Source organism: Pipra filicauda, unplaced genomic scaffold, assembly GCF_003945595.2.
Source record: "Pipra filicauda isolate LSUMZ 115617 unplaced genomic scaffold, ASM394559v2 scaffold47_size6085603_pilon, whole genome shotgun sequence".
Taxonomy (NCBI): domain Eukaryota; kingdom Metazoa; phylum Chordata; class Aves; order Passeriformes; family Pipridae; genus Pipra; species Pipra filicauda.
The window spans coordinates 259,672-548,029 of NW_024104620.1; the positions used below are offsets into that span (position 1 = coordinate 259,672).

Consider the following 288,358-nt stretch of genomic DNA (forward strand, 5'->3'; position numbering starts at 1 on the left):
TGATTAGCCAGTGGTTAATATAGCAGAGAACAGTTTTAATAGGATTTCAAAATGCATATTTTAAGTGGGAGTTGTTGTTTTTTTTTTTCTGGGCTTGAAAGGTAGAGTTTTGGAGGGAATCATAGTAGAAGACTGAAGTGTGACTATTATTCAGAGGGGTTCTTAATGTATCGGCACATTGTTTCTTCAAAGAAGTCTGGTGGGGAGTGGATGAAGTAGCTGGAGCCTGTGGAAGACAAGCCCTTTCCCCCTCACACTGCAGGCTGTAAACTGTTTAAATTATTTTTTTTAAACAACACATTCCAATCCTTTGAGCTGGACATAAGCTGTTTGTCCACCTTGGGGAGGAACTGAAGATTCTTCTCCCTGCCCACACACCTGGCAAGGAGGGTGCTGGCACACTAAAGCATCATTTCTGGTGCAGATGAGCACTGAAGTGTGATTGGCATGCAGCTTCCAGAGCTTCCACTAGAGCTGGGTGAGGGCCTGACTCTATTGCAGGCTGTGTCCCCCAGCTGCCAGTGCCAGTACCCAGGTGGGGTGCCCATGAGCATCGTATGCTCAGGTTCAGCCTCTTCCTCCTGTGGTAGGACACGGGGTGCAGGTGTGGCAGGCTGGCTCTAGCCTTTCCTTGGACACCTCTCGTTCCCCCAGCTGCTGTGTGTCCCCATCTTGAAGCACTCTTGCTCCTTCCTCATGCTGCTGTTCTGCAGTGGGTGCCCTGGCACGGACTGTGCTGTGCCACTCGTGCCTCCTGTGTAATTCCAGCTATGCCTCAACTGCATCCTCCACCTTTGTGTGGGTTGAGTTTTTGCTTTTGTTCACCCCCCATGCCCTTTGTGCAGGTGGCAGAGGCTGTGGGTACCCTGATCATCAGGGCAAGGCTGTCCATGCAGGCAGAGATGCCCAAGGGGTTGCCTTAAAGCCTGTATGCTTGGTCAGGGGGCTGGGCTGGGTCCAGTTTGCACTCTCATGGGTTTTTAGAGATGCTGCAGTATGAGGGCTTTGTGTTGCACTGGAGGTTGAGGTGTGGGATCTGAAATGCCCAGAATGTCAGTGAGTTTTACTCTTGGGATAGACAGCTAGGAAGGATATGCCAGGCATGTCCAGTCATACACAATACATTGATTTACTGACAGGTTGCATAAGAGTGATTAGATAATGCAGGCTCAAATCCTTTAACATCTCTTAAAAAGTTCCTGTACTGCTGCAATGAAAAGATAATTTAGAGTGTAAGAGTGGTGATTATGCAAATAAACTTCTAATTGTGATTTTAAGAAGCAACTCACTTGACTGTAGTTTTCCTGGATTTAGGGACTGAAATCTTTCCAGTTGTATGGGGTTTTTTTTGGTGCCAAGCTGAGGTTTGAGATAAAATGCTGAACAGAACTTAAAGCTGGAAAGGCTAATCAATATTTCATGTTAGTATTAAATATACATGAAATATTGTGGTTGCCTTCTCAATGATGGAACTGTGGGAACAGAATAGTGGTGGCTTTTGAAGGGCTGGCAGCTGTTTTGAGGCCAAAAGGCGTCTGTCTGTGTAAATTTTGGATGTTCTTACTTCCAGCTAAAGCAGATGCAGGGATGGGGGCTGGGTCTGGAGGCTGCTATTTAAATCAGAAAAGAAGCAGCCAGGACAAATCTGAGCTGTCAGGCTCTGTCATGGCTCCCCTTCAGTCAGGGTTGTGATGAGGCCTTTTTTAACAGAATAATATTTCCATATATACATGAGGTAAAAATCTTGTAATACAATAAATATCCCTTCTTCCAAGTTTTCCATAATGTGTTGATTTTTCTTTCAGAGGGACGGTCTGTCGCTAGAACCCAGTATGACAACATGGGATTTTTTTTTTAAAGAACTCTTTATTGTGGTAATTGTACTGCAAGAACAGAGCTCCTCTTCTCTTCGTTAGTCAGTAAAATGAAGAATCTGAAGGCTGAGCAGCTTTTTATACAAGGCTGCCACAAAGCCATCCTCAAAATGTCTAGTGCTGCTGTTGCTTTCACCTGCTGAGGCAAGGTGGGCTTAGCAGGCTGGATTCTTGTGAGGACAATTCACATGGCTCATGACAGAGCAAGCACCTGTGCCATTCTCCACTTACACAACCTAGAGTTCGTGCTTCTCCCCTGCCCCTCCATGGATCTTCTCCACAGGCTGTGGTCCTTCAGGAAGAAGTCTGCTCCACCACGGCCTCGCTGGGGGCTGCAGGGGCACCTGGAGCTCCTCTTCCACCTCTGACCTGGGTGATCGTTTCTCACACCTTATTCCCCACACTCTGCAGTTTTTCCACCTCTGTCTGTTGTTACCACCAGTGTCAGTGAGGGGCTCAGCTATGCCCCGTGGTGGGGCTGTCCTGGAACTGGTTGGAATTCGCTGTGTTGGGCACGGGGCAGCCCCAACCTCTCCTCACAGAGATTCCCAACATGTGTGCATGGGCACCTCATACACCAAGAACCAAGTGTGTGAGCATCCTTCAAACTGCCCCACCACCCTTGCCTGCAGCAGTTGGGTGGTTGGATATCCTGGGCTACAGAGGAAAGGCTGAAGGTGCTGTGGTAGGTGAGGGGGGAATGGCTGGTGATGGAGGAGCTGCCACGGCCATGGGGCACTGGGCAGGAGCTGGCCCGGGGTGCAGCTGGAGCCCAGCTCGTGGGAGAGGCACTCTGTGAGGGCACATGGCTGTGCAGCAGCAGGCTGGGTCCCAACTCTGTGGAAAAGGAGGCTTCCATTACTGCACTCCCATAAATATGGGGAATTAATATTGTCCTCTGCTTTCACAAACTGAAGAGCAAGAATTTAAGCTTGGTGTTTGCCTTAACTGCAGCTATCATTAAGTGAATTAAACTAAGAGTTAGATACATAATTGGTATTTCTGTTACCACAAAGTACAGCCATTCTCTTTTCAAATACATTAAACAATAAGAAACTGCTTTATACCAGCTAAAGCTTCATAATACATTTATGTGTTATTGGAAGCATAATTCACAAGCAGAGTGTTATTAAAACCTTACCAGCTTCCAGTTTAAATCTTTGTACAGTGATTTAGCGCCCTTCTCGTTTCTTTATGTGACATTTTCACAATAATTAAACATGAATGTGTCCTCAGAGTCTGTACCCACAAGTCCTGTGAGTGCAGGAAAGGCAGCAACAGTCCTGTTGATCTCAGATGCTGTAATAAGATTGTGTCCAGGAATTAGATCTTCATATCCAGAGTTGCTCTGAATAGATGAAACAAATACTACTCTTAAGTGATGGAAATACAGTACATTATAGGTTATATTATAAATGCTAATAATGTAATTTTTCTCACAGATATTAAAAGTTTCTCATTTTGTATTATGCCACTCTGTGACATGCAATTGTCTTCTGCTGTTAAATCTAAGCAGCTCTATTATTAGCCTGAGAAAAGACCTGAATTGCTAGAGATTGCATTTAGATGTGTAAAATCTCTATTTCGCTGCTTCCTGTATAATTATTTTATGCTTGTTTCTATTACAGATTATAAGGATGTTGGATGGAATTTTTTAGCTAAACTACTGACTAGGATATAGTGTATTAATTCTGGTTGTAAAAGCAAAATAAGTTGATAAAAAAATCTAAGAGTAAAGTTTTTCACTTATAATTATTGAATAGTGCACTAGCTGAATTTTTAATTTTATTTTTTTTTTTTAATTTGGTATGGTGTTGATGCAGAGGGCTGTCAGATGTGACAGAGAACCTATGAGAACCCTTCTGGGATGGCAGCTGGGTAGGCACCAGCAGCATCCTAACTGGTACCATGTGCCCATGTGTGGGCAACCAGATTAAGCCTGCAGTGTTCTAAATGTAACTGTAACACTTTTTTTACTAAATTGTTTATTACAGTCCCTCTGCAAGAAGGTAGAGCTATGATAAAGATGCCTCTGACAGAAATTTGGCTAAGATTTTTAATTATAATTATTTCTTTTATCACATGGAGTTTGGCATTTTAGGTTTTTTTCTCTTATTTCTCAAAATGTATGGGTTTTGTCACCAAGTAGGGGAATATGTACGCAAACCACACTTTTCATCTACTCTTCTCAAGCCACTGGGCTATATCAGTTTTCTGTGGGGGTACATAATTATTTTTTTTTCAATTATTAACACCTTGAGAATTACAGTGAGATTTGCCCAGACTTTGTTGGAGGTTAGAAGCTGGTCCAGCTCTTTAAAGATTCTGGATCTTGTTTTGTTTATTGAAAGATCTGTGATTCCCTATCATCAAATATCAGCTTAGAGAGGGTATAATGTATTTTGAAGACAGTGCTAGACAGTAAAAATATTACTAAAACTTCTTAAGGTTATTCCAGTAGCTCATAATTCACAAAAGTGAGGCAACACATATCTTTTAGTATTTCCAGGTGAAGGCTGGACAGACTTATTAAACATAATAAATGTCAAAAATATTTATGTGGATTAGTGAGAATAACTTGGATTAAAAAACGATTTTTAAAGTTTGTCATTTATCTTGGAAGTTGTACATATGATCAGCCTGGTTTTAAGTTGTTCTGTAAAAACATTCTTAGTAAGGTACCTTCTTGTTTTTATTGGATTAGTGGGACTCCTTGTAATAAAATATTTGACCATAATAACACCAGGTACTTTCAACTGACTTTCAATTGTACTTTGCAATACAAAGTAAATTTTAAAAAGATATCTTGAAGCCTGGGCAATAAGCTGGTATTTAGTTGCCAGTATTTCAAAGCATAATGCATTAGGCAGAGGGATGTTACCAGAACTAATTTAATAATAAAGAAGGAAGTTTGGGAATTGTTTGGGTTTTACATGCTTTTTCTCCACATGAAAGAGACCTTGCACTACTTTTAACCATTTTACTTGTGACAGTAGAAAGCTCTGGCTATTTTAACATAAAAATCCCCACTGAAAATGGAACACAGCTGATGATTCAATAGGGTCAAAATAACAAACTTTCATAACATGCTGTCTCTTTGTCTTCATTAGCCATAATTATGGCTTTCAGTTAAACTTTTGGACAAATACTGTATGTTTTCCTCTTGTTTTGAAAATAAAGTTGTTTGTGCAGAGTAATTTTTATCCTTTAAGTTCATGTTAGAGATACAATGCTACTTCTGACAGACTGCTGTGTAGTCTTGTGCATTCTCAGATGTCAAAAAAACTACAAGGTCAAAAATATTGTTTGTGATGACCTATATATTTTAATAGAAATACTGTCCAAAGGAATTATAATCAGATTTTGACACTTGTCCTGAAAGTGTCAAAGTCTCCATAATATATAACACCTCAGAAACATCAGGCAAAAAGCCATAAGCATAACTCTCATTCAATAATTCTGTAAGGTATAGATCATCTCACAGTGATAAGTTTCAGGAGAAATCTGAGTTTCAGGAGTATCTGAGAAATAAGTATCAGCCTCTTAACAACCTTTGCTACAGGTTTCAGGAGATTTTCTTTTAAAAAAAGGGTGCAAAAAAACCCCCAAATCAACAAAAAAAGCCTAACCAAAAAAACCCCAAACTATTTCTGGCCATCAGTTAAGAGGAGTTTTACTGTCAACAGAAACTAGGGCTAGAGGGAACCTCAAGCACAAGACTGCACTCTGCAGGTTTTTTTCTTGCAGCAGGAGCCTCAATGAACACAGTATTCATCACTGTACCAAGTGGTGACAACTCCAAGTAGCGTGCTGATTTAGAGTAGTTCCCAAGCATATTTGCAGATTCAATATGTATATGGGCCTTTGGGATGGGTAAGAGATCTAGTATGTTCCAAAAGTGCCTGAAAGAATCACAGAATCAACCGGGTTGGAAAAGACCTCTGAGATTGCCAAGTCTAACCCTTGATCCAACCCCGCCGTGGTTCCCAGGCCATGGCACTGATGCCACATCCAGTCTCATCTTAAAAACCTCCAGGGATGGTGAAGCCACCACCTCCCTGGGTTATGGGCTGGTTATGTGTTCTTAGATTTCATCCCAAACAAGTGGCAAAAGACACAAAAAAACCTTGATAAAACTCATCAAAAGGGAAGATTTAACAATTACTGTGGAGCCTAAATAGAGGAGAGGATTTTGCAAATGAATTAGATTCTGCAGTGGTCCCTTTCCTTCAAATGATCTATTTTACTTTTACACTATGGAGCCCTCTCGTTTATTTCCAGAGTCCATTTCTCCCCCTCTTTTCCTATGGTGTGGCTATGTTGTGAATAATTGATGCTTCTGCGTAGAAAAATACTTTCTTTATCATGTTGCAGAGTTTGGACTTCCACCAACCCATTAACTCAAAATAAACTCCTAAGTATTCTACTGTCTGATCAGTGTCTGCATAGTGACATTTATCAGGAGAGAGAGAGACACAAGAAATAGTCAGTGACTGGAGATTCTTACAGACTGGAATAGTGACACTGTAATCTTGCTCGTTCCCTCCCTATACCTATCACCCCCTTTTCCAATCTCTATATTGTGTATGTGTCTATATTGTGTCTATATTTAGACACAGCTAAAACGACTGTTAGAAGTGTCCCTTGACATGTGTTCAAATCCAAACCACAGGTATTAAAATTCACTTTAAAAAAAAAAAACCAACCAACAACAAAAAAAGACAATTTAAGCATTTTCTGGTTCCAGGACATACAACAGAAAAGACATCACTATTTACTCAAATGTAAATAACAGGCACTGAGACCCGTCTGTAGCCAGGGTCTGGGCATGTGCCCGCGCTGGAGCCCCCTGTAAGCAGGGCAGCAGCCTGTTTGGCTGTTGAATGGTTTAGGATACAGGAATCTCTTCCCTGAGGTTAAAAAGCCTTTTAATACATGGTATGTTCTCTGTGTGTTAGTACTTCTCTGCTACAATCTAGTTACCTTTCAAACTCTTTTTTGATAAGCTTAGCAAATTGCATTCATTCTGTCCTTCACAGTAGGGCTTTTTTTCAAGCATTCAGATAATCTTTGTGGCTTTCTTCTTACACCACCTTCATTTCTTCCACTGTTAGAAACACTTGACACCTGACTTGTAAGCAATATTCTAGTACTGGCTTCATTAAAAAAATTGCCTTTCTATTCCTACACACTGCCTTCCTGAATAGATTTTAAAGGTCTTCTTAATCCTGTTTACCTCACACACACAACACACACAACAGTGTGTTGACTCAGTTGTTCAACATGATTTATAAGCACTTTTCAAAGTTGCTGTTTTTAAGGATACTGTCCTCCCCTCCATACTTAAAAATTTTATTTTTTAGACATACAGCTCTTCATGTGAATATATTAAAACAGAAGCTAACTGCACAGGTTTATTCTCTTTACCAAACTATCCATGTTACTCTGTGTGACTTCAGCATCATTATCTGTCCTGCTGTCAAATTTCTGTGTCATCTGCATATTTTGTCCATGGTGATTTTATATTTAAATACAGGGGATGCATAAAACTGGCATCACTTCTCTTTGAGTGCTTTCCTTTGGAAGACACAATTTTAAACAGCCTCACTGGATGATTATTTCTCACTGGCATTATTTTTCTAACCCATCAGTTCCAGACTGTATGTGCTACAGTGCCAGCTATTATAAATGAGCAGTAGCATATTGAGCTCGCTGGATTAACAAGCTAACAGTTAAAGCATATGATATCTCCACAGTAGGATTACATCTGTAATCTCTCAGAGAGTTAAATTAGGCCTATTTTCTATAAATTAATTGTATTAATTTAATTCTTTATCACTGAAATCGTTTGCCTTTTTCCTCTATTTCACCTGGATCATATCAAGTTAACAGGCCCTTTAACTACAAGTCCTTCAAAAATACTCCTAAATTATTCACAGGTTTCATGCTTCTGTAATTTCCTAAGCATTCCAAAATTCATGTCAAAAGCTGGTTAGTGTGTGTGAAGTGCCTCAGCCAAATGTGGGTTTTTTTAAGGACTTTCAGGTGTGAATGATCCCAACTTGATCATTTGAAAAAAAAATTATTCCAGGAAAATGGGTGCCATCTGTGTCCCTGAGGGGCTACGTGACTCACTGAGAGGGACCTGAGTATGCCCTGTATCACTGAGGGAGAGGTGGGTGTTCTGTTTATCTCTGAGGGGGAAGAGGGTGCCTGGGGGGCTATGTGAGTGTCTCCTGTGTCCCTTTAGGGGCTGTGAGGGACACAGGGTGAAAAGGGTGCTCTGAAGGGTCACTGAGGGGCCCTAAGGGTGCCCTGAGGGAGACCAGACGGGCCGGGGCGGGTCGGTCGCCGAGGCTGCGCTGCGTTTCCCGCCCTCCCCTCAGCGCCCTCAGCCCCCTCAGCGCCCTCAGCCCCCTCAGCGCCCTCAGCGCCCTCAGCGCCCTCAGCCGCAGTGTCCCGCCACTCCCCGGTCTGTGAGGTGGGCGCAGGTAAAAGGCGCTTCGGAGAAGCTCGATAAAAGGTTGTGGAATCGCCCTAGAGAAGATTTTGGGCTGTTAAAGACGTTAAACAGTGTTGAGCAGCAGCGTCAGAAGGGCAGCACGGTCTTTCAGTGGAGTTATTGAGGAAAAAGCTTCTTGAACTCCGTCACCCTTGGTGAGGTAAGACAAAGGGGACTAAGAGTGTCAGAGAGGTAAAGCTGAGGGAACTTGGAAAGCACATGCAGGGGATGTTTTGAGGGAAGATGTCAGGTAAAGTGTGAGGGACAGACTGAAAATCTTGGAGGGAAAAGCTGAGTAGGGGACATTTTGGGGGTTGAAATATGTGGTGTCCTGAGTGTCACTGAGGGGTTTTGAGGGTCACAAGAGAAGGAGGCTGGTGCCCCCTGTATCACTGAGGGGAAGGAGGATGTGCTATGTGTCACTGAGGGGAAGGCAGGTTTCCCGCATGTTGCTGAGGGGGGAGGCAGGTCCCCGATGCGTCCCTGAGGATCTCTGAGGGAGAAGAGGGTGCCCCGAGGGCTACACTGGTGTCTTCTGTGTCCCTTTAGGGGCTGTGAGGGACACAGGGCAAAAAGGGTGCTCTGAAGGGTCACCGAGGATCCCTGAGGGTGCCCTGAGGGAGACCAGATGAGACGGGGCAGGGCGGGTCGGTCGCTGAGGCTGCGCTGCTTTTCCCGCCCTCCCCTCAGCCCCCTCAGCGCCCTCAGCCCCCTCAGCGCCCTCAGCCCCCTCAGCTGCAGTGTCTCGCCACTCCCCGGTCCGTGAGGCGGGCGCAGGTGAAAGGTTGTGGAGTCGCACTAAGGCAGATTTTGAGCTGTTACAGAGGTAATACAGAGTGTTGGGCAGCAGGGTGTTTCAGTAGAGTTATTGAGGGAAAAGCTTCTTGAACTCCGTCACCCTTGGTGAGGTAACACAAATGGGACTAAGAGTGTCAGAGAGGTAAAGCTGAGGGAACTTGGAAAGCACATGCAGGGGATGTTTTGAGGGAAGATGTCAGGTAAAGTGTGAGGGACAGACTGAAAATCTTAGGAGGGAAAAGCTGAGTAGGGGACATTTTGGGGGTTGAAATATGTGGTGTCCTGAGTGTCACTGAGGGGTTTTGAGGGTCACAAGAGAAGGAGGCTGGTGCCCCCTGTATCACTGAGGGAAAGGAGGAGGTCCTGTGTGTCACTGAGGGGGAGGCAGGTGCCCTGTGTGTCGCTGAGGGTCCATGAGGGTCACAGGGGAGGAACTGGGTGCCCCAAGTGTCACTGAGGGGCTTTGAGGGTCAGTGAGGAAGAGGTGGGTGTCCGGTACATCACTGAGGGGAAAGTGGGTGCCTCGTGTGTTGCTGAGGGTTCTGGGAGGGTCACTGTGGGTGAAGAGGGTTCCCTGAGGGGCTGTGAAGGTCGCTGAGGGGAAAGCAGGTGCCTCGTTTGTTGCTGAGGATCACTGAGTGGCAACTGGGTGCCTTGAGTACCAGCGAGGAACTTTGAGAGTCACTGAGGGAGAGGCGTGTGTTCTCTGTGTCCCTGAGGGGAAGGCAGGTTTCCTGCATGTTGCTGAGGGGGGAGGCAGGTGCTCGGTGCGTCCCTGAGGAACTCTGAGGGTGAAGAGGGTGCCCTGAGGGGTGAGTGTCTCCTGTGTCCCTTTAGGTGCTGTGAGGGACACAGGGCGAAAAGGGTGCTCTGGAGGGTCACCGAGGGGCCCTGAGGGTGCCCTGAGGGAGACGAGACGGGGTGGGGCAGAGCAAGGGCGGGTTGGTCGCTGCTGCTGCGCCGCTTTTCCGGCCCTCCCCTCAGCCTCCGGTGTCCTGCTCCTCCCCCGGTCTGTGGGACGGGAGCAGTTGAAAGGCGATGAAAGGTTGTGGAGTTGCCCTAGAGCAGATTTTGGGCTGTTACAGAGGTAGGGGTTGTTGAGCAGCAGGGGCAGCAGGGTGTTTCAGTGGAGTTACTGAGGAAAAAGCTTCTTGAAGTCCGTCACCCTTGGTGAGGTACCACAGAGGGGACTGAGAGTTTCAGAGAGGTAAAGCTGAGGGAACTTGGAAAGCACATGCAGGGGATGTCTTGAGGGAAGATCTCAGGTAAAGTGTGAGTGAGGTGAAGTGTGAGTAAGGTGGTGAATAAGGCACAAACGCTGCCGGTGACACAATCAAGTGCCAGGGCAGAATTAAGGTTTATTACAAAACAATTTGGTTTAAATACAGCACTTAAACATGTCACATGATCTTCCAAACGACAATCAAGTATTGATTGAGCATGCGTGAGAAGGTGGAAAACTACAACTCCCATAATTCCTTGCCACATCTCCCCTTCTCTAAATAATTAACAAGTTGTAAAACAATACATTTTTTAAACATCCTTAATATAACCAATCTTATCTTATCTGTTTATAAAAACCAGGGCCTATCATCACAAGGCCTTTATTGAGCTGTTTACAACTTTATTGGTTTGTGCAATATTCAAGCAACCTTGAATTAGCCAGGGTTTGTAGATGTGTAGAATCTTTTATCTGAGGGTAATTTTGTGTGATTGGGTAAAGGCATCATCTTTATTTGAAAGGGAAATGTGTTGGGTTGTAGATGTTGTGTTTGAAGTAGTGTTGTTTGAGGTAGTGTTGTTGAATGAGTGTTTAAGATATCTTCCTGTAAAGTGTATTTGCATTCACACACACATACATATCTCCACTCAACTTTCTCATTCACATTCCGATGGCCACTGTTTCATTCTCTCCTAACACATGCATTCTTAAACCCTTTATTGTGTTTGAATCATGGAGTTTTGGGTTTGTATTGGTTACTGTTTGTGTGTTTCTTTTGGTTCTGTTTGTTTATTGCTTCTTTGTGATTGTTCCTGTTTTGAAGAAGTGTTAATGTAGATTTACACATATAGGGACCAGACCCATATCTCTTTCCCTCCCTTTTTTGTGTTTTTATAGCATGTTTCTCAATGTGTGGTGTGTTCCTTTTACTATTGTTGGTTATGTTTCTTCAAATCCAGTTTCTTCACTCATTTTTTCTGGTGATTGTTTCTGTTGTGAGGGAGGGCTAATATAAGGCCTGACACATTTAGAAGAGATCCTTTGTAATTTGGTACCCTTGGATACACAGGCATATATCCTCCCTCAAGTTCTGAGATCTACTGGTCCTGACCATTGCCTAGATATTAGATTTTTAATCATAACTGGTGCTTTGGAAGATGAAAGTATTTGAGTTTTATGTTGGTATTCATACCTGCTATGGGTTTGTATCATCACAGTTTAAGAAATTTAGAACATATGATGCTTTCCATAAGCGTTCCTGGGGGCTATATACCAACTCCCCTCTTTTTTGCCTTTGAAGCATTTCTTTTAGTGTGCAGTGTGCTCTTTTTACAATTGTTCTGTGGGTGAGTGCAGCATGTTTGTGGAATGGAATATCTTCTGATTTGCGAGATGTGTTTTAGCTTTAGTTGAATAACATACAGGATCATTGTTTGTGTTTATGGTTTTTGGAATGTTTAAAATTGCAAAACAAATTAGTATTTGGTAGTATCTTTTGCCTTTTTCTAGTGTGTGTTGTATTATTCTATCTGGAATGTGTGTGAATGGATGTGTCTTATGTAAGAGTTAGATTTTGTGTGATTAACAAGGAATTATGTGGTGTGTATTTTTCTAGGTAAATGAGGGTTAGTGAAATCTCGAAGGAAGGAGGCTTCGAGATGTGAAAGTAGCATAGCATGACTCAATTATAACATTCATAGGTTAATTACAAAACAATTTAAATGTCTTGCATGTATGAGTAAGTTGTAAAACTTACATAGAGTCCCGGTCCACGGTTTGTACCTTATTGTTCCGTTGTCTTCTTTAGTTTGTCCAGATGTAGATGGTCTTAGTGTCCCATTTACTTACTACATCTTTCGTTGTGTAGTTTTCTTGTATTGGAGATTCCATTGTTGGTCCTGTTAAATTTTTTTTTTAATGGTTTACAGTCCCCATTTCTTAATAATATCAGTTAGAGCAACTGTAACCAGGTTTAATTCAGTCTCTCAGGTAGCTGCAATTTACAAGCAGCTATTTTGCACTCTTGTTGACATTATGTATGTTGTTCTGTGATTGCAAAATGTTTTGAGAATGTTTGAATGTAACAAATATGGGGATGTTTAAGATTCTATACTTATTATTTGAATAACATTGTTATGATAATTGCATGTATGTGGATGTATTTGAGAATTTGATAACTTCTAATAATTTTATTTTTAATAATTCAAATAAAGCTACTGGGAAATTAATGAAAAAATAGGGAAAAAATTTTTAAAGCTGTAGTGTTTTGGTTTTGTGGAAATAAACTTAAATGTTTTTGGTTAAAATGACACCAATTTACATGGTGAAAGGCAATAGCAAGAGCTTTTAGGCAACAAAGAGAATTTTTCTCTCTCTTTACACTAAGAAGGTTTCAAATCTTTTTTTTCATCTTGAGTCCAGCAATTGATTGGTAATCAGCATGCAATCTATGCTGAAACAATCTGTGGGTAAATTTATTTAATTCAAATTTATCTTCCTAGTAAATTGCTTATATTGCTCCAGTTTTTATAATACGTGTAGCAATTTTGTTTGCTAATTGATAAAAGGTTTATCTTGCATTCTTTAGCATAACTAGAAGAATATGAAACTGCTAAACCTAATGAAAGTTTTGTATCAGCCAGTTTTATATTTAAAAAATATGAATTAATGAATATATTGGGCTTTAAAATGGTGAGATGCTAAATTTTATTCCATGTGTAAATGTTTTTAAACTATTTTCTACCCTTTATTTCTATTGTTAAGAAAACAATTTACAGTACTTTTAAGAAAACTGATTTGAAAACAAAAAAGAAAAAACCACAAATGTTAGAAGTAAAATTTATATTTTCTTGAAAATGTAAAATGCAGTGCTATGAGTGAATAGTTAATAAAGTTTTAGTTCGCTATGTTTTGCTTTCTTTTTCCCATATTATGTAAGAAAGAAGATTTTGAGTAAGAGATGAGAGGGGTTTGCTTGTCGTTTTCCTCACCAAAAGGCAAGTCACTTGTTTGTTTAGCCAAAGAGTTTGTAGGAAAGCTTTTATAGGAACAGGAATAGTGGTAGAAGATGACGAAATCTAATTCCACCCAGTTGTTAAGCAGTAAACCATTGTTATGTTTGAGGGGCAACACATTATTTCTTGTTTTGCAAAGGCAGTTATGCAAGAAGTGTTTTTTATCCTTTTCTTTAACTAAAAAGTCATTTGCAAAATCTTGGTTTTCAAAAATTCTAATCTTTTTGCACTCTGAGACAGGGGTAAAAAGTATGAAAATCCATTTTTCTCTACTTAGAGAGATTGATAGATTAGTGAAGGGGTTTTTGTACGTAGCAAGGCTGTGTTTATATGGTTTTCTAGTGTTGTGTGTAAATGCATCACCTCTGTTTTAAGGAAAGGCCACTGTATCACGGATTTAGGGCTATTTGTTTCTTGGGCCACTTGTGGGTTTAGCTGCAGTGAAACTGCCTTTGGGAAAAATCCGCTGTTAATTGACTTCCTCTTTGACTGAGGCAGCCTCTGTTCTACAGAATGAGTGATTTCAGTGGGTCCAATGAAAACAGGGTTAATGTCTGGGCTATTGCTGGTTATGATGTCTCTGTTTTGTTTTGGGGGTGCTAGTTTAAGAAAACTTGTTAAACAGGTTTGGATGTTTTTTAAGAGCCATTGTGAGGTTACATCTGTTCTGTTGTTAAAATGTTTGATACTGCTGTCTTTGCCTGCCATTCTAATTGTTTAATTTGAGTATAGGCAAATTTATGCATGTTTGTTTTGAATGGATTTGGAGGTGTGTATTGCTGTATGTTGCAGCCTTGTGAGGCATCTTTGGGCTTGTGTTGTATGAGGGATTTGTTTGTTTTGCTTTATCAAGGCTTTTGCAGTGACTGTGTGTAAAGGCTTATGTGTTTCTGCAGTTGAAATTTTAATTGCTTGTTTCTTCTACTTGTTTAGGTTTGGCTTTCCATGCTGTGTATGGCATACTGTCTAACAGCATTTTAAAATAGTGAGAAGTAAATACTCGATTCAGGGTCCCTCCTAGTATTTCTATTCTTCCCCCCTGTAACACAAAAGAACCTTTTATAATAGTAGATAATTTGTCAATTAGTAAAGTTGTCCTTTTGTGAGTTAGTAAGTTAAATATGGTAGCTGATAGTTGTATGTCTGCTGTATTTTGCAATGTTACCTTTAGATTGTTGGTTGTGTCAGTAGGTGGATTGTGTTGTTCCAGCTGAAATTCTCGCAGCATAAAACCAACAGCTGCTATTGTTAGCAACGTAGCCAATATATATATTGTCCATTTTAACATTGGTAGCTTTGACTTCACTGATGGTCTCGGCTTGGGCAGGAATATGTTTTGTGTGCTTTCCCAGTCTGTATTCTCTTCTTCGAGCTGAAGTAGTACCTGTAGCCATGTTTGCTGTTCTTCCTCTTCTGCAGGATCCAAAACTGCTTGTCTTCTTTCTGGTTCTCTCGTCTCACTGAGTTCGGTTTGCCACAGCTCAGCTAAGATTTCTAGGGTGTCAATTTCTAATCTTCCTCCTCCATCAGGCCGTCCTAGGCATAGAAGCTGTTCTGAGGCTGGTGAGGGCTGTGGGTTGGTTTCTTGGTAGGAGTGCCACGGTGGTGTTTTAACTGTTGTGCATTTGTTGTCTGTTGGTTGAACTGGTGGTGACGGAAGAGGCACTTTAACTTGCACCTCATGACAGGAGAAAGCTGGCTGTGTCCATTGTTCTACAGAAGTCTCACGGCAACTGCGCAGCCAAAGAGAGTTACTGGACCCCCCTGACCCCACAACAGCGGTCCATCCATTGCCTGCTCATCGCAACCCCTGCAGCTGATGCTGCTGCTGGTGCCCTAACCCAAGTGAAGTTTGGAGGGATTTGTGGAGGTGGGGGGGCCTGTGGGTGGGTAGTGGCTTGGACATCTCCCTCTGGGGGTATAGGGATGTTTTCCTTCTTGGGGAGGAGCTGGTATTTCTGAGGATAAACTGTGTCCTCCTACTTTGGCAGAAGCGAGGAAGAAGAAAGAAGAGACTGGAGTGTAACTTCGAGGCAAGAGAAAAGAAGAAGAGCAGCAGCATAGAGCTAAAGAGTGGACCGGCGAGGCAAGAGCCAGGAAGAAGAGCGTCGGCTTCGCGCTCAAGAGGGGGTGGGAGAAGGGCCCTCTGGGCAAAGGCCCCTCCCTGGCATGACCCGGGGCAGGGATCCCTAAGAGTCCGGCGGGCAGCTTCCGGCTGCGCCGGCCGGCTTGGCGCTGGGCGACCTCCCTGTAAGCAGGGCCAGGTCCTTTGCTTTGCTTGGCGTTGGCCTTTTGCCATCGCGCTCCTGTGGCTGCCCGGAGAGAGGGGCAACCGCCCTGTAAGGAGGGCGAGAGTGCCCGCCTCCGCGCCCGAGGGGGGAAACGGAGCTCTCCCGGACCCCCAGCCCGCCCGCCCTGTAAGCAGGGCAGGGCTTTTTCCCTTGGCACCTTTGGTGCCTGCTGGCGGCCCCTAGCCAGAGTGACCCCCCGTAGTCGGGGTGCGTCACAGCCCGTGTCCCTTGCCCCTCAGCGCGCTGAGGCCCTTCTGGCCCGTGCGCAGCCCGGGGGCGAGCCCGAGGCTCTCCTGTCCTGCTCGGCGGCAGGGCCGGCTCCCCACGGCTCGGCGCACAGAGCTTGCTCCCTCTTCTGGGACGTTCCCCCTTTGTGTGCTTGTCTTGTCGGTGTGAGTGAGCGAGCGAGCTGGTCCCTCCTGTAGCCCCCGTAGAGATGTAGGCAGCGTAGCTTGGACTTCCCAGGAGGGAAAGAGGGGCTCTGTGCGCCAACCCGTGGGGAGCCAGCCCCGCCGCCGAGCAGGAGAGGAGAGCCTCAGGCTCGCCCCCGGGCTGCGCACGGGCCAGAAGGGCCTCAGCGTGCTGAGGGGCTTGCCCCTTGTTCCCGAGGACGGAGCGAAGCCCGTTAGTGGCGGCGCGGGCACCGCCACCCGCGCCGCGGGGCTGCCCGTCCTGCTGGCGACGTGCCAGCGTGGGCCTCCCCCCGTCCTCGGGGCTGGGGGCCCTGTCCCCGGCGGCCTTAGGCCGCGAGGCCGTTGTTGGGAGTGCCGGGCCTCGGGGGGGCGGCCCCCTAAGTGGGGCTTTGTGCGTCCCCCCTGCTCGGCGGGCGGTTGGAGGGACCCCCTGTAATCAGGCGGGTGTCCCGCGGGGTCCCCCGGCCTCTCACAGGCGTGGGGCTGGGCGTGTGCCCTCCCTGCCCTCGGGGCCCAGCTCAGGGCCTTAGGCCACGAGCCCCAGTGCCTGGCCCTTGAGCCAGGTACTTGATGCTGCGGGGGAAGGCCGAGCTCCGTGGCTCCCTGGGTGTGGACCCGCCTGTAAGCAGGGTCCGGGTCTGGGAGCCTTTGCGCTCCCTCAGCTGGCAGCCTGTGCGGGGCGACCGCCCCGTTAGCGGGGAGCGGGTCAGGTGCCCCCCGAAGCGGAGAGAAGGAGCCTCCGCAGGCCTTTGGGCCCAGGGCCCCCCTGTAAGTCGGGGCCAGTGCCCTGGTGTCCCAGGCGCTTTGTGGTCCAGGCAGCAGCCGGAGCCCCCTGTAAGCAGGGCGGCAGGCTCTTTGGCCGCTGCTTCGCATGCCCAGCTGCCTTTGCCCAGAGGGCCCGGCTCCCCGCAGCGGCTGGGACTGCGCCGTGCGTCGCCGTGGTGAGTCCAAGTGAAGCTTGGAGAGTTTGGTGGAAGTGGGGGGGCCTGTGGGGGGGGCGGGGAGGGGCTTGGAGATGTGCCTCCGGGGGCGTGGGGTGCGGGTTGCCTTGGTACGGAGGAGCTGGTGTTTCTCGGGCCCACCCGCCTCCTCCCGCCCTGGCAGAAGCCGTCGGAGAAGAGAGCGGAAGAGGCGTCGCGAGGGAGGGACGGCAGCGCCGACGCGGGAAGACGCCGCGGTGAGAGCAGCTGAAGTTGGGGGGTGGTGTGGAGGTGTGGGGGTCCTGCGAGTGGGCGGGCGGGTGGTGGCCGGGGCAGCTGCCTCTGGGTCCTGCTTTCCTTCGGTGCAAGGACTCGGAGCTTCTGAGTCCGAGCTGCGTCCTCCTGCCTTGGCAGGAGCCCTCCGAGAAGAAAGCGGAGCCGTGGAGCGGGACGGCGAGGCAAGAGCCAGGAAGAAGAGCGTCGGCTTCGCGCTCAAGAGGGGGCGGGAGAAGGGCCCTCTGGGCAAAGGCCCCTCCCTGGCATGACCCGGGGCAGGGATCCCTAAGAGTCCGGCGGGCAGCTTCCGGCTGCGCCGGCCGGCTTGGCGCTGGGCGACCTCCCTGTAAGCAGGGCCAGGTCCTTTGCTTTGCTTGGCGTTGGCCTTTTGCCATCGCGCTCCTGTGGCTGCCCGGAGAGAGGGGCAACCGCCCTGTAAGGAGGGCGAGAGTGCCCGCCTCCGCGCCCGAGGGGGGAAACGGAGCTCTCCCGGACCCCCAGCCCGCCCGCCCTGTAAGCAGGGCAGGGCTTTTTCCCTTGGCACCTTTGGTGCCTGCTGGCGGCCCCTAGCCAGAGTGACCCCCCCGTAGTCGGGGTGCGTCACAGCCCGTGTCCCTTGCCCCTCAGCGCGCTGAGGCCCTTCTGGCCCGCGCGCAGCCCGGGGGCGAGCCCGAGGCTCTCCTGTCCTGCTCGGCGGCAGGGCCGGCTCCCCACGGCTCGGCGCACAGAGCTTGCTCCCTCTTCTGGGACGTTCCCCCTTTGTGTGCTTGTCTTGTCGGTGCGAGTGAGCGAGCGAGCTGGTCCCTCCTGTAGCCCCCGTAGAGATGTAGGCAGCGTAGCTTGGACTTCCCAGGAGGGAAAGAGGGGCTCTGTGCGCCAACCCGTGGGGAGCCAGCCCCGCCGCCGAGCAGGAGAGGAGAGCCTCAGGCTCGCCCCCGGGCTGCGCACGGGCCAGAAGGGCCTCAGCGTGCTGAGGGGCTTGCCCCTTGTCCCCCAGGACGGAGCGAAGCCCGTTAGTGGCGGCGCGGGCACCGCCACCCGCGCCGCGGGGCTGCCCGTCCTGCTGGCGACGTGCCAGCGTGGGCCTCCCCCCGTCCTCGGGGCTGGGGGCCCTGTCCCCGGCGGCCTTAGGCCGCGAGGCCGTTGTTGGGAGTGCCGGGCCTCGGGGGGGCGGCCCCCTAAGTGGGGCTTTGTGCGTCCCCCCTGCTCGGCGGGCGGTTGGAGGGACCCCCTGTAATCAGGCGGGTGTCCCGCGGGGTCCCCCGGCCTCTCACAGGCGTGGGGCTGGGCGTGTGCCCTCCCTGCCCTCGGGGCCCAGCTCAGGGCCTTAGGCCACGAGCCCCGGTGCCTGGCCCTTGAGTCAGGTACTTGATGCTGCGGGGGAAGGCCGAGCTCCGTGGCTCCCTGGGTGTGGACCCGCCTGTAAGCAGGGTCCGGGTCTGGGAGCCTTTGCGCTCCCTCAGCTGGCAGCCTGTGCGGGGCGACCGCCCCGTTAGCGGGGAGCGGGTCAGGTGCCCCCCGAAGCGGAGAGAAGGGAGCCTCCGCAGGCCTTTGGGCCCAGGGCCCCCCTGTAAGTCGGGGCCAGTGCCCTGGTGTCCCAGGTGCTTTGTGGTCCAGGCAGCAGCCGGAGCCCCCTGTAAGCAGGGCGGCAGGCTCTTTGGCCGCTGCTTCCCAGGCCCAGCTGCCTTTGCCCAGAGGGCCCGGCTCCCCGCAGCGGCTGGGACTGCGCCGTGCGTCGCCGTGGTGAGTCCAAGTGAAGCTTGGAGAGTTTGGTGGAAGTGGGGGGGCCTGTGGGGGGGCGGGGAGGGGCTTGGAGATGTGCCTCCGGGGGCGTGGGGTGCGGGTTGCCTTGGTACGGAGGAGCTGGTGTTTCTCGGGCCCACCCGCCTCCTCCCGCCCTGGCAGAAGCCGTCGGAGAAGAGAGCGGAAGAGGCGTCGCGCGGGACGGCAGCGCCGGCGCGGGAAGACGCCGCGGTGAGAGCGGCTGAAGTTGGGGGGTGGCCTGGAGGTGGGGGGGTCCTGCGAGTGGGCGGGCGGGTGGTGGCTGGGCCAGCTGCCCCTGGGTCCTGCTTTCCTTCCGTGCAAGGACTCGGAGCTTCTGAGTCCGAGCTGCGTCCTCCTGCCTTGGCAGGAGCCCTCCGAGAAGAAAGCGGAGCCGTGGAGCGGGACGGCGAGGCAAGAGCCAGGAAGAAGAGCGTCGGCTTCGCGCTCAAGAGGGGGCGGGAGAAGGGCCCTCTGGGCAAAGGCCCCTCCCTGGCATGACCCGGGGCAGGGATCCCTAAGAGTCCGGCGGGCAGCTTCCGGCTGCGCCGGCCGGCTTGGCGCTGGGCGACCTCCCTGTAAGCAGGGCCAGGTCCTTTGCTTTGCTTGGCGTTGGCCTTTTGCCATCGCGCTCCTGTGGCTGCCCGGAGAGAGGGGCAACCGCCCTGTAAGGAGGGCGAGAGTGCCCGCCTCCGCGCCCGAGGGGGGAAACGGAGCTCTCCCGACCCCCAGCCCGCCCGCCCTGTAAGCAGGGCAGGGCTTTTTCCCTTGGCACCTTTGGTGCCTGCTGGCGGCCCCTAGCCAGAGTGACCCCCCGTAGTCGGGGCGTCACAGCCCGTGTCCCTTGCCCCTCAGCGCGCTGAGGCCCTTCTGGCCCGCGCGCAGCCCGGGGGCGAGCCCGAGGCTCTCCTGTCCTGCTCGGCGGCAGGGCCGGCTCCCCACGGCTCGGCGCACAGAGCTTGCCGGGACGTGGTGCTTGTCTTGTCGGTGCGAGCCGAGCTGGTCCCGCCGCCGAGCAGGAGAGGAGAGCCTCAGGCTCGCCCCCGGGCTGCGCACGGGCCAGAAGGGCCTCAGCGTGCTGAGGGGCTTGCCCCTTGTTCCCGAGGACGGAGCGAAGCCCGTTAGTGGCGGCGCGGGCACCGCCACCCGCGCCGCGGGGCTGCCCGTCCTGCTGGCGACGTGCCAGCGTGGGCCTCCCCCCGTCCTCGGGGCTGGGGGCCCTGTCCCCGGCGGCCTTAGGCCGCGAGGCCGTTGTTGGGAGTGCCGGGCCTCGGGGGGGCGGCCCCCTAAGTGGGGCTTTGTGCGTCCCCCCTGCTCGGCGGGCGGTTGGAGGGACCCCCTGTAATCAGGCGGGTGTCCCGCGGGGTCCCCCGGCCTCTCACAGGCGTGGGGCTGGGCGTGTGCCCTCCCTGCCCTCGGGGCCCAGCTCAGGGCCTTAGGCCACGAGCCCCAGTGCCTGGCCCTTGAGCCAGGTACTTGATGCTGCGGGGGAAGGCCGAGCTCCGTGGCTCCCTGGGTGTGCACCCGCCTGTAAGCAGGGTCCGGGTCTGGGAGCCTTTGCGCTCCCTCAGCTGGCAGCCTGTGCGGGGCGACCGCCCCGTTAGCGGGGAGCGGGTCAGGTGCCCCCCGAAGCGGAGAGAAGGAGCCTCCGCAGGCCTTTGGGCCCAGGGCCCCCCTGTAAGTCGGGGCCAGTGCCCTGGTGTCCCGGGCGCTTTGTGCTCCAGGCAGCAGCCGGAGCCCCCTGTAAGCAGGGCGGCAGGCTCTTTGGCCGCTGCTTCCCAGGCCCAGCTGCCTTTGCCCAGAGGGCCCGGCTCCCCGCAGCGGCTGGGACTGCGCCGTGCGTCGCCGTGGTGAGTCCAAGTGAAGCTTGGAGAGTTTGGTGGAAGTGGGGGGGCCTGTGGGGGGGCGGGGAGGGGCTTGGAGATGTGCCTCCGGGGGCGTGGGGTGCGGGTTGCCTTGGTACGGAGGAGCTGGTGTTTCTCGGGCCCACCCGCCTCCTCCCGCCCTGGCAGAAGCCGTCGGAGAAGAGAGCGGAAGAGGCGTCGCGAGGGAGGGACGGCAGCGCCGACGCGGGAAGACGCCGCGGTGAGAGCAGCTGAAGTTGGGGGGTGGTGTGGAGGTGTGGGGGTCCTGCGAGTGGGCGGGCGGGTGGTGGCCGGGGCAGCTGCCTCTGGGTCCTGCTTTCCTTCGGTGCAAGGACTCGGAGCTTCTGAGTCCGAGCTGCGTCCTCCTGCCTTGGCAGGAGCCCTCCGAGAAGAAAGCGGAGCCGTGGAGCGGGACGGCGAGGCAAGAGCCAGGAAGAAGAGCGTCGGCTTCGCGCTCAAGAGGGGGCGGGAGAAGGGCCCTCTGGGCAAAGGCCCCTCCCTGGCATGACCCGGGGCAGGGATCCCTAAGAGTCCGGCGGGCAGCTTCCGGCTGCGCCGGCCGGCTTGGCGCTGGGCGACCTCCCTGTAAGCAGGGCCAGGTCCTTTGCTTTGCTTGGCGTTGGCCTTTTGCCATCGCGCTCCTGTGGCTGCCCGGAGAGAGGGGCAACCGCCCTGTAAGGAGGGCGAGAGTGCCCGCCTCCGCGCCCGAGGGGGGAAACGGAGCTCTCCCGGACCCCCAGCCCGCCCGCCCTGTAAGCAGGGCAGGGCTTTTTCCCTTGGCGCCTTTGGTGCCTGCTGGCGGCCCCTAGCCAGAGTGACCCCCCGTAGTCGGGGTGCGTCACAGCCCGTGTCCCTTGCCCCTCAGCGCGCTGAGGCCCTTCTGGCCCGTGCGCAGCCCGGGGGCAAGCCCGAGGCTCTCCCGTCCTGCTCGGCGGCAGGGCCGGCTCCCCACGGCTCGGCGCACAGAGCTTGCTCCCTCTTCTGGGACGTTCCCCCTTTGTGTGCTTGTCTTGTCGGTGTGAGTGAGCGAGCGAGCTGGTCCCTCCTGTAGCCCCCGTAGAGATGTAGGCAGCGTAGCTTGGACTTCCCAGGAGGGAAAGAGGGGCTCTGTGCGCCAACCCGTGGGGAGCCAGCCCCGCCGCCGAGCAGGAGAGGAGAGCCTCGGGCTCGCCCCCGGGCCGCGCACGGGCCAGAAGGGCCTCAGCGTGCTGAGGGGCTTGCCCCTTGTTCCCGAGGACGGAGCGAAGCCCGTTAGTGGCGGCGCGGGCACCGCCACCCGCGCCGCGGGGCTGCCCGTCCTGCTGGCGACGTGCCAGCGTGGGCCTCCCCCCGTCCTCGGGGCTGGGGGCCCTGTCCCCGGCGGCCTTAGGCCGCGAGGCCGTTGTTGGGAGTGCCGGGCCTCGGGGGGGCGGCCCCCTAAGTGGGGCTTTGTGCGTCCCCCCTGCTCGGCGGGCGGTTGGAGGGACCCCCTGTAATCAGGCGGGTGTCCCGCGGGGTCCCCCGGCCTCTCACAGGCGTGGGGCTGGGCGTGTGCCCTCCCTGCCCTCGGGGCCCAGCTCAGGGCCTTAGGCCACGAGCCCCAGTGCCTGGCCCTTGAGCCAGGTACTTGATGCTGCGGGGGAAGGCCGAGCTCCGTGGCTCCCTGGGTGCGCACCCGCCTGTAAGCAGGGTCCGGGTCTGGGAGCCTTTGCGCTCCCTCAGCTGGCAGCCTGTGCGGGGCGACCGCCCCGTTAGCGGGGAGCGGGTCAGGTGCCCCCCGAAGCGGAGAGAAGGAGCCTCCGCAGGCCTTTGGGCCCAGGGCCCCCCTGTAAGTCGGGGCCAGTGCCCTGGTGTCCCGGGCGCTTTGTGCTCCAGGCAGCAGCCGGAGCCCCCTGTAAGCAGGGCGGCAGGCTCTTTGGCCGCTGCTTCCCAGGCCCAGCTGCCTTTGCCCAGAGAGGGCCCGGCTCCCCGCAGCGGCTGGGACTGCGCCGTGCGTCGCCGTGGTGAGTCCAAGTGAAGCTTGGAGAGTTTGGTGGAAGTGGGGGGGCCTGTGGGGGGGGCGGGGAGGGGCTTGGAGATGTGCCTCCGGGGGCGTGGGGTGCGGGTTGCCTTGGTACGGAGGAGCTGGTGTTTCTCGGGCCCACCCGCCTCCTCCCGCCCTGGCAGAAGCCGTCGGAGAAGAGAGCGGAAGAGGCGTCGCGAGGGAGGGACGGCAGCGCCGACGCGGGAAGACGCCGCGGTGAGAGCAGCTGAAGTTGGGGGGTGGTGTGGAGGTGTGGGGGTCCTGCGAGTGGGCGGGCGGGTGGTGGCCGGGGCAGCTGCCTCTGGGTCCTGCTTTCCTTCGGTGCAAGGACTCGGAGCTTCTGAGTCCGAGCTGCGTCCTCCTGCCTTGGCAGGAGCCCTCCGAGAAGAAAGCGGAGCCGTGGAGCGGGACGGCGAGGCAAGAGCCAGGAAGAAGAGCGTCGGCTTCGCGCTCAAGAGGGGGCGGGAGAAGGGCCCTCTGGGCAAAGGCCCCTCCCTGGCATGACCCGGGGCAGGGATCCCTAAGAGTCCGGCGGGCAGCTTCCGGCTGCGCCGGCCGGCTTGGCGCTGGGCGACCTCCCTGTAAGCAGGGCCAGGTCCTTTGCTTTGCTTGGCGTTGGCCTTTTGCCATCGCGCTCCTGTGGCTGCCCGGAGAGAGGGGCAACCGCCCTGTAAGGAGGGCGAGAGTGCCCGCCTCCGCGCCCGAGGGGGGAAACGGAGCTCTCCCGGACCCCCAGCCCGCCCGCCCTGTAAGCAGGGCAGGGCTTTTTCCCTTGGCGCCTTTGGTGCCTGCTGGCGGCCCCTAGCCAGAGTGACCCCCCGTAGTCGGGGTGCGTCACAGCCCGTGTCCCTTGCCCCTCAGCGCGCTGAGGCCCTTCTGGCCCGTGCGCAGCCCGGGGGCAAGCCCGAGGCTCTCCCGTCCTGCTCGGCGGCAGGGCCGGCTCCCCACGGCTCGGCGCACAGAGCTTGCTCCCTCTTCTGGGACGTTCCCCCTTTGTGTGCTTGTCTTGTCGGTGTGAGTGAGCGAGCGAGCTGGTCCCTCCTGTAGCCCCCGTAGAGATGTAGGCAGCGTAGCTTGGACTTCCCAGGAGGGAAAGAGGGGCTCTGTGCGCCAACCCGTGGGGAGCCAGCCCCGCCGCCGAGCAGGAGAGGAGAGCCTCGGGCTCGCCCCCGGGCCGCGCACGGGCCAGAAGGGCCTCAGCGTGCTGAGGGGCTTGCCCCTTGTTCCCGAGGACGGAGCGAAGCCCGTTAGTGGCGGCGCGGGCATCGCCACCCGCGCCGCGGGGCTGCCCGTCCTGCTGGCGACGTGCCAGCGTGGGCCTCCCCCCGTCCTCGGGGCTGGGGGCCCTGTCCCCGGCGGCCTTAGGCCGCGAGGCCATTGTTGGGAGTGCCGGGCCTCGGGGGGGCGGCCCCCTAAGTGGGGCTTTGTGCGTCCCCCCTGCTCGGCGGGCGGTTGGAGGGACCCCCTGTAATCAGGCGGGTGTCCCGCGGGGTCCCCCGGCCTCTCACAGGCGTGGGGCTGGGCGTGTGCCCTCCCTGCCCTCGGGGCCCAGCTCAGGGCCTTAGGCCACGAGCCCCAGTGCCTGGCCCTTGAGCCAGGTACTTGATGCTGCGGGGGAAGGCCGAGCTCCGTGGCTCCCTGGGTGTGGACCCGCCTGTAAGCAGGGTCCGGGTCTGGGAGCCTTTGCGCTCCCTCAGCTGGCAGCCTGTGCGGGGCGACCGCCCCGTTAGCGGGGAGCGGGTCAGGTGCCCCCCGAAGCGGAGAGAAGGAGCCTCCGCAGGCCTTTGGGCCCAGGGCCCCCCTGTAAGTCGGGGCCAGTGCCCTGGTGTCCCAGGCGCTTTGTGGTCCAGGCAGCAGCCGGAGCCCCCTGTAAGCAGGGCGGCAGGCTCTTTGGCCGCTGCTTCGCATGCCCAGCTGCCTTTGCCCAGAGGGCCCGGCTCCCCGCAGCGGCTGGGACTGCGCCGTGCGTCGCCGTGGTGAGTCCAAGTGAAGCTTGGAGAGTTTGGTGGAAGTGGGGGGGCCTGTGGGGGGGCGGGGAGGGGCTTGGAGATGTGCCTCCGGGGGCGTGGGGTGCGGGTTGCCTTGGTACGGAGGAGCTGGTGTTTCTCGGGCCCACCCGCCTCCTCCCGCCCTGGCAGAAGCCGTCGGAGAAGAGAGCGGGAGAGGCGTCGCGAGGGAGGGACGGCAGCGCCGACGCGGGAAGACGCCGCGGTGAGAGCAGCTGAAGTTGGGGGGTGGTGTGGAGGTGTGGGGGTGCTGCGAGTGGGCGGGCGGGTGGTGGCCGGGGCAGCTGCCTCTGGGTCCTGCTTTCCTTCGGTGCGAGGACTCGGAGCTTCTGAGTCCGAGCTGCGTCCTCCTGCCTTGGCAGGAGCCCTCCGAGAAGAAAGCGGAGCCGTGGAGCGGGACGGCGAGGCAAGAGCCAGGAAGAAGAGCGTCGGCTTCGCGCTCAAGAGGGGGCGGGAGAAGGGCCCTCTGGGCAAAGGCCCCTCCCTGGCATGACCCGGGGCAGGGATCCCTAAGAGTCCGGCGGGCAGCTTCCGGCTGCGCCGGCCGGCTTGGCGCTGGGCGACCTCCCTGTAAGCAGGGCCAGGTCCTTTGCTTTGCTTGGCGTTGGCCTTTTGCCATCGCGCTCCTGTGGCTGCCCGGAGAGAGGGGCAACCGCCCTGTAAGGAGGGCGAGAGTGCCCGCCTCCGCGCCCGAGGGGGGAAACGGAGCTCTCCCGGACCCCCAGCCCGCCCGCCCTGTAAGCAGGGCAGGGCTTTTTCCCTTGGCGCCTTTGGTGCCTGCTGGCGGCCCCTAGCCAGAGTGACCCCCCGTAGTCGGGGTGCGTCACAGCCCGTGTCCCTTGCCCCTCAGCGCGCTGAGGCCCTTCTGGCCCGTGCGCAGCCCGGGGGCAAGCCCGAGGCTCTCCCGTCCTGCTCGGCGGCAGGGCCGGCTCCCCACGGCTCGGCGCACAGAGCTTGCTCCCTCTTCTGGGACGTTCCCCCTTTGTGTGCTTGTCTTGTCGGTGTGAGTGAGCGAGCGAGCTGGTCCCTCCTGTAGCCCCCGTAGAGATGTAGGCAGCGTAGCTTGGACTTCCCAGGAGGGAAAGAGGGGCTCTGTGCGCCAACCCGTGGGGAGCCAGCCCCGCCGCCGAGCAGGAGAGGAGAGCCTCAGGCTCGCCCCCGGGCTGCGCACGGGCCAGAAGGGCCTCAGCGTGCTGAGGGGCTTGCCCCTTGTTCCCGAGGACGGAGCGAAGCCCGTTAGTGGCGGCGCGGGCACCGCCACCCGCGCCGCGGGGCTGCCCGTCCTGCTGGCGACGTGCCAGCGTGGGCCTCCCCCCGTCCTCGGGGCTGGGGGCCCTGTCCCCGGCGGCCTTAGGCCGCGAGGCCGTTGTTGGGAGTGCCGGGCCTCGGGGGGGCGGCCCCCTAAGTGGGGCTTTGTGCGTCCCCCCTGCTCGGCGGGCGGTTGGAGGGACCCCCTGTAATCAGGCGGGTGTCCCGCGGGGTCCCCCGGCCTCTCACAGGCGTGGGGCTGGGCGTGTGCCCTCCCTGCCCTCGGGGCCCAGCTCAGGGCCTTAGGCCACGAGCCCCGGTGCCTGGCCCTTGAGTCAGGTACTTGATGCCACGGGGGAAGGCCGAGCTCCGTGGCTCCCTGGGTGTGGACCCGCCTGTAAGCAGGGTCCGGGTCTGGGAGCCTTTGCGCTCCCTCAGCTGGCAGCCTGTGCGGGGCGACCGCCCCGTTAGCGGGGAGCGGGTCAGGTGCCCCCCGAAGCGGAGAGAAGGAGCCTCCGCAGGCCTTTGGGCCCAGGGCCCCCCTGTAAGTCGGGGCCAGTGCCCTGGTGTCCCGGGCGCTTTGTGCTCCAGGCAGCAGCCGGAGCCCCCTGTAAGCAGGGCGGCAGGCTCTTTGGCCGCTGCTTCGCAGGCCCAGCTGCCTTTGCCCAGAGGGCCCGGCTCCCCGCAGCGGCTGGGACTGCGCCGTGCGTCGCCGTGGTGAGTCCAAGTGAAGCTTGGAGAATTTTGTGGAATTGGGGGGGCCTGTGGGGGGGCGGGGAGGGGCTTGGAGATGTGCCTCCAGCGTTTCTCCCTAAGCTGGTGGGCGGAACAGCTTTACCCCTTGTTCCGGAGGACAGAGCGAAGCCCATTAGTGGTGGTGGAAATAGGTAAGTAATTCCCCAGGACCATTCCCAGAGATCGGTGAGAGGGAGTATAGAGCTTATTAATATTGTTATTTTTAAATTATGACCTAAAGCTATTGTTAAAGTGCACTAAGAGAAATATCTTGTGGGTCAAAGATTGGTATTTACTACGGAGGTGGTCTACTGCTTTGTAATTTTCCTGAATTAATTATTATAGATGAATGTGGTCTCAGTGATACCCTATGCTGCTTTTGTAGATTATCTACAGTCCATTGTCATGTCTACTAAACTAGAAGTCCCTGCTGTCTGGGCTGAATATTAAGGTACTTTTAACAGTAGGTGAAAGGAATAAAAAGAAGCAACCAAAACTAAAGCTTTCACCTTCTTTTGTCCTGATATTCATTTGTACTTTTACCATTCAGCAGGCTACAAAATGAATGTCAAGGATTAAATTATTTGGCTGTGGGATTATCTCTGTGGCTGCTCTTAGCAAAATATCTGATGTAAGGAGAGCTGTAACCCCTCTTAATGCAAGACCCAGAAAGGATCACTCTGCACGTAGTCATGGTGTGACACAGAATGAACATTTATAAAACATGGATGCTGGCTTTTATAGGGAGAGTAGAGACTTTTCTGGAACAAAGGGTGGAGAGTGGGAGGAGTATTCCAGGAGTGGCAAATCACAGCAACAAGGGGTGGAACTGTCTGAACATGGACAAATGGGAAACTGTCTTTGGGTAGAAGAGGTGAAGCAGGGTAGGATGAATAAGGAAAGGGCTTACATCGAACAAACAGAAAAAAGGGTAACAGGGGTACAGTGCAGGGAATAACACATTTTTATAATAAAATATATTATACTAATAATAAAACAATTGCATAATGGAGTAAATGCACGCTGAAACAAACACTCTCGTGGTCCCAACAGTCACATTCAGCGCACCAAGATGTAAGTACATTCCAATAGTTTTTCTCCCTCTTCTTCTGATTTCTTTTTACTAACTTCACCACTCATAGGTCTCCATCGGGGCACCTCCAACAAATATCCATGCAAACCATTGAGAGAGCAGCATATGAGCAGGTGAATCAGACTCTGCAGGGTCACTGTACATCCGACTCTCACTGTGTTAGCTGCACCCTGGCATTAGAAAGACTCAAAAAGCAAAATATCCCACTTAAATTTTTGCTTAATATTGAAATAGATGAAAGCTAATAGATGTGAACTTTCATTGTCTAAAAAATCTGACCTAGAAGGAATAGGAATTCTGCAAATGACCAGCCTGAAACCTCCCATCATGCTTGCACCTGCTCATCCTTTGAGGTACTTTCTGTAAAATAAAGATATGATTCACTAACAGGAGATATGAAACACTGAAGTGGAGGAACTAAAATTGCAAAGCTACCACCGTGTCTTCCAACAGCTTAACCATCATTTCAATCTGGTCAGTGTTAGGGTGCAGTCCCATTGTTTCTTTCTTGCATAAGTTCTCTCATTAAATTGAAAGGTGGTTGGAAATGTATACCCTTCCCCCCTGTATTTTTACCTGTGCAGTGCCTTGCACAATGAAATATTTATCTCCAAATGGAGATTCCAGGCCTTATCACTTCTTGAATAATACATGTACCTTAAGTAATAACCTCCCAAAGACCTATTTACAAGTCAATTTTTTGTTCTGTCTGTTCAGCACTGTGCTTCCTGACTACAGCCACTGGTAGTATTTTCTTACTTTCCAGTTAAGGTTGTATTTTCAATAACCTCACCTTCTCTATTTACGTGTTATATGTTCTTTTTTCCCTTAGATAAAGTACACCACTTATTTACACCAAACTACTTACTTAAAAGAAACTACTTCTCTCCCTCAACTCCAGAAAAACTGCCATTGGCAACTTAATCTAATGAGCAAATTACCCCAGTGGATGAGACATCGATTTTAATGAAAAGAATTTGCTCTGATCACCAAGATTGCTTGGTGGGGAAAGCCAGCAGATGAAAAAAGTGTAGACTCTCGTGACAAGCACCTACAAAGGCAACATCTTCTATATTCCTCAGATCCATGCTCTACCTTTTATAAAACACTTCAGAACAGTGGATGGTGCTTCCACTCAGAGCACCTTAACATAAGAGAAAACCATTCTATTAGAATTGTGCCACGGTCCGGGGGAGAGGGGAGTGGAACCATGACATTGCCCAAAGGGCCCAAGTTGAAGTTGGAGATCAGGTGCAATGGCTGTTTATTGAATATGTGCGAGGGTTTATATAAGTTCTGGGGTAGAAAGTGCCAGCAAATTGGGTGGAGCATGAGACAGACAACCAGGGGAACGAATAGGAATAAGGACTCGGGAGAAGAGGGAGGAACTGGGGAGGAACTGGGAAAGGAAAGGACCAATGGTAGCTCTCTCCACACTGCAGCATTTTCAGCCAATCAGAGGGAGGAGCGGGGAAAGCAGGGAACAGACAACTCGAGGCAAGTCTTATCATGGCCAGGCAATAGAGCTGTAGGGGTAACATACAATGCACATATTTGAAACCATATAAGAACTGTAAAATCCATATAATAAAGTCTTTTTTCAACTGTTGCGTATCTTTTTCCATGCCTGGAACAGAATTGTGTCTTACTAATTTTTATAGAGCAGGGAAAGAACAAGACAGCATAAGTTACTTGCCTATGCACTCATAAGTTTATCCTGAGTCCTCCACATAACTGAAGAGAAGAACATTTCTGGGGATTTTCAAAGTGGTACTTTACTAAGACCTTAGCCCAGACACACTGTCAGTTCTGGAACCCTGTCTGTCAGGCTAAGGAGGCCTCACATCAGCTGCCCTCTGAAAGGCATTCACAAAAATCACTGAACTTAGTAAACAGACGTAATAGTGAGTCAAGTGAGTCAAGAGTATTTGTGCTTAGTCGCCTTGGATTTTCAGGTATTTTTAGGTAAATCCCTCTTTGTATATTTAAGAGGAAGTGACTTTGGGAATGTTACTAAGCAGTGGTGCTTCAGAGAACAGTCTAAATTAAAATCTTTTTCTACATAAAAAAAATGTTCCTCAGCCATTGTGTATTGATCTTGGGGTTTCTAAGATGGAGTCTACCTTTCAAGGGAAAGTCTGACTAAAACACTTAATGGAAAAGCTACCATTGCCTTCCTGGTTACATGGGCTTCATGCACTGAATGTTTTTTAGACATTTAGTGAAATTACGTTTTAGTAATTCACTGAAACTCTTTCAGAGTCAAAACACGTGATGGTCCAGAACAGTGGAAAAACTGAAAATGAAATGACACTTCACTTAAACATGTTGATTAGGCTAAAAGCTTCCAAATGCTAAGAACTAAAGATAAGGCACTCTTCCTGGTAGTGGAAAACTGAATTAGTTATAACAATTAGAACTGCCATTTGGGAGCCTTCTGAGTGATTAGTGGCTTCATTACAGGTAATGTTGACAGCATGACAGCTCTCTGTAAGAGTATAAGTACCTGTATACACCTCACACACTGTGCTTTCCTGCTTCTGGCACCCAGAATATATATATATATATCAATATATACAGTGATATACTAGAATGGACTTGCCAGAATAACAAATTCAGTCTCTGCTATCAGCCAGCTATGTCACGCAATCCCCTTCATAAACATATTAAAGAACACCTCCAAAAATATCAGGGGAGAGAGGGATTTTTACTCCCTTTATGTTTGCTAGAAGAACAGTGTAGACACTCAAACATCTGACATTCAGAAATTTCTGATTTCCTGCCTAAATGTAATTTGTTCTTCTGCTAAATTTTCCTTTTAGGTAAATAGTTGTTTTGTCTCTCTGATGTTTTTCAACCAATACATTTGTATGCAGCAATTGCATTTCCTTTAAGCCTTTGCTTTGTTAAGTTAAACAAACCAAGTCATCTTACTCCTGTTTTCTCAGGATAAAAAGATTTCATCCTAGACTGTTGGCCTTTGTAGATTTTTTCTGGCTTACATTATGGCATTCATTTATCCTTCTCAAACAGGAGTACCTGTTTATAGGGAGAACAGTATTTATTTTTACACCTGGCTCTTACAGGATGGATCCATGTCCCCTCATCTCTACTCACTCAACTCAGCAAAGATTTGTTTTTCAGGGCTGCATCATATAGTCAGGTCTGTCCAATATGAGTCTTCTCTGCTACTGAATTTTGAACAGGTAATCTTCCAGCTGACAGCAAACACTCTTTTTATCTACCTAAATCAGGACTTTGCATTTTATATTACTAAATTGAAATGCATTTCTACAAGCGAGGTAGTTTAGCACTCCTCAGGCATTTGCAAGTCCCTTTGGAAAATTCAGTCTTCTCCATCTTCAAGGCAACATTTTATCCCATAGTTCTTAGCAAAAATACAAAATAAAACTGGTTACTACCACAACAGAGTAGATTCACTATTATTCCTTCTCCAGTACTATATTTCTGCTTTCAGCATAATCTCTTTTTAATTCTAAATGAGGTGCTTTAAGCCATTCAGCAATTATGTTTATAATTCTTATACTAATACCAATTTTTCAATTATCTAACAGGTAATTTTCTGTAAATATAATATGCTTTATCTCAAACCTCTTCCTGGTCTCCAACTATGATGTTCATATACTTTTTTTACTATAAGATGCTATTGCTTTTTGCAAGATACATTGACAGAACCCAAACCACAAATATGGTGGTTCTCAGCACAGTAAGATTTCTTAAGAAGTTCCTCTGGTAAATCATATGGTAAGAGAGTCTAGAGCTTCTAATGTTTTGTCATGGTAGACCAGCCAGAGGGGTATTTCCACGTGGTAGACAGTATAAAATTTTGCAATAATGAGGGCCCAGTACTTTTTGTCCCCCACCCTTTTCTTCCCAATTCCTTCTTGTGGTGGGTTGACTGCATCCAGCAGCTGCACCACAAGATGGGGGAGAGATTAGGAAGAGCAGAAGTGAGAAAATTCACCGGTCCAGATAAAGTCAGTTTAATAACTGAAAGTGGTAGAAAAAACCCAAAACAAATATTGTAAAGGCCATCACTCACCACTTCCCTCAAGTACAGCAATGCCCAGCCACTCTCTGAGCAATAGCCACCTCCTCAAAAACCCCCTTCCCCTAGTTTGGGATCACTGCTGAGCATGACATTATCTGCCATGGAATATCCCTTTGGTCATTTTGGGTCCCCTCCCAAGTTCTTTCCCCCCTGCCCCAGCCTACTCACTGAGAGAGCAGAGCAGGAAAAAGAGAAAGCCTTGCCTGTGTGCAAGGACTGCTCGGCAGCAGCCAAACACTGGTTTGTTATTAACACTGCTTTCGTCCCTGATCCAAAACACAGCACCATGTGGGCTGCTTTGAAGAAAATTTACTCTGTCCCACCTCCAAAGCCTCAGCCAAAGCAGAGGAGCCATATGCACTTTCAGCTGACTAAAAGATGTTTTCAAGGACAGCATGTCAGTGCTGCCAGCATGCAAAGGAAACACATAAAAGTTGTCAGGGTTTAATTAACTGAAGGACTGTTATAAATCAAAAGTACATTTTGAAAATTTCAGAATGGTCATGATTAGCCTCAGAAAGTGAAAAAAAATGGGGCTGTCAAGCATCTTCTGTATTTGAAAGAGAGATTGCTTGGTTTAAAAAAAACTGGACAGACAACAGGAGCAGCAGGGACACTGTACTACACAGATGCAGGGCCTGGTGGAACCGTTAACATCCATGGATCCAGCAGCACTTCCTAGATTGATCATGGCTTGGGGGAATCTTTCACAGGACAAAGAATGCCTTGGTTTTGTATTGCCAGCAAGGCTACTCAGTTAGAAGGCACTAATGACAATAGTATGATTTTAGAGCACTTCTAGGAGCTCAGGATGCTGTTTCACATCTCAGTTTGTGCCAAAGAGCTGGGGAGGAGGGGAGCAAAGCAGGGATACCAAATAAAGAGCAGGCAATGGGTTTGATCCTAACTGTAACACTGAAGATTTAACTTGCATCAGTGCTTTCTGATATGTATATAACTGATTCCTTAACAGAACCCTAGAACTAGATCGATTTTTAAAATAAAATTACCATAGTAAGCAATATTCCAGCACATGCATCTTTATACACAAAGTCTAGAAGATACAGAGGCTTGCTGCTGTCATCTACTCATATAGTACTGTTTGAGAGAATGATGCAATCTTCCTGCAACCTAATTTTTTCCCCATTTTTATACTCATACCCTTTTCCTTTTTTTTTCCTTTTTTTTAACTCTTTCTTGAACCATTTGCTCAGTTCAGGCATTTAACTTTCTCCACTGGAACTGTTGGTTTATGTTTAAAAGGAAAGCATATAGGGAATTGATGTACAGCACTTCTTTCAGGAGTATTCACAGTCTGCTTTGCAAACCCTTTTGGAAGAATACTCACTACTCCCTGACCTTCTCCCCCATCCCCATCTTCTTCTGCAGATATACTTCCTTCAGCATGGCCCACCAAGAAGCACTGCCTTATCTCTGTCCCACAGAGTGCCTTACGTGCCTCAGGGGGCCAATAAACCAAGCTTTGCAAGGGAATTCCCCTCCACAGAAGAGAAGGTGCTATTTCACCTAAGTATTACAGAGTGTGTTACAAAAAGGTTCAAGAGAAAGGCATGAAACTGGAGTGCTGGTGCACAAAGGCAAATTAGGTGAGGTGTAAAGAATTTGTTCTCGCCTAGTCGAATTTCATACATTCCTTTTGTCTCACTATTGTTCCAAAGGCATAAATATATATAAATAAACAGGGATTCACATGTGTGTAAGTGTATAATGAGTTTTACTAATGGACGCTTCTAACTGTGATAAGTTCTCGCTGCACCAAATTCAGGCATCTTCTTAGAGATGCACTCAGTATGTGTAGTTGAAAACCATAGAAACCGTTCCCTGAGTTTAAATTTGCAAACATGAATTGTGAAAATTTTACTGACAATTCAGACCACCTCTCATTTTAACTGAGCTTTAAACTAGTTTTCACTTCTTGATTTTTCCTCTGGTTTTATATTTTTGAAAATACTTCCTAGCACATCTATAACATTTTATGGTACATACTCAACTAGCATATTCACTCCTTCCTTAATAACTGATACCGTAGGGTTTGCAGAGGTCTGAACTGCACATACATCCATAATACAAGAAAGCACTAAACCAATGTATTCGTTGAGATAATGAGACAGGAAAAACAAACAAAAAAGACACCACTGCTGTAGCTGATTTCACTTTTAAAAGAGTCCACTAGATGTCTTTTGGCAAATTACTTATACAGTTATTTTAGCCAATGGACAGCTCCAGGAATTGTTTCTGTGCCTCTTAATAGATTTCTAAATTTCTTTGTTTGATTTCTTTTATTGCCATTGGTTGCATCAGACATCTGGGAACAAGTTAAAGGAAACCCAACAACAAAAAGGAAGCTTTTTGACACTGAGGTCAGAGAATAGGAGGCTACACTGAGAGATCAAACCCACCGCAACGAAGAACGTGTATCCTGTAAGGAAAGGCGGCCCCATTCTTTTTTTCCCAGGGCAATACCATTTTCCTATGTGATTATACAAAGAGCTCAAATTATTCATGCAAATACTTCCATTAGGGTCAACGGGAGTGCAGTGAGCAGGATGTGTAAGAGCATTTCCTTGAAATCAGCAGGGACCAGGAACTCTGTTGTTCTAGATATGGTTATATAAAAAGTAGGAAGAGGAGAGAAACAGAGGCAATTAACACCTTGATGCCCCTTCAAATAAATAAACGTCTGTTTCTAATTGCATAAATGTTTAATCTTTTGCTGGACCATGGCCAAACTGACTTGACAAAGGTCATATATATCATTTCTGCAGAAGAGTTAAGCATTGAATTCCATTGTTCTAAAATCCAAAATTCATCACTTTTCAGCCCCAGGCAATTAATCCAGGCAATAACATGCTACGCACACTGACTTCTGTAACAGCGGTTTTACTGTATTTTTGTAGAGTGATAAAAAAGATTAAGAAGAATAAAAAAGGTCTAACAATATATTAGAAGATTAATTTTTTAATTTAGATGGTGGGAAAAATCCAGAAAGAATAAAAGCAAACAGATCAGATTCCTCAATAGTACCTGTATATATTATTCATGTACCTAAAGTAATTATAATGTGTAAAAACATTAATTTCAAAATAAATATTGTAAAACTGTCCCATTTACTATCATTTTAAATGTACTTGCCTGTGAGGAATATGGTAATGTTTTCTATGACAGAAGAGAGTTAACTTTTTTTTTTCTTAATCAAGGCAAGTTTCTGCTAGAACAAGTTAAAATCAAACCCTCCTCTTCGGCAGTATTTTCAGTATGTAGCCTTTGCAGAACCTGCGGCTGTGTGCTGTGTTTGGGAAGTCTCTGAAGCCATGGTTGGACAACATGACAGGATGTAGCATGAACTGTTTCACTCAGTCAACAACAATGCAAAAGGAAGTAACAGACTGTCACATCAAACAGGAGATATGTGATGGAAACCTCTTGTGACAAATTAGAACCTTTTTGGTCTCCGAAAAGTGGGTACCAAAGCAACGCCCTAAATGATACTCACTGTGCGTCAGTCGTTGTATTTGCAATATTTTTCAGGCAGTTTATTTTTGTTGTTTCTTCATTCCGCCTAAATCATGGAGTTAGCAGGAGCTGCCAGTCCTTAAGGAATGTGCTATCTGATGCTGGATTTATTTTGTTGTGTTTATAACAGAAATGGAGCATTTCAAAAGTAGAATCAGCTACAACAGTGATGCCCTTTGGTTTTTTTAACATTTAGAGCCCTTGCAAAACTCTGTCCTAAGAGCCGACAGGACCTTACAACACATCATCTCACAGAATTCAGCTCTTCAAACAAACAAGTCATCCACTCATCCACACCTTCCAATAACAAAGACCCTTAACAACTTTTACGTAGAGAAAACCAGCCATGCTCACCAGACACCACCCACATGACCAGCTTCCATACATATCCCTATGCATTCACATCAGGAAACTCATTACTAAAGACACGCCAATCGATTTTTCTGGATTCTAAGTATTATTTCATGAAGTACTTAGGAATTTTTACTATTTATGTAACTGCAACTAGTCTGTTAATTACTCCAACCCTAAACACTTTTGCAATTTAAGTTTTGCCTCCCTATAGCAGTGTTTTCTCAAATAACTAACTAAATAAAACTAAATAACTGAGCTCTAGTTGTTATGGTAAATTGTTCTACATAGAGCTCTGCCATTTGTTGCCTTGTTTCCACAGTGGTGGTTCACTGCATACTGACAAATGAGAACTGTTCCTTTAGAAATCTCTTTCCGCATGCCTTAGTCTTCACTCACCAACAACTTATTTTTTTATTTCTTCAGTATAGACACTGACAGGTCACATATATCAGAACATAAAGTGTTGTCATTGCAGATCAGACTACTGGGCCATCAAGCCTGGTAGTCTGCCTTTACTACATCTCAGAGGAAGGTGCAAATTCTCACAATGCGATAAGCAATTATGTAATGGCTCCCATAAGGGCAACATTTCTTTTGCACTTTTCCAATCAGCCTGTACCTAGAAGTGAAGGATGCTCTCATCCTTTATATAGTTTCCTATGCTGTGCATGACAGACTCCCTTCCCTTCTGATAGATATTCAACAGGACACTGTCATAGTTAATAGGCTCAAAATCTAATTTGGCCAAAGAAGAACAAGACTGAAAAGCAAGGTTTGCAACATAACTGTGTTTCAAAAATGAAGACTGAAACAGAGGGGGAAAAGCTGGAATCTGTGGCATTAACTTTGTTGAAGTTTTATGTGAAAGCTGTTTGATGATTTCAAATTCACACAGATGACTAATGAGGAAGACAAAGCAAATTTTGAGATCATATGTTAAAGGGCCATTTGGAACAGTCATGGAGTCCATGACCTGGATTTACCAGCTCTTCTATCGTAAATTCTGAATAGTAGCCTTTCATGGTAACAATCACTAATAAGAAGATATTGCTTTTATTCATATTTCCTGGTGGTATTTTGCATGAATAAGCACTGAAAAGCACTGTCCAAAAGAGCAGCAGTGATGTTTTATGGAAATTAGTCAAAGCCTATAATCCCATTATCCTGTGATTCTAGCATTTCTGGACCTACTGCTCAACAATCTGCTGAGCTCAGAATAACTCAGTTTACGTGATTTCCAGTCTAGTTTGTAATTATTTTCTGTAAGTGACAGCAGATTATGCAGAATATCCCACAGAGATCATCAAACCATCTAAACTCTCTCTAGCTCTGAAAAAATCATTGAGATGTCAGAGGACTGTGAGTTCAGATTTCCTTTCCCATAATGGGTCATATTTCCATTCTTTCAAACCCTTATTTTTATCCAAAATCTGACATCTCCCTTGAAGGTAGTCAGCTACTAATCCCCGCTGGCATTTGAACCTAATCAGTGGGAAGAAAGAGGAGCAGAAGTAGAAAAATAAAAAAGAATATCCAGACAACAGTTAGGAAAAAGGAATTTGTATAGAAATTTGTAATAGATTTTTAAAAAGTACGTTTTCAGGGGCAAATTAACAGCCTAATGAAGGTTACCAGCTTTGTATTTTATATTAAAATGTGTTATTTCCCAAAACATTTGAAAGATCAAAAATACATGAGTGGAATTATTCTGAGTTATGTAAATGGAAACAACTGAAAGTGATTACATTAAACTGAAAATTAAGGAATTAATGACATAAGAGCAAAGAGCTGTTAGTTTCCAGAATATCAGTGAAATATGATATGTCAAGCTAAATAAAGTGTAAGCATTTGGAACGTTCTTAAAGCCAGATAAAATGAAACATTAGCAAAACAATGCACTGTGTGAGAAAGGGAGATTCTGCATTTGCAGCAGGACAAACATGCCTTGACTGGTCTTTTCTATTTATAATTGCTGTAAGTTTGTACTTGTAAGAACATGAAAATTAAAAAGTTTCTGAGGTTTTTTTAGTAAGTACATATAAATGAATACATTATGATTAATTTTCATGAAAGCAAATGCAGTACATATGTATTTCTAAAAAAATGCATGCTGTCTAAAATGGAAATGCCACAAGCTTCTACATTTACAAGTGTAGATATTGTTTGTCCAGAATTTGCTGTTAAATTAGTTTCTATTTTAGCAGCTGTTTTCATACAGAATGTTTTCATCAGAGAGGGTTTTGTTGGGGATTTTCAGTGATATAAAAGTCTAGGAATGTCGATATAAAGTAGACAATTAAAAGTTGTGTGTTTATCCTCAGAAGGCACTTTACTGTTTTTAAGCAACTTTACAATAAATGACCAATCTAATGCTCTTCAGAAAATTATCAAAGACTCACCAATGCATCACAGAGTATCTAAGCCTCTGGGCTAAAACTGTGGTCACTTTACAAGTTCTTCCTGAAGGAAGAACCAGTTTGAACCTTGCTTGATGTCTGCCACAATCATCTGCAGTTACATCTGTCTGAGCTCATAGGATGGTTTGGTAATTACTACACTATTGGTACCATCCCTCCTTTACAACTCCAGCTGGCAAGGACAAGATTAGATTTATTAAAGTCAATATTTCATCTACCTAATCTGACAGACTGATGTAACTTAACCTGCAATGACTAATGATAAACTAGCCAGCACATGAAAAATACCTGATTTCCTTCAAGCACCCTGTATCTCAGTGATGTACGTCCCTGTAATATACATAAAAAGATGACATTTCTTTCAACACTGGCTCTTCTGATTGAATATTTGTCTTTGTTGCTTGTCAATAAGCCCAGGTCCTAATGACTTTTAAAAAACAAGACTTCAAACGCTAATTTGTATATTATTTAGCCAGATTTTTTTAAACTGCATGCATATCCTAAATCACTTGCAACTCTGCTAAACCACATAGGTAACCTAAAAATGAAAAAATGTGATCACACACAGTAAATTAAAGGTAATTCACTGCCACCCCTAGACAGACACATTTTCCAGCTTGCTAAGATCTAAATGATTCCCTCTAGGGCCTCTACCATGAGGAAATGTGAGGCTGCTACGGGTCAGTGGGTTATAACCTGAAACTCTCAGTCACACCTCTCCAACCTGGGCTGATGAAGCTTTTGTGCAGTGATCCTTTCTCTAGCAACAAACGAGACTTAGAAGTTTGATGCTGAAATAGTATCTCGGCTGTAAAAGTGGTCAATATCCAGTTGCACACACTTGGATGGAGCCACCCAACCTTTCCCTGGATCTCACGCTTGTTAGGCATATATGTCCAAGGAGATACAATTACCTTTGAGAAATATATTCTAGAATGTGTAAGGAGACCAGGGAGGAAAGCCGCTGGAAGCAAGGGACCTAATTAGGAACACATTAAAATTCCAGGCTCTCAGTTGTACTAGGAAACTCAAAGCTTGTCTGCAGCTGCTTAACATTGGGATGTACATCCAGGGATAACCATTATATCTAAATATTTCCTGTCCACAGAGACTGGTATGGGTCAAAGACTGGAATGACAGGAGAAATGGATTTGGAGACTGTCCTCTTGAATATTCTTGAGACTGTTGATTTTTTTTTTATAATGATGGCAAAGAGTAAGGGAAAAAAAGATATAGGCTTGTTTCAGTGTTTGGACAATCCACAGAAGATCTGAATTCCAGAAGAAAAAGTATCTACCCATTTTCTAGCAGACTTTTCACATAGAGATAACATTGATTAAACTGGACGAACTGCTGCAAGTTCAATGCATTATATTCCACATTTGATCCCAGTTCCTTTCTGACTGCAGTTCAAGTTGATTTTTGTCACATTTACAAAGCCTTGAATCGATCTGGGATCTTGGCACGTTAGAAAGTGATTTCCTTAAGCTTCACTGTAAAATATTCCACTGATGACTGGTTTTATTAAATAATACATTAAATGAACAATTAAATATATTACAATAACAAGATTTGTGAGGAGAACGAAGTCAATGGTAGGACAGAGAATACGTGATTATCCTTCTAGTAAGTAATGAAGACATTTAATTTAATAAATTCTTTTAAGAGTCAAATTAATAATTCCATTGTATTTTGAAATTTCTAAATATGTTAGGTGAATATTGACTTTGGGCTAAATTTTGCAATCACCAAACCCATAAAAACATAAAATTAAAGGTTCTTTCCTCTTTCTTGCAATAGGAATCCTATTCACAGATACTCTATTTCCAGAAGTGTTCAGTAACACCATGAAAAGACTTAGAGATCACTGAAGTTCCAGATGGATAAGCATTCCTCTGTGACTTTCACAGTGCTTGGAAGTTTGCACGTATAGTCTTTGTTGTACAAACTTTGTGGGACCACAGATTGAAAAACACCAGCAGTTCCAGACAACTGAAAGCACCTAAAAGATTCTCACAAAAGTCAGATTAGTTTTCCAGATGATACTTTAAATCCCTATCAAGGAGACATCATTTAGAGCAACCTACAAATTACATTTATCATTTAGCAATTAAAATTCCACCAAAACTTTCATTCACCACCAAACAATGCAAACACGTGCTCAGTATTGTTCAGACCTTAGCCAGCCTGATTTTTTTCTTTATTAATAACACTAAGAAAATATAAATACACATGACCCTGTATTTCATTGACCACAGGACTCTCAACCTTTTCAATTTTTAAATTAGGTGAAAGGGGACCTACTAGATCTGCTTAACCAGCCAAAAGCCTAAAAGTAAGCACTCATATGTGGTAATTCCACAGTCAAGAACTCCCATTTTTATTGCCAATCTTGTAAATAACAGTCAAGAATTACTGTAAATAATTTCCTGGTGCTGGAAGATATTCCAGGATTTCAGGCATGGGATACACTGCGGTGAATCAGTACCCTATATAAGATTTCCTTCATTTGAGGGACTGAGGAGAAAAGAGTGTTCAAAACTGATGATCTATATCTCACAGTGTGAGTTTGTTTCTAATAACAGCAGCTTCATCTACCGCTCATTGAAGCAAGACACTCTTGTCACAGTTCATAAATTGCTAAAAATCGTTTCCTTTTTTGTGAAGTTTTATAATCAGTCCCTTCTAGCTTTGTAAAGCAGACTCCAGTTTAATGTCTTTTATAAATCAAGTGCCTCCCACTTTTAAACATTAATTGCCAAAATAGTGACAACAGTTCTCTTTTAAGTAGATAGAAAGTAAACTGAATCTGTTGTTAATGCTGTGGATTAACAGTTTCCATAAGTGAAATGTCACCTGGCTACTTGACAGAGAAAAGATGCCAATTTCAGTGGTTGCCTACATGATGTGTTTTCTTCACCCTTGTGTGATAATGCATTTATTGCTAATGGAGAGTAAAGATAAGATACATTTCTGAGTGTGTACATACTTTTGAGTTTCAAATTAACAAGTTAATAAAATATTTTAAAGAAAAAAAAAACCAATCAAGGATTACTTAAGAAAGTTACAGGCATGTACAACAGTAATATCCAGATTGGGAAATCTGTCAAAAGTTCTGGAGATTTATAGGAGATAGTGTATTTCCTAGATGTGTTGTTACCTAAAGCAGTTGGCCTGATGCTGAAATCACAACTGATATACCAGTTAAAACTGTAAAACCAGATTCAAAAATAAGGATTATTTGGATCCTAGTGTTTGCTTTGGGTATCCAATAACAACAGAAAACCAGATACATTTAACTAAGGTAAGGCTGAAAAATAATTAACTTCATAATTTCATTTTGGCATTGACCTGGAGTCCTTTGTTACACTTGCAATAATGTAGCAGAGATGTAACCAGATACTCTGTATTTCAAATTTAGCACTACATTACACTGGCCACAACCACAGTGCAATTGGGGGTTTTGTTTGGTTTTGTTTTGGGTAGGGGTTTTTTGTTTGTATTTTTTTGTTGTTGTTGGGGGCTTTTGGGAGTTTTTTCTGTACTGGGCAGAGATAATGATACCTTTTAAAAATCTGACTTTTCAATATCCATAAAACCTTGGCAAAAAGGATGCAGTTAAAGCCTAACTGCAAAGTCTTACTCATGTTAAAACTAGGGGTGGGGGACGGATGTGTGTGTGCCTGAATGTGGGGAAAGGACAGGAACATTTTCTATTTCCTAATATTTTGATATTTAATCAGAGTTTAACCAAGGTTATTCTACAGCACCTTTGAAATGTGATTAAGAAGCAAAAGAGAGAGAGAGGGTGACTTTTCAAAATATCACTTTATGATCGGAATATTACTAGGGTTGAATATGGCAGCTCTTCAGAAGTATATTGTACTGTATTTCAAAAAATATAGATGAGGTCCTTAGAAATCAGAGCAATCAAACAAAAAAGCAAGGCGCGTTCTTGAACAAGAAGACATGAGTTTTCTGATCTCCAGCACAGAGGAAACTATGCTGACTGTTGAGTCAGTTATCATTTTGCAGTAAATTCAATTGTATCAATAAAGCTGAGGGAGACATCAAACAGAAAGCTTTAAAAGCATATCTTGGAAGCCTCAAGACATGCTTATTGTGTTTGGCTATGAACAGGCAAAGATACTTTTCAGGAAGGTCTTTTTTATCTTATCTCTGGTTCAAATTTCAGTTTTACCTTCTTCTTTTTCCTCTTCTCCTTTTTTGTTTTATTGAAGTCATGTTCAATATTAATAATAAAATATTCCGCCTGCCACCAAAGAGTCCACTTAGTATCTGCAAAGCTAATAATCCTTTATTCAGAGACGCATATGGAGGGGTTATAAAAGAAGGAAAGAAACTCTGAATAGAGGGAGGGAGACCTTCCAGAAACCAGGCAAGGGGGCTTTAAAAGAGATGAAGATTATAATACAAATGGTCCTATCCCGGGTTCCTATCCCAGGTGCTGTAGCAATACAAGTATAACATGATGTAACACTGTGTCTGTCTACCTGAGACAAGATGGGGATAGGAACCAGAACAAAGGCAGGTATGTTAGATGTAGTCCACCTCACAAGAAAGACATTTCTATATTAAAAGTATTTTCTCTATCTATATTCTCTAATAATAGAGAAATTATTATTATTTTGTAATAACAGATTTTTCTACCAGGAAAGGCAAACTATATTTTATATGGGTGCTGTAATTTTGTTATACAGTGTTACAAGTGAAAAGGGGAACACAGCTTTCACATACTTCACTAGGGAAAGGCTTGTGTAGGTATTGCCTGTCAATAATTACAGAATTCTTTTATGCTATAGACACATTTCTCCACGTTACAGTAGTTCATTCTTTGAACAAAAAGAGATGGAAAATTCAACAAGTATGCTACTTTAAAGGTGACATTAAGCAAATCTGGAGTTAGCACTGGTGACTTCTGTGCACTTATGTTTAGGTTATCATCCACTGCTGGTCCACAATCAGAATTCTCCAAAATTCAGTATAGAGATGTGCCAAAGAATTGGTCTCTCAACATGGAAAGTCCAAAATATGTTCAATGTCTTCTAAGGATCACTTCTGTCCTTTATGTTGAGTGCACAGTAAGCAAGCTGAAGTTACTATAGCTGTGACTTCTTCACCTCATCTGTTTGAGTTCTTTACCACTCCAAAGCTGCGACTGGCACAAAATCAAGGGAGTTTTTGTTATCCACTCAGGGCAGGGCTTTGTCCACTACCTTTGGACATAAAATTAAGCAGGAAAACAGTATCAGTAGCTGATATATTGAATGTCTCTACCAGAATATAATTGTTTTCCTCATTAATAAGATACACCTCACAATAACCCAAAAGTTCTCTATTAACAGATATAGCTAAGGGGCTCAGTCCTAGCCTTATGCTATGTTTGAGTGTTCTCACACATCAGCAGAGGTATCAGCCATCTTCTTTAATCGCTTCTGTAATCATTCCTCTCTGCACCCAAGGATGATGGGATCAGTACATGCATGGAGTCTGGAGCTGGAAAGATGCAAAAACAGGCAAGGTGAGATGCCAGGAACAGGGCTCTGATTGCAATAACAGGCCTTAATGGTCCTAATCAGCCTCACCTGGGGCCTCCACCCACACTCTCTTCCCACAGGCAGAGAATGAGCAAGAAGGTGGGTGAAGCTTTAAATGTGGGACAGGCCTGAGACAGCTAAATCTGAATAATTGGTGGCCTACTTGTCACACACTAAAATGAGGAACAAACATGTAAGTGTTCTACTGCTCTCAGATTCTCCTAAAACTTTAATGCTGCGGGGGTTTATGTTCTCTCTTCTTTCGGTCTCTTGTTCCTTATGTTGTAAGAATCCAATCTTTCTCAAGAAACACTTCTTGAGCAGGGAGCTCACTCAGCTACATAGCTTTCGCTTCCTTAATCAATGTACACAGTTTGCTCATAAATTCCCTTTTTTTTCTTTTCTTTTAGCTGTGTCAGATATAAATACTGTGGAATATCCAGTGTAACTTCCTATTCCTGAAAGGAGGATCCGGTTGGTACGATCCAGTTTGAAAACTGTTGGCTAATGAGGGCTGCTGTTCCCTTCAGTAAGAGCTCTGTTAAGAGACTACTGTTGATATTTTCTGATATATAATATTTCTATATCAGAACATATAAAACTCAAAGGTGACTGCATACGAGCTATGTAAACTAAAAGCATAATAAATGGAAAGTGCTGTAGTTGCTGTTATTTTACCTGCTTTGTTTCCTTGTGACAAAAGCCTGTTCCACAAGCCACAGCAGATAATTTTAAAAGTTACCCATCTCACACAGAAAGATATCCAAGGCTTTGATCATTCAACTCCTTGTAAAATTTTCAAATCCCTAACCTCTCATTAAATGCCAGCAAGTGCTTCCAACCAGGAACAGAGCATAATGCTGGGTGAAAACTAAAACTCCAGATTGCACAGCATTATTGCAGATGCTTGTGGGTGCAGACAAGTGTCCTTCAGCATGCATTGTGTACATCACCATTTTCTGTCCTGTGTGGAGAAACCCCAGATGAATAGCACTGAACACCAGCTGGGATTTTTGTGAGTTGTCACCAAAACCATACTCACTTAAATGATTTTTATTTTTTTTGGTAAACATTTTCTGATGATTCACGGCATGTGAAGAATATGTAACAGACATTGATTAGAGTTCTGCATCTGATTATAACCTATACGTATCTCCCTTTAACTTATATTAGGCTGTGGAGGTAACTAGAAACATTTTTTTTTTTTCACTTTTATCTTGATCTGATCTTCTCCTAGTGAAAGAAGCCTCTATCCATACTAGAGAGCAGGATTGGCCACGAGGTGTCACCCAGCTTCTATTAGCCATTATGCAGGCTTGGGAAAATAGACCGCTCTGAAGCTGTGCTAAACAGAGACCGTCTCGCCACTACAAAATAGAGTCATCTTATTGCAAAAAACAGTAGCTTTTTTTTTTGCGCTAATGGCTCTCAGAAGTGAACTTCTAGGAGCTTGTAGAGAGTTCTTAAGACGACCTAAGTGGATGAATAAATAAAAATACCTGCGTCTAACGCTCAGTAAAACGCTGGCTGATGCAATGCGTCCGCTTACCACGGACAAAACCGCATCGCTGCCAGAGTCGGGAGCCGCGCCTGACCTCGTGAATTTGCGGAGGAGGACGAGCCAGGAGGAGGCAGAGGAGGCCGGGAGCCGCCTCCGCGGATTCACCGCGGCGGGCGGCGGCTGCGCACGGGTGACGGTGCCCCTGCTCATCCCCGTTCCCGGTGCCCATCCCCGTGCCCGGGAGGTTTTCCCCTCGCCCCCGCGCCGGGCGCGCACTTTGCAGACGCTCCCTCGCTCTGCCTGTGCCTGTCACAGGCGTTTCCGCTCGCCCGCCCCTCCCTCCCTCCTCCCGCTCCCCGAGCGCGGCCGGCACTTTGCAGACGCTCCCCGGCGCCCGCCCGCCCCCGCCTGGCCCGTCCCCCGGCGGGCGCGGCCGCGCCTCCGCCCGCGCTCGGCCATGGGTGCTGCGCTGCGCTGGGCGCGGGGACCTGCGGGCACCGCCACCAGGTGAGCCGAGACCCTGCCGGGCTGCGGGGACCGGGGGGGTGCAGCTGCCGCCGCCGCGCCCAGCCCCGCTGCGGGGGTCGCCGCGCCGGCGAGGGGGCTGCCCGCCCGTCCGCCACACGCCCAGCGCCGCGGTCGCATCGCCCCCGGTGCGGAGCGGGAGGGATGGAGGGCATCGCCCCGCAGCCGCCCCGGCGCGGCGGGGCCCGTGCTCGTCGCGGCCCGGCCGCCCCCGTCACCTTGCGGAACGACCTTCGGGAGCGGCGGCGGCGCCCCCCGGCCCGGCGGGGCAGGGAGGGGGGTCTGCGGAGGAGGGGGCGGCCCCGGGAGCCCCGCGGTGCCCGCCCCGGGCGCGCCCCGCGGGGACGGAGCGGCCGTGGGAGGTTTTGGCGAGCGCGGGTGGCGGTGCGGTGGGTGGGAGGATGAATCCCGGGCGAGAGTCTGTTGAAATCTTTCCCCCTGACGATGCCTTTTACCAGCACTCGGTTCCACCCGGTTGCTGGTTTTGTTCCCTCTCCAATGCTTTGTGAACCTCTAGGAAGTGAATTTGAGAAAAAGGTTCCTGAAAGCTGTCATCTCTTTGCCAAATTTGCCTTGGGCTGCCATGTCTGCTACTTTTTTTTTTTTTTTTTTTTTTTAGCAGAGATGTATTGAGCTTTACACTGGAAATAGTGCTTTTCATTTGCTAGGTTCGTTATTTCTTACACATCAACATCATATTGTGGTTTGATCGCAGGGATTTGTCTTGTCTCTGAGAAGCAGGGAGTGACCTGATGTGATTGTCTAGGTGTGCGGACGTACATTAAACAAGTATTTGTGGGGTCTGTTTTATTGTCTCCCTTGAGTTTTAGCAGCTGTTTAAGGTAGACTTACTTTTTAATATATTTAGGGGAGAATAAATATCATTTAGTTTTGAGGAAGTAAATCTTGGTAGGGGCTTTTCTCCCTGTTAACATAGGGACTGTAAGTTCCATCTTTTCCAGATGTGGTACAAAATCATCTCATCTTTTGAGAATATGTTTTTCTTTCTGGTATTGTGGTCAGCAAACCTGAGAAAATGAATTCTCCATTCTTGCATTAGGTCTTGTTACATCAATTTCTCTTGATAATTGCAGCAATGATAGAATACTCTTTAAAGGAAGGCTCACTCTTACAATTCTTGTTATTATACAGTCTTATTTGTCTAAAAAGCTCTGTCACCTTGTCCCCATGAAATAGTATGATAGCTTTTTCAGCATGACTCATAATCCTAAATACAGGAATGAATTTAGACTTAGTGCTGTGCAAATGCTTTATCTCAACAAACAGCTTTGTGTGTAGAAAATGCAAGTAGGGTGGAGGGAATCACTGGTACTCAGTCTGCTAATCTTTGTCCTCAGGAGGACAGCGTTTAAAGTCGTTTGCAGGCTGTGGGTATGTCTTTGCTCCTAAATCAATGAGGTGATCTCGGTTCTTTCAAAATACTTTCTCGCAGTTTCATAAAAAGCTTTCAAAAAAGGAGGAACCGGTTAGTTCTTGTTTTTTATTATTGAAACCATTTTGCCTGGGGACACGAAGTTCAATTTAGTCTGAATGGGTGATTTACCTTTTTCTTTCTTCATCTCTCTGTAATGACTCTGACTGTACTTCATGAGAAACTCTCCTTGGTGCAGCACCCACAGTTCACATAATTAGTGCTGGTTGTACCAAGCATATTAGTAGGTGAAGAAAAACCTTCACCTTTTTTTTTTCTGGTGGTTTTGTTGCATACAAGGTAAATTTCACTACTACTTCCTGATCTCTACCTGTATGAGATGATGTAGGGAGTAGTTTACTCTTAAAATAGCCATGGAACAGTATGTTTAGTGAAAAGAATGTCTGTGCTTCATGATTTAATGTGTGCACACTGTTTTCTGTTGCTCTTCTGTAGAATATGGATTTATTTTGTACGAACAGAATAAGGATTAAATAAGAACATATGCTTCTTCTTTTCTGGGCGATAAATCCATCTTGCTGTCCCGGAGGAAGGCAGCTTATACAGCCTGGACTGAAAAGATGCTGAAAGACAAAGTGACTGAATGCTGAATATAAGAAGATCAGGTTGTTTAAGCTCCCCAAACTAAACTGCCTAAAACTTGGGAAGCAGCCAGCAACACTGGGTGGAAATCATGTAAAATCCTTAATCTGCTTCATGAAATAGAATCTGGCAAAATAATGAAATGTTCTGAATTCTTAAAATTACTTTGAATAAAGACAATTGCTCTCCAGTTTTAAGTCATCTCCCTCCAACCAGATTCCGTTCTGTTCCCTTGTATAAAAAAGAAAGCTTTATACTGTTAACATCTATGCTTGAAATAATATGTGGGATTTTATTAGTGCTCGTTTCCCTTCAACTTTGAAATTAATTTTTTTAAAATTCATTTACAGGGTTACATTTTTGGTGTTGTATGCTGCCATCATCCAACAAGTTCACTCTGTTTTTGCTTTTGTTGAATAAAATAGCTTAGTATGCAGTTTTCTTCCTCATCTTGGCTTTGAAATTTTATTAGAACTTCAGGAGTCGTCGTTGTCCTTCGCTGATATTGTAACTTGATTATTAGCTACGTGGTAGGCCGTTTTGAAGGCTTATGTGAATACAGTGTTCATGTTTTGAGCAGATTGAGATCTAAAGGAGACTGTCTTAGTGTTTCATGAGAGAATGGGAGAATTAGTTCAGTTTTTTTGATAGAAAGAGCAGTCATTAGGGAGATCCAGTGGCAAACATTATGGTTGTTTGCCAACAGTTTGTCTGACTTAGTGTTTGCGTAGCCTCTTAAATAGAGGGTGGAAAGAAATACACTGATGAATATTAGAGTGCTAGGTGCTGATAGTATTTTCAGTTATATTATTCCCAAAGTGTCTGCTGAACTCTTCTGCTCAGCCTCTTTTGGAACCAGAGCAGTACTCCAGCAGCAATTCTTGGTAACGAACATCGGAAGCATCTGCTGAAGGAAATGAATATGCTGCACACTGCTAATCAGCTGGGAATCTGATGAGTGGAAACTTTTTCAGGAATCAGGCAGTTTTGCAATTACTGCATCCTCAATTTCAAAAAATTCTCAACTGGAATGGAATAAGGTCATTCTTTATTCCTTTCTACTTTGGCAAAGTTAATATTTGTGCATCTCTGTGTTTCATATACCACATATGCACATGAACTTAAACAAACAAAAAAACCCCCACCAAAACCTAACAAATCTCATCTTCCATACTTCAGAAGAAAAAGTGGACCTTTGTATTTGCTTCTGCATGTATGCATGCACACTCAAAACCCCCTTGTTTTCCTTTTTAAGCCTCCTATTATTGGCATAGAATACTGAAGTTTCACTTCTGAAGTTCCTTATCTGTTTCACTTTCATTTCTTGAAGAACCCAGACCTGTAATGTAAGGAAGTATAACTTCTGTGAGGAATAAATCTCGTTCAGATTGTGTTTTAGTATAGTGGTTTGATTTCCATCACTTCTATTTTTTTTTTGACTATTTCTGATTTGTTCATGTGAATCGATAATTTACATATTGTAATTCGTGGCTACAAAGAGTTTTGTACAAACTTAGACTAATTCAGTTGAAGGGTTTTGGATACTGACATAGGCTCTCTTAATGGGTGGCATTTGAGGAGGAGCCACCATAATGATGAAGAATTGGTGACACAAGTGCTGACACAGCCTCCCAGGTAAGAGGCAGTGGCTTTTTGTGACAATGCAGACTTTTATCGGAGCGGATAGCCTTATTCTTTTATTTAAGCTGGAATGGTTCAGCTCTCTTGAGATGAATTTGTGGGGTTTTGTTCTTATCTTCCCACAAGGAGAAGTCTAGTCTGCTTTAATCAGGTCAATCCTTCAATCCCAAGATCTGTCTATGCACTCAGACCAGGGTGTAGCTCCTTTGAGAAACTTCTGCTAAAGCGATGGTGTAATAGTGCATCTGTGTCGGCTTGTGTACTAGGGAGACACTGCAGTGAACAGAGAAGAGGAAATTAATTTGGGGGACAGGGATTCCCTCTTAGAGTACTCTTAAGTAGCGAAATCATTTTCCTGAGGAAAGCTTAAGTCAATGGTGTGATTCATTTGATTTATTATTTATGGTTTATATGAGTTAAGAATCCTGTGATCCTGGCCCTTTGAGTCTCACAAGGACCTCTTATTCCTGTTAGCTAACTGTATTTCTTCATACATCCCACAGGCATTCCAAACTGTTTAACCTTGGTTATTAATCTAACCTACTGACGTTTGTCTTACTGATTTTTATATCCTAATAAAAGCCTCTAATCTTTCAAAGCTATCAACCACCTCTTTTGACCTTGTCCTTGAGACAAAGGGATTTTCCTAGATTGTAAGTAGCAGGCTGAACCTGATTTTATTTTTATTGGTAGTTGCTCACAGGTCATGTAGTTTGTTACATTTATTTATATATATAATTTTTGACATGTAATGTGCTCCTTTATGTTTCCCTAGAATAGTTTACAATTAAAACCTTTTTTTTCACTCTTGGTAGAGTTAGGTAACGAAGTTTATTGCTGCTTGTTTTCCATTACCTGTTAAGGTTGTGTTCCTCTCTTCATAAATGCACCATGACTGGTTCAGCTTTTTATATAGCCTATATTGAGGTTCTAGCAAAACATTCTCAGAAAGCTACTAATCAAGTAGTAGATTGCATGCTAGGAAAATCTCTTCACCAAAAGGGTTGTCAGGCACCTGAACAGGCTGCCCAGGGGACTGGTTGAGTCAGCATTCCTGGAAGTATTCAAAAAGACTTTGGACTCGATAATCTCAAGTACCTTGCCCACCTTAAATGATTTTATGATTTTAAGTTGTCATAAAAGGTACAAGGTGCAGTGAATTATCATGCCTGCCTAAGATTATATTTTGTGAACTGGAAGCTTTTTAGCCATTTCCCATTTCAAGATTCTGAACCTTTGGACTCTGCCATATTATGTGATAGTCCTCTTGTCTGCAATATGTGTGACCAGAGTGGATTAACACACTCTTACAGGAGATCCTTGTTAATACAAAGGCATCTGCTTATATTCACTTAGGCAGTAGTTCTCTGGAGTTTAAAATGCTGTACCTTATCCCTCTCTTTTTTTTTTTTTTTCTGTCCCCTCCCTTTCTCTGTCTGTTCCTTTTCTGCTGAGAAGTAATACAGTTCAATGCAGTTTTTGGAAGTTTCCCTTGAACTCTGCATGTAATCTACTTGGAACATAATTTCAAATATTAAGGACATACATAACTAAACTTGTATTTACTCTGCTATTTTGACCTTTTCATTTTTTTTTTTATTTTTTGGTAAAATGAAGTGTAAAATGTGCAGTCTATCAGAAATATTTCATTGGTCACATAAAACTTGTCTGCATGGGATACATGAGTTAAAAATATACATAACTCCTTCATTCAGTGAATTTGAACATTGGTATGGTATTCATAACAAAAATATTTGAACAGATTATCTGCCTCCTAACAAGCTTTTAAAGTAACTTCCATGAGTGTTTCTTGATAGGCCCTGTTCAAGCACAGTTTGTGCAATGACTTAATTTTCTATATTGTAGATTAAGAAGAATGAAAATACTAGTTCTAAGTTGCTCAAGAAAGTTTTATGCTGTACCACTACACCTTTGTATCCAATTCAGTCATATTAGTTCATTACTTTTTTTCTGGAAGTTTTAAAAAAAACCCCCACCTGGAATAAATGTGAGGAACGTTTCTAACCTGGTGGTTATCCAGGTTTGACATTGTTTATTCATTCCATACCGAGGCACTGTAATAAGATTGTACTGAATGCTGAGTGAAAGTGTTTGCATGACCTAACTGGAGAATGAAAGTCCCACACTGTTTCAGTGCACTGTAGTGTGAAGGCTCTTTCTGCCCATAAGAAATGCTTCCAGTACTAATGCCCCTAAAATATTACTCCAAGTAACATGAACATGAAATAGTTTGCTTCTCTCAATGTGGATTTGATATGCTCATTTCTGGCTTGATGTAATTGAAGCTTGCTGGTTTTAATAATTAAGAGAGCAATATATACAGAAAACATAGAATATGTCTAGAAACATTCATCAGACAGCAGCAACCAGATATTCATCACCTCAGATTCTCGGGATGAGTTTTCTTTCTGTCTTGTGTTTAGTATGAGTTGTGCATAAAAATGGGCCCCCTTTTCTTAGAAGGAATGTAGAGTATTATCTTGCTCTGTGTTTATTTGTTTGGTTGGGGTTTTTTTTACCTGATCTTGGAATTTCTGAGCCACCTGGCAAAAGAGCTTTCTCTCTGGGGAAGAAAAAAAAAAAAGAGAAACTAAGTAGACAGATGTATTTCAGGCCTAGGAAACACATGAAATATTCTTGACAGAGGAACTTCCACACCTATTTGGCAAACTCCTGCTGTAAAGATGAAGGAGCTTGACCTCAGTGTTCTCTGTAGGTTCTAATACATTATACTGAATACAAACTTTCCTATCTACTTCAGACACGAAGGCATACACACACAGAAAATAAGGCACACTTCCAAAACCTCCAGCCTCTCAGCTTTTGAAACACTCTCACAACCCTGACAAAAATGCATTTGGCCAATGGTAGACATATAGCGCATTCACAGTTGATTTTGGCAGAAAGAGGGGCTGCAAAATGAATGGGGCTATTCCTTGGCTAGCAATAAGATGCTTAAGAAACAAGTAGGAGAGCAGTCCAAATAAGGCACCATTGCAAGCAGTGAGAAGGAGCAGAAAAATGAATATTTCTCAGTTTCTGTGTGTTGATGGAAGAGAAAGTAGGAAATGTTAAAATACTTATTTCTGTTGCAGGGGTCATGGAAAAAAGTTCCAGAGAGATCAGGAAAAATCTGAAAAAAATATTTGGAGTACTGAACAAATTGAGTTGTTTGAGAAAGGCTTTTGAAGCACCCAAACTGTTTGTCTGTAAGTCAAACTAATTTAGATCTTGGGCATTAAATTTGAATAGACATGTAGCCAAATTAGAATATTTAATGCTTTATTTCTTCTTAGATTTAATTAAGTATTGCCACTCCTGTATTTTGGCAAGATTTAGTCAGCAAAATCGGTATTTGTGTTTCCTGATCTGACAGAATAGCAAAAGGATGGAGAACACTCTGTGGAGTGTTAAAAAAAGATTTATCAATTTTGCCACTCAGACTTCAGTCTAGGTTTTACAGGATATTTGACCACATTATTAAAATTACATTATTACAATAAGTCCTTTAGCACATTGATTTGGTTTTCTAAGTCCTTGTAAAAGTGAGCAGTTTACTTCCCTGTGTTTCTTTTCATGAAATGCAGTTTCTCAATCAGTATTATTGATCCTCCAAGAGCATGGTGAAATGCAGTATCATTCTGTTTACACTTCATATCTATTTGTGTTATACAGCTGCTTTTCATTTACTAGACTGCAAAAAAAATATTCAGGAGGAGAATACTTCCAGTGTCTTTTCTGCTCAAGCTAACAACTATTTTACTTATAGATAAAATCAGCCAGTTTTGAACACTTAGCCTAATTTTAAGAGCCTGTAATCAAGTGACCATATGTTATGGTTATACTTTAAATATGCTTATGGTAATGCTTTAAATGAAAATATTAGATTGTTATTTCTAATAGGCATTTTGTTAAATACCAATAGAGTTTATTTATAGGAAAAAAATTCTTTGTTTCGTTAGCATAACTTATCTTGAAAGATAAGTTCTACTCCTTATAGGTAGGTTAGTAACCTGAATTTCTTGTTAGAATACTTTCCCTACTTTTTTTCAGTAGCTTAGCATTCATGTGTTCAAGAAATTGAATAATCAATAAAATAAAAACTTTCAAATTTTTTAATGGTGTGAGAAATGAAACCGGGTTGCGTGAATTTTTAGTTTGACAAAAGGATTTGATGTATGACTGAATCTAGATCTCGGTGGTGTGAGACCTCTTGGGCAGGTCTCATTTTTTTGGCTCCAGTTGTTAATCTTTCTGAAGTCTTTGAGTCTCTGAAGTGACTCTCCTTGGGTTCTGGATTGATAACCTAATAGGGTTACCCATGATTCCTTTGGGGAAAAGGTTACAGTAACTTTCACCTGACCTGCCATACCAAAATTCTCACCAAGGTAAGTTAAAAAATATTTGAGGGAGCAAGGAAGAGCTTCAGGCTGGAAGATGCATGAGGACTTGGTGCCTCTGCTGGAGTCCATTACAGATGGCTGCATACCTGCATCTGAGATGAAGTTCTGTGAAAATAGTACCTGCCCACTGGAAGTTTGGAATTTCAGTTCAGTAGCTGATCCAGGCTGGCTCCTGAATGTCCACTAAGTGAACAGTTGTTTCAGCACTGTTGATAAATTACCAGCAGGGATTCAGTTTGCCACCAGCCTATGGTGAAAGGATTGGATTTTTGCAATGATGTAACGAGAGTTTAACTGCAGTGGGTAAAGTTCTGTACTGGTGTAAAAGGCATATTGCAGTTTACTTAAGCTCTTTTGGAGCTGATGCTATTTAAACCTCTGGCTCTGTATGTTGAAACTAGTACAATGAGGCCCAAGTGTACATTTAAACTTTCCTTTGAGGGCTGTACTGGCTGATGCACAGCAAATGCTTGTAACAGGTTTAGCTTCTGTTCAGCTTCTATTAAAGTCCTTGTACCTTGATTCATTTCCTGGCATCCTAGTTTCCATATGTACCAGTTGCATAGCTTGTGTACTGTGTAATGTTACAGAAGAATGCCACTGTTAAGTTACTTAAAACATGTCTGAGAACACTTTCTTACTTACTGAGATATTGGCATGTAAGTGGTCACATCTAGAGCAAAGAAAACAGTGAGTCTTATAAATGAAAAAAAAAGATTAATTTTAAAAGAGCTGTACTTGAAAAATAGCATTGTAATTTATATATATGAGGAAAATTGTTCTACATAAATTTTGTGTTACTTAGGCTTAAAAAGGGGGTTTAGATGGAGATCTGAAGAATCTACTTGCTCATTATTTGGGGTTTAAAAAATATAAATTAGCAGGGGCATTTTTTCCCCCCTACATTTGAAGTGCAAGTTTTCTGCATCCCATGTACTTGAAGTATGCATTTTTTTCCCCATCCACTGTTAGTATCCAGTTTTGTTAGAATTGGCTTGGTCTCCAGTCAGACTGTCTGTACCTCAGGTCTGTTCTACCCTTGAGTATTGTTCCCAGTGGATATGGCAATCTTGAATTCAGTTGCCCAGCTGAAGGCTTATTACTTCAGGATATGGTGTTCAGAATACTCTGTGTAACTCAGTAGTATTATAACACTCTTTTATAATTTGTACTACCTTATGCTAATCAAATATTCTGTTCCTCTAATGCAGGAGAATTAACACCAGCACTTGGTGGTGCTTTTATATGGGAATGTCATTAGTCTTCCTGATCTTCACCAAACTGCAGTTAGATGAAATTTGTTTCCTCACACCATTTCCCTCCCCATTTCTTATCAGTGCATTTACATGCCAGTGCAGTGACCTGGCTGACAAAGTATTGTGGCTGTAAATGGCTGTTCGTGTTTCAAAACAACACCATTCCTCTCCTGTCCTCACCTTCCAGCCATACAGGCTGGCCAAGGAGGCTGGAGGAGGATAATGATGCAGCTTCCAGTGACAGTACTGGCTTGGCGTGTTTGAACATCAGTCTAATTTAGAAGATTGTGTTCTTATTACTTCTCAAAATGTTAGTTTAGCAGAGGGTTAATATTGGTTAATGCTCTGTCCGGCGGGTCAAATGGCCCCAGTTTTATGTAGCAAATTAATGTGGTGTTTGTTGTTTTGTTTGGGGTTTTTTGCCAGAAGACTTAGTCTATGTAAGTATTTTCAATATACGTTTTTATGTTTGTTTATTCAAATTAAAAAAAAAAAATCCTTCTCACTGTATAAATTCCTAATATACAACTAAGATTTCACACTATTGATTTTGGGTGTGTATTATGAAAATAGTTTTTTAATGAAGGTGTACTCTTCCCCTTTGACAAGCTACAGAGTATTTTTAAATATGCCACCCACTTTATTCTTTAAATAACTAAAATTTGACATTTAATTAAAAAGGCTGCTGATGCAGCATTGTAGTTTGGCAGAAATTACTCCAGGAACCTTGCAGTGTCTACCTTGCCTGTACTATGGGGATCAAGCCTATTGCTCAGGATAAAGATGTTTGTCCAGGCCACAAAAATGCAGAATTAAAACCTTTTCATTGTTTATTTTTTACTGACCAGGTCTGCCATCCTTGCATTTGACAAATGGAGGAAGAAATCTGTCAAATGTTGTTATTATCCTTTTTTTTTTTTTTTCTAATATAGTCTCACTATCTTGGATGTGTGGCTGAGTGCACTGCTAATAGTTGTCCAGTTTATTATGATGTTAAGGTCTTTATTTCCTTAATAAGATTTATTTAGACTGTCAGGGAAAGTACAACAGTGTTTGAGCTGTAAAGCTGGTTAAAAAAAAAAAAAAAAATTAAAAATGAGGAGTGTTAGAAATGTACCAGAATACCGTGTAACAGGTTTCAGGGTTTTGGTCCTACCCTTTCTTTCCATCTCGGCTTGTGTCTGTTGCCTTCCTTCCCTACTTGGTGTAATTTCACAGAATCACAGAATCACACATTTGAAGCATGTTTCTTTGTCACTGCTACCTATTTATTGCTTTTCCCACTGCCTCCGCTGTTCCACACCCTACAAGACTGAAGGGCTAATCATGTTGTGCTCTCTTTTCATTTGGTCTTCAGGAGCTATGCAGGCAACAGATGTATTTTCTGTTCTGTTCAGCCCTGGAAGTAGCCTTCTATTAGGCTGTGAAGATTTCAGTGTATGTAATCTCTTATTCAGAAGGTGTGTTATAATTCACCTATTTCTGAATTAATTTTCTTATTTTGGCTTTGGTGTTGTGTTGTTTTTAGCTGTTGGTCAAGCTGAATTTCAGTTATGTGTGAGGAAGGCTTTCTGTATTCTATGCTGTGTGTGTAAAAAAACCCATGATTTCCATCTCAGTCCAGACTCTTGAGTGACTTTTGCCTTTTTACTTCAAACATCTCATCTTCAAGGATGAGATTTCACCACATGACTTAAAATTTTTTAACACACATTACACATAAGCTTTATCTCATGCATTCCTTCCCATCCCTGAAAGTGTACTTCTGAAATTCTTTTTCAGTTAGTGTAACCTGATTCTTTATTAAACCAGTTAGGAAATGTCTTTATTTACTGAACTCCTTGACTTCAAGTGTTGGACTAAAATAGAACCCCTCATCCTGCCCCACCCACCCACCAAGCCTGGATGGATTTTTTTTTCTGTACAGTTAAGTCAAACTTGATGAAGTCTCTGAATGGTGTATGTGCAGTTGTGCTGAATCTTTGTTATAATCAGCTAATAATAGACACAAGATGAACTCAAACCTTTCTGTTGGATTGTTCACTACCTATTTATGAAAACAGGTGATTTCAAGCACTGATTGCATGCCTTCAAAGGGCCATTTGATCTTGCATCTTTTTCTTTGTCACAACAATAACTTACACACAAATCCTGTTTCTCTTTTCTTTTTTTCTGATGGGGCTTTTTCAACTGACCTCAGGAGCTATCTCTAATGACTGAGGCCATTTTTATTGAAGGTCTGACTTGCTGCCCTTGTTCAACAATCTGAATCTCCAGATTATGAAAGGAGCACACTGAAGAAGTGGGTAATCCATGAGTGTCCTGTAGTTTGTCCAGATGTACAGATTTTTTTTCCCTTGGGGGTTATTTGCACCAGAATTAACTTTCATATTTTTTCCAATATATTCAATATGTTATTGCAATAATTTATTTGGCTTGATTATTCTAAACATATATATAGGAAATTCATCTAAGGCTATCATTATACCTCCCAAAAAAGCCAGCCAGGATAAACAAATGAAAGTATTATGGAGAAAATGTAAGTTTGACACTTTATATTGTCTCAGTGATCTGTTAGAATGTAGGAAAGCTGAGCAGAACAAGGCATCAAATAAATCTGAATTTAAACAACTTTTCAAATACTATCTTCTGAAATGTCTGGTAAATCTATGCTAACTTTTAATTTCATAATTAAGCTGCTTCTTTCGTAAGCTGGCTATTTTGAGTCTCTCCTTGAACTTTCTTTGTAAACATATTTTAGGTGTCTAATGTGGAATTGTGAATGTCATAGCAGCTAGATGCTTAAAACCATGAAGCAATAATTGGTTTTGCTTTTTATTTTTTAAACTGAATGAAGGAAAAATCCTTCCTATTTTAAAGAATTTTACAAGGTGTTGTTCTTAAGGAGTCATTAAATTAACTGGTCAGGTACTGCTCTCTTTAACATAAAGCAAACTTGAGAATGAAGAGCAGGAAGAATGCAGTTAATTAGAGAGAGGTTAGGAGTTAAATTAAACCTTTAACTGTGGGAAAAACAACTTACTTGCTCAGCTGTCTTGAAGGTCAGATACTTTCTGAGATTTGGAAAATAAAATAGTTAAAAATTCATATACCAAAATTACTTTATGCAATAATAATTTTGGATCAAAATAGTTATTATAAGAACATAAGAGATGACTTCCAAAGCACTCTTCAGACCTAAACCTGTGTTGAGTCCAAACTATAGGATATGACCTTTCTCAGCATTAAAACAGCAGCCTAAATTGGAGTAAAGTCTGGAAGCTATTGATAAAAGCTGTAGAAAAAAATATCATATTCCTCTGAAATACAGAGGAAAATGTTACTGAAAAAAAATGTTTTCTTTATTCTGTCAGGCTAGTAGCTTGAACAGTTCTTCTCTTTAAGACCAGACCTCATAATAGAACGAATCACAGAATGGTTTGGGTTGGAAGGGACCTTAAAGCTCATCTCATTCCAACCCCCTGCCATGGAGAGGAACACCTTCCACTATGCCAGGTTGCTCCAAGCCCCAACCAGCCTGGCCTTGAACTCTTGCAGCCACTGAGTCACTTGAGTGGCCCTGTTGGGTTTCGGTGTGTACCCCCAGAGTTAGAGGTACTGTTGTCCTCTGCACACACGTGGCTCAAGTGCACATTTATCTGCTTCAGGCAGTGGAACCCAGGTCTAAGCCATGGGTTAAGATATGATGCAGTGGTAGGATGGTCTGTGTTGGATCCTGGTGGTTGTAGCTTACAAAGCAAATGGTCTGCTCTGTGTGTTGAAATGTGCCAAGATAATGCCTTGAATAGTTATTTGCAGGTTATGTGTCAAATCCTGGCTGTTGCAGAGATATATCAATGTAGCCCAGTGATACAGGGCTTAAAAGAGAAAGGCTTTTTGTATCAAATTTTAAAGATATATTTGCCAGCAAGTTTCCCCAGTTAGTGGAAAGAGAAGAGTATTTTCATAATATTAGAAAATCTATTTCTCTATCTCTACCTATCCTTTTCTCTTCATTAGGTTTGACTAAACAGTAAAGAAATCCATTCATCTGTGATAGTGTCAGTGTAGTGGTCTCTGGTTTACTCTCTGCTACTACTATGGTACTGTTTCGAGACCATTTAAATTCTGCTTGGAGCTGTAAGTGATCTTTTTGGCAGCCTTGTGCATTTACATTAACTGCTGGATTGTAATAATTTCCAAATGCATTGTCCGAAAGTGAATTTATAGATGAGTATTCATGTCTCAGGGTTGTAGGTTTATTTCGTGTCATGTGCATTTACCTAGCTAATATGAACTTGGTTCTAGGGAGAAAATTTGGATCTTGTTAGATCAAAATACACAGTTTTTCACTGTCACCATTCTAGAGATGGACAATATTGTCTATTGAATTTCCTTTCTGATTCTGGAAACCATATGGCTTTAGGATGCTATTTAGGAAATATTTTTTAATTTTTTTTTAGTGTTGTGGGGAAGGAGGAAGAAAGCCTTCATGCTTACATTTATATTCTTACAATGCATCTGTATTGTTGAAACACGAGAGAACTAAGTTAAAGACTGACCTAATGTGTTTCAATGGACCTTGGAATTCTGACTTAACTGCCTTGTAAATCTTGTCCCTCTTATTCATATAATGTTTGACAAATATGTGGATATTTTGTTGTACATGTGAGGTGTTTTCAAATTATATTAATGTCTATCTAGTGTGTGAAGGAGCTTTTAGTTGGTACACAGCAAGAATTTCTGCTAGAAGGTACACTTTTTTCTCTTCCATTCATACAATTACGAACATCTAGAATGATTTCTGTTGCAGTGGCAGAGATTTGTAAATGCTAAGTTTTCTGTGCCCTTTTTAGAAAATACTTACCGAAGTGGATCTGTTTCTGCTTGTTTTTGGAAAACCATTTCATTTAATGACAGTGCTTCAGTTTATAGCAAGTGTTCTAAGAACTGACTTGTGTTCCCAGCATTGGAGGGAGAAAAGCTCAATATTCATGCTTGAGAACACGCTGAAGAGCACACATGGGGGAATTCCAGGGCTGATGAAAACTTAAGAAGAGAGTAACAGGTATTTAACATAATTATATAGCTTCAGATTATATAATCCTTGTACAGTTCAGCCAAGTGCAAAATTACCTCACCAGGTTTGTCTTTTTTTATTTAATTGGTTTGAAAAGATGGAGAGGGACTATTTCTTTAACTGAGAAAGTTCAGAAAACTGTGATAGGCAAGTGAGGTAAATAACCTTCTGAGATGGTTCAGACTAGAAAACATAAGATTAAATCCATGACAAGGCAAATATAATCTCATTTTATAGTTACATAAGACTATTTAAAGTGGGTCATTAGTATTGGGGAAAAACATGTTTTAATTTTCTAGCCTTTTTTTTTTTTTTCCCCTCCACTTCCCACACTAGAAGGAATGCTTTTCTCTAGGGACACAGATAGGATGAAGCTAAATATATCACTTGTCTGCTTTATTCTCCATCATACTGCTTCAGTGGTAATCACTTGTTTGAGATTTACCGTCAGAGATTCTACCTGACATATGGTGATGTGCATAATGAATATATGCAAACATATAGCAATTTAAAATTCATTCTTTATTGCACTTAGGTTTTAGTTCACAAATTGCTGTAATAATTAAAGGGATTTGGTAAGCATTAATCTATGCACTTAGGGGAAATTTCACCTTAATTATTTATTATCTTTGTGAGATGGAAAAAAACCCCACATTTTAAGACCTGGCTTGACAGTTGGGCTTCTTTTGTTTCCTAATTTCAGATGATATGCAGGCAGGTCAAGTGTCTCTTCATTGAAAGTACCACCCTTTTCTGGGAAGGAGAGGAAGCTGAAAGTTTGAGCAGCATGACCTGTGTGTTTGTTGGGTTTTCGGTTTCCTGAAGCACCTGAAAAAGGCCAAACTGAGGAAAGAGGAGAATGATTGCATGTTTCTGTAGGGAGAAGGAGGCCAGAGAGATAACAGCTACAAAGGTAGATAACAGCTACCTTAGGTAGAAAGGGAGTTGTTTATTCTGCAGACCTTCGGAACCGAGAGATACAAAGGGAAGTACACTTATGTGTCCTCTAGACATCCAAAAATGTGGACATCAAAAACCTGGTTCTCTCTCAGACTCTTTTCTTATACTGTGTTTTGAGTAATTGGGGAAAGGATTGAAATGTTCAGTTTCCCATTCATTGCAGGAACCATGTGATGATGAGGAAGAGGTACATACTGCTGCAAATGAGGTTGGAGCTGTAACCCTCCTTTGATACTCCTGACTGCCAGAATTGGCATAATTGGTTGCCAGCAATGGGAGTTGCTTGCAGCTTGTGATGATTGAGATAATTTACTTTGAATTTCCATTCAGCAGCTAAGTCCTACTAATCCAGCTTCGACTTCATCCTGTGTTTCGGTTCTTTATAGGAGTTGACAGTAAAATTTTACAGTTCCTGCTGAAAACTGCATGTTGACAACTAAACAGGTACCATTATAACACATGAAATGAGCATCTATTCAAGCTTTATGCGGAGCCTTTGATCAAGTAATTGACAGTGAGTGGTAATGTCGGTCAGTATGCTGAACCAGAAGAGGACAACAGAATGATTTTAGGAAAGATTCCTGCAATCTTTATGGAAGGGTCAGTCTATACAGCTTGAACTATGCTAATCAAAATAGCCAGACCAGCTTGGTAGATGAAATAGCAAATTAATTATTGCCCAACTTGTTTTGACTGAAATGTCTAAGGAACACTCAGGTTAATTCCTTGGGCAGATGTGAGGGGGCAGTGACTTCTGGTTGGAAAAGTCTGCTAGCACAGATGGATCCAGAATAGCTTGTGCCTTCCTCTCCTCAGCCTGTCACACTGAGAGATTTAAGCCATGCATACTGAATCACGTGTCCTATGTGATTTACATTTGTCAAATCACAGAATTATTTTCCATGTCGCTCTCTCCACTATTTTGACTTCATTGCAATATTTGCTGTTACCAAAAATGGCTGCTGGTAAGTATGAGGGCTTTTGTGTTTCCTAAATATTATTCTTCATGATCAGAAAGTAAGAACAAAAGAGAAAAAGCTTTGGAGGAGTTACGAGCAATAACGGTTCCCTGCTATTAGCTGTGCTGTAGATTGTTGGGGTGCATGGAGAAAGGGAAAAGAAGGGACAAAAGCACATCTTAATCTGAGTCTAAGAAGCTCAGGTCCTTCCATAGTCAATAGAGAGGATGAGGCTTTTGGGGCTGCTGCTTTGAATCACTCCCTAAAAGGGGGAGAAGGGCTAAGCTAAACAGTTCCTTGCTACCAAAAGATACAATTTCTCCTTTTCATTTTCACAAGCTCCGATACACACCTGACCCATCTGTTAGACAGCTTGGTTTGCAAAACAAGCAGAAAGCTAATGTAAGAAAAAGGCTTCTTTTGTTTTCATGATCTGAATCAGCTCATCGAGGGATCTGTGGATTTGGCACATCTAGCACAAAGGAGGGTGTGAGAGTGAGCGGCTTGGAGCAGCAGGATAAGTGGAGAGAGATTAGCCTATTCTCTGCTGTGAGCTCTTGGCTCAGCTCAGCCGTCTGCCGTGGCTGGACCTTCTCCTGTGGGTATCAAGGCCTCCAAAGGCCCCAGATGTCTTCACTGACTACCGAGGGACAAAATGACCTGCAGCTTCCCCTTCTGCTCTGGTGGCGACAGAGGCTGCTGTTGTCATCTTTGAATGTTAATTTTTCCTTCCTCTTCTTTCACTTCTTTCACCTTGTGTAATTTTGATTTTTTTTTTTTTTTTTTAAACAAGAGATATGGTAGTCGTAGTAAATCTGTATGCCTTCTAAGGTGTAAAGTCAGTAACCAACTGATGGGAGGGTTTCTGGGGCAAAAAGGTGCTAAATTTAACTTCTTGATTGTTTTAGTAGTTTCACTGCTATTTGCACTACTGATGCCACACCTGTAGCCAGCCACGTCAGAGTTCAGTGCCAAGCCTAGTGAAGCTTCCTTTCACTTGTATCACATCTGGGTTCTTTGCATTTTGGCAAGCAATCAAAAACTGATTTAGCCCTTTGCAAGAATTAAGCACTGCACTCAGACATCGTAACTCAAAAGAGTGTGTCCAGTGTATGGTGTGAAATTAATCAAAAGGAAAGAAAATTAATGACCTGCTGTGGTGCCATCCATCATGATATCGCTCAGCAGGTGTGAAATTAACTTGCCTTGGCTGTGGATTAAATTTAACGGCATGACGTAAACCTACAGAAACTGTTTCTGTTATTACTAGGGAGCAAGCAAGTGTTTTTAAAGATTCCAGCTTAATGAACTGCTTACGCCATACAGTGGATAGTCTTATGTTCATTTAACAGCATGACTTTAGATTACGTTCCCTAAGAAGATCAAGTATTACTGTATCAGTAAAAATTGTTAAAGGCGGGCCACAGAAATGTGGTTTTAATTTCTGTAATTACTGTGCACCAGATGGTGGATGTATACTTTTTTCCAACCTAAGTACTTCAGCTCAAATATAAGCAGTTGTGATCTTTATTTACAATTCATCAGATTTTAACCAAGGTGATCACAATTCCTTTGTTATGGCCCATTATGACGACCTTCAAAGAAGCATGTAGACAATAGACCTCACTACTGTTTGATATAGTTCCAAAAAAACCTTTTTTGTTTCCCCAGGTCTTAAATATGATGATAGCAAAACTACCCACTAATGTTAACTACCCACTAACTTGTTTTGGAGTAAGTATCTAATATTAGAATATCTACTTAAAGCATTTGGTAAATCCTACTTAATTTAGGAACAATATTACAAAGATGCAAAATACATTATGGATTGCTAACAGCTCGAGAGAAATGAGGAAAATGAAGGCAATGTATTTCCCAATTTGAATCTAAAAATCTTGATGTTCTGCCAACTATTTTCTTCTGTCCTATTTCCTTATGTGTATGCACTTTTTCCTCTATAATTGCCCTGATTATTTTTTTTTTGAAAGGAGCTGTTATCATTTCTGTGGAAGCTCTCTCTGACTCCTGAGTTCTTAGTGGATTTTTGCTGAATGTGCTCAGAATATCCTCCTCTAAAATGTTCAGAGTCATCTCAGTCCTTTTGAGAATGCCCGATGTCTTTTGCCCTTGGCAGGCAATAAGTCACATATGTGGCTTTGTCTCCACACTTTCCCTCTTAAACTCTGAATACGCATTTCCAGGAGTTAAGGAAGTTGTGTGTTTGTGATTACGAAGACTTAGCTACTGTGCAAGTCATAACTTTCTTTGAAGTAGGACTGGCATGCAGCTATCAATATATTTTCAGGATAATGTGTCCACAGTACACTGGCACACACTTGATTAGCTGGCCTCTATAAGCCGATTCATTTGACCTCTGTGCTTTGTCAAAGCAGTACTATTTTGTTTAAATATCATCTATAAAGAAAGTGTTAGGCTGGTGAAGGTCTAATTAATTCTTTACAGTTGTAACAAAGTTCTGTGGATTTTGTGTCAGAAGATAATTCTGACATTAACATTAGTAAAATTGTTTTGATTCATAAAAGACATGATGTAACTACTGAGAAATGTTAGGGTTGTTCTAGAGTTGTCCCACTCAGGTCCTCTGTCACTGGCAGTACTTTCATCAAGGGATAAACCCATGAGCAGTAGCTCTAAGATCATGGGATCTGTACTGTTCTGGAACTGAAGAGCTCTGTAGTTCTTCTGAAGAATATTTCTTTGGCTAGAGCTGACAAGATATTTTAGAAGTTTCTTCTTTTATTGAAAAGCAACATCAGTCTTTGTACCCATTTCAAAATGAGGAGGTAAGCAATTCATGGAGGCCTAATGCTTTGTAATGTTATAAACATTAACAAAGTCCACCGAGCTTTTAACAGTGAACAAAGGTTAGATGATTACTCAGACAGACATGTTTCAGCTGGAGCTTTGAACTGCTTTCTTTCCTGCATTAGGAAATTAATATTTTGATATGACTGTCTAAAGAAACTTGCTCTTAAGGCTTAGATTGTAACATGATGCTCTTGCAACCTTGCTTATATTGAAATCAACCCCTGGATACTGTGTTCAATTGTCTGCCTGAAATTTGGGGGTTACATTACTGTCTTTATTTAATTGTACTCACTCCTCTCTCTTGTTGATAGCTTTTATAGTTGCTTATGCTTTTTTTAATAATTTTTAGCTCTGGGGGAGGGGGGGGAGAAAAGAGGAAAAGAGATTAACTTTTTTTTGTGGAACTTCTCCTTTAGTTTTTGAAGACAAGTGACAAGCCAGGCAGGAGTGCTCTCTGACAGCTGTGGCAGCAAGAAAATTTAACTGTCTTGGCAAACCTTTTTGTCAGCCCACTTTGCCAGAAAGAAGGCCTCACATTTCTGTTTTCCACAACAGGCTGTGGAAGTTGGGTCGCACAGCTCTTCCTCGGGCCATGCATCCAGACTGACTTTGTGTTGGCTGTTTTTGCTTTATTCTCCCATATCTATAATGCTGTATCACAAGGGAGCATGAAGTTAATGTTTCTTCACTTCAGGGTTTGATTGTTTTTTATGCATCACTGCTAGACTGTGGTATGAAGAGAACTCAGATTTCTCTACGTTGCCTGTAGCGAGAATATGCAAACTTGGTTTGTCAGCATGCTTAGAGTTAAGCAGTGTGATGTTATATGCCTGTGAGTATGGGTTCCTGAGAAAGTATTTGGAATTCTCTTGATCCAGAATGACTGAGGACTGCAGCTAAAATTAGCAGAGATGGTCCATTGCAAGCAAACTGATCCAAGGCGGAGAAAATCAGAATGAAGTCAAACAAAACAAATGCTTATTCAGTGCCATTTGTACAACTGATATTGTGATACAACTGTCTTCTTGTTGCACCCCATGTCTACAGAGCACTGTTTATATACCAGGTTATGCTGAGAATACTTTAGTTTCTGATGGGCTCAGAGCACATGAGGAAGGGGAGCTTGAGTCTTCTAGCGAAGATGAAGCAGTGGCCACTGGTTAAATCAGTGGGCAGGGTTTGGTCCTTGGATTTGTTTTTGTTGGTTTTTGATTGGGATTTTCTTTGGGGGGTGGTTTTTGGTGGTTGTGTGTGAGGAGTGAATACTTTGTTTGGCTTTTCTCATGACATTTTCTGTATTTTCTCAAACTGCAGTCGATAAATGTCCCTTCCCAAAGGAGTTTCCAGTCTGTAGACTTGTGATAATCATTGTAACTCAGCCAGGGATAGACAGAAACTTGTTATATAAGAAGTCAAAAATGGTGATACTTAATAAGAGGTCTATTCTGCATGGCACAAATTTAAACTATTGTTTAATTAGCAGTCACCTCTAGTTTGTTATGTGTTATGTAGGTTTATGCCACTGATCCATGTAGCTTATTACAGCTCATAAATGTCACCATAAAATTAGTCAAAATAAGAGTGTTAAAGTGACTTGCTGCCATTAGTTACCCAGTTGGTTTGGTTTTGTTGACAAGTTTGTAGATAAAGTGTGAATTTTAGAGTTGAAGATGTCATAGGACTTGGATAGCATGCAGCTTCTATTTATGGAAAGAGACAACCTATGTCTAAAAGATGTAGCTGAAACTTGTTCTCTGGTCATAGCTACTTATTACCTCCCCTTATCAGCTGTGTCAGCCAGTGCGCTGCACCAACTTTAAAAGCCACTAAAAATTGTGACAGTTGTCAGTAAGTCAGTGATGCCACTTCTGGGAACACAGTTCCCGTGAGATGCTTTCATTGAATCCTTGAGTTCCTTGCCCAAATGGCAGTCAGTCAAGATGTGGAACTTAATGTGAGCTGAAGTGGCCACTTCTTTAACAGTACAGCTAATGATTTCCAGATGCAAATTATTGTAATATGCTCAAATAGTTCACATGGTAGGTAGGATCCCGGAGTCTGCATCTTAGAAGACTATTGTCATTGTGAAAAAGAAACCAGGATATAGTAGAGAGAGTGATTTTTTGATATGGATTTACATCAATAGATTTCAAAGATTTGCAGATATTATATGCTATTTATTATATTTTATATAGAGAAAATAAGGTATGGGAAGGTACAGGGTTAGTAGGCCATTGCAGTGTCAGAAGTACTGCTACCTGACCCCCAGATCATTTTAAGGAAACTAAAGCAGTCTGTCAGATAGCCTTTTTTGTTTGCTTCACAGGGTGCATTTAGAGATGTATGTCTTAAGTGACTAAAAATAAACATTTTAATATGTCTTTTTTTAAACTGTAACATTAAACTAGATTGTCATGTTGGGTTCATCTCTGTTCAGAGGCAGATCTCTGTTTTTAATAATTTATGTGGAAACTGTATGAAAGATTTAAAATGTGACAGCTCTGAAATAAGAAGATTGATGCTACTCTAGTGTGATCTGATTTGGATTCTGACCTAATTTCTTTTAGTTAGTGATTGGTATAAGACTTTGTGGGGTACTTGAGCTTATGACTTTTGGAGATTACTGACTGATATTTTTAGGTTACCAGCTAATCCTGTTTAGGAATAGGATTTTCATCTGAAAACCAACAGGCCCTTAAATTCTTCCTGTTTTACTTTAGAATTACAACTGGAAAGTGTACAGAAAACGCAGTGGATTGTTTGCTTATTTCACACTGTCTCGTGCAGTGGCTTTCTGCTACATAATTATTTTCTGTGTGCATAGGTTTAAAAAAAGCTATTTTTCTTTAATGCTTAAACAAAAGTAAAATCTTCCATTGAAGTTGTTAATTTTGCACACTATCTGAAACAGGTGTGGGAAAGCATTGTGTACACATTGCCCCAAGAATGTTTTGAGTCTTTCATTCTGGATTTTTCCTGCTTTGCCTGGCAGCCAGACTATAGATAAGCTAACAAATGCAAATTCACACTTCCATTTGCTTACTCAACAACTGTGTTCCATATATAAATACTATCTTCCAGATGTTTTCTCCTTGTTAGCAGTAGCTTTCATGTGCTTGTAGCGTATGGCAGAGAGCGCCTTGTTCTTCAATTCCACGCTTGGTGAGGAGTTGCCATCTGCTTTGTGTGTTAATTTGGAAGGTAAGCATTTTGTCACCTGTTCCTGCAGATTGAGACCATACTGCTTACCAGTCCTATTTATGAGGTTACCTTTGTGATTTTTATTAAACTTTGTGAAAAGTGTAAGGAAGCAGAAAAATAAAGGCCGTTGTAGCTTTAATGGAATGTTATATGTAGGATTGTAGCTCCTGTAGCTGTTCTGGTTCCTTTTTCTATGCCCTCTATGATGGGAAATTTGAGGTGGAGAAATGAGAACTTACACTGAAAGTATAAAGTTTATAAGTAATACCATGTTGTATTGACAATGTTGCTTGAACTGTGTGGGTTTTGTTGCAGTTTTGGCCTACTAATATTAATAGGTTTTGCCTTTTTCAGGGAAAGGACATGTATTGGACTGAGCTTGCTGTAAACTGCTGTGGGTCTGCCCCGTCCCAAGTTTTACTGCCTCAAAAGAGCCCTTGCAATACACACTCTGTAGACTGAAACCTCTTCTATTGCCATTACACAGAGAATTCTCAGAATGGCTTGGTGAGATCTTCGTGTCATTGGTAATGGGGGCTGAAGTGAAAGGGAGGGGGGAGTAGGAGGATGTCACGTTCACATGGGCGATGTCATGCCTTATGTGACATCCCTGCATCCTGGAACCCACAGTTACAGTCATGCTCTTGTCTCCTGAAAGCAGAAAAGGCTGCAGGTCTGTGGGCACTGTTAGCAATGAAAGGCAGCAACCGAGTCCCAGGAGTTCTCCCACGCAAGTCGAGACAAACTTTGCAGATCTGCAGAGAAGAGTGGTTCTTATCTCTTTTTTTTTTCTTTTTTTCCCCATGTTGCCTTCCACACCAACTCTAGAGAGTTATTGAGGGTGTGTTCAGTGAAGAAACTGAAACTACCATCATCAATCAGCTCTTGGGGTAGATGGAGCATTATCTCTCACTGAGGCTTTCTGTGCCTCATTGGCACTTCAGAACTGCCCTAACAACTGTCCACATCTACTTCCTTATCTTCCTTTTCCCTCCTCTTTCCTCTTGAGTTTCTGTATATCACTTGTGGACTTGTGGTTTTTATTTGCTCCCACAATATAGAAATAAATAATATCAAATACCTCTAGAACTTGATTTGTGGGTTTTAAATCTGAAAAAGTTGAAGTTGTAGAGATTTGGTAAACTTATTTAATCGTCTATATGCAGCTGATCTGAATATTGTATAAATCACATGGAGCTTCAGCTTTCTGCTCTTTACTTACCTGGTTTAGATATATATACTGGCAGTAGTCACGTGGAAGAGACAATGCTAACTAGACACTCATGTTTGGATAATTTTTATTTTTTATCACACAACTCAGATTGTGAGGTATCAAAAGCAGGGTATTTATGGGAATAGTTTTCACTTAATTTGTATGTGTTTGCATGGGTTTAAGCACATCCATTATACTAGGGAATATTTGTATGTGTTTTAAGAGGTCCTAGTGAAGTTCTTGCTCACTTTCAGCATGTTCCTGAGGAGTGCATATGTGTATCTTGGGAACAGATATTTTAAAGCAGAATTTGAAGTCTTATTCATAATGCAGCTTATCAAAGCCAGAATCCTTTTCTGAGGATAAAGTAAGGTACTATTGAAAAGAGTGAGTGGGAAGATTGCTGTTTAGAAAGGGACCTGAAATAAGGCAACACTAGAATACAGTACACCTAAACTTAAATATGAGAACTTATCAAACTAGTCCTTAGTTGATAAGGATTAAAGGAGATCCTTTTCACACACTTGCTTACAGATACTGTGCAGTGTATTCCAGGACTGTCTGGAAAACAGAATGGTCTCTGTAGTAACCTGCATAAAATTTCATTGATAAAATACCATAATTATGAAAAGCTGATAAGTGAAGTAATGTCTATAGCTATCCTTTCTTTCATAGTAGAGATACAGTGTTCTCAAAGCAATTTCAAAAGACTTGTGCCATTTACTTGGTTACAGGCAGCCAAGGTTTGTGGCCAAAATACATTTACTTGCATGTGATGCTTGTTAGAAATTGTGTTAATGAATGTATGCTTATTGCTTAGGGAAAAAACAAACAAACAAACAAAAATGTTTTACAGGATTTTAATGTCTTTTTCTAGTGAATGTTTGCAAGAATTTTGGTATTGGCTCCAAGATTCTTAATCTGTATGGGTTGTTAGTAAAATCCAACTGCGTGGAAATCAAGTAAGATTCTTGGAATAGATATTTGAAGCGTGAAACTTATTAATTTATTCTTTGAAGCTTTAGTAAGCCTTTAAAAGCCTGTACAATATGCCAGCTTGGAACCTTGGACTGTGTCTCCAGTGTGTATGTTCTCACTTGGTTGATGTTGACTCCTGCTGGTGTTACTGAGTTTAGTTACATATAGACTAATATTGGTGCTGTTCTTTGGTATTTACAACTGTGTTGAAAATGTTTCACTTACACCAAATCAAGGCTTCCGAGATGAGCAAATACAGGCTTATGGTTGTAACTATAATTCTTCAAATAAGTGTGAGAAGCATTAAAATTCCTATTGTTTTTTAAAACACCTTCATATTTAACAACACAGTTGAAAATGTAAATTGTCCTTAAACCCCGAGTCATTTTATGCCTGGCATTTCATGTTATGGTGTATCTAAGTACCATTTCTCTGTGAAGAATAGTATTGATGCCATGCTAAACAGGAATATTAACTAAATTCCTTCCACAATGTTTATGGATACTTCTAGAATTCCCATGTTAATGTACACCATTTTGGGAGGTGTGTCTGGTTTGAAGCGTTCAGGTTTGAGTGGGTTTCAAGTCTGTCAAAATGAGTTGCCTTACCTACTTAACTTTTGAGTGGAGAAGTTATGCCTGTGAAGGGACTGGATAATCTGGCATGGGAGGAGAGGCTGAGAGAGCTGGGACTGTCCAGCCTGGAGAAGAGAAGCTTTGGAGGAACCTTATTAATTTTTATGTATGAATATGAGTTGCATGGGATTTTTGTAGTGGTGGCTCAGTGTATCAGTAGACTAAGGCAATTAAATACTTAGACGGGGTAAGGGGAAGCCAACTGCCATTTTAAAAACTGGATATGAAATCCTTCATTGTCAAAAGTGATCTTGCTTTTATGTAAATTAACACTTAACAGGTGTTTGAAAACAAGCACGCTTTTTGTGGTGAGAAACACAATGTTCTTGTTCAACCAAATAAGTTTTAAAGAAGTTGAAAAGAGTTAATTTATTTTTTTTCCTAATCTTATTTTTCAAAATAAGAAATTCAAAGACTTGCTCAGTCACTTTGCAAGGCTGTAACAATGGGGCCTTGCTAGGCACTGCAGTAAGAGTTAAGGATGGTAGAGAAATCAGGCGTAATGCTGAAAACATAAATATAAAGAGAGGAATGCTGATTTTGGATCACTCTTTTTCTTGTACTTCTGCAAAGGAGTACATTGTTAATGATTTTTTATAAAAAGGTGCTGAAATGCATTAAATGGTGAGTTCTCAAGTGTTGTCAGTGTAACCACTCTCAGTGGTTATATTTCATTTTCCTAACTGAAACTATCTGCTACTTTCACTGTTTGACAAAAAAAAAGAAACAAAATGCTTGAGTGGAGATGATTTTATAGTAGTCCTCATTATCTCAGTAGTGTAAACAAGTGCACTTTCACTTAGAGTAACATCATTGAGGTGGATTTCGGAATGATAGAAATTATGCCTTCTTAAATTGCTGCAAACCATGATTTATTTTTTTTTCTGTAAATAGTATAATCCTTTTCCTTAGACCAGCTTCTAATTAATGTAGCACTGCCAAGTTCACCTCTAAACCATGTCCCTAAGAGCCATATCTACGTGACTTATACATCCCTGCAAGGATGGTGACTTCCCCACTTCCCTGGGCAGCCTGTGCCAGTGCTTGACCACCTTGTCAGTGATAACCCATTCACCTGCTTCCACTGTTAGCTGAATCTACTTCAGTTTGCAAAGGATAAAAGGATTTCCAAGGTTTGTCTTCTCATGTTTTTTTCCTTACCTTGACTGCAACCTGTGCCAGATCCCTCGGGACTGTCACTGTGTGGCATCAGCTGTGCAATTCTAATGAGCTTCGGGAAAGCACAGCAGCATCTCTGCCTGGTGCAGCCTCTGCAGGGTTGTTGTCAGTCTTGTCCTGTTTTCAAGAAGGCCACGTTTCTTTGTAATGTTGAGTGTAGGAACAGCAACAAATTCTCATGCAGGGGCAGCTGATCAGCATTTTGGTGCAGAAGTCCTGGCTGTAATATCTATGTTTTATTGAATTTATTAGGAGTCTGCAGGACTCAAAGAAGTTGTAACACTGTAGGTCTTCAGATTTAAGTGACTAACCCAGACAAACTTTTCCTGAACTAACTGGTGCCGTGTTTCTAAAGTGTGCTGACCCATCTGCCCGAGGGTTAAATGAGTCCTGTGCTGGAAGGTCAGTCTGTCTTGCCTATGAGCTACATTTTTATTCCATCTGTTAATATGAATGTTCTGAAGATATTGCCAACAAAGAGTTTACTAAATATATACACTTACGTGGGAATAGATAGTCCTTGAACTGATCAGATCTTCCTGAATACCAAAATTAAACAGGTTTTGACTACCCTCTCAAAAGACAAGTGGGAAAATTACTTCCCGTGGCTTTTATCACATATATATATATACTTCCTTTCTCTTCAGATTCTTCTTAGGTCATGATGTTACTCTGTATCAGAACTATTTTTGCATTCATTTTTTTAATATACAGTATATATTATGAATGTATATTCATGACATGTAAAATATAAAATACATTACTATAAAAATATCCTAAATTCAGGTGATAAACTGGTACAATATAAAAAGCAGAGCATTGAACTATGATTTCTTGTTATGAGGATAATTGGGAGCATGTAAGGCTTAAAATGTGGGTCTCTTCATTTTTTTTCAGTGTTTAAGCAAATCCCAAGAAGCAGTTGAAAACTAACTTCCAGTAACAGTTTTCAAATATCAGTAAAAGCTTTCTTATTCTCATGAATTCTTGTTACAGCTGTGATTTAAATTGACTTTCCAAATGTAGCAAGTATTATATGCCAAACCCTAAAGAAATTTTCCTTTTTTTTTTTTTTTTTAATTTCCCTCCCCCTTTAGCACATTAAGAAAGATGGTTGAGAGAGGGAAGGAATAAGCTGGTGCTGAAAAATTCAGACCTCACTCCTACTCTTTTATAAATTGCTGTTAGTATTCCTGTCTCCATGTGTGAGCCCGAGGTCCAGGCTTGAGGTTGAGACTATAAGCAGAGATGAGATGCTTTTATACAAGGATAAATGTGCACAGATGGAGATAATCAGAAATTACTTAAGTGTGTAGGCTTTTGTAGAGGTGCCAAAAGCCCACAATACCAAGCTGACATTGATGGGGACTACAGGTGTGAAGTATGCTCAGACATATCCTTGAGTCTGCTTTGCAGAAGGTGTTCAGACACCTACAGGAGTACTCAGGAGTGTCTCATTAAGTGCTGTGGGAGTTGTGTATTTGGACATGTTCATAAATCTCTTAGGCGCCTCTTTGCATATTTATTGAGATTTCTTTAAAATTTTTGCTGTGCTGTTGACAGTTGCTATAATTAAAGGGACTTTTTTTTTTTTTCCAGAGCTTGCCTTATAGTTCTCAGTTAATTAAAAGAAATCCTGATGTTGTCGGCTCAAGGGTAGAAACAACAAAAACTTTCAAGGGCAGTACTTTGCATGACATGAGGGATTTCTGTAGGACTCTCTAACCTATTGGATACATTAAAATTCAGGAACAGGACCTTTTGTGCTTTAAAAGTTTTTAATGATAAATGCAAAAAGAAGCCTTTTTAAAATAAAAACAACACTTCTGTAGTTACACCTCTAAGACATCTATTCTTTGAAATTTAGAAGGAAAATATTTTAGAAACTGTTAATGAATTCTGAGCTTTTTTTTTATTGACAGTCATCTGGCATGACTGACAAAATCCCCCTTATTTTTCTTTGTGTGTTACCTCCATTTAAGGCACACTTCTGTACTAAAGGACAATGTTGGTATTGGCAGAGATTCAGAATTTGTTCTTGTTCCTTAACAGACATAGTGATTAAACGTGGGAAATAACAGAGCTTTTTTATTTAATAATAAAAACTGTAAATGACCGTTATTTTTGCAGTGACATATACTCTTCTTACGTGTAATTCCTGTATTGCACAGTAAGCTCCATTAAGCTAATAAATCAAACTTCATGTTCTTGAAACCATTTTCATCTCCATTCCCAGTCTTTCCTAGCCACAGTATCAGCCTCTCTTTCCAAGTTGCGAATGTGAGAATATTAAAAAAAAGAAAGAGAAAAAGAAAAGAGCCTGAATCTTGCAGTTTTGACATACTTTCTGTGATATATGGCCATTTTCATCCTGTCATGTAACATAAATGTTTTAACAGGCGAACACACCTCCCCCCTTTCTAATCTCAATTTAGTGTAATAGGATTTTTCTCTAGACTGGCTGTGCTGACAGCTCTCAAGTTCTGTATTTTCCTGTACATATTGGTCTGACTGTGTTCCCCTTACCCATCCTTCCACTCCTGTTCCCCCTACTGAAACATCATCATCTTCTCTTTACATTCAGACTCCCCATCCTACTCAGCCATAAGGGGTTGCTTCCTACCTCCCCCTGGGCCATGTGCTGCCCACATGAGGCTTTCCTATAGATAGAGACTGTGAAAAGGCATCTTTTTGCTTTCTCCTTCGTTCCTCTCTACCACAGTTAAGAATTCTCCCTTTAATCTCCATAAAACTACACCGTCCTCAGATCTCTTCTGAAAACTCTGCTGTGATGACTAGAGGACAAAAAATGAAATGAGACTCTCAGTCTCATTAGCAGTACTTCCTGAGGTTGGTTTCTTTGTGTTTGTCCAGTCGTTCTTATCATCTCTGTTTACATGGTTTCGTTGCTGGGCACAAGGCAGATCTTTGTCCTTGGTACTGGAGAAACCAAGGTCTCCTAATCCATACGTAGGATTTACTGTAATGCAAATACTAGTCTGAAAAGGGAGGTCTAGCTTTAAAAATTCTGACATATTCATTTTGTACTCCAGTGAAATCCAACCACTTGGTTAGGAGGTAGCAACTGTGGTAATTTCTATTCCTTTCTTTTTTTAAATAATTCTGTTGCTGTTCTTCAGCCTGTACCATATCGTCCAGTTTGATACATTTAGATACCTGGCATTTTAACTTTCGAGACAGAAAAATGCGTGTAGGGATTGCAATTTGACTTGCAAAAAATATGGTCAGGATTGTGGGTTTTTTGTGATTCACAGGAATTGCATTTATATGTTTATCTTATTTTGTGTATACGTTTTACTTGAGCTGTGCTGTGTTCTTTTGTCCTTTCATTTTATATATTGACTCAAAACCTCTTAACTATTTAGCCCTTTAACAATTCTGCTGGATGAGCTAGTTTCTCCCTCTTGCTTTAATTGGGAGTTTAGGTCAGGTGGAGATGAATGTATTATCTGTCACTGGAATTTGTAACCAGCCTTATTTTTTCAGTTTCTTTTAGTTCTGTTTTTTGTTTAAGTGGTGCATAAGATGATGCAATCTGTTGAAAACTAGGGGTTGCTACTTTTCTTCCTTGCTTCAATTCACTCCTTTTTATTTTGGGTTTTGATTTCTTGAAAAATTGCATAGCAGGTATTTAATTTAATATTTGTTCCAAACCTGATCTTCTGAAACTTTCTTGCCATATTGCAATAAAAAAACTTGAGCAGAGGAGGAAGAATAGGAAATGTTAGGGAATATATTTTTATTTTAGATAAATTGAATTCAGTGGATGACTGGTTTTTTTTGTAGTTATGCAACGCTAAGTTTAGAAATCTTGTCAAGGTTCTTGAATAAAAATTGTGGGATGTCTTGACGCCTTTCTCTTTTTGAAAGGGAAAAACTATCTGCTCTTGTTCTTTGGAAATGGGTCTCTTGGAGTTGGCTGTAGTGTGGGGAGGGGTTTTTTTAGTGGTTTTGCTGACACTTCCTTAAGGCTTGCTAGCTTGCATTTTTAATCTGCCTTATGGTTATTTGCTTGCAGTGTTTACAGTGTCACTTCAGTTTTGCTCATAAAACTTCTTGGACGTTTATCTTTCACCCACTACTAATGTTAGATCTTTGTTATTTTTGGTTCCTACTTAGTCCTTCAAACTCCTTCCTTTTCCTTATCCCCTAAAAAGACTGAAATCCTAAATGCCAACCTACCAGGTTATCTTTTCATTATTTTGCAGTCTGAAGGGTTGTTTACTTCTGTGTTTTGGTATCGCAGATTTTATAAAAGGCTTGTTTAGTTTTTTGTTTTAAATCTCATGTGCAGTAGTTGTGTGTGTTTGTCAAAAATACATTTATTGATTTATTTTTTTATTTTTTCCCCCACTAGTTATTATAAAGTGATGAAACTGTTCCTTTTTGATTGTTGAGGGTTGCCTCAGAGATGTCTTGGCCTTCAGTGAAGAATGAGACTTTTTTTTTTTAATTAAGTTTTGCCTCTAATACATTATACTAATCAGAAACTGAATAATGACAATTCCTGCTTCTATAAAAATATGCCAAGTACCAAGTATTCGGTGGGTTATTCTTTGCTGGATTTTGAGTTTGAAGTTTGGATGTCATATAAGCAAAGGGGAAGAGCAAACATGAGATATTTAAGTCGTAATTGATAAAGAAATGTGAAAAATCTGATGTGCACCAAAATCATTCTGTTCTCTAGCAGTTTGTGCTTCTTGGTATGTGCTTACATAAAAATGCAAAAAGGTTGTTATGCAAGGAAGTGTTTCATTGCTTGACACTCACTACGCAGCCACCTGTTAAAGCATAACGGTGTGGATGATTCCCAGTGCAAGATGTGAAAGCGTTGCTGCCTGTGATGAAGTATGTTTACTAACCTTCAGAAAGCAGATTTTGTTGTTAGCAAAGTAGAATTTGAAAGCCTGACACAAAGTGGATGCATACAAACTTTGAAAATAGGCTGGAAGGTAGTGTCGTGCTAGTAACAGAGACAGAGCAGCCAGCTGACTCCTGGAGAAAACTGCACTTAACTCTATACTTGTTAAAATACAACTGTGGACAAGGGTGGCTTTAAAAACATCTTTTTTGACATCTTCAGATTTAATAGTATCAGAAAAAAGCCTCATGACACTCTTGTGCAATATGTAATGTGACAACACTTGACTAATGTTCTAACCTCAGTGTCAATGAATGTAATTAATTATGCATTGTCAGACCGTTGAGGGGAATTTATTCTCAAAATAAATGTGGAGGAACTAATGGAAATTACCAAAGTCTCTAAAAGATTGTTAGTTCTAGCTCTTCTGTCACCTGTGGTTAGCTCTGTGGGTTTACAGTGTTTCTTAGTATTGCTGCTTATGTGACTGTAAAATGTGTTAAAGAGGGTGGTTATTCTAGAACATTTGAAAGTATTACTCTGAGTTTTCACTGATCACGTGGAAAGATGTTCATCAGTTTATTTAAGTAATTAATGTGACCCTCGACCTTGGAGTTCTCGAGTTGTAAATGCTTAATATGTAATTTATACCAAATATATTCCTAATCATGAATGTAGATCTTGAATATGTTCTTGCAGCGTCTGTGGTTTTATTTCCTGTTACTGTCTGTCTCCAGCATCCTCTTACTGCCTGTGCAGCAACCTTAACATAAACCCATAATGTCTCATGCAAAGATAATGTTACATTTTGTCCCTGCTGACTCCTGACAGCTGTAGAAAATACCACACTTGTGAATGTGTATACATGTAGTGGAACATACCCTATTTACTAATGTCCAGATCCTTATGCTGTGAGTCGATGCAAGTGTTTGATAGATAAAGTGCATAGAGAGCTGACCCTATGAGAAGTTAATTTTTTAGTGAAGTTGATATTTTTGTAAGACTAATGGTAATATTGAGGAATAGGAGTTCTGAAGGAGTTTCCCATTACCTTGAATATGTTATTTCAGGAAGGTCTTGAAATAGGAAGTTCTATTCACTGTTTGTGGCTTTCTCCTAAACTAAAAACTCCACCTATTTCTTGCTCAAGGTGAAAGTTTTAGCAGCTTAAGTGTATCAGGAGATAGCAATAACTCTTTTGACAAGCAAACTGTTTCCTCTATCAGTGGTCACAGCCCTATTTGTGTATGGAAAATGATTAGTTATGCTTTACCAGTTGCCCTTTGTGTCTGTCGGCATATCACTCATAATATTGATTTAGTATTGTTTAATGTTCTGTATTTTCTTGGTCTTGCCTGACCCAGTGTATTCAGCTGATCAGTTTGTCTGTCAGCTGCTCTTTCTGGTACCTTTTCATTTTGTTTACTCCCTCTTAGACTTGCATTGAAATGTTTTCTTACCTCATCTCCTCGCTCTGGGTATTTGTTTTTTTTCCTCCTTCCTCACATTTCAGTTTAGTCTCTCTTAGTCTTGCAGTGATTTCCACCACCCCACTCCTCAGATTTTCAAGTTGGTTTTCCCCCTTCTTATTACCTGTTGTTTTCTCTACAACTTTCTTCTCCTGTCTGTTCTGCAATTTCATCTATAACTGCATTAATGAAATACTGATGACATTTGCAAGTTCTTGCTCATAATTAAAAGGAAGACCTGAGCTTTGTTTTCCTATTGATAATATTATTTATCTGTAATCTATTACTCACAGAATGTGTGAATACAGAATTTCGGTCTCTTTGATCTTGTTCTCTTCTAATTTCCCAATGAAAGAGGGCTCTTTCAATCATCCAGTTTTGTCCTTCATACTTTCAATTCCTGTTGGACTTTCAGTTAAACTGGTTGTGAAATTTTTGCAAGCTTTCTGTGAATCAGTAGCTGGCTCAGAAAGCCCCTGCTAGTACAGTAAGGAAAGACATGGAATCAGAAAAGTTGGTGGAAAAAAATAAAATGCAGAAAACTGAATTGTTGCTGTTCTTTGAAGTATTTACATTTTGTTGCAATGGTTAGAAGGCTGTAGGTGGCATGGGCAGCCTTAGCAGGTTTCCTGCTGCAGGAACTCGAGAAATCCCGTTTGATACAGTTACCGCTCGTTCAAGCAGAAGCCAAAGTCTGGTTCCAAGTGTGTTCTCTCCTAGTCAGTCTGCAATTGTGTGCCGGTCTCTAACCAAAATACATGTAAACAAAGGGATAGGGCTTTTATAAACCTTTTTGGCCATTAACATTACAAACTGTTACTTGAGAGAATAACTGCAGGCAATTGATTTATGAATTTATTTCCTTGGCTGTTTCCGTGATGAGTATCTATGGTATGAATGAGTTTGGTGACTCAGAGTAGTTTAGCATGTTCTCAAACATAGGTTTGAATGAGATGTGCTTTTTGAAGTGAATCGATAACCCTGCTAATAATACTTTGATTTATATGGGGGAGTACTAATAGAAATCACAAACTGAATTCCTCTTTAATGAAAATATTCCAGGAATGCAAATGATGTCCTCGAACTGTTGGTATTTGGTCTTGAAGACCAGACTAGATACAATCCATGGCCCTGTCCTTCGGTACTGACACCCACAGCCCTGAGCTGAAATACCAATGGTGTGAATGTCACATTCTCAAAACCTATCAGGTTTTTTTGCAGGTGTGTTCCTGTTCTGCTGTGGTACTTGCTAACGTAAATAGAGATTTTGAGACCTAAGGTGTGATTTTTATGTCTTTTGAAGACAGACTTCGAGCTTCATTTTCTCATTTATTTCTTGCTTGAATTCTAACTAGAACCTTTGAGAAGAAAGAGGAAATTCGTGACCACTGAAGCATTCAATATTGTAAATAATTAAATTTTCCAAAATGCTAACATTTACATTTACTTTGGAACTGCTGTGCAGGGGGGAATAAAGGTTTGCTTTCAGCACTGAAAATGAAGCTACTTCTGCTACCAAACCTTGAATGGGAGTATTGATGATAGCCTCAACAAAGCATGCTTTGGAAAGGAGGTCTCTCCAGTAATTTGGATTATTTATAAAAAGCACCGAGGCATTAAAGAAAGTTCATTACCCAAACCATTACTGCACCGTGGACCAGAACCAGCAGATGAAATAGCTTTTTCAAGTAATAGTAGACCATCGCTGTCTAGAGGACCTGAAAACCTGGGAGTGAGAGAAGCTAAAAAGAGGAACACTGCTGTTAATGATGGGGTATATGCAATGAGGAGAGCTTATGGGGTTCTGCATCCACCCTTTAGTGCTGTGTTGTGCAGAACATCAGCTCAGAAACCTGAGTTGTTTACTAGGACACTTTCACATTATTTCTGAATTGTGCTGGTGGCGTCGTGTGTCCTCCCACCTCTCCCTGCCTCGCAATGGTCTAGAGAGAAACTACAAAGTCCTATTACTGATTGATTTTCCTTATGCTGCCTATGCTGGCTGTTTTCTGCACGTCACTTTTTTTCTTTTTTTTCCCCCTATTTAACTACAGCTGAAACAGAGCTATTCCTCAGAGTTTGCCAGTACAAGTTGTTCTACAGCTGTCTAGGGATGGCGAAAGAGGGGAGGCTGTTTTCCACCTACTCAAAATAGTTCCCAAGTTGTGCCCTATGCTATACTAAGTACAGCTCATTTGTTTGCAAAGGAGGCTCATATAGTTTATTAGATCTTGCAGATGACTGGAAAGCTGATGGCTTCCCGGCAGTACAGTGGTGACAGGCTGGAATGTGGTCGTGCTTGGCCTCATACTGGCTCTCCTTAGAAAATGCCGTTGTGGTCATGGCCAGTGTTGTTCAGTATTTGTTGTGGTTTATGGTAAAGCTTTAAAATTCGTATCAACATTGTGAAAATCATGTGCAGAGAGGTTTTATGTGAAGGCTCATAATATTTGTTTTCTTATGGCTGGATGGATCAGAACAGTGTAGGTATCAAAACTTTAGTCTACTTCCTTTAACAATCCTTTCAAACCCTTTGCTTTAAAGTTCTGTCCTATGTGACTGTAGGTTTCTAACCAGGCTTTATGGGACATGTGCAGAACTCCATGTGTGTCCCTTTAAACATTTTGACATCTCTGTCTGACAAATTGTTGCTACTTGCAAAGAGAAATAAGAAACATTAACAGCTTTCATTTTAATGATCTCTAATCTTGAGTGGTATCATCTGTTGACAAATACCAACGTTGAGCAGCAGGGTATATACAGGTGATGCAGGAAATAGGTTAAAATATTTTGCTGTCCTGCTAACTTTCAAATTAGATATGAAACAAATCGCAACTTCATCCTTTCAATAATAAAGAAAAGGTCTTAAATGCAGAAACTAGAGCAATGGAATAATCAGCACCACTGTTGCTTCCAAACAGGTGACAGTGTTGAAATTTTAACTCCATTAAATTTTGTACTTTGGAGATGCAGCTTGTACTTCCAGCCATTTGTCTAGCCACATAAGCTGGAATGTGTTCAAAGTGCCTGCCAAGAACAAATCCATTGGAAGAAATGTTATATTTTGACCCAGGTTCAAGACATTCTAAAGCAACAAGAGAGAAATATTTCTGAAGACTTATTTAATGTTGAGCTTAGATAGTTGGGCTTTTTTTTCTCCCTGTGATCTGATACACACTTGCTTAATAGCATGCACATGAGAATTTTCTATATATTTATTTCTACTTTCCTCTATTTTGACTTGACTCTTCTTTTTCCTCATCATTTGTCCTTTGCAAAAAGTTTGTGTGTAGAATCCTCTAGCAACAATTAATTAAAGGCAAATTTAATGAGAATTTGGTTTTGCTTTGATTATATACCACCCCCAGCAAATGGTAAAATATCCAAGAAAGTTAATTTTTTTACATGGATATACTTATATATTTTGTCTTCTATTTTTGAAAAACTTTTTCAGTACAATGTAGTGAGTATTTTGAGCATGAATGTGTTTGGATCTTTCCTTAAAACTTGTACTTTATTTTTGGCTGGCTGTCTGGGGTCCAGCACAATTGCTGAAGACGATGTTTAGTGTGTTGACCATCGATTTTAGAAGGGTTGATAGCTGGGCATCCACATCGATGAGAGCTTTCTTGCTGAATACAAAGAAGGTTTTGACTTTGCTCTGTGAGTTGGACAGAGCTCCTGTTGAGTGTTACTTGTTTTTTTCTCTTGGACAGACTGCAAGATGTGATGTAACAGGCTGATTTGTGGTTAATAGCAGTGGGTGAGATTGGAGCCTGGAGTATCTGCTCGATGTAAGCAATGAGCTAATGGATCCAATTTCTATATAATAAACTTAGTATAAACTAAGTTAAACTTAGTAATTTCTATATAATAAACTTAGTTGGTTTATTAACTTATGTTAATAAACCGAACATAATTCGGTTGCTTTGATTATAAGGCTGAAGGTAATTTTATTATTCATTAAAAATAGTTTTATGAATAAGTTCATAGCAATGCTTGTAACTCTTGCTACCACAGTTATACTGTGTCCTGAAGAAATTGGGGAGAATTACCAGAAACCAAGTTGCACTCATGGGACTGCTGTGTAAGAACCAAGGACTTTTTGCTCTTAACTTTGGAGAACATCCAGGTGATCTGAAAAATAGGAGGCCATGCTTCTCAGCACGTGCCCTTCAGAGGACAAATGCCAAATGTAAAATTCAGAATGACAAAAGAGGATGTCATATATTAACCTTTGACTGAGGGGAGTTGCAAGGAGGGGAAGAGAAAAATGTACTTGATCCATGCTAGAAAGATGATAAAACTTACTAGTCATGAGTCCTATTTTTAAAATTCATTAAAATTAATGAAGTAACTTGAAGGCTTGTTTGTTCAGTGGACTTCAGGGACTCTTGAAGGCATGAAAGCATGACTCATGGATGCTTTTTTTTTCCCTGGGTTTAGGGGATTTTGTAGATGATGACTGGGGCTCTCAGCCTATGTAAGGTAATTTCTTTCAAAAAAAACCCAACCAAAAACCAAAAAACACAAAAACTATTAATCTCTTGATCAGCATGCTGACATCCCAAAATGTTCTTTTTAAGTGAGAAAATGCTATTTTGGGCATATGGTTTTAATGGAGTAGCAAGATGAAGGTTATTAATATTCCTTGTACTTTGACTGTAAATGGCTGTAAAAATGTACATTTCTTTTGTTTGTTCAAGGTCAATAACATTTCTGATTTTTCTGAAGTTTATTGAAGTCCTATTCCTATTCCTAGTCCTAACATTGATTCAGTTTTTTGATCTCTAAGCACTTTATTGAAAGAAAATTGGGTTAGTTTGTGATTATGTCTTTAAATACATTGCCTGGAGTCTTTCTAATCAATAAGCACTATTTGTGCCGTAAGGGTTTCAATACATAAGGATTTTTCCTTATGGATTTTCTCATAATCCCTTTTTTCTTTATCTGTTGTGTAAACCTTCCTCCCTTCTTTACTCTTTCCTCCCTGAAATATCATGGTAAGCAAACAACATGAAAGGAACAACATCTGATGGTTTAATTTCTGTAGGACTTGGCTATGGAAAGTGATGTGCTAGGTAGAAAACTGGAAACATTTCAGAGTGCTCGGTAAAACCATGGACACACATGGGGGAATTAAGGTGGAATGCCACCCAAATTGTTTCTAATTGGAGAAATTTATTTTTGAAAGTGAAGGCAAGCTGCTTGCTCAGGATGAAAATTTACTTGTTTTTATGTCACCTTATCAAAAGGCTGCTTTTCCTTCTTTTAACTTTCATCTCACCACCTCCTGCCAATTTCTACTACATGCACATGCACAAAAGCAAACATGCCTCCCCAACCTAAAAAAACCCCAAACTGGAGTATTTATACTCTTACTCTCCCTCAGTCCATCTGTCCTGCTGCATCTGTTGAGACCCAGTGTTGCTTTGCTTTTCTCACTTCATGGGATTGCATCCCAAATTGCCACTTCAGGCACAGTACATGGTGCCACATCAACTGTAAATGGGTGGTGAGCGAGAAGACACAGTGATATATCTGTCAGCTAGAAGGAAAGAATGGGTGGCAGAAGCATTGCTGAAAATAAAATTGAGCAGCAAAAGGAAGAGCAAAACTAAGACTCCATAATACAGTTAAGGAAGTGGGTTTATGCATTTTATATATTAAGGAACTTAAATTATAAAATGTGTAGTTAGCAAAGGTGTGCATAAATATTGATTACCAGATGAGTCTGGTATAGTTGCATGATTTTTCAGCTGCCTCTTCTTCCTGAGGAGCCCACCTGTGAGATATGTAGGCACTATGTACACCTTCAACCAGCTGGAAGCCCTCCTCTAGACCTAGGACTTGCAGGTGTGGGTTAATATTATCAGCTTTTCTGCTGTGTTTCTGCTCCTTCCAGAACATTCTATCATGGATTTTGTCTTTTATTGGACTGATCACAACTGAAGAAAGTTTGTTTTAATGTAAACAAAAATGTTTTGAGGTGCCGTCACATTTATGACTTGAACTATTAAAATAAATTTTCTTCCTTTGTTGCTGTGACCCAATCGGGCAGGATACAGCCCTTGGCACCCTGAGCAGGTGTGGGTTCAGCCTTTGGTTGTCCTGCTGTCTGCCCTCTGCTTTATACATTTGACATGGTCAGTGGCTAAACAGCAGCTAAAGTGCTTCTAAACAATTATTATTTAGAGGGTCTGAAGTTTTGTTTAGATGTGTGCGTGGTTGAATGTTAGAACAATATATTTCCTAAGTTTAGTGATTATTTAATTGCCATGTCAGTACTGAAGTCAAAATGTGTGTGGTATGGAGATACTTGACAATGGTATGAGCACACATAGTGTTGAAATGCAAGTAATCTTATCAGAAATCGGGCTTCTTTTTTCTTCTCTGATCCTTTCTTATCTTCTACTAACAGATCATGTGATTGCTCTTTGATTTCACTTGCCTGCATTAAGTAGAAAGCTGTAGCTTATCCCGTTGTTTAAGCTGTATTTTGAAAGAAGGAAAGGTAGGTTCATCCTCCAAAATAACTAATGGAAGCCAACATCTTACAATAAGTGAAGGAGAGGGGGGGAGGAGGGCGACACATCACAGCTTGCACTGTTTCAGGACACAGATTGACCAGCTGTGGTGGGACATCTGCTGAGATATTCCCATATTCCCGCATAAATAAACAACTGCAGTACCAGGAAATCCATTAATTTGCATTCGATTGGGGTATAGTGCACATCTGTTTAGGCAATGCAGCTGCAGTAGGAGACAGTGGTTAACATCAGCCTGGGATTCTAGTTTATGTATATTGGAAGCTTGTCTGCTTTAAACTCTTAAAACATAGTAGTCCCAGTTTGGACTCATCACTCCTAGAAAGGAGGTTTTAGAGGATTGCCTACCCCTTTTAAGATGCATTACGTCAGGTTCCACATGAAGCATGACTCCTGTCATCCCTCAGCAGAGAAGTGCTGGGATATGGCAGGTGTTTTCAGTCACCACTGAGATTTCTGGCTGTAGCTCTGGCAGCCCACTGGTTTGACACTTGAATTATCGTAGCTTTTAGGTTAGCGCACCCTTCAAGAGAATAGAGGACATTCACATCTTGATGTTTGGCCTTGGCTGGTATGTAACAACTTGTTCCACAGAATCAAACAGTTGCAAACAGAAGTGCAGCTTGCCCTCTTCAGGAAACAGTCTGGAAAATAGATCAGGATTTGCATTGTGATCCTGGGGGAAGGGGGGTGGTTAAGAGCACCCCTTGGAGCTGTTTGTAATACATTAACAAACTTCAGAGTCAGGCAGGGTGGCACAAGTTGCAACTGAACACAGGGCGTTTGTGTGTGGATGGATGTATGCAAGAGGAGAATGAGAGATTTCTGTGACTGAGGGCTTAGAAGGCTGATAAAACAAAGCAGCTTTAAATCAGCTTTATAACAAAACTTGGGTAGGGTGATATTCATTAACAATACATGTTGCTAATGGCTAGGTTTTACTCATTCTGTAGTCAAAGTAATTAGTCTGTAATAGTCCCATAATGAGCCCAGGGTACTACAGAGCTGGTGCCTGTGTTTAGCGCTGATGGTTATGGTCCTTGATGGCCAGATGTGTGAGGCTGGTGCCTCTCTAGAAGATGGGTTTTCTTATTGCTTAGCAGTTTTATGCCTCCTTTTCAGCTTCTGCTGCCATTAAAAGAAAAGCAGGGGTTTTTTTTCCCCAAAACTCAAGGTTCATCAGTGACTGATAATTGACCATCATTGAGTAGCTTACAGTGTTGGGCCACTCTTCTTTCAAACTTGTACCCTTATGTTCCAGGTCTTTGTTCTTATCTCCTGTGTAAGATGTAACAAGAGGCACCTGGTACCCAGCTCTAGCTCGCCGACAAGTTTTCTGAATAATTTCTTAAGCATCAGAGACCAGAATTTGGTCCTCGCACATTTGGCACTGGAACACAGACCTGTTCCTAGCAGTGGCAATACTATTATACTGAGCTACTTGGTACAAAAGTGCTTATACTTAGTTTGCTAGTCACGCTGTGTAAGGTTGCTTATGTTTGAGTTTGTAACAAACTAATAATTAAGTATGATTCAAGCTGTTGCTTTTATGGGTGCAAAAGCTTCTGTTTTGGCTGCAGACAATTAAGGTTTTATAACTATGTAGCTAGTCATGAGCACTGCATTCAACTGATGAACAATTTAATCCTGAGGATAGTGGTGTTCTAAGCTTACCCCGAGTAAGTACCTTTTCTAATATAGGTACAGATTGGACAGAGAGCATCAAGCTGTGTATATGTACATACTTAAAAAAGAGACTTTGCTTAATCTCTTGTAGATGATTAATTTTCCTTTTTTAAAAGTGAAGAGGAATACATGGATATGTGTCACCAAAATCTGTTCACATGAAGATTAACTGTTTGTACTCTATTTTGAGCATTAAAAAAAATAAATAGTAAAGTCTTAAAATGCCGAGAAATGTGTGGTTTGCATCCCTCGTGTATGGATTACTTTAGCATTGGGATACTTATCTGAGTTGATTTTACATAGTGTGAGGGTTCTTTTGTTGTGATGACATCAGCATGGTAATGTTATCCTCTCTAACTAATGAAATGACCAGCTGTTGAACAGCGTTTCATTAAACATAGAACAGGAAAAAATGTGTTTTTAATGAAGCGTTCTAATAGTACTTTTAGTACTTTAACATTTTTATGCCTATGTAAATGGGTGTAAGTTTAGCCCCTTTCCAAAGAAATCTGCTAATCATTTTTGTCCAGGGTAGGGGCAGTTGCGTTTTAAATTGTTGTATGTTTTTCGCAGAAGACGTGGTTAGTCTGTGTTGAAAACAAAACACCAAAACAACCCCCAAAAAACCCAAACAACAACCTTCCCCTCTCTCCCCATCATGCCATCATGTTGTTTCAGTTGTGGTGAGATTTTGGTAGTTAGAGTTGAATTTGAGGACATAACAGACATGTTTATTAAAGGTATTCTTGCCTTATATATCTTTTAATTTTTGTGTGTGTGTTTTTCACGCTTGGTGTTTAGTTTTGGTACATTTAGCTGCTCTGATTAAGTCAGGAGCAATTATCTTCCTAACAGTTTCACAACCAACCTCCCAACTATAACATCCAGTTTCCAGAGGATGCTGGAATTATGTCGAGAGATATACTTAGAGTGAGACCACATCTTTCCAAAGCTTAAGACAAAGGGGGTGGGGGTGGCAAAAAAGAGCACCTGTCATTATTTAGAGGAATGAAGAAATATGTGCTTCCATATTCTCTTTAAATATGTCTCCCATTGAGCATTTTGGAGACTAGACTAGGAAAAGGCCTTAGTAGTTAACAGGATTGGCTCCTTTGGGAACATTTATAAGGCAAGAGGGAGAATGAGGGAAATACTCTACTGCCTTAAGTTGGGAATGGCTTGCTTGGTATGAGCAGAGAGATAACTTGTCAGTCAAAATCTATCAGTGATTATAGTAGACAAAGATGTGCTTATTGCTTCAACTCTTGATCAGCTCAGTTATTAATTTCCTGTCAAAACAGAAATAAAAAGAGACATTTCTGTGCTGCTGTCTTCTAGAATTCCACATAACCCCTTGATATCCTCTGTCCACTGTCCACTTAGGTACCAAATAATGAGTCATTACAAGTATGTGGTAATCATTAGCTGTGGAATAGTTGTTTTGCAGACCTTGACAGCTGTCAAACCTAGGGTTAAACATATACCCAAGTCAGTGCAGCCGGCCATGGAAGCTCTGGGAAGCACAGAGATTCTGCTGTGCACTTCACAAATCACCTTGACCACCAGCAGTGCTGTAAACTTAATTAGTTAAGTACATGTCGTTGGGCATTCATTGAGTTGCTGACCACTGGAATTGCTTAAGGAAAAAGTAAAGCTGGTTGGTGGTGTTTGGGTTTGGTTTTTTGGGGATGTGTTTGTTGAAATACTGGGGGCCAGTCTTCCATCTATTAATTAATTAAAGTCCTTTCTTAGAACAGTACTTTAACGTTTGCTGTCTACCTTGTTACAGTTTTTGAGTGGATTTAAGATGTATGTTTCTGTTGATAAATGGAATAAAAAAGTCAGCAGCTCTGTTTAAGTAGATCATTCTCATAGTTCAGTGTCATATACACTGTTCCTTATACCATCCTTGTTTCTGTTCTAAAACTTTAAAAAGAAGACTGTGAAATACTTGCATTTTTTAATTTCTGTTTTTAATGTCAATTATGTTCAGAGGTTTTTTCCCCTAAACAACTAGTCATAAAAAGTCATTAGCATTTGTCTGTTAAAATGTGGTGGTGATAGGTTTACTTTCTTATTCAGTGTTTTCCACTTCACAAACAACTCATAACTGGGGAAGAAATATTGACTGTTTAACCACAGATCTTATTGACATAGAGGATACTGTCAGTTCTTACTTGAAATTAAGTCATTGTGGGAGTTTGTCTTGAATATTTTGGATTTATTTTTAAAGTTTTGATGTTGTTTTAAACTATGGAATTTTCTATATTTTATCACACCAGATATTGCAAAAGAATAGTAAAACATTCAGTTTTTAATGATATAACTATTCAGTCAACCCAAGAATATCCCAAAGCTATGGTTAAATAAAACATAAAGAAGTAAAACTTCCCTCTGCCATTTCTTGGAAAATTAACTGCTTTATGGAGAGCAGCATTAATGGAGTCCTTCATTTTTTCTCTTGAGACTGTTCATTTTCTTTGTTGAGATATTCTAAGTGTGGAAAAAGTCAACTTGAGGGCTTTATAACAGTTTTCACTGTACTTGGAATTAATTTCTCTGCACCATTCCTCCTTAAGCAAAAGACAGCTGCAGATTGTTCTTTTAGCAATGTAAATGCGTGGGACAGTCTCTCCCTTGCCTGCTTTTAGTCTACTAGGTAATGTACATTCACTTCTACAATCCATCGGGTGTGTGAAACAGGCACACACAGGACATGTTGGAAGATAAGTACTCCAAAAGTGTTCCTGTCCCTCTGCAGAACTCCTGGTTCAACTGGAAGCAGAAGATCCAAAGGGAATTTTAACAAACAGGGAGCACTGCTAGCAGGCATCTGTGTAATTATCCTATTAAAACAGAGCAGCATCTGCATTATCTATGCAAGTGCAGAATGGAAGGGAACATTATGTTCTCTAATCCTGTCTGGGAGCATTATGAAGTTAAAAGGATAACATTTTACCAAATCTGTGTTCTAACGTGATAGGTTACACTTAATTGCCTTTTAATTACCTCTCTTCTCGTGGCTTTCAGCTAAGGACCCTGCCTCTAGCCCTTATCACAGACCTTTCCTTGCCTTTGGGTTGTTTCTACCAGGTTTTAAATTTGAGTTTCCCATGAAAAGATGGTCCTACTGTGTCTTGAAGGCTCTTACTACAATTCCTTTGTGAAGAGCTCTGAGAATATTAGTTTACGTACACAAGATGTGTTGTAGCATTCGAACGTTTGTGTTTTCAGTCTAGTTGCAAAGGGCAAAGTCATTGGACTATGTTTTATGAATAAGGAGTAACAATGCATGGCAGGGGCCACACAGGAGCAAGAGATTATTCCAGCCTTCTGCCTGCTTGCAGTGTAAGCCAGGAGAGCGTATTGGCTTAAATAATGTAGATTTCTTTTTTCCTCTTTACCCCTGAGGGAGTCTGATTTCCTGATCACCTATCTAGCCATATGCCATAGCCCTTGCCAGGAACTCCGAGCAGTGTCACTGCCAGCTAAAATTACTTGTTTTCTGAGAACTGAATTACATTGAGAATTGTCTTAAATTGCTGCACTGGCACCATCACAAAGTTTTGCATACACACACAAAACTAAGTATGTAATAGCAGCCTTACCTTGGAATTCAGCTTAGAGACTGCTTCAAGCATTGAATTTGATCCAGATCCTGTGGCGTGTTCCACACCTGCTCAGGCACATCCCTCCTGCTTTGTTGTCTTTCCAGGGCTTTTCTCATCCTCTTTGTGCTCTGGCTAGTACACTACAATGATGAGACATGCAAATTAAACATTTACAAAGCCAGCATATTGTCTGCTCCTGTTTTCTACCAGTTACAGGGAGGACCTCGTATGGCTAGTGAAAACTTCAGTTGTGGTAACTATGCTTCTTTTCTTTCTCCTTGCAACAGGATGGATCTGAAACATGGATATGCGTTGACAAAGGAGTTGGAATAAGACTTGAGTCCTGCTCTGTGATATTTATATACCTGGACCATGAACTTGCTGTTTGGCTTCATGATTTAGGAACCTTTGTAGTAACTGTGTGAAGCTGTTGGGAATCATGGCATTCTCTCCATGGAAGCTATCCTCTCAGAAACTCGGCTTTTTTCTGGTGACTTTTGGTTTTATTTGGGGAATGATGCTTCTGCATTTTACTATTCAGCAGCAAACACAACATGAAAGCAGTTCAGTCCTGCGTGAGCAAATTTTGGATCTCAGCAAAAGATATATCAAAGCATTAGCTGAAGAAAATAAAAATGTGGTTGATGGACCTTACGTGGGGACAGTGACAGCATACGGTAAGTGTGTTCTCTAAATGACATGATAATCTGATTAAGGCTTTTTTCCTAAGTTGTCCAAATATTTTACTTCATAATGCTGCTCAGTTGACAGTTCTTTGCCCTGTGGATTTTCTTTACAGATGGAGAAAGTGGTCTTCCCTTACAAGTATGAAATAGGACAAATTTTACATTTCCAGTCACTTGGAAATGAAGCTGTCTGCTAATTTTTTTTACATCTATCTGGTAGCTATATCCAGTATGCCTTAGGTTATTTGTTAGAACTTCGTTTTAAAAAACTTTTTTGATGTTCTTGAGAAACTTGCAAGGCTTTTCAGTTTGTGTGTCAGTGATCTAAGAAATTCCCTGTGGATAGAGACCTGCTATGTTTATTTCTTCTTCCCTATTTCACTTCTATGTTCAGTCAATTTACTTAATGTTTAAGTTTATATCTGGTATAATCTTAAATTAGGCTTAAATATATCCTATTTGCCTCAGGGCAGAGAACTTTGAGTGCTTTGTTCGACAGTAGATTTTAATGCTTATTCTCTTCCAGTTTGTACACGAGAGTTAAGTTTGCATGTGTGAGATAAAGCAAGTAGAAAAGAACAAAGCATATTACCAGAAAATATTATCAAAATAAAAATATAATCCAATTTCAGTTTAGATGTAGCCCTTTTTTCAATCTGATAAGATCACATCATGCACCTTACTGGTTTAATATTTTTTAGACTCACTTTCTTTCCTACTTACCTATGTTCTTTCAGGCTGTGGGGAAAGCTAATGGTTAATTAATGATCTAGGTTTGTTTCCTTTTATAGTTGCCTTAATATTCAGCTCTGAAGAAATTGGATAGATGTTTTTGTATGCTTGGACAAAGAATATAGACTAGGATGCAAGAGATAATAGCTGCACATTTTTCTCTAGTTTTCTCTTAATGCTCTTTACCTTTCGGTGCATGCAGTGAAAATATCTTGCTGGGAAGTTCTCTCCATATCTTGTTTCTGTTACCTCTTTTTTTCTTCTGAAAAGTGAGTTTTTGGAGTTTGTGTGCATTTGGTTGCCTGTAAGGCTGAGATTATTATCTCAAACATTGCTAACAATTGTTGCTTCATCGCTTGAATAACAGCCTTGCTCTGTAACTCCTGATTTGTGACTGCAAGTTGAACTATGCTGGCATTGTAGTCTTACAAAGCAACACAAGCAAAATAGAGTGGTACTAGATCAATATTTGGATTGAAGACCTGCAAGCAAGTAGAGGTCCCTAGAGGATTGTGTGCCTGGGTTTAAAACAAAACTCTGTCTGCTTTATAGCCATCACCAGTGTCCTGTTATTGTGTAAGGCTGCTTGATGGTAGGTGAATTGAAGAAGAAAAAAGGCAGCAACAAACCCCAAACAATCTGGCTCCAGGTGTTGAAAGGTAACTGCATTAATATGTGCCTGAGCGAGGTCTGAGGGTTCAGGATATTCTTAAGCTAAGTTCCCCCTGCAGCTCGTTGCCTGGGGCACTCATTTCCTGTTCAAATCCCGCTAAGGAATAAGTTGACTTGCTGCCAGACAGTGGTCAAGTTCCCCAGGAGAAGTTAAACTGCATTTGAAAGCAGGTAAAATAACTCTGTAACACTTCTGTGAAGGTAAAGCTAAGTTTTGTGTAGACATTTCAAGTCCGTGGCCAAGACTAAAGACTTCAACACCTGGCCAAACTTAACATTTTCAACAAAGTAGTTTGGAAAGATGCAAAATAATGGTAATGTCTTTATTTAAAATATTACAGGCTCACGGTGGTGAGTCAATAACACCGTATTAAATAATACTTTATGAATCTGAGTAAGGTAATTACTTAATAAGTAAGTTAATTTTTCCTGTTTGGCATGCCAAATGGTTTGTTGCTAGCAAATGATCAGGTTAGCTGTTCAGGAATAAACACATTAATGACTGATGTTAATAAAAATTGGTAGAGATTGCTTTACTGTTTTATGAAAATTAATGCTCTTGCTAAATTAGCCTTTTTATTTCTTTCAATATTATCCTCTGGTTTCTTTAAGTAAGCACGGCTGTGATTTCCATGTTCAAGAATAAGTTTAATGTTTACTTGATTTGGCTGCTTTTACCTACCCAAAAGGTTTTTTAGCCATTCCTTAATTGTGGTTGCACAGCTTGTTTACTTTCTCACTTTTTCATTCTACCATATATTCACCTGTCAGGTAGGTGGATAAAACACTTTTCTTTTAAAAGTTATAGTCCAGATATACACAGTGAAAATTAGATTCTTTTTTATAGCAGTTAAACATTTTTTTTACAAAAATTTTTGTGAATCTGTGCTTCTGCCCACCTCTTCTCAAACTAGCCTCCACCTGCCTTTTTGTTCTGCCAAGCAGTCTCTCATATCAGTTTTTTGGTATTAAGAGTTAAAAAATAATAATTTTTAGCCATTTTTGTCTCTGTGATCTGTATCTGCCTTTATGTATGCTATGTTTCTTCCTCCGTTTCCTGAATTATTTTTACTACTTTTTTTTGCTAGACTTTTTTCCATCCTTCTCTACCATGGTTTTATTCATGTTAAGTCCATTCTTTCCTTTTCTTCTGTACACTATTCCATTAAATGACTTCCGAACCCCCTTTAAAACAGTCCAGATGACTAATGCTTCAGAATCCCCCTCCTGATCTTTACAGGACAAAGGAAAGCACACAGTTATAAAGAAAAAGACCTACTTTATAGTTCCGTGGAATAAATATAACTCTCCTTTCATTAGGAAAAAAGAATTATAAGCTTTCTAAAAGTAGTAGTGTTTTGTTATTTACTCTGTCTTTTGCACAAGAATTGAGATAGTTATGGGAAAAATTAAAAAAAGAAGGAGCACAAAATAAATGTGGCAAAAATACAACTGATGTAGAAACAATGGAATCACTCCAAGTGTATGGAGAAATTTTCTATTACAGATCAGAAAGTTATTTGATTCTAAAGTTCTGGAAACCAGAAAATGTATTATATGTATACACATGTAATCATTTTATGTAATTAAATGGGAAACTAATGTAAATTCCTCATGCCAAATTATTTAATCTTTACAAGGGTAAATGAAAAAAACAATACTTTCAGCATCTTGGCTTGTTGCCATTATAATTATGCAGTTTACTCTGATAGTGGTCTAGCTTTCTCCTGTTGCCCACAGTTCTTTTAGCTTGCCAAACTCTCTGTGTTCCTTCAAGGAATCTGAACAAAATAAAAGCAAAAGAAAAAAATATCAGAGAGCTCTTTGTTGTTGTTTGATATGCAAACTCCTGTTATTGTTTATTGCTTTGCACACCAAGGAAGTGCTGTCAGACCAAATAGAGGCTATCACCAAGAGACTGAAGAAAAGAAACACCTGATTTTTGTTTTGTGAATAGGACAGAAAGGTTGAACTTAACTGTGTTTGGATGTTTTGCCAGTGCAGAAGCTGGTTATGTGGAGGAGATGCAGGAGAAGGTTTTTGAACTGGGGCTCAAAGCTATCCCTTTTAGGACGGAGATTTTAGTTCCCAGGTGACTGAAGAACTGACTGTTCCTCTGATAGTGCTTGAATATGGATTTAGGTGTAGACTCATTATTATTTAAGCAGCTTCATATTGCTTGAGCTATTACAAAACATGCATTTTTCTGTTCCTATGTGTGTCTCCATGAGGGAGCACACTTCACCTTGAACACAGATGTCCATATGAGTTCCAATGTGCTTTATAAAATGGACAGCAAGTTCCACATCCAGGGAAACTTGTATGTGAAGCTGAACAAGGTAAGGAACGTGAGTGCACAGAACTGCTAATGGCAAAGATTTGCACTGAGAAAGAGTTTATATATAATCTGGTCTCATTCTTGTATCTGTTTTTTGATCCTGTCTGACAAGTGTGCATTGCATTATTAAACAATTTAACTTTTCATTTTCCTTTGCAGATTTGAAGAAGACTCTTGCTGTCCTGTTGGATAATATCTTGCAGCGCATTGGGAAGCTGGAGTCCAAGGTGGAAAATCTTGTCCTTAATGGAACAGGAGCAAACTCTACCAACAATACTACTACTTCTGCTCCCAGCTTAGGAGCAGTTGAAAAGCTTAATGTAGCAGGTGGGTATGACAATTACTAAAAGTATTTATGGGCTATTTAATCTATATTTTTCTCTCTTGTCCATAACATGATTTTTCAGTGTTAAGTACGTCGAATGTCTTAGAAAACGAAATTCGAAGTCTAGCCTTTATCAACATCAATCTAAAGTCCAAGCTCAGAGGAAGACTTTCTTCTGTGGTAACTTGAACACGTGAAGAAAATCAAATTCTCTGCCAAAGGGGTACAGTCCACCTGTTTATAGTAGATGTTTCGTGCTTTAAGTGGTTTCACTTTAGAACGATGAAACTGGACAGATGTTTTCTCTCTAAGCGTAACTATTTGAGTTGGTATGAATCTGCTGTGAAATTCTACCACATGCACTTTGTTGGTTATTAACTGAAAGAAAACATTAATTATATTTGTTACTGGTCATGATTTAAAAATGTACTTCCCTACAGTGCTTAATGGCTCTTAGGATTTGATACAGAGATATTGCCTACCTGGTACCTTCATCTTAAATAAAAACATGTTTTGACATGTCATTTGAAGTCACTAATTTTATCTTCAGTGAATGGACTGTTTTGTTCTGCCACCAAGTCTAAACAGATGCTGAGAGTCCTGACTAGTAGGAAGGTCTGAGGCTACCCTGCTAATGATCTTTGCAGTCCCAAAAAGGGAGCAGAGCACAAAAGTTAGGGCAACTTGGTAAATAGGTTGATAGCTGTGCTCCTAAGTCATGCCTGTGCTTGGTTTTCCTGTAAAAATATATGTTTCTGTTAAGAGGATGTTACCTACTTAAATCTGTCAAAACAGAGAAACAAATGGTACCTTTTGGTAGGGTAATGCCGTGCCCTTTGAGTCTCTCTTGCCATGTAGTAAAAATATGCTTATAGGAATTTACAACAGCCCTTTACACGTGTGTTTTACTACAGCTTGCCTTGTGGTACCTTTCCTTCTGCCCCTGTCTCTCTTGTCTTGGTTAAAGTGAGGGCAGATTAGGAAGAAGTAGCTGAAGAGGTGTAGCACCTGCAGGTTACTAATAGGCTGAGCCATGTTGCTGCCACAAGACATAGAGCACAAAGTCTTTGCTGGAAAATATTCCACTGGAATATTTTCCCTCACTGGAAGGTGAGGGAGTACAGCATTGTTATAGTTTCTGGGCTATATATAAAATGAGAAACATCCCTGTATGTTTTCTTTTTGTAGCTGGACAAAAGAGAGCCTTGATGCTGTTATTTCAACAGATTTGCAGATAATTGGAAGATACATACTCATGTTGTTGCTTTAACATTTATAGGCAAAGGTTCATTGTTCTTGTCTGACTAGAGGAAACATCTTTCATCAGTTCTTAGGGTGATTTTAATTTTGTTTGTTATTCTTGGAGTTGGCTAGATTCACAGTTCTGGAGCCTGCTAGGAGTTTTCAGTTTGCAGTGTTTGCATAGCTTTTTGCTGCCTGAGGCTTCCTCTGTGACAAAGAACACGATTCGTCTTATTAGAGGTTCAGGTTTTTACCTTTGATTCTTGGTACACTGAGTTTAAAGTGTCTGAAGAAAATATTAAACAGCAACAACAGAAAAACCTTTAGGTAACAGTTTCTTAAGTTTCAGTTAGTGTGTTGTTCTGATGACTAGATGATGTTACTGTTCAGGTATCTCCAGGCTGGATAGTACCAATGGTTAGAGTAGAGCTTGAATCTAATCTTGTGTCAAGTGCCTACTCTTCATCCATTTGAAGCAATCAATTGCAATTACTCTGACCAGAGGCAGCCAAAAGGAAATGAAAGACTTGTTTCTACTTCTGCCTTGATAGTAGTTTCCTGACAGCAAACTCTAGAAGCCATATGATTCCAGTATAATTATAATATAAACATCTTCTCTCTTAGGAAGGAATTTTTCAGAAAATAAGCTAGATGAGTATATTGTGATTACAATACCAGTTGCAGTGTTGGTTTTGTCTGTAATATTTCGAAAACATCCTTTGTTTTCTTGTGCTAGAGCAATTGAGGTAATCTGAAAATTGTAATAAAGGCATTTTGTTACCCAACGGTTTGTAATTTTCCTGGATCTGAAACATGTATGTATACAAATACACCAACTTCCATTGTTTTCTTTGTAGCATTCAACTCTTATGCTGTGATCACAGAAATCAGGCATGTAAGGATTACCCTTCCTCTCTTTACCAGCTGTAGTACTTTAATGCCGACTTTAGACAGATTCATGGTAGCTATTGTTAATAATTTTGCTCTTCTTGTCTGGACAACAGTAGAATTTATGAAGCATCCTAGTAGCATCATGTTTGATAATTCTGGTAACTTTTTAAAGACTTCTTGAGTTTATATTTTTTGGAAATCTTTTCTCTTTTTTTCTTTAACCTCTGAAGTAAATTAAGCATTTAATAGCCTCATTCATCAGTGCAACAGTGCAGTGTCATTAGCAGACTTTCCTACAAGAGTCCTGCTTCCAGCGGAGCTACTTCATGCATTTATTTTTATTTTGGATTGAACTGTCACAGTACACTGAGACCTCTGATTATATAATCTGTATAAGCATGTCCCTTTACCTATGGGGAAAGCCTTTCTGAAATAAATGGAGCTTCATGCAGGCTTGAACTCACCCTAAAATCTATTGACACTGCTTGTAAACCTTGGTAGTAAATATTGGAGTCACAAATCCTCCCAAGATCTGCATTTTGTCCTCACTGACCTTGTGTAAAGTTTACTGTGTTACATACTACCCGAGTAGATAAAAGTGGTAAAATAAGAAGGTGGTTATGGTGTAAGTATTTGTCCTCACTGCTGATTATGACAAACCCAAGAGCAAAACATAGTCAGTTTTAAATGATAAGAAAAATATTACGGTGGCAGGCTAGACTGCTCAATCTGAATATGCCGTGAGCTTTTCTTCATTGTGTATTTTCAGTGTTAATAACACTTTTACAAAAGAAAAAGTAGTCCTCATCTGCAAACTAGGAAAGAACAGAGATTATGATGATTAGTCAACATTTCTCCTTCCAAAGCCTCTCTGCAAGTATAGAAGTTAATAAACCAGCAAAGATTTACTTTTTTTTTTTAATGCTGTTCAACAAAAGAGGGTGTAGTCTTCACTGTATAAGGCAATGGGAGCCACGAAAGCTACGGAGATCCAGTGTTAGACTGGGGCATGTTCTTACCTGGAGTTTATAATCCATTATAAATTACTTCTTGAAGGAATGAGCAATAACTTCTCTGAAAAACCTGACAGGGAAAGAAAAAGGAGGCACTGGCATGGGAAATAATCAAACTATTTAGCAGTTTGGAAAAAATGTCTTTGTTTTGAATTATTCATATAGCCAGAAGTTGGCCAGAATCTCTGGCCAAACAGTAGCCATCATGGTTATTTGTGCCTTGTAACAGCCTAATAGAAATATTTTGACTTCTTTAAAACAGTTTTGATAGTTTTTAGCCTGTGCTTTGACCACTGTAGCCTGAATGAGCAATTTATGGGATAGGTATTACTTGCTACAGAGCCCATGAAATTTTCTTTCAGTAGAGTAGCCTCTTCATTACTATACTGAAACTTGAGATATGTTAGTATTTAGAGATTACCTACCGTAAGAAAAATATATTATTTGACCAAGATTTATAATTGTACTTCGGGCAGACATGCAGGCGTTTTAAGAATATGATTATTTAAAATTTAAGGGCTGCTTGGAAATCAAGGTATTCATTACTTTACAAAGGTCTCTTCAACAGTTATACTCCTTATTTGGTGAGACATGGAGAGAAGTGGTTTGGGTTTGTTTGTTTTTTTTTTTTAATTGTTCCACCTCTAACTATCAAGTGTGATGTAGAACTGAGACGGTAGTGGTGAAATCTGCCATGGAAAATACCACTCTCTGGTGGTGTGGAGAGTTTTTGGCAGATAAAAGGATCTGCAGAAAATCCATCTGGATTATGCTCATTCATGATAAGAAGGTGATAACAGTTGGTAGGAGGAATTGCTGAGGATTTAGCAAAGACTGTAACTTAACTGTCTCTGAAGTAGGGGAACTCGAACTTTCTTTTGTTTAATTTTTGAGTTTTGATCACAAGACTGGAACAGCTCTCCTAATGAAGACAGGCTGAGAGACTGGGGCTGTCCAACCTGGAGAAGAAGAGGCTCTGGGGAGACCTTAGAGCCCCTTCCAGTACCTAGAAGGGGCTTACAAGAGAGATGGAGAGGGACTTCTTACAAGGGCATGGAGTGACAGGACAAGAGGAGGGTGGGTTTAGGTTAGATATTAGGAAGAAATTCTTTGAGTAGCGAGGCACAGGCACAGGTTGCCCAGGAGACTGTGAACACCCCATCCCTGGAGGAAGGGGATTGAAGCAACTTGGTCTGGTGGAAGATGTCCCTGCCCATGGCAGGGGGATTGGAACTAGGTGGTCTCTAAGGTCCCTTCCAACCCAAACCACTCTATGATTCTGTGACTCTCAATCTAATGGTTATGTATATGTAGACTGTAGTGTGCATTCATATCCTCACTGTGTTTAGGTTTAATGTTTTTTTAGTGTAGTACTGCACCTAGTTCTTCCTCTAAAGTTAATTTTGTGGAATCTTTCATTAAGGGAAACCCAAGAGCAAAACAGCTTCTCTTCTCTTTTGGGTTGTATGAAAGGATAATACAGCATGAGCCCTGAGTATCATAAGTGTCTTTAATCCTAGTCCTAAAGGAGCTGAGAATGGGAACTGTGCTAGAGGGTGAGGCTGCATAGATTATGTTCAAAAGCAAAGCCATGAGCATTTGGGTAGCTTGAGTGGGAGGTTAGGTATTACTTTTTTTTTTTTTTCCTCTTTAGATCCATATGTAAAATCATAACCGTATTTTGCTTTTTCTTCTTCCCTCGGCAAAAAGATCAAACAATATGGTGGTTTTGATACTGACAATTTTCAACTGCTTATTCGGAACCTGCATTTCATTTATAAAAGAGTGAATTGTGAAGGCGCTTATGAGACATCGGCTGATTTGTTTTGAAAGCAATAAAATCTTCTTTCCTTCACTCTTTTCTCTGTTTATCCAAGTTATATCTGAAAAGCTTCTGAGATATTTGATAGCCATCCTTTTTGCATTTGTGGGAGGTAATATATTCCCATACCACACAGGAAAGTATTAATCTGAACCTTGGGTGTCTAGCAGATAAGAGTTTTCATCAGCCTTTAGAACAGGAAGCTTTGAGGCACAGCCACATTTGACACCCTCAAAGTTGCTGTTGTGGAGATGATTAAATGGAAATGAGGAAATATGAAACCATTGCACTTTCAAGCAGAGCTTGGCTACACAGCTGCTACTGTTGTAGCTGCATCTTTGGTTCCCTGTGACAGGCACAAGATCAGTTTGGTTTTGGCAACTTGGGTTATAACAGTTGTGCTATTCAACTATGAAAGAAATCCTTGATATTTGTGGGACAGAATTGCACTAGCATATTTCATGTATTTCATCAGATGGGGCAATCTGCTTGCACAAACATGGTCAGAGAATCAGCCCTCTGTTTTCTTCATGAGAATTTCTTTGGTAAACAGGAGGTATGGGGTTTGTGTGTTGTGGGTTAGGTTTGTTTTAGGTGGTTGGTGGAGTGTTTTTCTGAATTGTGAACTCTTGCTGTGTTCCAGCAGCTATGGAAAAACTTCATTTAAGCAAACTAAAAGAAACTGTTTCTATTCCTCAGGCTTTAAAACATTGCTAAATAATAGTGGTATTAATTCTTAAAGTACATTTTGCAAAATAGTTTTTTAAAAATACAAATATTGATTTAAAGCAAGGGCCAAGGTGCTCTGAGGGCGCTGTCATCACTCTACTGTGCTTGTTCAGTGAAAAGCTAAATTTTTGATAAGCATGACCATCTAATGCCTCAGATAGTATAATTGCACTGAAAACTGTGCCAGACCGGTTGTTTACAAAGTGTTCATTTGCCTGGAAAAGGGTCACTTAGAAGGATTTTAATTGTGTCTTTGATCCCATAAAAATGAGCAAGTGGAGGTTCAGGTTAAATCCTCCTCAAGACGCCCCCTTGTATATAGCTGGTGCTTGGAAAGCTCTTGCTAAAACTAACAGCAGTGCAGTGTCAAGTTCCTGTGTGTAGCACTGCTCAGTGAGGGAGAATTTTTTTGCTATATCTGTTCAAAGTTCCCATAGCTTTTTCGCCTTACACATTAACTTCTTCTGCTGTGTTGGCTGTTGAGTTCTCTTTTAACAACTTTAGTCTTAACATCTTTAAAGTCACTCATTAGGATGCAGACTTCAGTATATACTTGTCATTTAAGACATGATGGCTTGGATGTCTGTCAGATATCTGGCATCCTTCGTGAATATGTGGCAAGGCAAGCTGACAAGACAGCTTTGGCAGTGCTGCAAGAAGGGGGTTTGTATTTAACGTTATATGGTGAGAAGGACCTTTGTCGTGGTGTTTCCATGTCCTTATTCTTAAAAACTTGGAGCTGCCCCACTGAAGCCTTTTAGGTTTTGGGGGGAAGAAGCGGGTAACCTCATGATGAGAGGATTTGTTTCCATGGTCTGTGATGAATTTTGTTACACATATAACAGCCTTGTTAGTTTTGACAGTCTGCAACCACACTTACAACATAGTCCTGTACTTGCAGAGACACACTAGACTAAAAAGAGCTAAGATACTGCATACTATTTTAATTTTCAAAGCTAACCTCCTATCTTGAGGACTACAGTAGGCTTTTAGTTAACATGGCGTGTTGTGCCTTAGAGAACAAACTGGCCGTCCCCACAGAGCATCAGTGTGTACCAGGTGTAAGAGGGTGTGGGGCTGCACTGGCTCTAGTAGCCAAAATTGCAGCTTTCTCAAGGTGATGCTTTGCTTTGACTCATGTTTGTTGTGCCTTATGCGTTATATTCTTTTCCCCCACTGTATATAATACTAAGAAGTTTTTCCCATTGTGCTGTCTGCCTCCCACAAAAGCAGTAGTGTGGAGGTGGAGAGATTTGTGTGCTTTCAAACCTGACTGTCAAAGCACAGTGTAGTGGCTGTGCAGAAGACCACACGTGAATGTTTTCCACTGCAGTGCAAAGCTGTATCACTGATGCTGGAGGGGGCTTTTAGTGGTCCCCTGGGCTGCATTTTGATTAACCACTTGACTACAACTTGAATTCTCCTAACACTGCATTGATTTCAGTGGCGTTAATGGAGCACAGCAAGTGTGAGGATGGACTAGCAGTAGAAAAGTTAATTTTCTTTAAATCATACCAATGCTTTGCTACTGAAGTTTCTAAAATGTTAGTAGAAAGCATTTTGTGCTCTGCATTTAAAAGTCTTGAAAACTTTAGCTTATTTCATTGAATATGTTGTTAGTGCTTTCAGCTCACACGGCAAATTCTCTCTTAAAAGAAGTCTTACCAGCTGGAGATAAAAAATGTGAATTGAATTGAAAATGTGTTAATTAGTGGGAGAAGGGAAAGGAGACCTTACGCAAACTAAACTAGCCTTAACTACAGTCTATGTCTAACCATAGATACGAGATTTCAGAACTGAGATAGAAGCAAGAGAAGAATTCCATGAATTAAAGTAAGAATAGTACTTACATGTAATGATCAAAACCAGAAGGAGAACAGAGATAAAATTTTTCAAATAGGTTTGAATGGATATGATTACTCTGACCTTGTAATACTAAGGAGGTTCCTGATTTTATGAGATCTGCTGATGGCAACACTTTTGATTTGGTCTATAATCTGTGCTATATGTCATCAAAAGATACTCTAATGTGCTTTTTTCTGCTAGTCTAAAAATCTGAGTTTTAGCCTCAAAGTTCCAAAGTATATCAATTTTTGTGTCATGTTATATTTTTAATATATTTCCATTCTTTTAAGAATGCTGGTTTGGCCTTAGCAGAGTAGGTGGGCTTCTGGTGTCACAACTTGCAGCTTCAGCAGTATTGCAGCCTTTTCATTTGCTTTAACTAATATCACTATTTTAAAACTTTTATGACAAACAGAGTACCTATCAAACAGCAGTCATTGCTGAGTGACTAATTATAACTCTTATTCAGCTTACTGTCTTAGTGGAATATTTCTAGACTTCCTAACTGTCTGATGGAGAAAATTGAGGCAGAATTTTTTAGCCTGCTACAAAGCACATTATTTGAAGAATGTGCAATATAGGAAAGGGATAAAATATGTGTGCAGCACTCACTACTGCTCATTTTTATTGTTTTGTTAAAGAGTAACTTGGAAGCAAACAAAAAATCAATTCCTTGTCACATACTGTGCTTTTAACCACATAATTCTCATCTGGGTGTTGTAGACCTTCACTAAAAAAACACCCTATGGACATGGAGTTTAATTGCAAGAGACAACGAAGACCTGTACCTGTGAACTGGTGTTTAGAGAGAGCAATGTCAAAGGGCTGGGGCTCTAGCAGGTGTAGTTGCTGATCTTGAGCAACAAGGAAGAAGCATCTTTTCCCATGCAAGGTTAGGTGGCTTAGCTGAAATCTGCCGTGTTGTTCATGCTGACGTGCCAGACTTTGCACTGAAATAACTGATGATTGTTCACAAGTTCAGGTTCACCTGCTGTGCACTAACAATGTCTGATGCAAAGCTGTACATCATTTGTGAAGTGAACATATGGCTCCCTTCTAAACATGGGGATTGAGTTTGTTAGTTATATTTTAAACATCCCAGCACCTCACAAACAGTGCACAGTATTTAAAGAGGTTTTTTTAAATCTGCGGTAGGTTGGTGTTTTATTAATATTTTTCAGTTTTTCCAACACTATCTGTAACAACTGCATGCTCTTAGATTTATAACATATATTAGTGTTTTCAATTTATCAGTGCGTTGGTTTTTAATGTAACATCGTATGAGATAAATGTCTAATAATTATGTCTTTGCATAACAGCAGTCAAGAGGAGATAAGCTGCTCATGACTTCAAAAACAGGTGTCTGTAAAATAGAAATTAATATCGTGGCTCACATGAAGTTTAAAGAGAAAAAAGCAGCAACACTGCTGTTGCTTTGTACTGACTTGATAGTTCCTGTATATCTAACTTTTTTGACTGTAAGTTCTAAGTTTTGGCTGGGAAAAGAGATCTCAGAACTTGCATTTTAAATTACATAAATCCTAATTAAGGATAAAAATCCTTGTGGTTTCTCAAATACTCTTTTCCAACAAAAGTCACTTTAATGTCTGGCTTAATAATGTATTTTTCCCCTTCAGGAAAAGACTATCCAACATGAATTTGCTAACAGCGTAATACATCTATCCAGACCTTTTAATAAGAATTTTCAGAAATTATTAGTGTTTGAGGTTTTTGTTATCTCCAAATGATGAAAAACTCTAAAGTCTTGACTTGTATTTTAATACTTGGCTTTTCATGTTTTGAAAGATCCTGGTGTGTAGATCTGCATCTCCAGGGTTCCACTCTTCATCCCCCTTGTCTTTGTAATCCATTTAGAAGTGTAAATTGGTGGTATCTGGTTGAGCTTGGTCCTAGCTGTCTGTGAGATATGCAAGATTTGTTCACCTCCTGGATTCCTGTTTAAGAAGAGCCAACTCCTAGTTAGTGTGGATGGCTGAAGCCTGTGCATGAAAAAGGGAGTGAGCTGATGTGTCAGTGTGGTCCCACACTGAGCTCAAGACATGCCAGGCAGTGCTGTCCAACCATCGCTGCTTCTGCTGCTCCAGCTGTGCAGCAGGGTTTGATGAGGGCAAGCTGGACTTGGTTGTTGGTTTGTAGCTATGAGTTTGTATTTTAAGAGACTGGTCACAGCGTCCTTGACTTCAGAAATTTTAAAAGGATGGTTCCTTTGTTTATAACTACAATTCAGATCAGGTAGCTTAGTGAGGATGGGAAAGGAGCCTTTTTGTTGCCCACAGGCTTAGTAGCCTGTTACCAACAGGCTCCAGCACACACTTATTGCCTAGTTAGTAGTGAGCAGCAAGAGGAGCAGAAATGTAATTCTTCGTGCGGGTTCTGGTCATTAAAAAGAAAAGAAAAGTTGGGAGGGGTGTTTCTCAACCTGGAACTGTCACTGACTGTGTTCAAGAAGAAAGGGTATGACTTCAGTGCAAGTAGTAGTTGACTGGAACCATCAAAATTATTCACTAGTGAATTCAGAGTTCTGCATTGAATTCTAAGTCTTATGTGTGGAAACCAGTTCTGACTTGCCCATTTCTGCAGGCAGAGGTTGCTTGGGACAGCAATCCTTGATGTAGATGTGTTTCCAGTCTGATTGCATCAGCTGGCTTCCTGTGAAGAGATACAAAGGAAAGGCTGCTTCTCTAGGGAGTAGTCAGATGGAACAGAGTTGCATTTCTGTGTTCCTTCTCCTGTTCTTTCACATTCGTTTCCTCTTGTATGCATATATTGCTACATTTTGTTCTGGTCCGGATAATACTTTATGTAAATTGTTTCATGTTACAGTTTATATTTAAGCTTTATAGAATTGCCTTCACTATGCTATTACCTGATTAGTAGCTGTGAATGAAGCAAGTGAAAGTTGATGTAGGTGTTTGGGATATAGATCCGTAGTAAGGCTGAATGGGAAGATGGAGTGGGGAGCTGGTGAGTGTGTAAAGCATCTTCATAGTCTGTGGACTATGCTGGAAAAAAGACTAACATTTTTGAGGAAGGTGAATCCTAGCAGTGTTTACTTTTACTGGCAAGGAGGGGAAATCTGTCAGGTAATCTTGATAGTACTATTGGAGACATTAGTATTTCAACATGGTTAGAGGTGATAAAGGTGGGCATTAGTGTTCTGTACAATTTGTACATACAGATTATCGCAGAGAGATCAATATGCTGTTTGTCTGTAAGTCATCCCAATGGAAGAGCAAGAGTAGGGCTGCTGTGGAAAAGACTTAGTGCTGCTGGCCACAGGGGAGACCAGAAGCCTGGAAAAATCTGCAACTTGTGCTGACAAAAATGTCTGTCTCTTCTTTTTTACTTCTTGGAATGGACAGGAACTGGGAGGGTTGGCTTTCTGCTTGAAAAGTATCTGTATGTGGTACATACAGATACAGCAGCTGATGGGAGCTGTTGGAAGTGTGTGGCTCCTGCAATATGTGACTGTTGGAAGAGGGCAGTTTTTGTTCTTGCAAGTAGATCTTGCAAATACAGTGATCCTGTAAAACCTCGTGAGCAATGAACAGTAGCACAGATCACTCCCCATCTACAAAAACACACTTGGATGCAGAAAACCTGTTTATGCATGACAAAAGCAAACAGGTAGACTACAGTTGTGCATCTACCAAAAATGAGGCAATTGTATTTTTTTTCTCTGTCCTTTCTTTCTTTGACAGACCAGGGGATACCCATTTAAATGCAACATGATACTTGGCACTGAATGCTGTAAAATAAAAAGTTATACTTAAAAGGACTTCAGAAGAAGAGAGAGTTTCCTTGATTAACCTTTTGAAGTAGAAAGCCATCATATGATAGCATAATTAGCTTGAGATAGAAGAATTTTTTTTATTTTAAATGGCAAAATTGATGGATCATTCCTGTTGGCAAGCTGTACCCAGCCGTTCAGCATTTTCAGCCCTAAATTCAATATGATGCTGAAAGTTGAACTTTCCCTGTAGTTGAGCTGCATCTCTGATATATCATAGATTTCAGATGTCTTTTTTTATTTTAGGAAATTTTGAATTTGACATGCCTTACATAAAGCTCTTACTTTGCATTCAGACCAATGAGTTTGTATTAAAAAAAACTTAAGAAAGAAAAAATCTGCAAAAAGTCCCATTCTTATGTAGCTGCACTGACTGACTTGAGAGCATACTTTTAAATTGCTGCTATCTGTATGCATGCTCTGTATGTTCTTACTCAGAGCAGAAATCAGAGCCTTAGATGTCAATGGTCTAGTCTGCAAGAATCCCACAAGGATAAGAAGACAGAGAGAATATTTTGAAAGTGCTTATTGATTTGAAATTACAAAGTCATCATACAGACTACTTTCCTTCAGTGCTATTGTCATTGGCAGTACAGCTCAGTTTGTGAAACTACTCCTGCTGCAGAGACTGCCAAGGAAGTGTCACCTTCCTGGCATGATTCTTCTTTCTCTCATCAACTCAATTTTGCAACTCACATTTCAAGTTTTATCTTTAAAAGAAACTGTGTACAAAAAAAAAGAAACTATGTGCAAAACTCTGTGCAGAAAAACCTATGTACTGCTAGACCAGGCGATGGTTTTTTGTGTATAATGCTATAATGCAACATTCTAACTTTTATCCACTGCTCTTGCTGCTACTCCGTTCTAATACTGCAGCTTTTTTTTATTTTCTTCTGGGCTTTCTAATTAGCATATTGTGCATAAAATCATGCACTTTTACCATAGCATGAAGTGTTCTTAGATTGATGGCTGTCTGGCTTTAATGATCTTGATTCTTGCCCGTGGGAAAAGCAAGAAATTATGCAGGTATAATATAGATAACTGTGGGATGAACTACCTAAATTGAAAACCTTATCCTCCACTGCCTTTGGCAAGAATCTCTCCACTGTGGTAATAATTTTTCTTGCCTTAAAGACCTAAATTATAGGGTTCTTCTAAGAAGAAAGTCCCTTCCTGGAGTTAATGTGGTAATGTCCTTTAAAACTGCTGGTTTTTCCTTGGCTCATGAGCTAGAAGTGTTGCTGTGTATTATACTCTTTAATGTTTTGCAGTAATCTAGAATGAAAAAAATCATGGGAGACCACAGGAAATATTTCTTATGAGATGTGATGTAGTGCTACTCAGTTGTAAAATTAGATCATATTGCAACATTTATTAATTGGGTCATATATCTGATGCCAAGTTTTGGATCATTGGTATTTGATAAAATGATAACAGAACTTGAAAAACTAGTTTTTATATTTAAGAGCAATATACATCTTATAAGTATTTGACAATTCAAAACAAATTGTTGCAATTAGTAGTTTTAAGCACACTTTGATTAGAAAGATATTTTCTTCTTGTTATTCTCAGTATGGATTAGCTTAATTTTTAAGTCTTCATAGATCAGTTTTTGTAATTCAGCACTTTTACTTCAAGTCAGAGTTGAAATGTGCGCAACCATTTTCTTCTATAGTCAAAAAGAAGCACAAATTTAATGTTATAACAAATATTACACAGTAGGACCCTTCAGTCAGTCTGGATTGTGGATTGGTGAAAATAAAAGGCAGGATTCATTAGGCTATCTGTCAGAACTGTAAAATGAAATTCAGTTATGGTCTGTGTTTTTCTTTAGATCTCATAAATGGAGCCCAAGAGCAGTGTGAATTGCCTCCTATGGATGGTTTTCCTCACTGTGAAGGGAAAATAAGGGTAAGTGAACTGGTTTGAATCTTATGTGTGTTCTGTTAAAAATTCAACATATGCTGCAAGAGATCACTACTTGGTGACATAAAGCAAGAACAACTGAGTCTAAAAAGAGGATCTTTAGGAGTATATGTCACTACAGCATTGCTTACCTCAAGCCTTTAATACTACTACTGCAGAGAAATAAAATGACATCCTCCTAAGACAGGAAAAAGTTGCCATATCATAATAAAATGCTATATTATTTATTGAAATGCCTTATTATTTAAATTATATCTTGTCATTCAGAAACTTCTCCTTTTTTACAAGCCCTGTTTTTTTCCCCATGATGAGTAATTTGACGTTCCCCCACCCCAGGATTGTGATTCTGTAGGTCTCTCGCTCCAACCCTTTTTCTGTTTCAGTAAGACATAGGTTTACACTTCTTTCCTCTCTTTGCCCACATCTCTATGTGGTTCCTGTCTTCTCCTTTTCTATTGAAAGCGTTTTGCCTCTTCTGCTCATGACCTAGGCAGTGCCCTAACTGTGCAACCAGAACTCTGGGATTCACAGTGGGTTCTACATAAATCCTATATTTTAGTAATAATGTGTTTGGAAAGGCTAAATATCCAAAGCCATCAGACTTTGATTGGAAAGAGAAAAAAAAAACAAACAACCAAAAAACCCACCTACCCCCCCAAGAAAAACAAACAACCCCTACCAAACTTGCAGAGATGGAGTTTTTTTCCCCAAGATACATTTCAAATGTAAGGATACTGCTTTATTGTTGTGGGTGTCACATCCCTGGAAGTGTCCAAGGCCAGGTTGGATGGGGCTTGGAGCAACCTGGTCTAGTGGAAGATGTCCTTACCCCTGGCGGTGGGGGGGTTGGAACGAGGTGGTCTTTAAGGTCCCTTCCGACCCAAACCATTCTGTGATTCTATGCCTAGTGAGGTACAATAGTAAAATTGCTTAACTACCAAAGTATTTGTGAAATTATGTTGCCTTTATTTCTCTAAATAAAATTCTTCGACTGTGATATTTTTAAAAAAATCTGTATGTTTTGAATCTCTGGTCTGTGTTTCAATCTGTTTTGACAAACTGGCCACATAGTGGCTATGTCTTGCATTATTTGAATATAAAAATATGAATTGCAATTAATGACTTGCTTCTGCCAAAATGGCATATTCCTGGCAGAATCAGGCAGATTTCAATCTTGGTAACTGAAATGATCTGTTAAATTCTAGAGTGAGTGTATCATGGGGAACACTCACAATGCAGCCACAGTCATGTGTCTGGATCTCGATTATATTCTCCTTTTGATATTTGTCTCTGCTTGCCTGGTTACCAGTTTGTATAAACTGTGCTCACATCTGCTGTGCTGTTGCTTCCCCAGTGTAACTGAAAGCAGAGATGCAGCATGCTACAAAATATTAATAAAATCCGTTTTTGTTGTTTTGTAATTTTTTAATTTTTATCTGGTTGTTTATGGTCGCTTTCAACTTCCTCTGTTATTCCTGAGTTTGGTGTGAAAGTTATTTCATTGTACTTAAACCTAACAGACTGTGTTTTTTGTTCTGTTGCAGTGGATGAAAGATATGTGGCGATCTGATCCCTGTTATGCAAGTTATGGTGTAGATGGGTCCACGTGCTCCTTTTTTATTTACCTCAGTGAGGTCAGTAGTCTTTTAATCTGCAGAAGGGGAACATCATATTGCCTTCAAAGTTTTGGTAACTGTACTTTTCTCAAACGAAATCATAATTTTCTTCAGAAAAACTCTATGAAGAGGAAAAACTTATTAAAACAGAATTATTATTATTATTATTCATAAGCTCTCCAGGGGTTTCTAGCCTGGAGAATTCTAATGTTTGTAACTGAAGTGATGTAAGCAGCAACTCTCCAGGGAGTCCCCACTAGGTGTTCTGTTAAACCCAAATATGAAGCTCAGTCTTAGATCTTTGCCTTTGAACACTTTTTCTGTTGATTTCAATGTAGCTTCTGAGGTACTAATAGGGACGCATTTTAGGGAAGGCATTTGGAATGTAAAATTTAGAAAGTGGAACTAGTTGGTAAATTGTCCTAAGCAGCATGGCCTCTTCCTTCTTGGAGACTGTGAATTGCAGGATCTGTTAAGAGAAAACAAAAACCCCTGAAGATCGAGTTTTTGAGTGAAGTTGCAGTATATTGGCTGAAGTATCTATCAGAACCAAAGCTGTCTTGTACACAGCGGAGTAGGGTGCTTGTCCTGCTGGGTTTCTCTCTATTTCCTGAGCAACACTTGTTTTCCAAGAATGAATTTTGTTAATTGTTACTTGCTCTATTACTGTCTTGGAGTGTGTGTGCCGGAAGCAGTCAAGTGTATTTGATCGCTTGGCCTCCTCTTTCTTATTAGTAAAATTTCAATAACTTACAGCAACTGATCTTATGGGTAGTATTGATATCTAGTGGATTACTGCTTGTAAAGAACTGCAAGAGCCAATGTGGCTGCAGAATTGAAAACTAATATTAATTTCCTAGCTTCTGCAGGATTGGCAGTGTGAGGCTCGTTTTTTAAATTATATATCTGAGATTAAAACAGTAAGTCTATTATAATAAGTAACTCAGATGTAATGAGAGCAGTTGCTGTTAGTTTACTCAGTTGACTGTCATTGAACTTTTGATGGCATTGCTTGCAGCAGCAATAGTTAAATGCATTTCCAAAACATGTATCTGAAGACATGAAAAGGGCTGGGTTGAATCACAGTTTTGACTCATTGCATTTCCAGTACCAAGTGTTGATTTATTCATGGGCTGTGAAGCTAGAGAAGGAAAAGATACAGGATGACTGTATTATTTATCTTGTTATTTATCATAGAAGTTAGAGATATGGTTTCATAATCATCTGAGGTTGATCTAAGTCTTCTGCTAGAAGGTCTTGTTTTAGCATTAGCAGACTTATGTTTGGTCATTAGTATTCTGTCAACCAGCAGGTGCTTCATGTTTTTAATGCAGATATATCTTAAAAATGAAGATATATTTCAACTGAATGAGAGAATCTAACATTCTTCAATGACATTTATTATTTGTATTTCTGTTAAACCACAGTTTTTTACACAACAGTCTTCTCTGATCATCAGTTTTGAAAACTCAGTCAATGCTGTTAGCTTTTTCATAATTGATGTTTCATGACCAAATGTGAGCAGACTTACAGAGGCCAAATGGTTGTTTTTTCCAGGGTCTCGGGATTTGAATTTTTTCGTTAGCAGCAATATTAAATTTGGGCAACTTTTCATTTCATGAAGGAAAAACAGTGCAATTAGTCTATGCATATTTGGCAACTCCAGACAAAGGTCCTGTCCTTTTTTTTTTTGTAAAGTGTTTTCTTATGACAGAATGTAAAACTAATATTGGGTGAGCATGTTATTAACCTTGAGTTTAAATTTGACATTCTTAATCCTATGATTAATTTAATGATTAATGCCCAGCAGCAGAGGTTGAAAGCTTAAATGTTTGCGAATGCAAGCGTGAAATGAAATTCTAATAACACCAAAATGATATGGATTTATGAGGTGTGTTGGCTGCTAGGGATAACTTGGAAATGCTGTTGCTAGAGTAATTTGTCAAAGTGGACAGTGATGAAGAGTTGACAGTTTACAGTATGGTTGCAGAGCTGAATGATAAATGTGTCTACAGAGCTCTCAAGTCAAAACTGCAGATTTAAAATATTAAAATGCATTAGGGTACTGGAAAGGATATTACTCTTAAGATTTTTCTTTTTTTACTTCAGGGTTACAGTACAGGAGTAAGATGGTTGTGTGTGTGCATGCTGAGTTTGAAAAGGCAATGTATGCATCAAATTCTGCACAGCCTCAGTTTGAAAAGACAAAATGTGCATCAAATCGTGCATATGTCTACTTTTGCTCTACAATCTAGTGTGACAAGTTTCTGTGCTCTGTCATACTCTTTTGGATCTACCTTTTCCTTCGGAAGCAGTTCAGTTAGGGTATTACATTATGCTCATCTAGTACTCTTTGTTATGCAATTTTAAACTTGTAAACAATGGAGCCCAAAATATGGTATTTTGGTGTGTAATATGGGTCAGAACCACAGAGGCACAAAGTAACTTGCCCACAGTTTATGTTAAGCTTTAGAAACAAATGGTGGGAATAAAACCCAGCCTTTGGGTATCAGTCATGTGCTCTTGTTAAGTTTCTACCATGTGTGTTTGCAAAATAGAAATAGCATTGTGAAAGTTCAGGCTGTCCCAAGTGTTCTCTTCTGAAGAGCCTACACAAGTGCAGGTATTAGCAGTTCTGCCTCCTCTGCCTTGTTTTGGATGGCACTCCTGCAGAAACAGGAACAGCTCTTCTCCAGTGCTCTTGTGTCCTGCCTGCTGTACCAGAATGTGGCAAGTGTGGTGAACCAAGGAAAGGAAGAAGCAATCCAGCATGTTCAGGCTTATGTTTTTGATTTAAAGCTGTCCCCTATACAAACTTGCAGATGAAGCTGCAAGAAATTTTGCACTTTTGTCTTGCTGTTTTGCTGCAGGCCCTGGATCATTCCTGATGCATGACAGGCAACTAACTGTGTGGTCATAGAATCACAGAATGGCTTGGGTTGGAAGGGACCTTAAAACTTACCAACGCACTGCCATGGGCAAGGACACCTTCCATTAGTCCACGTTACTCCAAGCCCCATCCAACCTGGCCTTGGACACTTCCAGGGATGGGGCATCCACAACCTGTCTGGGCAACCTGTACCAGGGCCTCACCACCCTCTGGTCTTCAAAACACTAATTGTGCTGAAGCGTTTGAAGACTGGAGGCACAAATGGTCTGAATAGCAAAACCAGATTCGAACAGAGTCTTGAACAGAGCAAAACAGGGATTAGAAACAGCACAAATTAAAAAGGAAGTTAAATTATTGCTAAACTATCTGGATGGTTGAACTTGCTTCCTTTTAACCATGATGCAAACTTGCCCATAGAGAAGTTACTTTCTTTTAATTTAGTTATGAAACAGGCAGTTTTTTTACACTGTAATGATATTGGCACAGTTATAATTTTCACGGATGGCATTGCCTCTGGGGAAAAACGTGAAAAAATTAATTTCTAGGCAGTACCAAAATATATTTCACTGCAAAATGTCAGTTTGCAGCTGAAGAAGGAAGTTTTTAAAAATATCTTCTAGAAAATGAATTTTTCACACTGTTTTCCAGCTTTTAAAAAAAAATGAAGGGGGCTTATAGTTCTTTTTTTTTTCTTTATCTGCATATTTGCTTTCTCTGAGAGGACTGCCTTGCACACAGGAGTGGGGCTTGTGCTGTGCCTGGTGGTCAGCAGGGAGCTGTGATGCAAGTTACTACCTCCCAGGGATCATGACAATTTACTTGCTGGAGCCAGGCAGGTCTCTCTAAAATCCTAGACTTTGGGTCTCCAACTCCCCTTTCAGGTGCAAGTGTAATTTTTGGTATCCATCTTGGAATCCAGTGCTTCAAAAGACTTAAAACTGTTTTGAATTCCAGTCTTTGAGACTCCTGTAGCTTTTGGACATTTGCTAATACACTGCTGCAGAGAATTCTTGTTTTCAGTCCTTCGGACTTGGTGGAAACAGAACATATGGTTTGGTTGTGGGAGTATTTTTCTTTACACTGTTATTTCTGCTTTGAGGGATAAAACAGAAAAATACAAACCAAAGGTGATTTTGAACATCAGTTTGTTTCCAAAATGAAAGTTGTAGGCTGAGGCACATTTTAGTGAAAACTCATGGGAATCATAATTATAGAGGTTCCTTAAATCCTTGTGGGTTTTCTGTTTTACTGCAGTTTGCTCACATTATGTGGAAGTCCCCTGTCCACAACTTTGGCTCCATGTGTAAGCTAATCCGTGACATGGAGTTAATGGTTTGCATTTCTTCAGTGTAATGTAACATCAAACCAGCTTCTTTGAATTCTATGCAAATACTCAGAAATTTGACAAAAACTATGTTGTCTTCTGAAATGTAAAGCAGAAAAAGTTCAGACTTATTTAGTCATCTTACAAATGTCCCTAAGAAAGTGAAATGCTGATGATAGTCAGCACTTTGTCCCCGAATTATATATTAGTGTATTGGCCTGAATTTGAGTGATTTGTTCTCAGTTACCTTTTCTGCTTCTGTCAGCTTAAACTAGGACTAGTCTTTTTATGTCTTGTTGGAAAAGGCATAAATGCCAGTGTAAAAGACTTATCAAATTTAGTGGACATTACTGAAGTTAGATGAGAGACCATTTGTTGATTGATGAAATCAATCAGTGCAACTTGATTAAGTATAAAATGTTGTGTTGCAATGTCACTGGGGCTGTGGGTACCCAACACCCAATGTTTGAGATTGCCTTTGGAAACAACCAAATCTTAAGTTACCTGTACAGTCCTCCATTTCACTAAACAGGCTGTCAGTCATCTTGCACGCTGTAGATTCTTTAACACCTTCGAAATGGCTACTTGTCATTGAGGAAATGCTAAACAAAATACAGGAGTTGAGAAAGTCACCTTCCCAGTGAAAGCAGTTCTTTCACATTCATTTCTCAAAGGGATTTGTAAGTGAATGTTACATGTTCTCTTCTCTGCCTGCCTTCATGCTGCCTAATAAATTTAAAGATGAACCTTCTTTCACCAGATATTGCACTGTTGGGGGGGGGGTGTTGTGTGTATTTTTCACTCTGGGGCTGACATAAGATACTTAAGATCAGCACTGTACCATGGATAGGAGTACACTGAGCAGTAGTGTGTTCATCTGATCTGCAAAGAAAGTTGCTTTATCTTCCCCATAGATGGGCTGCACCTGCCCTTTAGAAGAATCCAAAATGAAGATTATCCCAGGTGCTCAGAGAGTGTACCCTTCAGCCTCTGCTTTATTCAACTCCCACTGTGACTCTTTAAAAGCATAAAGGACTTTCTGAAATTTTGGATTTGGAGAGCTGCTGGCAGAGTATTCTTTGATTTAATGTGGAAGATGCTCAGACTACTCCAGTGCTACAGATGTTTGCCAGGTTCTTATAACTGTGCTTGAAGTACTTGCTCTGTAATAGAGTCAAGTGCTGCAATCTCTACCTCAGTTTCAGTGAGTTTCTGAAGAAGAGTTACTGGAATACCTGCAAAGCTTCTATAAAACATACTCGGCAAATTTCTTGGGTTTTCTCGTTTGGGTTTTTTTGTCATAAATTCAGCCATTTACACCTCAAAGCAATTCAGAACACCAGCTTTTCGCTAATACCTGCAATCATGTAGCACTTAAATTTTGAATTTCTAAAGTGCCATGCAGCTTAACCTTAAGGAGCTGGCTGTATATACTCCAGGCAGGGCTGTGACTAATGTGATTCAAAACCAAGTAGGGAACACTTGACTTCTCAGGTGCACATGACTTCCTGAGCATGATCAAAGACTACCTAATGCATTCAATTGGCATAGAATTCAGTATCAGCTACAGGAGGCACAGCTGGTCTGATTCGAAAATACGACAGCACAAAGATAAATATAGTGTGTTCTGAATAATAGCTTAGCATTTATATCACTCATCCAAAAAATTATCTGTCTTCAGATCTGCAATTGCTGCTTCTCAACAGTCATCTTTGACTGCTAATCTGTCTGGTGTCACATCCTTCCTATTAAATGACAGTACAACAGTTGGTGGCTATGAAGACCAACCATAGAGAAAGAACTGATGGTAAACCAGTAAGAGGAAGGTTGTCCTGGAAAGGTAGAAGAGGAGTCCTGGTTCCTTCTTTGGAGACAACTTCAGTGTTTGGTCTTAAATGATTAAACTAACAATTAGAAGAGCAGGATCTAAATGAACACCACTGCCCTCCTTCACCTTGCTCATATTTGTTGCACGAAGATATTCTGTACCTAAACAAATACAAAAATGAAGTATTTCTATATTTGTAATGGAGTTTTCATCTAGACCCACTTTAGTGATATCATAATCCTTTCTGTCATCATTGCCAATGACAGGGAAAAGGTGTATATGAATGGAATGATGCCAAATTTGTAACTGCATCCTGCAGCATTAATACATACTACATTATCTTCCTGTTTATAATCATATATATACACATCTATACACACACTCATACACACTTTTTTCTCCCCACTGTACATGGTTTTTAATCATAGTTATTTCTGGCCCGGGACAAGTCACACTTGAATGCTGTTGCATTTTCTGCAAAACTTTTGTTTTGAGTTTTCAGCCAAAGCAGATGTTGTACGTCCATCCCCCTGTCCCTGCCCTGTTCTGCATTAGGAACTTCCACAAGATGTGTTGCAAATCAAAGTCCCTAATTCTTCATGTAATATTCTATGCTCTATGTCTCTCTTGTCCCTGGTAGTTTCAGTGAAAGCCAATAGGCTTTCTTTAGGTAATTTGGAAGCAAGGGGAGAAAAGCAAGTTCTGGGCACCAGGTGTTTTCACAGAGCTTGCATCGCTGCCGATGCCTATTTGTCACTTATCACTTCTAGTTGATTCTTTAATTATCTGCAAAATTAACTCTTGTTCTGAACAACAGAATTTGTATTAGCATTTTGGCTGGTTTTACTATCATATGGGTTTTCATCCTGATGTTTACATCAAATGGGCACACAGTCATATCCAACCTGATATTGAATATTTCCAGGGCCGAGGAATCCACAGCTTCTCTAGGATGTGTTTGGCCTTTTGGGCTGCAAGCACACACTCTTGGCTCATGTCCAGCTTTTCATCCACAGGAACCCCCAGGTCCTTCTCCATAGGGCTGCTCTCAATGACTTCATCTCCCAGGCTCAGCTCCTGGCTGGAATTGCCCTGGCCTACTACAGAAGGCCACCAGATTGGTCAGGCATAATTTTTCTTTGGAGAAGCCATGCTAGCTGTCTTGGATCACCTCCTTTTCTTGCATGTGCCTTAACATTGCTTCCACGGGGGCATGTGTATCTCTCATCTTTTTTGACCAACAATGCCTGAAGTTCACCACTAAGGTAATCCTGGTTTGGCTGGTTTGTCAGTCAGTATCTCCATGTCCACTTTCCCTTGTGTCAGTACACTGAATGAATTAATAATGTTGTTTCTTCTTTCCCCTTCTCATAGTATGTCAGACTGGTTGGCTTCATCTTTGCTTTCTTGGTGCACTTGCGAATTATTATCCCCCATCCAACAGCTCTCTGTGAGCCACTGGCTGATAAAAATGAAAAGAATTTTCCTATTTCTATAAGAAAATGCCTATGCTGCTTCCCAGTGCGTTTATCAGTCCTGAAAATAACAAAACAACTGACATACTTTGAAGAGTTGCAAAAAAATCTTCTGATGAGTTAAGTTGGTCATTCCAATGAGAGAGGAATTGACTGAATGTCAATAGGGAAAAATGAGAGGCAGACCAACTGCAGACACTGATAGTACTTTGAATCTACTCCTCAAGTGTTTAGTTATGATGAGAATTACCGTAATGTAATTTAGACTAGAGGGACTGTTTCTAAAAGCATAAAATAACTGTATTTGTTTTTCAGTCAGTGAGGCATGCAGCTAACTGTCCTTGGCAGCTCTGAAAAATCTGCAATTCCTTTAGGATGCCTGGTGGTGCAATGTGAAATACATGAAGCCAGAAAAGGGGCACGTACGGTAGTCCTTGAAGTGTCATATCTTAATTTAGATCAGTGTTAACGCTAAGAATAATGCAAAATTTGTACTATTAAAACAAAAAAGAGAGAGTTTGTGACTGTGCATGATTTGTGACATGGAGCTTGCAACTCTTTTCTGCCGATGATTCTACAAGTTTATGGTTGTAGAAGTTAGGATTGTTGATAGCTACAATTTCTAGTATGGTTCCAGAGTTGGAGACCACTGAAGAATCAGATGTTTTCAGAGGAGGTTGATAAGTCACTACTTTCAAACGTTGTATTGAACACACTGAGTAGATTAAATAAGAGCATTCAAATTTAGCTTTTTATAATTTCTCTGAGGAACCTAAGTTTGATACATTTCTTCTCTTTAATGAGGTTATGATGGCTATTCATTTATTTTCATGTGATTGGTCTTCTAGGCAATCATATGGTATGATCTTAAGTCTTTAATCTGTAATGCTTCAGGCTTACTGCAGCATGATTAAGCTAAAATTGTGTTTTGACAGGTCTGCATTTGGGAGAACCATAAGAGCAAGTCTGACTTCTAATTCTCTGGGAGCTGTGAACTTAATGAGTAGTGATGGGGTATCTTAGCTGGCCAATAGCTTTTTGCATTTCTCCCTTTTCAGAGTACAGTCATGTTTCAGCTTTCATGGGTTTGCCTCCAGCCGTGAGATTCCTGCTTCCCAAAGCAAATGGTCTCATTTCCTAAGGCACATGAATAATAAGGATTCTACGGGACAAGCAAGATCCCTGAGGAGAGCACAGGAGCTTTCAGTGACTTGCATCCATTTGCTGTTTCTTCCCTAACTCACTGTTGTACTTTTCTAGTGGCCAATAGTAGAAGTATTGTATTTGCATTGATCATATTTCTCTAAGCATTACAGCTGTTCATACTTGCGAATATTGTTACTTATGTTATAATTACATTGTTCATACCCCTCAAACGTGGTGGCTTTGAGTCTATGATTCTTCTTTTTTTTGTCTAGATTGTTACAAGGTTGAACTTTGATCCCTGGCTTTATGTCTTTGTCTTTTTATGAAGATGGGAAATGTTCCAAAATACGTATTGTTGTAAGGTCTAGAAGCATCAAAAACTTCTTGAAAACATTTAAGAACTGCTCAGAAAAACTGTATTTTGAGCATTTAACAATTGACTTCTGTCTTGAAAGGATTTGATCTACTGTTTTCATTATCATGAATGAATATCTAAATGCAACTTTTGGTTGCAAATCTGCAAGGTTAAAACAGTATTGAATTGCAAAAAGTCTTTTTCTTGCAAAAAGCAGTTCTACCTTGAAGTGGTTACTGTATTATCAGCTGATGTCCTGTTTAAGCCACAGAAAGGTGTAACGTAAAGGCAGTGAGAAGCTTTGGTAGATCAGCTGAAAGTAGAATAGGATGATTTATTTTGTATGATTATTTTACAGGTTGAAAATTGGTGTCCTCGTTTACCTTGGAGAGCTAAAAATCCTAATGAAGAGACTGATCAAAAAACAGTGGTAAGAACAACCATGTTCTTAATAAGAACAAACATGAGAAATAGTTCAGTAATTGTGATTCATGCAAAATATCCTGGAATCCTGTGCCTCATAAATGCTAATAAGACTAGGATTTATAATTTTTATTCCTCTTGGACTGTATATATGAAGCTCATGTATCTTCTCCAGTCATTGTATTGTGGTAGATTTCCATTAAAAACATTTTTGTGTTTAAATTTATGAAATAGTGTGCACAAATAGTGAGAAAAATTACAAATCCATAGACTGCTCATCAGTATTAACTATATGTGAAAGTGTCCATTTTTATTGTCTCATAAATCTGGACCTTTTTTATAAAAGTGCCTTACTGGAAAAGGCTTATATCCATTTCAGATTTGTAGTAACATTTTGATTACTCCTAATTTTTTTCCCTTTAAAAACTCCACAGCACATAGAGTTGTTTCTAAATTGTTACAACCTAATTATGTAGCACTTGGGTATTTTAAGATAATTTAAGATAATTGCTGGGCTGTGTATGAACATTGCTTACATAACATAGATATAGGCTGTCTCATTTTGCAAAACCAGTTGTTCTTAGATCAGCTTTAAAATGAGTATTTCCTTTAAAAATTATACCCTAGTAATGTTTCTTCCTTTATGGGATGCTTGGAGACATCCTTGTATTTGGAAGATTCATGGTACACATGACTCTTCAGCATACTGTTCTGTATTGTGTTTTAGACGTACTTTAATCTCCTTTTGAAGCACATGAGCAAAAATAAACAGAAAGTAATACGTCGTGAAACATTGTAAACATATTCTGAGCTGCCAAATGCCACTAATAAAAATAGCAGTAATTTATGTAGCTTAGAAACGTCTGTTTAAATATGTCTTTAATATTTGGACTAAAATCTCAACTTGTGCTAGGAGTGCATCCTTTTTTTCTATTTCCTTTTATAAAAGAGGAATATAAAGCACAAAGTTCACATCTGAGCATTTTTGCCACTTCTGGAAAGTTCACTGAGGGATAACTAATGTTTGAGGTTTTTCATTAATGCTTTAATTGAAGGCTGAAATTCGCATCAACTTTGATAATCTCTACAAAATGATGTCAAGACATGAGGAGTTCAGGTGGATGATGTTGCGCATCAGACGAATGGCTGATACCTGGATTGAAGCGATCAAATCACTTGCAGAAAAACAAAATTTGGAGAAAAGAAAACGAAAAAAGGTAAATGAGGACGTTTTTATTCCTGTCACTTGCAGTTATATAGGCTCTTTCAAGCTTCTCATTTCAGAGTGGAAATACCAAACACGTCTTAAAGGCTCCTGTTTGTGCTTGTGCCTCTTTTCAAGAAATATTTTGCTGCTTGATATTATGTTACAATGGGTGTTTGCTTTACAGAAGTTTTACGTGCTTTTCATAAGTCAGTCTGGGAGTAAATTTTCTGACCTCTTTAGTTTTGGATAAAACAGAGACTATGTAGAAGTTTCTAAAGGGAGAAGCTGCAAATTTACTGCAAGCTGATGACGCTGGAGTTTTTATGTAGTCATAGGAGCTGTACATCTTTGTTGTCCAAAATTCAGACTTTAAATGATGTACGTCAGGTTTGGATTTGAGTAGACTGAAAGTGGTCTACAGCTTTGGATTGGATCAGTTTAGACCTCCTGTAATGAGTGCCATTTTAAAACCATGAGATTCTTGAAAAAGGTCTATTTCATTTGATTTAATTTTTGTTTTTAATTATCTCAACTAATTAAGATAAAGCCAAAAGTTGTAAACACAACAACAGGTTTCCCTTCCTGCCTTGTTCTTACTGGAGCCAGTTCTTTATGGCAGCAGGCCAGGCACAGGAATGTTTCTACCCTCTCTTAAGCCTGGCTGGCTGCAGCTGAGCTCCTTGCTTGAGATTCTTAGTCTTTGCCTTCATTACAAAATTAAATTATTGGGGTGGAAGTATTGGGTCATTTTCGTTGATTTTTTGGGGGTTATTTTTGGCCACAGTTGGAATTTAATAGAAAGAAAAAATGCCCTAAGGTATAACAGTTGCATGTTTAATGTCGATAACTCTAACATGTGACTTTCCTTTTCAGATTCTTGTTCATTTGGGGCTTTTGACAAAAGAATCTGGATTCAAGATTGCAGAAAATGCGTTTAGTGGTGGCCCACTTGGTGAATTAGTCCAGTGGAGTGATTTAATTACATCTCTCTACTTACTGGGCCATGACATCAGGATTTCAGCTTCACTGGCAGAGCTCAAGGAGTAAGGAGATTACTTTCACTTTTGAAACTGGCATTAAAAGAAAAGAATTGTAAACTCTTGAAGCTTCTATTAGCAGTATATAATTTCTTGAAGCGTAAAATGAAAGTGATAATTCACTAAACAGACGATAAGATTATTTTCAGGAGCTAAGTATATGTGCCATGGAAAGGATAATGTGTTTTCATTGTAGCTCCAGGCTCCTGGGACTTCATAAATGAATGTTGTAAAATTCAAACTAAGCAGCTTAGACTTTAACATTCCAGGTGCTTTAACCAGCTGCGCTAGGAAATGTTACAGACTAGCCTAATTCTGTGTCCTCTTCTTCAGTTTCTGCTATTCTTCACTCAGTATCTCACTTTAAAATAAAGGTTTAAATCCTTTAAACACATTACTTTTGATGTAGTTAATTGCTTATGTCAGATCAAATTGCTGCCTCACTCTTGGTTGTCCTGCTTTTCCTACTAGTTCAGCATTAGACATAAAACATCTGTTTTAAACATGAGCAGATACACTTTTTCTGTAGCTTTCATTTTTTATTAAAAAACATGAGAGCACTGTTTCATAGAGAACTCTTGTACTATAAAGCTGTCAATGGAAGTCAGAAATTGTTTTAAATAACTTTTATAATTTAAATATAGCTTCAGTAATTTAAAGCGCACTGTTTTTAAACATTCCAACCATATTACTCTCTTGTTTAAACTGGGTGAGGTTTTTCATGAAAATTATCACTTTAGTGAGATATAAACATTCTTTGATAAGTTCTGAGCATCTCTTGCATTCGAGTGTTCTTATATGGTTTGAGATTTGGAAACAATAAAAGAGTAACCTTTTTTTGGAAACTGGAATTACTGGAATAAGTAGTATTACAGCATCAACTCAAGATATTTGAAAGTAATGTTTTTCCATATTCCTTCTTTTTTTGTTTAGGATTATGAAGAAGGTTGTAGGTAACAGATCTGGCTGCCCTACCCAGGGAGATAAAATTGTAGAACTCATTTACATTGATATCGTGGGACTCACTCAGTTTAAGAAAACCCTTGGTCCATCATGGGTTCATTACCAGTAAGTATAACACTTATTTGACCTCTAAACTGCTTTTTTTAAGAGCTTTTGTTGAATAACACATGTAAAAATACTGAAGTGAGTCCGCTCATCTGAATTTGAATTTATTTAAAAGTGAAAATGTGGTTCTCTGTTGTCTTTAGCTCTGAGGAATAAAGGAGCTATTTTTTACCTGTTTCTTGCATACCATCATTATCTCCTCCAGCAAGCTTGAGATTCTTGGATTCAAGCATTTTTAATCTTAATGAATTATATTATCTTCTTCAGCCATCATCTTTGCCCCTCTTTCCCTCTCTTCTTTACCGAGCCTCCACCACTGCTATGTTCTGTAAATTAGTAGATGAGCTGAGAGATTATTGGATTTTGTTGTTTAGTTGGAATACCAAAGGCATGTTTTGCTTGTTGGTGTTTGTAACCATACTGGATCGATGATCCTGGAGATTTATCTATTCTGATTGTATTACCCAATGCAATTTTCTCTGTTCCATTCCTTAAGATACTGAGAGTTGTCTTTAGGGGCAGGCCCAAAGAATAACAGCAGTTATTGTTGCTTCTTTAGTCTATAAACATCCTTCCATTAAAAACAGAAGATGAGGGTCACAAGAAATTACTTTGTAGTCTTCTTAGTGTCTGCAGTTTTAGAACCTCGTTTTTTTTTTTGTCAATAACTTTAGATCAGCAAGCCTCCCGTGTGTTGTACAAATACCTATCAGCACAAAAGAAAACCAAATCTAAATTACTGACTTTGATTCTTCTATGCCTAGTCGAATTAGCTGTGTTTTATGATCCATAAATCCAGTAAATCCTACTTGAAGGAAGATATTGGAAGGTGTTCACTGCAGGCAGAAAAAGTGTGTTCTTACAACCCCAGGATTTTCTAGAGCATTGGATCTTTCCAGTGTGATTTTAAGTGGGAGTAATGTGATCAACATTGCCGATTAGATTACTCTTAATCTCTTTTTTGAAGCAGGGGAGTAAATGGATATTCTAGTTTTTAGCAGCCTGCTAATAAAGATAATCCCATTTTCCACTGAGCTACAGTTGGTTGTCTGTCTGCCAGAGGTAATTGTCACTAGGCATTCACATCCAGTACTGTGGTCACCATATGAAACTTTCTTATAAATTTTAAATGTTTCTTCCTGTTTGCTTTCAGTGTCCTACTTGGTATATTCTATAACAAAGATAAGGAAATATACCATGATACTGAGATTATTAGATTAGCTGTTCAATTTTTCTTTTCTATTTCATAGAATCATTAAATCTTGAATTATCAATCCTCTTTTCATTGATTCCTATTTTGTGGTAATGGCTGATGTTTTCTGGATTAGGAGAGCAGAACTGGATTTAATTCTAAATACCTTAGGTAGAGTAGTAGTTTTTGTCAGACTTTTGAATTAAGAATATTTTATTGCCTTTCTTCTACAATACTGGATTTGATGGAATGGAAAGGAGCCTCATCAAGTCCATGGCCTTGCTGAAAGATATATAGGGTGCATTTGTCCTTCGTGAGAGACTTTTGCCCAATCTTTTACTGAAGACTGCAGAAGATGCCCCAGCATATTGTTTTATGTACCTAAGATTTTCTTTAAAGTGTTTTTCTTGGCCTAGTTTCTTGCAAAGTGCCTATTATTGCTTATCTAGTATGGTTCTGGGGAACAAATTACTTTCTTCTCCTCTCTACCAAACTCTAGGATGTCTTATATACTGCTTTTACTTCAATTTGTTTTTTAAAAAATAAATTTAGGAGTTTGAATCATTACATACAAAATTCAGGTTTTGTACACCTTTCATCAAACTTCTTGCATTTGCTGTGAATCTCTCTAATTACTTGATCCTTTGTCTAAAGTTCAGTGTCCAAAACAGGGTCCAGAGTCTAGCAGAGACTACAAAATTGATTAAAGCAGGAGAATTAATTCATAGCTTCATGCATGCTGTCTCCTATTTCAGGATCCTCTTGCAATCATTTTTTTTTCTCTCAGCATCCTGAGTTACCTCATAAGTTTTGTCATCAAAATATTTTTAACTTGAAAACACTAAGTGTAGTATAACAGTATAATTGTGTGTTTCTGTTTAATTAATTCCAGTAAAAAAAATTATCAAAAATAAAGCTGCTGTATAGCCCGTGTTCTTTACAAACTTTGTTTTCTCTCTCAGTTGTATTTAATGTCAGTAGAAATATTTGTTTGTCTTTAAAGAAGTGTTTCTTACTAGACATGTGCAGGTCAGCTCAGTCTGGTTTATGCAGACCAGACTCAAATACAAATGATTTAAAATGTTTTTATTCACTTCAGTTTGGAATAGAGTAGTAGAATAACCCTCTGCCTTCAGAACAGTCTCTTGGTAAGAGTGCTTTATATAGTCTTTCTGGGTGAACTTGAACCCTGAGGTAATTTTTGGTAATTGCAAATCAGGTTTCTAGAACTGTTATCCCGAAAGGATGACCCTGCTGCTTTGGGGAGGGAGTATTTCTGAAATACTGCTTTGTACAGCTGAGCTCTGTAGCACCAGTGACTTTTGGTAGTACTTGCTTTATCTCTGGTATAATTGGTGCTGTAAATAGCATGAATATAGCAAAACAGATCTCATTTTTGAGTGCACCTTATTTTCAAACAGAAGAATGCCTGGACATGCTGGGTTTTTCAGCTCTGAAGTTGGGATATTTTAATGCAGTTTATGTGCAATGAAACAACATAAAATTAGTAGCTTAATATAGTTAGAGAAGTGCAGCCCATTGCCTTTCTTAGCACCCACATCCTCCATACAGCATGTAAGAATCTGGTATTTTTTCATTTTTTTATACAGTCTCTCTAGCAATGACTCATTCCCATATGCCAAAAATCCAACTGGCTTTTTTCTCGAAATAAATTAACATGACAGCTATCCTGAAAAATGAGCAGAGTTCCTGCTTCATGTATGTTCTCTAGAATACATCTGTTTTAGGAGGGTTATTTTCTAACTTAAGTTTTTGCATTTTAAATGCAAGTACTCTGGGGCCTGAAAGTTCATGTGTGTCCGTCTCTGAGGATTTCCATGGGCAGATAGGAGCTGTCCTGCTCCTGAGCTGGACAAATGTCAGGACAGACTGGAGTCTGTGTGTCTGTGCTGGCACATTGCAGTGCCAGAGCTCAGGGCACCTACAGAGCTTCCAAAGCAGAACTGGTTGGATTTCAACCACCCTGCTCCCAGGAAGGTGTCTGCAACCACTGCTTTTATGTACTCTGTATTTAACAGTTTGTGCTGCACTGGGTTGCTTGTTTAAACAGAGCTGAAGTAGATGGAACTAGAGAAAAATTATAACATCAGATGGGAGAAGTGTATGAATAAATGTGTAAAATACTTCTACTAGGACACCCCAGTTAAGATTGTGCTTCTACCCAATATTTATGGAAAAAAACTCCCTTTAAATAATCCTGGGTTACTTTTGTCTGATTTTTTTTATAAGCGCCAAAATGGTAACTTCTAATGTGTTACACAAAAAAAGAGTTTAATATGGATGTTTCTAAAGCAGTTTGCTACCCACCAGTCATCTTTTTAATTAGGCAGAGAATAGACTTATCAGTCTGACACCAATTTCAGGGCATGCTGTAATTCTCTGCAGCTTCACTGCTAAAGCTAGGTGACATTTTAGGAAGGAAGGGGGTAACAGAGTGAAAAACTGAATTTAAAAGTACACCAAATTAAGATTTTATTTAAAATATACCCCTGATTTAATTAAAAAAAAGTTTTGTCATTTTCAGAAGTAATTATTTCACTTTAGAAATGCTAAGGCATTGTATGCAAAAATAAATAAAAAAAATATTGAAAGACATTTAAACCATGAAGTGAAACAAATGGAGAATATGGTAGGGTAAACAATTGAGGTATTCCTACATATATTAAAATGTCAGTTCAGCATAACTGGTATTAATTACATTTATTTCTAGGTTTTAAATCTTTAGCAGTTCTTTTCTGCTGCATTTCAGGGATTAATTTCACCACTTGAAGCTTTGATCTCTCATACCATTTCTGCACACATTTGCAGCCTTTGCTACGATCTTTTTTCTGACTTATTTTATTCCTGAATCACATAAATATTTTTTGTTTTCCCTGCTTTCTGGTTTAGCTTTCTGATGCATCACATTTCCTGCCCTGATTCAGAGACCCTGTGTGTACTGGACATAGTTCCATGTATCCCTGTGAACCATTAGTGTTACATATCTTAAATCTGGATACAGGAAAAAGAGGAAACAGAGCACTTTGAGCTTATATGATTTGACAAACTCCAGTAATGCTGAAGTTTTTCAGTAGCTTTATCCCATTTTTCATTTCCCTGTACTCAAGTACCTGGCCAAAAGCTGTATATTTGAGAGGAATTTTGTTTTAAGGCCTGCCAAGAAATAAGAGGGTTTTTATTACTGAATGATTCATCAGTGCAGAAGTCGTTTTGGTCCTGCTGGCGTATTTTGTATGATGCAGAGATAATTGCCACTGTTGTAAAATATTTTCATTGAGAACAGTTGACATAAAACACTGTACAGAAACTGATCTGTCAGCTTTGTTGTTTGGTGAATCATAATGTGTTGTATATTTTGACTTTCTTTTTGCTTGAAAGATCTCTGTGAAGGTTTAAAAAAATGTAATTTCGATCAATTTGTACTTTGAAATACAAAGGTAGCATTTCATATGAGAGTTTAAATGTTGCTGGGTCTTTTTTCTAGTTCCCAAATTAATGAATACTTCAGAGAAATGAGCAATATATAAGAAATACGTAAATGTATTTTGGGGACTAAATTCTTTCATCTTTTAAAGCCAAAAAGTGGTTGGAGCTAAGTTCTTTAGCCTTTTGAGGACTAAATTCTTTCACGTGGGAAATGTTGAAAACTGGGGAAAACAAAGCCATTATTAACGTTAACTTTTGCAGCCAACTCCCTTCTCTGCCACCCATGAGGTTGTGTTTTTTCCTCAGCATGTACAAGCCTGGTGATACAATATGCAGTGATAAGAGTTCATGTGTTTATAACACAATTGCACATGGTGTGGAAGCACATCCTGTATAAATCTTTTCTGAAATATTGTTTCTGGGGGGTAGAAGAACATCAGGTCAGCAGCTTTGGAGCCATATAATCCAGTTCATTTGCAGTGGAGCCAGTGGCCAGTGTGATGGCCATAAAGTTCCTGCCCAGGCCATGTCAAAGGTCTGGCAGGCTGCATTTTGGAAACGTAACTTCTAGGATGTACGTGGTATAACGTGCTGTCTTCTTCACACTGAGACTTCTTCTGCCTGTTCTCTACTACGGGCCTTTTTTTTGAAAGGAGACGCTTGTAAATGAAGTGATTTCTTTTTCAAGTCATTAATAGGAGTTTAAATAAAGAGTGAGTGTGATTCTCTCATCCCAGGCTCTTTGTGATCCAGTGCCAGAGTTTCTCTCTGTTGTATGCTGGGTTTTGCAGGCATTTGACTACTATATTGTTTCTTCAAAAGTCTGTGATAAAATGTTTCATAAACAAATAAATGGTCTGTCTGACTGCAAGAGCTCAGCAAATTAAACTGTTTTCAATGCTTCTCCAGTAGGTCTAAGAGCAGAACCTGGAGCCTAAATACAATTGTCCAAAGACAGTGTAGTGTTCTGCTCTGATCTTCTTGGCATGTGGCCCTCAGCTGCTGCACTTGATTTTGTGGTAATGGTTGAGAACTTCAGAAAATAGATGAAGAATCCTCTCTTCTTCTGCCTAAATTCTACTTCAGAGCCTTAGGAAATGCAGGTGACCACTGTAGCATTCCAATAAGCTCTACTTGGATGCCAAAGCATAACTTCATTCTGTAAGAACAAAGAAAACCAAAATAAGCTCCAGGGTTGTTATTTGAATGTCTGATATATCCTTGAATTTTCTGTTCATGATGTCTTTGTGAATGTAATATGAACAGAAACGTTTGAAATTAAAATGTACCTTCAGTTTTTACACCATCTGCAGTTGCAAAGACAAAACACGTGTTAATTATCATAGATATAGATATATATATATTCTTAAATATACATATATATGTGTACCTACAGTAAATTTGTTTTTCTCTTTTAGGTGTATGCTAAGAGTTCTGGATTCCTTTGGAACTGAACCAGAGTTTAACCATGCCCACTATGCCCAGTCTAAAGGCCACAAGACACCATGGGGAAAGTGGAACCTTAATCCACAGCAGTTTTATACAATGTTCCGTAAGTACCCCTCTGTTTATAAATAATTTAGAACTTTAAAAAAAGGAGTGCTGTCATTAAGAAGAATCTTTTTATCGGGAAAGATGAATTCATGGTTTAATAAAATGCAACTGCTAAATGGGCAGAATCATGTAGGTAAGTGTCTGTGGGCTGTGCTAAAGCTCTGTCATGCTTTTATCCAACAATCAGAAAATAAGAATATCAACCTAATATAAAGAGTGGTAAGGAACTTTATTCTCTGGATGCCTGTGGAAAGCAGTGCTTGGCTTTTCTCTCAAGTGTCAGTGAGCTTTTGTTAGTTTTGACTTCTCTAATCTCACAATGGAGCAATAGATTTTTGACAGACTTGCTCGATTACATTTTTATAAACTGCACTCCTGCATTTCATCGTGTTGAACAGAAGTTTGTAACTATGTTAGCTATAGTGTTCTATTTCTGCTTCTGTCCCTCAGCAAGTGAGAAGCGCCATTCCTTTGCAATTTCTTTGCATTCAGGATTGATAAATGCCCAGCAAAAAAAACTTTTTTGCCTCTACTTTTTTGTGGCTTTCACAAAATTATTACCTAATGGGTTTTCATGTTGTGAGTATTTATCCTGAGGGGAGCTGATTAACATTTAATTGCCAGCAATGTACAAAGCTGTTGAAAAATAAGTGGTAGATTTCAGCATTGCTGTAGATCTTCCAAGCATCAATAAATATCTTCCAAAAAATCCCACAACCAAACCTAAAAAAGAAACAAAACAAACAAAAAATAATATAAATTCTCTATAAATTGGGTCAGATTAAATGATTACTGTGACCTGCTCTAGACCTAGTCTTTATGGCACTAGGTTCTAGAATCAAAGGGTCTTTCTCTTGCACATGGTAGTAGTAGTTTAAGTGTGTTATCTCTGAAAGGTGCAGAAAGTCACTACTGCCAGCTGGCTGGAGGGTAAGTGAGGCTTAGGGCAGTGTATGTTGTGTGCAGCAGCTGCTCAGCCCAAATCTGTAAGGAAACACTTGGTAATGACCAGCCAACCTCCACAGTTTGGTGCTGATCCTCGTCTGAGACTCAGGCCAGGGCACGCACTGTTCCCTCTCATCAGACTTCATAGTCAAGTCTTTCAAACTTTTCTGCTTTTCACAGCAGAATTATACATACTGCTGTCTGCTTGACACGCTTTTGATTTCAGTTGCCCTGTAAAATTCTTGAGAGAGGCATATTTTGTCTGTCAACATTCGCTCCGCAAGTTTTTCAGGAGAAATATAAGTGAAGGTTGTTCGAAAGATAAAAGACTGCATTCACAGTTGTTTGGAAGCAAGTAACAAAACATGTGGTGGTGAAATGTGACTTGGAAGTGGTTGCAGAGTTTGTCTCTGGACATTAGTTAGCAGAGCTTGTTCCGTATCCACATTTGCTAATATTTATTGGTGTATGTCCTAAACGGAAAAGGAGCTCAGTCGTGCTTTATTTAAGTAGTCCAGCTGTTGGGAAATTTGTGTGTGAGGTCCTGTTCAAGATAACACCAAGGGTGGTGATGCACTTGAGGAAAATAGTTGGATGAATACTTGTGGTACAGCTGTGTGCGTGCACCACTCAGTCCCACTCCATGAAATGCAGAAGAAAGTAAATCTCTCTAGAGATCTCTTTTGTGGCAGTACAGACTGCTGTTACAGCCTCTCGTTCAGAGAAAATCACTTCATAATGAATTTTCCAAAGCATATGACTATATTGGAATCTTAATAAGTAACCGTTTCCAATTTTTGCTACTGGAAATGACTGTGGGTCTTCCTTTGCAGGAAAAGTGGTAAATAGATTGCAGGCAAACTCATTCTGAAACACGAGTGGTTCCAGTGCTGTAGATTGTTCAAGGATCTTACTTTTTTTTTTACTAGGTGCAGAAGAGTTGGCGTGTTTTTTAATATTTAAAGTTTATATTTGTTGTTTGTTCTCTGCTGCAGAGATAACACCATCTTTATGAGGTTGTGATTAAAAGTGCATATTATGCATCAGTAAAGATTTTATGGCAGATTGGAACCCTGGACAACTTCCCAAGAACCCCAGACTCTATTATGTTTTTAGAACTCTGATTATAAGGGCAGAAAATTATTACTGAGCAACAAGAATGTCATATTCAAACCTGTGGCATATTACCAAGTGCTTGACTGTTCTCTGAGGGTTTTTTATATTTTTGGTTTCTTTTTTTTTTTTTTTAAGTTCAAATACTTTTACGCAAAATACTGGCACTGGTACTTTTAAAACTGCATGACCTTGCTTAAAAATCCATCTGAGTGCTTCCTGTCAGTGATGTTTGAGGCACTGAATTCCACCAGTTCTGAATCTAACTTTAACAAAGGTTTATTTTTCTTTTGAGAGTGTACTGCCTTGCCTCTCCTTTGAATGCAGTCTCTTATCCAAAAATATGAAAGGATGGAAAAATGCCCCTTTTCAGGCATATTTGCTATGTGCCATTTCCTATGCAAAATTCTAAAAAGTCCTTGGGTCTAAGTGAGTGCAGAACAGTTGCTGAGGCATTTTTTGTGAAAAACAGTGTCATTTGAAAGACTAAATGTAATGCAGAGGGATGTGTGCACAGTGTATGGTTTCTGTCTTTTACTGCATTATCCAGTTGGCTAATTTTCAGGAATCAAAAAGCAAAACCTCATAATTGCAATAAAATTGTTTTTTTTAATAACTCTGACTATAAATTTAACATTGCATGTAGCGTGAGTGCCTAGGGTTTTGTCTTTGGGGTTGTTTGTTTGTTTGTTTTTGGTTTGGATTCTTTAACTTTGCAAAATGTGCTTAATAATTGTCAGCTTGTGTGCCAGAATTACAAGGGAGACTTATAGGGGAGATCCTGTGTTTATTGCAGCCTTTTTGTGTGAGGTTATGATACTTTTCAGAGAGGCCAAAAAAACCCACACGTTGGAGTAACTTTTATATAGTAGGCATGGATGTTTGCCTGAAGCCTTGAATGTTGGAGTCCATCCCTGGAATTAAACACCCTGTCCACAAAAAAAACCCAAAACAAAACAACAGTTTTAATGAGCCTAAATGTCCATGTCTCTGTAGAAGGAGAACAGTGGCCAGTGTTGCTGGAAGTCACTGCTGGAAAAAGACCAACAGAAGCTAAAAATAATATAGAAAAAACTATGAGTAAATTGCTTATCATTTGTGTTGTCTGGGCGTTGGATTAAGAACAGTTTTGCCAACTTCACTTGCTACCTTTCAATATTTTATGATTGCTATATCTGGGTGAATTAGGCAATGAAATTCATATTCTGATTTACATAGTGTGACTTTGTCAGCCAGTAATTAGCATGGATACATAATACACAATTAGTTGGATGGCTGGTGTTAGCAATTCTGGTGTAAGAGGTGAACCCAAGAAATTCGGTAAAATTTATTTATGCCATTGAGCGACAAACAGCTTTGATAACAAGCATAAATCCAGGGGGTTTTCAAATTGTTGGTATTGCATCTCTGAGATTGTCAGGCTAGATTTCTTCTGTTTCTTTTATCTCTAATAATAAAATAAAGCTTAGCACACACAGAAAAAATCATTATCGTTGGAATCGGCCCAGCTGCAGAATTTTTATTATCAGAAACAAGGCAGAAAATAGCTACTTACTTCAGTAGGCACATGGGCAGAAATATAAGAACTGGTTTTGATAATAAAGCAAGCAAATTTATCTTTCAGTATTAACATGAAGGAGATGATCTGTTGAATAATATGTTTCTTATAACTTCCTTTCTGACAACATTCACTCTATTGTAACATTAGCTGGTACTTTCAGAGGTGTTGAATATGCTCTGTTTCTTACAGCTCACACTCCAGATAACAGCTTCCTTGGATTTGTGGTTGAGCAGCACCTGAATTCCAGTGACATTAAGCATATTAATGACATCAAAAGGCAGAATCAATCTCTCGTCTATGGCAAAGTAGATAATTTCTGGAAGGTGAGTTTTCTATACTCATATGCCTAAGCAAATTTATTTTGATCAGTAGAATAAAGCATAACTTTTAATTTAAAAGTATCCCTTCTGTCTAAACCCTTTTTCCTGAAAATAAATATATTTAAATAATCCAGTTGAACATTTTGAAGTCTTTTTGATAGGAAACTTCTGACTAGAATTATGTGGATCCTTTGCTATTTATGTATACCTTCCTGACAGAATGAAAAATATGGTCTTGATATGACAATAATTTTGGAAAATGCAGAAGCTGGTAACCATAATGGGAAATTGAAGGTGTTGGAGTCTTTGTGACCTTTAATCAGTCATAAGAAAATGTGTATTTCAATTATTTCTTTTCTTATATCTGCAACCAAAAATATACTGCATTTTGAACTGGAAATTACATTTCACTAAAAGTCTTAGAAGTGAGCAATCTCATTTTCTCTCCTGTAATAATACCAGAGTTTTGTTTCTTTAATATTGCAGTTACTGTATTGTCTCCCACCTGCAGACCAGAGCAGCAGAAAAACAACACCAAGATTGGGTCATATTTTCACCAAGTTAAAGTATATTGTGTTATTAAGTCACAGTGGTCCTTTTCTTTTGTCCACAGTCCTTTTTTGTGGCTCCTTCTTCCAGGCTGACACCCCTGGGAGTGTCTCTCTCATGCAGTTTCCAAAGAGATTGCTTACTAATAACTGAATTTCTTCCAAGTTACCTCTATCTCTGTGTACCCACATGCTCTGCATGCCCGTGTCCTCTGTGTGCCTTCCCTCTTGCCTAAAAGGACCTTATTTTAAGCCTCTTGTCAACTGAAAAAGGAACTGATCAGGACATGTGCCATACATAAGACCAAACAATATGAGAGTGTGAGAGCACCCATGTCTTAAGTTTTCTTTTCTCTTCCTTGGCATGAGAATATTGGTCTTGCACGGTTTTCTGAACCACATCTAGTCTGACTGAGATTATACAGAGTAAATTCTTGAAAAATGATACCTACAAGTAAATGATCAATCTGTGAGGTAAAACAAACCTAAAATTGAAGACAAGCAGTAAAATGTTGCCAGTGGTAGCAGAAAAGGTAGAGCTGAATGCTTGGCTTCTGTGCTGAGAAAAATATGTAATTAGTACTGTGACGGTTCTTCTATTTGGCTCATGGTATAGAAGAAGTTATAATGCCCATCTACAGTCTCTTCTGTCTGCAGAGTGCTGGAGCAGAGCTGGGATCCTCTCTTCAAGTCTTTTTCTAGCTTAGGCTCTTGTACTTTTAGTTCCTGATCTCATTATCAGTCTCTCAGGAACAGTTGCTTGCCATAAGCGTCTAAACTTGCTGACCTGATTTGTAGTGCACATCAGCAGAACAACCTGTTGAATCCTAGTTGGATTTAAGGAACAAGATAGTTGCTTAGTCACTAGGGGTTTTTTTTCACTGACATATATATCTTTCTCAGTTTATTTAGTCTGCATGAATTCAGAAATATGTATTAATAGTTGATATGCCCAGAGGGGAGATTTGTGACAGCCTAGTCTCAGATTCTGTATGGCACACTTATTCATGGACTCATTAAGACAAAAACATGGCTTTTTGGAAAAGAACATCCAATTTTGACTTTTAAATAGCACACAGTTTAAACCCCACTGTTTCCTCTGGTAAAGTTGTCAAATAATTGCCTTCTCCCTTAAGACTTTGCATTGTTTCTGCTACAAGTTTACATATAGTAATTTCCAGTCCTAGTAGGAGTTAGACTTTCTCTACTGGCCTGCTGATGTTTCTATTCTGTTTCCCTGTAGGAATATGTAGGTTGAGGTCAAAGTAACCTGGAGTCATCTCCTGAAAAGCCTGTATATGCTGAACCCCTGAGAGCTTTGTGCTTCCTAATCCTTAAGTGATCTCACATGTCTGTTTTCTCTGAACCTTCTCAGGATTATTCACATTCCTCTTGAAATGTGAATGTTAGCAAAGGGCACGTGGGCCATACCAGCACCAAATCCAGAAGGAAATACTATGTGCATTGTTAGGCAGATTCCCTTTTCACCACTGGGAACTCGTGTTGAGACGACTTCTCTGCCAAACCCCTTGTATCATGTTTTAGAAGCGCTGCTTTTCAAGTCAGTACTCTGTTTCTCTTAGTATTGCCTGTCTTGTTTTTTCCAAGATATGTGATTGGATATCTGGCCATATTAAAATGGGTACTCTATGCTTGTAACATCGAGCACATTAAAACTGTGACTTGCAGATTGTAACTGCAGTCATGCACATATGCACTCGTATATAAAGTGCAAATCACTGCAGACAGACTTTGAATCAGTTACAGTGTGGCTTGTCTTATCTGGAGTGATAAAATCCAATTCTTGTGATCAAGAGAAAGCCTGAACTAATCTTGTGTCTGTGTAATTTGCTTATTTCACGTTTCCTTCATTTTCCCTGTTCAGTGCTCTTTTCATCTGCCACCATGTCTTGTAAGGAGCCAGACTAATCTATTTATCCTGCTCCTGTTCTTTATATTGAACATGGCCAATTAGCAAGAAGTGTAATCTCCACAGAATACACGTGTCACTGCTGGGTCTGATCAGTCATTAGAGAAGCACAATGTGGAGGGGAAAGCGTCCCACTTCCATAGACTGTGGTGTTTTTGAATAAATTGTTGTGAATAAATTGTTTAATTTTTAACCAAGCAGGTTGAAGTGGAACTGAAGTATGCATAGGACCATTTTTCCCTGGGGGTGGGGCTGGTATAACCAACTGCTGTCATGGTTTTATATAGCCATGGACATGGGTTCTTTTCTTGTGTGGCTATGCCTGACTCAGTAACATTCATCCCATATTATAGTGAGCAAGTCTGGGTACGCCTTGCTGGAGGTCAGGAAGGATTTGTGCTGCAGAGAGCATAAGAGAAATCTTGTTTATTTTCCTCTAATAACTAAATCAGTCTTAAGTGGGTTGAGGATTACAAATAGGAGACTCTAAAGAATTTTGCCACATTCCTAAGGGTTATATTTAGAGGTAAGCTGTCAAGGGCAACATTTGCCAAGTTTTGGATGTGTTTGCTATAAAGGTTTGGGGTTTTGTCTGGCATTTCTGGCAGTACTAAGGAGTAAAAAGAGTCCTATTCCTGCCAAAATGGGAAAAAAAAAAAAGGAATGAGTAAAATGTGAGTGAAACCCATAATGCTCTCCATTATCAAAATTGGCTTTAATTACAGAACATTTCAATTAAAAGGGAATGTTTGAAGCCTTTTATGTTGCCTTAGCTCCTGTTTTGGTCTGTCTTTTCTTTGGTCTTCTTCCTGCAACTTCCTGTCATTATATTCCACTAATTTTACCTTTAATCCTAGAAAGAAGAAAGAGTCGAGATTCACTTTGCGCTATTTGCTATTTCTCTTTTGTGGGGTGCTGTGAGAGAAGTCAGAGTGTTGCTTGTATCAGAAAATAGTCATTAACGCATAACATAAGTGTATGATGATTGCTTTAGTATTTATTATAGAGTATTGGAGCTGTCTTGAAAATATTTGTATATTTAGAGGCAAAATAACGTGAATTTGTTACTAATGCCACTCGACAAGATGGGCATTCTTCTTAAATATATATACTGTCTGCATAACAAGTTTAGAAGCATTGGAGATTGGAAATGGTTATCTTTAGCTTGTTCTCAATGGCAAAGCACATCAACGAGGCTGTTCTTACTAATGTCTCCCCTTTAGAACTCCAGGTCACATATAATATTCCCATCATATGCATGAAGGGGGAGGAAAGTTAGAAAGGAAAAATTATACTTGTAGGAATAGTTCTGTTACAGGCAGAAATCAGTGTCTTACTGCTTGCAGTATTGCCTTCCCTTCCTTCTGATTGGTTTTTGTACCTCATATTTAGCAATGTCCTTTGAATGAACATTTCGTTTCTACTTTTTAACTAAAAGAAACATTAGGAAAGGGACAAAAGTTCCTTTGCATCTTTTCTCTCCTATGTGGTCAGTGCATTCAAAAAGTTGTCTTGTCATCTTTGTATTCTGTGTTCCTCCAAATGTACAGCAGCACTGTGTGCCTATCACTTGATCAAAACTCTTTAGTTGCTGTCATCAGACACCAGGAACACTGTCCTGCTTTATGTCACATAACAAATTGAAATGAACCAGACGCTTTACTTAAGCAACATTTCTGAAATTCACCATTTCCTTCTGAAAGAAGTATGGATCAAAAAGCCAAGTAAATCAAAGCACACTAGCAGTTATAGGTGCAGTAAATAAGCATGCATGCATGTACACTTTTAAAGGCTTATTCTTGAATATTTATTATGAAAATCAGAATTTAATTTAGTATGAAGAAAGAAAGAAAACTGGTTTTTATGAATATTTAACTTTCAAACAGGTCAGTGATCAGCTTCTCATTTTACAGAATTAGTGAAACCTTATAGTACTGATCAACACAGTCATCTACAAGTATTTGGTTAGCAAAAAAACCAACACAACCTTTTCTTCCTGTGACCCCACTCTATTTTCTTCTGTACCCCTGAACTTTTCTGCTTCACCACTTAGAATGCACAACGATGTCTCATTGTTAGTTGTGGAAATTTCCGTTCAAAGGACAGGAAATTCCTGTCTAGGTGTTAGTATGCATTGCATGACAATGAAATTGTCAACTCCTATAAAAATTTTAGTGTTTAAAAAAACTCAAACCTTCATAGATGAAATAAATAAAGATGAGGATAAGGAGCTGAATAAGGATTTCTGGCAAAGATTGAAGAACCGAAGTCTTTGCTGAGATGTTTTATTCATTCTTTGTGCAAAAATTATGTATGTGCCAATGTGTGTTTTATGAAGAGATGCCTAAAAAAGAAGCCATAAATGGACATTCAGGGAAGAGCAAGAGCATGGCAAACTTGCATAATGCTTTCTTTGCATATTCTCTCTCTTTCCAGCTTTTCTAATTCAGTGTATTTTCTAAATCTGTTTCTCTATTGATAAACTGTGTGTTGGCACATTTTTGAGGTCTCAGTAAGAGGTGACTTCAAAGTACTTGTTTGATCATGAACCTATGCAAACATTTTTGCCTTCGCAACTTTCTCTGTCGTGGAGTCCCTCAAATCTCTGACCTGTTGCAGAAGGAGTTGTTAACTTTGGGATTTTTCTAAACCTGCCCCCATCAGTTTTTTATGCCAATTATGGGTTTGTAAACCTCTATCATGTTCTGTCAGGTTGTCCCTTTCAAACTGGAGAATTGTTAATGACTTTGTTACAGATTTCTGTATGTAACAGTGGAAACCATCCTGTATCTTGGATCCTGTGTTCTGTGTTTTCAGCTTCTTTTTGAGAAAAGGGACCAGAAGTGCAGTGATATCCGAGGAGGGAGAGAAGAACTTTTTATAGAACAGTTCAATAATATTCCCTTTATTTTTCAATTCCTTTCCAAATAATTCCTGTCATTTTACTTGGTTGGTGGATGGACTGACTGCTACTGAACAATGGACTGGTTTTTTTCATGGACCGTGATCATATATTATTGTAATGCAAAGCCTTCATTCTTGAGTGACTCTGGGTAGCTCAGGTTTTTTTTCATGCATGAAGTGAGGACTGGTTTTCAAGATGTGTGTCTCTTTAGTTATGTTGAATTTATTGGATAGTCTGTTTTCTTGTCACTGTGTCCCTTACTGAGATTACTGAGGGGGCTTTTTCAAAAAGCTTCAAAACTTCAAGTGTTCAATATTATGATGTTTTTCTGCAACATTTTGAAGTTAGTTTCAGTTTTGCACCTCTGAATAGTGTGTATTGACAGCACACTTTTGTCACTTCTCTGTTCTCTTTCTCATGATGACTGTTCATTCACAAGAGCGATTCCCAATCTCTCCCAAAGAGATCTAGTCCCTTTAAGATTCTTAAAGATTTCCAACATGCTACTTGGCTTCTTTAGAGAACACTACCAGAGAGAGAGGATTTCCTTGGACAGGAAGAATTGACTATTGTAATTTTGATGGGTTTACGTGGTCACGTAGTTAACACTTTATTGAAATTTCAGATAATTTGTTCAGTGTAGAATTCACACTTGTTAGTCATGAATCACTAAATCTTCTCCACGTCTATTTTTAAATTCAGTGGTTAGCAGTTTGAAAATTTCATATTTGAGCTCCCAGGGACATCAGCTACTCTTTGTGATTTAGCACTGTAAAACTCTTACAGTTAAACACTATGTATTTAACTCTCTTAATACTCCCCAGCCCTTGTGCTCTCTTCCAGCTCCCTCGTAGACAGGATTTTCATTATTCGAGGATGTCTTGAAAAGCCTTTGATGACAGTTCTTGAACAGAGATTATGTTTGCATCACAATCTCAATTGTCAAACATTGCAGGTACACTGCATTTTGGCTTATTTTTGACTTGACACTTCGACAGATAAGCTGCAAGATGTTAGGACTTCAAGACTCAACAGTATGCATTTAGGATATATACAAAGATGTATCCCAGTACTAACTTTTCTGAATTACGTTTGTCATGCTTTATGAAACCATTGCCCCCTGAATTTTTCAATATAAGAAAGTGAGGCTGGATATATGGGCTCTTTTACATACATTTTACAGTCTGAACTTTCAACCCATAAAGCAGTTTAGAACTCTGAATCAAGCTCTTCTGTAATCCAGTTGGCCTGTAGTTCTGCATATGTGCTTCTTAGTTTCATTCAGTGCTGAATTTTTGGTGTTCTGTGAAGGCACCCAAATGGTCCAAAATTGCAAAACACTGTCATTACCTTGGACTGACAAACTGTTGGTAAAGCAGAGTTATTAATTACCACCATCTACTACCTCAAGAAAACTAAGCGCAGAGTTTAGTTCTTGATGAGTTTTTTTAGCTTTTATATTTAAATTTTTCAACCACCAAACTTAAAATTTCACCTCTTCATACTGTGCCTTCTTGTCAATATTGTCCTAGGTAAAGACTTATAAAATAGTTGTCACTTGATGAGAAAGGCCTTATCATGGTGCTTTTAAAAGTAGGTGGAAATGATTGATGAACAGTAATAACAGTTCTGCAGTCAGTGATCAACAAAAAGTACTTTCCTGAATGGCATGTTTATTTTAGCTGCTGAAAAATTGTTTCAGAAAAGGTTTGTATAGCTGTTACTCACTGTTACACTTCCATTTTGATTCTGAGGAGAAATAATTTGCTTTTTTTTAATGTGATTATCTTCCATGCTCCAAGTCTTGGTCTGCAGTGTGGACAGCAGGATGATAAGCACAGTTAGGTGCACACGGCAGAGAATGCTGGGTTTGCATTACTAGCCAACAGTAATTCTTCTTTGCATTAATTTTGGAGAAAGTAAAAATCTGGAGTTTACTGTCAAGTGATTTAAGATAAAAGAATAATTATACCTGCTCCCTAGCAGACAAACTCAAGAAGTGCATAAATAGTAGAAGGAATGTTGATATTTCATTTGCAAGTCAAATTTCTTGATTTATTTACGTGTAGCCTTTCTATTTATAAATGTCATATTTACACTCTCTCATTTTCCACTTCAGTGTTTTTAGTGTTCAGAATCAGTGTCCTGATTAATTTTGTGAATTATTTTGGCTTCTTACAATATATACCTTTATGATCAAAAATAACACTCTGCAAGGAATGTGGAAATTCAGGACTACTTAATTGCAAAAGGAGAGAAATGTGAGATTTAGGCAAGGTATAAGGTGCTGATAATATTTTTATGGTGCTTGATAGATGGTTATGAAAGCAGTTGCTTTTGACTTGAAGTAAGTAAGGAAATAAAGGAGTGAGGCTTTGCTTGGACTTTGATTCTCTTTGGGATTCTAAATGTTTTATCTGTGGTTTTAGACTCTGCATCATGAAAGAAGTTAGTCATATGTTTAAGTAATGTTCCCAGTTAATGTTATGGACAGTTAATGTTCAATTCAAATCTGAAGTAAAGGGAAAAATAAAAAATGGAGCAAGCTTTTAGTTTTTTTAATAATTTGTGTTAATTAATAATACCAGCAGCTACATTGAACAAAAAAGCATCTTTGTCTTCATTTTTTGGCCATTTTATGTAATACTTAGCCCAGGACATCTGGCCAGTGCAGCCTTGGCATAGCTGCCAGAGTAAGGAGATTTATTGATGAGGCAGGTCCTCCACTTCAGCACAACCAGGGTCCCCAACAGAGCGGGCTAAAGCAAGGAGTCCATCATTATGTACATTAAATACCCTGTGCATTCAAATGCATCCCAACAATTCATTTAGCAAGGAAGCTGTAAGAAGTGATAGCATTCATTCACCTTGGCCTGATACTTTACTACTCCTCCAGGATCTGAAAAGACAGGATTTTCACCAGTCTACTTGCCCTTTGAATGAACTTCAGTAAAATTTTTGGCCAGCTTTCACACAGGGCTGTGGAGGAACAGAATTTACATGACAAAAATAGTGAGTGAAAGTAGAATTCTTAAACACTCTCTGCCAAGAAGTGTAGAAACTTGTTGCCTGATTTTAGAGCTATTACTAAGACTATGTGCAAATATTGAGGGAGAGTCTTCTGATCTATGCTGTGTACTGCGTGTAAATACTGTCTTTAGTTAATTGCCTTTGGAATGCCAGTAGTCTTTAAAACTCAAAAAACATATGGCATTGAAAATTAAAGTAAATCTTGTTTGCAAATTAGAATGGTGTACAGTTTTTTCATAATTTTTTTTTTAAATGCAACACTAAAGCCTTTACTCTTCTCTGCATTTTTTCCAAAATGCCTTTGAAACTTAAGGTAAGTGGAATATTTGTAGGCATCTCATGGGACTCAGATAATGGGTATTTAGATAACGGTGTGTGTTCAGTTCTTCAGTTGACAGGACTGCATCTTACTAAGGTGACATTCACAGTTTTCTTCACAAAGAAGGTAAACTAATTCTTGTGCGTCACAAAAACGGTGAAAAATTGCTATTTCAAAATGAGGTTTTAGTATTTTTAGGCCAAGTATTGTTTAGGCATGCTGAGATTGCAGCTGTCTGGTGGTGACCTGGTTTTTGTCCAGTTAGAAATTAAGAGGACCTTGGTATAGATTTATTTATACCTAGACTATGAATGAAAAAGCTGCAGTTTACTTCCAGCCTAGAAGAAAACAAAACTAATAATGTAATGAAAGATCAAATATAGAGATCAAATAAGAATGAGTGAACTTCTCTTGCTGGCTTTTGAACACTGGATTGAATATTGCTGCTTCAAATTTGTAAAGATTGAAAATATTTTATCATTGCCATTACAGGATAAGAAGGCTTATCTGGATGTCATCCACACCTATATGGAGGTCCATGGAACTGTTCATGGGACAAGCACCATGTATATTCCTGGCTATGTAAAAAACCATGGGATACTCAGCGGGCGGGATTTGCAGTTTCTACTGAGAGAAACCAAAGTAAGTTTGTCAAGTGGGAGTGGTGGCAAAAATAGCTCCAGATAGGCAGTGTCTGGAGTGCATGCATTTCACCTCCTATGAGTAAGCTCCTAATTTAAAAGCACTGGGAAAAAAATTATCAAATGTAAAGGATCTTAAGTCGTCTTCTGTGTGCTAAGAATACGTTTCTCATCATGTCCGTGTTTTTTGGAAAATTGGCGTGACAACCTATAGGCGCATTTAACAACCAACTTGAGAAACAGGGATAAATACATTTTTCATTTTCTTCAGTGTGATATTCAGCTCAAGGAGATTATCAGCTGAGAGTGTGCTTTGTTTCCCATCCCTGAGGTCAAAGTTAGGTAACAGCCGAGAGCTGTGCAGTCGCGTGCTTGCTCTGCCCTAACAGTGACTTTAACCCAGAGCGACCCTGATCTCTCAAGGAGAAAAGAAAAGCAAGCACTTCATTTGCCATTCATGTCCTTCCTCTGCTTCAGCTGTGCAGAGGGAGTGAGCAAAAGAGCATGCTTTTTGTGGTGTGCTTTGCCTGTGGCTCCAGAGTCACGGGAACTCAAGATAAGGGACAATATATACATCGAAATAAATAACTTCTGTCCCTGTAGTTAAAATGCTTTGTTGGGATTCTGTGCCATTCCCGTAATCTTTGTGGCACTTTACAACATTAAAACACTTCAGTAGTTTACATTTAAATAGGATGTTTAACTTCAAGTTGGTGAAAGAAGAGGGTTGTATGTTTAAAATTAGCAAAATCTGTGGAACTGCGTCCCTGTTGATAGTTTCTTGCTGTGCACTTCTACAGAAAAATCTATTAAAAAAAAAAAAAAGGAAAGAAAAAAGCAAGCAACTCCCAGGTTTCCCACACAAATGTAGAGATCTCCATCTTTAAGTACTCTGGAAAATGTTGGTAATTTGACATCTCTGTGTGACAGCTGTTGGTAAATTATGAGTTTTTAAAGGCAACCACTGTGTGTATGTACTTGATGCATACAGATACACATAATGTTGCATATTAAAAAGTCAACATTTACTTTCGTCATAGATAATCTGAGATTACACAGCTTTTGCCTGTGTGGAGTAGGAAATCCCTGTGTTAATCATAATGTGGGAAGAATATTGACCTTGTAATAACGCCAAGCACGAACAGTGCCTCCTGAAAAAAACGTCTTCTATTCACTGAAATAGTAAAAGAAGCTAATGGAATTCCTGTAGAATTATTCAGTCCTTATAATTTACAAGTAGCAGTTCATAATAATAGTTATGTTTGCCTGTGTCTTCCTCTAGTTCTTTATCAGCCATCTTACATGTATCACAATAAAAGACTTGCTTTTCAATATTAACTAGATAGCTCATCTAGTTGTTATTGGTTATATTTGTTGTGTTCTAAGATGCAATGTAAAGTCACATTCAATTTAGGACAAATTCAAGTTGATACCTACATATTATGCAGCTTAGTTGCATGGATTCTGTGACACAGGAAGTAGCAGAGTAGCTTCACTCGATTTTGACTAGTAATTGGAATATCAGATGGAAGAGACTGTCTTGTGATTGTGAAGTGCTCCCGAGACAGTAAGTTGCTTATTTGCCACAAGAAGTTTTTGGTGAAAAGCATGGATCTGCAATGTACTGTTATGAGAGTCCTACAAGCACTTTAGGTTTTCATGATTTTCTGTACTATTGTTGAGCATTGGTTATGGTCGGGTTTTTCCTTCATAATGTTGGGGAAAATCGTCTGAGAATTTGCTGCATTTCTTAGTAGGTGACACTGAGAAACACATCAGTGTGTTTCAGAACCCTGTATAAGGAATTCATATTTTTATCGATTATCCTCAGTTATCTTTTTTATACGATCTTTCTTAATATGCTTTTTTTAAAAATTACATCTGCAAATAGTATTTTCATGTGACTTTTCTGAACTTTTGTTAGCAGGTTTGCAAATGACAAAAGCTGTTTTCCTTTTAAGGAAATTATTTATTTATGATGCAGCCAGGCTAACAAAACTTTGCCTTGATAATAAGCCATTAATAGTCCATCTACTTCTCCTCATAGTTATTATTGTCAGGGAAATGGGAGTGCGATGTATTTCTAATGTTGCACTGAAATGAAATTAAATATGGCTTACTGCATCAGGAATTTTGCTTATTATTCCTGTCTGATACTGTTTCAATATATCTAATTGAACAGAAGTGAAACAGCAGCATCCGGGGTTTGAAAGTGGAAACTGAGATTACCATCTAATTTGTTTGGACATTTTTAGCTGAAGGTGGATTGGGGAGGGTGTACAGGGAGTTGTGGGGTTTATGTTTTTTGCTGGCTGATGCTTCGTATCCCATAGGTATTCTGGCTGTTCTGCCCTAGCATATGGTTACCTGTCAGTGTTGATCAACACATGTACTTGTTCTAAGTCTTCTTGTTGCTTGTATGTTCAGTTTCAGATTCTGATACCCTTTAAGAGACAATACTTGAATGTAGCTGGTTATAAAACACCACTCACCTGTCACTAGTGGCCATCTGCTGTCTATGTGGGTCAGTTGTGTTTATATCAAATGGATCATGGCTTGAATTTCTAAAACAAGTGCAGGTTTTCCACAAAAATCAGGCTGACTTAAATGGGAGCTTTGTGCCCTGAGGAGCCCAGTGTTTGTGTGCACATGCATGCAGTGATGTACAAGGACGCTTTTTTACCATAATCACTTTATTCACTAGGCAACATGGCCAGAGTTCCCTAATGAATTTAGTTAAGGAGGTTTTGTCACTGGACTATCCGTGTGCTGCAAGTGTGTGAATAATCAGAGCCATAACTCTGGGCTGGGAACATCTGTGGGTACAATGCTGGCCAGGACCATCAAGGGCTACTGTTGCTGTCTCCCAGCAGCAACCTTTGTCTTTAGGCTTCCAGAAGCTTTCAGATGTTTTGAGACCAAGGGCAAGAATTCTCTGTCATTGCTTGTGATGTCAACACTGTGTTAGCAAGTTTTTGTTAGGTCAGCTGACAAATGTTCTGGTTTTCAGAGTGAGAGCTAAATAATACTTCAACAAATTAGATGGTTCAGTGTACTCAGAAGCGTCAGTTTATGTTGAACTGCTTCATTTTGGCCTTAGACAGCAAAATACCAATAGGTAGTGGCTCAGTCCTATGATTCTTAGTCAGAGCTTTGCATTCCCAAAATGTATTTGGTCTCTGTAGGACACAGTTATTCTCAGAAGCATGCAGCTGCCATTTCATTCTGGTGTGTGTTATAAAGCAGCACATTTCAGAATAAGTGAGTTTTCCAGTCAGGAGGGGGCTGTTTGAGCCTCATCATGGCTAGTTCAGCTGTGTAGTGCATGACAAAAACGAGACATGTCTACAGTTTCTAATGAGAAGATGTAAAGCCATTCATCACGTCTGAGGAAAATAGGGTAGGCGAGCTGGCAGCCTTCCTGCCAACTTCCATGGCTCCTTGCCAAGTGGGCAGCTGGAGGAGTTGGACTAGACTCTCTTGGAAGAACCAGTATTGAATTCTTGAGAAATATTTCTCCTTTCGAGAAAATTTCAGATGCAACTTTTTTCTTCAGGTCACTGTACATTTTTGAGGGAGCTCAAATTCTTTTACTAAGTGGGATTTATGATTTCTGAATGGTGATTAATAAAAGCAGGAGCAACACCCTGCCTAGACAGAAACAGGAAAACAAGCTGTTTTTCATATTGCCTTTTATGAAGGACTATCTATTTTTACTTCCACACGCTTCACAAAATCAGCTGAAAGGACATTTAACTAGTGATTCTATTCTCAAGTTGTTTCAATCACAAAAGAATTGACTTTTCCAGAAAGTATTTTATATTCATGAGGAAAATAAAGCAAGATAGTTAACCTTTGCTATATTCCTCTTTCTGTAGTTCAGAAGATAATATATAAGTTCAGTAAGGAGACATATAAAAGTGGTGATAAACCTACCAACCTGACAGAATAAATTAGATAAAGTGCAGCGATGTCAGAAGGGGGAGAGGAGAAGATAAACACTCCTGTTCATGGAACTATAGCATTTAGTCTCTGGAATATGAAATTTTTTCTCTTAAATATTCAGCTACTCGTAATTACAGTCAGTGAAGTAAAGCATTCAATTCTTATTTTATACTTTTGGCTATAATTTAGAAAGCCTGTTTGTTTGCTTACTCATTTTAATAATAGTTTGATATGGTCCTGTGAACTCCACAAATTGCTTAGCATCAACTGAAAGTCAATGGTTTCCGAAAAAAATAGAAACACAGTTTTTTCACAGGAGTGGTTGTGAGTCACTTTTTGTGCCAGAAAATCTCCACTTAAATACTGCACTGTGAGAGGACTGCCTGCATTATAATCAGAAAAGAGTGGTGTCTTGACTACTGTGATGCTGGGTGGCCAACTCAAAATTCTGAAATTCCAAACGAGGGGCTCAGTTCATTGCAAAGGCAGAAAGGTTCCTGAAGAGCCTTTTTTATGAAAACCTAAGTGTTCCTGCTTGAAGGTTCCAGTACCTGCTTTACTCAGCGGGCAAGTGAGATTGCAGATACAAATCCCCTTTTTTGATTCACGCAGACCTACAGGCACAGACACATCTGGGTAGCAGACCTTACTAAAAAGGAATGTTTTCCTAAAAAACCCACACTGCTGTTACCATGATGATTTTACATCTGCATTTATTTGCTGTTATCTCTTTTAGATATACTTTTATACTGTAGTCTCCTCCTGGCAATCATCACATTGCATGAGGCATCAGCCTACAGAGCGGGTTGTGCCATGTGCCCACTTAAAGCACTGTAGGAAAAATAATGGTTCTTGCTTTTAAGAAGCATTTGAAAGATGAGCAAAATGCTCACATACAGAACATGAAATGGTTTCAAGCACTAATCAACTAGCAGAGCATAAAGGAATTCTATCCTGCATAGCAATTCTGCTGCAGCTAACAAAGTCAGATCGGGGCTAATATTTTTAGCCACATGTACCCACTGTGATGTTACCAACATGGTCACTCACATCTGGAGTTTTGCAATGTAGATCTTCAGCTGTGGGGTGGAGGTGCCTCTCCATGGTGGAATGGGTTACCAGACATAGTGACTGGTAAGAAAGTATCCTAAAAACCGCAGTGTGGTGGAGGCAACAGTGTACATCTATATCAAAAAATAGTGGAAAAACAGTCTGTTCTAAATCTTTACTCTTTGTGGGACAGAGCCTTGTCTTCCTCACAGTGTCAACTGTACTGAGGATGGATGGTGCCTGAAAACTGCTGACTGTTATTTCTACTTTTTTCTTTTTTTACTTGTTTTTCAATTAGTGAACTTGCAGGATTTGTTGAATTCTCTTAGGAAGTACCTTGACAGATTGGTTTAGCCTTTCTGGAAATAACAAGGTGCGTGTAATTCAAATGATTAGCAAATGAGAGCACTGCGAGTTACAAAAATGGCCTGTGTTCTCTAGTACCTGCTCTTTTAATCAGAATGAACAAAACTCTCTCAAAGGCATTTAAGATATTTCTCAGCGTTGCTCTAAATACCGTACAAAAATACTGGCTGACCAAGGAACATTAATCACAGAGACTCACAGAATGGTTGGGTTGGAAGGGACCTTAAAGATCATCTAGTTCCAACCCCCCTGCCACAAGCAAGGACACCCTCCACTTCATAAAGGACAATTTTCAGGGGCAGGGTCTAGATTGAGTTTGGGAATTTCAGCTGACTTGATGACGATGAGAATGGAGACTGATAGAAGGTTTTGGAGGGCTGAAAAAAGGACTTAGGGGAGCTGCAGGCAGCTGTTGCAACCTTGGGCCAACAGGCAGCACACACACACTGTTCTAGTGATCAGACACATCCTTCTTTCTTCTTTCAAAGGTGCAGTGCTGCTTAGAGGTGAGGTTGGAAAATGGATGAGAAACAGGTGGTAAGCTATTTATTATAGATTAAGTGATGACAGTGTGCTCTGTGCTGTCAAAACATAAACCCATGTTTCTTTCCCCGTGGAGCTTCCTCCTAAATAAATGGACCAGTCAGACACAGAACTCAGCAGTGCACAGCAGCAGTTTATTAAAAAAGTGCAAAACTAAGCAAACAACTCAGCATTCCCTACCTAACAGACAAACACAGGATCATAGGAGAATTGATACTTCAGATGGGTTTAATTGCTGGTTCTCAGCTGGTTTTCTGCCTGAACTAAGGAGTAGTTTAAATAAATAATATTTTATGTGCAGATTGCATGAAATGGTTCCATATCCATAAGTCATTATTTTCAAGACATACCTTTCTGTAAATTCAGCCTCTTTTTAGATAAAATTTAATATGCATCTCATCTGACTGACGGGTCAGATGTCTTATGCCATGAATTTAGATAATCTATCTTGAATGGAGATAGTCTTCCAGATCTTTTTCTTATCAGCCACAGGAGAGTTTCTATAAGATTTAAATCAGCGAGATAGCTGGGAAACTTTTTGCAAGCAGGCAACTTTTTAAACCTGAATATTGAAAACTGAAATAACAATATTCAGCTCCACGCAGTGCAAATTGTATGTCCTCAACTATGCTGAGAACTGTTAACATGCATTTTTTTAAATGAGCCAACTCTGAATTTATACTGTTGTTGCCATGGGTTGGAGAGGATTGATGCTGCAATGCCTGTGACTGCAGGTTTATGCACCAGCTCCTAGGAAGAGCCTCCAGCTGTGAATGTTCTTTTAGCAGGATTCATTTCCATGTTGCAGAAGATTTAATGCAGAGTAGTATATTTTGACCTCTTTGAATACATACATCCTGAATACATGATCCTAATAGTTATGAAGGTTGTGCTTTATTTTCTTGTAAAAGGCAGTAGCTCTCTCTATACATACATTAAGTTATGCAGCAGTGCCAAGAAATTGCTCTTACAAATCAGACCTTGTATTTCTCCCGTTATATCTGGACAGTCAAATGAAGATGAAGAATCCTATATTTAATTCAGGGGAGTTAATTATGTTTGGCCAGGAAAGGAGTCAAGATTTTTTCAGGCAACTCTGAAAAAAACATTTAATGTCTTTTCATTTTCCAGAGCACCTGTAATCTCAGGTGATGTAGGAAAAGCGTTAGGATGCTTTTTTGCTCTAGTTTCCCCTTGAGGCATTGAACCCTCTGAAGCCTGTGCGGGCTCTTGCTGCCTCGGTACAGCGCCGTGAGCTGATGTTTGCTGCCACCTACCGTTTTAATTAGGAGCCTTAATTAGTGTGCCAGGAGCAAGTTCATGTTGGCAAACCCAGCAGGTTTGGAAGAGGGGGAAAACACTAATGTAGCTGTTCCCTGAGTCTGCTGCGGTAGAACCTGTACCTGTAGGAAAGCACCAGCAGTTTCATTTCAACCCCAGTCAAACCACTAACTTTGGTTTTTCTTCAAAAAAATAAGTGAAAGGGTCTGTTGTTGCCTCAGCTCCATGAAAAACCACCTCAGCTCATTACAGAAGATTATTGTCAAATGTGTTTTACAGGACATTCCATTACCGCTTGGGGGGGAGTGGGGGAGCTGCTGAATTTATCCCATTTTATTCTTAACATTACTTTTTTTTTCTGGGCTGGTACATTTAGAATGGGTTATTGTTTGTTTTAAACTAGCACTCAGCTTTGTGTTCTTGTAAATAACAAAAATTAAGACAGCCCTTGTTTTCTGTTTTTCAGCTGTTTGTTGGTCTTGGATTTCCATATGAAGGGCCGGCTCCCTTAGAGGCTATTGCTAATGGATGTGCTTTTCTAAATTTAAGATTTAACCCACCAAAAAGTAGCAAAAACACAGATTTTTTCAAAGGCAAACCTACACTCCGAGAGGTAAGCTTTATCAGTCTTGGTAACTTCTTTTTTTGAAAGTGATTGTGGATTTCTTTTTAGCAACACAGTGTAGGGAAAATTGCATAAATGTTCATGGTTTATTGCCAAAGGTGTGCAACTGCTTTTTTCTTTAGCCATTGATGGGATTATGAGTCCTTATTTTTATAGGATAATCAAAATGTTTTTGTTAATATACTGTTAAGCTTTACCTCTAGATTTGCCTATATGTACATTTTGTTACTTCTTATTGATAGAACTGAAGTTTCATTTGAAAATCTGATGTTCTGCCCGGGAACAGATCATCATCTGACACATGATGTGTCATTTGAAAGTGGTTTTGTTTTGTGGAAGAAACAGACATTGCAGTGTACTGTGCAGGAAGTAAATAGGCACTGAAGTAAATTATGAAAATGGCATTTGTGGGTGGTTGTGTGTGTTTTGGGATTTATTTTTTTCTCCAGAAAAGACCTGTTCAAGGCACTGTTGAGCTGAGATATTAATGTTCACAGCCCATCGTGTTTGTGGTTAAACACTGGAGACTTTTGGAGAACTGACTCTTGAAGAGAACGGGAAAACCAAACTTCAAACTTTCAAAGCAACCAGTGTGTTTAGACTCTAGTAAGAAAAAAATGAGGCTAAGTAAACTAACCTCTCATCCTGGCACTGACTTTGGAATATTTTTTGTCTTCAGTGTAGGTAAAATTCAGCCTACACCACTTGGAAGCATTTAACAGTCACGTAGCCGTTTCTGACATTAGCACTTTTGTCTGTGACCATGGCTTGTTCATGGGTGTATATACATATTTCCTTTACATATTTACCTGAAGGGAAAGCTCTCAGGTAATATGTAGATGATGAGAACTTTGTACAGCCTTATTTCCCAATTCAGGTTACTCTTGGGCCATATAACTTGCATTCTGATCAGCATCAGCTGGTTGAACAAAAGACAGTTTCCCATTTTAAACCAGTAACATAAATTATGGTTTTTATGATCCAGGACTGTAATCGCCTTTTAGCTTGTTATACATTGAATTCATGTCCTGTACAAGCTGAAACTTGCCCCTTCTCACAGTTCGTGTTGCTAATAAAGGAGACAGAAATAAGGAAACAAAAGCCTGTTTAACCTTCTCCTTGGTCTTGGCACCTCTCAAACCTTTTCTTCTGGTGGGTTCCTTGGCTGTTTGTCACATTTCCAGTTGTTCTGTGCCCAGACACTACAATTGGTCATGCTCAGTAAATAATCCAAACCCACCTAACTCCTTAGTAGGAATTTCAGTGCTTGGAATACCATGGTAAATCCCGATGGCATGTGTCAGCACTAACAGAAATGCCATGCACCTGATTTGTACAGAAAAATAATCCCTGTTGACTGCACTAGTCCAAAGTAACATAATGTATATCCATCAGGAATATTGCTGTGTTTACATACCCTGCTGACCTGTGTTGACAGTAACCTTTTCTCTAACTGGTTTTCACAACTGCATTTTGATCCGATTGCCGGTAATCCATGTACTGGTTCTTTGGGATTAAGAAAGTCCTTAAATGCTTCTCTCAGTTTTTTCAAGTGTTAAAGGAGAACAAAAAGAGCTTGTACAATTCTGTGACATGGTTATCCATACACGAATATGAAGATAAAGTCTGTGTTTAGTGCTTTTGTAAAGTAACTTTTGCAATTTACTGTTTCTCTATTTTTCTAGGTAGAATTTTGGGGAGGAGGTGTCCCCTCTGCCCCCAGGATGGGGTACTGTAAACTGTAAAAAACCTGGAAATTATAATTTATTTTTTTTTAGATCAGCAGCTGTTTTATCTTGGGACAGGATTTTGCTGAAGGAGAGAGACAGGAAAAAAAAAGAAAAAAGAAAAATCATCCTCAAGCATCTTGTTTTATACCAGTATTTGTACCAATATTTCTTCTCCATTCCAACCCACCTCCTGCCAAAGAAAGAAAACATTGTGCTTAATCTGTTTGAAATGTGTACTTGATGGATGTGGTTTCTTTCATTTGTTCCCTTTGTGAAGGAAAAAAACCCAAACCTGAAATTAGAAATTAATTCCGAATTTATTTATAGGAATTCTTATATATTTTAGTTATATACAGAGGGAGCATATCTAAAAAACAATAAGCCTCAGCTAGCCAAAGTATCTCAGTACTAGGAAATAAATAGTCTTAATGTTTTTAATAGTATAGATACAGAAAAACTCGTACAATAAAAGTGTGTTGCTGGTTACTCTTAATACTTAAACCAAGTACTAGTCTGAGAAGTTTAGTGGTTCATCTTCCAGAGCAGATCTGGCTTTAATGTTGCCATCTGTCTGTCTGAGATGGTAGAGAAAGAGTCTAAAGAATATTCCTAAAGCTTTGTGGAATTTAAAACACTGGGTTATATTCATATTTTTAAAGGAGCAATAGAAAGTTCTTTGTTGTTACAGAAAGCAGTAGGAATGTAGCTTCTGCCTATGAAGTGCAGACATAAGCGCCCTGGGAACTCAGTCTTGGAAACCCAAATTTTTAAGTACATACAGTTCTAGTTGCAGTAGAAATACTATTGAAAAGAAAAGGTTAGAATATGTCAGTCTTCTTCTCCATCCAGCTGCCTGAGCCATGAGGTGGGAGCCCGTGGAGAGTCCCCTGGAGCACTGCTCTCACAGCACAGATTTCTGCTGTGTAACTAAAAGACTGGCTTGCCTCATCCACAAGCAAAATGCAATAGGCAAATTTAAGAAAAAAAAATTAGTTTTTTTAATAATTTTAGTAGTGAATGCAATCGTTTCCTGCATTCACTCGAGGAAGAGCTCAAGTACAGTGAATGCCTAGTGCAGGAGAAGGTTCTGCCCAACAGACACAGTTTCCTGCTTCAGATTTTCTGCAATTTGAATAAAGATAGCATAAAGAGGCAGCTGTATAAACAATGTCTATAAATAATCTATCCTGTGGGGTTTTTTTGGTATTTATTTAAAAAACAATTGTCTTCTGAGGCTGGTGTGAACCACTCCCCTCTTCTGTAGCTTTTGCTCCCTTTCAGTGTGTTCATTTGCATGTTCCTTTTCACTCCTGGACAGCCTGTTACAAAAATTACTTTTAGTGCTGTCCTCCAAGTTCTGAAAGCAACTCTAATATAGCTCTTCTTAGTTACCTTAAGTGATATTTTCCTCACCACTTTGTCAGAAAACAAATTCAGTGAACACCCTTCCTGAGGTCAAATTACTCTTGTAATACTCAGTGAATTCATCCTGTGTGATAGAAATTATTCTCTATATACTGTTGCTCACAGAACTTTGGAAATGTTTGAAATCTGAAGGAAAAACAGGATGAGGACATTATCTGAAGGAGAGACAGACAGGGTGAAGGTGACATCTCTGGGAGCCAGTCATGCAGGTCTGACCAGGACTGGTGGCAGAGATGGGCTGTGAAAAAGGAGGGTGGCTCTGTGGATGAGCTGTGGGGAAGCAGGGTCATGGTGTAATTTCAAGTCTTCTGTGACATGGGTCATTGTGAGGATCAAAGCCTCAAACTGGAGGTTGCACATATGTTACTTGTGATCTGCACTATCTGATTTTCAGTTTTCCAGCTAAATTCACTCTCTAAATAAGAGAAAATCTGAAAGATAACTCAGAAGGTGTGATGCTGACTGTTAGATTCTGGCTGAATGCTTGCATTATCCTACTGCATTTCATCCAAAAAGTGTGATTAAGAGTGAGAGGTAAGAATATCTTGATACATTAGTTTTTATCATTATCATTTCTTTATTTCAGTTGACATCTCAGCATCCCTATGCTGAAGTTTACATTGGGAAGCCCCATGTCTGGACCGTGGACATCAATGATCTTTCTGAAGTTGAGAAGGCTGTGAAATTAATTTTGAATCAAAAGGTGAGAAATGTGTCCTCAATTTGCCATCAACGCTTGAGGGTGTAGTGTGTACTGCATGTGGAGTGCTTCCTAATGTTAGTCTGATGACTGCACTTTGGTAGGATATTGGAGGAAAAAATGATTATTACGTATCTGTGGTTTCTAAATTATCATGTTTTAGTACTGGATATGTCAGGTTTTTTCTTGAAAAAATATAAGCGTGGGTGAATTTGTATAGAAATGTGAATTTCATATGTGAATTGTACAGCAGTTTATATTTTCTGTGCATTCAGTGAGGAAGTTTCGTTGATGGATTGCAAATTCTTCAAATGCTGCTCAACTCTGTTGACTGATTTTGTAGCCTTGACATAACTACCACAGAGGTGCTTGTGCACTTTTGGTGTGGAATGGTAATGAGGGCGCTTCAAGGTGGGGAAAAAAAAAGTTTGAAGTAATTTTCAAAGGTATCACATTCTTTTTTGTCACTTCAGCTTCAGAACTGAAACTTAGTTAAAACAGGAGCTCTGGAATCCCATAGGATCTCAGGCAGGCTTTACATCTGCCACTTTGCAATACACCTTGGGTTTCCTTAAAGGTACTCATGGAGCAACTTTTACAGCCTTTAAAAAGGAGCAAAACTCAGCTTAAACTGCTGATGGTTTAGTAAAATTGTGATTTGTTAATGAGTTTATTTGTATTTATTGTTGCTACTTGAGCTGTAATGGAGTATTTGAAACACACAAAGTTGATTGAAACAAAAAACCCTCTAATCTTAACACACTCTGTTTCCACAGATTGACCCTTATTTGCCCTATGAATTTACATGTGAGGGAATGCTTCAGAGGATGAATGCATTTATTGAAAAACAGGTATGAGCTTTTATTGTGGGATTACAATCTCGGTTTATGTTGGAAAGGAAGGACCCTCTCCATTTTAAAGCTTCTCAGTGTTGTTGCTGTCCAAGTAGAAATAATAGTTGTGCAGACCTTGGTGTTACATGAAAGCAGAAAGGCAAAGTAATTTTTCAGTGCGTATGTGACTTCTTTAACTGTGTACACAAAAAAAAGCTTTGTATCACAAAGGATCAGGTAAATACTGATACTCTTTGTTAGAATTGCAGTTGGGCTACAGCCTCTGGACAGATTTTTCAAGTATTTAGTTTCAATCGATAAAGCTTTAAATGGTTTGGAAACCAGTTACTTAAAGGACTTTTGCTCCCTGTGCATACTGCCAGCTGAGAGCAGCTGAAGATGTTGAGTTGGAGTAATAAACTGCAGAGATTTACATGGGATCCTGGTTTCTAGAGACTGTATGTTTGCTTGGACTTCTGCCCAAGCCAGATCTGTTGCAGGAGCCAGCTCTGCCTTTTGTTCTGGCTGCTGCAGAAGAGAGATAGGAATAACTTTTATCTCTGATATGTCATTTAATTGCCAGTTTTCCTTTCAAAAGCACTGGACACGCTTCTCTGTACCTGTATTTCTGTAAGTGTGTGGTACTAAAAGCAGTCATAAAGAATAACACAGTTCCAGGTCAGAAGTGTAGTTAACATGGCACAGCTATTTCCAGTTTCCTACCAATAAACACTTAAAACTTTTTGCCGCTGTATTGATGACATAACCTGTAAAAGTATCTCTTCTGCTTTTGGTTCTTCTACCCAAGTGAGCTGTAATTGAGAGTTTTTGTCAATACAAGAAGAAACGGAGCTCAGTGCAAGGGAGAAAAAGAGGCAGTCTAGAGATAGCACCTGTGGGGGAAACCTGTCTCTCCCCTCTGGCCCTCCTCCAAGGGCTAAGCCCTGCTTTGTGCTTCTCAGAAATCAGTAGAGCATTGCAATTTTGACCATTGCTTTGACTAATTGTCAAAAGTCAGTGGCGTTTCAGAGCCCCCAAGATGCTCAACCATCATTATTAGCTGCATGTGCTTAGCACTGCACCTGACTAATGTGTCAGATGAAGCAAAAATAAAAGCTGAGACCTTATTTTGAGGAGTTTGTGGTGGGAGGCAGGCAGAACAGAGAAAGCAGCACGAGCTGGGAACAGGAATAAAGATGCCTAGAGCTGGTCAGGTTCAGAGGCTGTGGGGTACATTGACCCCCTGTGGTCTTCAGGGGATGTTTGAGTGTGAAGAGGATGGGGCCAGATATGCTCACCCACGAGTCACTCTGTGGAACAGTGAAACTGTAGGATTAAAGGAGATGCTTGGAGTTCCTCTTCTGGGGCCTTAGCTCAGGGCCAGGAGGGAGGACAGTGTTCACAAGAAAGGTTTGGTGAATGCCCTGAACCTTCAGATCCAACAGCTGGGCTAAAGGTCTTTATGGTGTGAGGTAAGAGAACTGTTGTGAGCTGTGGTTTCACATTTAGCAGTGCCAACATCAGTTGAATTAAACCAACTTTCACTCCAAGCTACTCCACTGCCCCTGCCAGCAGCCCAGCGTGGCTGTGAGGTGCATCCAGACCATCTGCTAAATCCATCCTTTTTGCTGTGTGGTTGCACAGACAGTTTTGTCTGCTCTGCAAAGCAGCAGCACAGGGTGGGAACCAAAGGGTGGGACTGCTTAAATTTTGGGACTGCCATCAAAGGAGCAACCAGACAACTGCAGCCGAAGCAGCAGGGATTCCCTGCTGCAAATATGGGAACTCTTGGATGGGGCAGACTGGGCTGGTGGAACACACAGGCTGACTTTGAAAGATGTGGTCAAGAAGAGTACTTGGTAACCCAGCAGAAAATGTTTTTGGCAGGGCCCTACTAGGTTAGAAAACTGACTTGGCTCAGCAAAGGGTCAGCTGAGCACCGGAGCTTGGCAAAGGCGGTGAGGCCATTCATCCAAGAGCAAGAAATGACAGAGGAAGGAGGACACCTCCTGTGACAGCAGGGCTAGACCTGTCTCACCTTGAAATTCATGGGTCCCTTCCAACTCAGGATATTCTTTGTTTCATGGCTGTATAATACTAAATTTATGGTTAGACCTGGAGGTATGAAAACTTCCTCTTTCAACAGAAGAAATGTAAATGGAATAAAAGAACTGCAAACTGATATTGAGAACTGCTAGATCACTTGAGGCTTTAGGTCACAGTGAGGGACCTGTTCATACAAGTTTTTTCGTTATCCAGAGAAAGCAAACCTCGATGGACCAGGCCCAAATTGTCTTATCACCTTTTGATGAGAGTTGCCAAATGTTAAAATACAGTCTGGGTACTGTGGAATGTTATATAAAACCAGTGATTAAAATTTTCTTTGCTTTTTCTCATTTTAAATGTCAAGACCATAAGAACTTGTCTTTGAATAGTTTTTGCAAGCAGGTGTGTTCGGGTGTCATTTCTTCCCTCCCTCTTCCCGCTGTGGTGACACCTGATTGCAGATATTATTTATAGCCAGGTTTTTCTCAGTGTTGGGAAAGCACTTTGAATTAGCAGCAGTTCAACCATAAAGAACAAACAAACTCCTGGTTGCTTTACAGAAATCTTCAGGTTTTTGAGAGTTCAGCTCACTCCATAGCACTGAGTCCCCAGATCATTCCCACATGTCTCTTCCCATGGGCAACTTGAGACATTTCTCTTCTAACTGGCCTCTGGAATTCTTCTCCCACGAGAACATCCTCCTGATATTTGTGCTGTTATGAAAATAGTTCTGCCTACAGTAAGTTAGTGAAACAGGAATCCCTGAGATAAATCCAAAATGGGTTGGGTGTGTGGAAGGAAAGGGACTGGTAGAGTTGCTTATGATAAATTTTAAAAGGTAAGGGTAGGAAAGAAGCTTCTTTGGGAAGAATGATACTACATTTCAAGTAAAAATCAAAGGTGGTCATTTCCTCCTGCTAAAGATTAAATATTCTTTTTAAATGTGCTTAAATTATTGATTTTAATACAACTAAAGTGAGCTGCAAAATGATTGCTTGAGTGATAACCACTTATTTTACTTATGGGGAAAATTGCTGTCAAGGGACCGAACACATCATAATAAAATCTCCTCTGTCACTGCAGGATTTCTGTCACGGGCAGGTGATGTGGCCCCCATTAAGTGCCCTTCAAGTAAAAATTGCTGAACCTGGAAAATCCTGTAAACAGGTTTGTCAGGAAAGCCAGCTCATCTGTGAGCCTTCCTTCTTCCAGCATCTTAACAAGGACAAAGCTCTGCTTAGGTAAGTACTTAAAAGCACAGGCATGTTGTTTGGTCTCTTTTTATTGCACTGGTCTTTGCCACACATAAAATTTGGTGCATGAGTTGTGTGAGAAGGGAAGGTGGGGAGAAAAGCTGTGAGGGTGCTGGCAGTGCTTTTTGGCAGTGCATGGCAGTGGTGACTGCTGTGCTGAGAGTGTTTGCAGGGAGGAGTACAGCACCAAAGCAAAAATTCACATCTCTGCCTTTCCCCTTCTGTCTCCTCTGTGTGTGCACCATTATTTTAAAAATAGCTTCTATAAAGTCTTGCTTTTGTTTTTTGATCTGCCTCTTTGGTCACACTTAACATCCCCATTGAAACACTGTATTCATTGGCAATTAGCAATGACTCTTCCTGCAAACCTTTTGTCACTATTGTCCAGGGTAAAGAATTGTAAACCCTTGTACATTAGAGGTATCGGTGCTGATGTATAAAGCTCACCAGCTATGCAATAAAGAAATGAATGTTGCTTTCAGGTGCTATCTCTTTGGGAATATGTCTGTGTTCCTTTCAGAATGAAAACAAAGCTCTCAAAGCTAAGCTCCCACAAATGGCTGCTAGGGAATCTGCTTTCCAGGTTTTCTATCCCCACTTTTTGTTAAATTCAATTTGTATTTTGTTTGAAAAGTTATAATTTCCAGTGGAGTTCAGAAGCAGCTCATATAAAAACCTGGTCAGGCTTCTTTTCTAGCTGTCTAGACAAAATCATAGTTCTGTGGGAAAAAAAAATCTGTTAAATGCTGAGAGCTACCAATGTTTCCAGAATAAGTGAAAAACAAGGCTCTGCTGGAATTGCTACCCTCCTGCTTAAGCTTTGTGGTCAGAAAATGGCATTTTATTTCATTTTCCAGCTTGCTGTTTCTGGCAGGTTCCTGGGAGTGACAGGCCCTGTTCTGCCCAGCTCCCACTGTACTCCAGCAGCATCCCTCATCCTCACAGTCCAGCTCACCCACCTGGAGCTGCCCAGGGCTGCATGGCGCTGTGTGGCTTCCCTGGGAGAAAGCCCTGCTGAAATTAGAGAGAATTATCTCCCGATTTTAGATTCTCTGGGTTTGTCTTACTAAAAATCCATGGTGTATTTAAATACTAGGTTTTGGGGAATAGTCAAAAGCATTTTTTTCCTTTTTAACTTCTTTGATGAAGTTCAGTGAAGCTGAAAAGGCAGCACTGCCCTCTGCAGAGAGAATCTGCACAGGAGAAAAGAAAGTCACGTTCTGGAAAACTGCAGCTGTAAATGTACTTGATCTAGGATATAATATAGCATTTTCTTTTATTTTTAGCAAGGAAGGATGAAAACTGTACCAAACTCCTATAAACTCCAATGTGGTTTAGATCATGTGCTTTGCTTTTCAGGCATAACATCGAATGTCTCACCATGGAGTCTGCAAATGATATTCTGGTCCCCTCCTTTGATGCAAGAAGGAAGCACTGTGTTTTCCAAGGTGACCTGCTACTGTTCAGCTGTGCTGGATCCCACCCCACCCACAGAAGGATCTGCCCCTGCAGAGACTATATCAAGGGGCAGGTTGCTCTTTGCAAAGACTGCCTATAGCAGCAGCAGGGCTGCTTTGAGTTGGGGACAAAATGTAAGTAGTTTGGAGAGGAGCTACTTATTACTTCCTGCACTTTTGTCCAGGTTTTTTCGCTGCAGGCAGAGCTATCATTGCTGGGCAGAATTGTCTTCTAAGAGAGGAGGGATTCATAATAGACAGCTCACTGATCTGTTTTTCCTGTAAGGACGTTTTCAGTGTAACTCTTCAGACTCCTTCACCTGTTTGCAAAGAGAACCAAGTTTCATGTTCGACAGTGATTTGAAGATGACGGCGCAGAATAGTTTGTAGAAAATTTCCAGACCCATCAAATTTCTGGTTTTGTTGTTTGGGTGAAGTGTTTTCTATTTTTTAATGAGTTAGGACATCCCTCATCATGATTAGCTGAAGTATTTAAACTTCATTCCAGTAGAAAATTGAAAAAAGTGTGCTTGAGGGAGGGGGGTGGCAGGGAGGAAGGACTAACATTTTATTCTAGGTGTACTGGTTTGGGTACAGCTTTAGCTTGAATGGCTGCAAAGTGGTTTACTTCACAAAAACTTGGAATCACAAGAGAGGTCTGTACCCTATTATTGGGTTATTTGGGCCCAGTTCTGGGTTTTTTTCCTTCTGGTTTTTTTTGATTGAATCTTTGTATACAACAAGGTATTGTCTGCATCACAGCTGCTGCATCAGAGCAGTCTAAACAGAGTGTCACAAATGAGCAAACAGGCAGTTGACAGCATGTGACACATCTTGGTGACTGGATAACTGCAAGGGCTGTGGCATTCTTCAGTGTGGAAAAGCTACAAAAACATACTGCCATTTTTGGAATGGACTCATCACAGTTTACTGGTCCCATTTAGAGAGTAATCCTCGGAATTTGCCCATGCTTCTGTTGTAGTCTGTCTACTAGAAATACTGTGTGAAGCAAAAAGTATTCAGCATATTGGAGCAATATTATCGTTAGAACCTCATTTTGCTACAGCTTCCAGTAGTTAAAGTGTTGCTGAATGACATAGAAAGGTAAAACTAAGCTAACTATAATTATTGTATGGTAGAAATGTAAAATGTCTTCATAACTAGCTCGGTTTTTAAAGAGAAATTTTTTCTGAAGAATAAGTAAGAGGAAACAAAGTATTACAAAGAAAAGCATTGATCAGTCTCGTGGGTTCCTTGATTGATTTTCTAGTTTTAGGGGCTTGTTTGTTTCCTTTTTCTTTTTTGTTTTTTTAGCAAGCACACCAATTACAAATTTAGGGAAAAAAAACAATTCAGGAGTTCAGAATTCAAATCAAACTTCAGTTTTTTAGAGCAGCAAGTTATCTCTTCTTAACTGCCTTCTTTTTATAGAGGTAATTTTTGTTATTTTCAGCAGAAGGTGACGTGCTTGACAGCACCATTTCTAGTCAGGAAATTATGTGCTAAGATTAGTGAGAAACGAATCTGCAGTGTCTGCAGGTTTGCAACTGGGACATGCTCTCACTATGCTGGAAAAAAACCTCAAATCAAGACGAACATTTTTTTCATAAAGATTAACCAGCGTCACCAGGTAATCATGAAAAGCATAGATACTTTACATTTTCCTTTCTTGGATATATCTGGTTGGTTCAGATTGTTTTTGTAAGTGGCATTCATTATCAGTGTGGGAATATTGATGGGTCTAGTGACCTACCAAAGACCAAGCAAGGCAGATGCTATTTCACCTTGGATAAATTCTCCAGACCAATATACATTTAAAGTTTCAATTTGAAAGCAATGAATGAGCCTTTTCAAGCCTCTGTTTTCCTGCCTCAGCACTCCTGACAGTGTTACCCTGTAACACTCCATAACATCTCTCTGGACTACACAGGACCCTAATCCTGGGGGATTGTTGAGTATCCGAAAAGGGTCTGTGGGAGCTGTTGAACAGCAGGGCCACCAGGATCTGGGTTTGATGGTGGGAAAATCTGCTGTATTTTAGAGTAATTTTTCAGAAACAGAACAGCTGGGTTCTTAAATGGGAGGCAAAGTTTTTATATGAAAAGAAAACAAATGCAAACCAGTATGAAAATCCTTCCTGCTGCCATAGCTCAGCATTTGCTTCAGTCAGCACAAATGTATATTGCAAAAGTTTGCAATAGTTTTACTACCCTGGCAAAGCTGGGGGAGGATGATTGGAAATGGGTCTGAGCAGGCGCAACAATGAATTCTGTATTTATACGAAATATCCCCTGCCTACCTGTGCATATCTGTGCAACTAGAAAAGCCTGAGTATCCAAGTGTATGTACTTCCAGCTGGTGCCAAAAGTAAAGGCAATAGTAGGACTTGTCTTTGCCAGTTCAACCTGAGGTTCTTCAGGCAGGAATTTAGTTTGGACTGAGATATCACAGAACTATGTCGGAAACAAAGATTTGTGCGTGTGCACCTGAAGAATGCAAAACACGTGGGTTTTGCTGTAGTGTAATTCTTTGCTGTAAATACATATTTGCTTGTTTCCCCCTTGCTGTATGGCCCCCCATGACACACTGCATTTGATTTTGCCTCTAAACCTTTAAAGATGGGAGGGGTTTGGTATTTGTTATTATAAGATTTTCTGGTCTAGTGCTTTGCTCAATGCTAAGTTTGCCTTTACCACAGAAGGGAGAGTTTATTCTAAGCTCTGTTTTTCCATGCTGTAGCACTGTTTCTAGTCTGCTGAACTGAATTACTGCATTCTGGCAAAAATGAAACAGCAGCACCGATGCCGCTTGCATTTCAGCCAGGGACACAACATCCAAATTGGCTTCAGAGTCCCTTGTCTCTGATCTGATTTCCACTGAAACCTATAGAGAAGATTCATTAATCTTAAAGAAAAAAGAATCAAGACCTACAGCTTCAGTCTAAATTTCTGTAAAAGGAGACTATCATGTGAGAACTGTAAGTGCATAAACTTTTCAAGCATTGCTCACTCAACTCCGTTCAGCACTCCCATCGCACAGCGTGTTCCTTCATGCAGTGGTAGATAAGTGAATCCTTCTGCAGATAAGCACTCAGGCAAATCCATGTGGGACTATTTAAAAGTCTGAGTAATTTACAAAAACCTATAATATATATCCACATTTCAGGATAGCGGGCAGCCTTCTGTCCAGGTTCCATAAGTATTTTCTTTCCTAATTAAAGAATAAAGGTTTAGTCCAATTCTTGTACTTAACCAAGGAAGTTAGAGATGGGACTGTGCTGCTGTTGTCAGTCTGAGAGTAAAACTTGCAGCTTCCTTTGCTCAGAAGCCAGGTTTTTGCATGACTGCATTTGAATATATTGATCTGTGATTGATGGGGAAAAAAAATGTCAAAAGTTGAATACAAAACCATTTTACAAGCTTTTAAACATATCTCTCATATCAAGACATTCTTTGTTTTAAAATTTTGTATTTTTGTATGTGACCTAGTTTTTTTTCAAAAATCTTGTTCCTACGGGATTAGAAAACTTGAGAGAAGCATTTACATATTTATTAAAATTAACATAAAAGGCTTGCCTTTGAAAGGTAAAGTTGGTAAATACACACTGTTTAAAAATGCCAATAAAAACCTCATTTATTTCATATATGCAAGTTGATTTGCACATGTATAGAGTTGCTTTTTGCATTTTTTGCTTAGTTTCTATGTTTCTTTTTGTAAGTTATAGTTGCAGCAGTGTGTTTGCTTGTTTATATCAGATTATGTTTCTACAAATATTTAATGTTTATGTGCCTTTTTTTTACTTTCTTTGGGGTTTGGATGTGTGTTTGGAATATGGACACTGTCTGAACAAGTATAATGGAACACTAATTCCAGGTAAATAGTGCTAATGAATCTACAAGTTAGAGGTGTGAATTTTGAGTATTTTTAAGTAGTGGAGAAATCTGTTCTAAAACTGTTAAGGGTTAATAAGATAAAAGATACTATAATAATTCTTGCAAAACATTGTTTCTGCAAGCAGAATGCAATTTACTGAGTATCTGTGATTTGGCGTGAGAGCTCCTGCTGGGACGGGATGTCTGTTCAATGACCAGGGAGCAAAGGAAAGCCATTAACATTCCCCAAGGAGACAATGCTAACAGAAAACCTCCAGAAACAGCCACAGCTGATTTGATGAGCAGGAAAATTGAAAATCCACATTGAAGTCTGTGAGGTGTTGGTTTTTCAGATAAAGATGGCTCAGCATGGATGTGCAGGGGGTGTGATTCCTGATGCTACCAGAGAGTACAGTCCTTTTATCATACCTGAATTTACAGCTCTCAGCGGGGAGGAAACTCTGGCTATTCAGCTTATTGCAGATGTCTTTTCTTTTTAATGCTACTACTTTTCTGCAACAGTAGTTTGCAAAATAGCTGCTGATCAGGTTTCCGTTGGAATGGAGTTGTAACCAGAGCCAGGACTGTGTATTCCCAGCTCCACTCTGCTCCCAGCTACTTGTGCCAGCTTTTGCAACTTGCTGATTGCCAAGGTTCAGACTTGTTGAAGGTTTCCTCTTGATATCATCAGCCCCAATCAGGTTGTGAGCTGATGTCTTCTCACTTAGTCATGTTGTTCTCCTGTCCTCTAAAATCCTAGTCATCATCTCCAGTTTGTCCTTGATATGAAGACATGCCCTCCCCTCTCAGGAACAAGTTGCCCATCTAAATTGCAATGGTGATTTATGAGTTTGTAGCACTTTTCACGTAAACAAAATCCAAATTGCTTTCTCAGGTATGTCTTTTGCTCACAGTGCATTTCAGGACCAGATTTTGCTAGTAAATTAAATTAAATGGGATGAATCAGGCTGGATACAATCTCATCCAAGTCTAATTAACTTTGTGACTCCCACTGCTTCAGTGATAGCACAACTCCTCCATTAACATTTCTTAAAATTAAAAAAGCAGCCCTCTCTTTTTAATGAAGATACAGCACTGTATCTTACATGATAAAGACCAAACACTTGCAGGGTATATTACACACATATCAGCAGCCAGTTTTGCTCGCTGTCACAGCATATCAGCTCTGGCTAAGTTGATGTTACTGATTATTAAAGTATCAATTTAGTTTATCAGTAAAGCGTCACTTGAAAATTTGGTTAAATCACTGTCCAGGCTGCAGTTAGGAGTCAGAGGAATGGCCTGTTTGTTGTTTGTTTATTTTTAAAGAGATCAGGAGTTATCAGTTTCCAGTTTCAGTCTTTTTTCCAGGGGTGCTAACATTTGGCATGGCTGTTTCTTTGTGGTGTTTGCCCTACAGCTGCTATGCCTTCAGCTTCTGACTTGTGATCTCTTTCCATTTGTAGTTCTCCTTTGGTCCCATCATTTTAGGGATCATTGTAAAGTCCAGGAGAATAATGCACTGACAGATGTATGTTTTCATTCAGGCTGAAAAGCCCAGGGACAGATAAAATTTCATTGAGATTTGCTTTAATAATATTGCTGTAAAGGTAACATCAAAACATACTGTTTTATGGGCAGTGACTTTAAATCTTATCTTCATATTTTTAAACAGCTCTACAGGTTTTTTTTTTAAATTAGTTTGTAATTTCCAAATATTATATTTAAATTGAATGTGTAAACAGCACTCCATGTATCAAGTGTAAAATGTTTACTGTAGGAATGTGTTGAAAATACCAGAGGCTGAACCCCAGAGTGCCTCAGATGTGCAGCATCATTTGTGTTCTTTCTTCCAGGGAAAAGCAGCAAAGTGCAACCATTGCTGATGTGCCTTGCACATTGGGACTCACCCATTTTTGTAGGTGTAATCCTTTCCATATCCATTAATTATGAACATACAGTGGTATGTGTTATTTCAGCAGACCTCTCTCAACAGCAGTAAGCCACCTGTTTATTAAATGGGAAATAAAACCAGATCCTCAAAGTTTTGATAGAATCAGTAATAACTCCACCATCAACACACAGAAACTGCATTAAAAAGCGTTAGTTGTATTCAAGTAAGGGAAACCCTTCTCTCTGCTGGCAAGATCAGTGCAGGTGCCATTTACTTAGGTGGGCTGTGCATGGGACCAGAATTTGTCACCTCACGTTAAGGGCTCGCAGGACTGGAGCACTGAGGACCTGCTGTCCCCACATTTCACAGCCACCAAAACGCGCGGCTGCTTCTTGCGCAGGAGAACGCGTCGGTCTGAGCTGAGCTGTCACTGCAAATACCAGCCCTGGGTCAGTGCCTGCGTCCTGCAGGAGCCCCCCAAAGTCCTCGGCTTTAAGGAGAGCATGTAAATAACGCCCTGGCGTTTCCTGGAGCCATGCAGGCACTCGGCAAAGCGCATGCAATGCAGCCTGGCTCTGATTCCAGCAGCTGTAGAGTAGTCTGAAGTATCAAATGGGTACCTGATAAGTTAAACTGCTGTCTGAGGGAAGTTAATTTTAATAGGGTTATACCCAGAACTAATTTGTTATGTTCATTAACGGATCTGTTGCAGTACAGTGACAGTGAAAACCATTTTTAAGGAGTCATGGGTTTATTTGGTTTTTTTTCAAGGAATGCAGCAGAGGAGGAGGAAATGGCAGTTTTTACCAAAGGAAAAATGAGTAAGTTTTATGAGGAAAGGTACCCTGAAAATTCTAAGAGAGCTAAAAAAAAAGTATAAGGGAATCTTTACAAAGCTAATTTGGGCTTGGGGAAGTTGATCCCTCTGAGCTTGCTGGGCTGACTGCTGAGGGAAGATCCTCCAGAGGGCAATTTTAGGCAGCTCTTTGGGTTCTGATCTGCATCATTTCCTGGAGGAGTCTCCCTCTCCACTGGTGAAGGGGGTCAGTGTCTGAATAAGCCTTGTAGCACTGTAAATTAACAAAAATCCCTACTGAAATCATTGAAAGTAAAATACTGCTTTTTGCAGACAATAATTTGGAGTCAATTAGGGTTTTTAAATGTACACGAGAACTTCAGGGTCAGGCTCGTACTATGGGGTGTTTGGTTTGAATTCTCCCCTAACAGGTTGATCCTTTGTTTTATTTCAATGGTTGTGTTCCACTATATTACGTTCAAGCAGCTGGATTCAAACAGAACAGAACGCAGTGGTTCAGATACTGCCAAGTCACTGGGGTTCAATAGGATGGGATTTTTTTTTCTTTTTTTTTTTTTTTTTTTTTTTTAGAACAGTAAATGTCTGTACTTTAATGGCATAGAAAAATGCTTTGTTTTCACTGTTGTAGAAAAAAACTAGGGAGAATTTATTTTTCAATAAACTTTTTTCTTGTGTGATTTGGATTTATGATTGCTTTGTGCTTAAATGGGAACTCCATGAACTGCCTTTTATCCCAAATTGCATTTGTGTGGCTTCTCTTCCAACTCTGCAGCTGGGCATTTCTGTTGCTGCCCCACCTCTGCAGAGCTCCCCCACACATCTTATCCACAGGAACAACAGGTGAGTAATTACCTGGTTGCTTTGTTTTGTTTTAAACCTGAGCTGGATAATGGATTACATCAAGCCTCCTTTAGGGAAGGCAGTTTTGCCACAGCAGTAGTCAGGAATTCATGGTTTCCTATAAATTTACAGCACACAAGAAGACTTTGGAATTGCAGAGACCTGCAAGACTTACTGGTGTAATACACTATGGGAGTTCAAAAGTAAAGCTACACTGTGGTACAATAATGAAGATCCAAGTGTATGTGCAAAGCACCCAGAAGCTTATGGAACATTTGCATATGGAAAAAGGGATGAAGCCTGAAGCTTTGGCCCACACGCCTGCGTTGCTTCAGCATCGCTCCTGGGCTGGGGTGAGGTTCCAGCAGCTGGTGAGGAGCCCTGGAAAGTCTCTGCCAAAATCATCAGAGAGGTGGGAATAATGTGTTTTGGACGACTGGAATGTGTAGTCTGCGCTCAATAGGTGCCACACGAAATCACCTTGGCGGTTGTAAATATGTACATCAAAAAAGATGTCCAGGATAAATGTCCACAGAGTGACACTGCTCAGAGGGAGCTGTCGCTGTATTTCTGTGGCAACCATTCTGCTCACGGGCTCATTGTGCCCTCCTCAGGTTTTGTGAGCCCAGCCAAGACTGGGGGAAGGGCTCTCTGTCGTCAGCTGCTGGGAATGCTGAGAGGTTTCGGTGGAGGTGTCCAAGAGTAATAGAACAATTAATGCAGGAGAATGTGCAGGAGAAAAAAGAATAGTAAAAAAACCAATCGCCCAACCAAAAAACCCTGAATGAAGACCAGCTCTTCATCTGTTTTAAGTGTCCATTTGTAGCATAGTTGCTATAGACTTTAAAAGAAAAAATACACTGGAGAGAAGCAACTGCTCACTTTTTTTCCCAGCATTACCTTATTCCAGATTTGTTCTATGCTGTGGTTTGTTGTTTTTTTTTTTTTTAACGTGGCCACACAGAATGGAGTAATGTAGAATCACAAGTACAGAAGTCGGTAACTATCAGCTTGAGATCCTTTGCATTGTCCTTGTCCAATTAATGACACACACACTGGTGAGCAATAGCATAAATAAAAATGTCAAACTGAAATGCCTGCAGGCTGGGAGAGGGTTTGTGACTTGGGTTTGGGTATTCAGTTGTCCAGTCTATTCACTGGCCAGAGTTAGGGAGTTCAGTGCATTGTGGCTGCAGGTGGTGGTTTTCTGCTGTGTGGTGCTGCTGCAAGAGCCATTTATGGCTTTTTCAGTGAGGTGAAGTATGTCAATATCCTTCACCAGCCGCCCCTTTTTATGGATATTTCCTTGGCTTACTTCACCTTGGATGAAAATGGGTGAAAATGTTGTTGTTTCTGTGTTGCTATTCAGCATACCACAATTCCCAAATGTTTCCTACCATCAAAATGAATTAGTGGAGAACACTGTTCATTCAGTCTCTTGTTCTGGTTATTTTTGGAAATGTTTTCCTTCCTGTTTCATTCCCCTAATTATTGTTCAGCTTTGACATTCTAAAGAGACATCTGTAAAATGGTGAGCAGCTAGAGTCAGATGTGGGCTGTGTTGCAGTCACATAATGGAAAAAAAAAATCCATGAAAATTGGAACTTGGAATAAAAAATACACACGCCATGCAGCTGTACTGGAAAGATCATTGAGGGGAGCTTAAATACTGAATACTTCAACTCTCACACACTTAGACTGGGTTTAGTCAAACTCCAGCTGGTAGAGAATCCACAGATGGAAACGTTTTGCTGGGAGTTTGTGCTGCTCTCAACACACTTCCCCTCAGTGTGCAATTGCTGGAGGGCTGGAGCACCCAGTTTGCTGCCTCGCACTCCTCTGTATTTGTGTTTGTGCTCAGGACTTGCACACTTTATTTTACTGATTATGGACGTTGCATTTATCTAAAATCCAGGTAGTAAATCTTTGTTGCCAGAAACCCTGGATACTGTTTGCACCAGACTCCAGCTGTTCAGTCTCACTGTGTGTCTTGCTTTGTGGGGCCTTGGCTCAGGAGTCTTTGCTCTTGCAGTACCTCAGAGAAGCATTGCCTGGATGAAGGCATCTGCCTCTTGCACCTTTGTGAGGAGGGAAACTTCAAAGCAAACCAGTGCTGGACAAAAATGCTGAAGCAGTAATAACAACCTCTAAAGAAAACATACTGAGGTGTGAGCCTTTGGTTGCTCAGCAGGTAACAGCTGGTGCTTGCAATGGAAGTAATGGGTACAGCAGATCTTGGAAATGAAGCTGCCGAATCACCGGAACTCCCTCTTGGCTTTAATTTCCTTCCCACCTCCATAGGAGGCTGTAATCTATGTGATCAGCCCAAGGCTGTGCTGCAGGCTTGGATTCTGCATTTTTGGTCTGCCCAGTAAAAGGAGGTTGGCATTGCTTGTCACTTGGGCAGTTTATGTTACCTTTACTCCATTCCCTGCTCTGTGGTGAAGTGACAGGTGACAATAATCCTCTCTGGCCTGTGTCATTAAGAGGCAGGTCCAGAAGGGTTCTGGGTTTGGGGGCAGCAGTGTTAGCTGACAAAATGGGATGTGTCCTAGTTACTTGCCAAACTAGCTTGGAAGAAAATGCTCTTTCAGCCCCCCTGCTGCTGAATGTTGGTGCTGGTCTCAGTCCTGGTGGGACCTGCTGGGCTCCTCCACCTCTGCTCTTGCAGCTCGAGGTGAGTGGGCTGGAGGCTGCTGGAGCAGCCATGCTCACCACGGTGGGCAACTGATCCCACTGAGCAGGGAAAATTCAGGAACTGTTTGGTGCTGCCTCCAATACCGATCCTGTGGCTAAAAGGAAAACAGCAGCTCCCAAACATGGGGGGAACAGGAGAGGGAAATATCCCTGGCTTGCCTGTTACTTGTTTTAACTGTGCTCTCCCACGTTGTGTAACCTGGCCCCACATGCCAGGCCGCAGGAATGTGTTTTTTGTGTGTTCCTCCTGCGTCCTTACTAATCCTGGATAAGCACAACCAGAGGCACAGTGATGGGCTCTGTCACAGCACCTCGCAGTGGCAGCACACCCAGCACCCACTGGCACGGTGAGAAATGGCAAGTGCTGCAAGCACAGCCAAACACCTTCCTGTGTGCAAAGCCCGGGTGAGTCATCTACACTACACGAGCCTGTGCACCCCAGGATAATCTGGTCAAGTAGCTTCAGCACTTCTTTAGCTCTTTGCCTAGGAAAAGTGCATTGTAAGGTTGGGAACAAACACTCCCGCTGTATCTATTATTGAGGCTTAATAGATGGACTAGGTTGCCTTGGGCTAGACAAGCTTTAAAGGTCCCTTGCAACCCAAACTATTCTATTAATCCTTGTCCAGTGACCTGGTGTCCCATGAGCTGGCCTACAAAAAAAAATACCAGAAATGCCTACACTTTTTCTCAGGCAGCTGAGATTGCAGGAACACAAATTGTGTTATTAATGGTGAGCACCTCTGTGGCACAGTCCCAGATGCAGGTGTACCTAGAGCTGAATTTGCCGATTTTTGAGAAGCTTCTTGTTTGGGATCTTTGCTTCAAGTCCATTCCTGGAATGTCATCTTCAGCAAGGAGCTTCTTTTGAGGCTCTGTTTTTCCACGATGGTTGGGTGATGGTTATTTATGGTCTCCCTATTATTGCTAGAAGTGAAATGGCATAAGTCAGCAGCAGATGTTAGTGTGGTAATTTTTTTAGTGACAATCAGGGTGCAGAAAAATCTGGCTTTTAGCTATAAGTGGAACATTATCATTCCCCATGCCTACCTGGTGGGTACAGGTCATGGCTTGGGATTCAAGATCGCAGCTGGTGTAATCCTGACAGAGTTTTTGATAGCTCCACTGAACAACATGGCCAAATTCAAAGCGTCTGCTCAGTGTCACAGTGACTTTCAGGGATTAATTTGCAATTCTGGGCTTGGCCAGACTTTAATAAAGTGTCAGTTTGCAGCCACTGATCCTTGTGTGAATACTGAGGCTTCTTCCTTGTGTCCTGTGCACAACAAAGAGGCCATGGCATTGCTGAGGAGCTGCTGTGATCACCAACCAGGTTATTATGTTGACCAGTGCCAAGTTTCAGGTAATTAGTCCGAGTGCTTTTGAGCTGTTTCAGCTTTTGAAAAGTCCACTTTCACTTAGCCTAGCTGGAAGCACACTTGTTATCTCATGGTTGGAAAAATCAACTGGCACAGACATTTAATAAAGAAAACTCATATAGAAACTGTTACCTCTGAGGGTGGCTGGTTAGAGCAGTGTCGCAGTAGACGGATGAGCAGTTATTTTCTCTGCTATTGTCACATTCCATACAAAGTCTCCACAATGAGAGCTGGCTTTATCAGCATGCATTTGCTTTCATTTCTGAGAATCTGTATTTCCTGGCCTTTTTCAAGTATCACAAGTATTTCAGTTATTTTCTTGTATTTACTTGCTAATATTAGAAATGCTTTGAGCAGCTGTGGTAACTGAAAAGTTTCTGCAATTGGTTTAAATTAATCTGATAAGAAAAAGTATGATTAACTTTTTTAACCACACCTTTTCAAAGGCTACACAGCTGGAGTCTGTCCTTACAAACATCCTCAGAGCATTCCAGAGTTCCAGAAGGAAGTGTGAAACTTCATTTAGCCTGTGTTTAGCTTTCCTTCATGCACGAGCATGTCTGTGTAGCTCTGTGCTCCTGTTTACACTCGGCATTTTAGCAGAATTATTCAGTGTTTGACCTGGGTGTTGGTTTGAGTGTCCTACATACTTTCAGTGGTTCAGAACTTTGGTGTGGCAAAGGTCATATTGGGAGCTCAGTATCTTGCCACAACCACGTAACCTCCTGCTCACTTGCCTGCAGAATCACTTGGTGCTGGACTGGCTGCTGGACTGCATGGCCTTGTGGAGCAGCACTTCCAGTAGTTCCCAAGTGTCAGTCTCACAACTAGCAGTGGGGCTGGAGAAGGAATAAAGCCCTCAGAGAGGTGGAAAAGTGTAAACAGTGCAAATAAAAACCAGCAAACCCATGAAATGTCTAATATAACTAGGTTCAGGCTCTGGGTCTGGAATTCTGAGGCTGAAGGTGCCTGACGAAAGTTGTTAGTGAGGAAACACCTGTTCCACAGCTCATTGCATGGAACTATGTGAGAGAGAAGAAATATACTGGGAAAATATCAGAACTAAGATAAAGTATAACAAGTTAGGGGCTGGTGCAGGAAGAAAGGTCTTGGGGTGGCATTTGACATTTAAAAGTCCACCTGTGAGGACAGTGGGCACTCCTACACTTTCCAGTCCTCCTGGAGTCCTTGCTAAATGCTCTTATGATGTAGCTCCTTTGTCATCTTACTGCTGAGTGACACACCGAGCTCTAACACCATCCTGTGACAGCAAGGCACACGCAGCAGCAGCACTGAGGGGCAACAATATCAGAAAGTTTGTGTGCAAATACTTGTACAAACTTAATTGACCCAAAATACATGAAAACAAACCATAGCAGCAGAACAAATTCCACTTTGCCATAAAGAATTCTGCAATATTGTGCCCCTTGTATGGGCACTGTCAGATTAGTGAAACCACTGGGTGGTCTCTTCCTACACATATCATTTGGAGTTGGCTTTTATTAGAGATCCTTAAGGATCTGGCTAAATGACATATAATAGGAAATACAGTTTTAGCATCACACCAGTGAAAAACTCAGTGTCTCCATTGTACATCAATCACCGATGAGTTCTATTGTACATCTACTCTAGTTTCTGTAGTCTATTGTTGTGTAGTAGAAATGGGCATTTCTACTCACCGTGGTCTTATTTCAAAATCTACAGTGGACTATCAATTTCTTATTCATCTGTGATAAACAGAAGCAACAATACTGGTTCTCTGTTGTGAAATCCAACCTGGAATATATAGAATAATGAGAAAATGGCTATAGCCAGAGAATCCAGTTTAATAGGCTGCTATACAGGAAGACTTTTTCTATGATACATTCTGGAAATAGTTTTCAAATGTTACTTACAGATACTGTATAAAATAGATACCAGTTTTTTATTGATTATACATCAAGATTCTTTGATCATTTAACCTATTAAGTAATATATAAGATGTGTGATGGAAGGTGAGCAACACTTTACAGGACAATCTAAATCTAATAAATAGATCTGTATCTCACCACAAGATTGAGCCACTGCTGTGCCGTCATCAGACTACAGAGCAACCACAACGTCACACACGCTGGTACAGCTGCATATGGTATAATAGGAGATGAAAAATCCCATTCCTTGAGCAGCTCCTCTTCCCTGCACGACTTTTTGGCTTTGGTCTGTACAGTAATACTGTGTGTGCTTGTTTGGTCCATGCAAAGCTATGAACAGTGTCTCGTTAAGAAAAAATAGAATTTAAATTGAAGAGGTATAGTTTTGGTTAATTTGGGATTAAAATGCAGTTTTCTCTCTGATCACAGAAAGGGCTGTGCCTGCTCTTTCTGGGTGTCTATTTCAAGGGGAGGGGGGAAGTAGCTACTTAAGTGTTTTAAGCAACACAGCTCTTGGTGTCCAGACTCTATGTAAGATAGTTCTAGTCGAAGAGGTTAGCAAGGATTGTACTCCTGTTACAGCATGTGTCTGGGAAAATACAGGCTGGGGGGGGGAAACAAACTCCAAACCTGAAACTGGCACTTCTTTACCCACAGGCTTACCACACCATTAAGAACACTTTCACTCTGGAATATACAACATGGCAGCTGGGTTCAAACTGCAAACTGCATGTTTTCTATTGTCACAGGAATCAATAGCATACTGGAAATAAAAAGATGCTGCTGTTTGGCAGAACTGCAAGCAGTGTGCACATATGCCAGATTTACAGAGAGATTTCCCATTAAAACAAACTTCAACAAAAACAGACCACGGGAAACAAACTGCATATTCAGTAAAATACCATTGGCACCACTTGCCAAAACATAGGACGCTGTAGTTTTACAGTCCTTACAGAGGAGAGGGCGGGACCTTCACTCGAACATCTCGTAGTGGCGCGTTTGCCTCACCCGGGGCACCATGTCGATGAGCAGCCTGCAGGGGAAACACACAGTGTGGGTGCAGAGACACAGCAGAGCCCTGGGACTGGGGTGTTTGCTCTCGTCACTTATTAATTTACTTTATGAATAAAGAAGAACTCAGATGCAGTAACAGCCTCTACAGTTTTCCGGAACAGTTGGTTTTACACTGGAAATAGCAATTATAGTGATTTATTCAAGAATAGTGTTCCCCATTAAAATGTTAATTTAATTTTCAAAGTTTAAAAAACCCCACACAGCTTCCAGCTGAGAGCTGGCTGCAGCCTGGCCAAGATCTGGTTCCAACTAAGATGCTCCATCTCCCCCTTTCTCTTAATGGCAGAAAAGGGGATAAAGCGCAAAACTTATGTTAGATTCCATGCAGTCAAGAGAAATTGTGGCAGCAATTGTGGCAGGGCTTCATTGATTTTTTATTTTGTTTCTGGTGTCATGAATCAAGAAAACATCTTAAAATTCAAGAGAAACAACATTTGAAACGCAACCAGCAACCTTCCATTTGGAAGTTGTATAAGGTAGAGGGCTAGGACAGAAATCAATAGCAAGATCCTTCTTTAAACTTGGGCACCTTTCCTTTAATCCAGACTGTCTTTGGAGAAGCAGTACGTAGAAATGTGCCATAAAAGCAATGGGGACTGATTTTATCCAAGATTTGTGGTTATATTTCAAATATTTAAAAACTTGTTTTTCCAATTCAGGTATCCAAAAGTCTTCTAAAGTTACTCCAGTTTCTTTTTAAGTCCTGGCTGCTTTCCAGCTGATGTGAGAACACAATCTTTTATAACCATTTCCACACACTCTGCTTCAGCATTGGCAGCTCATCTAATAAATTCCAGGGACTGATTTCACTGGAGTTATATAAGCCTTTCAGAGCTATGGCTACCTCCCACAGACAGCCCATCTGCTGCACACACTGCACTACCTCTGCACTGCTCCCAGGAGATACTCACTTGATTCCGTAGGCAGATATTGTAAGTCCAATTAACACTCCTATACTGCCATCCAGGTACCAGACAGAAGAATTGTGTTTAAATACTTCTGCACTAAGAAGGATGGAAAATCCCATTATTCCACCTACAAGAGAGTTGAAACCTAGAAGGGAAAAAAAACTAATTAAAGGAAGAACCCAAAGAGCTTATGAAAAGGAAAATAGTTTTTCAAGTAACTTTTCAAAGACCTTCTCTTGAAGCTTTTTACCCCATTCCATATATTTATTTATGTGTTTGGTACACCAGCTTAGAGCTGTATACATTGCTGAAGACATACAGGAAAATTCTAGTAACATTTTACATTTATGCTTTAGACATATCACAGCAGCTTCTTATCTTCTATTATTTACAATTTTTATGACCATCCTTTTAGATTCCGCTTTCTTTTATTAATCCTCTCTCTTTGTCTCCAAGACTGTCCCTTAAAAATTCTCCCAGAGCTTTTGAAATTATTAATGCCCTTTTTCATTCAACTCCTGTTTGGTTGGTTATTGATTTGGGAGTTTTATAAGTCACTATATTTATAAGTCATTCCTTTTTTAAACCCAAACTCTTCCTGATTTTTTTTCCCCCTCAATAACCCAGAAGACATCACTGTTGTCTACAAAAAAAATGTCACTGATAACGCATTCATTTGGTAGAGCCATATACTATTTAACCTAATTAACAAGTGAAAAATCAAACTTGAAACATTCTATATTGCTTGGTGAGTCAGCTCTAGTCAGCTGCTGCTTATAGCACTTACCCAGGCTTTTTCCAATTTCCCATGACTGCCAACAAGGACATATATGACACTTGTTCCTGAGTATCTCCTTTGACCCAGACTTCTCACCTCCAGTCCTTGCCTCTTCATTAACTTATACTGCTAATGCATGCTGATGAAATATATATAGTGTGTATATATATAAGGAATATATAAAGAATATTAAATATAAATTAATTAACTAGAAATTTAAACCAGTGTTACTTCCCCTACTCCAGCTTAAGTCAGAATCCATCAGCATGATATGCAAAAGAATAATACATTTTCTTGCCATTATTGGTTAATGTTTCCAAATTATATAAAAGCTACTTGCAAAGGAAATTATTTTCTCTTCCTGATTGTCATTCAGTCAAATCCTTCTTTGCTGGCATGGCAGGAAATCATGTAATAGCTGGAGGTATTAATGCAGACACTGTTCAGTGCATAAGGCCAGCACAGGAAAAAACAGGTGGCTAAATCTGGGTAGGAAACAGGTATCTAAAACCTACAGGAAAGCTGGCTGACATCACCCAACTGTCACGTATCTGCAGTTGTCCTCTGAGATGTTACAAAATTCAAGGCAGGAAATGGCTGTTTTTATTATCCAAGAGGCCATGCTCTTTTGCTATAAACAAATTGTACAAATAACCTTTTGCCTCACTACATTTAGGCTTGAAAGAGGTACTGTTGTCAAGCCCTGCTCTAAAACAAAATTATTCTTAACAAAAATTTTTAATAGAGGTTGACATGTATGAGAGAGAATTTGCTGTTCTGAAAATAAACCTATTTTTCAGGAATAAAAATGTATGCTCTTGTTACTCAAAACAGTTTGTTGGTCCAGAGCCAGGGATCACAGGAGGTAAATTAGCAGGAAACAGAAAACACTAAAAAAAGATATGCAAGGGAGTGCTAAATCTATCTCAGCTGCTGAATCACATTGTCTCTTCCTGATTCTTAATAAATCAAATATATATGTAAATATGTCTCGTGAAAGAAGATATTTAATCACACAAGGTAAGATCAGCCTCCTACATTTTCTAAAGTAGTCCTGAAGGAGACAAGAGAGATGAAAACCAGACTGAGGTAATTGTACACTTTTTTCCCCTAATTTTTTTTAATCAAAGAATAAGCAATCTCCAGCTCAGAAGCAATATCATTAGCATGAGTAATTATGGGGGAAGCGATTTCTCTGTCATACAGGAGAACAATTCAGAGCTGGAGTTATTTAGGAATTTTCAGCTAATATTTTGTCTGAATAAACCGCTCTGTTTCAAAACTAAGGTACATTCCTTTCTAAAGGGAGGGTTAATAATTTGCCTGCCTAGACACAGTTCTGAAACGGTCAATGTGTCCCACTTACGCTCTGACAGGGAAGGAAGTCAGACTCACTGGGCCATGGTTCCCAGGATCCTTTCCAGAAAGATTTTTGCAGGTTGGAGATATTTTTGTTTCAAAAATGCCTAGGGTGGCAGAGTCCATAGGAAAAAACAAGATCTCTGAACTGCAGGTCTGTTGGGAGAGAATCTCAAATGCAGGGAGGCAGCAGCTCTAGTTGTAACCCCCGCACCGCTGTTCTGGTTCCTTTTTTCTTCTTTTATATTTAAAATATAAATAAATGCTCATGAAGAATTTATATAAGTAGGATGATATAAATACTCATAATACATGCTATCACACATCGCCAAGGAAAAAATAAAGCATGTTTAACATACTTAAAATAAAGCAATTGTATGCATCCCCAGAGTAAGCTGAAAATTGAATTTTCTTAAAGTGAAATCTTCAACAGAGTAATGTGCCATTATCTATGAATCATTAACACCCTACCATGCCTGTTTGCAGAGTATTTCTAACTACCCTGTGCTGGCAGATACAAACTGGGAGAGGTTCATAGGGTGCTGTGAAACCTCTGCCATCACTGTGGCCTCACTCGTTTTCAGGGCAGATCCCCGGGGCTTTCCAAGGGTTCACAAGCTTGAGCCCTGTCAGTAAGAGATACACCTAGACCAAGCTTTAAAACATGCCTTTAAACATAACTTTTAAAACCAGAAAGAGTCAGGTGCTACACACCTGAGCCAGCACAGTGAGGTGTTCAGATAGAGTGGATGAAATTCACCCTGTGCCAAACCACTGCGGGACCGGAGGAGGGCAGGGCAGTGAGCAGGACAGGGCTTTGTTTCACACCTGCCATGTGTCTGTGGTGACAAATTACATCTCTGGGGGTATGTCTGAATGATGGTGGTGACCCCTGCTCAAAGCAGGCAGCATTTCTGCAACAGACTTTCCTTTGTTTAAACTGTCAGGATTATGTTGTTCACCAGGCACAGGCAGAGAGGATAGAGGTAACTTTAACAAAACTCTGTAAATTGGTGTCATGTCCCCCTGCTGTAGCCTAACCTCTGACTTATACACACATACTTTGTTACTTGCTCTACTCCTAACTCTCTATTAGTAATATCATAACTATTGCTATCCACACATTCTGTTTGGCTTCCACGAAACATACTCATTTCAGCTGAAAAATCTATGCAAGAGCCTCGTGATACCACAGATTGTTCTAGGGTTTCGGGGTGTTTCTTTCCATTTCTCAGTGGCTGCCTTATTCCAATGCACTTTCACAGCTGTCACTGTACAAGGCTCACTCATATCCTCTGCATCTACAACATTCCCTGGAAGAGTCTATAAATGCAGCAGGATCAATGTCACACTCACCATCAGTTATCAGTGCTCTGCTTGTAAGGACCTTTCCCAGCATAAATTTGATTACTGCCAAGACAGTACAAAGGATTCCACTTAAAACAGAGACACTATACAGAAAATCATCCTGGGAAAAAAAAAAAAAGAAATGTCATACATTAGTATGTCTTCTGGTCATGCCCCATATATTAAATGATAAGTAGTACTAGGTACTGTGCAATTAGTTGTGCTACTGGAGTATACAACCTGAGAAAAAAATTCCTGCGTTATGACTTCCATGACAGATGGTGCTTATTTTGCTTATATTGCCAACTGCAATTCCTTTTGCAACCATAATTACTGACAGTTCCAACCAAAAAGTTTTGAATTGACCCAACCTCCTCAGAATAGGGAGGTTATATATACCTGCGGGGCTGAACCCAGACTGCCAAGCCATCTAATGCCTAGTGCCATCAGTATGGGAGTTCCCACAGGCAGGAGGAAGGCTTGAGAATAGAATCCCACTTACCAGACCTTTGTTGATTTTTGGCGTAAGAAATAACCATTTAATATTTTTTCTGATTCTGCACTTGCTTTGGTTTTGTTTGGTTTCCTTCTTCTAAAGTCTGGTCTGAGCTACATCCACAAAACTTTTGATACTGATGCGCAAAGTAAGGCTTAGCTCTTTCTTAAAAAACAAGTTTTCCATGGACTTTCATTTCACAGAATTATCCACATTGCTTAATTTGCATGTATAACATGGGCTCCCCAGGCTCCCTTAAGAGAGAGCTGCATGTCTATGTAGAGCAAAGAAGGGTAACTAATTACCGTTCAACACACATTCTCTAAAAGGTTGTCTGGAGGCACCTTCTCCTTTTCCTGATAACTATTTTGTGTTTGGTTGGGTGGGAGGGAACTCCTGAGTGCTGACACACCACAATAAGGTGCCTAAAGGGAGTCCCTGTTCATTCTTCCACCTGAGGTGCAAGAACCCATAGGCTGCAGAAAAACCCAAGCAAGCTCTCAGCCTGCCTGCCATCTAACCACAGAGCTTTGAAATAGATTCATTTATTACTCTTAATAGAAGCTTTAATTTAAGCTGTTGCAACACCAGTACAAATAAAGGAAACAGTAAGAATATATTTCTTTTGTATTTGCAGGTCTAAGTAGGCCAGTCCCATTGGGACCCTGTTCCTGATTAAAACACTCCAACAAAAATCCCCACTGATAGCAAATATTGTCATGATGATTCACCATCAGCTCCATCCATTTTCATTATTTTAGCAGCAATTCAAAACCCAAAGAAATCAAAAAATGGTTTTGAAATCTGCTTAGGAAGATGCTGGAAATTAGATTACTGGTATAATGTACTCACATCCCTAAATAAATCATTCAATATATTTTTATACAATTTTGTATGTCATATAATTTTTAAAGTCTACTTCATTCGCTCTCAATCATGAGCTCATTCTCTCTAGAGCTGGTACAATATTGAGTATTAAGGCAAAATGCATTGAGGGAAAGAGAGTAAAATAGGAGCTGTGAGAATACAGAACTGAAGCCCTGGGTAAAGTTAGGATGAAAAGCATTTCTAAAATTATTTTAACAGAACAAATGGAAAATACGCAGTAAATTTTGGAGTGCTAGGGAAAAACTAAGGAAGGACTGGGAATATTTGCTTGCTGTCAGTCTAGCAAGGAAACTTGGGCGCTTTCAGAAGGTCTGAAATGACAACAAAGCAAAGATTCAAAAGTCTGTATAAGCTTTGCAAAAAAACACTGGAAATTTGAGATCCTTGTCAAAATCATGCCTCTAAATGTGATGCATCTCTCTTAAAAATGAGTATTTTCAATGCCCAAAAACTTAATTTTGATAGCCTGAAAAATTCTGGTTGGTTTTGAGATTTTAGTCTAATCTCATCTAATATTTCACCTAATATTTAATATACAACATATGTATAAGGCCTCAAAATAATCTGAAGCAGAATGCTATGCTCCACTAACAGAGTCATCTCTATCCTAGCCTACTGAGCTGGCAGCACGGTGCCATTCCCACACTGCCCTACAGACTGTGAGCTTCCCCTTAATGTGTGAGTTTGGGTTTTACTTGTTTGGGTTTTACCTTTGTTACAGTACAAGTGACAAGCAAACTTCCTGGCGATGCTCTCAACAGCACCAAGGCCCCTCACTCACTAGCAATGAGTGAGGAGTGGCTGAAAAGAGCAGTGCAAAGGTGCAGACCTGATGTGCTCCCAGCCATGCACAGGCCAGGGGCTGGTCCCAGCCCTTCACAGGTAACAAGTGTTGGGTGCGTGTTCAGCTGAGCCATTGACAGCTCAACGCTGCATTTCTCCTGTGTCTCACTTGACACAATGACTCATTGCTCTACGACTACATGAGAGTTCTTTTTTCTGCATCACCTCACAGACCCTCCAAAGACTTAATGATTCCTCCCAGGCATCCGTACCTCTTGTCTTTGCCTTCCTCCTCAGCAAAGCACAAGCTTTGTCATTACACAGACTTGAGCCCTGTGGACCCAGTGGAGGTGACAGGGTAAATTACTTTGCTACCAACAGTTATGTTACTGTCAGCCTTAGGCTGACAAAATGCAGTTTTCCTACACCTGTAAAATTCTTGGGTATGCACTTGCAAACCTTTAAAATTCACATTGATACAGATGTTCAGAAATCCAGTTATTAATTCAAAATCTTGAAATAGTTATGCCTTATTTCCTATTCTATCATGCCAGGTTTCATCTTCTGTATGGCACATTATTTTGAGCTGGTACAGTGTTTTCTTGTCATAGTGTATCACAAATTTTTTAAGTGAACTCAGTTATTTTTTCTCCTGAATGTGTCACTAAATTCACAGTATGTAGAAATGTGTCTTTCCATTTGTTCTGCTATACAGTTGTGATCTAAATGAGTCTAGCCACTCTACTGGAATCCAAGAATGACTTAAATGTGATTTCTGAATGAACTCGTGAATTCCTGAACAGGCTTTTTATAGAGAATACATATTCAGGATCTAGAAATTCTTCGTAAGTTTAGAGTTTGTCTTTACTGAATCGCACTAAACAAGCTCATTTTGTTGCTAATACTAATCTAATAACCTCTGATAAAGCAGAAGACCTGACAAATTGAAGCTCCTTTGTTATCATAGCGGACACAGGAAGAGAAGAAGTTAGAAAAACTTGCTCTGAATGCAAACACCTCAGCAGTTTCATGCTGTAGAACTGTGCCAAACAGGTTTGCAGAAGATGAATTTTTTCCCCCATCTCTGAACCCGTAAATCTAACCAGTATCCAAAATCACCACCTCCAGTTGTGTGCAGCTTTTCGCACGAGCCACATGGAGGCGGCAGATCCCGCAGGAACTGAGCGCACGCTGCGTGAAGACAAACAGAAGAGGGAAAAAATCTTTTGAACTCACTTTCCTCAGTACTTCCCTGTGTTTTCTGCATGTTCGGGCACCAAAGAGCTGGAAAAAGAAGAGTGAAGCTACTTGGCAGTAACAAAAGGTTTTGCAGGTGTAACAGATCAGCCCAAACCAGGCGGGCTGGTGTGATGGCCAGCAGCATGAACAGCCTGGCGGCGCATTGCCTGAGCAGGTGAGGGTGGAATAGGAGAGAAACAGCTAAAATATGCTGCCTTGGCACTTCTCTGATGCAATGATCAGAAGCTGGAACTGTTTTAGGACAGCAGGATTCAACAAATTACCTGAGGGAGGGCTGCTGTGGGCTAGGCACCTGGGCTGGAGCTGAGCCTGTGGAGGTGGCCAGGCGGGATGCACGGCTGGCAGACGTGCTCTGCTGCAGTGCTATGGGCTCTGAAGAGTTAAACACGTCATACTGTGGCTGTGAAATGATTCCCATAAAACTAACTCATCCTTTGGAGAAATGAAGGAAAGAAAAGCCATAATGAAGACCTAAATTAATAAAATAAGCCTGGCCATCTGGCACCTTCTCCCTCTGGATCTTCCCGGAGCCCTGCCCTCTCTGTACCCCTTGCCTTCCCATCTGACAGTCATTAGGAGCACGAAGCACATCCAGCCAGACTCACTGTACAAGTCCTTGGTATTATTTTAATTAAAGCAGCAGCAAATTGTGACAGATGATAAAAATTTAAATTCTGATCATTTCCATATGATAAAAGCTTCTCAGTGCAGTAAATAAAGCTCCTTCCTTTTCGATTTCTTTTCATCATATTCCCTCATCACTACTACACTGTACATGACACCTTAATTAAAGGACACATATATCTGATTAGATGGCTTCATATTTAATCCAGCAATGTACATAAAACAAGATGCCCATCCTGGATTGCCTTCTCATTACACAGCACTCTAATAGCTACAATGTCTTAAGATTTATTTTATGCTGTGGTTTTATGCTTGCTTTCCAGAAAGAAACCTTTTCTAGGATGCTCTTTTACCTTTCCTAGGAAAGGAATAATAGAAATCAGCAGGCAGCCTTCCTCTACTTCATCCAAACATTGTCCCCACCAGTGCAGCTGAGAAGAGGTGTGTGACAACAGTTCTGTCCCTGCTTTCAAGGATTTCACCAAAAGCAGCAATAATCTTATGGCTTAAGAAAAAATTAGTTGATTATGATGGGACTTTTATCTTTTTCTGAGTCTAATGTAGGAAAATAATCAAAACAAAACAAAACAAACAAAATACCTCACAGGGTTCCTCCATGCTTGGTTTATTAGGTAGAGATATTTTAATCCAATTCCCAGCCTAGTAACTAAGTTTCAGCTGACTTGTGTTCCTAATCTTTTCCTAGAATGCATTTTGCTGATTCTGACCCTAAAACTTAGCCTAGATTTCATATATTATTTCTACCAACTCCCCTCTGCCCACTCTCCTTTAGTCACAGTCCTTTCACTTCCACTTTGGGGATGTAAAAATGTTCTCATTTCACCTGCATTGTACAGTGTTGAGCCAAAAGATATTCACTGGTATGGGAGGAAGCAGGTATATCCAGCGTTCCTCCCCAGTGGATACAACACATAAAATATTACAATTAAAATCTATGTGTGACCCTCCTCTCTGTCCTTCCTCAGTTGCTCATTTTAGTGCAATCCCAAAACAAGCTGTTTTGCCCACCTCCAACAGTGCAGTTTTCCTTCCACTCCCCTGCCTTCTCCTCAAGCTTCCTCTGTGAACCAGCCAAAGGCCTGGTTCTTCCTCACTCCTGCAGGAGTTGGGAATTCTTGTACCACCTTCTTTATGCCAATTTTTCTCTTCCCAGAAAATCTGGTGTCTCATTATACTTCACCTCTCCTCTGCTGAGCCTCACTCATCCTGGCTGAGGAAGCAGGGACATATTTCTGGAATGATACAGATGCTGTTGGCTGGAGCAAAGTCCTGGCTGGCCCAAACTGAGCTGAGTTTGTGTTGTTAAATATTAATTTTGCCCATCTCTGCAACTCACCATCTGTCTCACAGATCCCAACAATGACCCTTCTTCAGTCCAGGTGACCAGTCACCATCCTCCCCAGTGCCCATCAGGTTCTGCTCCCACCCTGCTCCCCATCCCTACCTTCACATGCTTCCCACTCCCTCCCTCTCCTCCAGGTCCCTTAGCAGCTGTCGTGTCATCTGGGCACACTGGCTGTAGGATCACTAAAAGTCCCTCTGAAGAACATGTTACTTAGTCAAAAAGGACTGGCTTCCCTCTTCTTCCCCTGAAGTATTGTTACAATACAGACAGTAACAGAGATATTTCTAATACAAACACTTTAAAAAAAAAAAAAAAAAGTCCAAATCTCTATCACACTTTCTCCCAAGCAATAAATAGTTTATGCAATCAGTCTAAAGGGAGCTCCTGGGAAGCTGGAGGGTCTCGCTCACTGTTGAACTTCAAAAGGAATAGGAGTTTTAATTGCACTCCACTGTCAGAAAACAAACCAACAGCCCAGTCTCTGACTCACGCAGGAGACAGTCTCTTCACATGGAGATACAAAGATCTATTATTAGTACAAAAAAAAAAAGTCTTGTGAATGTTTAAACTTATTTCTTTGGTGTGACAAAGCAATTCCCCAGCACAGAATGTTTTTTCAAGAGACAGATAACACAGACAGGGTGTGCTGAATGCCCTGGGATGGCACCGAGGCCGGGAGCCGAGGGACTGTGAGCTCCAGAGAGCTCTCATAGGCGACCTCAGGACTCCTGCAAAGGGTCTGCGTGAACCTTTAACATCACTTGTGCTTCCTGTCTTCCCAGGATTCATCCACATTGTTTTAGCAGCAAACGGTTATGAAACATAATTTCAAATGGTATTTGCCCTCTCTCAGAAGAGTCTCCCTAGGGAGACTGACATTTTTCTCATGAGTAGGGAACTGAGACCAGCAATGCATTTCACATCACCTACCAAGTAGCGAGCAGTCATCAGCTTTTCTTCGTTATCACTCTGAGGTAAAATCTGACAGTAAGGCTTTCCAAAATTCACCTGAACAAAGAGTGAAGTTGTTATGTTTTTCCTAACCCTGGCTTACTCATTAGTTCTAGCATCCACAACATTCCCAACAACCTGCAAGAAGCACGTGTATTTTAGACCAAACTCCAAACTATACAGAACAGGTAACAATTGTAAAGCAGGATTCTACCGTATAATTAATGTATATGGCACTTTGATTTGAAATGGTAAGCAATAAATTATATATAAGAGATTAGAAATGTATAGGCAAGTATGTACAAGGACATATGTGTATGTAATGACAAGTATTTTTTTATATTGCTATTGACCTATAATTCAGTTGTTGGCATCATTAAATGTATTTATACATTTATGATGGGTTTATTTTAAACTATTAAATTAGTAAATGAATTAGAACTCACAAAGCTACACTGTGCCACCCCTACCTCCCCATTTCAACTGTAATCAATATCATGATAGTGTAACATATGGCCTAATTTTTCAAGTGGTTTCATTTATAAAAACATTGGAGGCATCACATCAGATGGGCTGCATGTCTTTTGTACACAAACTGATTATATTTTTCCTTCTTTGTTCTGCAGGAAATGTCACAAATATGGCATGATGCTTGCTTACTCTTGCAAAAAAGTGTCCTTTGCCATACTAATGAGGACAAATGCCAAGCTGCATTGACATTACATGTGTTATACTATTACCCAGGGAAATGCAAGCAGTAACTGAATAGTAAATGGATATTGATTTACAACCCCAGGTGAAATTAAAACAGCCATTCTCAGTGTGGCTGGGTTGGGCTTTTTGAGCCTTCTTTAAGGAACAAGGAAAGGTCTACAGATTCTTTGTGGCAATAGTAAAAATAAAGCACATCATTCACACTTAACTTATATTTGTACTGTTGAAGATTATCTAGTAATGGCATGATGAGGGTAAAGGGGCAAATGATAAAGGTTTTTTGATCATGGAGATGACAAGCACTAACAATAGTAAATGCAGACACAAAACAATGCTCAAAATCTGTGCTCCATTTGAGTTTGAGACTCCTTTCTCAATGTATTAGCAAAATGTCAAAAAATCACTAAAATTTACATAGAAATCCAAGTGTGATGTCATTGGGAGTGTGAATATCACTATTCCTCCTCATTTGTAGTGAAATGTGTGTGTACCAAATCCTCAGGGACAGCATTGGCTGTGGATACAGCTCTCTGAAACATCAATAAAGGAATGGTAATTCCTTTCCCTAGTGGGAATTATCTTATTACGGACAACATGGGTTGGAGAACAAATGCTGCAAGTAACAATAGGGGAAATATCCTGAATCTAGGAGAAAGCAAACCTTATTAAATTATTTGAGTCAACAAGAAGTGATTCTATTTTGGGTTCAACACTCAACGTTGCCGGGAAAAAAAATCTTAAATTATGTGATCTGAGAAATATTCATTTAAAATTAACTGGAAGGGTAAACAGAATGAGGGGCTTCTATTCCAATGTCAAATACTGATTAGCTTTGTAAGTCAGGTGTATTGAACAACAGCTAAAATTATCAGAAATTTCAATTCCAAACACTTCAGAAAGAAGAGCAGCTGGCCTACTTGTTTTAGCACTTATTCCAGCAAGTGTAATAGGAACAAAGGAAAAAAGAGAGAGACAGGGAGAGGAAAAAAAAAAAAAAAGACAAAGATCTGATCAGTGAAAAATATTTCCTTAGGGATCAATGATAAGAAACTGAAACAACTGCAGCATATTAAAGCAGACCCTTAAAGAACAAAGATTCCCAGCTATATAAAAAATAGGGCAAAAACACAGAAAGAAGTGGAATTTGTAAGGTTCTCACACATTATTGACACATCTCTCCCTTCTGCAAAAAATTTGTTTTCTTTGGATTTCGTGATCTTTCGATTTTTTTTGAGTTTTCCAGGTGTACAATAGCACATCCACAGCTATTCTCATTGCAAACACTCACATAGTGTTTGGGCAGATCCACTCTACAGTACATGCAGAGAAAGTCTAGGACAGTGTCACTTAAAAATTCTGGGAATGGTTGGGGGCACTGTATGGGCTCTATACAGCACATATACCCCTACTTTCTACAAGAAATCTTACCCAAATACCTCAGCATCCCAGTGATAGGGTAAGAACAGGAGAGAAACAGCAAGATTTCCTTCAAAACCAACATGTTCCGAGACAAGTGGAAAATATCATCACATCTCTAAATTCACAAAACGAGAAAGCTTTAATTAAAAATATTTTCAGGCAAGTGAGAATGGAGGCCACAGCTTGATAAAGTGACTTGCATGTATGTGTTGATGTAGGGCAGAAACTGCCTCTACATACACACCCACACACAAATTGCCATCAGAGGATAATGAAGCTTCTCTTCGAATTCAAGCTGAGGTTACTTAAAAGATAAATCCCCTCTGGAACTGACATGAAAACTTTATTCTCATCATTTACTCCTCTGTCCAAAAAACAGAGACTCATAATTTGTATTTTCAATGCTCACAAAAAGCAATGTCCAAATCATCAAAGATGTATGAGAAAAAAAATCCATTCCACTTCTCACTGAATATTTTCAGTATTGGCAGTTTCCAGATTTTTGGACAAATAGATCTCTTTAGTTCCAATATTACTCCTCTATCTACCTTATCATCAACCCTGCAAGTTAACTCATTTAAAAACATACACAATTCTATGGATCATTGTTGGAGAACACTGCTCTACATCACAAATACTGAAAAGACCAGGACAAGGGGATTTATTTTAAACCCTGAGGATTAATATATATCTCAATTACTTGAAAACGAACTTTTCCCCATGACAGTAAGAAATGCATAATTAATACAAATACAGAGTTATATAGTTAGTGTGTAATTAATTCTCTGGCCAACTCTCCTGACACAGAATACCAGTTTTCAGGGCAGGCTTCTTTTTAATCATAATACAAATATAAATTCTGTGCACAGGGAAACCCAAAAGTTTATCTAATAATGACAATTTCTGAACTTGCTGTTAACTGCAGGAGATGAAATCTACAGTTAAAGTTCTCTAAAAATATCAATTCAATGCTCAACAGTAATTTGCAAAAATGAACATATTGCAAAAATCCCTGGTGACCCCTATACTTGGAATTCTGTGGGCTCTTCAGGCTTCCTCGTGTACAATGGAGATAAAACTAAAAAGAAAGGTATGAAGAAAGTAAATGAAGACCAAAGATGGGCCTGACCCAGTATGGCCACAGTTGCTGTTGCTTAGAGAAAACACACACACTCCCAGGAGTCAAACACTTGTCATTAAACTTACCCAAGTTCTTTCAAACTAATTAATCTATCTAGTCATTCTTATCCTGCCTTACAGGCTGTATCATAGGCCCTGCCACATCAAACAAGGAAACCAAAAGGAAAAATACACCATTTCTGTGTTTCCCAAGGCTTTGAAGCATTCAAAATAATTACAAAAAACATTGCCTGTGCTGAAAGCTTGTGTTGTGACATAACGCTACCTATTGTTTATTTTTACTTAACACAGAGGAAGAGGTAAAACAAACACAGAGCAGAAATGAAAGGCAGGAGCAGCACTGAGAAATGCAGAAAGTCAGGAGCTCTAATTGTCCTCTCGTCTCTGCCAGTGCAGATCAGGAGTATTGTCATTCACAGGGTTTCAGCAAAATTACATTCAGCGTGGGATAAAAGAGAATTCAAATATGTGACTGGAAAATGTCTGACTGAGCTGAACCTGAGCTCCTGCCCCGTAAATTAAGCAGCACCTCTCTGCAGTCTAACAAGAATCTGTGGACATTTAAGACCCTTCCAGGATGATGTAGTCGAGCTGGAAATGTCATTAATGTGTAAACCTGTCATTCTCTTCTTGGTTCTCTGAATTCTGCTGAGGATCACCAGACCTGCAGCAGAAATCATCATGTGAAATGACAACAATACTGAAGACTCATGTTTCTAAATGCCCACATAAGCTCAAAACATCTGGAAGAGTATTTCAAATTATTTCTTAGTCATGTGATTTTTATATTCTTTCTTACTGCTAGTATTTTCATGAAAGCAACCCTTCCAAGATCCAGTTTAAGGACAACAGAATCTCTGCATTAAAGAATTCCTAAATTCTTTCCAAGAAAATATCTTTTTTGTAACATGCGTATTAAGAACCAACAGATACAAAAATGATGTATCTCATACACAACAAGAAATACAGCAAACTTCCTCTAATTATTCAGAAGTCACTGACAAGGCTTTTAGGGTTTTAATCATAGTTACTTCCAATTAGCAAGCAGATACTTAATTGGTCAGTCTGTTTATTTGCTTAAATTAAACTTGACCATATCATACTATTTTCTCCAAAACTTACTCAAATTAAAATGAACTCAGAGAAATTATGACAAAGTTGCTGAAGTTTACCACAAATTAAGATGTAAAAAGGGACATTATAGTTTTGAGAATGATGCAGTCAGTCATGTTGCTCTGCATTATTATCATTAGGTTAATCTTGACTCCCCCACAAACAGAGCAATGCATTCCAAACGAGCTCCATCTGCAAGGCTGACAGTACCAGCTTTGTGTTCAGCATCTGAACACCATTTTCCAGTTGGGTTTTAGCCACATTATCTCTCTTGAAGTTGAAGTCACATGGCTAAAATTTCACAGGATCCTTTACAAAGTACCCACATCTTCAATGACCTTCGCTTCACCAAAGAGCAATAGGATGTAAACTGTACCCAAAAAATCATGCGACTATGACTCACATGTGAAGGTTTTGTTGAAGTATACATCCTTTTAATCTAGTGCAGAACTTTCCCCCCTAGTTTTATACCAGTTTGGGACACCAGTGGAGTTACACTACCTTGCTCACACCACAAGGATACTTTCCTGGTCTCAGAATAGCACGCTAATATGGAATCCCAGTGACACAGAAATCACCATCAGAAAATATCTCAGGTCACTATTTTGATGCAGAACTGGTTACTTCCCTGCTAAGCAAAATTAGCAGAAAACACTGCTCTATTATTTATCCACATATGTACATACATTAAAGCTAAATTACATGGTAAGGTATTACAGAAATTACTATTATTAGCCGTTAGCTCATCAGTGGTCCAAGAAACAGAAGATAGCACCCTGGATAAAGGAGTAGAGACAGAAACTTCTCTCCCTTACTGATTTATTTTGAGTAGATTTCCACTCTGCTCAGATGTTAATGATACTGCCTGGGCAGCTGCAGATTAACTGGGAATACACTCAATAAACAAAACCCCGAACAACTGGGAAGAATGATCATTTCTGCTGAGACACTGAGCAGCTAAGGGAGCAATGTGCAACCAGAAAATCAGCATCAGGTTCATGCACAGCCAGAGCAACTGGAAAGGTTTCTATTGGACAACACCCTTTCCCCCCAACTATTTTTAATGTTGGCAACCCTCAGGCATTTTACCCCACTGGCCGTGACTTGCAGCAGTGATGCTGTTCTCTCAGCCTTCCCATTTTTCAGTGTTATTCTTAGTTTACACAGAGATGTTTCACCTGTCACACAACCCCTCCTGAATCAGTTTCCTGCAGTGAGATGTACTGAAAGACTTTGAATTTAAATTCCTTGCTATGTTATTTAAGAGACATTGAACAATAGTACCACTGCTTTTCATCCCATGCTCCAACCTACTTTCCAAGCAAAATTGCAAGGTATGAAAAACCTTTAAGTGTGTTCATGTGGCTTTTACCCTACAGTAGCCATCCACAGTCCGTGTCTGGCCAGATACATCTTTCAAACTGTTGATAGCACTTGAGTGCCTAAATGAGTGAGCACAGTCACAGGAACGGAATTATCTATCAGTGTTCTGATACAGTTTCAAATGGAAGCAGTATCCACCCGAACTTTTACCGACTCGACCCGGATTTAGCACACCAAACTGAATCCAAGGCAGTCTGTGACAAAAAGGGATCTGTACAAATCATTCTTACAGGACACTGAAAATGCAATGGGATGTTCTTTTCAGGGATATCCTTCTGTAGTTCTGATTGCGTTTTTTTTCCTACTGTAACTTTTTTAATTTAAAAAATTAAAAATGAGGATGTAGAATATTCCTGCAAATCACAGAAAATGTTTATAATGCAAATAGGAGACATTTCTCCCCTGTAAGAAATGGAGCCCTAAACTGTAGACAGAATCCATAATGATGGAAAAGTGAGATATAGATGATACAAGTTTTAAATTTTTGTTCTAAATGTTGTTTTAAATGTTTTGTTTTGTTGGAATTCTTAGGGCATTTGCTCATAATGAAGTAGATTGAGACATCCAAATTAATCTGATCCATGCTACCATAAATTCACCAAATTGGTGTTTTAATTATCATTGCAGCCTCCCTTTTCCCTTCTGCTTCCCTGAGTCAGCACTATATATTACATTTTCTCACTAAACAGGAGTTAAACTGTAGCCAGATGCACCATTTGAGTACAGACAAGTTAAGAAGTTGTCCTTTAGCTGGTCATCACAGTAGGGTCTCCCCTCACCCCTACCTGTCTCTCCTTCAGCCTCGCTGGCACGATGGCACCCATACCCACTCTCTAACCCAGTTCTGTCAAAATGTTTGGGTTGAGTTTGAGAACTGCTTACTGGAAGTGTTCAAGCTAACCCAGATCGTTTTGACAGAACCAGGCTGGTGAACTACATGTGCTGTTGTCCTGGCAAAGCTGAGGAGGAAGTAAATCACGAAGACTGGAAAAGACGGAAAGTCAAATGCAACAAGAACATGAATCAGTTGCAGTCAAACAATGCACCTGGCTCCAATTCATTATGTGTGACTCATCTTTGCCCAAATTTCACTAAACTACTGAAAATAAGTTTCTGTAATTGCCCGGCTTCCTGGAAATTTCCATGAGAGCACAGGATCCACTAGGTCATCTGCCCTGCTAACAGAAGGTAAAAAGATAGAATTCCATTTTGGCTTTTTTTTTTTTTCCAGCTCTGCCTCCAACTCCTGGTTGAAAGGAAGGAGTTTAGGTTTCTGTTTAGTGCCATGTTGAAAATGGCACTTGGCAAGGTGACCCTAGATGCCAAAGATTGAACACATAACTGGACCAAACTTCATGAGAGCTGAATACAAAAGCTCCAAGTTAGGTTGCCTACAACAACTGAACTGAAGCCTCATTTTGTTTAAGCACATTAGGAAGAATCTTGTGGGAGTGGAACCATTGCCAGGTGGCTTTCCCAGTGAGCAGCTGGTTTGGATGAGCAGAGCTCAGCTAAGTTAATATCCAGTACTGAAAGAAAGCAAGCAGGACAGGACAGAGTAGAGCTGAGAGAAAGATCACTGGGGAGAGCTGCTCTACAGGCCAGGTAGGGGCTGGCTTTCACAATGAAAAGAAAGCAGAGAGTAGGAGAAAAGCCCTTTGTGATGCTCCATGGTGAGCCAGTCAAAAAGCCAGCTCTTTGACCCAGCATGCTCTCCTCACCTGTTTCATTCCTGCTACTTGTACATGGCTCTGGAATTGGAGGCAAGAGCTGGAAAACAAAAAAAATGAAATCCAAAAATATGTTTTTTCCACACTGAAAATAGAATACTGAAGCCATTGGAGTAGGAAACCTTCTCATAAAATTCTACTGCAGTCATTAAGCACAGAGATGCCTCCTCTGTAAGTGAACTCTTACAGTCCCATGTAAAAAGCTTTAAGTGGTTACACTGAGAAAAATTAGAGGTTAAACCTATAAAAAACTCATAAAGATTAGACTCCATCACATAAGAAAAAATACTGCTTGAATCCTAGGACCAGTATGTGCAGCCAGGCAGAAAATGCACCTGCTAAAGCTTTGCAGAGTTCAGGGGGGCTGCTGAAAGGAGACACTGACATTTCTCAGTCTCATTAGCAGGGCAGGGAATAAAGAACATTTGAAGGAACAGGAATCACCTTACCACTTCTGGAAGCACCTTCTTCGCAAGATCGTGGATGGCTTTGATCACAATACATATAGATGACAGGAGGAATATGACACCCAAAATAACACAAGCTCTGGGGAAAAAATAGACAAAAATAAATAGAAATGTTAAGAAGGTATTTGAAGCTGCCAACTCTCCCACTGCCGAGGGTAACAGAATATTAATAATAAAAAAATGTCTTAAGGAGCTAAAAATAGAGACTTAAATTAAAGAACAGAATGAAATGTCCAGCTCCTCTCTGGTTCTTAAAACTTGGATTATGTATGAGAAGACAGGGCATACCAGATGATGTTTCTTTCTCTCTGATATTTCAGAGAGAAAGACCTGCCACTTCTGCTCCTGATGATTTATCAGACAGTCCTCTAGAGATCTGTTTATCTTTATTTGTTTGTTTTGCTAGGATCTCCCATTAGAAATAATCAAGGGAACTTCATTCTCTTTACCAAACCAGGACAGACGTTTGGTAAATCTGGTCAGCAGCACAACAGAACCTGAAACATCTGTTTCCTTCCCAAATCTCCAAGAAAAAAATATTTTAAGTGCAGATATTAAAAAAAACAAGTGCCTCCCTTTGTAGGCTGTCCAAGATGCTCCCAATACCTAATTAAGGGGCAGTTTCATCAGATTAGATGCTGTGCAGAATTAGACTCTCTCCTCCTGCTCTGCAGAGCTTACCACCCATTCTTACGAAAAAAGCAAACAAATGCTTAGTGAAGAGAACATAAAGTAACAGACAATATTTTGCAGAGAATAATGGAGTTTTGGGTAGGTCAGACACACCGAGACTTACAAAGCACATAATGCATACCCAGAACTTCACAGTAAAAAAGAAAACCCTTGCTTTTGTTCAAACATACAGACTAGTACTACTCTGAGATAGTGTTCCTTTTGCTGTGAAATACTACATATAAGGCTTTGGTTTCCTCTACGCCAATAATTATAACCGTTCTATTACAGTGTTGCTATATCTGTAACTCCATTTTACTAACAGTTCTTTGTATAAAAATCTGTTACCACAGATATACAGTAAGAGCAATTTAAACATTTAAAGTATGAAATAGTTAAGAAGTGATATCTATATGTACATTTTTTTTCTTCAAAAGCTGTATTTCCTTTGTTATTCATCTGTTGGTACCTGTCTGGTAGCTCAGGTAGCTGATGCTATAGTTATTCCCGTAGCACACTACTATTTTCACCAGCTCAGCCATCAGGGCCATGTGGGGGTTGGCAGCACATGCCATGTTCACAGCAATCTCCATCCCAAGGGTGGAGTGGAACTGGCACTGCCCTGCCTGGCTCAGAGGATGCAGCAGCAGTGGCACAGGTGAGGAGCTGGTCATTTTACCCCCCAACACAAGTGACACTAAATCACACTGCGGACAATCCAAACAGTCCTACAGACAGCTTCTCAGTTAAGGGGCTGCCCTTCTCCAGAGGAGTACAGACAACACAGAGGCTCACATCCTTCCCAGGAACAGAGTGGTACTGCCGGTGAGGTACTCAGATAGGAAAACTCTGCTACACCTATTTTAAGGTCGATGTTTAACACCATTGTACTAACTTGCAACACAATCTTCATTCTTGTTAAACATAACCTGTTGTAAAAGGCAGGTAGAAAAGGCTTGAGACAGTCTGCTGACCCCAGAGTCCTTCCCCTGGGCTCAAACACAGAACAGAAATCTGGCCCGTAGTCTGTGACAGAGGAAGAAACTCATAGAGTGGATTCTCTGCAATCCTGCAGCCAGAGATGACCATTACATGTTCATACAGATGAGACAAAAGTTCATCTCCCAAAAAGAATGACTAAAATCAAATATTAGTGGAATTTCCATTTTCTATTGCACACTTGTGAGCAGGTCCCTGTTCTGCAATAAATTCTTTTAAGAGGTTTGTAGCTTCACTCTATCTGAACGCAGAGGGAGACCTGTCTGTGTAACACAACGCAGAGACCTGTCTGGAGCCTCTTGAACTGCTTTTGTTAAACTCCAAACTTCTCAGAATTATCTTTATGCATTACTTCTGTAATATTTAGCACTGCCATTACAGAAGAAGCTTATATTGCACAATCTTTCACAACAGATTTTGTTGTGACAATGGGTTTTTTTATTTATTTATTTTATGTAAAGAATCATATACTAAAGGTTCTGCTCATTTACCTGGGACAAATGCAAGTGTGAAGTATCTCAGAACTGGTCCACAAAAGTTGGCTGACTTGCCTAAGGCCATTTGCTGAGCCAGTGACAGGTTGACATAAGATACCTATACTTCCTGTGAGAATATGCTGACATTTTTGTCTGAAAGCAACTCTGAAAGACAAGGTACTCTATCACTCCCAGCAGGCTTAAACCCACACAGCCAGAAACCTGTGAGCTGGAAACTATGGATTACACTTCCTTATGGCAGTATGTGTCGTTGAATGCCAAGGGTATGGGAAAGAGAAGACAGCAAAGCACCATCACCTTCCCTTAACTTACCTTTTATTCTCTGCATACTTCTGAGAAAGACAGGCGAACATTCCCTAAGGGGAATGCCACTGGCTGGATTCAGTTCTGACATAAATTGGAGAGTTTGGAGTTATCTCTGTAAAGTCTCCAACCACTCAAGCCTAACAGCAAATATTTTGCATCTTTGCCTATGCCAGCAGATACACAAAGACTTCAGCAACCTTGATCTGCTTCTCTTATTCTCAAGACCGGTTTTACTCTGGCTGAAGAATTCCCATACACCTACTTAACCAGAAATAGCTCAAGTAGAAAGAAGACAAGCAAGATGATAATAACAAAGACAAGGTTATTAATAGTAGACAGAAATGCACTCTTAGGTTTGAATCAGCATTCAGTCATGATATTTAGCAAGCCTAGCTCCCCCTTTATATGCTGGCTTTTGGAATCCAGAGCCATGTAAAATTCATGAGTAATGACAGTAGTTTAAGTGCAAAAATGTATGTTTCTTGTCTTCTTGAGTGTCTCAATTTATCTGCAAAACCACTAGAACACAACACTGCATAGCATCTTCTTTCAATCTTATTTGCCAGAAAAAAATAATTTCTAACTCCAAATCATACAAAATTCAACTAAAAATTTACAAAACAAGAAACCTCCAAAAATTAATCTGAATAACTGTGGTACATAATAAACAAATTGCAATTGGTTATTGTAAGTTTGCTCTACTTTCACGGTATTGGACCGCAAAATTTTTAATGCAAGCCTTGTAACTTCCATCTGCTGACAATTACTGCTGGGTAACTAAATAGTGTTTCCAACTGCACACGAAGGGTGTTAGTGCCAAGGTGGTTGGCAAATCCAATTTCATTAATAACATTCAATTAAATTAGATGAGCCAACTGCCATTTCTAAACAGGTTCAAGTCAACTCAGAAGTACCCATAAAAATTAATGAGAGGAGTTATACAGTGAGGTTTGACTGATTTTAAAGATATTCCTGACTTGTAATTGCCGTGGTGTAGTAAATGCTCCTCAGTCTCCAGGTTCTCCATGATGACTGTCAGCAATTCAGACACTCTGGAGTAGCTGGGGCTCCACCTAATGCCCTCATATTCCAGAATATTGGTATGTTCTTGCTAAGACATGAGGAGGGTACTTTTTTCAGCAACCCAACAAGATGGACAGATCTCCAGGTATCCTATGCCACCTGTACCCCTTAAACCTCCAGCACCTGTTGAAGATCCTGTACTTATTTTACACCCATTTCTACCTGAGTTAGTGTAAGAACTTCCCACTAAATATTTACTAAATCATTACAGTTATAATTGATCTACAATGCAAAATAATTGATTGCTACAGGTTTGACGGGCAGCAGGAAAGACCTAATGAAGAAAGTGCGAATCCGAATTCTCCCTCAGTGCCACGTAATATATTACTTCTAAAAAGAAAAATGAACGGAGAGAGTTTGGTCAAAACATTTTAAAACATAATGGAAAAGCATTGTTTGATTTTCAGAAGAAATGAGCTTTCTGGAATCTTTCAGGATGTAGTATATTTTAAAGAATAACAGACTAATTCAGAAACAAAAAGGTGAGAGCATCTCTCTGATATCCAAGCAACAATCAACTTTTAAGTCAACTAAAACTCAAACTTCCACATTTTTTTTTATTAGAGCAATGACACGTGGAAGGTAAGAGTAATTAAAATTACATCATTACATTGTCAGTAAAGAGAATTCAATATTACAAATTTAACAGTGAAACTACCATATCTTCTTTAGTTTGCTGGGTGTCAGTAGCAGATCATGATCTGCCAAAGATACTTCTTGACGTGTTTTTGATATTGTATTTCTATCTGCAAATCCATGAGATAATATAAAGTACAATTCATTGTATTAAAAATTAACTCATCAATTTTGTCAACTTTTCAGTATTACTTTGTCACAGATGAAACACACTGTTAAATTAGTTGTACTGCAGCCTCAGGCATTGTGAATGAAATTATTTACACTCTCAAAACTGTCAAAAACTTTACACAGCTTTTGAGCTTTGAGTACTGCCAGTTCACTCCTAGAGGAATTCAGACATGTATAAATCCTAAAAACTAAAGCTTGGTTCTGGGTGTGCTACATCCTGGAAATTTCCACGACATTCTTCTGAAAGCAGTATTACAACCCACATACAACTCGTTTATATTTATACAACCCTATAAATATCCATTTTGTATTACATCAGTCCTGGATATTTGCACTCACATCAATCAAAACAAGATCAATGTAGCTGCATTACATGACATACAGCTGCCATCTCATCTTTTCCATAACATATTCGCTGTATGGAGCTCTAATAAACATAAGTCTTCATTTTGATGACAAATTCTCACAACTCATAACTAAATCAGAAAAGGAAATCAATCACTGTGAGCACCTGATGGTCTTTCCCTTAATCAAAAATTTGTCACTTTGCATAAGTTAATGGCTTTTCAGCAGGTAGCTAGAAAAGTACTGAGATTCAGGGATTTCCACCTCCACAAACTGTCAGTTTTCAAGCTGCTATTAGTAAGTTAACTTTTTTTTTCCTCTTTTTATCACAGAATTAATTTCCTAAGGAGAGTATGTCAAATTATTCAATTCATTTGCATCTAGCAGATGGAGCAAAACAGCCTTATAATTCATGGATTTAGCCTTAATTCTATCTTATATTTTGCAATTAATTGTTATGATTCCCTGCAGGGAGTGATAAGACTAAAAGTCTGTAATATTTTCATCATAGAAACAAAGATTAATCTCGCTCAGATTTCTGTGGTGATTAATCTTCAATGTAATGAAGGAATTTTACCTCTAGCATGGCTCTTGCCAAGCACTAAATACCCTTTACATGAATTGGCCCTTCCAGCCGAAGAGACTGCTCTTCCATGTAAGCAGCAGTCAGCTTGAAGTGAGACTGCAGATTTAGATTCTCAGCTACTTGTTTCGTAACATTTTATTAAAAAACCCTATATATGTAATAGTAGTGAAATTACAAATACATGCTGAGTAACAAGCTCTGCTATATACTACCTCAAAAAATATCTGGGGTAAGCTACATAAGGGTGATTGGTAACAGAGTTTTCCTCATACCAACCGACTGCTTTAAAATACAAACGCAAGAGGTTTCCCTTCTTAATTATCTTCCTCCTGTCTTTGTGGCAAATGGAATACAGCACCACAACACCAACACCAGTTTGTAATGAAGCTCTTGGTAATTGCTCCTCTCAAGTTAATCTGCCCTCACATGCAGCAAAGGTGGTGCAACAGAATTAAGGATTCAGAAAAGATTAGTGATGCATGTGAATGCAATCTGCAAAAATGTGTTAACTTTCTCTTAGCAGCTCATGGAGACAGTTGTTTTGGGGCAGTGGGGAGGAAAAAGGACCTCATGCACTTGGTAGTTTGTCTGTTACATCTGGACCTTGTTTTACCACCACACTTCAAGTTCATTGAGATAGTCCCTGAAACGTGATGACATCATGTGGAATAAAACAAGTTTGTCAGTAGCAGTCTAATTACTTCCCACTTTTGTTAACATATGGTACAACTAAAATGCAATATTAGAAGCCTAATCTTCTTGTCAAATACTGGGCTATTCTCCCACCATTTTTATTCACTGCAGTATCTCAGACTACTTACCCTTTTTTGATTAGATGAGTTATTTGGGTTTTTACTACTTTTACCAATATGAAGAGGCTTGCAGAATAATAGAACAGCCCAGGTTGGAAGGGACCTCCAAAAATCATCTGGTCCAGCCTTTCAAGGAAAAGGGAGTCTAGATGAGATTCTCTAGCACCCTTACCAATTGCATCCCATGATCTACCACATCTATGGGGAGGTTGTTCGAGTGACTGACTGATCTCACTGTGGAAAATTCTTTCTTGTATCAAGATTTCTTACCTTATTCACTGAAAACATTTTAATAACTTCAGCTGAGCTACAGAAGTAAACATGACAGAGAGAACTGAGAAAAAATCATTATATAAACCACTAGCATTTGTCTTAATATTCTTGAGGTAGAAACTCTATTGTCACATTTGCAAAGCTGCCATCTAAACATGGTTCAGTTCCTCATCCAATTCTCTGGCAGCCACAATACTGTAAAGAAAAGATAATACTTCTAATTTCTACATATATTCTCATTACCCTACTAGAACCAGTTTACTCTATTTTAATTCTGTATTTCCATGATTGTTAAGAATCTTACATTATATATCTTCCTAAGAGAAATGGGGTTTCCACCCTGGAAATAGTGGAACAGTTTCCCAGAGAGGTTGTGGAGTCTCCATCCTTGGAAGTTCTCAAGACCTGACTGGATAAAGTTCTGAGTAACCTCTTCTGATCTCACAGCTGAGTCTGCTCTGGGTAAGAGCCTGCACTAGAGACCTCCTGAGGGCCTCTGCAACCTGGATTATCCTGTGATCCTATTAATTTTTATTCACAAAATCTTTAACTCTGCATGTTCTGTCAAAATCTTTCAGTGCTAATGGCTCCTAATGGTCCACAGAAAAGGAAATGCTAAAATCTCTACAGGCTGTTTTCACCACTGGAATGAAGAGATAACGTTAAAAATATTACTTTGCAGTATTACTGTAACTTCACATTAAAATGAGCTGCAGGCCACTGAGAGCAATATGAGCTCTAAACCCAGGACTAATGTGAGCTTTTTCAGCAAAGCTGAGCAAATCAGTTTTATGATGGATACAGGATTTAATCTCTGAATAAACCCACCAAGGAAACCTCTAGAGTTTAGGTAAGAAAAAAAAATTAAATTATAAAAGTAATTATTTTAATAAAAACTGTAAAATTGCTAATTCCTGTTTCCCTATGATTAGAATGGATTTGAGTATTAGTGGGTGGCAGAATGAATATTATGTATGGAATCATTCAGGGAAAGTCATATGGCGTAACATAGAAGGCAGTTCCTCAAGAGGTTTTTTCTGACAGAAGTTAGGAAAATATTTTGAACATTCTTCACTTTATAATTCTGTATCTCTCTATACCTTTTTATCAAGTGTCTTCTGTGTCTAGCCACATGACAGGAACTCTCTTGTATCTCTTTGCCTCACTGATACTCTTGTTTTCATTCTTCCTTCCCATACCCAAATACAAATTACATTCTATGAATGCTCCTTCATCAGTCACTTGGAGCTTGCAATAACCTGCAGCACATTTCTTCTAGATGAGAGGCTGTCAGCCTGTTTAAACAAAGCTAGGCCTGTTTTCATTTAATATTTGTATTATGGCAGCTCTTATAGTCTGTTTACAGTAGCCAAGTACCATATTCCAGTCACAGCCAGCCCAAGATTTCTCAAGCACAGGCAAAAATGAATGACGATACCTGAAGACTGAGAACCTGAGGGGGAAAAAAAATCAATTTTTGGTCACCAACAAATGATTTTCTGGTGGCAAACCAGTGGGATCTGACTGATGGGGATGAAGTGGAGCAGGGTTGAGAAATTGGAAGAGAACTCAGAACTAAGTCAGTGGACAAAGAATATAGAAAAGGAAAAAGTCTGAGGATGTTTCAGAGAAGGGAATGAAAGTGTTTGTTCTTGTCTGCAGTCTTTTTGAGGCTCAAGGGATTGCTGGGGAAGTTGCAGGTGTGGTCCTCTGTAGATCATGGTAATACACAGGCAAAAAAGGCAATATCAACCCCAATCTTGAAAGTCCTTCTCATTTGTCACTCTCTACTGCTAATCTGAAACTTCCTTGTGTCCAATGAGGTGGTTATATTGCTGGTGGTGTAACTTCTCTGTTATCAGGTTTAGTTACTGAATAGGTTTTGGACACTGAACTGTACAGAACCACAGCTGTTCTGAGTATTTACACCTGCCTGCAGGGTGAAGAGGGAATAGAGTCAATTTAAGATGCACTTTAAAAGGAACAAAGTGGGCTTGCTGTTCATCACACATGTTCCATAATCCACCCCCAACTGCCAGAATCCAGATCAGCATCATTACAGCTACTCCTTTTTCTCACCATAAAAAAAACAAAGTCCAAACCAGGTTACACAATAAACAGGATTCAAGTAATAGTACAAATTACCATTGAAAGTCAATTTCTCAATTATTTTGATATACTGTGGAATCACAGGGTCTAACCTCTTCTTAAAACACATGAAGGGGAAATGCTGTTTATATCTGAAATTCAGATTAGCTCTGCTAGCGATACATTTCATGTTGAAAATGTTATAGGCCTTCTTTTATTATCCCTTAGGAGCTCAACTAGTTGCTGCAGAACAGGGTGTTTACATCCTCTAAAATCATGAAGCTCAACTGGGGCAACAGTTCCATAAATAATTTGGTACTCCAGGTATTAAATATCTGCCAGAAAAAAAACCTAACAGACATTTCTACAACTTGGGAGAGTTTGAAAACTCTCATGACCTATTTTCTAATCCCTGGTCTGCACAGACTGTGCAGCTGCACTTAGAGTACACCTGCCTTACAACCACCCTCCTGGCTTGAGCACTGCTCCCAGCCTTGCAGCAGATGATCAGAGATTCTGTCATTCCCCTGAAGCTGGAAATTAAAGCTTTTAGAGAATTTCCGTAATATTCGTTTTTATGGTGATTATCAAATTCCAGTACAGAAGACATCATATCCCTGATTTTATATATATCGACCTATGTGTAAATACTAGTCAACATACACAAATACTCCTCATCAACTACAAGTGAAGTGAGAGTTTTCCATAAATTAAATAGACTTTGGATCTAACTCCATTAAAATCATTGCCAAGGCTACAGATGCCACAGTTTTCGAAACAGATTTTAGAATGTATAAATATATACATTTTCAATTTCATATTTAATATAACTTCTATGTGCGATGATTTGCGTGTGTGTGCAGGGATAACCTTATGCATACATGCATTTCTGTGGGGATAAGAGCAAAGTTCAGGAATACTTTACTTTTGTCTTTATTTGGTACAATGAATTTAGGGAGAAATTATAGTGTTTAATAACTCAGCCTAATGGAGCACATCTAAAGCTTGTATCTAGCCCTGTACTGGATGCAGAATTTCAGCTAAACATTTCAGAAGAAAGAATGGTTTGGACATTTTCAGTGTGGTTAAAAAGAAACTATATTTCCCTTCCTATAAAGCACATATTCAAGCATAGGTGAATACTTACCTTGAAAACTCTACACTGTGCCTCACTGTGTGGGAGAGATATGCAAGTGTCACATGAGGATGAACTCATGGTAACTGAGAGCTACACAAGAGTTGCAGAGGTAGGTTCTGAGCTCTTTGAAGTTTGTAGGCCAGCTCCATACATTTGACACTTTTCCAGACCACTTAGGTGTTCCATTCACTCATCACAAAGGAGTTTTTCCTCCTGCCACAGAGGTTTGCCCTGAACTGTGGGTAGGTGTGGATTTTGCCATCTGTGCTTCAAGTCTCTTTCGTATGTATGGCACAGATAAAATTATCCCCAGTTTTTTCAATGTGACTGATATGTTGGGTCTGAACCGAGAGGATTATTTTCATTCAACACCACCTAAATAGACAGTGCTCATTTAGCCAGGCTAACCAGTACAGCAGAGCCAATCCACACAGAAAAATTTAAATACAGTACAAATGCTAAAAATTACAGAGATTTTTTTTTTTAATTCTGTGAACCAAAAGAGAATATACCCTGCAAACATATAGATAAGTCTGCTTTCTTATTTGAATCAGAGGAAAGGAGAGAGAAGAGCCAGACCTCACCTTGCAGGATGTCCTCCTATAAACGGTGACTTCTAATTCAAGCTTTGAGTGCAAAGGTAGGATACATCACAATCCCCATATTCCCTGCCTAATTGCAATGCACATATATCCAGCATAACTTCTGTAAGGCTCCCCATGAGCAAATGCCAGGGTAAATATTCTCAAGTGGTGTCACTGAACATGAACAAGAGAGAAAAAAGGGTTAAAATTACTTTAGAAGGAGAGGTTTGCTCCATCATAGGGTCTCACCTGGCATCCTGTTTTCTCAGTAAGAAAGAAGCTCACCAGCCAGTAACTCCCCACAATTGTCCAGCAGCCCCAAAGTGCCCAATTCCTTCAGCAGCAGGGGAGGTGACAATGGTGATGGCTAACAGAATCTGCACAGGGCAGGAGTAAAGTAAGAAAGGGTGATTCCAAGGATCACCCTCAAAGCAAAAATCACTGAGAGGATGAAAGCTTCTGGAGTGCCCTGGACTAGACAAAAAGCAGCTGGACAAGAGACTATAAAGTGAAAGTAGATTTGCAGTTCAAAGAGACAATGTAGAGCAAAGCAGTAAGGTATAATTTCATGAAGCCATAAAGCACCTTTCCCTAGCAACTGAAGGATACCATGGACATATCTGACTTCCTCTGTCTTCCAAAAATGAATTGCACCAGAAAGTAAAGAGCAGGAGAACAAGGCATTGAAGGAACAGCTATCCATAACATATCCATGCAGACAAAGGGAACACAGCAAAGGGCAGTTCTTTCAGGTATATTCAGTTTGGAGTTGCATACACAGAGTTATGGAGATGATTTTATTACTGCTGTTTACTTAAGTCTAAATTCCAGAAAGCAGGTAACTAAGCAACTGGTAAAGGGTTTCTAAGCACCTGAATGGGCTTCTCCAAGGATCACATGCCTAAGGAGATGTAAGGCTGTTAAACAAAAACTGTTCAAAGCTGCATTCTTCCACTTGATAAACATCCACTGATTCATGGTAATATTTGAAACACTAGTATGTCTTTTTCCTGCAGTGCCCCATTTACCTGGAAAGTCTACTAACAATCAATAATAAATGCTAGGCATACTCTCTGAAAGAACTGACAAAATACACATAACCAGGAGACCAGCAAGCAAACGAGGAAAGGGATCAGCACACAGAGGGTGTTGTAGTCACAAGGTATTATTAAAAGTCTATTGATAACATTGGTATGCTTCATAAAATGTTTTAAATATCCTAATTCCCATGTCATACTGTTACATAGCCAGAAGTTTCACACTCAATGCATGAAGTCCTAGGAAAAGGTCAGAATTTCTTTTCTTCCTTCCTCCCTTCATTGCATATCTCTGTGTAATGGATAACCCATATATAGATAGAGATAGAGATTAGATATAGATGATACAGATATAGATATAGACATAGGTATAGGTATGGTTATAGATATGGTCTCCACACAGTGTATTTCTCCAGCTGCCTAAAAAATGAAAAACCCAGGTATGTTCTTTCAACAGACAGAAAAAAATCACAACAATGTTTATAAACCAAAGCTATATATATACATATACACCATTTAGAAATAAGATGTACATCTCTATTCTTGTCTTTTTAATATTACTGTCAATGTTTTGGACAATATAAGAAAAAAGGGATATATCTGCATTTGTTATATATTATGTCATGGTAACATAGAGCATCACAAATTTGTTTAAAATTATTAGTCCATGATAGAATTTAAATTTCTTATTACAGTAATTAAGGAACGAATAGTCAGAGTCTGAAATATGCAAACAAAAAAAAACCCCAGTGAACCAACCAATCAAAAACCCAACAAACCACACCAAAACAGTGAAAGAAATGTGTGTTTTCTGCTCTTGGCATGATCCAGAATGTTCATTATGAGTAAGGTTTCCTATTTACTCTGGCACTGGGTTAAGAAAGATTTTGCCAGACTGGTTCCTGGGAAACACAAAATTTAACTTGGTACCATCAACAAAATAATATATAACAAACACCAGCTGCAACTGTCAAGAATCACTATGTTAAATATGCTGTACTGAGTTAGTTTTTGCAACACAAACTCAGTAGCCAAAAACTCCAAGGAGCAGTGGATCTCACAGGCATAGTCAGACACTCAGTGTTGAGTTGCTCTGTACAGAAAAGATTTTTCCAACCAATTGTCCTTCAAAAGCTCTGTCCTTTAAATCTTTTTCACTAGGCTGTGCAAGTATTTTGTTATTCTGTTTTCTCCATCTTCTCTTTTTTGATGGTGTTTCTCACTTTCTCCTCACACACATTTCCAGCACTACAATCCAACTCCTTCATTCTCTAATTTAACAGAAGCAAAGAGTTGCCCTTAGGCTGCATAGCTGGTGACTAGTTCAACATCTCATGAGATATTTTTCCAATCTTCTATTAAGAAATTCCATTTTATTTACGGAGTTTATTTAAGCCCATGAAAACCCATTGTTACTGCACCAATTTCAATAAATTCCTTCCTTCAACAGAATTTAGATTTGCTTCAGCAACCCAATAAGCTATTATGTCACTAAAGATTTACTAAAGGCAGAATATTCAAGATATCTGTAAACTGGTTATGGAGAACAGGAATGGGGAACCATTCAGGTTTCTTTGCACATCTTGAATGTCTCAGTGCTCAGCCAGTGTTCAAATCACAAACCAGAAGACTGGATTTAGAGCTGTAACCTGACAAATCAACTCTGCTTTGAGCAGGGGGTTGGACTGATGACCTCCATCACAGCACTGCACAAAACTCCCCCCACACCAGGCCTAAAGCACGCAGGTGGTGGGTCTCTGCTTTATCAGCTACATCAGGGTATATTGCTTTTGGTTTCTTCTCTCATGAGAAAAATAAGGTATTGAAAAAGTTTTATTTTAGTCATAAATTTAAGGCTCATGGAAACTAAAGAGGTGATTGGTGACAGTCAACACGGCTTCACTAATGGCAAATTGTGCCACAGGATTGCAGCTGTGGAAGGTGAGGGAAGAGCAACTGACACAATCTACCTGGACTTGTGCAAAGTGAAACACTGTCCTGCGTGGCATTCTTGTCTCTGAACAGGAGAGAGGTGGATTGGATGGATGAACTACTCAGTGGATAAGGAATTGATTGGGTGGTTGCACTCAAAGAGTTGGGGTCAACAACTCAATGTCCAAGTGGAGACCAGTGACTACTGATGTTCTCTGGGAGCTGATACTGGGACTGGTGCTGTTTAACACCTTTGCTGGTGACATGGACAGTGGGAATGAGGGCACACTCAGCCAGTTTGCTGCATGGTGTGGTTGACACCCTGGAGGGAAGGGATGACACTGAAAGGATGTACACAGCAAAAGTACCTTCTCATCTCGCCCCAGAAAATGAGAGAAATCAAACTATCTAATAAAAATGAAAACCATTAAATGGAGTTAAACTCAGCAGGACAAATTTCCATTCAGCACTCCAATTCCCCTGAAGTCAAATGGGAATGCATTGGTTCATTTTAGCAGAACTTGGCACAGCAAGCATTTTTGTACTGTTAGGAGTGCCAGCCCATAAAATGTTGCATCTCTATCTGCCATATGGCTACATCTTAAGTAAAACTACGCAGTCCTTTTACATGGTAGCATTTTATTCTAAGTATTTAATTCATAGCACAGAATGAGTCAGGCTGGATTCTCCGTCTCTTTTTCTGGGGGTTTGTTTCTCAGTCTGTCTTTATGTTCTCTCTCAATGACGTCCAAGAGTAAGGACTGAATGTAGCTCTGCCTTTCCATGAGAGGCTTTCCACTGCTTTCAACAGATTTTGGATCAATCTCTTGCTGTCAAGTTTATGAAACAGGAAGTTTTATAAATTTGCAAAACAAAATTAATTGGCAATTCCACTTGGCTTTTGCCACGGAGCTAAGGATATTTTCAGATCTGTTAGGATACACAGACAAAGGTACTATTTAAATCAATAAAAGACAGACCTATCAATAAAGAACTAAACCAAAGCCACTCTGGCACACCTTACTCTGGCAAACAGGCTCCCGCACTAAGGCAGAATGTGGCCAGGCACGCAGAGACAGGAATAACACACGGCACAATGCAAGCACCTACACAAATTTGCACCAGAAGTGAAGAGCAGACTGGCCCACTGAGGCACTGGCACAGAGGAGACAAGGACTGTGTTAGACCAGGTGTGGTTACAGGCACATGAGATACAAAGATTATTCATAAGGTGAGCAAGCAGCCAGCAGGCGTCATTGTAACATTGTCCCAGCTAGAGCAAAAGTAATTACATGCAACCTTTCAAGCAAGAGATTGATTAAACACAACAGGAAATTAGAAATGTGCCTCCCTCAAAAATCTGACACAGTAAGAATTGCCTTAAGCAACACAACCATCTCATCACCCCTCTTTGCTTGTCAGCGTTATGGTAATTCTCCTGTCAACTCTAGAAACAGAAAGGTAACCAGACTGACTGTCCAGTGATTCATATTCCCAGCATATGGGAACAGTCTTTCACTCAGTACTGATCCCACCATGTAATCTTATCTGTCTTCAACTAAATGGGTATGGTAAGTAATTCATTGATTTAATTTAGCCTTATGTAAAGCAGAGGGATTATATGAAGGAAAATTAAAAATGAACGTTAGTTTAAGAAAATATGTTTGCTACCTTGCTTTTTCACTTACTGCTTTAGCCATAAGGATGTGTTAATTCTTCTTTTGTATTGGGATTTTTGTTCTCTGTAAAGTAGTTTACAAGGTTCACTTGAAAAAGCTCAACAGAAGGAGATTTCAAAAATATGTTAATTGGATGTTGACAGGAATCTCTGTGGACACCCACAAAAGCAAAATACGCAGGAAATATCTGTTAAGATCTCCAAATCTGTGCAGGAAGACTAATTTTAATCACATATTTCTGAATTTATTTTTATGAATCAATGCCACATCAGTCCTTTATGGCCTTTTATTCCAAACTGTTCTGTATGGAGCCCTGCCAGAAAGGAACTCACAGCACTGGCAAGCTGTTGCATGAGCCTGAGTTAATGCATGTAAAAATACTGCTTATTTTTTTCTTAGTTTTTAGGAAAAGACTATGAAGATGAGTTATAGACCCTTCTGTCCGGCCTTTTTTTTTTCGATCCTACCAGTTATGTACAAGTTCAGTTTTATCAGGTTGCCTTTCTTGTTGAAGGGACACCATTAGAGGTGTCTCAGCACAAAACCTACCTTATCCTTCTTTATCGTAAAATTGTAATCTAGTCCAGGGGATAGTTGAACTGTTTTCAAACAAGCCAGATGGGATGCTGCTAGCAATGGCAGCACAGAGCAAACCCAAAGCAGACAAATGTACTGCAATTCTCTATCTAGTTGTACTCAAAATCTGAGTAGGAGCTTCAGATTTTCTTTATGCACTAGATGGAAAAATCCTTGAGTCAATCTCAAGCTGGTCTTCTCAGCTACCACATGTATCCCCAACAGAAATACTGCACAGTGATGCAGAATACAATGCCCACCATGACCAATATTGCACTGTAAATGTAAGCTCTTTTTTCCCATGGGATACATATAGCAAGTATTAAAAATGGGGAAAAAAACTATGTGCTTGCAAAGTAAACATAAAGAAGCCTTGTAAGTACTGCTACACTCTTACTTACAAAAAAACCCAAACAAACAAACAAAAAAAAACCAGGGGGGTGTCTCTCAGTACAGCAGTTACAACAACCTGTGCCACCCTACCATTATATCACTAATATGGACTCAATCTTACCAGATGTTCTGTAATCTCAACTTCCAATAATATCACTGAGTGTTGAAGTGATTTACATCCAAAGAGAAGGGATTCACATTTCGAACTTGTTAAGGAGGTAAAAATATAATACAAGCAACAATTTAAAAAAACATACTCTAGTAAGAATAATGCAGTAAGATGCAAAATAAAAGATTTAAAAATCTATTACAGATTGTAAATACAGTTTGTTTGATACAGGTGCTGCAAGGGAGAAAAAAAAAATCACAAAGACCTGAAAGTTGCTATCTTGGCTAAAAAGAAACTGAAAATCACAATCCCAGGGAGGTTTGGCTAAGGAAAGGCTGCGTGTTTGGGACCAAACAGTAAGCTGGCAGTAGGAAAGAATACTTGCTGACATGACAAAGTGCTTTTTGTCAAAGCTCTGGAGTCTGTAGCATAACAGCTTGACAACAAAAGCTCTGCAGGTCTCTCCCAGAGCCAGAAGTATAATGAAGTGTACTTACATGTACTCCCTGTGTGCAGAATGCACAGCGGCTGCATTGCTGTATCGCCACAAAACTATCGCTGACGACAAAACATCCAGGGTGGCATCAAACTGCAAGAGAGACAGAGTCAATGGCTTTGCTGGCCATTAAATGTGCCCTGTGCTAAGAGCAGTGCATTTATTGTCCTGCTGCACAGGCACAGAGCAGCTTCAAATAAATCACTTTAATGAAAGCAGGATTTACATTTATTGAATTGATCTTCACATTTTCGCCATGTATTATTGCATAATGATACACTTCAGAGGTCAGGAAGTCAATCAAGTGATTAAAAACTTATTTATTTTTAATCCATCACTTGTAGAGAAATTAAGGCTAAAAAAGAGCCACCACAATCTGCAACTGTGGCACGACAAGAGTTAAAATACTAATATGCTTCTTATGCAAAGATTCTGAAGAAAGAAGTGTTTGGAAGTGCCTGGCAGTCATTCCTTTTTCTTGCAGTCACTAATTTCTTGCAATAGAAGGTTTTGTTTCAAAACAAGAAAATACTAGCTTTTTTCAAAATCCCATTGTATCTAGACTTCATATTATATGAATATGTTATCCTGTATCATCAGGAAAATTGACATATTTGTATTTCCAGTTAATGAAGACACCAAAAATTAGGTTTGTCCCACTGTAAGAACTTTCATCCTTACATCAAGCTTTCTAGAGTCATCTAACCTTCAAATTTGAAAGCAAGAGACAAATTATTTGATATGAGTCACTGCTTGTAGTTGGGAATTTTTTGCTCTGCTGCTAATCAGGAAAGTCATGGCAAGGACTAGAGAGGAAAGCTGTCATTCCAAAGTCAATAGCAGTCTTACCATAGACTTCAATAGGAACACGGTAACATAAAATTCACAAGGGAACTTTGGAATTTGGCTCAAGTTCAACAAAAAAGCGAGAGATTTTGTAGAAGAAAACATTATCTATCGATGATGAGATACAAGCATTGATATTAACTCCAATATAAGACTTAGTGGGCAGAAACTGAAAAAGTATAATGCAAACATCTTTGCCGTCCTTCCCAATGTTTGACTTCAACAATACTTTTCCTAATCCATCGTTGACTTTGCACAACTTGACATGAAATTATCATAAGAAAAAATACAGTATTTCATGTTTAGGGAAAGCCCATTAAAAAAAAAAAAGGCATAGAGAATATTTAAATGTATCTTCTACTTACAGCAAATCCAAAGGAGGATGCACTGTATCTCATTACGGAGACAGCTGAAGGAAAAAAACCATTATTTAGAATCACTTTAAATTTTTTTTGTATCTTTTCTTCTTTACTCATTCAAGATCTACCAAACTTGTTTCAACACATTGGCTTAGTTCCACCCAGTTCCCACTAGAACAACCTGACCAACAGTTCAAAATGTCTACAAGAAAGGCCTTGTGCTGCAGGAAATGGTCAGGTCACTTGAAGGATGCTTTTCTTTCTTGCAAAACTGTAATGGAGCAGATCTTAGAATAGCTTTCAGATATTTTTATGAAATATACTGTGTTTTAGATGCAGACTGGAGTAAAAACATTTTGGAACTACAATTTCAAGCTCTCAGAAAACTGTACATGTCTCAAGGTACTCCTTGCTCCAGCCAGGAGTTTCAAGTCCCCTGAACTGGATGACAGAAAACTATGCAGGTCCATGGAGACTTCTTGAGTGCCATCTTTTTGACAAAAAGCCTAAGGACAATTCACACAGCCCCAGGAAATGCTTCAAATCCCATCAAATCAGTGATTTCCAAAGAAAAAAGCATTAGTAGGAAAATTGACCAGGTCTGATTTTGACTGAATACTACCTCTAAAAAATAAACAAGACTCTAAAAATGGTCTAACATCTAGGAAAAAAATACTATTTTTATAATTTTACTCCATGCATCCTAATTCCATCCCCTCACACTTTCCAATTCTAGGAGATGCTGGGCAAGAAAAATACTTCTGGAGCCCAGAGGAATACCAGGGAAGAAGGAGGCAGCAAGGTAAGAGGTCATCACCTGGGACTTCATCAAACTGCAACTCTCCCAGGCTGACAGCCTGGCTATGCCAAGCTCTCAAACACTGAGCGGCTCCAGCTTCTTGCTGTGTTTTATAAAAAGACTACCTGAACCTGTGCTCCCTGAAAAAACTCACAGCACTCTAGTTCCAATATTCAGAGAGTCTGAAATACAGCCTAAAAGGATTGATTTTACTTCTTTTTTACGAACAAATATCAGCTAACTTACTAAGGAAAAAAAAAAAAAAAAACAACAAACAAACCCACAAAACACACTCAAAACGACTCATCAGTGACTTTGTATATCTTAGGCTGACAAACACAATATCTGATTTTCAGTATTCCAGTACTCATTAGAACAGCTTGGCAGAACAGAGATGCTATGGTTTGACTGTTCTTTTCAGTAACAGCAAGTTGCAGTTCTGTGGCACTTATCTGGATAAACAGAAAACAAAATCTTGGGAAAAATAACCCTTTTTCTTATGGATCTAAGACCTAGCTGTGGCCACGACCATGCCACGTATCACAAAGATTTGGACTTTATCATTACAGTTGGTCAAACCAAAAAGAAAAGTCATCAAGTTCTTTTCCAGATTCCAGTTTTCTCAAAGTTGAAGAGTATTGAAACAGTTAGTGTAGATTTACCTCTCCCTCTCATTTTTAAATCATAATGTCCCACACTTCATCTCCTAGGTAAAAAAAAAGGCTATATTTCTTGGTCAGACTTGCCAGGCAAGAGCTTGAAGTGATCCATCTGCAAATTTCAACACTTCACTGCATAATAATATATTACCTATCAAATTTTCCCTGTATGCCTCCTTAGAGGCATGATTTCAAAAACTGCAGAACTTGCATTTAAAAAAAAAAGGGCATTCACAGGTACATACAAACTTGCAATGTTCCTGTCATTACTGCTTGCATATGATGCAGTTCAAAGCAACACTTTTACTCCTACTTCTATTTCTAGCCTGCCCCTGTAGTAGAATAACTCCTCAGTTTTCACTAAATTGCCAGTTTCTTTCCTAACTCAGATCCTGACTTAAAACAAGCAAACTTTATGGCTCCTTTAAAAATGAATTTGGAGTTTCTCTGGGTGATAAACTGCATGCAGAGAGCCACACCTTGTGTATGCTTTAGGGGACATATTTGTTGTATTTAAAACACAAGGTCCTTAGCATGAGAACTGACTTTATTTTATGTATTCTACCCCAGCACTAAGACACAATCTGTTTGACCTGAGCTATCCCAGAACACTAATGAAAAACAAGTATTAACTAGCAGTGTCACAAGTCTGCTCAAACTTTTTGCTAACTAGTGACTACAGCTCAGACTGGCACCCTACAACACTAACTAGTAGTGGTGAAAGGCCATAATAAAGGTAGCAATGACCATTTAAGCACTGGAAAGATTTTTTTTATATATATATATATTATTTATTTACATAAACAACCCATTTTTTTTTCTTTTAGAGTCAAATAACAACATTAAAGCACCTTCAGCCCTGACTTCAGCATGTTAATACTTCTAGCTGACAAGTACAGTCACAAAGCTCACCAGTAAGTCACCCCAGGTTAAATGGGATGTTTGTCCATGGATCCAGGCTCTGTGGCAGTGAAAACATCTGCAGTATTGGCTTATAGGGTATCAGCCAAGAGAGATTGCCACAGACTGACCACACTAAGAATGACTGACTCCCACTGCAGCCACTGAAGCTGAAAGGACTTCTAGGGAAGTACTTCTTGGCAGCCAAAGATTTGAGACCCCTGGGCAAAGGAATAATCCATGGTCCTTATGACTCCAGTATCCCTGCTGACTTCCAGGAGCAATTTGTGGCTCTGCAGGAATGGTCCATACAGCCTTGGCTCATCTCTCCCCTTCCTTCTTCTCAATATGCATTTACAGCTATTCCCAGAGAAGCATGTGCTGTAAGAAAAACCCCAAAGATTCCTAATCTCCCTATTGAATCAATACAATGGTGGGAAACAAGCAATGAGGAAAGAACAGAGCAGGCAGCTTAAAAATCCTGTGAGGCCACTGTGTACATTTAGCAGCTCCACTGCCATGACAGCAGGACCCTGCTTTTAGCTGGTTTATTGGCTAAATTGGACAACATTTTATTACCTCTACAATAAAGCAGATAATCCTAATGCATTTTCCTGACATTTGTAAACAGAACTTGCAAGCAATCAGAAACTAAAAATAGAGTCAGCACAGTAAGCCACAAATCTACCACTGCCTCCACCTGCACAGCAATAGCAGTTTGTGAAGTCTGCCAACAAATTGGTCAGATTTTGATGTAATTCCTTCACCCCTTACAAAGTGATTTCAAATAAAGAAAAATACCCCATTTCGCACACATTCTACCCTCAACAAAATAATGGTTTTATTCACTTCATGGGCCTCGGAAAAATCATGTAACTAGGGCCCTAACCCAACAAAATAGTTCCAATTTAACTCTTCAGCCATCTAGTCTCCCATCATCCTTTGTCAGATTTAATCCTTCTAAAATGTGTTTCTGGAGAGACAGGACCTTAAAGAGATTCTGGGCCTCTCATTTGCTTCTCTGCACTGGGAGAGCACCCTGGCACCTTTTTGCATAAAGGTAGGAGGCAACAGACGGGACAGAAAATTAACTCTGCCTCCAGTTGTCTCACCTCTAGGATGAGTCTGACTACAAATGAGAGATGGTACATACAAACAGCTCTTCCACCAGTCATGGAATTCTCCTCTTACATACTTAGAATGGAGAAAATTATTTTTAGGAAGCCCCTCTAGATGGGACAATCACTCCGTCACGTCTGCTTTGAAATTAGTCTTTTTGAAAGACGCTCTTGGATGTCAGCAAATAAAATACCATGGCTTCAAAAGCACATGACCTGCACTTAGCAGAAATCAGACAGGCAATTTGAACACTGCTGAAAATGTTCAGTTTATCTCTATATAACCACACATATCTTGAAGGCTGTACAGAGTCATGAGCAAGAGGAACTAGAAGTTGTGCTGAATCAGAAGTGAAACTGAAATCAGTCTGTTTTCATTGTCTACTGTTGGTAAAACATCAAAAACAAACATTACAATAAATATTTCCAAATAAATCTATTCCAAGCAGAGAAAACCAAACAAGTGGTATTTTCTAAAAATCCCTCACAACAACTTAAGGCAAAGAACAGACGTGTGATACTGTTAATACTTGTTAATACTTGTTAATACTGTTAATACTACAGACCAGGACCAACAGGCACAGATGCCTTTTCCCAGGTACCTTCTCCCTTCTTCAAAATTCTAGTAGAGCAAAATTTGAGGATTTCTGCAATCAGCACAGCAGCTACAAATGGCTGCCCCACATTTCAGACACATCCAACATTTCAGACACAAGTCTGCCAGATACCTAATCTACATGGGGAGATCCAGAGCTATCCATCAGTGTCATGTTCCTGGATCCACATTTCTACCCCAAAGTCACTTGGCAAAACTGTACCGACCCTACCTATACAAAATCTTCAGCTCATTTTCCTAGTTTATAATTGCTTCAACTTGGCAAAGACCCTTACTTCTGTGCAGTACCATCATACCATTATGTGTGTATCTACCAAGTGGAAACTTAAATATAATGTATATCAAACCTGGATCTTCATCTCATTAGAATTTATGACCAGTTCGTAAAGAAGTCCCTAAGAGGGTTCATTTTCCACCTGCCTGAAAGGTGTCATAGCAACGCTGTGCAGAATGAACAGGGAAGTACCAGGAGACTTCAATCCTTGGGGAAGACCCAGAGGGAACTCAGTGCACAAGACTCTAAAGAGCCAGACATCATGTCCTCAGCTCTGCTTCTGCCCGGGCCATGACTATGAGGTCAAGAACCCACTCTTCTCAAGCCTTGTGTTTTTTTAATTTCTGAATTTGTTTTCTGTACAAATTCTACACACTTCAGAGCAGGACCTGTATCTTCCAGTCTCTCTACTGTCTCCTGGACTACAAGTAGGGCTGGAATTTCTGGGTTATATATGTGTACAAAAGTAACAAAGCTAAGGAACCTAGGATTTATTATTCCCTCCCTTCAAAGAGAAAGTACAATCCCACCAAAACTATTAAACAGCTTTACTTTTTTCTTTGGTTTTTTTTTAAAGTCTGAGATCCTTGACATAAATGACTCTACTGCTTAATAACAATATACTTTGCTTCTTCCATTAAAAAAAATCCTCAAGGCATCCTAAAAATTTTTGCAGATTCAGTGAGGTAACAAATTTTGATATAGGAAGTTTTAAAGCTTTCCAAGAATATTTTTCTTTCCTTGTCTATCATGCCAAATTGTTTTGGTCGTTTGTTTTCATCTATTGCAATGGTCAAACCTTTAGCAGCTGCAAACTTCCATAACTTCATTGGCTTCAGTGAACTACAACAATGTATATCAGTTGAAGATTTTCCTCATTTCTTACTACAGAAGCAGTAGAGTTTCAGGACTTTGTGCAAAGGTTTTCCTTTAATCCACACAGTTCTTTCCAATTTGCTGACAAGTTAGAAAAAAAAGATTGTTATTTTTATTGTTATTGTAATCTCTGACTTCAGGATTTTCTATATTAAATCATTCATTTTTCAGTGTTTCAATTTCAGAATTTTTTTAAAACTGATTTTTTTGTGGTTCTTGCAAAGAGATGTCCATTTTCCCTTAATCCCCTTTATTTACATGTTTTTGTTTATATTTGTCTTGTGGCTTCATCTTTGCCTCACTGAAAAATATCAGACGATTTCCATTTTGGGGTTAAATATTCACAACATGGGCTTTCATGCAGGCAGGGTGGATGTGGTTTTCTGAAACTGAATATTCACTACACCATGGTGCTCACCAATAGCAGCAATCTCAAAGAACAGCAAAGCAGTCCAGTCCCAAAGTTTACTTATCTCCAGGTTCACTTCTGTTTGATTTGCTTTCATCTTCCTATTTAGTACCTAAAGAGCAGCCAGGCCTCCACTGGCATGTCCCACAAATGGGTCACAGTGGGCAAACTGGCACGGCTGCACAATCCTGAACTCTGAAATAAAAAAAAATAAAAACAACAACGACAACAACAAACCAAAAACAAACAAAGCCCCCAAAAAACTAGAAAAAACTTACAAAAAAAAGTATAACTTTTCAAATCATGAAAACATTACCCATGTGGAGAACACAGTGAAACAGCTTTCTCTACAACACTCAGTAAACAGTCCCCAAGAGCACACCTGCAACATAAAAAAACCTGAGCGTAAAACTATTGAATGATGGAGACACATAGACACTGGTGGTAAATCTGCTCCTGATTTCAGAAAAAAAATAATGCCTGGGATCTCTCTTAACAGCTGCTGAAATACCTTCTATGTACAGCAAGCTTTCACTGCCACTCTTCAGTGAGTAGAACACTAATAAATGGCCAGCCAACTATACCAAAGCCATCAATTTTGTATGTCACCCTTTCCAGCACAGGTAGAGATGAACACCAGAAACCAGTTATTTAAGCAAAGCTGTTTGTAAAGCCAGAAATGAGGCAAGTCCCATAAGGCAGAGTTCACAGCAATTTCTCAGCCTGCTCAAAATCCCATGCAGGGACAATATTCCAGTATGTGCAAGCGCTGTGCAGGGCTGGGAGAGAGCAGGATCCCTCCTGTCTGGCATCCTACTGCTTCACACTCTGCTGTGCTTCCTCTCTCAGGTGCCAACCTTCTGTTTTCAAACAGCATCATCTCAAAAGAAGAACACAAATAAATCAGAGAAAAGGAGGACTTGACGTTTTTGTTTAGTTTTGGCTTTCCAGGGGGCAGGAACTAAAAGAAGGCCAATATGTTACAGCTCCAACTGAGCTTTATCAGGATACTGAATGTATACATTGGCATTTAAGAATAGAAATAATAAAACTTGAAGGGCTGTAAGAAACTTCCAATTTTCCTTCTAGGTACATGGTGCAAACCTTCTGCAATTGAACATACAGGTGCATACTTTAATCTGTTGTATTTCAAATGGGGTCACTCAAATCACCCAAAATAACTCACTGCAGTGACATTAGAGCACATTGTCTTTTAATGAAACTATGTATTATTGATATCCCAACTCCAAATAGAACAACTGAAATGGCCTAGAATATTGCAAATGCCTGTGACTGCACATTTACCAGGGAATTTTTTCAGCTTATACCTGCAGTCCACAAGCCTGAAATCAGCTTCCAAAAGCAAAGGAGGCAAGTTGACCCTGAACAGGGACAAGGAATGAGTAGTACCTTGGCTAAAAAAGCCATAAATTACCAGAAATGTTGAGTGATATCTGACACAGTCAACAGCTGCTTCTAAAGCCCTGTGACCAAGATTTGTAACTTGCTGTATCCAAACAAAGGCTATCCAGATTTAATGACCTGGGAGACTCTCCCATTTTTTGTGTCTTACTGACTGGAGGCAAAAGAAGCATTCAGGTTCTACTCAGCACAAAAAAAATTATTCTTGGGAGTTTGAGCAGTTGATTTAAAAAAATTAACAGAACAAGCCAGAAGACTGAGGTAAAGACCTTTATCTGACCTAAAAAGGTTTCTGGAAGCTTCACAGAGATTCAACAAACTCATATTTTATACATGTATCCCCAAACCTGGAACAGCTTGGACATAGGCAAAGCATTATTACCAGTCATTGGAGGTTTTGAATTGTTAATAAAAGAGTTGAAATACTGTTGTTATTCTCAGGTTCTGGTAAGCTCCTGTCCTGTGGTCACATTAGAAAGATGGAGAGATCCTTTCAAAAGGATAATTAAAGGCAGATATTGTTCAAAAGCTCAGATGTATTAACATAGAATTTACCTAAAAAGGATTCATGTTAACTGCAGCACAACTAATAATAAATATATAAATATCATTGGTTGTGCTATGTATTGTGCCATGTATTGGTCTCTATAAGGAACAAAAATATTGTTAATTAGCTTTTATTTAGAACCAAAGCACATTTAAAAGAACATAACCAATGAGAATTGCATCCCCTACCCCTGACAAGGTTATTTGTCTCCATTACTGTAAAGAAGCCAAGTAGTTTTCCCTTTAAAAAGATGCTCAACTTGAGTTTGCCAAGTTTAGACTAGAAGAAATATATCAGAAAAGTTCAAATGCCAAAGCTCCAGATTCAGGGTGGGTGGTTTTTTGGTGGTTTTTGTTGGTGGGTATTTGGGGTTTTGGAGGTTTTGGTTGGTTGGTTGGTTGGTTTTTTTGGTTGGTTGGGTTTGGGTTGGGTTTTTTGTTGTAGATTTTTTTTTTGTTCCTTATTTTTATGCCACTATTTCAAACTTGACTTTAGTGTGAGCAAGTTGTGGTATGTCAGAAATCAAGAGCATTAAAACAAATCATAAATGCTGCTATTAAAAAATTAAGTCCCATTTGACATAAATAATAGTCCAATAAGACCTAATTCTCAGCATGCTGCAAGGATTCAAACCACAGGCCTTATGGCACATTAACAGGAAGACCTCTTCCTTAGTATCTGCTATCCACAATACAATACAGATGAATTTTCAACTTACAAACAAATAGAAACCTACTAGATGATAATATTTTTGCTGGAGTTTCGTGTGATTTCAATATACAAATTTTTGATCAAAGGTCTTTTTTTTCCCCAAGAATTTCAGTAAATTTTAATCAGCTCAACAGATGAAGAATATAATTGCAAAAGTTTTTACTTACCATGAAAAGTTTTCCAAATAAATTATAGTCTATTTTACTTTATGGATTTTAACTTTTTCATTCAGTTGTTGTGGGGAGAAAGTTATTGCTTTTGAGATCATTATAGACATGTAACTATTATGTTTACAGTTACCTGAAAAAAAAACCAAACCCAAGAACTACAGTAGTCTTCCTATTTCACAGGTGAGGAAACAGAACTGGATCAGGGATCACAGGACATATTTGAAGGATCCAAAATAAGTTTAATAGCCAGAAGAACTGAACTCTGAAGAGAGAGCATAACTGTGTGGAAAGGCAGGTAGGTCCAAGTGGTTGGCACAGTCTCACACATCACACTGCCAACCCTTAAACGTTCCCTTTTCTAGGATTCTTATCTAAAAAATTGGATAAAAGTACTTCCACTGTTCAGGACATTATACACAGAGAAAATCATTTTACTGTATGGAAGGATGTAGTGACTCTGCAAAGACTGACAGCAGGTCTCAGGAATACCTCACCTATTTGAACGAACTGTTCAGCATTGTGATCTGCCTTTTATGATACTTCACATTCTCAAAGCCCTGCTTTAACTTTTAAACTGCAAACTTTAACTATGGAAAATGGTAACCCAATTAGAAACGATCTCTGGGATCTTTATGGCATTCTCACAGCTTAACAGTTGTGAGAGGCTATTTTTATACTAAAAGCATTTGAACAGACTTCTGAAAATCAAAGCAGACTTCCTTTTATAGAGAATTATAGCAGTTGTTCAGAAGTGTATCAAGTGCTGAAAAAAACATTCATATTGAAAATAATTTGGTATTGCCCTTTATGTTGCACTAGTATAATGTATTTATAATTATTGAAACTGATGTGACTGGTGCACCCCCATTGATGGGTCATTACAAGCTCATTTTTGTCCTGCTGAAACCTCTAGAACAAGAAATTCAGTGAGAGTCATGAATACAAAGGGGACTATTTTAAACATCCTTCATTTTAGATGCTTTTGAAAGTTCTGAATTTGGAACAGAGCAAAATGAGTCCATATAAAACTGTCAGTTGGACACCAAATAATGAAGAACTCAAAATAATTATGAGAAAGAGTTATTTAAAATGACATTGAAACTCAGGTACATGAGAAGATAATACAGGCTGATACTTTAAAAAAAAAACACCAACATTGCTAGCATAACCTTTTATCTGTGTTCTGTTTTCTTACAAAGGTAAAAGAAAGTATTTTCTTGGCACTTTCCTTGATATTTTTATCTGGTTCATCCCTTAACTCACAGGTGGTTAAGTCTTGCAGTGCTGTTCTTGAGGAGGATAAATAGAAATAGAATAAATTCTCTTCACACATACATTTGGGATTTAGAAATCTAAGACTGCTACCCTGGTTGGAGCCCATCCACAGCTGACCCTTGTTCAGCAGATCCTGGGACAAGGAATGGTCACTATAATCTGGAAGCTGAAGGTCACAGATCATGATCTGACATGGGTCTGCCCCACACAGCTGAGTCCCTCTGTCATCAGTAGGAGCAACAGAGGAGAGGGCTGGAATGATGCAGGGATTAACAGATTTTCCTTATCATAATAAAAGACAGAGGAAAAGAAAAAAGAAAACTCGAGGCTTATATTCATTTTTCTATGCATGGCCCTCCTGGATGTGCAAAGAATGGAGCAAGGTGTGTGAACACAAGACCAGGAGAAATTCACACTCACGACATTTCTGCCTCGTAAAAAATGTTTGTTCTCTGAGCATTTTAATGAACTTAGAAATATGAAAACCAAGGAAGATTGGAACTGAAAAGCTTTGGTTTTTGAAAGATAATTAGTTTTCTTCACAGCCTTTTTCATCACCCCTATCAATTTAAGAGACAAGACATGTATCATACTACCCCCAGTTTAATTAGATGGCCAGTGAGCTGCTCCAGAACAAAACCAAGCTGCCAAATACAATTAAGCAGGCTGCCAGAATATAGCACAATAGTAGAGATTTTCCCTTTTACAAAGGGAGATTAGGAATGCATACCATGCCAGACATCTCAGCGACTTAGTGGAAAAACTTTAAGACCTGGTTTTAACTACACATCTAGAAAAACCCAAAATTCTAATATTCCAATTTAAAGCTGCTTTTTGGTGTGAAAATTTTTAGATACCTCAACTGGTTGTGGGAGAGGACACCTGATCAGGCTTCTCCAGCTGTAGACACAACCTGTTTTAGTGTGTAGGAGCCAGTTCTCAGAAAGGAATGTGCTGGGCATGGAGCACGTCATTCTAAGGACATCTCTACATACTGCTAGACAGCTCTTCCACAGCCCTTTAAATCCTTCCATTTAATCTTCTGTTTTAACAAGTAGGAGTTCAATTCCTGCCATTTAATATCTTAAACTTGTAAAAGTCTCACAGAGGCATTCCCACACTCAAAAGCACTTGCAGTCCCTCTAAGGGCCAGTATGCTCAAGAATTCCTGTATGTGGTGTATTTGACAAAAGTTCAAACCTGGAAGAATTATATAGGAATAAAGTAATATTTATTTTGGAACTGACGGCAAATTGGAAGAACTGTCAAAATTTTACCCAATAAATTTTACTGGCCCATTTTCCTAATAAACCTATAAAATGCCAAAACAACAACAGTAGTTCTGAGTCAGCAAATATTTTCATAATTTAATTTTACCTCAATACTGTCCCTTCAATATTTATTTGCATTTACTGTATTGTCAGATAGTTTGTGGCAGTTTATCACCTAGATTGCTACACTGTGAACTCGTTTCTGTAGTCGGATAACTGGAAAGCAAGAGATGACTGGAAATGTTACCTTATTTATTCAGTTGGACCAAATGGCAGATTTTGTCACCTATTTTGTATATTGTATCATAGGTTCTGATCAAAGTAACATTTAAATGGCTTGCCTATCTATGATAGGGAAGATTATGTAATTTGCACAAAGCATTGAAATAGTCCAGGTAACTACAAATAAAATCTATTGATTTCAGCTCAACAATTAAGAGATAGCAGATTCTTGCTTTATTTCTCATTCAGCTTCCGGAATGCAAAGAAATCTTAAATTTTGAAGTGGATTATTAGTGTTCCTTTCACACAAATCACCAAGCAATGAAAATTCACCATTCTTATGGAAATTTAATTAAACAGTCAAGTTCTGAACACAGATAATTCCCAAAAATAAATCAAAAGTCAGGAAGAGAAATTAAAAAGGAAATCCTCTGTGTTACCTTTTTTATCTGAAATGTAAACAAACCTTCCGGGGAGAGAAGCAATGTGTGATGGTTCTCTGTTAAATGTAACTGGAAGGAATTGCAGGCCCTTCAGACAGATCTCTTCCTCAGACAATGTGTTAATCTTAACAATCTATTGCCGAGGGCTGCAGTAAAGCAGCCTGTCATCAATCCTACCCCAGTGTTGTAGTGTGGAGATGCTCTGATAGCAAGGATGCCACAGCCACGCTGTACACACAAAACAGCACTGCAGTCAGGCTTGGTGTACGACTCAAGAGCAAATCCAATATATTAAGTTAGCTCTGGGCTCGAAGTCATTAGGCAAAAATTAAAATGAAATGTGACTCTTAATAACAAATTTCCTTTGTTCTGTGTTTTTTAATTAAGGTCTGTTAGCAGCTTTTAAATACAATTATTCTGAATAAGCCCTCTTGCAAACAGGTAATGCACATTTTCTAACAAAAACATTTTAAAACTCTGGCAGTTTTCTTCCAGTTGTGCAGTCTTGACAACAGGCAGCAGGAAACCCTATCCAGCAATTCAAGAGACCAGGAAGAATGTAACAATTTTCCTGATGGATGCAGAGTTGTAAAGCCAAAAGAAAAACCACTTAATGATTGGCATACCACACTGCTTTGCATCTGTCCAATTTTAGAGTAATTGGCTTGACACGTCTACTGCTAATTCTGATCAAAGTAACACAAGACTTGCAGTCCTCTCTCTATGAGATGAGCTTAATTTATTTGGACAGAAAATAGTCCAGATAATATCAGAAAAAAATATGATGATAAGACAGGGGGATATTACGAAGTCGTACACTGCTATTTATAACATGTAATCACATCAATAAAACTCGAACTACATCAATCATTTTTTTTCTGTTCCATGCACAACTACTCCAAGGAGAAAGCTCTTGAAAAATCTTACAAGTACATCCCCAGGATAAAACCTTCTATGTCAAGCAGCACACACATTTTCTTTTAACATACAAAGGGTTTCAACTCTTGCTGTTTTTGCTTTCCTTTCCTGTTATGCAGGCTTCAAAACCAAGAAGAAAATTCTACATTTCAGAATATAGGGAATGTTTAAAGCAGAGCTGACATGCCCTTGACTTGCACGCAAAATGACTTTTCAGTGGAAGATACCAACAATCCATGGAATCACCTAAAATATTCTGGCTTAATTTTTCTGAAATTATAAGCATAGTCTCTGAAAATACAGTTTTTCAAGGTTTCTGCAGTAGCCCTTCTGAAAATGGAGCTGACTTGGAAAGGACTAACATGTCTCCTACAATCATGACACCAACGGTTTTAAAAATTGTTGTCAACAATATATTTTTTTAAAACATTGTTTCAGATTATTGAAAGCAAAAAAAAACAAACCCCACACACACACCTGCACACATACAATTTTATCATTCTTATCTCTTCAACTGATCTCCTTTTACAAATCAGCCAATATCTATTCTCTGGCTCCATACATAAGTAATGATGGGGGTTGGGGTTTTCTTCATCTGTAAATCTTATTGAGAATAGTTGCTTGTTTAAAAAAGCGGAGACCTAGAATTTCTAACAGCAGAATGCTGGACTTGTGGTTAAAAAAATACAATGGTCTGAATTTGTAGTCAACAATCCTGATCCTTGAACCTGAGATCAACTTACTAGCAGTGGTAGGTTCTGTGATGAGAATTGTAACACTACTGTGGCATTGCAGATCGACCAGAGATGTCTGGCTCACTATTCCCACTGTGACAGATTTAGTGTTTTCCTTCCTTGGCGAGGAAAGGCTTTAAACTTCCTTGGCCTGATGCACCAACGCAGCCCCAGCCCGATTCCCTCCATGACGCAAACGCCGCTGCCCCTGGTGGTTTCACCTCCCTGCTGCCTGATGAAGAGAATGTGTTCCTTCCACAAAGCCTTCCAAGCCAAACCAGGTATTTCATATTCAATTACAGTTCTGGTTATGTGAGACTATTCACTGCTTTCGGTGACCTCCCTCACAGGTGAGACAGCCTTTGAAGTTTACAAGTTCTTGGATTGTGTTCCCTGTATTGCTCTTACTCCGTAGCTGCCTGCTGGTCAGAGCCACAAGACGATGCTAAGTCTGCACTGCAGCCACAAAAAAGACATTGCAGTAAGTTCATTCAGCCACTTTGAGGGAAAAATCAAGGACAAAATGAGCAGCGTAAAACTAATGTAAATGATCTGAAGTTAATGTGTCCAAGCACACAAATTAGATATTTTTGTGGTGAAGTTATAGAAGAGTCTAACAAATATTTCCCTCTACCCCCAAGCAGATCAACTCTCAATTCAGTAGATATTATTGCAACATTCAAAGTAATATTACATTAAATAATATGATATGAGAAAAGTAGTTTCCTTTTGGAAAACAGAAAGAACAAGTTACTTCTTTATCAACTTTGCAAAGAAAATTACCGTGTGTTGTGGAGTACTAGAAATTCACCTCACAGTATATTACATGGTAACTTTATTGCATACATAGAAGAGTCCAGACTGTGTAAATCTACACCATGTTCCTCAGATATGTTTATTTATTTATACTACTTGATTATCTAGCCTTCATACAACTGACTGTGTTTGTAACACTCAGCCTAAATTTAAAATTTCCCATTATGAAGAGTGTGGTAAAAAAGTCTAAAAATTTCCATGGAAATTATTTAGATAAGTTGATCAATGATAGTGCTGGATAAAAGAATATTTACAATTGAAAACATTATTTTGCAAATATATTTTTGACATGCTGGAAAGATAATATCCTTTCTTCAAATATGTAGAAAGATAATATCCTTTCTTCAAATATGTAGAATATGTAACACCTTCTCAAGTATCCTAATAACATCCTTTTGCATACTAGCTCTGAAAAAATACCCTGCCGTACGCTACTTCATCTGTCAAAGAATAAAATGTATAAAAAGAAATTGAAAGGAAAGGCCAGAGAGAAAAGATTAATTCAGAGCTAGAGCTGAGGCTCCTCTGGGGTAGGAAGTAGGAATGACACAGCTGCTCCAGATGGAAGCCATGAGATTAGTCACAGTTCACACATAAAGTCTTGAAAGGGTTTTAGAACAATTCTGAAATGTTTTCTGCAGTAAGGGATGTATCTTTCTACATGAAAGGAGGGGATCATTCCAAACATGCATGGTATAAACAGTTAGACCTACTAATGCTTGTAAAATGGATTTGCAATCTCCTAGATGCCAGAAAGCTCTTATGACATAGAAGTCAATATTTATAGTGTACACATATTTATAGGCTCATCATTTCTAAGGAAAGTATTATTTATTTCTGGCCTCCTTTGCATTTTTTATAAATATATGACAAAAAAGAAGAGTCATGATTCAGGATCAGTCACAGGTAGACTACAAGCCCACCTTCTTTGCTGTGGCTTATGGTACTGCTCCGTACATTGAGTTATCAGCCACGAGCCTGGACAAAGTATCCAAGAGGGATCTTGGGGTGCAACTCTCCCAGCTGTGTTATCCAAAGGTCTGGCATACAAATTACCTCTTGGAATGACAGCAGACTTTCAACAGACATTCCAAACAGATGTATTCAAAACCCTGACCATAGTTTGATCTCAATCACAATAATTCAGAGGAGGAAATGATCAAAAACCTAAATCGTATTTCAAAGTCTCCATTTATTTACTTTTTTTCATTTGTTTTCTTCACATGCATGGCCTTCCCGTGAATATATAACAAAACCATCCCTCTTTTGTATAAAGGACTTCTTGGGAATTTGCTTTTTTCATTGGGCGTAACAGAAACAAAATGACAGACTGCTGCTCCCTGGGTAGCTGTACATTAAAACCAACACTGATTCCTATTTGATTTCTCTATAGGAGATATGTTTTCTTTTACCTACATCAACAGGTTTCAAATCCTACAATTGGAATTATGACCGAACTTGTCCACTGGCATGGCTTTTAATATTCTCCTAATTTTCAGGCTAGAAGAAATACCTGTGTTCACTTGTGCTTGTGCTTTTGATTAATCTTGCCCATTATTAGATCAGATACCTCATCCCTCCGTGACTATGTCTTGCACCCACACTGTCCAAGGTTGGACTGGCCCACATCTCATCTCACAGTGATACAGCCCCAGCCCAGGACTGGGACTTCTGTACAGAGATCTGATGGTGAGTGACTCACATGCATTTATAGAACACTTTCATCAACACTAATTTAATTTGAAATATCTTCAATATCAGAGTCTCAATAGACAATGACTTGTTGGGGTGTGCATACTGATAAACCAGGGCCCAAAATGAGTCACTTCATTAAGAACTGAGTAATGACTTCTAAACAATTACTGCTTTTGTTTCAAATGAGGCATTTGCTCAAGGAGCAAATACAATCAAGTAATAAAAGGTGCTTATCTGGAGTTATTAAGTAAATATGATGGTTTAAAGAAAATTATGAATGATTTTTGTTGATGCTGTACATTACTCAATGCAAATGATTTTCTCAATTGTTTCTGCTATTATTTTATGTCATGAAACAAGAAGCAACAGTGATTATTTGATCCATATCTTTGATGTTCTTTAATAAATTCAGGATTAAGAGCTTGCAGCTTTATACTGACGCAAATGGAATCAATAAATTCTTAAAGTCGACTGTGAAAGAAATTGTAAAAACAGGTGTTGACATTTGGGAACTGCAGTGCTGAACAGAGAGCAGATGATTAATTTCATGACAGGTACCACAGAAAGTCCTTAAGAGAAAAGCTCATTGAGACAGCCAGAAGAATAGACACATGAAACAAACCACAACAATTTTATAAATACTCAGTAAAATTAGACATTTAAAATTAATTCAAACTGGTTGTACATTCCAATCCAGTTTCCCTTTATAATTCCAGTTCCACCTATCTAAAATACACAGTCTTCACCATCTATTGATACAATTAGTTTGTCATTAAACAGGAGTCTGAATTCGCATTCAGCAACGCACAGATTCAGATTTTTACACCTTAAGAAAGGGTTAAACATTTACAGTCACTTTGATTATTTGCAAATTTAGATCTGACATTAGTCACACTAGAATAGCTGGGCCTTTAACACCGTGTGATGTTCAGACAAGCTCTCAGAAAAGCCAAAAAATCTGCTGGTGTTAAATTCTTTTTAAATTCCTGTCTGGCAGCTGACCTGAAATGGATGTACAGCATCTGTTTCCTCTCAGCACCACTTTCAACTTATACAGTTCCATACCAAGAACATTTTCAGTTCCTTATAAGATTAACTCTGTGGCAAAGTTCTGATCCATAGGCAAAATAACTGTCAAAATAAAGCACATCAATAAGGTATTGGTTCATCTTTAAACTTCAAAAGAAATACTTAAGAATCCATGTAAACGTTTACTACAGTCAGGATAATGAAAACATCCTTTCTTTCTTAAAGAAACCACAATGTAACTTTGAAGAACATATTGAAGAACAATATGTAACTACCTTTTATTTTACAAGTCGACAGAAATGTTGGCTAAATAAAAATATCTAGCAACAGCATCAAAGAAAACCCTATATAACATCATTACACAGATTTGTATAGATTGTTACAAGTGTTAAAAGACAGAGGAATGTCTGCACTGCAAGTCCTGCAGAGAAGACGAGTTCCTAAAGAATTTGGTCAATTAATTATATACCTTGATGTTACTTTAAAGATGCAGGTCCTCTCTATTATATATTTTATTGCATGTGTGGTCTTGTGGCACATAACTACATTAGTAGAACGTGACTTACACAAGTAATGAAAAACACAGTAAAAACAACTGGCCAAACCCACTCCCTCAGCCCCTACCTGTCACTAAGAATTCCAGAAGCTGCAAGGAAGTACTAAGCTCAATTCACATCGAATCAAATGCAAACCAGTCACTTTTATACATCTTCCAACTAAAGAAAAGGACCAGTTTAGCACAGAAAAGTGCTGAACACGTTTCATGTGTTTTCCTTGTACAGGCACAAATACACTTGCACTGGGAGGAGGGAAAGTAAACCAAGCTGGGCTGACAGATGTGGCAATGTGCTACATTTGTAGGAACATAGGATGAAAGAAGTAGAGTTGGCCTAAAACATCACAGACAAGGAAGAACAATCACACTTGTCAACATCCATCATCAGTAGATCCTCTCTCAGGTCCCAGCCTTGTGTCATCAGCAGAAAATGTTTCAGGTGGGGGAAAGCAATTGGAATTGTATGCAGGCTTGAAAAACATCTTCAAACCCACCCACCCAAGGCCAGCTATTCTTTTTGTATCTCCCACAATATCTGCTGTCAAAGTAGAGGGGGAGAAGCAGAATTTGGCTTGTTAGGTAAGAGGGTCAAAACAATAGACGAGCTTGGACAAGACTAAGACTTGTGCTTTGTCCATTTATGGCACATCTTCAGCTGTTGCCATGACAACACTGACATCTCCCCATGCTGGGAAGTGCTCTTAGTTTAAATATTGTATAAATGAACATAAATCTTTTATATATCCCACGCAGCTATTGTTTGTGAAATGGGGGCAGTATTTCTCTTAGTTTTATTAGAGGAAGAAATATTATACAGATCAGTCATGCTGCTATTCACTGAACATTGAAGAATTTCAGCAGCCCAAACTAGAAAAATGTTAATATTTTATTATGAAAAGCAGTATAATAAGGTGTTCTGTATCTTGAGCACAGGAATCTTTGTACAATGGCTGAAAGGATGGTTTTAAGTAATTTTCTGTTCTGAAAAATTCAGGTGTGTTAGAAAATGAGACCTTCACAATAACTTATTTTCAACTAAGAATCTTAAGGTAAGTTGAGTAAATTTTTTTTTCAGATGTTTCAATATTCTAATTGAACATTTTGTGGAGATTTCTAATTAACAAGTTTTTATATTTTTAATTCCTTTTGGGTATTAATCATAAATATTTAACATTTTTTAGGATAAAAACACTCCCATCTGTCTCTAGCTGAGTTTCAAAACACAAACATGATGACATGCTTTCTCTCAGGGTATTCTGCACACGAGAATCTTATTATCATGTACCTGTAAACCTGTAACAGTGATTCCACTATTTTTAATTGTACATTCATGAAAATATTTGAGATAAACCTAGAAATAAATGACATCTTCCTAGTTTTCTGCGTGATTAAAGACATTTTAGAACAAATACGAAAAGAGAAAAAAGAACAGTCAGTCCTTTAAAAAAAATCAGTAGTTTTCCACTGCAAAGGCCCACAACAGAAATCATCTTCTTGTGTGAGCTCTCTATCCTGTGCCCTTTTTTTCATGCAGAGAGTATGGAGTTTCTACTAATCCCTTATAACACATATGTATCTTTTTTAGTACTTAAATACGTATATTCCAGAATAAGATGACACTGAGAAGCAGGGTATTTTTGTTGGCAAATACACAGCAATGTTGTAAAGACCTATAAGGAAATGCATCAAATAAGGTCAGACTCATCTTTAATCAACCCCTGCATTTTATTTATAGACAGGCACATAGATAGATATTTCATCTTCTCACTTTTCTTTTAGGCTCACTTTTCCTGGCTGCTGTAGCATTAAAATAGAGTTAATCAGTTCCCTCCAGAGCAAAGGCAAGTACTATAAGCAGAGCTGCATGGCTCAAGGGATGTTCAGCAAATGTGTTCAATCAACACTTGCTCCTTCTGGAATAAAGAGAATGTGACTCTGCATCAGATTTAGCCCTTCTCTACTGTTTGAATAGTGTGGCAGTCTCTGTCTGTGCCATAATATGATTTGGACTGAGGGGAAAAGGCCAAAGGGTTATTCTAAAGCTGTATTGAAATGCCCAGTTTTCATCTAATGAGGATTATCTGATTTACATCTGAAAACCAGTACCCACCACAAACTACCAAAGAAGGCACGTGCAGGGCTGGAGCTGCTGGTGGGAAGGCAGATTTAAATTTACTCTCCCAGGACTCTCATTTATATAAGCATGTCAGTTATTATCACCGGAATAAAAATTCATTAAGCAAATTAATAAAATCTTGAATCTTGATATTATCTTTTTTTATCTGATTAAGTTTTAATTATAATTGAAAATAGCAAGCTTATGAACATAGCATTTGCTGGCACATGAGATGGTGTGCTGCTTTAAAAGGTGAGAGTGGAAAATAAGTTAAGTCATACTACACATTAAAGAAAGGATCCTGATGAATGTCACCAATGAATAAGTATCAAGTAGTAGTCCTGATTCTGTAAACCCCCACAGAAATTGGCAATTTCAGCCATGTTTAACATCTCCTTTAAACTGGCTAAGATTACACAAATTCTTATAAGTAACGCTCTCTGTCATTATTTTAGTAGATTACAGGTTAATTATGAAAAGATTTAGAGCCTTCCCAACCTCTCACTTTACATCCCTGAAATCCATTAAGGAAAGAACACAGGGCCATTGTGCATGCAGACACATAGGTTGCTTTCATCTCTAGAGTCAAGCTGCATGACTCCAATTTCCCATTAATTAGATAATCTTTCAGAGGATTATTTGCTAATTATCCTCAGTAGGTTTCCAGCACATTAAAAAATACACGGGGAAAAAAATACAATGAGAGACTTCTCCAAAAAACCCGACTGTGGAGAGTAATATTGGAATACCCCACAGATTCTTGGGGATCCTTTAACCATGGCATTCCAGGTATAACAACTTAGTTGTGTTAACTGCTCCTGGACAAGAGAGCAGTACCAAGGGCCTATCAGACTTCAAAAACATCCAACACCAGACAGGACTTTGAAATAAGACTACTTGATTAAAAAGCATGTTTAAGCATCTACTTGACAGATTTGTAAACAGGCACAAAAAATAACTGTGGTATCTAATAGTTATGTGTCATTTATTAGCTGTGGGAATTTCCTTCTTTTTCATCCTGCTAGCAGAGCCGAGGACAGACACAGGAGGGATTTTTGCACCTGTGATGACCAAGCAGCAATTCCTAGATGAAGTCAGTTTTCCATGCAGTCTCTCCCTAAACAGAAACACTTGCTTGGGTGGGAATCTTCACTTGTAAACCCTCCTGTTAAGAACTAATTAATCTGTCAGTTTTTCCTGTAATGTTTAATTTTGACACTAAATTCAATCAAGAAATATTTGCAATTTCCTTACTAATGAAATGCTATTTGTGGCAGTGTTATGATGCTACACGATGGTGCTTTTCAAACATGCAGCCCTTTCTGCCAGAGCTAAGAAGTATTAACATGGGGTTTATTAATAATATATTCATATGATGCAAACAAGATTCATTCTGCCAGAACAGCTTATGTCTCGGTACATAATACATATTTTGGCAACCCCTTTTCACACAACATGGTTAATGCCACTAAGAAGTGCACCTTAGCTTCTGCTTATGATAAAAACTATCTGTGATGGATGAATTCAATTTGAGGATTCTGATATATTTGGGCAACGTTACAACTTTATCAGTATTTCCAGGATTTGGAGGACATGATTTTCTACACACTCTTACTGCCTATATGCTTTTAGTAATACTACATAAATAAAGGTATTAAAATGACTCAATATACTGGTCAAAATGGGCTAAACAAGAAACGTTGAACTATTGCTTCCATTAGAGCTGAACATGTAGTAATAAACAAGCACTATCAGACAGTGTGTGCTTGAAGAAACCTTTTTTTTTTTCAGCCTTGCAACAATAATTATCCATTCTTACAGACTTTGTTTCACTTTCCTTCTTTCCCTCCCAAAGTTAAACCGCAGTTGCTGGATACTCATGTGACCAGCTGACATCAGAACTGTCTGGTTCTGGGATTTGAATTACTTCATGTCCACCAAATGCTACAGAGCTTGCATCCGTAACCAGTAAATATCTCCCAAAATGCTACTTAGTTGACAAATTAGACATCTGTAACCAGAAAGGATGAAACAGGAAGTAAGAGCTGTCAGACTTATCCCAGCAGCAGCAGAGTTTTGTTCTTTCACCTACTCCCAGCTACCCAAAACATGGCACAGAGTTCTGGCTGCTGCTGTCCTGGACTGCTCCGACTTGTGGCTGCCATTCCGTCCTCCATTTCCAAGGCATAACAATGTCAGTTCTGTTCCAGGATCTCCTACACCCAAAATCTGAGCAGCAATGTGCGGTCACATGACTTGATGCAACTGAGACAAGCAAAGTGATACCTCAGCCAACTCTCCAGCAACCAAGGGAATGATGGATCGATGCTGGCAGCAGCAGACCACAGGCTCGTTTGCTGCTGAGTCAAGCATTTGCAGCGCATTTGACAGCAGCAGACACAGCCAAGTGTGTTTAAGTTCCAGCAGCGTGGAAACATCCTGCCAGCAACTCCAGAGAGCCACAAATCCCCTAACAAAGGCATCATGGAAGTTCATTGGCCTCCAAGTGCTTACTGGATGTGAACTTTGGTCACTGAAGTCAAGAGAGCTATTCAGAGAAAGGGAAGTGTTGGTTTATGCAGTTGTAGAGTTTGGGTGCCTTGGGTATGCGTCAGAAATTTGGAAAAAATATAAAAATATACTGTGTACATGTCTATACGTAAAAAAAGCATCTACCTCTCGTGGTGATTTACAGGAAAAGTAAAAGTCCTTACCTCTAATAGATTCATAAATAATTCCTATGCTACATTTCTGGTGTAATGTGCTGATGTTTTGAGTTACTGCAGGTTGAGTATACTCAAGAAAATGCATATTACTGTCCTATAGCATTCTCCTGCTGGGACAACAAGATTTTTTTAGTTTGACAGAAAGAAAAGAAAAAGAGGTACCAACTGCTCAATAAGAGCTGATGGCTTACCAGTAAAAGATGACTTTGTTAGAGCACTTTAGGGACCTCTAGATTAAGAGTGCACCTCACAGAACTGTCTGTGCTCCCTTGAGGGACTGCTTTCATAAAGAAGTAAGGCACCTAAGTTTTGAAGTTAAAATAATGGAATAAAAGATATTCCATTCTTATGTTCTTTTTTATTTTCCCTTTCCAGTTGTCTGCAATGAAACCTGAGAGGCCTTGTATCAGATCCAATATGCATATTAGGGAAAAAGAAATATGTTTGATTTCTAGAATAAAACAACGGGTACAAAGCTTCATATGTATAATAAGCAGTCTGGGAACACATTTCATTTTCCACAACAAAATCTCTATTACATATGCAGACTCTGAAACATAAATATTAATGTCAACAACAAAAAATAATTTGTATTTATATCTGTTTGTGGGCAAAACAGATTCACTGAATAACAGCAGTCATGCCACTGTAGTCTATTGTAGTATATAACTTCATAAAATATATTCAATATTCACCTTATAGGTAGGGTTTTTTTGAAAAACTCATTGCAATCTCTCCAACAAATACTGGATGCTCTAGTGGTTTTAGAACTACTATATTATTGTAGTTAGTCCTTTCTCAAAAACAAGATATAAACCTGTAATATACTGTATGAGGTTGCTCAAATCAAAGCTAAGTTATAGAGGGTTTAGAAACAAAATTCTATATTTATATTATGCCTTTATATTATACCAAGAAAAAAGAGCAACTATGTATGGTCAAACAGATCAGATTCTACTTTACATTAAAAAGAAAAAACACTCACAAAAGACCAGAGTAAAATTTCTACATGAGTACAACTCTCATACTGCTCTGGTACAGTGTAGTATCAGTTTTGCTGCTGAAAATGCTTCTGCACACACTAAGTTTCCAGAACCTTACTTTTTTTCAACTCTTGTTGAGGAGTCACATGCAAATCTTTACATGATTTAACAACTTGCAGTCTAAAATCTTCCTGGAGATGGCAAACACGACTAGGCTGAAAATAAATTCACATTTCAATCATGAAACGATTTCAATTCAAGCTCCAGCACATGCACTGAGGCAGCCCCATTTACGTTGAATGGCAACAAAATTTTAACAAATTCAAATAGATAAATGTAAATAAATAATATGTATAATATTGCTGCTGATTCTGAAACATATTTTTCTCAATCCTCCCCCTTCCTCCCAGCCTGATACTCTAAGAATATACTAAAGCAAATCTTGCATTTGTCAGTGAAGGAGAAAAAAAAAACAACAAAAGCTGTACAAATAAGGTTCCCTTTCTTACCCCCTCTATACCTAATTTTCATGATCACAATACGAATCTCATCCAATTGGCCTCGCCCCTTCAATCCAGCCTGTCCAGATCCCTCTGTGGAGCCCTCCTGCTCTCCAGCAGAACAACACTCCCACCCAGCTTGGTGTTATCTGCAAATTTACTGAGAGTGCACTTAATCCAGACCATCAATAAAAATATTAAACAGGATTGGCCCCAGTACTGAGCCCTGGGGAACCCCACTGGTGACCTTCCTCAGTTGGATGTACATCCAGTAGTATTTTAGTTCCTTAGATAATGACAGCCATGGACAGTACAGTTAAACATGATCCATTAAAATACGTAACCACAGGAAGCTGAATTTAACACAACAGACGTTTGCTACTCCTCTGCCAAAACAGAGACTCAAAGGATTCCCAGTATCAAAAATCTGAATAAGAGGTGAGAAAAAATAATTGTCTTGGAATCATTAATCTTCAGTGAAGGACCTTTACTGGTCAAGACTTATGGCAGCTGATGACAGCAGTATCATACTACAAATTAAAGATAAAATCCTGGCTCCAAAGTCCTTGCCAAATTCCAACAGTACTTTTGAGCAATTCTTAGCCCTTCTGACTCAGTTTTTGAACTGTCAGTTGAGTGGGAGGTGTGAATTGAGGAAATGTTTTCATGCGTTTCCTCATTTAGCCATTTTTCCATAACATACATTGGCAGAACTCAGAGGAAAAAAAAAAACCCACTCTACAGACTGTTCACTGTTTTCTGAGTGAATTACTCAGCTTTTTAGTTAAGCCAACGCTTACACCTCCCAGGGTTTCCAGAAATGCTGAAGGCTGTAATTCTTATTCCTCAACACAAAGAACCAATGCCCAGGAACGATTCTCTCTCTACAACCATATTTTTGCAGGTCCCTCCTCATACAGATATCCACATGAAACCTCTTAAACGTCAAGCTTTTACTGAAAGGACTTTAATGCAAATTAGAAACATATATATATATACAAAATATCAATTATCCTCATCACTTAAATACTTATCATATCTTGAACTTCAGAAAAACTTGAGCAGGCTGGAGTAGGTAGCAATTCCAGAGCAATAGGGCAAAGATTCCTCCAGCACTCAGGCCAGGAGTTGGCAGTCTGATCTCTGGAGTCCCATTTCCAGCTCTGCTACTGCCTATTCTGTGACTTCAGAGGTCATGATACACAGTGCAAAACATAACTCCTGTAGGGCCCAATCAGCTTAGTAAGTTTTGGCCTGCCTTTATGAATTCCCAACAGAGAGAATAAGAAACATCCATCTGTCTTTGAAACGTTTACTTGAAAGGAGATGAACCTTCAGCATTCATTGGCTGCAAGAACAAAATATGAGGATTCAAGTCCTCACTACAGGATGAGCTTGGTTAGAAGGCAGAAACAAAGTGTCTGCCCAAAACTGACTGTGCTAAAGAGGATGAAATAAGGGGAAGCAGAAAGGAACTTTTGAAACACAGAAACATAGGCATTTGTAACAACAGCAGGGGAGCAGCAGTGGAAACAGCAGCATCCAAACCATGCCTGGCATTCCCAGGTGGAGACCCTGCACACATACGACCTTGCAGGGTACCCAAGGATGTGTCTTAATGGATACATAAAGGAAGAACACCCACATCTCCCACTGGAGGGGTGGCAGCAGCTCCAGCACATGCCCAGAGCAGACTCATAACTCTTTATTTCTCTAATGGAAGGATGGGGGTGCACATATAACCTTGGGAAGGTTAGGGTTAGTAGTTGACACTGCAAGTATATATTTTGTCTAACATTGTGGTTTATCCATTGTGTTGCTGACACTGATCCTTAATGTACAATTTACTGATTGCCAGCTAATTACATGTCATCAATAATTGAATAAACCACTTTGATCCGTGTTTGATTTGATCTATGTTAACTGAGTAGTTTGTCCCTGCAACCAGCAGGGATAAACAAATGAAGTGCCACTGCAGGAAGAAGCCCAAAATTCACCATTGCCTAAATTATTACTCTAAATAACTGCATGTCCCCAAAAAAATGCCTTGGTGGGTCACGACATACATGAAGAGCTCCAGGGCAGACAGCATTCCCAGTCAGAACAGTAATGCTTCCCAGGTGCACTGCAACCCCTGACACAGAGAAATCCAGGCTATCATTGGATTTCTGAAACTCATTATGTGTACAAACTATTTAAAGGCTTTTGTATTGCTGTGCTCTATTAATAGTATACTTTGCACAGTTTGGAGGAGAGCCCATACTCTAATAAATAAAAATTAACCTTGGTTGCAGTCACCATTGGGGAAAGTGCTTTTTAAGTACAACGTACCACAAGAATCCTTGGGATCTTCTCAGTTTGAGACAAAATCACTTTGCATAGCAACAGCCATCATGTTCAGTCTGCAGAAATGTATTTCAATGGATCCGTAAGCCTGTTACAGCTGATTTTATTTAAAAGATAACAAGAGTAAAATAGCAGAGAGATAAAAACTAAATAGAAAAAAATAAAATCCAAATGCATTTTAAATCTAATCCTTTCCAGTGGGTCAAATTACTTATCTTTTTCATGTCTACCATTATGAGAGGAGTTTTCTGTTACACTGGTCTACTAATTGCCAGTCTCTCCACAAAATGTTGACAAAACAAAACCAAAAATAACAAACAGCAGAATACACAGCACTGGTTTCTCAAGGGACCCATATATGTGTTGATGCATGACTGCAACATGAATAATTCAGAATCTTCCCATTTGAAAACAATTTTTACATAACTAAGGTATAAAACCCCCTACATTCATTAAGAAAGATTAATAGCTGCAACTGCAAATTCAGGGATTTCTTATTGTCGTTAGACTTGGTGGTTAGAATGTGAGTTTTATACAGGCAAGGAACAATTATCTCCTATCCATGTTCTGCATCTTCTGAATAAATCACTCAATAGCTTTTCCTTAAATTGCATTTTAATGATATTGATTGTTCAGGTGTGTCAATTTAAAATACACCATTTAAAACACTATTAGGGTAAACAGCTAACTAAAAAGCTAAAAGGAAGCTTCCAATAAGCTGCAGCATGAAGTCTGTCAACCAGACAACAATATGTCATTTTGTGTCGTACTACCACTGAATCTGAGCAATTGGGGTGTACACATACATGGTCCTCAGGGAATCACCCTGATCCATAAGAAAATGTTTAGCAGGAGGGAGCAAAGGCAGTGAATCCTACAACAGCCATCTTCTTTTGTCGTAGGGAAAGACATTCCCATTCTCTGCTTTTAGGAGACAATGGTTGATGGTGTACATTATCAAGTCCTACAGTGGACTTCAGTTATGCCAGGACACTCCCAATTATCACAAGGATGCTGAAATTGGGGTGGGGATGGTGAGGGAATCAAGAGAGAGAAATGCTCCAGGCTGCTGTTTCTGTAGTGTCTTAAGTCCAGTTAACCACATTGAATTCAGTTCAGGTAGACATCAGCAAAGTCCTATGAAGTTGTCTACTATATTCTGTCACATGAGAGCTGGGAAGGGATGATGTTTAATTACTGGTTAGCTTTAAATATCCTTTTATAGCAGAAAATGTGCTTATTCTTCCAAAGTGCAGACTCTTCCAAGAAAAAAAAGCACCAAACCATAAATGAAATATCCCATAACCTTTTGTAAGTGATTCTTCTAGTATCAAATAAGGTTAAATGAGCCTCACTAAAGTGATCCTATTGATGTATTTATGTTTTGTGTTTGTGGCCTTTGTGCTTCTCTGCAGAGTCCACTAATGACAATAGGGCAATTCAATATACTTGCACTGCCCAGTATTATCCAATTAGCAAAAATATCAAGCCCAGCTATCAAAAGCTCTGTCTGATGGTTATGATCCATAAATTGTATCACAACAATCTAAGGGCTGTCTATGCAACTTTATCAGATTTTTAAGCATTTCAATGCATTAGAAGAGCAAATACTGAAAAGTACTCAGGTTCCTCCTGCCAGATTGATTGATATCAGACATCTGCTAAGTTTTAATTCATAACTACTTCAGAAACAGCACAAACACCGATCAACAACTTACAGATGTTTCTTTCTTCAAAGCAGAACATTATTCTGCAAAAGAAAGAAACTTCAGAAACTTTAGATACTGTCACTTATTAACTTCTGACTTTTGCTGAAGACGTATCTGGAAAACCAGTCTTGTCCTAACTTGAAATTAAACTACTGCAAGGCTCCTTAAAGACACAGAAAATGAGTCAAACACCTCTTCCTGTGCATGTACAGTGAGACCTGCACAAGCAAATACAAGAGCTGAAATACATTTCATTACAAGCACGATCAGCTCAACAGATCCACTGAGAAAGTTTCTTTCTCCAATGAAGCTTTGAACCTTCTCCTTTGCAAGGTGCTCAGTTGGGCTCATCCACAGCCACTCGGCTGAGAGAAGGGCCACTGTTTCAATGGGAGCAGTGAATGGTGAATGTCCAAAGGGACAAAATAAGCAGGAAACCAGAGAACTGCTAAAAGGCAGCAGAACAGTGAGAAAACACCCCTTCCCACGGCATTTGCTGTTTCCTTGCTCTCTTCAGTGCTTTTGGTCCAGGACTACACAAAGTAAGCCCACAGGCCAAGTATATCTGGCAGCCACTAGTAAGACTACACTGTATTATGTTATAAATGATATTTCAAGAACACTGAATAATTTATATCAAGTATCGCTTGTACTTCCAAATGCTAAGACATCAGAAGGCACTATTCTAGGATAAGAAATAATCACTGCATAAGTTGGAAGGAGCTGTTCCCCTTAGGAAAATATTAGCTACCAAAAATATAAGTGAGATTTTCAAGTTCCTCCAAATGAAAGTTCATGCTATGAAGTCACTAGTGCAGCAAAGCTCACAGTCCAACCATTTCCTTATCAGTATTTCATTGGTCTTAAAAGACTATATATGTAGGATGATAAAAAGTCAGTATTAGGAAACAAATACATGAAAAACTTGGACTAACTTTAAATTATCCAGTAAAAATGCTGCATATGGAAGACAAAACAGAATTCAGTACAGATGGAAACATTCTCATGTTGCAGGATGGGAAGTAGGGCCTATTCTTGGGTATATAGATTTTACACAGTATCCAACCAGTATCAAGATTATAAAATATCCTTCAATAAGGAGAACTTTCAGACCTTGCATATTAGGTCTCCTAAATCCAATATTTCTGCAGGGAAGATGTTTCACATACTTTTCTTGGTATGGAACTCCACAGTAGGCTTTTCATTTAGTTAAAACTTCACTTCCTATTTAATGCAAGAAGATGTTTTTAAAGGATAGAATTTTTAAACAAAATTTTCCAGCAGAAAGTCTTGTGCTAGATATTTGAATCACCAATGAAAGCATGACAGTTTTAAGTTTATCTCTAATCCTCTGATGGAATTTCATGTCACTTTGGAATTTTCTACACAATTTTTTTCAGTAGTCTTTCTTATTCTAGATCCAAAATCAACTTTTTGTTGATAAGCACAGTTTTAGGGATCAAAAAAATAAAGAGTGCCCTCAAAGCAGTCTTTATTTCTACATAAGTTCTTAATTTCCAACACTGCCTTAACCAAACTTTTACACATGAATGGTTCACTGCATAATTACCATTTAGTTATGAGATTAAAGAGACCAGACACCTCAAAGGTACTTTCTCTGATAGTCTTGTTGGTTTAACAGCAAAACATCCTCCCCAGCTGACATGTGACGTGCGAGAGCTGATGGTGTAGAACTCCACAGTGGTAGCACCTCCAGGTTCTGCCACAAACACAGCTTTAATCTATTCATTTATACAGCACAGAGCTTGTTAAAATAGTTTGGTGTTTTGAGTTGGTATAAATTTAACTCATGGTGCACTTTTTAAAATTACAATTTCCCCCAGTAGATTGCTTCAAAACAGAGCTGTAAATATATAAAGACTCCTTCTGAACGCCTGCACCTTTTGCTATTTCTTCAACTTTTCAAAAATCAATGCACATTTAGAACTATTATTCAGTGAACTCAATTATTTTTATTATTGGAAGTATCATGAGAGCTATTACCTTCCTCTATTTTCTTTCTGATAATAATAGTTTTGTTGCACATGGAAACTCACACACACTCAAATCAGGTTGCAGGTCAGATGTCAGCAATACATAAATATTTGTTAGTAGTTCATTAATACACTTCTCAGCTACACAACAATTTCTTCGTCTTTGATTCTAATGGAATGTGTTTCAACCAATATTGTGTTTCCCAAAGATACCTGTTGCAAAAATACGTCTCACAAAGAGCTATTAAACAATCTAGTCATTAGTGCTTATGGGCTTCCCCCTGAAATTCTGAATAATTACTGAGAAGTGACTCAAACTTCAAAGCATCAGCTTCAAAACCTGACTTGATAAATCTTGAAAGCTTTCTGCTAACACAGGGCACACCATGACCAACACAATGTGAAATTTGAAATTTGGGGTTGCTAATCCCCAGCAATGGGTTAGACCTTGAAAACAGCAAACTCGATGGGAGACCAGTACCCTGGTCTATGAATTGTTTAGAATTAATAAATATATATATAAATTTATATAAATATATATATATATGATTTGGGAAATATTACAGACAAATTTCCCTTAAAATGAAGAAAATATGGAAAAACGTTGTAATATTTCTGTAACAAGTCCTCTTAAACATTTTAAGAAAACATCATGTAATGCAAAACTATCCACTGGGAGAATGTTCAAAGAAGTGATCTGAGATACTAAGAGTGAAAATTAGGCCTCTAAAATCAGTATTCAAATTATTCTTCTTCAATGTAACCTTCCCAGTGGCACGGAATAGTAAATATGTTCCAATTCACAGGCATTGAGTAGCCAGGGAAAAATAATAAACTAAAACCATAAAACACTGCAGCATAGTACAGATTCGGGATCTGAATATGCAGTTTTGAGACATGCAAGAGCAAGGTTTTTTGTCCAGGGAAACCACAGAGCAGAAACAAAGCAGAGCTGCTTAAAATGTCCTTGACACCCCACAACAAAGTTATCAATGTTCATCTTATTTAAAGCCAGGTAACAGCCTAAGAACAGGTACCCATCCCTGAAGTCAATAATCACAGTTTATATAACATAGACAGCAGACTTGCACCTAACAATGATAATACAAATGTAAAAGAAAGTACAGTTTTCAGTGATCAGAATGGTTTGAAATGTGCTGTTTAAGCACTTGAACAAAGCAAAATTTAAGATCCAAAACAAATAGGCACTTGTAAAAAAAAATAAAAAGCCAACATAAAACCAACAGGTTTAGGGGGAAAAAGGAGGCAGTGGAAGAGGAAGGCAATATCCAGTTCTTTAAAATTTTATAACTTCTAAAAGAGTATCTTTAAGCAGACAATTTAATTCTAATGGAGTTTTTATTCTAAAAACTATTTATTTGGAAGAAAAAGAATTTTTCTTTATTTTTCAGAAGATTTATATCCACAGGGAAAATTTAAAAAAAAAAAATTATCAGAGGGGAGAAAATGCCCACTAATTTGTATCCCAACAACCAACCATGTCCACCAGACTGACTCCCAGTTTGTATTCATCTTCCTTTAAGAGTAAACAGACACAGAAAACTGGAACTTGGATTGCATCTGTGTTCCCTTTCTCTCCAGCTGGAAGAGAAGAGCAGGAGCACACTATGTGTTTACTCCTTCAGAGGCTGAAGTACAGCCAAACACAATTTCTGTCTTTGTTAGGACCCTAAATGTCTCTCTCACTCAGCAAACAGCATTTAGGGTAATATTCTTTTCCAGAATAAGAGTGTTTCTCCTTCTCCAACCTTTCAATTTTAAACTCCAATTACAAAACAATTTCTTTCTCGAGTCTCCTGGAAAACCTAATTTAATTTTTTAAGATGACAAGCGATCCAGTTGCTAAGGACTGAAAACCATTCAAACACATCAACTGCTTTGAAGTCCTCCACTTACAAGGCTGACCTAACTCCTGCTAAAGAAAATTAACCATATCAACTACATCAGCAAAACAGTCCTGTACCATGAAATATCTGAAATATCACAACATTTCTCCTCCATTGAGCACAGAATAGAGAAGGTTGCCTAATATTCTTGATCTGCTGGATAAATCATCTATCTTTCCCAATTAAAAAAAATATGCTGAGAAACTTTTCTATTTGACCAAGGGTTTAATTTGATAGATAACAGTGGAAATGCATAAAGGATTCATGTCTCCAGGTTCTGTTGCATTCCCACCCATCAAAGCTAAATTCTGCCTTTCTACAATCCAATAGGGTAAAAAGGAAAGAAATTGTCACTTAATTTTTGAGTTGTAAACTTGGTAGTTTTTCAAATCGCTATCCCTACTATTTTTACTAATCCCAAAATTCAACGTGCACTACATGTAGCATTATGAATCACTCTGTTATTTCCTAAACCAACTCAGATTTAATCATCATTTCACCAAACAGAAAAGTAACATGATGTTCTGGATCCTTCCCCAGGATCTGTGGAAGTGGGCACAGCACTGGAGGCAAACACTGTGTGAGGACTTTTGATGTGATTCAGGATCACAGCTGATGTGAAATAAAACACAGTAAGGCAGCCCTTGCCAACAAGAAGGTGAATGAAAAATTGAAGAGATTAATAACTGTCAATGACCAGACTGTCATCTTTCCATCTGTCAAACAGGCAGGAATTTGTCTCTGTGTGGAGTAAGAAGGAAATCAGGCTTGCCACCCCTCTGTATTGCTGTTACCCACTGAAAACAGCATTCATGCATATCTTTGGGCTTAGATTTTCAGAAAATGGATCCAGAAAGCACAGAAGATATGTCCAGTATGCTCCCAAGCACTATAAATTAAACTTTACACTAGTAAATGCCATAACCAAAGCACTGCAATTTTCTCCATTTTACTCTGAAGTAGCTATTTTCTTATAGGAAACAAAATAAATAATACCCTTATAAAAATGCCTGCATCTTGACAAATTTTCTACTACCACAAAACAATAATTAAACCTTTGAAATTTAACAAATTTCAAAATTAAAAAACACAAGAAAAACAGACATGATGGTTTCTTAATCAGAATAATAGGAATAGTTTAATAAAAAGAAGTTAAATTCCAAAATGGCATACCTTGTGGATGGAGACACCTCTGCAAACATCAACTTTTACCTTAATTTTTCAGAAGAAAGTTAAGTGGGAGAGAAAATCTAGTATTACCCAATAAGGCTCCACACTCCCAGGCAGCATTCCACTCTGTATCATTAGCACTTCCACTAAAAAATAATGTAGATTTAAACTTTAGATATTCCATAAAGTCACAGCCCACTATAAACCCCAGGAATTCACCTGAATTTCAGAATCTGAATTTGTTTTTCTGGTTTTTAAAAGCCTTGTTTTCAGACACTGAAACATGATAGAATTGCTCCTGTAGTACTGTATGTCTTTGCTCTGACCTTTTGTCCTTCCACAGAGCAAGGAGCAAAAAAAGCAATGTTTTTCCAAGTAGCCATTAGATTTCACCTAAAACAAGAATGGGAACAGAGGAGGCAGCAGAGACATAAAGCACTGTTAAGTATAATTGTGGGACATGAAGGGTTAGGTTTTGTTCTTCCAGTTTGAGTTCACCACCACCACTGAATCTGAACACAGTAAGATCAAGAAATTATTCAGCAACAGAAACTGTATTCAAACCATAGATTTCATCACAGCAACCAAAGGCAGAAAACATCCTAAAAAGGCCATATGAGCCAAGGGGAATATTTTGAAAGGGGAAAACCAAATACTCCTTGTAATTCTTCATACTGGTAGCAAATGACATTCTAGACCTATTGAAGTAAGAGGAAAAATCCCACAAAGCCATCTCTGAGGCCAGGGAATTTGTCCCTCTACTGGAATTATGAACAATCTTGTTTGTTTTTCTATTTTTTAATAGATGAAGCTAAAAGGAGGAAATTCAACAAAACTACATGCAACTGCATCTAAACCTCCTTCAAGTGCCTAAGTCCCTTCTATATTTTTGTGTTTTCTGTAACTACCTAGTTCTGTCATTTTTGCCTAAAACTAGTGGAATCCTATACTATATTCTACACTGTATCAACACTTAAAAAAATATATTCTTTCCTGAAAATCTCAGAGCCCAAGATCATGATTTCACTAAGGCTTATGAATACAGTGTGAATAATCTCAATGAAAATAAAACAAAAAAACTATATCATTTAAAGTTCTAGTTTCTTTTTAATTTCTAATTCTTCATTTCAAATCAGAATTACTAGAACCAAGTGCAGTCCTCAAAAGTCAAGTGCAGTGTGGTGACAGAAAAACTAAGTGACCTACCAGCAGCAGAGGTAGAAACTGAATTCAGGCTGTCCTAAAGCCTATTATTTGCCTAAGATAAAAGAATTAATTTGCATTAAAGAAAAAATCTGGACTTTACAAGACAGTAAATGAAGGACAGGCAGTGAACAAATATACTCTGTCCTGATAACTCCATTGTAGGGACAGAATCCAGATGTAAAGGGATAGACAAGACATTGGAAGAACTTTACTGATAATTTCTCAAGTCATTGTAGCAAAATTTAAAGGGCTTGACTGCTTCAGTGAAAATCCCCCATCTAAAGCACGAACTAGAGGTGACTGGGAGTATCTTCATAATGTAAATGCCTTTTTTTGAAGTTGACTGATTCTTAGGTTTCTTTATCTGCTGTTTCTAAACAGCTACAGTGCTGAGGGCATAGTGCTTAGTTTATTCACCCCTCATATTTATTAATTTAATTTTACTTTGTGGCACCTATGGACAGTGAACTGGAAACATAACCCAACTACCTCCTTTCAATATTTTTATTTTTTGTATTTTGTGCACTTTTTTTACAAAGTCAGTTCTTCCCAGCTATTGATGTCTCCCTACGTCAAAGAATTTCTATTGATTGCGGTGAAGATAATGAATACCAAGTATCTCCCAAACAGAACCCCTTTATCAACATCTTCTGCTGGCCCAGGGCATTGATATTCCTTATCTTGATTTCAGTTGTATCACAAGACACATAACATAGCACAAGAATGCAAAAATCAATTCTGATTGGAGTTACACAAGTGAAATCAAGGCAGATACATCGCTGTGAGCAGAAGACACATCATCATTAATGGGATACGTTTTATTAGTTTTCCTGCATCTTATCTAACCTCCTAGTGAAATCATTGTATATACACAGAAAAGTTACAAAGCAGAAAAGAGATTGTAAATATTTAGGTCTAAAAGGTGTTCTTACACAGTGTAGTAACTAATAGTTTTTGCAGTTCTATTTGCCTGCAAAAGTGAAGCCTAGGCCACCAGGAAGGAAAAGCACACCATTTGCATTCCTTCCTAATTGGACCCCAGAGATGCACACATTCAAATTCAAGATCAAATCTGCTGCTTTTCAGAATGAAACTGCTGTGTAACTGTAAAACTGCCTGTAAAGCACAGGCAGCAATATCACTTAAACTACATTAAGTCACCTGAACAACTGTTGAATAGATTCAGCACCAGCAAAGGTCAGGTCCTCATGTGTCTTCTACTTTTCATGAAAAACCTACTTATACTTGCATGAGAAATTCAAACAAGCAAAACAGCTGAACACCAGGAGCTCCAGCAAACTCAATTCTTTACCTTCAAAAGTGTATTTTCTCCAAGGATTTCTCAGTGTTTCGGAACTGACAGTGTGGGACACTCTCTGAATCAAACCAGTATTATATCATCATCTGCCATAAGCAACCTTGCTCACTGTGCCAAGCAGAAGGGAACTGTCTGTGGTGCACTAGAGTGCAGGCCTGGTTTTATAAGCTTTGTCCCTGAGCTGCCCCAACTCTCCTGAGAGTTTACTTTGTCTGAAATTGAGAACACATTTTTAGAAACACAACATCCACGCAGAGCAATTGCTTATTACGCAATACTTAGCAAGACACCACAGAGTTTGTGCTCTTGCTTTAAAACAAACACAGCATCTGCACACTGATGTCTGTACATTTGCATTAGACTTCCAAACCAATTTGTTAGTCCTGCAGCTTCTTTGCAACCCAATTATGCAATGTGTTTTCCCATGTGCCCTCTACTATGTAGGACAGGATGACTGAATATCACCACCCTGTTTATAAAGTGGTATGCTGCCAAGTTTGATGGGTTTTACCCTGGATGATCCACTCAAGAATCTGTTTCTGCCTGTGTACATCACTGACATCACTGGATGCCATCCCTTCCTTTCAAATGGAAGTATGTCTGCTTTCTTCAATTATGTGAAAGCCATGGAAATCCTTAAGTCCAACTACATTTTTAGGAGTGTCATTAAAAGAAAGGCTGATTGTGCTTACTTCTGTGCAATATCACAGTAAAACCAAGAATACACAACGCAAAGCAAAATTTTTAAAAACTCCCATCTTTAAAAGCATTTAAGTCTTCTGCCCATACAACGATTAGACAAGCCAAGGACACTGAGTTTTGACAGTGTACAGGAGAACGTCAAAGGCTCTGGGACTGAAAGCAGCCTGTCAAAGTCTGTCCCAAAGACTTGGCAAAAGGACTTGTGACACACAGGACACTGAAACCTTCTCAGGACTAACCTGCAGATGCAACAGATTCACTGTTAGCACATAATCTGCCCCTAAGAGCACCTCTGTATGTCTTCCTTACTTCCCATCCACATCCTCAAATGCTGACTGTGCCATATGAGGCTGCAATAGCTATAAAGATAAGGCAAGGCAACAATTCTCTATAGTTCTTCCTCAAATCTTCTATCTGAAGTTTCTGTCCATGCCAGGCACTGAAATAACACATAACACATACAACAGGCTCAGAAAAAATATATCGCCACAGAAACATGTGCCTTAAACAAGTGATGTGCATTTGATTACAAAAAATTTGATATAATCAGTGATAAACAGTCTTAATTTTTAAACAAACTTCACACAGTATTTAGGGTGCTTTATTCTGTTGTTTAAATCCATACCATATATGTGAACCTTTTCTCCTGTATTACAGAAGTTTACATATTATTTTGATGTGGTATTTTTGCAAAAGCAAAATTTAACAAGGTTTTTTACTGCTTAGCAGAAACCTGCATTGCAGCAGGAAGCCTATGCAGAAAATGTGCCTAGTACCCAGTCACAGCAACAAATCACCAACTCACTAATCTCCACTGTGCCTTACAGTCACTGCAAAACAGCACTGATTTCATAGGGAACTCAAAGCATTCCAGAAGTAGAAACAAAGTGAAACTTTATGTGCAGAAAGTTGTTTATTATGGTTCCAAGACATCATGGAAATCCTGACTTCATTCTGTATAGGTGAACACAACCCTTCAGCCACCTAAGAAAACCATCAGGGACAACACTCTGCTACAAGGATTAGGGAGACATCCCCCAACGCCACAGCAATCTTCAGGGATATAGGTGCCATAGCTGGTCTGACCCATTATACTCTCATCTCCCTTCCTTGTGTCATGTCCTGAAAAATATTCACAGCTCTGTTACAAATTATCAGCAGAGTCTTACAGAGTAGTAAATGCAGACTAAACTGTCTATATTCTGTGAATACTGTAACTTACCTTGTTTTAGAAAGCCACACCTTAGCCAGCCAAACCCCAAATGCCTGTTCAACTCCTGGTAAAATTAAAAAAGGGAAGAAGAATAAAGAAGAAAACATTTGGTAACCTCATGGAATCCAACTGCACTTTTGATGCAGCTTTCAAACCTTACTTTTGAACTGTGGACTGCTGAGCTTTGTTACAGAAACCTCCTATTATCAAAACCTCAGGTTCAGTTTTTCCCCAAAAGAGAAAAGGTACACGCAACAAACCTAACCTAGTCCTGCAAAAAATAACATCAGACTTGTGCTGACATGAAAAGTTACACTGAACATCAGGTCAAACATACAGCTAAAAAAAATAGGTTCTTCCTTGAGAGTCAAGGCCTCACTAATGTGTTCCTGACAACTGTCAAGAGTCAAAACCACCTTACTTGCTGCTCAAAGACACTTAAACATTTTTTAAACTGCCATCCTCCACAAGGATCTCTTCCTTGGTTTCAAAAACTTCATGCACTTAGAACTCAAGGCAGGTTATTTCCTAGCATTCTCTTGTGTTTTTTCATTTCTCAATGGTACTCATTTGATAGCAATTTTAAGTTGTAAAAGTTCTTTCTAGCATCTGTCTGACCAATGACAATGGCTACTAAAAGAAACAGAAGTTTGTCAGCACTGAAAATCAAATGTTAATCACATTTACCTTTCCTCTACCACCTATGAAAGGGAGAAGAAAAAGAAACATGCAAGTCCCTAAGCACCTCATGAAACCTGAGAGGCACTGCACAATGTGAAGCTGTTCCACCAAAAGCCACCACCATACAAAACTGCACAACCCTGTTGTCTCACTCTTAGCTGTCTATCAGGGCCTTTTCTCTGCTCCAGGTGATCAGCAAGGGGCCTAAACTGCACCACCAAAGTACATCAAGAGTAACACAACATTCCTCAAAACACACCAACCCAAAACACACCTCTCAGCTGTAAAGTTACTGAAGGGGTAATGAGAAGTCAAATGTATTTGAACACATTCAATCACAAGCATTAGAGCACAAAAAACTCTGTGACTCTGAAACAGCTTTCACAGGTTAAACCAGAACAAACTGTAGAAATTATCCCACAAATCAGTAGGTCTAATACTGAGCTGAAGCAGCCTGCAATACCTGCCTGTAACTGTGCATACAAAATTCAGAGAACGTTGTCACTATAGAAGACTTAAGGTACACATAAAAGTGTCAGCTACTGTGTAACAAAACACTCCAATTTTTTGGCAGAAAAATCAGTTACTTTTTCATTTATCAAAACCTGATGTGTGCAGATGGAGAACAAGCTTACAGCAATAAAATCATTTTCCCAAAGCCACAAAGAAAGCTTGGGCTATGCCCAGGATTAGAACAGTCCCTGGAGCAAATTCTTGGCCCAGTCTCTGAGAATGTAGCAGGATCTGGATCAGTGTGAATTCACCTTTTTTCCTTAACATTTAAAAATGCTTGTGAGAGATTAAACAGGCTGCTTTAAGCAAATACTGTCTCACAAAAATGGGAGACAAGCTACTATCAAAAATCCAAGAAAATGCTAAGTGGAGATGTAAGTCTGAAAACTGCTCATCTAGCACAAGTTCATCCTATCATTTGCCATAAGCTTCAGGGACCAGTGTTATGTTTCAAATTGAAGTAAACCTGTGGAAGTCAACAAATCCATGTTCTCCAGCTGAAGACTTGTCCCTATAAATTACCTTAAGTGTATTTAGGTGATTTCAAGCCTAAAGATTCCATAAGCCATTAAACTTCACTTGCAACATTATCCCTTAAATCAAAGTCTTGTTTTCATCCACCAGATGCTTCTCAGCAGGGAAATGCACACACCATAACTCAAGGAGTATCTTTTAGTGGGAGAATAGCAGGAAATCCCTCTTTGAGCAGAGTTTGTCCAAGTGTTCATTAGGACTCTAAATAAAAAAGTTGAAGCCTTTTGCTGCCCACATCTCTATTAGATGTTTATGGCTCTGGTTTTTTTACACATGCACAAGCAGTAACTATGGGTTTCCCACAACCAGAACTCATGGTAAAAGGTCCATAACTATGTTTTTTACCTTCTTAACTAAAAATCTGTACAAATTAACTTGCTGACCTATTTTTTTCATGGCTAGAGAGAGAATTGTTAAACAATCCTTTTCTTGTTGAAGGTAATTACACATAGAAATACCAAATCACGCTAAATGAAAAGGAGACACAGTTTTTAACTTGCCACAAGGATGAGCAAATGAATTGGCTCTTTTGGGTGCTATTAGTTCCACACAGTTAGACATTATAGTCTGATATGTGTTAGCCACAGCAGCAAGTCTGTGATGTCTATCAATTTGGGAGGTGCACAATATTCCTCTGGGCATACACAGAGCCCTCAGTCACGCTCTTACACAATGAGCTGAGACCGATGCCTCACATCCCTCTTCCTGTGCTCCTGGCAGCACTAACAGACATGCAAATTGAACAGAAACCAGTGCTGGTCCAGGCTGTCTGCCTTGTGCTGTTAAGCAGTTTTCTCATAACTCCTTAACTATGCCTTTAGGAAGTGATCCGCCAGCACTGCAATCACCATCAGTTTTGTCACCAGATTCCATGATGACAGCCAGGTCTGATGCTGCTCACCTGGCTCTGCCCTGTGTTTTCCATGGAGCTGTTAGCAACGTTTCTTGAGGGTTAACTCAATTCATATTAAATGTGGGTTTCACTTCAACATTTCAAGCATACCGTAATCTGTCTATTGTTGTCTATCAGGTGAAAGAGAATGGGAATGCATGGAGCCACTTTTATTTTCCCCAGCTATACATTCCAGCTGACACTGCAGGATGCATTTCCATTCTATTAAATCTCCCACTGAACGACAATAAATCTTTCTTCTAAAATTTGAGGTTTTTCTTTCCACAGCCTGGGGAAATACTGTCATTCTTTGGCCACTGAAATGTTTCATTAAAGAATGTGATCTGTGGACAGTGCACTTAGATGTGTATTTTCTTCGCCTTGATATATTGAAAAGATACCTTGTACTTAACAGTTCCTTGATGCATAATTTTTAATTGCAGAAGACAAATAATCCTCATATCTGATGAGAAAACTTCATTTAGGATTCAGCCAAAGATCCTGTTCTGCAGTTGATCTCACTCATGTTCTCAGCATCACACCTAGCACAAAAATGGCCCAGAGATCTCTCCAGAAAGGAAAGATGGTGGTGCAAGTGCCAGAAGCCACTTATTCTGCAACAGTTCCTGGAAGGCAGATGCTTCTTGTCTACCTATTTTTATGACATCTGCCAGACTATCCCACTTCCTCTGCAGTTTTTCTGTCTAGCAAAATACCAGCTGGTTATTTCTGGTCACTCCTCTTTGACTAAGCACTGACTAATCTGCATCTTCGAACTCTGAAGATAAGCTTATCTGTCCCTTTCTCTGCACATTCAGAGGAAAAAAGAGCAGTAATTGGTCATACAGGAAAGTCAGAAGAGATAAGTAGGAGCTCCTTATGGTTCTTCTGGAGAAGACTGGTTTGCAAATGAAGGTTAACGTCTGTTAAAAGTTACCTTGTCTTTCCCCATCTCCAGACTTCTGGATTCAGTCTTTACCAAAGACTGATAATCCTTTTTTGAATAAAACTAATTTGACCAGGTTGTACTATTCCTTTAACACAATGCATCAAAGTTTTCCAATCTTTCAACCCAAAAGACTTAACCAACCGACACTACAGTTGCTTGACAGATTATCAAAGCCTATGATGAGATGAGAACAACTGTTAAACCCTTAACCAAGTGCTACCTCCCCAATGAAAAAACAAAACAAAACACCAACCCCACCAATCAATCCAACACTGCAGTATTTTCACCTATTTTTAATTTAGGTTAATATTTGTGTAATATTTTTGGTGAGTTACAGTAATGGATTTATCAAACCACACACACACATCATTTTACTGTGTGCCAGAAATGCCCAGAACTGCAGTGGACAAGCATAGCTGCTTAACACAGCACAACCAGAGTCCATTACAGTTTATCACCTACAAAGATAAATACTAATTTTTTCATATGAAATAGCAAATCATTTTATCAAACTGAATTTTTCACAAGGTCTGTATTAATATTCCTTTCCTCAAAAAGTGTTACAGCATGTAAAAAAATAGAAGTATGCAGGACACAAGGTTTATGCTCTTGCATTTTCAGAACCCAAAGTGTCCATCAGTTCACGCTGAGCTCAGGAGGAGCAGTGCCACCTATTCACACATCACCCTCTGTCACAATCGATTTTCTCTGTGACCACTCTGTATATCCCCACAGTCTCCCTGGTGCTCCCATTTCTCAGCCAGCACCAGAGTTGACACAGGGAAGCACGTGTGTCATCCAACCCACAGTTAGTCCTGCTGCAGCCAGGTACAGAGCTGCTGGAAGCTGGAGTGCACTGAAAGAAGCAGATATTACTTATGGGATTATTTTACTAAGTTCTCCTACAGCGCAGTTTGATTCTCCTACCAAAGTGAGATGAGTCATCTGCAAGTAAAATTCTGTACTGAAAAAGTATTAAAATGTAGCAAGTTCCAACTTCCAGTGAAAGAAATTCAAGCACTGTTACTGAAAAATCGCAGAGAATAAGTTCCAAGAAGGAAATGCCAAGCACTATCAACCTCCCAGTAAACAAAGGTTATAAATGTTATTAAAAAAATAAATCAGGTTTAAGTTTACATTTTTGTTTACATTTTATTGTCAACTAAGTTAAAAAGCATGAATAGTTTAAGATTTCTGGCAGAAGAAAAAACTTAAGGAGGAGAAAGCTGTGTTCTGATTTTCATTAGTTTCACTGCTACAAATTCAGTAGTGCTTTACATCCTCACAAAATTCAAACAATAAAGTGATACTATACAATGAATATCGAACATGCATTTTCTTTCATTAATTTTGATTTCCAGCTCCAGATGCAAAGTACAACTTCGCCTTTGCCAATAAAAAAAGAAGCGAATTTTTTTAATTGGGAGAGCAGAGAAAATATCTCATGAACTATGAAAATCCAGTTCTACTGGTGTATCAGAAACCTCTAAACACACTCATACCTTTGCACAATCCTGCAACAGCTGAGGTACTACTTTGCAGAACTGACACTAGAGTGATTGATGGAAAATACATCTGACTTTCAGGACTGCAGTGATGGTTCTCCAAAGGGCAGATGGACACCCACTTGCTTATGTAATACAGCAAATAGAGTAAGAGTAATGACTGAGACTTGTACTAGAAGATCATTTATATTCAATTTTATACATAAAAAGTCAAACAGGTTTTTCATTGACAACAATTAATACCCATCACATGCAATATACCTAATATTACTATTTTTTTCTAATTATTTCTGTCTACTTTTAGTAAAGAAACACATTTTTCATCCACTATAAGCTGGGGATGTCTGTAGGGCACATCATTCCCACACCATCTAGTTATCACCAGTTGGGGTGCCTTAAACCCTCCTCGTTAAATGTTCAATTCTTTTCCCATATGAAAAATTCACACTGTAACAACAACTGTCTCTAATGGCACAGTATAATTCTCTCAGGGATATGAGTAGGATCCATAACATCCATCCAATTATTTAACAATACCTAGTTATTTAGCTTACTTATTTGTACATCACACTTTGTTACTCGACTGTACTCTCATAGTTGGAACCTCTGAACCATCAAACACAGAGTTGACTTTAACAGAATCCTGGCAGAGACCTGATGGCAAAGCTGAAGACCCAATTTCAAGCATCTAAAACCTCCTGCTATAAAATAACTATTATATATATTAGAATATGTACATATGGTATAAATTATGCAGCATAACATAGATGTCAATCCATCTCAAGGATGTTACTGTTCTTCCTGGCCTAGATATTGCACGGACTTATTTCAGACTCTTGCACACAAAATAAACCCCAACAAAATCTCGGAAAGGAAAAATAAAACAACAAGGGAAAGAACTGTGATTGTGACTATTATACTAAGCCTAGATTTAACATACTTGCATGTTTCTCATTCTTCATGTAATGATGTTGCAGTGCTACTTTTCCCTAAATATCGGTATCCTGGTTTAATTTCAAATCTCTTCGGGATGATCTTCTCTCATGAGAAAGGAATAAGTACTTAGCACAAGGAATGATTAAATTGCAACTCCTTAATGCAAAAATACAACAGGCTGCTGTGTTTTAAAGGCTAGCACTTAAACACAAACCCAGCTGTTTTAATAAGCTTCCACCACAACAACAATTTTTTAATTGTTTACTGTTCAAATACATTATACCATTGTATAGCCTGTTCTAGATTTCACAGACTTCTACCATCATTTTTCCTGCCAGCTAAGGAAAAGATTTCATGAAGTGTGAAGCATTGCAGATTTTAGACCTACACTTCTGTTCAACAGCTATCAGTCTTGAACTTGACATCCATATGTTATTTTCTCCTCCCAAGAAAGTCACTTAGAGTTTTGTATGCCTGAAAAAAAAAAATTAGGCAGGCCTTTACTGGCCTCTTATTTCATTTTCAGTGAATGAAAATTGCATTTTCCTGTTATTAAGTACAGACTGACCTATACAAAAGGCTATCTTCTGCCAGTGTTGCCCAGAAAATGGATCTTTTGTCCTTTAGATCTTGCGTGTAACATGGTTAGGACCAAACTCTATTTTTGACTCTAGTGGCGCAGCTATAACGGAGATGACAGGGAAGCACAAGTGTCACCAATATCAGAACTCTACCTTGGGAATTTAAGTTCCATATTTCATTAATGCTTCTGAGAGACTGCAGCCCTGAAGCATCTGTCTTTTTGTAACTGATGTAATTAAATTCCCTGAAAAATATGCAAAGTGAGGGATCTGCATACGACCACACAGCAGTTCTATTCTGTATTTAGTCTTTGCTTGTTTTTAAGTGTCCGTGTGGTATTGTGACTTGAAATGTAACTTTCTGAATAAATGTAATCTGTTCTACTGAAAAAAAAAAAAAGAAAGAAAAAAAGAGAACAACAACTCCCAGGTTTTTAGGAGTGAGAAATGTAATTCTGTATAGTTCCTGGAAGATAAAACACAAAGACCAAGACTTTTCGTGTGGCCAGTGATCCTGCAGAGCTCTGTTTAGTACCCAGCTGAGACACTCTAAACCTGGCCTGAGTGCTGAATGCCCATCATTTGTCTGAAATTCAGTGACCTTTAAAGAATACTGAATTGAATATCCAAACTAGGGAGCCTCAGAACCATGAACCTTCCCCTACATTTTTTATTAATAGTATTATTATGATTCACAGCTGTGCCCAGGATATACTAAGTACTGTGCAAACATAAGGGAAAACCCACTTATATTTAATTTTTCAAGCAAGAATAGGAATGGCTCACTGAGAAAATGATATATTCATCAATAAATTAATATAGTCACTCCCCATCTCAGTTGTCTGAGCAGTATGTCTGAGATGAGGAGTGACAGATTACATCAATACATCCCATGTGAGCATCCAGAGAATGACACCTTTGATTGCTCAATATTTGTCCCATGTAACTTCATTTGCATGCACCAGAGTAGCATAATAGTGGAGGAAAATCAGCAGTCACGTCCTACAGCTAACCCAAATGAGACTTTATGACTCAATGTCATTCCAATGAAGAAAGTGGACCTGGAGCCACTTCCTAAATTTGTTGGCATTTATATCTGTCTGTTAGAATCTGAATTAGCATGAAGCTTTACTCTGAAAGTAAGACCTACCCTGAAATTTTTAAGACTGTGGAACATACATTTCAAACAGAATGCCTCTCTAATCTCAGTATGTGAAAGTTCACTTTAATAAATAATTTTTTAGCGATCAATTCTAAAACACAAATGATTTTGTATACAAAATCAGAACATCAGTGTCTTTTGCATTTATTTGTAATATCTTAGCCGTGGCCCAATAGCTAATCCTATAATAGCAAATACTCCCACCTACAGAACAGTATGTACCAAGTTTCCACCTGAGACACTCTACAGATTAACACAATTCACCTTATCAAGATAACAACACTTACTTACTGCACCAGACTACCAGGATATGACCTCAAATCATGGACCTATTGTTGCACTCGAGTTTTCAGTTATTTCTACACAGCTAAACTTTAAACATGCCTGTGGTGATCTAAAAGGAGTGATCTCTAAAGCAAACATGCAGATAGGTTGGACAACCTGCTGTGACTTCCCCAGCACTTTGCCAGCATCCCAGTGCCACTCCCTGGGATGATCAGCACGCAGGGCCTGGCCTGACCACACTGGGATGGGCTGTCTGCAAGCCCTTGACAAAGCTCACATTTACAAAGGCACACATTCTAAATCTTCTCCAACTACAAAGAGAGCTTTTAGTGCAGAATTTGGCCTGTACATTGTTTTGATATATTGATATGACCACTCCATTCACTGTGAAACCATTTTAGCTAATCCAATAAGGAAGATGAATGAACACACTGCTTTCGGTGAATCAAGTCTCCATAGGACAAAAAATAGCAGACAATGGGTTTGTTCTCTGCTTTGACAATATTATCAAAGCAGAGCAGAAACCAAACTGGAACAGCAAAAGCTATATTTGTATATTCTTTAAAATTAAGTTTTAGTAACGTAAATGTCAAGAAACTAATAATGGGTTAAAAAACACCAGAGTTCCATTCCACCTGCAATAATACCTCATCCTCAAATATGATTCTGAAACTAGGCTAGTAAGAACCTTTAATACTGCAGCTACACAGAGAAGTTATAGTTGTAATTATGAAATCACTGCAGCCTTATACTACACAGACACAAACTGCAAATAAAAAAAAACAAACCAGAAAGATGTTCATGTTTTATCATTCTTTTCTTGTATTATTGTAAATCAGAAACAATTATATTAAAATTATTATTCCAGTACTTCCTTGGAGTGCTACGGAATAATCTAATATTCATTTCAATAATTTTTATCCTGCTCAGACTCAGTTTATTACTATATATTTATAACAATGTAAATCCACTCTTGATGGGAATTCTACAAGCATGAATTTTTCAGGCAGCATTGAAATGAAGAGCAAAATTAATTTATTCACCAGGCATAGATTAACATTCGATCATAAAAGTATTGCACAAAACCACAATGTCAAAAGGTCCTGAGAGCACCTAACTTTCAGCCATTAAAGACAATACCATAGGGCTCCACTGACCTCAAGGACCTTACAAATTTAAGTCTGTAGAGATTTTATTGAAGCCTTATGCAACTACATGCTGGAGAACAGCACCTCCAACAGCACCCAAAGCCAGTGAGACCAACTGGTTACCACGGTCCAGGAGCTGTGTTAGAGACAGCAGCCAAAACTTCCAAATGGTCTTCTACAAGTACAGCATTTCTATAGTAAAGTTAAGTTTATTAAGTACCTGATAGTAAGAATCTCTTCTTTCAGCTAAGGGGAAAAGTTGATTTCGTGGCCGGTGCAAGTCACTCAGTATTAGTGAATGAAAGATGACAACTTCACTTTCCCTTAAGCACTCCTGCTCCATATCCAGCCTAGCCTAGCTGAGCTTTCCAGATCCAGAGCACAGACACAGTTTGATGTATATACCAGCGTCTAAACTCCTATATTCTGGTGTTTCAGGCCACAAAACACCCCATCCCAGAGAGAATACATACCATACACCTGTTTTATAGAGGTGTATGTAAGTATGTCATATCTTGAATTTTTGCACCTTACAATACACTGCACACAGGTTCTTTCTAATAGCAACACACAGACATCAAAGCAATGGGGATGTTATCACTCTCTACAACTAACTGAAAGGAGGTTGTAGTGAGCTGGGGGTTGGTCTGTTCTCACAGCTAACAAGTGACGCGAGGAGTGGAAACGGCTGCAAGTTGCTCCAGAGGAGGTTTAGATTGGATATTAGGAAAAATTTCTTCACTGAAAGGGTGGGCAGGCATCGGAACAGGCTGCAAAGTGGTGGAATCATCATCATCTCTAGAAGTGTTTAAACAACGTGTGAATGTGGCATTCGGGGACATGGTTTAGTCATGAACGTGGCAGGGCAGTTTTAATGGGCTCAATGATCTTAGAGGTCTTTTCCAGCCTTAGCATTCTATTATTCTATGATATCAAGCCTCGTTTGCCACAGGTCAACCATTCCAACTTACTCTAATGATGGAAAAGCATAGTGTTGGAAGAAACTAGACTAGTCTTTAAAGGAAGGATGGTGAGTAGACCATAACAAAAGGAAAGAAGTCTAGTTACAAACACTTGGTTGGAAAAGCAGGCTCCTGAACCACTTCCCTACTTTCCACATGGGCATCACTCCCCTTGGTATTTTTCTTACCTTTCATGTCCTCCATTTCTTCAACTGCATTTATCAAATAACATCAGTTCCCTGGCCTAGTATCTTTACTATATTAAGTGCTGCAAAAGCAGCACCATGAGATACACGCACAGGAAAGAATCTTGAATCCTGTAAGAGGATAAAATAGAAATTTGCAGGAAGAGAATTTGTAGAGGAGTCAGAAAGAGTAGTGAGAATACAGTCCGTGTAGCCCAACTATTAGCAAAAGATCCTCATTTTTCACTGAAATGGAACATCAGGACTGTATTGCCAACACTTCACCATCACAGACAAGAGGTGAAACGGAAAGAGGATGCTTTAAATAGCAGGTGTTTGCAAAGAACTGTCAGTGTCAGACACCCCAAAGTGACAACTAGTCATTTATATCAAACAGGCAGCATACTGTGGTCACCTGGCACCTCTCCCAACTCATGGACTGGCTAGAGGAACCTGCTAAAAGGACAGCACAGAGGAAGAGAGCAGCCAACGTGAGATGACAAACTGAGCAGAACTTCTGAATTTGCATGGGGGAGCAAAGTGTTTCTAGAAGAGTCACTGTATTTTCCTCAAAGATTAAAAATTTTTAATACCACACACATGAAAAGCCCTGGCAATGCTTTTGTGGCATGTAAGTTAACTGTCAACTGCCTATTAAGAGATTCCATACAGATTTAATATATATCTGTGAGCTGATTCCTCTTCTATTCTTCATAAATTTAGCTTCTGCCATGGGGAAAGATACATTCCAAAAACATCATAATTAGTCTACTACTGACAGCTGATTGCAGTAGTTCAATGCCAATCCCCTCCAGCTGAGTAAGCAACCACAGTATATCCAGGCAGGGACTACATACTTTGCTGGGTTTTTTTCTCTCTAAACACTAACAGAGTCCCAAAAATAAGGAGGGGAGGGGGGGGGGGGAAGAAAAATAAAAAGAAAAAAATAAAAGGTTTCAGAAAATTTCTGAAATTTCTGAAATCCCTAACTAATCTTACAAAATGTTTTAAAAGATCCTTTTAAAAGAAAGCGTTTTAGTTATCTGTATTACACTTATGTCTTGCAACCCTGACAAATGAAAATGTAAAATAAAATTAAGCCATTTCACAATAAAACTATAGTGTTAGTAGGTAACAAAATTATTTTGTAACACTGTACTTACTTTTATGTTGCTTCAGTAGCAAAGACAAACTACTGTATTTTCATGAAGCAGAACAAAATGGAAACTTGTTTAGTTCTCTTGTTAACATTACAATTCTTTACAGTGTCAGATTCTGTTTTTAAGTGTTCCTTCTCTTTTTGCTTATTTTTGAATCAAGTTATTGTACCTGTGTTTCTATACAAATTGCTCTGAGAAATATATGTTGAGTTTTCAGAGACCATTTGGTCAGATTTTAATAACCTCTCCTGGGAGCTGACACCAACTTCCAGCAGCAGGTCATACAATGCAGATTAGAATAATAAAAGACATGCTGCTGTGACTTCAAAAAAAAAAAAGGAAAAATAATGCAAGTCTGTCTTTATCAAGCTTGAGATTGATGTTTTGAGACTTCTTTGATGTCTCCTAGATGGAGCTTTCCTTTTGTTTATATAAACACATTAATTCAGTCACTTCTGATTTTTCCTTCTTTCAAACAGAGAATGTGCCACTGCAGAGATTTTGTTCCAGAGTCCACACTTCCTTCTGTCTTTAATGTGTTACTTAATTGACCAAGATAGAAAGCTTGTATTCTACAAATTGGCATTGAACTAAAATATATATTTACACAATGTTGCTTTTTTCCCCAGTTTTGAAATAATAGTAATATATTTCTTTTTTTTTCCACATGGCTTTGGTTTTTTTCCACTCAAATTATTTGTGTAAAGGTAAACTAGAAAAAAATGCCTTGAAACTTTTAGAAAAACACTGGTCTAAAAAAGAAATTGGGATTTCTCTTCCAGATTAGTGTTGTCTTAAAGTATCTGTCAGTGTAATACAAATAAATTTTATATTTCTCCCTTACAATTCACTATTCTTTATTATAGTTTTCCCACTACAAATCCCAAGTGGATTGAGACTTGTCATATTTGACCCCTTTGGTTAAAAGCAACCCACTGCATAATGATTTTTTACACTATTCTCTAAAATGAACAGTTCCACATGCATAAATGCTAGCAGGAAGCAATGTCTCCCGTTTCTTTCTCCGACCTTCAACAGCCCTATCCTCTGCAGAAAAAAGCCAACAGTTTTACTAATTTATAAGCAACATGCAGACACAGGCAGTCTAGAGAGAAACCTCTATAGCAGCTGCAAAGAAAAAACATAAGAAAGCTTCCACAAAGAGAGAAATTCTGAGACCAAAAGAAAAACAAAAAGGAAGAGGTGTGAAGATTTAAAATATTCCCAATACTCACTGAAAGCAGCCACGGCAAGAGCCAGTGTGACAATAATGGAGACCCAGGAAACCCACAATGCCTTCTTTCTGTAGCTTTGAGCTTCATGAGGTTTTAGCCTTGTACTGCTTTCTAGTAAACCTGATAAGCAATAAGCAAAGAGGGTATGAACAATACATTGCTCCTTTTAAAAACACAGCTGTGTTAGTTCAGCCCTATATTTACATATATTTCCATTCTATATTACATATAGAAGCAATACAGAATCAAATCCTGCTCACATTATTAAGGCTGAGCGCTTGAGGCCACCAGAAACATGCAAGTAAGCAAGAAAAACACACTCAAGCTGTTTTGATTTTACACAGAACAACCCACATATCAATCACTTGAAAGGAGCACTGCAGTTGTAGGGCAGTTACGGGAATTCACACCACTTAACATTTTCCACCTGTACATCTACACAAGAAATGGCTCAGTCCTGTGCTCATTCAGATCAAACCTTGTATCAGAACTCCAGGATGCTGAATATAATTAACACAGGAGAGAAACTCGTGCTCACCAGTCTCTGTGGAATAACCTCCTGATGCACAGCGATATACTGCACGTATTGCGCATGGAAGTAAAAGCGGGCAAGCCTTAGAATGAAAGCGGCTGCAGCTGAAAAAACATCTTGAGGTGTATTGTCCTTCATTTGAGGTAAGAACACATTCCCATCAGGGGCTAAGTGAGGAACTAATTCTGTCCTTACTGCAATCAGTGTAGAAGTCTGTTGAACACAAAGGAATGCGGTTGCTTTCTCTCTTTTTTGATGATTTTAATTTGTGGAAGTCTTTTGTCCACTCATCTTAAATCACAGAGAATGCAGGTTAAAAATAAATTAACAGTATTCTCTGGTTTTTATTCTCTCAGTCTGAATCTTAGGCCACTTCTAAAATGCATGCAGTCTTTAGATATTTGTCTTCTGTATATTCCATTCTGATCCTTTTATGTTTAATGTATTCAGCTCATTTAAAACATACATTCTTTTTCACTAGCGTGTTCCAGCTCAAATCTGCCTAACTGGAGAGAACACCTGATGGCTTTAAGCTTCTTAATTAATTACTCCAAAAGATGTGGCTGGTTCCTCTCAGGTGATGAGCACTTTTCAGAGAGATTTGCCTGCACTGAATGCACTGAACTGGGACACTGGTTTAATAGCACAACTTTCTGTAGTTGGACTAAGGGTTGAGAACAAGGGCTCTGGTAAACTCAGCATCAGATCAAAATGTAACAGTGGACTCTGTTATCATCCTCACCTTCCCCAGTTTTCTCTCTGATGGATATAGCCACTTTCAAGGCAGGAACACCTCATCAGGTTCTCAGTGTCCTTCTGGATCCACACCGTGTTTAACCAAGTTTATTAACCTTAACAGATATTAATTTCAACTGACTTTAATATACTGGCTGAAAACTGCCATGGTTTTGGAATCAACTCAGAACTGAATCAGACATCTCTGCCTTGGGGGCAGTAATGTGTCAGCAGAGGGGCAGGCGTCCAGGGGTGGCAACAATTTGAGCCATCAGATTTTATTCTGCCACTTGAAGTCTGTTAAAATTACTGGTTCTAATCCTAGCATAATTGGTGGGCTTCATGCTGTCTTGGGAAAACGCTTCATGCTTTTTACACCTCAATTACAATAAAGCAGAGAGAGTTTCTTTTCGGCAGTTCAAAAAGCCACTCTGAGAATTTCATGCTTGTACTGTGTTCTTAGAAAATTTAAAATATCATCATGCTTTTGTGCTATACACTTCCCCCTTTATGAATGGAAAAGAACCTGCAAACTTGCATGCACCAGGCCCTACACTGAAATGATATCTGTTTCTTATTATGAGTATTCTTTCTTTGTTTAATACATGAAAACTGCCAGATGACAACTCTGAGAGGTTTGAGTCTGTTAGGGATAGCACTGCACAGCTATTTCTCACATGTTCGCCTTCATTTGTGTGAAGAATTTTTTTTTTCCCCTAATGTTTGGCCTATCTTCTGCTACTATATATAACGATGCACAGTTTAATTGCTGTCTGATATGAGGTAATTTAACAACACATCTTGAAATAAAGGAGAGATTTCTGCTAACACAGCCATAGAGAAAACACATCTTCTCACATTTTGTGTCTCCACCCCTCTTGTCCCCTCCCCAAACCAAGGATTTTAAATAATGGCCCAAAATTTGATGGAACACAAAGCAAAGTAGGTTTTCTTAGCCGATTTTGATTCTCAACATTTCAAACCTCAAATAAACACATATCAGAATGACAGATAACCTCACCTGTTTCTTTCTTTAAAGACATCCTATAATTCATGTGAGCTACAGCTCACTGTTACCTGGGAAGTCCAACATACGTGGTTGATATTTAAAAATCAAACAATATCCTAATTAAATTGAGGAATGTATAATGAGCCCCACAACTAGTGTAGCACTGCTGATTACTATTCACATGTCAAGCACGTGTCCAGTATGACAGAGACTGTGATCTTTATAAAACTGAACCACTTCTGCCGTGTGTGTGTGTGTGTGTGTGTGTGTGTGTGTGTGTGTGTGTTTCCCTCTCTCTCAAAATGGCTGGCATATTCTAGCTGTCAGGGATGTGATCCCTTCCTTACTAAAATAATTCACATAAATTTTCTCTGTCTAAAATTTTCCACCCTGAGAAAGATCACATAATTCTTACGAGTGTCCTAAAGCTGGCACGGAATAATACAGACTCATTCACATGACTACCAAGCCCACAGCATGAAAATCATTTAGAAGCAACGACAGCTCATTAATTTACACACAACAACACAATTCACAAGGTAAACCACCATATTTTTTCCACTGACCAAAAGAAAGCAAGTTTTAAGCATCTACAGGAGGCTGAAAGATAATCTTTCAGTATGACCTGCATTGCTAAAAAAAAAAGAGCTGGCACCTACAAATAAAATTCCTCCACCCTGAAATTAGCAAACTGAGTAATTTTATTGCCATTAATTTATTTAGCACATGGATATCCTTAAGGTATAGAAAAGATGATGAACTGGTTAAATCCACTGGATTTTTACTTTGTCTTTCAGTATCTTCATATATTAACAGATTTTCTTCCCATAAAAAAAATCAGAAGGAGAAAAAACCTGCCTAACAGTTGCAGAACACAAGCTTGGCATATTTGTGAAGTGATTCTAGGATATTCTTTACCATATGCTGACTTACCAGAAGTACTTTTCTATTTGGCTAAGGGATTATTTTAAAATGTCAAGCTAGAATTTGTGGAAGAGATCAGGCTAATAAAAAAACCTGTTCATCTAAGATTGTTAATTCAGGGACACAATACACAAAATTATCATTGATTTTGGATCTGGCTCTTGAAGAGCAAATATCTTGTTCCAAAATTTAGGGTTAGTTTTTATTTTTAGCAAACATGGAAGCATCATCTCTATAACTGGATCTGCTATGATTCATTGGAAAGGATCGTAAGAAAAAGTACGATCTGAAAGGACAGACTGTTAACATTTTCAACAGGGACAACCTGCAAAAAGCATACCAGATTTTCCTCTACAATGACTGGGAATTATCCTGGTACATGGAATCAGTGACTACAGAAAAGGCTAAAAGAAAGCTTCTGCCAGGGCTGTAAGAAGAGCATGAAGGCAAAGAAGGAAATAAAATCAGCAGCTTTAGTCTCATCTCCCTCAAAGAAAGAGATAGTTTAGGAACAACAGGCAATCTGGTATTATGGAATTACCCTTCATACCAAAAGGGACAGATTTTAACTTTCTCTCTGTCATACTGGGCACAAATTAAAAATTTCTGCAATCAAACTTCCATGTTTGAACTATAATCAAAATTCCTCACTCCCATTATTTAAAACAGGAACCAAAGCCTCAAATTGTCCTCAGGTACAATGTCTGTCCTCTGCCTTTGGTGGTGACAATGAGGGTACCCCTTGATTAAGGGCTGTCCCCAGCCCCAACATGACTGAAACCTGTCAGGAAGGTGGTGATTGCTCTTCCCTCTTACTTCTCTACTTTGTGTCTACGATTTGTGAGCTGGGAAAAGAATGGGAGATAGAGGGGGTAACGTGTAGAGGGATTATGGATGAAGACTGAGAACACAAAAAGGACTCTGGGGTGCTGAAAGCAAAATGAAAAAGCAAAAAAAAAGGCAACAGAGAGGCTAAGGGAAGCCTATACATGAAATAAAAAACGGAGACAAATTGTGTGGAAGAGGAGCCTGGAGGCGGTGTGGAGGACAGGGCAATGGGGTGGGTTAAAATGGCAGCTGCCTTTGTGGGCGGCAGGTGAGTGCCTTACACACCCTGAACAGAAGTCCGAAATAGGTGTGTCTGGATAAATGCGCAACACGGTTTGGAAGCAGGCAGCTTTCCACCCCTAGTCAGTTATTTAGGTAAATAACAAAAAACGAGTTATGTGGAAGTGCGATGTATGGCGGGGGAAGAGACAAGGCGTGAGACCAGTGCCCCGACTTCAGCCCCCAGCCTGGCTGGGGCGGACCCCCCCCCAGATACGCCCCGATGTGCCCCTGCTCGGGGTGGTGGCTGCGACCGGGCAGGGAACCTCAGCGGCCAGGAAACCTCCGGCCCTGCCTGGCCCTGCCCGGCCCTCCCGGGAGCACTGGGAACACCGGGAGCCACCCGCGCCCCTCGCCCGGGCTCTGCCTGTGGAGCCATGTGCCGCCGGCACCCGCTCCCCCGCCAGGCAGGCAAGTTTCCGGGCGAGGTGGGAACAGACACGAATAGAGTTTATAAAAATACTTCAAAGCTGTCGCGGAGCGCTCGCACGGGAGCTAAAACGGGGAAAAGCTCCGAGGGCGGCGCGGGGGTGTGAAGTGAATGCGGGAGCGGTGGGCGGCCGGGGGCGGTGGGGCAGGAGGAGAGCGGGGCTGGAGGGGGCAGCCCGGGGGGCTGGAGCCGGTGTGGGGCTGCCAGGGCTGAAGGGGAGGGGGCGGGCAGGGATGCTGTGCCGGAAAGAGGAGGGTGCGGGTCCAGGAGAGCGAGGCGAGAGGGTGTTGCAGGGAAGGTGTCGGCAGGGCTGTCGGGGTGGGTGTCAGGCTCCTCGGGACGGAGGGGAGGTGACGGCCGAGGGCAGCGAGCAGGGAGGCGGGTGATGGACGGACGGGCGCTCACCTCTGTCCTCCAGCCCCTCGCTGAACTGCCCGCTCTCCCCGATCCGTAGCTGCTCCTGCTGCTGTTGCTCCCGAGGGGGCACCGGCGGGCTGGCGCCGGGAGGCTGCACGATGGCGGGGTCCGGGGTGGTGTCCAGGGGGGCAGCGGACGGCTCCATCTCTTGCGGGGAGGCGGGAAGCGGCCGGCGGCTGTGGCAGCGGAGCGAGGAGAGAGCGGAGCATCCAGTCCGGGTGCGAGCCCGGGGAGAGGAGGAGACTCCGGCTCAGAGCATCAGGGAAGACGAGGGCAGGCAGCAAACAAACTCCGGTTGCTCCGCTCCCCGCGGCCGCCTCATCACTGCCCGCGCCGGTGGCGGAGAGGGGCAGGGGGGGAGCGGTGCCGCCTCCCGGCGCTGCCCGTCCCCTCCCCGCCCCAGGGAGCTCCTTCGGCGGCGGGAGCGGCTTGGGAAGAGCGGGAGACTCGTCAGCCTCCCCTCTCCATGGCAGGTTCTGCCGCCTCCTCCTCCTCCTCCTCCCGGAGCCTTAGAGGGAAGAGCTGTCCAGGGACTGTCCAAACCCGGAGCCCTCCCGTCGCTCCCGCGGGCTGCGGATGCGGGCCCTGCGGAGCGAGGCTCCATCCGCCTCGCCCTCCCTCACACAGGTAAAAACGCGGCTCCCATTTGCCGGGGGTTCGCTCATTCTCCCTCTACCAGAGCCCTTTTTCGGGATAAGAGTAGAATCACCTCAAGCTGGCACCTCTCAGAACCCCCAGCTCTGGCGCGCTGTGACACTTACAGTTGGTTTTACCAATATCAGCCTAAAACTGTCCTAGAATATACTGAAGCACGGAATTACAGCTGGAGACTTGCTGGCGTTCAGGGCTGCTCTCAGTTCGCTCACCTGCCTTTCCTAGGGCTACAGAAGAACATAGGGACAAAATTAAAACCTTAGGTGCACAGAAATGTTTTCTAAAAATGTAAAATTTTGCAGCTAAATCTGTGCCAGAGCTGCTCGTTTCTTCTCTGCTGGTTTCTAATGACTAGATAGAGAGGTGCAAATAAACAAAGCCTTCTTTGTGCTCGCACAGTCTCCCAGTTCATGCTTACTGGCATGCAGATAAATTGTGAAACTGCATCGTGTTTTGACTTGACCCTAGGAAACATCAGAAGACAACTGGGCACTGAAGCCCTGGTCCTTGGGTGATATGTAGGGATATAATCCCTATTTAAATTATATTAAGATCAGGTTGCCCATCTCTTTTGAGGAATTAGCAAATTTGGGGAATATAGAAAGGCCAGCTGGAAATTAATATTTATGCGAGCATAAAAGGGACGTGATTTTATAAGTTGTCAGAATCTTGTTGATATCAGCCTTAAAAAAAGTTTTGTAGCAGTTTAGTAATACCTGTTTGGGAATAGTCAGTGCAACAGTACTACCAAAATGTCTTAGTTTTAAAAAATGCCTCTTAAAGCTGTATACTAACCTTCAAAACCTTTTCAGCTGTATTTTAAACCATTAATTATGTAAAAAAGTAAATGTAAGGAAATATTAAGGTGAGTCACATAGAATACTGGCTTAGAAACTAATAGGCATTCTGGCAACCTTGCGGAATCGAGATGGTTGTTGTGGTATAAGGGATTGGTGTTTCCTTTTTACTTAATCTTATGATTTCTTTGCATGTAGTCTACCAAACCTACTGTATGAAATGTTTTGGAGGTCTTCACGCCTCTTGCCTAAATTTCACCTTCACCTTTAGCTATCCTACCCTGCTTTGTGATCCCAGAGCTCTTGCTCTTCTAGTTGGATGAGCATTAATATGAATATAAGCAATGCCAAAAGTATTTTCTTTTCCCTCAGGAAATGGATAGTAGATTACAAATTACCTATTCAATGTTAATGTCAAAAGAGGTTTGTTCACACCTGCATAAGTTAACACAAGTGAGTTCTTTTGAGGGAAGTGTTGTTCAGGGCGTTGGGCCTAGTTGGGAGGGGTTGGAAATTAGTAATTCCATAAAAAAAGACCATGATTTTTTAATGGGCTTTTTATTAAGCTCTGGTGAGAGCTTAAACCTACAAAATACGAGAGCAGATGGATGACGCAAGTGCATGTGAGAGGTGAATGAAAAGTAGAAAATATTTACCTTTTGTTACTTACCATAAAAATAGATTGCCATATGTATCTGTGAAGTGAGAATCCTTAAATGAGTAGAACTAGTTTTTTAACCTGGTCAGAGACAAGGGACTGGAGACCAATCCCTTTTCAGGAACTGGCAGGATACAGAAACGTTTGGTGAGTCTGTTTGGGGAGACATCCTCCCATACACGTGCAGCCAGTACGAGCCATGAAGAGTCCCTTGAAATTGTTGCAACAGATATAATGCTCCCTAAAGCAATTATTGCAGGGTCCTTCCTCTTTTAGGGAGATAAATCCATATCTGATCTCCATATCTGACCCATTCCAGTAAGAACTTTCTTATTCCTTGCATAAATGAAAAATTGACTAGTGACTCTCATTGAATGCTGCTTCCTTTCTGTAAGTTTCTCTAAGCTATTTTGGTATTCTTATAACTTCCAGAAATCAACCCAAGAGGAAAGTGCCTGGAGATTCCTAATTCCATTTCTTTAAAGAGAGGTCAAAAGAGTAGGTTTCCAAATGATCAAGAGGAAAATAGAAACTATGAACACCAAAGCACAAGCTTTAAACTTTAATGTGTTTCTTTTTTTTTTTTTTTTTTTAGTTGTCCTCAATTGCTGCTCTTACATAAAACTGTGTCTGGCAGTGACTGCAGCTGTCTCTATTTGTATAAATGCTATAGTGTTCAGGCTATAGCAAAGAATATGAGGCCTGCAAAGAGTCTTAGAGTTTTTTTTAAATGAGTCTCTTCAGTGCTTTCAAACATAGCCCCATGTGAGAAGGAAGATAGACTGTATTGAGCAAATACAAATTCAAAACATTAAGCAGATCCACAATGAAGGGCCTTTCAGGTCAGACCATTATCTATATAAACGAGCTACTAAGAAGCAGAGAAACTGCCACACCATAGCAGCTGAAAGCTGGTTTCCAGCACTGCCTCTTACTCTCATGACACCTCTTTCACTCAAACTCTGTTCCACTGGACCAGGAGGTAGGGCTGGGTTTTTAAAGACCTGCATCCTGTTTTCCAGCCCTCTCAGACTTTTTGTGTAGGAAACCTGTAGGCAGTCAATGAAAATACCTCACTTTAATAGCTATATTACTAAATTATTTTATTTCTTGGCCCCTCAGACCTCCCTTTGTTGGATATGAATAATGAGAAGTCAAAATCAATTTTTAAAAGAAGAACTATATCTCTGGATTTGATCTAACTGGACTTACATCATCCTATGTTCTGTAGCTGATACAAAATTAATACACACTTGCAAAACTTTGCTCCCAGCTGGAACTGCCCGTAATTTCCATAATATTTTGACTTTCAGAAAAAGTTGATTCCAAATAGGATGGAAGTCTCATGCACCACAGCAATCAACAACAACAGAAAGAACTTCTTTTATTTTTCTTCATCTGGATTGTCTGTGGTCTAGTTTTGCTGTTGTTATTTGTGGTGGGTTTTTTCTTTCTTTCTTTCCTTTCTTCCTCCCGTCCTTCCTCCTTCCCTCTCTCCCTTCCTTCCTCCTTCCCTTCCTTCTTTCCTTCCTTCCTTCCTCTCTTTCTTTCTCTCTCCCTTTGTCTGTTCCTTTTCTTTCCTCCCTTCCTTTCCCTCCCCTCGCTTCCCTTTTCTCTACTGAAAAAATGAAAAATATCAATCACATTTGAATTTCTGGTTTTCCTTTTCTTCTTAGGGCTACTGACTGGAATGTTTTCACTTGAATTGGCAGAACACAGTGGTGCACTCAAAGGCTCCTGAGAAGGAATTTTGCTTGATTCCATTGACATTAACTAGCCAGTGTTCCATATTGACCATCACCTTAAGTGCAGCACTTACATTGAGAGCACTCTTGCACATTTGGAAGGGGCTGGTCAGCTGCCCTCGTGATTACTTTTTAGTATGTTTAAAGGCACAAGAGCAAGATAATGTCATTCATCTTGGTTACATTTCATACAGACACAACATAAAACTGCCTTCTTTTGGCAACAAAATACTATATTTGTCACAGGGCTTGTATTGCAGTATCAGGGAATATTAGTAACTCAGGATGGTTTCTTGGTTTGGTCTATCAGACGTTTCATGGCTGACATTAAAAAAAAAATGCTCACTTTCTTACTTCATCAATATGCCTTTCATGCACTTACAGCAGGAGGTAATGGCATTCCCATTCAGTTCCACAGGAGGCACCCCTCAAACAAACCCAGTACCGAACAGGCAGCCATCGGGCCCAGAAAGGTCATCCCTCAGATCATCTTCAGTGTTACTGCTCTACGACCAGAGTTTGAGACTGAGTTATCCTGATTTTCCTAGAGGCAACACCTTCCAGTAGGTGTTTATGGTGTTTAAACGCTCTGCTAGTTTGCAGTACAGCTGCCTCTTTGTTTCTGTCTCTGGATCAGATAATTCTTTGCCGTTTAGACACATGTCCTACTCTAATGAATAGATTAAATATGACTCTTTAGTGATGAAAACCTCTAGATTCTCTATTTCACAGCCTGTTTTCATGAACTTATTTGTTTCTTTTAATAGTCCCTCAACCATCCTGTGCAAGGTTGCCTGCCATAGTTTTCTTCTACAAACAAATACAAATTAGGCTACATGTTATGGGATGTTTTTTCCCTTTTTGTTTGTTTGTTTACTTGATGCCATATAGGCAGATACATATTTTTCTGTTGTTTGTAGCTTATGTGTAGCCCCACAGCATGTTCAGTGGTCAACAGGATGAAAATACGAGGTTCTTTTAACTTAGTCTAGATAATTCTCAGCCCAATATCAGTCACCTTATTTTTTTTAATTTAAAATAAAAAATAATGTTGATGTTAGTGCAACAAAACTACATTAATTTTTAAACTGCAGAGCATGCTTAAATTATTATCCAATGTATGTAGGTCGTTTAGTGGTTTTCTCTTGCACTGGGTTAAATAGAGTTTAAATTGAAATCATCTCTCTTCTTGGCATTTTTAGACTGAATATTAACTTGGGTCAAAAATAATCAGGATGTTATTTTGAAAGAAGAATATGATAATTCAGTATCTTTTCCTTCAGGCTATGAAGAAGTGCCTATAATATGATTCTCAGAGAATAGAGCATGAGGTGACCTTGGTAAGTAATTGATAACACCTCAAATAAGTACCTACTTTTCCTGTGTACAATGTTGTTGCAGGATCATATTTACAAAAAATGCCACAGCTAGCAAGAACCACAAGCATGGATACATTCCATTGTGGTAACAAAGGAGGAATAAAAACATAGAATGCAAAATATGTCATATTAAATTGAGCAGAAGATCTTGAAAAAGGTTCTTCACAGTGAGCATTTTCAAACTATTTTAAAAACTGTTCTTAATTCAAGACAAATTTGCTATGTAAATATGGGAAACCACAAAAACTAAGCTTATTATTTTGTTCAGAGAAAAATTATGCAGTCATTCAAGACTACGTCTCTATTCCAAACAATGTTATTTCTTTATATCACTGAAGACATTTCGTTTCCAGATTTTATATGACTGAGTAAAACTGACTTATTCGACAGTGGGTTTATTTCATTGTTAATATTCACAAGCATTGAAGAAGAATGGAAGGGAACATTAATTTTAAAGAGGCAGCTACCTGTTACTTAAGTAATAATCTTCCTCTTTTTTACTTTTTATTCCTGCTTCCCATGTTATGTGGAGAGATCTTTCTTCTCCAAGTGTGACTCTAATGGATGACATGAATTTAAGCAGCTGAGATTTCATTTGTGCATCAAAGAAAAGAAAAAAAGCTAGGAAATTTCTAGGAAGCAAAAGTCAATATAATTCTGTAATAAACTTATCCAATTACTTATAATTACTTGTTAATTCCTATCCAAAAGCATCTTAACAACTAAATACTTCCAATGTATGTGCATAACTTCATGTTTTCTCACATCAATTTTCAAAACACAATTTTCCATTAGGTTTATATGATTAAACACTAATTAAAGTGAACTACAGAAATCAAAAACCATTCTTTTTATCCCATACAGGTTGGGTCACTCTTTCCCTTGCCAAGCCAATGCCCATTTCTCCTCATGCACCTGTCTGCTGAGAACTTGTCCTATCGTGTCAGACCTAGGGTTTGTTAAAAAGGCTGCTTGAAAATGTAGATGTACATTTGTTTCCTAGTCAGGTTTGACTCCTGCATTCATGAAATATTTATAGTTTATAAATTTAACCTTATGCATTAAAAAAAAAAAATCAAGAGTCATAATCAGTACCTTGAAGGTAATGTAGGGATTTAGTGAGAAAAGAGACTAGCTGCATTTACCCATGGGATTTGTCTATGTCAGAAAAGAGATGCAACAGGTTAGGTTTTAGAGGGAGTAAGACTCAACTCACATCTATTTTTTTCTTCCCATATTTTAAACTCTAATTTCTGATTAGGGTTATTGTCTTGTTCCTTGGCACTTAGTGTCATCTGCAAAAGAATATTTTTTTTATCTTGTTGCCTTTTTATCTTTATGAAAAGGTACTGAGTATTTGAGGAAATCACCTTTCTACTGATCTATAGCAATAATATTTATATTGCTTCTGCTCTGATGTTAAGTAAGTACTCCCCAGCTCACTTTTTCTGGAAGTTGTCTGATAAACTCTGTGATATAATAACATTTATGTGTTGTTTTGAAAAGCTAATCCACATTGTTTTGTGAATTGGAAAAGAGAGTTCTACCCTTTTCTTATGTCAAATGAATTGTAGCTGAGTGTTTAGCTCTGATGATCACAGGAAGTGTTTGGAAAAAGACTGATAGCCACTGCCAAAATGAATATTTTGTAAAGCATGTTCTTCATAACCAGGAAACTATACACATTTCAAAGTGTGCCAGTTTGGGGAGCTTTTTTACATCTTCTCAAGCAGATGTTTGACACTTTAAATCAAACTCTTCTAAGTTCTTATGGCCATCAAATTTCTAGTACCCAGTGGAATCTGTTACCCACCTAATGTTCTTTGTCTGATTGATTTTGTTGGGTTTTTTTGCTGGAGGAAATAGAATTAGTTTCCTGAGTCGTGGCAATTCAAATACAAATACAAATTCAAATACAATCTGTGTTCGAATTCTTCATTTCAATGGGAGATGCTGTGAGTAAAATAATTAAATTCTTCCGATAATAATTTTTTGGAAGAGGCAAAAATAATGTCAACAACATATAGAAGAGTTCTAATGGATTTCTGCATTCTTTATTCTCGTAATTGTTTCTCATCCTCTTAGACAGGGAATCACATAATTCATGTCATTCTTCTTGTAAGAAATGGGAACCATTTTTTTGTGGAATTCAAAGCCAAAAGTTTCTCCTGTATTGCAGCCAGGCCTTTCTCTGTGTGTACAGCAGTAGCAAAAGCAACAGATCTCTATAAATATTGACATTTGTCTATCCGTAGTGAATGCTGTCTGATCTGGATTTATAGAAAAATGGATAGGATGGTTGGTTAATAACCCCATTAAAACATTTACATTACATTAGCAGTGATAGAGTTGAGCATGGCTATTAGCTTTTGCTAATTTTACAAGGAAAATGAGCATAAGAAATTGGGAAAAAATATTCTTTGTAGAATGAAGAGTATTAAGCCCACTTCAAACTTCAATTGTTTTTAAATTTGAATTTTACTGGTTGCTTAAAAAGACATCCATAGGTGAAATTCGAAATGTCAGTAAAATTTTGAACCTCTGCTGCAGTAAAATTGTCCTGTAACCAAAAAGGAAGATGGAGATGTCAGTCATATAATTTAATTGGACTGTGATAAAATTCAATTTCTGCTTCTTTCAAATTCTGTCTCAAGCTTTCAATGATGCCTAGAAGTCATCGGGGGCAGGCAGTCATGTAGTAATGCAGACAGCTCCTTCTCCATCATCAAGACTACACATATTTTCAGTATTAGGGTGCAGGGATGCTTCAATAGTCCCAGAAACTTCACTTAATTTTCACATCCTTCTATTAGAAAATCTGTATTTTAAGATTTTTTATTTTATTGGTAAGGTTTATATACTTGGATTAATTTTTGCTTTGTCCACTGACTATCACAGCTGTCACTGGACTGTACAAGTTGGGTATATTTATACTTATAAATTTAGTCAAACTGAGACAATATCTATAAATAGAAGTAATATGTTTTATTAAGCCAACAGGTTTAATTAATTTCCAATTAATATGCTCAGAAAGTGTAGCTAGGTACACAGTCTTCATGACTTCAGGAAGGGTTTGAATGTCCAAAAGGGCCTGTTTTCTTCCCTTCCTTCTTTAATTAAAAACCTATCCACAGACTTTGTGTTATCTTTGTACCAAAATGTCTTCATTTCATATGTCTGGGGTTTGCCACATTTAGGATCTTGGTATATAATTTGTTAGCAGGAGATGCATCACAAAATGACTTTTCAGGCTGAGTCAACAAGAGCCATATTGGGATCAGACAGATTTTTTTTTGGTTTGGGATTTTTTTCTTTTTTGGGGTGGGGGGGTGTTTGTGTGTCACAAGGAAAATAATTTTGTTCCTATAACATTTGAAATTCAAATAATGAGGAAAAAAAGTAAGAGCACTCCACTTTGGTTTTTATTTTAGATGCCAGAATCCCCTCAGTTTCACTGTAGTAGGTTCTGTGATCCTTTGAGACTCAGCTCTTGGAGCAGCCAAACACACTTCTTCCATCAGGCAATACTTGGAAGAGCTTGTTAGTGCTTGGGTGCAGTTGTTATTTAGTTATAAAATAGACCTGGCTTTTTGCTTCTTGTTTCTTAACTTACACTTCCCCAACTTTGCTCTGGATAGCACTATCTTGGCTCATTTTTTTTGAGAAAGTGATAATTCAGGTTTAAGAGCAGGTTAATTCAGCAATAAAGGGCAAGTGCTGTGTTTTTATGAAGGTAAAATCCTGATGACTTACCCCTCTTGGATTGTTCCTTCCTTATTCATTTTAGAAGGACAGTTAATGGAGTATGTTACTTATCTGATGCCAATAGTCTCTCTAGGCCCCTTATTCTACTCCAATCTTTTTATGACAAGCCTATTTCCTTTATCTTATATAACTTTAATTTTTGGTCACTTTTTTCCTATTTTATCTACAGATATAGGAAAGTGACCTCATAGTTTTGAAGACTAAGATCATTAATTCTGAAACTCTCAGTAATTACAGGTTGTTTTTGCTGATGTATCACTAAAGTTCTTAGAATTGACTCCTTTATCAGTTTGTGTAATTCTATTGACCAAAAAATTCAATCTCTAAATGAAATTTAATTAGGAAAGAAAATCAAGAGCATGCCAATTGAGTTATAGTTCTGCTCAAAACTTAATTCAGTATTGAAACTGTTAAGTGGTTGCAACACTACCTAGATTCATATTGCATGGGTTGTCCAAACAGACTTGTTGCATCTAGACTTGTTGATTTTCCCACTAGATGGCATTATGCATTAACTGCAAGTTAATTGCACATGCTAAAGATCCAAAAAATAAGAAATTATCTATTGTGCTCTTAGACTATGCAAGAGTGAAAGAACTGTGGCTTAAAAATCATTTGGCTTACTTCTACCTAACAGCATCCCAACCCATCCTTAATGCCTCAAATATGGATTTACTCAGAGCAATAAAGGAAGTCAACCATGGCAACAAATACCTGATCATGTGTGCAATGTGCTTTTTAGAATAAAAACTGGACCAACCTTTTCTGCATTTAGCATTTTAAGAGTGACTTAAATGCTGCAAATTGCTTCCTTTATGGCTGCATGGCTTCAGCTGAAGTGATAGGAAGTGTCCAAGGTAAAGCTGCAGTGTTGAAGGTTGCTTTTAAATAAAGAGCCCCACGTGAACATATTTTTATTTAGTAGCTAATTCAGTATAGATTATCAGAATATTTTATCTAATATAATAACATCTAACTGTAAGAGGAATGTAGAATATGAGAAGGATTAACCAGTTCAGTTAGCCTGGGCCCATAATGGAAAAGCACCCCAGGCCAAGGAATAACAAATATTAGCTTAGTGTTAAATGGCTCTTAAATCCTTATGGTGTTAGAACACATAATACAAAAGTTAAACTTGTCCTTAAGGTTGTTTCTGAATTGGGTTTTTGTGAGGAGTACAAACCAATGCCACTTGCAAGGACTTAGCAAAACGTTGCCAAAATTCAGGCTGTTCATGTTTTCTATTTAAAACTTTATTTTATTTATGCTACCCCTGATCTTTAATGAACTATAACTTTAATTGCCCTATGCAGTGCATGGCTGTAGGCAGTACAATACATGATTCTTTGACATAGAAGTGTTTGTGGTTTGTATTTGCCTTTGATGGTCAATATGATTCAACTCTTTTGTAACACTTCTGTGAAAAAATATGACATGATACCTGCCTTCAACCACAACACTATCAAGCTTTTTGGAAGCCTAGGTCTGTAGAGTGAACATCAGGTAATGTCTGTCACCTTCTGTCACACTGATATGAAACCATTTACTTATTCCAACCACCTCAGACTCCTGCTCTGCTCCTGTGAGATATTGCATTTACCACGTGGCTTTGCTCTTCTCCCTTTTTTTGCTATGACCAGAGGGAGACACCCCCAACTAGGGAGAGGGGTGTCTGTGTTTGGAATTACAGTAGCATCCTGCAATAGTATCTGGGCTTCTGCTTGGTGACCAACAGCCAGACTGTGAAGGAAAGAGCAGGCAGGAGCAAATACCTGGCAACCATCTCAACAGGGGATCCTGTTTCATTCCTGGCAGCACAATAAACTCATGATTCCACAGGACCTAACTATAGGCATCCCAACACTGATGTCTGAACATTGTTATTTCTGGTTCCCAAAGGGCAAAATATACTCACAGTGTACGTTGGTTTTATGTTAGGGAAAAAAATTCAAACATCGAAGCTCAGCAAACCAATAAAGGAGTTACATTTGAAGCCTCTGTGGGAACATAGCACGGGATCCATCTTGCTGTGATTACCTTTGCTGTTCCCTGGCCATTTCCCTGGCAAGCAGGTGAGTGTCTGAAACAGGCAGTACACGCCAAGTATAGTAATACAGGTGAGAATGAAACAAATCCTGAAATTTTGTCTGAACTACAGAAAATCATGTAAACCTGACTAATTTAGGAAGTCATTTAACTACATTTCAGTTAGACTGTTGAAGCACCTACAAACTGCGAGTATGGACTGAGATATAGTTCCGTTGAATTAGAGCAACTGGTTTCCTTTTGTCGCTTGAGATGAAAAGATTTATTTGGTTAGTAATATTAGAAATTAATAGAAATTAATTGTTGTTAATTGTATTATTGGCTAATTTTAATAAACACATATATTTAATTACTGGGATCCAAAACTTGAGAGCTTCACAAATGGTAGGTAATCTTGTTACTACTTAACAGATTTCATGTGAAAAAAGGTAGTGACAAGAATTTCCTTTATTATTTGGTAAGTGGTGAACATTCACTGAAAATCAACAACCAAACCCTAGTATTTGAAGTGTGTGCTCTACATTGTGATCCTAATGGTTGTGCTCCAAGCCCCCAGGAGATTTTAATATACCCAGTTGTTTAAGAACATACAGCAGAGATGAGCAAGCGTGTTAGAAAAACGGATATTTGGAGCAGGTATTTCCTTTCTATTCCTGAAAAGGCTGTGCTACTAGAGACAAAGGAATTTTAAAATACCCATCCAGCAACCACTGATTTATATCAACACGTACATTCATTACAAACCCACACCACTTAGCAGCAGCTCAGCCCAGTTCTGCTTTGACATTGCAGAGTCAGCCACAAGAGCAGACGGTGCGAGCCTGCGTCACTTCCCACGGGCAAAATCCATTGGGATCGATAGGAAATAAGTGCTCTGTGTGTACATTGCAATCATTGTTTGGTGCTCTACTTAATGCACTACAAACTGCAACCTGTAGTATCCATACTGAGCTGCACAAACATTATCAGCAAATTTATGGTTTATAATGCAGATCTCTTTTTGAGGCACTGTGGGTCAGCAGACACAGTCCAAAAGTGGCACTCCTGCATTTCATTACTGAATCCTGGGAAAGGTTTAGCTCTAATTCCTCATTTCATTTGGTCTGGTTTTTTTCAGCGGCTCAAAACTACTTTTTGAATCACTGCTTGATTGCTCTCTTCTGAAACAACTGGGTTTCCTGGTGACTTCAATGGACTTTCTGTTGGGTTCAAAATGATTAACTATAACAGAGCTCTTCTAAAACATCTGAAATTTTTTTTAGATTGTTAAAAAGTTTACAAGAAATATTAGATGGGGGTGAGTGGCATTGTCCTGAAGGGGAAAATAGATCTGATTTAGGAAGAGGCTTTGTTTATGAGCTTCACACTCAGAAGTGAACACAGATGTTTCAATGTATCTGCAGTACAGTCCTGGCTGTAGTCATGACCAAGAAAGTGTAAATTTCTTGATCTTTTTTGGCAAATAAAAGAAAAAAAAAATCAAATTAGTAAAGCACACCTAAACACAGCCAGGAAACCATGGGTCTTTTTTTAGTACTTGTGAAAACGATTGTTCATCCTTGGAGGATGTTGTTAAATTCCAAATGTCGGAATAAAAAAAAAGACAGTACCTGCCTTTTCCTGAGAAGAAAGCTAAGTATAGTGGTTGAGGAAAGAATTCAAGTTGCAGTGTTAGTTCTACATACAGCAGCAGTTGCACTGGATGAAGTCTTTTTGTCTGGATTTTTGTATGGCGCAAATTGTAAATCAAAGTGCACCTTACAGGCTTCTCAAAGAAAAGAGGTTTGGTTTTTTAAATGGGTAGCACGATTGTTTGGCTGTGACCACAGTACGAATTTACTGCAACATTTTTGAAAATACATGCTTTAAGACTAACTTGGTGAGGCTAGGGCATGTGGAACCAAAATGACTCCTCAGTCGAGTCCCTGAGTTACAGTGTGAGTCTTGAAACCATTCTTTCTGTGCTCTCTTTGTGTGCATATAGTTGCTAGTGGACCCAGTTGCATGTAAATTTGAGCAGGACTGAGGTGAACACTCCGGTGCAAATGCAGCAATTGGCACTTGCTCAACTTAGTAGTGCTACCAAATCTAGTGCTCCTAATGTGTTTTAGAGTTAAGCATGAATTTAAATATTTATTAGCAAACATGAATCAAAACACGTTTCCATTTAGAATGGAATGGCCATTCCCCAGGAATGGCAAACTGAAGGTGTCTTATTGGGGAAACAAATTTTCTTAGAAGCCATGGTAAAAATGTTTATGAGTAGCTTTCTAGAGGAGAAGAGCCAGTGCAGCAGGTGATTTTCTTTCCTGTTCCGCTTGTGGAAGTTACAAGCTAAAATAGAATGGTCAGAGCTGGGTGACTGAATTCAGTCTGGTGTAAGTCCACCAAATGCATTGAGTAGAAAACTCAGTGATGGATTTGGTTTTAATAGTTATTTGTAAGAATAACAAGGATTTACAAAACTTTTCCTGTAGCTGAAGCATTATTTCCAGAGAGGTTCTGTGCTATTAGTACACAGCCTTTTGTTGCTTGGCATGGCTGATTTTCTTAAGTAATCCCAGTCCTAGCCACTGTCATGCTGGGGCTTGAAATAAGTGGGCACAGCAGCCATGTATGTAACTATGCTTATTTACCTGTTATGTAAATGTCTTACTGCATATTTCTAAATTATTTTTTGGTCAAGAGTGGATTGAAATTCATAAAGTGTTTCTTAAGATTACTAATTTGATTTTGAATTTTGAAATGGAGTTTTCTTTTTGAGACTGTTATTTTTTATTCCCAATAACTTTACAAAGTTATTAGACTTATAGTGTTTAAAAAAAAATATTCATTTGTTGAGATGAGCTGAAAGCTACTTCTATTGAGGACAGGGCACAACTTTTAGACTCAAGGTCAGTGATAGATGGGATATTAGGAAAAATTTCTTCACTGAAAGAGTTGGCAAGCATTGGCACAGGCTGCCCAGAGCAGTGGTAGAGTCACCATCCCTGGAGGGATTTAAAAGTAAGGTAGATGTGGCACTTGGGGACATGATTTAGTGGTGGGCTTGAGAGTGTTACTTTACCAGTTATACTCAATGACCTTATAGATCCTTTCCAACCAAAATGAACCTGTGATTCTATTACTTTATAATCCCATTGTATATATTCACATAACAAAATCTAAGTGTTTGTCACTTTGGCTGGAGAGCAAAGAAATGATCAGATAATTTGCAAGGAAAATAATTCCTAATTTTGTTGTCTGGTTAACACTTCTTAGTAAGAATTTTGCAGTTTGAATATAATTTCTCAATCAAATTGGAAACTTGTTTTAGCTAGTAATATTTATTTTTGTGTTAAACATATCAAGTTATCTTAATACAATGAGCTGCTAATAGGATATTCTATAAACCTTTACTGAATTTGGACTCACTGATCTTAGAGGTCTTTTCCAGCACTAATGATTTTATGAATATCAGTTCTGAGCCCATGGAGCAGTTCTGTAGCCTCTTGTGTGCTTCAGAAATGTAGTGCAACCTGTAGCATGACCATCTAGTTCAACTGTAAAATCACTTTTGACGAAGCAGCACAGCAGTACTTCCAGCAGTATTCCTATTAGATTTATTTGCCTGAAGTAATAATAACCAACATATAATTCTCATTAGTGCCAGTCTTCACTCAGGGACACCAATGGGAAAGTATGAGTATCAGGACTATCTCCTTTTAATCCACCAGAAACAGATTTTTTTTTCCAACTGACAGCATTTTCTGTGAGATGTTTGCATTAAGGTGGTAATCATTGGGCTTTGATTGCTTATGTGACTTTTGTAGAAGTAGTGGCATGAGGGAAAACTTTAATATTTGGATCTTTCTTAATTCCTGCAATAATTTGAACTGTGTTCTCAATCTGGTCCATAATTTTAATATCTTGTGGATTTCAAAGAAATAATGTTGAGGTATAAATCCTATAATGGAATTAGTGTATGTGGAAAGATAAGAATCCTGGAACCTAAAGACAGAAAAATGTTTGTAGCTGAACTCAGGAAGTGAAAGTAGGCTCCAGAAATCCCCTGTGGAGGCACTCCTCTGCCAAGCTCCCTCCTCCAGATGAATGAATTTCAGTACTAAACCTGAAACATTTACATTGTAAACATCATCATGATTGGAAAGGTCTTCACCTTGGCACTCGCTGTGGTAATCTACAGGTACCAGTATTTCTGCCTCCCAGAAGTTCAGTCAATGGATCATCAGCCTAAAGCCAAGGTGCCTCAGCAGTGCCCAGCACTTACTGGGAGCCAGGGGGTCATCTCAGTCCCTTGCAGACCTCTTTGGCAAAAGGGATTCACAGCTGCTTAGAAATGACAGAACATAAAACTCTGTGCACAAGTAGACCTTGAAAAAAAGGAGGACCCAGGAAAAAGCCACTTCATTAGCATTGTCCTTGTAGCTGAGAGAAGGCATAAACACACTTGTGCAGAGTTCTAGAGAAAGGTGCAGGAATTTGTTGAAGCAGCTGAAAAAATTCAGATGCTCTGGGTCTTTCTGTTGGTTCCTTGGCTTCCCTTCTGAAGCAGTAAAGACTTCAAGAAGAGCATTCTTACCCCCAAAATTCAGGTGCTCCCAAACAGTGGCACAGAGAGGCCTCTTCAAGGAGAGGAAAGTGGGGATTTGACCATCTAGCAAGCAGGAAAAAAGTTGTTAAGACATTTGGACTAGCCTTCTAAATAATTGAAACCATTTCAGATGTTACTATGGGGTATTAACTAGAAAATTAAGACTTTTTGACATCAGTATCTGTAAGCTTCATTCCATCTGTCCTTTTTGGCCCATGTTTTTGCTGCTGTTATCTGTCTGGTTGCTCCCACTGCACAGGAGTGACACTTGGCCTGAAACATGCTCAAATAGAGTATTTTTTATTTGTTTGTGTCTACACATGGGAAAAAAATTAAAGTTTTATTTTTCTCATATTCATATTTTAGAATATATCTATTTAATTAACATTTTTGATAGAACAATTCTATGCAAGATAAATGCATGGCAATTGTAAATTGCAGATTTGCAATTGTAGTGTATTAAGAAAATAATTATGCTATTTGAAAGATAGCCATATATTTTTCTTTAGACTTAGGATGCTAGTTGAATTTCAACAATATAATATTTTCTAGAAACCCGAAAATAAATGAGGATTTATTGGGGCTTAACTTAGGCAGCAGAGAACACAGTAATGGTCAGGAATTTGGCAGAGGACTTTCTATTTGCTTTCACCACTGTGTGATTCATCAGAACCCTTGCTAGGCTGGAGTCACAGAGCAGGGCAGAGCTGCCAAAGGCGTCAGCAAGCTTGGACACCTTCACACTATCAATTTTAGTGACACAACTGGGGAGGCTGGGGCAGCTCTAAGAGGAGACCACATGGTGAGCAGCATCACCCTGAGCTTGTGCAACCATGAAGCTTCACTATGCAAAGTTAATAGCTTAGATCTTGGAAGCATCAGAGATGCATCAGCACAGTGTCATTTGAGCATCAGCTCAGTGTCATCTGAGCTAAAAACCCCAACTTCTCTGCAAGGCTAAACTGACTCAAGACACAGAGCAGCATCAGCTTCTACAGTTGTTTCTGCAAAGGGTTTTTAGTAACAAAATGAATAATCTACAGATCTAAATGATGAGTACACCTTCACTGCTGCCACCTTGAGCTGATTTAGCTGGCTCTAAGATCGGAGCTGTGTGTCCTTTTTCTATTGCACAGTATAAATGTGTATAAATGAAACACTGACATTGCAATCCAGCTGGCCATCCAAGCCATCAGGACCTTCAGCAGTCACACTGGAGTGTTTGGTACGTGGCATTTAAGAATAGCCACCCACTGCCTGGGATACACCTTTGTTAAGGACTTCACTGGTGTACCTGTAGCTGGACATCCTCCTGGTGTAGCTTTGCTGGGTAAACTAATGTATTCCTGTCAAAAATAGTACCCACTGTAGAGCACTTGAGAGCTATGTATGGAAAGTGCTACATGGGAACTGCAAAACCTTATTCCTCATTAGAAGGCAAACCATACTCATTGTTACTATTCCTTGTAGGACTGAAACCATACTACTTCCACTGAAGTCTGTGTTCTTTGCAGTCCCAGAAGAGGACTAAGTTCTGTGATCAGGCTAATTTAATAGGAGAGGTTTAATTATTTGATACCACACAAAAAATAGAATTACTGACTTTTGCATCCTTTCCAAATCTGACATTTCCAAGCAGGTCTGTAATGGCAGTCTCAGAGGACCTGTGCAGTCCCCAGCACAGCCAAAGGATAACCTGTTGCTAAGCAACCAATATAAGTGTGCTGCTCAACATTTATTTCATTTGGAAAGGAACATGTTCGTTAAGTACTTCATCTTAGCTACCAAGCACAAAGAGTTTTCCATTTGTTTTTCTGGAGCTGTTCAGGTGTGTAAAATAGTCAGCTTGCACAAACAAATGTGCAATTCAAAGAACAGATGCTAGAGAAGAACATGCAAAACAGAAGGTAGGAAAAACTGGCACAAGTATTTTAGTCTTTTCTAACATCAGTGTCCTGAATTTGCCTCTTTGTGTCTGGTTCATCCCACTTGAAAATGGGCTGCCTTGGTACGTGGCAGAGCTGTCTGCAGAGCTCAACAATGTTTGTTGATGCACCCTTTTTTGAAGATGTCATGGTTTTCCCACTGACATGAGGAAAACCATGCACTACGGTTTTTGACACTTTTACCCTGATAAACAAAGGCCAGAACTGGATCCCGACTTTCCAGCCTGAATGCTCCAAATCTCAGATTCTGTACTTGTTTCAGAAAAGCAACTAAATAGGTTGGAAAAGAGCCCTTAATGTTCTACAACTAACACCATTTTCACTTTATTGCTTGTCTCTATAGTGAAATAAAACTCTATAGATGTGCTAGACTTGTGTCTGTGTATCTGAAATCAGCCTTGGCCTGAATAGTTTCTAGCTAAATTGGCCTGAAGGAGTTGTTAATCATGTTTCCCAGTCTAAAACTGTGCAAATAGGCATCATATAACGCACACACACACACAGATATGGGAAATTGCTCAAATTCAAGCATGCAGTTTGGTTTCTAATGGCCATAATAAATGCATGTTTTATTGCAAGTGATATTAATGACACATATACCCTGCAGAAGTGTACTGAGCCTGGGGGGCATGCCAACTTAATGTATGTCCCATCCTAGTGTATGGAGGCTGCTTTTGGCTAAGAAGAAGTCTTTATGCATTCTACTTCTCCTGAGTAGATGTAGCAAGTATATTTATTGACTGATTGTTTTTCTCTGACTAGCTCTGTAGTCTCATCCAAATTCTCTCAATGTAAAGTATTTGTGGGCAGCCCAAGGATGGGTGAAGTTCATGTCTTACAGGGGCCCACAAATGGTAAAATACAGCCTTCTATGGCCCCAGACATTGTGCATGTAAAAGTTTTCATCTGATCACAACCTCCTGCCTGACATATAGCCCAGTGAATTCAAGCTCAGCTCTGTCTGTGTAAGGCCACCTGACACAGCTGCACGTTCTCCTGGCTACTGCCAGCAATTCCTGCTCCTCTGTCTCACACCCCAGAAATGCACAACCAGGTGGAGACAGACAGCAAGGACTGTGCTAAAAGCCATTGTGTTGTTCAGCATAAAGATTGAGAGGCAGAAGTCACTCACTGTGATCAGGCAGGTTGTCCAAAACATCAGTGAAGGTGTTCTGTTTTCCACACTGTTGCACTCAGAGTAGGTTGGGTGCTTGTGTAGCTGAAGATGGTTTTGTTCGTAGCCACTGAAGGTCTTCCTGTTGCAGATCCAATGGATCATGTTGGATATAGACAAATGTCTTACCATCCCTTGAATCAAGTGAAATGGATACAAATTTGCCTTCAACTGCTATGGTTTCCAAATGCTCTATTTTGCTAAATGAAATGCCATGTGGGAGTACTACACTGTTTGCAAGCTGAGCTGTGTCTTGGGAGCAGTAAATAACAACTACATCTTTCTTTAGAACTGAGGAAAACTACACACAGTGTTGGAGAAATGCAGCTGAGCTCTGCATGGCATCCTGCAGCTAAGGTGACTTAAGAAACTTGGTGTCTTACACTATTCAGATGCACAAAGCTCTTCCTGCCCCTCTCCTTCACTAGTACCTCTGTTTTTATGCTTAAATAGGGAATTGTCTTCCAGACATCTCTTTATTGAAGGACTCACCTTAGCTGTCTGCCTCATGTCTGTGGATTCATGATGCAGAGTCCCCACAGCTGAATCAATACTTCTTTCTTATGTCTGGTGTAGTACATGCAGGAACATTGCTTGTCAACAGGCTGACACTGTAGTGCCACATCACAGAGCAGAGCTGTCACATTTGGGAGCAGGAGAGCAAATTTGCTGCTTAACCTGGCAGCCTGGTCATGAAGACATTGATTTTGATTTTGAGATGGAAGTAATTGCTATTTTCAATCTCAAGGATTTGATCTGTTAAAGTAAATTTTTGCCTGACTTGCTTTATTTAGGAAATACTCTCTCAAAGCTGCTGCTTCCCATCTCTTTTGAACACTCAGTCATTCCTGCTGCAGAATCCATCCAACCAACCCCATCACAAGAAGCTGATTTGAAGAATAACTCCAAGAAATTTACCTGACCAAATCAAAAGCAGATTTGCTTAATGTGTGAACAAGTAGGGAAATACAAGAGTCCATTTTTTTTTAATCAAACCCAAACAAAATAGTGAAGTCAGAAAACAGATGAAACAAAATGTACCACTTGTTTTTCACGTTTCTTTATTTGAAGTTGCAAGATTCACAAGAGCATTTAGTTTTGGAAAAAAACCAGCATTTTTCACCAAAAAAAAAAAAAAATTAATCAGGAAATGGTTATCCAGCTTTTACAAGAGGTCACTGTGTGAGTAGAATACATTGAAATAAAACTCTAAAGGAAGTAAAACAACAGAGAAAAACACAGCACAAATAAAGGGCAAGGGTATCTCGAGGAAAGAAGTGTAATTCTAAATTGAGTAAAGAGCAAAAGAGGAGATGTAGTTTCACAGAAAATCTGAGATAGCTGCAGTTAAACTTAACTTAGGAAACAGAAACTGCTATATTTGCTATATATGTGTTGCTGTATATTGAGCCAGCTTGAAAGGCTGTGAGCGACGTTATGCAGGAGCTTGTGTAAATATCCCACAAGAATCAATAATGAGAAGGGGGAAATAAAGTGCAGAGCAGAGATTTGTCTGCAATTCAATATTTCTGTGGGGGTTTTCTTAAATAGCTTTAAAGAAAATGCAAGGGGAGAAAAAAGAGAGTACATGGGGAGGTGTGACTGTCTATCCCAGGGTTATATTACATATTCTCTACATTATATGTTCTCTACCGTTTCAGATCTGAGAGGCAGAAAAGAGGAAATTCAAGTCAGCATGCTTAATACATCTATTCTAACTCGATTTTATTGAGTGATTTTCAACCACAAATTTTCATTTTAGCTTCTGTGTAAAATAAATCCCTTCATAGTGCCAATATAAACATGTATTTTCCCTTTGCCCTCAGTCAGCTGTAGTTTGTGCATTAACAGGGACTTTCTGCTAGAAGCCTTTGTTCTTTTGGAGAGCCACTCCTCTGGGATTTAGGCCTCCTGGTTGGCCACTGGACCAAGCCTTCCTGGTAAGGCAGCAGGTGGATCTGGACAGCAGCCAAAGTTAATAACCTGTGAACCAGGGAGAGGAAGGACAGTAGCATTCACACAGAAAACATTATCATTCAAGGAGTGCTTCTCCTGTGATACTTCCAAAATGAAAATTGATATTCATAGCCACATTCTACCTAAGGAATGGCCTGACCTGAAAAAGGTAAAAAGAGTTTAGATATTCAATGCCTTATGTGATCAGCAACCATTTCTACCCATGTGATTTTTGAAAGAAAAATGAATGAAGGGTTCTGTGGTTAATATCTCTAGGTTTTTGTATAATTTGATTTTTTTCAGTTGTAAAATATTTGTATGCATTACTTTGCAAAGCAAGAGTCTCAGTAAGAAAGGGATGTCATACTGGGCTCTGTTCCCCACTCTTTATTTAGTCTGAAGCAATTCTTACCATTTTCCTTGGGTTTTTTGACCTAAAATTGTCAAATAATGAGGTGTGAATTCCACTGTCTTGATAAAAATAAAGATGTTCTGTTCCCAAACATGTTTGTTTTTAGTTAAATAAATAAGCAAATATTAGGCAAGATTAATGTTAACTAAGACAAAAATCATTCACATCTTATACCCCCAAGCATGAAAGTCATTAACTTCAATAGGAGTGGGGTCACTCTAAGTGCAGTTAATTGATGATGATGATGATATCTGTTATTTTTTCAGTTACTGGAAGGAAGTAGCATATTGTTTTTAAAATACAAAATCTCAGTTGTCAGAACACTGAAGCTATGTCAATTTGTCTTAATTTTGAATCTTTGCATATTATTATTATTTGTATTGTTGTTGTTATTATTATTCAGTGACATAAATTTATTCTTGTCAGTCATATTTTCATGATCCCATGAAATGTATTTAGGAACAGAGAGTGACACTTATGTTTTAAAGTAGTATATCTGAAAGGGTTTCATATCTATTAGCTCTGTGTTTCTGTGATTTTAATCATGACAGTCCAGCATCAGCCAATATTAGAAAAGAGAACAGCTGGAAAATGTTAACAGCATATTAGAAAAAAAAAATTATGAGAAAATCTGGCATTAAAAACATACGTAGGACTGCTTCCTCATCAGGAGTAAAAAATAACACCATTATACATAAAACTTCCTGGAAAGGAATGTTTGTTTCCATGTTTATCAAGGAAGGTGTTTATAAATATCTGTTTGAACCTCCTGTTTGTAATACTAAGAGCTCCTGACTTAAAACACATATACACTTGATAATGCAGGTGGGAGGACAGACCCTTTCTAGAACAATTATGTCTGTTTTAAATGGACAGGAGTTTAAATAGACTGACTACAAGACAGATTACTCTTGATTGTTTCAGATTTTGTTGTCTTTGTGCAATAATCTTATAAAAACACCTATAAAATGCCTTTATTCTGATTTTATATGATTTTTAAAGGATTTTTTATTTTTTTTCTGTATATACTTTAAAAGGGCAACAAATTCACTGGGATAAAATGACCCCAAGAATCCCTTGATGTTCCAAGATGTACATCAAGAATTCACTCATGGTAGACACTGTAGGCCAGTGTTGCATTTCTTAAAACACAGATAAAGAAGCAAATACCAAATTTTTAAAAGGTAATTTCCATCTGCTAGTTTTTGTTCCTCTGCTCTGAGCCACTCAATGGTTTATTAATGGGCCCAGAGCAGAAAACACCTCCCAGAATTCCCTGGAGTCTTCTGAAAATTCAAGCCATTAACACAGATCTCTACACCTCATGCATGGAAAACCAAAGAAGTCTCCTGACATGCACACATTTACTTAGTGCTGAACTTCTCTTTCTTGTTTCCAGCTTTATAAATACTGAACCTTCATCCTAGAAAATTCAATTGTCAAGATA

The 288,358-nt window shown here is 39.9% G+C and overlaps 5 protein-coding genes and 2 long non-coding RNA genes across 19 annotated transcripts in view; 4 read left to right on the top strand and 3 right to left on the bottom strand.

Annotated features, from left to right (window-relative positions):
* The first annotated feature begins 8,118 nt into the window (after positions 1-8,118).
* LOC113988821 lies at positions 8,119-16,077 on the top strand. The gene is made up of 2 exons (XR_003541031.2): positions 8,119-8,536; positions 15,402-16,077. It is a non-coding gene; the product is annotated as an uncharacterized LOC113988821 (long non-coding RNA).
* Positions 16,078-18,681: 2,604 nt separating this feature from the next.
* LOC114001804 lies at positions 18,682-19,892 on the top strand. The gene is made up of 3 exons (XM_039386357.1): positions 18,682-19,053; positions 19,216-19,284; positions 19,442-19,892. Exons 1-3 carry the CDS (start codon positions 18,682-18,684, stop codon positions 19,817-19,819), a joined length of 819 nt encoding a protein of 272 aa, XP_039242291.1. The 3' UTR covers positions 19,820-19,892.
* A 7-nt stretch (positions 19,893-19,899) lies between these two features.
* On the bottom strand, positions 19,900-21,823 carry LOC114002750 (translation initiation factor IF-2-like). The gene is made up of 2 exons (XM_039386358.1): positions 21,084-21,823; positions 19,900-20,921 (listed from the first exon to the last, which is right to left on the bottom strand). Exons 1-2 carry the CDS (start codon positions 21,568-21,570, stop codon positions 19,900-19,902), a joined length of 1,509 nt encoding a protein of 502 aa, XP_039242292.1. The 5' UTR covers positions 21,571-21,823.
* Positions 21,824-26,142: 4,319 nt separating this feature from the next.
* MGAT5 (alpha-1,6-mannosylglycoprotein 6-beta-N-acetylglucosaminyltransferase) lies at positions 26,143-166,993 on the top strand. 2 transcript variants are annotated; one of them, XM_039386297.1, is made up of 17 exons: positions 26,143-26,909; positions 90,855-91,244; positions 95,155-95,322; positions 108,508-108,584; positions 110,144-110,233; positions 119,592-119,663; positions 120,712-120,873; positions 121,737-121,906; positions 122,834-122,968; positions 129,026-129,159; positions 132,970-133,103; positions 142,325-142,474; positions 150,125-150,271; positions 154,025-154,141; positions 154,915-154,989; positions 158,101-158,258; positions 159,630-159,828. In XM_039386297.1, the coding sequence occupies exons 2-17, from the start codon at positions 91,007-91,009 to the stop codon at positions 159,826-159,828; spliced, it is 2,226 nt and encodes a 741-aa protein (XP_039242231.1). In that variant the 5' UTR covers positions 26,143-26,909; positions 90,855-91,006. The 2 variants fall into 2 exon arrangements, with proteins under 2 accessions (XP_039242231.1, XP_027604739.1); XM_027748938.2 differs by lacking the exon at positions 26,143-26,909 and adding an exon at positions 45,867-45,963 and having other exon boundaries at positions 159,630-166,993.
* On the bottom strand, positions 27,626-29,316 carry LOC114002734. The gene is made up of 2 exons (XR_005565437.1): positions 29,116-29,316; positions 27,626-28,205 (listed from the first exon to the last, which is right to left on the bottom strand). It is a non-coding gene; the product is annotated as an uncharacterized LOC114002734 (long non-coding RNA).
* Positions 166,994-173,032: 6,039 nt separating the features above from the next.
* Positions 173,033-266,215, bottom strand: TMEM163 (transmembrane protein 163). Its single transcript, XM_027748942.2, has 8 exons — positions 265,774-266,215; positions 260,632-260,751; positions 210,560-210,603; positions 209,350-209,441; positions 192,919-193,015; positions 178,612-178,723; positions 175,122-175,263; positions 173,033-174,169 (listed from the first exon to the last, which is right to left on the bottom strand). The coding sequence occupies exons 1-8, from the start codon at positions 265,928-265,930 to the stop codon at positions 174,109-174,111; spliced, it is 825 nt and encodes a 274-aa protein (XP_027604743.1). The 5' UTR covers positions 265,931-266,215; the 3' UTR covers positions 173,033-174,108.
* ACMSD (aminocarboxymuconate semialdehyde decarboxylase) overlaps positions 261,245-288,358 on the top strand; it is a 46,624-nt gene continuing 19,510 nt past the window's right edge. For 4 of the 12 annotated variants that reach the window (XM_039386302.1, XM_039386305.1, XM_039386304.1 and 1 more), the window contains exons 1-2: positions 266,325-266,412; positions 270,923-270,979. Coding sequence is in view for 4 of the 12 variants with exons in the window: in XM_039386298.1 (XP_039242232.1) it covers positions 265,884-266,412 (529 nt within the window). In the remaining 8 variants the exon portion in view is untranslated. Of the gene's footprint in view, positions 261,307-265,793; positions 266,413-270,058; positions 270,203-270,922; positions 270,980-276,742; positions 276,856-286,184; positions 286,669-288,358 lie in introns of those variants that run through there. The other 8 variants (XM_039386299.1, XM_039386300.1, XM_039386303.1 and 5 more) reach the window with 7 other exon arrangements.

Coding starts and splice junctions, on each gene's coding strand:
- MGAT5 (XM_039386297.1), top strand. CDS start 91,007: ATGGCATTCTCTCCATGGAAGCTATCCTCTCAGAAACTCGGCTTTTTT. Junction 108,585..110,143: donor ACTGTGAAGGGAAAATAAGG/GTAAGTGAACTG, acceptor GTTCTGTTGCAG/TGGATGAAAGATATGTGGCG. Junction 158,259..159,629: donor AAGGACAAAGCTCTGCTTAG/GTAAGTACTTAA, acceptor TTTGCTTTTCAG/GCATAACATCGAATGTCTCA.
- LOC114002750 (XM_039386358.1), bottom strand. CDS start 21,570: ATGGCAAAAGGCCAACGCCAAGCAAAGCAAAGGACCTGGCCCTGCTTA. Junction 20,922..21,083: donor GCTCTCTTCTCCGACGGCTT/CTGCCAGGGCGG, acceptor ACTTGGACTCAC/CACGGCGACGCACGGCGCAG.
- TMEM163 (XM_027748942.2), bottom strand. CDS start 265,930: ATGGAGCCGTCCGCTGCCCCCCTGGACACCACCCCGGACCCCGCCATC. Junction 210,604..260,631: donor TCTTGCCGTGGCTGCTTTCA/GTGAGTATTGGG, acceptor TTTTTCCTTCAG/CTGTCTCCGTAATGAGATAC. Junction 193,016..209,349: donor TCTGCACACAGGGAGTACAT/GTAAGTACACTT, acceptor TTTTTTCCCCAG/AGCTTGTGTTATTTTGGGTG.
- LOC114001804 (XM_039386357.1), top strand. CDS start 18,682: ATGCTGCGGGGGAAGGCCGAGCTCCGTGGCTCCCTGGGTGTGGACCCG. Junction 19,054..19,215: donor CTGCGCCGTGCGTCGCCGTG/GTGAGTCCAAGT, acceptor CCGCCCTGGCAG/AAGCCGTCGGAGAAGAGAGC. Junction 19,285..19,441: donor CGGCGCGGGAAGACGCCGCG/GTGAGAGCGGCT, acceptor CTGCCTTGGCAG/GAGCCCTCCGAGAAGAAAGC.